The sequence below is a fragment of the Pristiophorus japonicus genome, chromosome 12 (assembly GCF_044704955.1).
Source record: "Pristiophorus japonicus isolate sPriJap1 chromosome 12, sPriJap1.hap1, whole genome shotgun sequence".
Lineage (NCBI taxonomy): Eukaryota > Metazoa > Chordata > Chondrichthyes > Pristiophoridae > Pristiophorus > Pristiophorus japonicus.
In genome coordinates, this window is record NC_091988.1 from 170,683,823 (window position 1) to 170,972,180 (window position 288,358).

A 288,358-nucleotide genomic window follows, 5' to 3' on the forward strand; every position below is an offset into this window, starting at 1 on the left:
CTTAGCTTCCACCAGGTTCGAGGCCAATATATCCACCAGATTGGTTTTACAGTCGATCTTGATTATTAGAGTGAATAGAGATAACCTTAACCTGCCATATTTATAACACTGTTGTGTATATAAACTCTTCCAAATATGGTTTCATAAAAATTGTCCACAGTGCTGAAAAAGTAGGCTATTCTACCAGTGCCATCAGAGTACAGTAGCCTAGTTGTTCGAGTGCTCGACTGGCAACCCAGAGTTTGTGAGTTCAAATTCTACCATGGAATGTTGTGAATTGAATTCAATAAACCCTGTAATTTGTGGGCCGGTACTACAAGAAAGAAAGGACTTGCATTTATATAGCACTTGACCTCAGGACATCCCAAAGCACTTTACATTCAATAAAATACTGTTGTAATGCAAGTAAATGTAGCAACCAATTTGCGGACAGCAAGGTTTCACAAGCAGCAATGAGATAAATGAATAATTACTCTTTTTTTCTGTGATGTTGATTGAGGGAAAAATGTTCACCAGGTCACCAATAGAACTCTCCTGCTCTGCTTTGAATATTGCCTTGGGATCTTTTATGTCCATCTGTGGGGAATACATAGTAATGCTGTCTAATGAAGTGAATGTCCTTGAAAGTTCTTCATAGTTTTATAACTTTCATCTTATCCTAAAGCTAAAGCTCTCTAATTAAACACATTTCCTGAAGTAGTAAAGTGAAGTTGCATTAGTAATAATGAATATATTTAGTATAGTCACATCCCCCAATTGTTTTAAATTGGATTAAAAAAAACTCAACTGGTTCACTAATGTCCTTCAAGAGTGTGATGGAATACTCTGCACTTGTCTGGATGAGTGTATTTCTAACAACACTCAAGAAGCTTGACACCATCCAGGACAAAATAGCCCATTTGATTGGCACCCATCCACCACCTTAAACATTCACTCCCTACTTACTGTGGCTGCAGTGTGTACCATCGACAAGATGCACTGCAGCAACTCATCACGGCTTCTTCGGCAGCACCTCACAAACCCGCGACCTCTACCACCTAGAAAGCCAAGGGCAGCAAGCGCATGGAAACACTATCACCTCCAAGTTCCCCTCCAAGTTACACACTGACTTGTCGTTGGGTCAAAATCCTGGAACCCCCTCCCTAACAGCACTATGGGAGTACCTTCACCACAAGGACTGCAGCAGTTCAAGGTGGTGGCTCAAAACCATCTTCTCCAGAGCAATTCGGGATAGGCAATAAATGCTGGCCTTGCCAGCGACGCAAACATCCCAGAATGAATTTTTAAAAAACTTGTCACCACTACCCTGTCTGCCCTACATGTGATTCCAATCCTACGCTATGTGGTAGACTTTTAATGTCCTCAGAAAAACATGGGATATGCAATAAATACTGCCTCCCTAGTGTTGCCCACATCCCAAGAAAACATTTTAAAAAATAACTTTGCTAATGGTGTGGTACTGAGCGATATCAATCAAGAAAGTCGGCCATCTGTATTGTGTTGGCTGATCTCAGTTGGTATGCTATAAATGACTACACCATCTCTGCACTAGGGATGGAAAATCAACTTAGTGCCCCCCCAACCCCCCCACCGCCCATCCCCACTGATTGTTGTGCAATAAACTCTGATGAAAGGTCCCTAGGTGTGCATGTCACATTAAAAACTGGAACAAGCTCAGCTAGTTCAAAACTGTCACAGGACGGAGAGCGGAGAGCACCAGTTCCAACTGTCACAGGACAGAGAGTGGAGAGCACCAGTTCCCACTGTCACAGGACAGAGAGTGGAGAGCACCAGTTCCCACTGTCACAGGACGGAGAGTGGAGAGCACCAGTTCCAACTGTCACAGGACGAGAGAGTGGCGAGCACCAGTTCCAACTGTCACAGGAGCATCCAGTCGTGCCCTGGTAACTGCCCCCAAAGGAAGTGGAGTGTGGGAAATTGCACTCCGCTTCCATTGAGGGGTGGTAAGGCCAATTTTGCAGCGGGAGCAGGACTTCCTCGCTGGGGGCTAAAATTCCCTGCCCCAGAAGGTTACAGCCCCCAAGATGGGAGCCTGTGCGGGGAGGCAGAGGGAAGATGAGGGGAGATGGGGGCGGGGGATGGAGGGGAGGGTGGTGGGCAAGGCAGGGGACAGGAGGGGCCACATTGCAGCGAAGGTCTGGGGGGGGCGAAGTGTGTTGGAGGGGCGGGTCTGGGGGCTCTGTGCCTTGGTGCGGGGAGTGTTCAGAGCGGGATGGACGGGTTGACTGCGCAGATGGCAGTTGGTGGATGTGGTGCGGTTGGCGTCGCGGGGGCGTGGCTCCGGGATGGCCGGGGCTGCGGGCTCGACATCCGGGGGTGTTCGGCATTTGGGAAGGATTCTGACGGGGCGGGGTGGGTTGGGTGCGAGGGGAGTGTTCCCGGTGTTGGGTGGGTCCGGAGCCGGTGGGGGGGGGCACGCACGCTCTTGGGATGGGGGGTGGGCTGTTTGGGGCTGGGATTAGGAGAGATTTCTTCACTCGGGGAGTTGTTGGCCTGTGGGGTTCCCTGCCGTGGAGAGTTGTTGCTGCCAGTTCATTGGATGTGTTCGGGAGGGAGTTGGATGTGGTCCTTGCGGCTGGGGGGGGTCGGGAGTGTGTGGAGGGGGTGTGGGGGGAGGTGCTGGGGTGGGTGATCAGCCATGATCTTGTTGAATGGTGGTGCAGGCTCGAAGGGCCGAATGGCCTACTCCTGCACCTATTTTCTATGTTTCTATGCAGCCAGATGTCACTCACCACAGTCGCACGTGAAGAACAGATATTTGGGCAAGGTACTGAAAGACATCTTGCACCCATGGGCCCATATCCAATCAAGCAGTAGTGTCTTTAGGAGAGAACAAGAGAAAAAGGGAGAAAATTTCTGAGAAAAAAGCAAACTTTTAATCCAGACAATTTTGCTAGTTATTTAGTTTGTAGCACCTGTAATGCTATTTAATGAAGTGAATGTCCTTGAAAGTTCTTCATCTTTTTATAACTGTCATCTTATCCCTCTGCTAAAGCTCTGCTAATTAAACACAACATTTCCTGAAGTAGTAAAATGAAGTTGCGTCAGTAATAATGAATAGATTTAGTATAGTCACATCCTCCAAAAATTAGTTTTCAACCGTCCTTATTAAGCAGAAAATTAGACCTAAATCAGCCTACAAGTCCTCATTAAAATCCACTGATCCTTGGCTGGCTCCATGTCTTAACATCTTTAATTAGCAAACTGCAAGTCTAACTGGCGTGATAAATGCTATTAATCTTACCTTTCATTTACTTTCTCATTACATATAATTTGCCTTCTTCAGGGAGACACATTCTTCCGCCAATGTTCCCATTGTGTTGTTCTATGCCCTTGCAAAAGTATCGCAGAAAGTAAACTTGCAGTTCTATACATGTGAATGATTATATGTACAAACGGCAAGTTTAAGACTGATGTCAGGAAGCATTACTTTACCTTGCCCAGAATTCTGGGTAGTCATGGAAGTAAAGCATCTGGAATTGCTCAGAAGGCTGCTAAATAATATGTTAAAGGGACTGTAAGTTTCATTGGAATGATTATCTAAAAGGGCTGAATGGCCACCATCATCTGTATTTATTTTTGTGATCTCCAGGTTTCTGTTTTCATTAGTATCTTCTGGTCACCTCCAATATCTTTATTGTCACAGAATCTTTTAAAAAATATATTGTTTAAAGTACTAATGGCACAATTGAATGAGCATCTATCTCATGTATATCTGTAGCCTGCGCATGGTATATAGAAATAATCAACAGGGCAGAAATTGTGAATTACTGCTGCCAGCATATGGCACAGAATTGTTGTGAGGCACCAGACCAGCAGCACAGCCTTGCCTTTTCTAGCCCTAACATGTGCAATGCACAATGAAGTCTGCATTTCAGTGCCGCTTGGTCGGTGGTCCCTTCTCCACTATGACTATCACTCCATAAGACAGCTTAAGAATAACAAGGCTACGGGAGCAGATCGAATCCCTGCTGAGGCATTGAAGTATGGCGGAGGGGCACTGTTGGCGCGAGTACATGACCTCATCTCTCTCATCTGGAGGGAGGAGAGCATGTCGGGAGATCTCAGAGATGCAGTGATCGTGACTATCTTTTAAAAAAGGGGACAAGTCCGACTGCGGCAACTACAGAGGAATCTCCCTGCTATCAGCCACTGGGAAAGTCGTCGCTAGAGTCCTCCTCAACCGTCTTCTCATGGTGGCCGAGGAGCTCCTCCCGGAGTCACAGTGCGGATTTCAGTCCCCTACTGGGTACAACGGACATGGTCTTTGCAGCACGACAGCTGCAGGAAAAATGCAGGGAACAGCACCAGCCCTTATACATGGCCTTCTTCGACCTTACAAAGGCCTTTGACACTGTCAACCACGAGGGTCTATGGAGCATCCTCCTCTGTTTCGGAGGCCCCCAAAAGTTCGTCAACATCCTCCGCCTGCTCCACGATGACATGCAGGCTGTGATCCTTACCAACAGATCCGGACTGGGGTCAAACAGGGCTGCGTCATCGCCCCAACCATCTTCTCAATCTTCCTCGCTGCCATGCTCCACCTCACAGTCAACAAGCTCCCTGCTGGAGTGGAACTAAACTACAGAACCAGTGAGAACCTGTTCAACCTTCACTGTCTCCAGGCCAGGTCCAAGACCACCCCAATCTCTGTCATTGAGCTACAGTGTACGAACGATACCTGCCTCTGTGCACATACAGAGGCTGAACTCTAGGACATAGTCGACGTATTTACTGAGGTGTACGAAAGCATGGGCCTTACGCTAAACATCCGTAAGACAAAGGTCCTCCACCAGCCTGTCCTCGCCGCACAGCACTGCCCCCCAGTCATCAAGATCCACAGCGCAGCCCTGGATACCATGGATCACTTCCCATATCTCGAGAGCCTCCTATCAACAAGAGCAGGCATCGACGATGAGATCCAACACCACCTCCAGTGCAGCCTTCGGCCGCCTGAGTAAAAGAGCGTTCGAAGACCAGACCCTCAAATCTGTCACCAAGCTCATGGTCTACAGGGCTGCAGTAATATCTGCCCTCTTGTATGGCTCAGAGACATGGACCATGTACAGTAGACTCCTCAAGTCACTGGAGAAATTGCACCAGCGATGTCTCCGCAAGATCTTAAAAAACCCCTGGGAGGACAGACGCACCAACATTAGCATCCTCGACCAGGCCAACATCCCCGGCATTGAAGCACTGACCACACTTGATCAGCTCTGCTGGGCAGGCCACATTGTCCGCATGTCAGGCATGATACTCCTAAAGCAAGCGCTCGACTCAGAACTCCTTCACGGCAAACGAGCCAAAGGTGGGCAGAGGAAATGTTACAAGGACACCCCCAAAGTCTCCCTGATAAAATGCAACATCCCCACCGCCACCTGGGAGACCTTGGCCAAAGACTGCCCTAAGTGAAGGAATTGCATCCGGCAGAACCCTGAGCACCTAGAGTCTCATCGCCGAGAGCATGCAGAAATTAAGCGCAGGCAGCGGAAAGTGCATGCGGCAAACCTGTCCCACCCTCCCTTACCCTTAACGACTATCTGTCCCACCTGTGACAAGGAGTGTGGTTCTCATATTGGACTGTTCAGCCACCTAAGGACTCATTTCAAGAGTGGAAGCAAGTCTTTCACAATTCCAAGGGACTGCCTATGATGATGATGACTATGTACTACCAGGTACCTACTAAATCATTTAATAACTGCTGAATAGGCTATTAAAATACTTTTGTGCTAATTTACTGAATAGAATTTGTTTTACATGCATCTGGCAAATTAGCAAATTTTGCTTTTTATTAAAATTGTGACCGGAGTTTTGTTTATTTTCATGTGTTTTTCACTGGCTGGTAACTTTTGGGTATGGTTACGAGTTGGACTCCCAGACCCACCCCAGCTAGATTGTTAATTTGTCGCCTGGGTGTAAAACTGGCTTTGTGGAGGGTGAAAATCGGGCGGTTCCTATAATGGGCAGTCACTCCACACCATCAGCAAGTTGACCATCTACCCCACTGTTATTTCAGTTCTCAGGCTGAATTTTACTTATAAAAGGTGGCCTCAATTGAAGAAGATTAGAAAGATATGAATTGCAAGAAAAAAGACTGTACATCATTTACAGAATAATACTCACCCTCATAGGTTCAAACTGCTACAAAAAAACAAGTTCAAGACTCCTCTCAATACAAGCGTCAGCTTTCCTCCAGTCAAAAAGATCCAATGCCTCATGGAACAGATGACAGGATGGTTGCACTTATCATTTTTGGTCATAGCAGATTTGAGCTTGGACATTTAATTTTCTTCAGGATGTATTCAGCCACAGCTTGTGTGGAACTAATCTAAAGTGAATACAGATTAAAGCCAAGATAAAAGATGGATGTTGAGCACGGTATTTACAACAAGTGAATAATGCCTACATTAACCAATTCACTGCTGAAATCATTACAAATATGTAGCATTTATTATACTGTCTCAGAATACAGGAGTCTCACTTATTACAATGAAGCTCAAGGAGTTATGATAAGTTCTCCAGAGAAAAGTTACTTTTGCACTATAGTAGCAAGAATCCTTATTATATCACAAATACAAAGCTTCACACCTGCTTGCATCTATGTGCCAATCACTGTACTTAATAATAATTCAAGTCAAATAGGAATTGCATGTAGTACCTGATCTGAATTGACGAGATAAAGAAATCTGCTCATGTTTGTTTTACAGTCTCATTCACAACAAGCAAAAATGTAAAACTAAATGGATGACTGGGTCTCCATTGAGAGAAATGTCTGCTGTTTGTTTAAATTTAACAACAGTATCACCATCAGTGCCCTTTAAGATGTTAGAGAAAATATTATGCTTTAATGTTGTCATTAAACAGTTTTGTATATTTTTCTTTGGTTTGACAGTGGAAGCTGATGACACCATTGGGCAAACTGTCTAAACAGAATTACTTAACCTGACAGTGCAAGAGAGCAGAATTAATACACATAGTTGAAATGACGATAAGCTCCGAAGCACCTTGGGTTAAAGACGGGATCTACTGCTTAATGATAATTACATAAATCATCCTTATATTGCCTGACTCAGTAACTCCAGTTTCCTTCAGTGATAGCACCAGCATTCATTGCTTAAATGAAAATAGTTTCAATAAAAGCTACAGAATTATACAGAAAAAAATTACTCTTTCAGAGAGTCTGTAAGACAAACTGAGCTCCAAAACCTCTCTTTCCACAGTCACTACATTGACCCCAGTAACGATGGTGCTGCAATGAGATAACTCGCGTGCTGGCAATTATTGCATTATGGTTTTCATGGGACTATCTTAAAGGAACCTATGGCAATAACATCGTTGTGTATCTCTTGGTTATTAAACATTGGTAAATGAACATCAGAACAACATTACATAATTTTCAAAGAACTATTAACCACCTTTAAAATGTAACAAGCTTTTGTTTCCATTTTTACCTGACGAGGGGTCCTTTGTCCTAAAAGTTAATGTAAATCAGAGATCTTAGGGGCTGGATTTTTGGCTTTTTGCATTTTCGCGTGAGTAGGTGCGGACAGGCGGAGATCCGCCTCAGACCCTACAACTCACAGACATTGAAGAATGAGTGGCAGGCCTCACCGGCGTTTCAGGCCGGGCAACTGGAACCTCGCTCGGAAAGTGAGGGTAAGTCCTTCACACTCCCTGAGCTAGATTGGGGCAATGTCAGGCAGTATCTCTGGACTAGGGTTGGGGCAATGTCCTGCACATTCCATGGACTAGGGTTGAATCCCGCATACCATCTCTGCGGAGGGTGAGTTGGCAAAGTCGGTCTGCTGACAGACAGGCAGACGTGGAACTGGACATGGTGGAACTGTCCAGGGAGAGCATCCCGGTCAGCCGTTACCTCCTTGATGTCTTGGGTAGGATTCCCGCGACCATCGAGAGTCTCACTGCGACCATTACGGAGGTAGGGTCGCAGATTGTCAGTGCGAGCCATGAATGCTGCGAGGTCATCAATGCCCACACGAGGCTGGTGGCCTCCAGCAGTGACAGTGGAGTCCTGGAGAGTGTGGCGTGAACACTTGCGGAATATGGCACATCACAGGCACAAGCTCTGCTTCAGCTTGGGCAGGTGATGCAGTCCATGCCTGCCGCCATAATCTCTGCATTCCCCACTGGCACACCCAAACCACCTGTGACTGGCGACGCCGATGAAGAGGCTCGCCAGCCAGAAGCCGGGCATTCCATCCCATGAGCTGGTCCAATGTGTCCCTAGGTGGCATCTCCATGTTCTCTCCCCCCAACACAGCAGCGCTCTGGCAACCTTGCTGCACGCCATCTTGGTGCCACTTTGGTTAGGAGCAGCAAGCAAGGTAGGGTGATAAGGAGAAGGGGCGCAAAAGCCAGTGGTAAAAAAATAGTGGGGCAGGAGTTGCTGCATTATGTTGTTGATGCTGGATGCACCTATGTTTTATGTTACATTATTATTATGTTCTGGATTATGTTGTCGATGATGTTGTTGTTGTTGAGTGATCACACTGCTGGATGCAGCTAATTTATGTTATTTTGTTCAAGTTTCACAATTAAGTTTACAAAGTTTACAATGTTTAATTAAATTCATTTATTCACCTGAACCAATCTTGTGTAGTGTCTCATTTTCAGAATAAGTGGGGCAATAGTCAACATGGTGGGATAGAGTGGCCAGGCAACGGTCAATTCAAGCAAAGCATTCAATTTCTCCACGATGCCTCCCCTGTGGTTGTGGTGGTGGCGGTGCCACGGCTTCCTCACCAGGCACCTCTTCCTCCTAATCCTCCTCCTCCCCCTCTCTCCTGAGGTGGTCCGGCAATCCCCATTGGCAATTCCTGTCCCCTCATGATGGCTAAGGTGTGTAGCATGCAACACACCACAATGAACTCAGAGACCTGCTGAGGGGAGTATCGTAGGTAGCGTCCAGTGTGCTCCAGGGATCGAAAGCGCCACTTGAGCACTCCAACGTCTGTTCAGTGTTGCGGGTGGCTGCATGGCTCTCACTATAACAATGCTCGTCTTCTGTCTGAGGGTTCCAAAGGGGGGTCATGAGCCAGGCGGTGAGGCCATAACCTTTGTCCCCGAGCATCCAGCTCTGGCCCTGTGGTTGACGCTGGAACATGTGTGAGACACTGTTCTCACACAAGATAAAAGCATCATGGATGCTCCCTGGATATTGGGCATTGACTGCCATGATGCGCTAAGTATGGACACACACGATCTGTACATTCATGGAGTGGAATCCCTTTCGGTTTCAGAAAATCTCTGGATTCTCTCAAGGTGCTCGCAGGGCGATGTGCATATAGTCAAGGGAACCCTGAACCTTGGGGAAGGCAGCAAATTGTCCAAAACCTACATGCCTCTCATTTTGGGCCTCCCTAGTCATTGGGAAGTTTATGAAGTCCATTCTGCGTGCGTACAGTGCATTAGTTCTCTGGCGAATGCAGCGAGATGGAGCATTTGTCCCCCACTGATGCCTGAAAGGAGCTGGATATATAGAAGAAAAGTGCCACAGTCATCTTCACCTCGACAGACAGTGCAGTCCTGTTGCCACTGGTAGGTTGTAGGTCTGCCTGTATGAGCTGGCATATCTCTGGGACCACCTCTTTTCGGAAGCGCAGCCTTCTAACGCACTCAGAGTGCCTCAGAGAGCTGCAGGTATGAGTGATGTTCCATGTAAACTCATGGGGGGCGGTGGGGGGTGGGGTAAGGCCTCCTCCCCCATACGTCTGCAACCTCTTCGATTACATTGAAAATGATCAATACGCCTTCTTCCAGCTTGATGCCGTATGAATATAACAGCCAGAATTACTGGCTCCTGGCATAGCACGGCCCCCAACTTTTAAAATGGCCTTAAAAACAAACTAAAAACACACATAAACTTCACAATCAAAAGTATGCAGTAACGCAATGTTCTTCTCTCAATGATTTTAATCACTCATAACTGTGACTTCCTCCTCCACTTTCAACATGGCACCATTAGCGCCCAGTGCGCCCTGGGTCCGTCTGGTTTTTCTTGGCGGGTTCTCGGGCAGACGCTAAATCGGGCAAAATGCTTGAAAGTTCCGCCCGGGATGCTAGCGCAGCGATGCACGATGATTTACTTCATCCAAATGGTCAAAACAGTGGTGGGGCGCAAAGTTTTATTGCCGCCGCAAAACCATTGGCGAAAATTACCCCCCGGGCACAAAATCTTGTGCGCCTCATTTCATGCCCCCAAATTTTGTGCCCACTGAGACGCTAAATGGAGCACAAATGAGCCGAAAATCCAGCCCATTAACAGCTATTTAATATCCAAACGAATGTTGTCTTGGATGTAAAATATGAATGCTTTTGTGTTGCAAGCTAAATGACAGAAGTGACCAATAGTTCAGTTCCAGGTTGACTGGATTACTGTGAAACCTTTAAAGAGGAAAGGAACCATTTAAAGGTCTTTTGTGGAGATGAAAAATTCTCATTGTTAATGTTAATCAATGATATTTTTGCCCTTCTTCCTATTTTTGATAATTGCTGTAATTTCCCCTCAAAACATTACAGCAACTTCCTTAAATCATACTTTATTAATGTGGGTTATAATATAATACCATACAATCTTATTGATCAACAAAATGTGGATTTAAAGAAAATACTTTTTCAAAGATATGAATTATGATATTTATTGTATTTTAAAGAAACTTATTTGAACTACTTTTGTGCTCCTTCAGCCAAGACCATACCTGCCTTCATAGTGTCCATCAGCAGCAGTTAGTATCACTATAAAGGCAATTTGCTTCACAGGATACGTTTGGTTTCCCTGTTAATTTGTCTCCTCCTTGACTCAGCATTCTGCCACTATGAGTTACGAAAAGTCATTCCTTCAAGAAGCTAGGCTGAGATCTGGTGAAATTACACATAGGGGGCAGCCAAGGTCAAAGAGCAGAATTTGATTAGGCTCTCCCTCCTTCTGAATGAGAGTCTAAAGCTTTACCTTTACTGCAATGGTTTGGCTTTCGTAGCATCTTTAAAAATAAGTCTATTCATACTGTGCTTAGCTAGAAGCGATAATATCATATAATGTATTTTATTGCATCCAACATATTTAAAGAATGATTTCAATAATAAGGCAGTTCAAACATGAAATAGAAAGCAATATTTCATAAATGATCCAAGATATAGTGTAGATGCAAATATATTTGCATTCTTACCAAGAGCTTTAAAAAAAAATCTAACTAATACATGATTTTGTTTTAGTGAATTTTATTATGATCAAGGTGAATGATGGTAGCAGCAATAAAAAGGTAAGTCTGAATGCTGGAAATCTGAAATGAAAACCAAGGGCTGGATTTTAGGTTTTTCTGTTTTCGGGGCGCAAACGGAAGTGGGGCACGAAAGTTACCGGCCGGGAATAGTTTGCGCTTTGGTGAGGAAGTTTTGGCATCTAGGCCCTGCGTCAGGGGACACAGCGTGAGGGGAGGCGCTGTATACTTTGTGGCGCAAGGATGGGAAGCTCCCGAATTAAAGTGCCAGGCCGTGTGCGCTCCGAGAGAGGTCTGGGGGGTGTGGGGGAGTGAGTGGGGAGGATCCTTAAAAAACCCACAAAAACATTCGCAAAACATTGCCCATGCCACCACGACACAAATCGCTGACAAAATTAAAAGAACAAACACTCTCACTTACCTTCGGAGCACTTTACCTTCCTCTGTGCCATCGGCTATGCTGGACCTCACTGATTTCCCAGGCGGTTATTGCGGGTGTACTTCTGGGTGGACGGATCGGGTAAGTGGCCAAACTACTGCCGGTGTCGCTTTTCCCAGCGGTGCTGCTCAGTACCGGCGCAAAACCGGACCGGAGGATCGCGAGGGGGCGCTGGGGACCTGAACACCGCCTTTCACGCCGCACCGGGGCGAAACCCGGAGTGCAAAGGACCAGAAAATCCAGCCCAAAATGTTGCAATTGCACAGCAGCCCAGTGAGCATCTGAAAGAGAAAAGGGAGATTAATGTTTTGGTGGAATCCATCCATAGAACTGAAAAAGAGTCCCATCTGAAACAAGTATTTCAGACATCTTGGGTCATCAACTATCACTCCCTGGTCATTACAGCACAGCCAACTACATGGTAAGATTTCTCTACTCTGCCTAAACAACATACCTTGACCACATTTAGATAAGCATTCCTTGCTGCGCCAATTCACATCAACCATTCTTGCGGCCTCTGAGTGAATTTGAAGTTTAGTGGCAAATTTGGGATACTCTGTACTGTGTGACTGCAACCAATGGGACTACCCCAAACCATCTCATGTAGGACCCTTACAGACAGAAAAGGTTTTGATTAAGTAAATAGGGAAAAACTGTTTCCATTGGCAGGTGGGGTGGTAACCAGAGGTCACAGATTCAAGATAATTGGCAAGGGAAATGTGGAGAATTTTTTTAACGCAAATTGTGATGATTTGGAATGCACTGCCTGACAGGGCAGTGAAAACAGATTCAATATTAACTTTCAGAAGGGAATTGTATATATACATTAAATGGAAAAAATTGCAATGTTTTGGGGAAAGAGCAGACGAGTGAAACTAATTGGATAGCTCTTTCAAAGAGCTGGTACAGGCACAATGGGTCAAATGGCATCCCTTTGTGTTGTATGATTCTATGATTCTCATAGATACTTAATACATCAGTCTGGGATGGATTTGTATCATCTGTCTCACCTGGTCACCCAACAATTCTTTTCCTAACTGCGGTTTAGGATGTATTTTTTTCTGATGAATAATTACTCCATGATAAAGCATTGTAGGAGTTTGGCCAGGATACTCTATATTTTTTATGAATTTTTGTGATTAACATTGGGGTACAAATACTGGGAGATAAGACAGCTTTCTATTTGACATGGAGCATGTAAACAAGCACTCCTAGGTCATGTAGCATAGGTCAAATGCAGAATAATGGTGTTTTTACGCTGCCCTAACAAGGTAGACTAGCTCCAATTCCAAGAAGAAAACCTCCTAAAGCACCAATGGCACTTTTTTCCATTTTGTACAACAGCCGTGCTAGTGGACTCTGTGAATGAGATTGCTAATTAGGGTCAAATTATGCCAAAGTATGGACAACTTTCTCTCTTGGACGCAGCACTTTTTAATCTAAAGACTGTAAATGTTTAAGTTCTGTGTTTTCCAACACCGTTTCCTCGTGTAAATGTCATGATAACAAGATCCATAAATGCAATGCATCCTTCATGACTTGTATCTTTCACTATCAGCCATAAAGAAAGAATTTGCATTTATATAGCACCTTTCACGACCTCGGAATGTCTAAAAATGCTTTACAGTCATTGAAGTACTTTGAAATGTAGTCACTGTTGTAATGTAAGCAATGAATTACCCTATTCAGTAGCAAAACTGTATACTGCAACTTACTTAGGATTTTACTATGCTTTGTGCCAATCTGGAAAGTGAAAAATATCAAACGCTAGTCCCACTTTTTAATGGTTAAAATTACTTTTTAAATTTATTTAGTTAGATGATTTACAGAAGCGAAAACACAAACAAATAAGTATGCAAAAGACTAGAAACACAAAGGGTTAATTGACTATTTTCAAGCATTATGCTTTCCATATTAATGCTAGACAGTTTTCCTTAGTTTCTTGGAAAGGAATAGATTCTTAGGCTGAAGCAGATCAGTCTTCTCTTAACTTTGGGAAATTTGGGAAATAATCTGGAGATCGGTCTTTCGGGTGTAGGCATTACATGTGCAATACGTGAGTCACAGCCTCGCAGAGTTTTATCCTCCTGAATGTATATTGACAATGCAAAAATTAAAAAATAGCCACCAGACCTGGCATTTATTCATTGGATTGCTTTAATTCAAATGAAATTTCTTGGAAAAAATAAAATAAACTGAATCCTAACAGTTTAGGACACAAGGCAATGATATCTTATGATTGTCATAGCCACTGACAGCAGTTTTGGACATTACTTGCAGTCTATTTCATCACATGACAATAATGCAAACTCTCATGTTTTTGAGATTGAATACAATATCATAGGAACTATTTGCTGTAGGTAACTGAAATAGCTCCCATTTTTAAACCAATGGTCTAACTTCCACTTGCACTGGAGTGTCTGCTAAGCCCTTAACATCTTGCAAATTTTCACAAGCATTTTAAACACGTGAGTGAATTTCCTCAAGATTTCTCCCACTCTGCCTCGAAAACATTTGCAGAAACCCCATTTACCTGCGTAAGTGGGATTTATACCGAGCAAAAGTGGGAGAAGCCAGAAGAAATTCACCCCAAAATCCCAGTAAAAAGAACCTTAATATAGACCAATTATTGATGACAGAATATGATGGCTATGAGTCAGTTAAATTGTCCCCAATCAGCTATTTTAATTTGAAACAAAATGAGTGGAATTCATCTGGATTTCTACAACTTTTAAAAGATATATATGTATATAAGATATAGACTAACCAGACAGAAATTCTGTTTTTGTCACACATCCGCATCCATTTATGAAGTTGCCCATTCCCTTTCTGAAATTAACAGATTCCCTTTTGAAAGCTTTCCCTCCAAAGCCATTACTTCTTATCTAGAGGCTGTGATCAACAATCAATTTTAATTAAAAGTATAAATTGAAATTAATCTGCTACTAAAAACTTAAAACATGCTTAAAATTAAATATAAAAATATTACCACAACATACAACATTTAAAAAAATTAGAACTTTAAATAAAATACACCCTAGGCTCCTTCCAGTGACAAACCCTTCCATTCTGGTCCAATTTATACAGTCAGGTCCTGAGCACATAGCAGCACTTCCCTTTCTGATGTTGACTCCATGCAGCTGAGGTGACTTCTGGGAAGGCTCCAACTCTGACAGCATGACCAAAGTCATCAGAGGCAATGGTTTCTTCTGGTTGCTCCACATAGTGACATCGTTAAGCTGTCCTCTGGACTTGAACACATTTATGATTTCTTGTTGTAATGACAACTAAGGGAATTCTTTGTGTATTTGTTTATTATGTTGCTATATATAGCAATCAGGACAAATCTTCCCTTTGGACCTTTTGTGGCTAAGAATTACTGCAGAGAATTTAAAAAAATACATAAAATAAATGCATTCCAAAAATATCATTGTTTTAACAAAAAATTGCTTTAAATCCCTTGCCCGAAGTTTCCTTTGTGGGCTCAACCCTAAAGTTAGTCCTGAAAAATGTGCCCAATGTCGCAAAATGGCTACGTGTCCTACCAATTTCATTAGAATATGCTCAAACTTAAATGGGCATAAATCACCATAAACAATCATGGCCCAAGGAAATGCTGAATCCATTTGTTTAAATCTTAAAATTCAAGTTTCAACTCATTTAACCATCATTCATGCACATCAGGCACAGCCTGTTTAAAACCCTTCAATCGAGGAAGCTTTCCCATTTTTAATGTGACTTATACTTAAGCCATAAAAATGCATTAAAAGAAACAACAAATATAGAGCAGGTCGCAGGATTTTTTTTTTTTAAAACACTCAAGAAATTGCAATTAAAGGACCAGAGAAAATGACATAATTTCCTGTTGAGCCGGAACATCTGGTCGCAGTTTTGAGACCCTCCCTGAACAATTGGAGGATGCACACATTTGAGAATCGATTGTGTGACCAGTATTGTGGGTGGAGATTCGTTGCGATGGAGAGTTTGATGGACAGATGTAAAAGATCGAGGAGACTTGGGCGTATTGTGGTTTACTCACTTGTGCCCAAATTTCTGCAATCTTTTAAACCACATCATTTGTTTGTCTCCAGATTACGCGTGTATCTGGGCACAAATGCAGAGGGAAGTTTAGATGCGAGTGTCTTGTACTTGTAACAGAGAATTTATTCCAGGGATCGGTGGTTTCACATTTAGACTAATATTATAGTTTGGTTTTAAATATTGCGGCAACATGTTTATTTTATTTTGCGGAATTAACTGTAACCAGATTGAAACAAGTTTTAAAAACCTCCCTGCTAGTCTATAAGATGCTCTGGTTTTGTCTATAATTTGATCTCCTATACATTACTCATGGGTAGTCAGGGATTTAGACCAAATTCATGGGGCCCGAAATTGATGAAGGTCAAGGCCCGCCCAAATGCCGCCCAAAGTACTGCCAATGGCCGCCAAGAGACCGGGCGGTACTTTGCCAGGAAGATTCCTCTAAAAGAGGTGGCAGTACCGACCGGCGGCAAAATAACAGCTTATACCATCAATCTGGGCAGCAGCGGGCGGGAGCTCTGAATCTCGGTGGCAAAGACTCTTGCCGCCCAAGTGCCACCGAGGATGAAGTCGGGCCCAGAGAGGGTGAAAATAAAAAGCATTACAAAAAAAAACAATGGAACATCTTCAGGGGACTCCATCCAGGTAAGCCGCTGTGAAAATAAAATTTTAAATATGTTCATTAACCTTTTTTTTCTATTCTTCATACCTACTGTCGGGGTTAGACCTATCTCCACGCAGCAGTCCTTCCCCCTGCTGCCGCTGACTCCCGCCGCACCAATCTGGCAGCTCGATGGTCAGGAGGCCATTTGCGCTACTTGGCCGCCAGAGGATGTCAGCGGGCAGTTCCCGGCGGTACTCCCCTCCCGCCCGCTCCAGCCCAAGTGGAAACTCGGAGAGAGAGGAAGCCGGAGGCAAAACTCTGCGGCAGTGGGTGGTAAGGCCACCAATATCGTGCCCATGATGTTTAGCTGGTGAGGTGGAGCTATCGTTTTAAGGCCACTGCTAACCGCTACCTGTGAGAAAGTGCTCTAAATAAGCACATCTTGAGGGCAATTGGAGTAAATTACCACCTCCTTTCCTTTGGGGGTAACCATGTTATCAGCAGGAAGTGACCAGTTTTCTTCCTCTTAATCTAACAATACTTTCTTTTAACAATTGGCTTTAAAACAGCAACAATCGCAAATAAACAATCAGGTGGAAGTATGAAAGATATTTTGCATGCATGATACTTTCAAGTGAAAGTGCCACATTTTGAGGCATGACAGATGTGCTGGACTCAAAAGCTTTTAATTTATCTACAGATTAGGTTGCATAATTGCAGGATTTACACAAAGGCAACTGCAACAAGGTGTTACTTAATCTTGTACAAGATTGACAGCCTGGGCACATCTCCTTGGTGTTGTAAAGAGGAGGAACCTTGACATGAAATGAGCCACCTTCATCAAGTCAACTGCCCTGGACTGTATTAAGCTAGGAGCAGAAAATAGGTTTCTCTGATTCATGACTGAAGATTGCCCGGGGGCAGACATTACTGTGTGGAATCCCTCCCCTTCGGTGACATTGTGAAGTTTTGCTTCAGTAACATCATGACTGAAGACAGTTAATTGTGGGCTGCAAATCTCATTCATAATGTCACCAGAGTGGAACTGCATGATGTTACTGAATGGGGAATTGTGACGCTTTCTCTGACCAGCAGCTTCGAAGCAGAAAACAGAAAGGACTAGGTATGAGGCGGACAGAGAACCACTAGGCATCTTCTTTTATAACCTTTTGAATTATATGGCGATCCAGATAAATACCATTCTCCTTAACTAAGTTCTGCTTAGTGAGGAATTAATTTTCCAAAATATCCCATTCACTGATTAGGCAGGTGCACCTAACAAGAATAAATGCAATGCTGATATACCATCAAAACAAATACACTTAGACATATTCAATTTCTTATTTATGGTTAAAGAGCTGTTTAGGAATGCTTGATGAGTATGATTTGCACTGTGGTTGCAACCTAATTGATAGATAAATACTTAATAGATTAGCATTTGCAATAGTGAGAATCCACTATATTTTAAATTGAGCCACTTAAATATATAATGGCACTTCTAACAAGACATTTAATGGAGCAGAATTTCTCCACTATCTACTATCATTTTGTGTCCAAAAACACCCTGTGTGCCTTCAATATCACATGACCACTGCCCTTTACTAACAAAATATCCATTATCTATTGTGATATGCTGCATTGGTTTACAAGGAGAATTAATCTAACATAAATGAACTAGAATAAAAAGCAAAGATTTGCTGTTTCCTTCATTGATCTCATATTGTCTATGTCTAGGTGACTGCACATCTGTGCATATATAGCCCCCAAATCATCTTGGGATCTTAAATAACTTTGTAATAATTTCTGAAATAATATATATATGAATTAATGTATTACTTAAAATGTGCCTCCATTATGTGAAACTCTGCACTGGTAATACTTATTGTTAACATCTACCCCATAGAGCTGTGTGTTTGTAACCAAACCAAGGTCTTGGAAGTATGGAAATAGTAGAACGTATATAATTACTCAGGACAGCACTGCTTTGTAACAATAAATAAGTGTCAGTTGAGTCTCAGTGGGTAGCACACTCGCCTCTGAGTCAGAAGGTTGTGAGTTCAAGTCCCAGTCCAGGAACTTGAGCACATAAATCTAGGGTGACACTCCAGTGCTGAGGGAGTACTACACTGTCGGAGGAGCCATCTTTCGGTAGAGACGTTAAACTGAGTCTGATTCTGCTCTTTCCAGAGCCGGCTTCTGCGATCTGTTAAAATTTCTTTTGACAGATTCAATGCATCCCTGGGAGAAGGACATCCTTGGGCAGAGATTGGGCTATTTGCCCAACTCTTGCCCAGCGAACGTCCTTCAAACTCTTACGCCTGGTAAAAGCAGGTGTGTAGTTTACTTTTACCTGCGTAACAGTTTTAAAAAATAGAAAAATTAAAGTTAATCACTAATTTTTATGTTAAAAACCCTGTCCATTAAGGTCGATTTATTTTTAAGTCAATTAAAACCACAATTAAAAAAAAAATTAAAATATTTTTTTCTAAAACATTTAATTACATTCAATTTCAATTAATTTTAAATATCTGAGGTGTTTTTTTAATTTATTGTGTTATATTTCTTGTTTTCTGGGGGTATTCTCATTGATAGTAATGGGAGCTCGTACCCATTATCAATGAGAACACTAAATGTTTATTGGTGGTCCATGCCCACATGATCCCAGGATACAAATACTGACCAGAATACATATTCCCGTACGCTGGAATGTGAAACTAAGCTTCCGACTGCAATCCTACGTTCCTCCGGTATGACCAGGTATTTTCATTAATAAAATTTTGATCGGAGACTTTCGTCCGCAGGTACCCTCTGACCGCAATTTTGCCCCCAATATCTGGTCAATGTCACATTGCTGTTTGTGGGAATTTGCTGTGAGCAAGTTGGCTGTTGCGTTTTCCACGTTAAAACAGTGACTACATTTCAAAAATACCTCATTGATTGTAAAGCGCTTTGAAACATCCAGTGGTCATAAGAGGCGCTATATAAATACAAGTCTTTCTTTATTTTCTTTAAATATATTTTTATTTTCTTTTGAGTTCATCACACTTCGAAGTGTCAAAAATATAAAAAAGAAAAGCAGCAGTTACATATAGATTTCTTCTGTCTTTGATTTAGAAATTCACAAAGACCTGCCAATCTGCAAACTTCACTTGCCAACAGCAAATAACCTTTAATTGGCCTTGGGATCTCGTATTTATGACCATTAGATTTTGTACCCTTAAGAATCCTGGTTAAAGACAGCTGTAAGTTAGCTGCAAAATAATAGTCGAAAAGCTGCTGTCAAAATCATGGAGAGGCTAATAGCACTCGCCGTTATTTAAATACAAATGTCACAGCTACTTCAGGCGAAGGCAGATGCGCAATTAAACGTGGTCGAGAAGTTACTGTTGGAGATGCCGCTCTGCCATTAGCTTTGCAAAAATGCATGAAGTTCCTGTACTTGCACAGTAGATATGAAGTAAACTAACCACAGAAAATTTGGGCTTCTCCATTTTGGTCCAAGTACCCTATTAACAGTGTAATAAGTGTTAATTACTGCCAGTCGAACTCTCTGGCAATGAAAATTAATTATGTGTGGATTCTCACTCCTTCAGGTTTTAATTATTGCTTTTTTACTTTTTCTTTCTCTCTCTTAATCCAATCTTTCTTTCTCTCTATTTCTTTTTCTTTCTGTACCTAATTTGGTATTGAATTCACTATTCTAACTTACACTGCCTTGATCAGATCTCACTCAGTTAATTTCCCAAACCTTTAATCTGATTGGTTGAGGAGATACACAGTTGCTTGTCCTGTTCACTCAGGTACCAGATGCCCTGTAGAGGGCGCTGCACTCTTTCCATCTCCCAGCTGCAGCAACTTCCAGGGCAAAATATTATGGAGATTAAATGGGCACAGGCAAGTCAGACTAATGGCGGGTGCCATTTGTTGGGCTGCCACAGTAATTTATGCACCAATGTTTTGCCTGTTACAAGGCATAACATTCCTGTCATTAAATAACAGGATAACATCTGGCCTACCACTAACAGTGGCAGAGGAGTGCCACTAATGTGTACATATACAAATATACACATTAGTGTACTTACTAGATATATTGTTAAAAGTCTGTATTTTAAAAGATTCTGGAAATATCATTGATAGTATGCCCTGGGTAGTTAACAGGTGTTTTAGAATGTTCACTTGAGAAAGTAAGGAGGAGCAGTAATAAATCACAATGCTGTTGGGTGTAACAGAATATGTGACCCAGATTTTCTTTATTCAGAAAATGTCAAATACAAATATTAGTCTTATTGGTGGTTAATGGGGGGAGCTGGTGGGGGTAAGTGTTGAAACAATTCTTCCAAATTATATTTTTCATTGTGATGTGACTAGAGTTCCAATTACACTTGGTGAAGATTGACTACACTCAGATCTACTTAAGTGAATACCTGCTAAGTGAACAATAATTACATTTCAACATGATTATTTATCTGCATTGATTATATTCATTTGTGTCACTGGATGATTATGGCAACAAATTCTTAAATAAAAAATGTTTTTTTCCTCCAATTACACTTCTGACCCAGTTTAAAAACCAAATTACATGCTGCCCATTTTCTTTATAATATAACACAACATAAGCTACAAAACCACAGCAATTCACAAGTGGAAACAAAAGAAAATAATTTAAAATTGGGGGAAATATTCCTTTACAAGTATGCATTGAAGATTTTGGATTTATTCATTAATTAAATAATTCTCAACTCCCCAGATTCCTACATATTTACAAGGAGCTTAATGGAGCATTCTGATTCCAGAAGATTACATTCTGATTTCTAAAGGTGAAATTGTGTGTTTTTTTTAATCTGATAAATAGCACCACGGGTTGTTTCATTGTCTTCTACTGCCAGTAATAATAAAGCTACCACATGGGTTTCAGCAGTGATCTGCAAAATACACGCAAACCCAATACCACGCTTAATTGTACAAGCTCCTCACTGATTTCCCTTTCCTATAAATAGATTTTCTGTCAGAGAAAATTTCTGTTCTTCATGCTGGTTACATTTTGTTTCTAATTCTCTCCATCTGAAGAAGTTTGATTTGCACTTCACCTCACCCTACTAGTCTATTTTTTTTTTATTCTTAAGTTATAAATGAACAGAATCATTATTTCTGTCATTTGCTGATTAACATCCTGGTTGCTGGAAGACGAGATCACCTTCTGCTTTCAGCTGGTACTGCAGGGATTGTAAATGCGAGTACCTGCAAAAGTCAACTACCAGCACATTCCTCAGAACACCATTACTATGATTATTATTTGTGTAAGATATGTCTGGCTTATTGTCATTTCTGATACGACATCAAAAGGGCGGCTGGTGAGCTTCCAGAGGTGCTGTCGCCCAATAGAATGTGACCTTTTTGCAAGGCAACTGCGCTTGCTTCTTGTTTTGTTTGCCGCATGTTTAATGAATGCTGTTAGATGTGATAACCCTTTGACATTTGGAATGGTTTTGAAGCATTCTGGGCAGAAGTTTGAAGAGCTTCGGCTCATTTTACATTGTCAACATCGTCGCTTCCAGCGAGAAGTCTGTGCTCAGCCATTTTCGGGCATGGCAAAGTTTCGCCACACAGCATTCGCGATTAGAATCTGTGGTGTCAGGTGCCTTGTGGCAATCGACAAACAGGCTGCTTTACAGATACTTGTAGGGTTTGCGGCCAAAACCTAGATTTGCCTCTGTCTCATTAAAATAACGAATGCAGTCCAAATGGATTTGCACATATTCACCGTACGTCACAGTAAATCACAACACTATTTGGACTCAACAGACTAAAGCTTCATTTCTTTAGACAATGGCAGGCTTAGAAGAAGAACTGCAGTGATGTCACACATTAAACCATGGTTTGCATCTTTAAGTGTAGATGCAAAGGAGAGCATGCATTTTTCTCTCTTCTTTTATTTGTAAAATAAAGAACCCACTACATTCAGCTACCAAAAATGAAAACATTATTTTTGTCTTAAATGTGTATTTAAAAAAATAATGGGGAATAAAAGTTCCTGAATTTAAATGTAGAGAGAAGTTTTAGACTTATTTTCTGAAGAGGGAGAGGGAAATTGAAAATGGCAGCAATAATGGGGTCTACCTTAATTTTTACAGCAATGGCCTTCTGATCAGTTTCACAGATGTGGGATACTTTACATTATTTTATGTAGGTTTGGACATTGTCCTCCAAAATGTGATGTATAATACTACAAGTATGCAAATACAAAATGTTTCTCTGTACATTCAGTGACAGTATGAAGTACTCCCAGACTATGTATGACACAAGTAGAGACTTTGTGGAACTCCCAGTATATTGGCCCGATAATCTGCTTTAACTCTACCTACTGAAGAGCATCTCCTACTTCAGCAGTATGATATTTCTACTGCTGATGCTATCTATTTTCATGACTTGCCCTATTACAGGTAGGTTTGTGCTGTATTCTTTTGTCCATTGGGAGCCACTTTGAGACTTCATGAACTCATTTTACTTAAGTCACTTAATGGCCATGTAGGAGAAAAGATTCTTTCATCCGACTCATCTGGGCTTCATTCAAGCACAGGCCCCAGAGGTGAAAGGACTGGTTTTAATTCTCTGTGCTGCCAAGTCACCCACAGCTGAGTTCTTGCAGGAATGTGAAACCCCAAGAATTCTGTTTGCCTTTTTAAAATTCTATTTAGTTGCAAGGACTAATTCATAAAAGATATATTCATTAATATAAAAAAAACAGTATTGAACAACAGCATATTATCCATTACTGTATTTTATATGTAAAGTAAGTAATGGAAGGCTCTGCTCTATCATTTTTCTTGTATCTAAACTGGCAGGATAATGTTTAGAGTTAATCATTGAAGGAATTGTGAGATTTGCAGCTGTCCTGTGCTAGACAATTAACATTCTCTGCACAATACAAAGGCTATTGGGATAGAATTAAATTACATAGCATTAAACCATAGTTTTTCAATTGTATTTTACAATGAGTCTCTAATTCACATAGAATGCTGTCATGGAATTAAATGCAGAACAGTTACAGTGTACGACCTTTCCATTCACAGAGGGTACTATAATCCTTTGTGACCTCATTAATGCAGGTTTATCAGAAAATAATTAGTAAATTACAGAAAAATTCCTTACAAAGCATATACTTTATAGAATATATTAGCTTCTGATACACCAATATGTATAATTCGTGCAGAATTTCTATGACTTCTCCTTTTGTAACACACGCTTTACATGTTACAAAGAGAAATTACAAAAGGTGTCTACAAAAGTGGTGAGCTACAAAATCTAGAGTTTATTTCATAAGTGAGAAAGCCCTGATGGCTCATGAGTGACAATTAAATTCTATAAAGAAAATTAATAATTTTTAAACCTATGAGGTGATTTGCCATGGCATTGCTCATGGATAGTTTTGGGGGAGAAATTGGCTTCCTTTGCACTCCCGTTTGTGCCTCTGGGGGTGATAACAGGGTGCAAAGGACTTACCGACCGGGCACGGTGAAATTACCAACGCCTGTGAACTTCCATGGCAGGTTAGCGCGGGCGCTAAAATTTACCGCCTCGATTTCGCGGCCCGGAGATCGTGACGCAGCACCCCGTTATCACCCCGGATGTCAAATTCGCTTCCACCCCCTACAGCATCGTTGGGCGACAACAATGGCAGCTGCAGGAGGCATTGTCATCTTGGCTAGCCACTTGGAGAGTGCTACTTAAAGGCAGTGGTTCTCAGGCAGACCAACATTTAATAATGTCCTCATAGTGCTGTGTTTTCATTTTTTTCTCGGCCACGATTGATCTGCGCGCATCACTGGTGCCATCGATGACCATTCCCAGCCTTAGCCTTCAATGCCCGCAGCATTGGCCCTTCCCTTTAAGGGAGGGAAGGAGCCTGTGAAACCGGCAGTGCTGCACGGGACATTGCTCAGCACTCTGCCGCTACCACCCCACTCGCTCTCTTTAACATTCCAAGGGAAGTGGTAGCACTTGATTTAGTGCTCCACTTCCCTATTGGAGCACTAAACCAGAAGTTCATGTCCAAATCATTTGCGTAGCACCCAGTGATACTTTTGCGCTCCCGCAAAAGATATCACCCTAAACGATGCGCCAAGCAATTTCTAGCCCTTGGTTCTTAAGTATGGCTCAAATGTTTTGTTCCTAATCTGCCCCATGCCTTCAAAGCCATTGCTCTAAAATAATCAAATCCATGTAATTATAGATATTGGGGTCAATTAGGAGCCATTTCTTACTTCTTCCAAAAGTCTGGTTCCAGATCACTGACTGGCTTTCTTTCTCTTTTTGTTTGAAGATTGCTTATGTATGTAACAAAGGGAGAGAATTTTGACCCACCCTTTCTATATGTGTCAAATATATCGGGGTAAACTTTCATTTTTGGTGGGACAGAGCACTGGCGGTTTCCGATCAGCCACCCATTGTGCACTTTCCATTCACTTCAATGAGAAGTAAAATTGTTTGGGGTGTCTAACTGGCAGCCGATTTGCTACCTCCAGTTTTCCGCTCGTGTGCGCAATGAAAATCTACCCATTGGATTTTTATAATATATTATGGATCTGTCATAATGCTGCTCATAGGAATTACTGTCGATCACAATCCTAATTTTATATTCTTTTACACAAGCCAATCCTCCCGGGATAAGTGTTTGGATACCACCTCCCATGTGACCTTACCCCAGATTACTGGGTCAGAGAAGGCAACCTACCAAATATTGATAGCAATTCCCTGCACAACTTAGGGGTAGATTTTGGGTGCCCATATACCGAGCCTGCCTGGTCCAGGTAGTGCCGGCCCCTATCCCAGCAAGATGATTAATCTCCCCCTAATTGAAATCTGCATTCCCATTAAGAGGACTATTAAGTTTCTGACAATGAAGCTTCTGTGGGGCGGGGTAGCGGAGGTTGATAGAATATATAAATGATGCCATTTCTTCAATAATAAAGTTGTACCCCAGTGTTTTACACACACATAATATAAAATGATTTACAATATTACTGAGGCAATAGTATGTTAACAATTAATGGAGCAATAACATTCTCCATCAGAAGTGAAAATAGATGCAAACAAAGGCTAACATTGGTTGGCCTTTCATCCTCACTGTTTTGTCTTAAATTTTAAAGTGAAAATTGTAGCAACACTTCAAAAATGTCAATGAAGAAAATGAACTATTTTCAATTGCTTGCACAACAGCGAGCCAAGATCACTTTACTTAGCGGAACCAATTGTATTTATTCCACTCTTAACTACAGAATGTACCCTTGTTACAACATAATCTCTTATTTTAGCCTTTTATTCACGACTTTGATCTGATCCCTTCTAAGAAATGTTTAAAAAAGCTCCCAAAGCAATAAAGGTTAGAACTGATTGTTAGCAATATCAATGTACAAATGCTTAATGTGTTTGTATTATGTTCATTAGTCTGTTATTTTAATAACAACATTAGCCCATTTATTTTAAATAGTAGGCAAAGGAACATCATATGAATGTTAATATCACGCAAAATTGGATTTCTTTAAATCCCTTAACTCGTGGGATGAATTCCACTTTCATCAGCTTGGAATTGAATACTTTCTATGCGACAGAAGTATAACAACAATAACAACAACTTGTATTTCTATAGCGCCTTTAACGTAGTGAAACATCCCAAGGCGCTTCACAGGAGTATTATGAGACAAAAATTTTGACACTGAGCCACATAAAGAGAAATTAGGGCAGGTGACCAAAAGCTTGGTCAAAGAAATAGGTTTTAAGGAGTGTCTTAAAGGAGGAGAGAGTGGTAGAGAGGCAGAGAGATTTAGGCAGGGAATCCCAGAGCTTAGGGACGAGGCAACATAAGGCACGGCCACCAATGGTTGAATGATTATAATCAGAGATGCTCAAGAGGGCAGAATTAGAGAAGCGCAGACATCTCAGGGGGTTGGGGGTCTGGAGGAGATTACAGAGATAGGGAGGGGTGAGGCCAGGGAGGGATTTGAAAAAAAGAATGAGAATTTTGAAATCGAGGCATTGCTTAACCAGGAGCCAATATAGGTCAGCGAGCACAGGGGTAATGGGTCAGCGGGACTTGGTGCGAGGTAGGACAAGGGCAGCTGAGTTTTGGATCACCTCTAGTTTACATTGGGTAGAATGTGGGAGGCCAGCCAGGAGTGCGTTGGAATAGTCACGTCTAGAGGTAACAAAGGCATGGATGAGGGTTTCAGCAGTGGTTGAGCTGAGGCAAGGGCGGAGACGGACGAGGTTACGGAGGTGGAAATAGGCAGTCTTAGTTATGTTGTGGATATATGGTCGGAAACTCATTGCAGGGTTAAATATAACACCAAGGTTGAAAACAGAGTGGTTCAGCCTCAGACAGAAGTTGGGGAGAGGTATGGAGTCAGTGGCTAGGGAACGGAGTTTGTGGCAGGGACCGAAAACAATGGCTTCCCAGTGTTCAATTGGAGAAAATTTTTGCTCATCCAATATAGATGGAGAGTGTGTTTGATTTCCCGTTACTTCTATACCACTTTCAGTGCAACCATAACCAAGCAAAGAAATCTTAATATGGGTAATTCTGTGCTCCACCGCTCTCAGTGGAAAGCTGTGCTCACAGGGAGCGCAGGTCGGAGAGAGGCAATTCCAGAAGATATTACCATCTCAGCAGTCCCGCCTCTTTCAGTGACATCCGCACCAGAATCATCCATCCCCACTCCCAATGGAAATGCTGCCAAGCACCAAATGAGATGGTGGAAATGGGTCCTATCCATCCCCACCCCACCACCCCAATCCCCTGCACAACCCATTTGCCCCAAATATGGCACCATTGTACTGAGGTTGGTGTATGTTTGTGGCAAGGAATTACCAAAGCACCTTTTGCATTAATAATACTCTCCATTTTAGTGAAAATAGCAATACGAGTGAATGAGCATATGTCTGAATTGCTGCTAGTTTGGTGGTGGGAAATATATGAGTCCACAATGCTGCATATTCACAATCATAGAAGGTGGCTTCAAGTAAAATGCCATTACCAACACTAAGGGCTAGATTTTCCATTATTTTTGCATGCATAACGCCCAATTAACATCCATTTTAACACTGAAATGACACGTAACGTCCAGATGTCAGCCATTTAGCCACAAAATGGAAACTGACGCCCACTTCTCGGTCACTTATCGCCGAGCGTTACTTTCCGCATGTGCGTAACGCCGAGAAAAAATAATACCGCCTGCCCATTTTTTGGGGGCGGAATCATCAGAATGGGCGATCCCAACGCCCATAATATTGCCCGGCGTTACTTTCGGCACGTAATTAATGCTGAGATTTAATAATACCGCCCGGCCACTGTTTTTTGTTGAAAAGATCACATTTGCCGAAACTAACGCCCAGGAGATCGCCCATTCTTACTTTCACCACCTTGCACACATCTCGCCCACAATATCGCTCACCAAAAAAAATGCTGGGAAAAAGTGGAACTAATCGGATCTACTCACAGTGGTATGGACGCCATGTTCTACATCACATGTCGCATCATTTAAAAGGCTGCTCTGCTTCAACCTCGGGGGAGTTCGGATGTACTCTGGAGGTCTTTGGAGGTGATGTGAACATCTGAACAAACATCTTATCATACTGTGGACAATTAGAATTTAATAGGTGTCTTAGTGGGGACATTCATTCTTTGTGACCAATCGGTGGAAAACAGATAGCTATTGCAATGGGACCTGTCCTTTCTCACCCTCTCTTGATGACCACTTATGTGCTGTAGACTCGAGATGGCATAAGGCACGCTTGACAGCATCATGTGCCCAATGTAAGACGTGACAGACTGATGAGGAGGACCAGACATTACACCCTCTACAAGTACAAGGAGAAGCAGTCTTACCTCAAATTGTCCGACATCACCTGCCTTCGGAGACTGCGCTTCCACAAAGAGGTTATCAGTGAGATATGCCAGCTCATCAGGGGAGATCTGCAGCCTGCCAGCACCATCAGGACGGAATAGTCCGTTGAGGTCAAATTCACCACGGCACTGTTGTTCTATGCATCAGGTTCTTTTCAGGCCTCAGCTGGTGACATTTGCGGTATGTCTCAGCATGCCACACACTGCTGCATTAGACAGGTCACTGAAGCCCTGTACACATGCAGGATGGACTTTATCAGCTTCCCTATGACCAGGGAGGTTCAAATCGAGAGAGCTTTAGGATTCTACAAAATTGCTAACTTCCCCAAAGTGCAGGGAGCAATAGACTGTATGCATATCACAATGCGGGCACCTTTTCAGGATGCAGAGGTTTTCAGGAACTGCAAGGGATTCTGCTCCCTAAATGTGAAACTTGTTGTCGACCACCAGCAAATTATTATGGCAGTGAATGCTAAATTTCCGGGCAGCATCTATGATGCTCACATCCTGCATGAGAGCAATGTTTAACAATCAGCCATTTGGTGACAAAGGATATGGCCTCGTCACCTGGTTGATGACCACCCCCCCGTGTGACACCCATACCAAAGCCGAGAAGCGATATGAGAGTCACAGAGCCACTTGCAATATCATGGAGAAAACCATTGGAGTGCTTAAGCAACGCTTTAGATACCTGGACCACTCAGGAGGCGAGCTCCAATACCACCCTGAGCAGGTAGCTCAATTCGTGGTGGTCTGCTCCATGCTGCACAACTTGACTATCAGGAGGGGACAAGAATTGTCAGAAAGGTCTGACAGTCCACCTCAGGAGAGAGAGAAAAAGGAGGATGAGGAGGTGGGCGCTGACCTCGGACCACACAATCAGGCTGACGCTGAAGCCATGCCACCACCCCCCCCCTGTAGACTGCAGGAAAGGGTCTGTGGTGGCATCATAGCTGCAAGAATCTTACGTCAGGAGCTCATAAATGAGCACTTTGCCTGAAAGAACGTTGGTGGTATTTACAAGGCTGACACACTGTTGGGTGTGCAGGTCATAGACCAATGATGTGCATCACTTTAGTGACAGTTAAAGTTTAAGTTAATTGAAGTTAAGTGCAATTATTCCCTTTGATGTTAAGGAATCACCGGTATGTAATGGTGCAGCTATCTGAGACAATGCGCAACAAGGTTATGTTAAATAAAAAACATTTAAACCGAACATTTGTCTGAAATCCTAAGTATATCTGTATAAACCAACTCTCCACACACCCCCCCCCGTCCCCCGCTTCTCATCCCCACCTCTCCCCCTTCCCCTTCCCCTCCTGACTCCAAGCCGCCTAGTCGAGGAGTTCCTCAGACACTGCTTCATTGGCGGGGGGACGGCCGAAGTGCTGCTTGGGCGGATACGGGAGATGACGGTCACGAGGTGGGAACGTGCTCTGAGCCAGAAGCAAGATGTTGCTCCTGGCTCTCGTGTCGTTGGCAATGGGGGTGCGGCACCTCGGGGTGCAGTGCCACGCTCCGGGACTCTGGGAGCCCTCTGCCACCAGTGTTCCTGGCTAACAGCTACAGGGCCTCCTCCATCCCTTCCATGTTATATATTATTTGTTGGATAAAAACTCGGTGCCAACTACGTTCTTGGTGCTTAGGAGGCTTTTTGCTGCTGGTTGAATCTCCCTCGTGCCTCCCACAATAACTAAACAAGCACACACCACATCCACACATGCTTTCAGTCCCTCTCTGCTCCCTCGCTCTCTGTCTCCTGCGCACGTAATGATAACCTCTGACCTCCTGAATCACGGGAAACGAACGTTGCCATGCCGTTGCTAAGGACGGCGACACTTTACGGCTGAAGGTCAGAGAGATTTAACGCTAACGCCCATTTCAGATCGCTCGTGGTAACGCACATTTTTTAAAATGGAGACTCGGGGCTTTGAAAATGGGCGACAACCGACGATCTGAAAACCCATTTTTACCGCCCACGCCAGAAATACTGCCCATTTTTGGCCGATCTGCACAAAAGTGTAAAAACTAGCCCTAAGTCTTTCTCTGCTAATGTGTGCGATTACCATGATTCATATTTTAAAGCATAAAGCTGAACAAACTTTAAAAATCAATTTTAATCAAGTTATTCCATTCATTTTAAATTAAATTCAAATTTGTAAATTTAAACTTTTGAACATCTCATAATATCTATTGGATATTATAGAGAGACTTGGCAAGAACAGAGTTACACATGTTTGTACACAATAAATGACAATACATTAATAACTTGGACTTGGGGGTACAGGACACAATTTTGAAATTTGCAGATGACATGAAACTTGAAGTGTAGTAAACAGTGTGGAAGATAGTAATAGACTTCAAGAAGTCATAAGACAGGCTGGTGGAATGGGCAGACACATAGCAGATGAAATTCAATGCAGAAAAGTGTGAGGTGATATATTTTGGTAGGAAGAATGAGGAGAGACAATAAAAGCTAAATGGTACAATTTTAAAGGGGATGTAACAGAGAGTTATGCTAAACCTAGTTTGGCCCCACCTGGAGTATTGTATCCAAATGTGGGCACGACATTTTAGGAAAGATGTGAAGGCTTTGGCGAGGGTACAAAAGAGATTTACAAAAATGGTTCAGGGGATGAGGGATTACAGTTGCGTGGACAGACTAGAGAAGCTGGAATTGTTCTCCTTAGAGTTGAGAAGGCTAAGGGGAAATTTCATAAAGGTGTTTAAAATCATGAAGGGTTTCGATAGAGTAAAGAAAGAGAAACTGTTTCCAATGGCTGAAGAGTCGTTAATGAGAGGGCACAGATTTAAGGTGATTGGCAAAAGAACAAAAGGCGACATGAGAAAAACTTTTCTATGCAAAAGTGGTTAGGATTTGGAATGCACTGCCTGATTGGGTGGTGGAAAAAGATTCAATAGTAGCTTTCAAAAGGAAATTGGATAAATACTTGAAGGAGAACAATTGCAGGGATATGGGGAAGAGCGGGGGAACTAACTAGATTGCTCTTCGAAAGAGCCGGTGCAGACTCGATGGGCCGAAAGGCCTGTTTATGTGCTGTACTATTCTATGATTCTATGGGGCTGTAATTTAGGGTCCAGATAAGACCTGTTACCGCCATGGCCATGCGGCGGAATCGAGTGGCTGTCGCATTGCAGTCCATTGGCCGCCACAACCCAAATTCAGCTCGGGGATTTTTCAGCCTGTCCTGCTTCCGCCCCGCTGCTGCCGACTGCCGCAAGTGCATCATCAAAATGCGCACTGCAGCTATCCCACACCTACATCGCAATCTGCCACAAATTTACCGTAAAAAAAAAATCGACGAGCTGCCGCATGGTGCCCCTGACAGCTTTTTCTGTTGGGGCACCTTGTTCTGTGTGTGCGTAGCATGGCAGCGCGGCAGCCCTTCAAGGGGAGGGCGCACTGTCGCGGCCGCCATATTGCCCCAGGTTCGGCCGGGCCAGCAACAGGCAGCCTGGCATGCCCTCTTGGGTAGCCTAGTGGCCGAACCTAAAAAATCGCCGATTCTCTCCCCTTTAAATGAGGGGCGAGACGTGGTGACACACACGCGCAATGATGTCACCATCACTCCGCCGCTGAGTGACAGCGGTGGAGACTCCATCACACCCCCACTTCCGTCCCTGACCAGCACTTACTGCCGCACTTCAGCCCCCATTATGACCGGCTTACGGTCTGACGCAAAAAAAAGTTCAGAGTGCAGAAAATTGATCGGAAGTCCGCCTCATCGCACCCGCCGGTAAAACCAGGTAAAAAAATCGAAGGTGCGCCAGCTTTCTGTCGTGCCTGAATTTCGACCCCTATGACACTTTAGTAGCAAAAGTTTTGCTAAAGATAGTTTGCAAAAAGCTTCTGGTTACATTTAATTTTTTCCAAATTAATTAGCCGGAATTTAATTTTGTTGAAGTGTCAAAAGTACTTCATTAAATGCTCAGATTTCCTAGGACTAGGGGCAAGGAGATGGAAGTTGAAAGGCAAAAAGACAAAGCATCAAAATCAGCAAAGAGGGAGACAGAATAAGGTCAAGGCTGAAAGGGGCAAAGGCAGAAACACAGGAATCAGGTCAAGAAGAACAGAAATTTAAATACAGAGAGAAAGCGGAATAGAGGCTTGTAGACAAATGAAAGGAGTGGGCACAAAGGTCTCAAGTTAAAGAGGTAGCTGATTTCAGGAACATTGGCACCGAACTATTTATTGTCTTCCTTTTCAATTAATTATCCAATTTCCCTTTAAATGCTATTATAATCTCTGCTTCAATAAATGTTCTAATTACACCTTGTTTGAAAACATTGTCCCTGAATATCCTGGATCAACACGCATGCAGAAATTACGCTGAAATTTAAAGCAGATTTTGCACTATCCCTGGTGTCCTGGCCAATATTTATCCCTCAATCAACATAACAAAAATCGATTATATGGTTATTATCATAGTGCTGTTTGTGGGAACTTGCTGTGCGCAATTGGCTGCCACGTTTCCCACATTACAACAATGACTACACTCCAAAAGTACTTCATTGGTTGTAAAATGCTTTGAGACGTCCGGTTGTCGTGAAAGGCACTATATAAATGCAAGTCTTTCTTTTTTTTTCTTTCAAATCCTGCCGAGGGGAACTTTGAAGAAGTTTCCTGCGGAGCACATTTTCTGATGCCAGTATGTTATAAAACAAGTATAACAGCATCACCACCAATTGTTGCCCATTTGTGTTACAACTGTAGATACTTTAGCATTGGGAATAGATTGGGAATTGGAGCTGGTCCTCAAAATCTGAAAGTGCATCCCCAAGGCCAGAATGAATCAGGCTTTCTCAACAGAGGCTAACTGTCTCTCTTTCTGAAGGGGAAAACCATGCCTAAAGCTAGGGAGATGATCAAGATGGGTGCAGCAGTCACCAACATCATTACCCTCACCCAAACACAGCAATAATTCTTAGAGAAACAAAGACTTGCATTTATATTGGCCTTTCTCATTCTCAGGACATCCCAAAGCGCTTTACAGCTAATGAAGTACTTTTTAAGTGTTTGTCACTGTTGTAATATAGGAAACGTGGCAGCGAATTTATACACAGCAAGCTCCCACAATGACTAGATAATCTGTTTTTGTAATGTTGATTGAGGGATAAATATTGGACACGACACCGGGGATAACTCCCCTGCTCTTCTTTGAAATAGTGCCATGGGATCTTTTATGTCCACCTGAGAGAGAGCAGATGGGGCCTCGGTTTAATGTCTCATCCGAAAGGTGGCACATCTGACAGTGCAGCACCTCAGCACTGCACAGGAGTGCCAGCCTAGATTTTTGTGGAGTGAGACTTGAACCCACAAGCTTCTGACTCAAGAGGCAAGAGTGCTATCCATTGAGCCATGGCTGACATAAAAGATCACTGGCCCACACACACTCATCAATATTGAGAAAGGAGAGGCTGGCAGCAAACCTAAGCAGGTTGTCTGCCTAATACTTATATCCCTTCATTCAACCCAGCAAATATTCAGCAAGCTTTACTACTTCAAACTGCTCTACTTCAGACTGTCACTTGCAAATGTGAAGATTGTATATGCCTTCTCATCCCTTTTCTCTTTCTTCTTGATCCTTCTCGCCAGCAAGTGATCTCTGCAGAAGATACCTTGGAAGAAGACAGTCACCAAAGGAAACACGGAGAAAAAACCGTATGGTTATAATGGGAGATTGTAATTTTCACATAGACCGAGAGAAGCAGACCAGCTCAAGTAGTAAAGATTTTGAATTTCTAGAATGTGTTCGAGATAGTTTTCTAAAGAATGGCCCGGATTTTGTAGTAAGTAATAATGGTGCGCTCACTGTAATTAAAGAGTAAATCAGATGGCAATTTCCAGAGTCTGCGCATGCGGAGTTAAAGGAGACAATCAGGAAATTGCTGTCTGAGTTAACGGCGTGATAAGTCTTAATTACTGTCAAATGCACTGAACATTTACTTCCATATTCATAGTTGTTGTGTATCTGTAAAGCACGCACTACCATATCCCATGTTCCGCCACCAGGGAGTGCATCCCCTGAAGTCCCAAGGGATCCCAGCATCCCTTGGGAGCACTGTATATAAGCCGGAACCTAAGGCCTGTTTCTCACTCTGGAGTGTCTTAATAAAGACTGAGGTCACTGTTACTTTAACCTCCCTGTGTGCAGTCTCATCTGTGTTAGGAACACAACAACTGGCGACGAGTATACGAATCCAAAGTCAAGATGCATCAAAATGTGGGCAACCTGGAGAAGTTCTCGGAGGGTAAGGACTGGGAAGCCTATGTCGAACGGCTAGACCAGTACTTTGTAGCCAACAAGCTGGACGGAGAAGGAAGCGCTGCAAAAAGGAGAGCGGTCCTCCTCACAGTCTGTGGGGCACCGACCTACAGCCTCATGAAGAATCTTCTGGCTCCGGTGAAACCCACAGATAAGTCGTATGAGGAGCTGTGTACACTGGTTCTGGAGCATCTTAACCCGAGGGAGAGCGCGCTGATGGCGAGGTATCGGTTCTACACGTGCCAGCGATCTAAAGGTCAGGAAGTGGCGAGCAACGTCACCGAGCTAAGGCGACTTGCAGGACAATGTGAGTTTGATGGCTACCTGGAGCAAATGCTCAGAGACTTTTTTGTACTGCGCATTGGCCACAAGACCATCCTACAAAAATTTTTGACTGCAGAGACACCGACCCTCAGTAAGGCCATTGCAATAGCACAGGCGTTTATGTCCACCAGTGATAACACCAAACAAATCTCTCAGCACACAAGTGCTAGCAATGTTCATAAATTAACCGGAACTGTGTTTGCAAGCAGAAATGTACAGGGCAGAAACCACGAGTCTGCAACTGCCAGCAGGCCTCAGGTGACCCAGAGAATCCGCAACAAAGGATGAATGCAAGGTAATTCACACCTTGTTGGCATTGTGGAGGCTTCCATTCAGCCTATTCATGCCGCTTCAAAGGATATGTTTGCAAGAGCTGTGGAACAATGGGGCACCTCCAACGAGTCTGCAAAACCTGCTAAATACCACGTGGCAGAGCAAGATCGGTCCATGGTGGATCAAAGCAATTTCAAGCCTCAGAGAGAGGAGGGAGATGTTGACGTACATGGGGTGCACACATTTGAGACAAAATGTCCACCTATAATGCTAGCCAATCCATCATGAGTAAAAAGATGTTTGAGAGACTGTGGTGCAACAGGGCACTCAGACCAGCCCTGAGTCTCATCCACATGAAACTGAAAATGTACACCAAAGAGCTCACCACTGTCCTGGGCAGCGCCATGGTCAAGGTCACCTATGAGGGCACAGTACACGAACTGCCACTCTGATTGTGCCAGGCGATGCCCCCACACTGTTTGGAAGGAGCTGGCTGAGCAAAATCCGCTGGAACTAGGATGACATCTGAGCGCTATCACATGTTGATGAGGCCTCATGTACCCAGGTTCTGAACAAATTTCCTTCCCTTTTTGAGCCAGGCATTGGAAACTATTCTAAGTTGAAGGTACGGATACACTTGGTCCCAGATGCACGACCCATTCACCACAAGGTGCGAGCGGTACCTCACATGATGAGGGAGAGAGTGGAAATCGAGCTAGACAGGCTGCAACGCAAGGGTATCATCTCCCCAGTGGAATTCAGCAAGTGGGCCAGCCCGATTATTCCAGTACTCAAAAGTGATGGCATGGTCAGGATTTGCGGCGATTATAAAGTAACTATTGATCGTTTCTCGCTACAGGACCAATACTCGCAACCTAAGGCAGATGACCTATTTGCGACGCTGGCAGGAGGCAAGACATTCACCAAGCTTCACCTGACTTTGGCCTAAATGATGCAGGAGCTGGAGGAGTCTTCGAAGGACCTCACCTGCATCAACACGCACAAGGGATTGTTCATCTACAACAGATGCCCGTTTGGAATTCGGTCGGCTGCAGCGATCTTCCAGAGAAACATGGAGAGCCTACTCAAGTCGGTACCATGCACGGTGGTTTTTCAGGACAACATATTGGTCACAGGTCGGGATGCCGTCGAGTTACCTACAAAACCTGGAGAAGACCCTCCAGCGACTGGATTGCGTAGGACTGCGGCTGAAGAGGTTGAAATGCGTCTTCATGGCAACAGAAGTGGAGTTTTTGGGGAGAAAGAACACGGCGGACAGCATTCAGCCCACAGACGCCAACACAGAGGCTATCAGGAATGCGCCCAGGCTACAGAACGTCACGGAGCTGCGGTCGTTCCTGGGAATTCTCAACTATTTTGGTAACTTCCTACCGGGGTTAAGCACCCTCTTAGAGCCCCTAAATGTGTTATTGCATTAAGGTGAGAACTGGGTATGGGGAAAAAAATCAAGTAATTGCTATTGAGAAAGCCAGAAACATTTTATGCTCCAACAAGCTGCTTGTATTGTGTAACCCGTGTAAAAGACTTGTGCTAGCATGTGAAGCATCGTCGTACGGAGTCGGGTGTGTATTACAACAAGCTAACGTTGCGGGGAAGTTGCAACCTGTTGCCTTTGCCTCCAGGAGCTTGTCTAAGGCCGAGAGGTCCGACAGCATGATTGAGAAAGAAGCATTAGTGTGTGTGTTCAGGGTAAAGAAAATGCATCAGTACCTGTTTGGCCTCAAATTTGAGCAGGAAACCGATCACAAGCCCCTCATATCCCTGTTCGCTGATAACAAGGGGATAAATACTAATGCCTCAGCCTGCATACAAAGGTGGGCACTCGTGATATCAGCGCATAACTATTCCATCCGCCACAGGCCAGGCACCGAGAACTGTGCGGATGCTCTCAGTCGACTACCATTGCCCACCACGGGCAATGGCGCAGTCTGCAAACTTGTTGATTGTGGCGCAGCCCGCAGACTTGGTGGTGGTCATGGAAGCATTTGAAAATGATAAATCACCTGTCACGGCCGGCCAGATTAGGACTTGGACCAGCCAAGATCCTCTGCTGTCCCTAGTAAAAAACTGTGTACTGCATGCGAGCTGGGTCAGCATCCTCGTTGAAATGCAAGAGCTAATCAAGCCGTTCTAGCGGTGAAAGGACGAGCTGTCCATTGAGGCAGACTACCTGTTGTGGGGTAACTGCGTAGTGCTACCCAAAAAGGGCAGGGAGACGTTCATCTCGGATCTCCACAGCACACAGCCGGCTATAGTAATGATGAAAGCGATAGCCAGATCCCACGTGTGGTGGCCGGGTATCGACTCTGACTTAGAGTCCTGTGTACAGCAGTGCAGCGTGTGTGCTCAGTTGAGCAACGCACCCAGAGAGGCACCACTAAGTTTGTGGTCCTGACCATGGTCAAGGATCCATGTCGACTATGCGAGCCAGTTTCTCAGTAAAATGTTCCTGGATTGAATGTGAAATAATGTCGGGAAGCACTGCCACCGCCGCCATTGAAAGCCTGAGGGCCATGTTTGCCACCCACGGCCTGCCTGACATACTGGTCAGTGACAACTGGCCATGTTTCACCAGTGCTGAATTTAAAGAATTCATGACCTGCAATGGGATCAAACATGTCACCTCGGCCCCGTTTAAACCAGCCTCCAATGGGCAGGCAGAGCGGGCAGTACAAACAATCAAACAGAGCCTTAAACGAGTCAGAGAAGGTTCACTCCAAACCCACCTGTCCCGAGTACTGCTCAGCTACCGCATGAGACCCCACTCGCTCACAGGGGTGCCCCCGGCTGAGCTACTCATGAAAAGGACACTTAAAACCAGACTCTCGCTGGTTCACCTTAACCTGCATGATCAGGTAGAGAGCAGGCGGCAGCAACAAAATGTAAATGATGGTCGCGCCACTGTGTCACGGGAAATTGATCTGAATGACCCTGTGTATGTGCTAAACTATGGACATGGTCCCATGTGGATTGCGGGCACGGTGATAGCTAAAGAAGGGAGTAGGTTGTTTGTAGTCAAACTAGACAATGGACAAATTTGCAGAAAGCACCTGGACCAAACGAGGCTGTGGTTCACAGATTGCACTGAACAACCCACAGCAGACACCACCTTTTTCAAGCCCACAACACACACCCAAAGGATCAACGACACCACCCCGGACCAGGAAATCAAACCCATCACGCCCAACAGCCCAGCAAGGCCAGGCTCACCCAGCAGCCCTGCAGGGCCAACAACACGCCAGCCCAGCGAGGGCACAGCCACGCACCAAAACGGACATTTTTACTGAGGCGGTCCACCAGGGAAAGAAACGCTCCCGACTGCCTCACCTTGTAAATAGTTTTCACTTTGACTTTGGGGGGGGGGGGAGGGGGGTGTGATGTTGTGTATCTGTAAAGCATGCACTCCCATTTTCCGCCACCAGGGAGTGCATACCCTGAAGTCCCAAGGGATCCCAGCATCCCTTGGGAGCACTGTATATAAGCCGGACCCTAAGGTCTGTTCCTCACTCTGGAGTGTCTTATTGAAGACTGAGGTCACTGTCACTTTAACCTCCCTGTGTGCAGTCTCATCTGTGTTAGGAACACAACAATAATCACATTCCTTCTGATTTTAATTATTGTTGGAGATATTAAAAATTTAAATTTTTATAAAAACCTTTTCTTTCTGTCTCTTATCGCTCTCTGTTTATCTCATCTTTCTTTCCCCCTCTTTATTTCACCTTCTGTATTCTAATTAAGACTTCCTAGTTTAGACTCTGCGTGTCTCAGTAAAGATTCTTCAATCTGATTGGCTCAGGAGACACACAGGTCCCTGACCGTCTGTAGAGGATGCTGTGCTGTTTCAGCTCTCTAATAACTGCAAGTTCAAGTGCAAAAGCCCGCAGAAAATCTGTGGGCAAGTGAAAGAGAGGGTCATGTACAGTGCGATGTGTACTGTTCATTCACCACTGACCGCAAAATCTGAGCCGATATGTTTTAGAACTGACCAGGGAACATGCCATACAGGATTTAGTGATGAGTAATGAACTAGAATTATTTAAGAATTTGGTGGTAAGGAAGCATTTTTCAAACAGTGACCATAATACTATTGAATTTGATATTAGGTTGAAATGGAGAAGGGAGAGTCACAAACCAAGAGTTTAAATTCAAGTTACTGAGCACTGAACACTTGGACAAGTATAACCTAATCAAGGAGAGTCAGCATGGATGTGTGACGGATTGGCCATGTCAGACTAATCTGGTTGAATTTTTTGGTAGGTCTTTAGTATGATACGTATGGATGTTGTCCATGTGGACTTCGAGAAGGCATTTGATAAGATTCTACGCAAGAGATTATTAGCAGAAATGAGAGTGCATGGAACTGGAGGTAACCTTGTGTCATGGGTCAGTAATTGGTTGGGAGGTGGGAGAGAGAGAGGGATAAAGGTTTTGTTGTCTAATTGGCAGGATGTGACAAGTGTTGTTCCTGAGGGATCTGTTCTGGGGCCTCAGTTTTTAATGACTAGGAAGAAGAAATAGAGAGTTGTATATCCAAGTTCGTAAATGACTAAGTTAGAAGGCACAGTAGGTTGAGTGGATAATATCAAGTTGCAGCAAACTTAATTTAGTGAGCAAAAATGTGGCAGATAGAGTTCAAAGTGGGTAAGTGTGAGCTTATCCACTTTGGATCCATGAAAGCAAATCAGAATATTTTCTTAATGGTAAGAAACTAGAAACTGTGGAGGAGCAAAGGGATTTAGGTGTCCATTCACTAAAAGCTAATGCACAGGTAAAAAAAGTAATCAAAAAGGCTAATGGAATGTTGCCTTTTATCACAAGGGGGTTGGAATTCAAAAGTGAGGAAGCGATACTTCAGTTGTAGAGCCTTGGTCAGACACCATCTGGAGTACTGTGTTCAGTTTTGAGCACTAAACCCCAGGAAAGATATATTGGCCTTGAAAAGGGTACATTACAGATTCACAAGAATTATACCAGGGTTTAAAGGGTTAAATTAAGGGGACAGGTTGCATAGACTTGGTTTGTATTCCCCTGAGTTTAGAAGGTTGAGGGGTGAAGTAATTGAGGGGTTTAAAATAATAACGGGGTTCAATAGCATCCAGAACAAAATGGCACAATCTTAAAACTAAAGTTAAGCCACTTAGAAATGAAATCAAGAAGTACTTTTTCACACACAGCGTTGTGGAAATCTGGAACTCATTCCCGCAAAAGGCTATGGATTCTGGGTCAATTGACATTTTCAAGATGGAGACGGATAGATTTTGTTAGGCAAGGGTATCAAGGGCTATGGAACAAAGGCGAGCAAATGGAGTTGAGGTACAGATCAGCCATAATCTAATTAAATAGTGGAGCAGGCCTGAAGGACTGAATGGCCTTTCCCTGTTCCTCTGTTCCTGTAACTGGTTTCATGTGCATTTGTATGTGTGAGTAATGAAAGATTGCAAATGAAGTTGGCTCGAAATTGGGCCTTAGCCCCCCCATTTCAAACTGTTTGGCGAGCTACCGGCACCTGTTGTGTCTCTACATTATAGCTTTTTGAATTTCTGTCCACTTGGGAAGATACAGATAGATAGCTAGATATAGAGATGTAGATAAATAGATAGATGGATAGCTAGAAATATGTGCCTCTGCTATGCCATCTCTTTCCTTGCTTCTTTGAGTATCCATGAATATATAAATATATATAAAAATTCAATAGAAAAGTGAATATTGCCAGAGAACTGGTAGACAGTTAATGTTATTCCTACATTCAAAAAGGAAGGTAGAACAAATTCACGCAATTATGAACCAAATCCAGGGAACTATAAACCAGTTAGTGTAATGTCGGTGGAAGGAAAGATATTGATATCTTTACTCAAAGATGTAAAAGAAAAACATATGGAAACTGAAAATATAAATAAAGAATAGTCAGTATGGATTTCAACAAAGGTCATGCTTGGCCAACTTCATTGGATTATTTGAAGTAACACAAAGAGTAGACAAGGGTAATGCAGTAGATGTGATACACATGGACTTTTAAAAGGCCTTTGATAAGGTACCGCATGACTACGGATCATGTGGAGTCAGGGGACAAGTAGCAGAATGGATAGCAAGCTGGCTGGAAACCAGAAAAAAGTGAGCAGAGAACAGGGGTTAAAGGTAGTTACTCAGACTGGCGGAAGGTGGGAAGTGGTGTTCCATAGGGATCGTTGCTGGGTTCACTGTTGTTCACCATTTACATAAATTATTTGTAGTCGGGAATTAGAAATACAATGTCAAAATTTGCAGACGACACCAAATTGGGGGTATGGTCAGCACTGAGGAGGACTGTGACAAAATACAAGAAGACATTAACAAACTTGCAGATTGGGTGCGTAAATGGTAAATAAATTTCAGTATAGGTAAGCGTGAGGTGGTGCATTTTGTTAGGTGGAATAAGGAGGCCACTTATTCCTTGGAAAATAAAAGTCTAAATGGGGTAGAGGTGCAAAGGAATCTAGGGGTACAGATATACAAATCATTAAAAGTAGCAATGCAGGTTAATAAAGCAATAAAAAAGTGTTAATTTAAATATATTTGCAGCAAATCTGGTAACCTTTATGAATCTATCAGATTCAGCTCCCTAAGAAACAGAACAATGAATTACAGGCTAAAAGAAATTGGTGCAGGATCTGTTCTTCTCATTCATGTTGCCTCTGTCAGTGTTTCACCTGTTTTCCAGGAACAGAACTATTAAATCAGCCCTGCGGAGCATGCAGCAAAACCTAAAATATGTCCAAGAGAAAATAGTGCCCAGTTGGGGAACTCACTGGAATACCCAGTCATTGAGATCCTGACACATCTTTCTGCCAGTCTGTAATGTCTGCTCTGCTGTTGTCTCTTGCTCAGGTGTGTGTAGTGGAGTGCATGGCAATGCAGGGCTTCAGTTACCTCAATGGAAAGAAAGAAAGACTTGCATTTATATAGCACCTTTCAGGACCACCGGACGTTCCAAAGCGCTTTACAGCCAATGAAGTATCTTTTGAAGTGCAGTCACTGTTGTAATGTGAGAAAAGTGGCAGGGATTATATGAGCCACTATTTTGATCCTTTTATGGGGCTAGAACCTCCACTTTTTTTGCATGCTTAACACCCACTTAACGCCCATTTTACTGCTGAAATTATGTATAATGCCCATGTATCGCCAATTTTGGCACAAAATGGAAACTGACGGGCATTTTTAGGAAACTTATCGCCGAGCGTTACTTTCCCCATGTGCGTAATGCCAGGAAAAAATATTACCTCCCGCCCACTTTTTTGGGGCAGAATCATGAGAATGGGCGAAATCAACGCTCATAACATCGCCCAGCGTTACTTTCCACACGGAATTAACACCGAGATTCAATAACACTGCCCATCCACTTTTTTTGTCGTAAAGAGCACATTTGGTGAAACTAACGGCCAGGAGATCGCCCATCGTCACTTTCACCACCTCGCACACACATCGCCCACAATGTCGCCGCCCCAAATAAACGCCCAGAAAAAGCGGAACTGTTCTGAACGAACGCCAGCGGTGTGGCTGGCATTTTTTAAATCGCAGGTCGCTTCATTCAAAAGGCTGCCTCAACTTTGGGGGAGTTTGCATTGACTTTGGAGTTCTTCTCAGGTGAGGTGAACATCTCAACAGACATATTTTCAGACTCTGGACTATTGGGGCTTTACTCCAGGTGTATTTTAGTGAGGAAATCATTGCTGCTGATCAATCGCTATTATACTTTCAAGGCAATGGGGCCACCAAACAATAACAGTGCTTAAGCAGTGCTTCAGATGTCTTGACCACTTAGGAGAGGAGCTACAATACAACCCTGAGCAAGCAGATAAATTCGTGGTCCTATGCTCAATGCTGCACAACCTGGCTATCATGAGGGGCCAAGAATTGCCAGAAGGCACTGATGCTCCACCACAGGAGAGGAAGAGGAGGGCGAGGGGCTGAACGCTGACCTAGGGCCAGACAATCAGGCTGGCTATGCAACCATGCCCACGACCCCCTTCAGACCGCAGGAAAGGTGGCTACATAGCTGCAAGACTCTTACTTGAAGAGCTGATAGCTGAACGATTTGCCTGAAAGAGCATTGATGTGAGTGACAATGCTGGCACACTGCCATGTGTGTGCAGCTCAGACATCAATGGTGCCCATCACCTTGGTGCCAGTTAAAGTTTACGTTGATTGATGTTAAGTTGTATTTAACCCTTTCATGTTAAGGAATCACCAGCGTGCAACGGTGCAGCTATCTGAGACAATGCACAAGGTTATGTTCAATAACAAAAATTTTATACCAACATTGGTCTGAAATCATAAGTATCACAGACAATAACAACCAACCACCAACCACGCTCCACTTTTTCCACCATTGACATTAATCAAATGTTCAACATGTCCAGCAACACAAATACAAAGGCAAAGCAGGAGCATGGTTCCCAGCCCCCATATATTACAACAAATTGCATACACCCAAATGGAGATATAACACAGCCATCACCTTCCCTTCCTGGCTCCATGGTGCCTGGCTGAGGAGCTCCTCAGGCGGTGCCTCTTGGGGGAAGGGGATGAAGGCAGGTGCAGTTGTTGCATGGGTACAGGAGTGGATGGTGCTGAGGGGGCAACATTCTCTGATGCAGAAGCAGGATCTTGGTCCTTGCTCTCATCTGTCGTTCACAGTGGTGGTGCAGAACCTAGGGGTGGAGTGCCGCGATCGGGAGGCCTGTGCCAGCAGTGTTCCTGGTTATCGCATCCAGAGCCTCCGCCATCCGCGGAATGTACTTGGTCATGGTGGCCAGCTGTCAGGATATGCCCCCCAATGCTTCTACGAGCTGGTCACCAATGTCTACAGTCCTCCTGGACAACTGTACCATCTCTCCGCTGTCATGTGGCGCTCGTGGAACAGACCTGCCACGCCCACGAGACCTCCGTGGGGTTGGCGGCATCCTGGGGATTGATGGGGTGCCCTGTGGTGAGGTGCTTGGGGCTGGTACCTCCAGAGTGGAGGCAGGAATGACCAGAGGACCACAAGATGGCCTTGAGGTGGAATGGCTTCTGGAGCGTGGCAATGCAGGTTCCTCGAAGTCCATGCTCTCATTCGTGGGGAACAGACCCAGCGGATTGACGGGCAAGAATCAAAGCTTCTCAGCACCAGATGTTGGATCGTCCGGAGAGTCGGGCCCCACACCCCCACCTTCTGGCCTCTGTGGTCTTGCCTTGGGCTGAGCTGCAAAACACAAATGAGGTTATTAGAGGAGAAGGGGGTGCTAGGGTCACAAGGCGAGTCAAGCACTACATATGCACGACAAAAGCACCACCGCTCTCAAAATCATCGCAGCCATCACATTTCATGACCATCAACACATTTGCATTCCAATGATTTTCATAAGGCCATCATTATTTCTATGACAATTTTACAAATCATCTATCATATATGATTGTTTGGATATGAGTGGGTGTGGCATCTATTGACCACATCACGCAATGGTGTAAGCTTGACTCGCGTGGCATAATTTCAGGGTCTGTAGATGCTTCCGTAGCTGTCCGAGAGTGCTTCCCCACGGGTGCGAGCACCCGCTCCTCCATCTCAGTGATGTCGCTGGTGACTGGTGGCCCCCCACCCATTCGCCTCTGCACAGACCTCATCGTCGATAGCTTCTTCTGTAAAAGGTGACAGGACAATATGGCATGAGATCATTGCGTGATATCATTGCTAGGTACTGTCACAGAGACTGATACAACACATAACCGATAGATGTAATCATGATTATTATGAAAATTATCATTCTTTACCTAAAGACGTGCACTGTGACTGCAGGCTTTGAGTAAAACATTCCTGGTAAAAGTGAAAGACCTCACATCTGCTGATAGTCACTCATGACTGTTACAAATCAAATTATATAAATACATAAGTACATGTAAATCAATGTAACACTTACTCTTGCAGATCCCACAAGGTCGTTCCATCGTTTGCGGCATTGGTTGCCCTCACGCACCTCGTTGGTCGCTGATGAGACCACCTCTGCTATCTCGGTCCATATCCTCTGGTAGGCCTTTGGGGTGGGCTTCCCATGCCCTCCCTGTGTCAAATCACCCCAGCGTAACTCGACCTTCTGCAGGAGGGAGGCATTATCCTCATCCGAGAACCTCCTGGCTCTTTTGTCGCCCTCCAATGTGCTCCTCTCCCACCTCACTGCTCTCTCCAGCATCAGTCTCCACAGCATGCTGTGATGCCTCCTCCTCTCTTTCCATTATAGGCCAAATTCAGGCAAATATATGAGCTCTCTCTCTCTCCGTCTCCTCCTCTGCGCGATGACCCTTGACCTCCTGAATCGCGGGAATCGAGCGTTGCCATGCCGTTGCTAAGGACGGCAACACTTTACGGCAGAAGGTCAAAAAAAATTAACGCTGCCGCCCATTTCATATTCAAAAATGGAGATTCGGTGCTTTGAGAATGGGCGAGAAGCCGGCAATCTGAAAATCCTTTTTTACCGCCCACCCTGGAAATAATGCCCATTTTGGGGCGATAAGCACAAAAGTGGAGGTTCTAGCTCATGGAGTCCTTGGAAATATTAAACTGAGCCTTGCTTATTCATTCATTTCCTTGAGGTTTCTAAGATCCATCCTATTTGGCTCAAGTGACCTATGGGTATTTGATGCTTTCAGTTTTGTTTTACACATATAACTGACCTCTAATTTTGTTATAGATCCCAGAACTAGTTTGACTGAATCTGGAATAATCCACAAGTTTGATAGTGAACATTGATGTGCAGAATTTATTTAACATAACTGTCATTTCCTGATTTCCCGTGAGATTTGTCTTCGATCTTTATATGTATGCATGCACATATATGTAGCTGAACTAATTTTCCTAATCCATTTTGCTGCTATTAGTTCCATGATTTTTATGTACTGTACCTTTATAAAGGGCAAGTTAGGTGAGGCAGCTAAAGGTAGCTACACAGAGTGGCATGTCCTGTTGAGTTCACAATCTCAGCCATGTCACAGTGGAGAGCTACTTAGCCTTTATTCGGCTCCTTGTGACAGAAGGCAGGGAAAATGTGTGCCAGGAGATTAGCACCGGTAGAGGTTTAGGGGCAGGTTGCCAGCCCCATTCTCAACTGCAGGAGATGCAAACACCAACAGTACATATATAGGCAGAGGGGGCGGGGGGAACAAGAGATAGAAGAAGAAGAAAAATCTAAAAGGAAGGATTCTGATACTGTCAAGAAAATATCAATTAAAGAAACAGATTAAAATCAATGCACATTTGATAGCATGGGATTTAATCAACACATTCACTTGGATACTTTCATATTGCTGATTTTAGTGGATGTGTATATGAGAATATAAGGCATGTTTAGTGTAACTGCATCTTATATACACTCATAGGAAATCTGTATGCTACATTGCTATTACAGTTACTGGCACTGAATCATAGGAAGTATGGTAATAAAAAGTATGTTTCATTTTAATTGCCCTTTATAATGAAGCTCTGGTTCTATTATAGTGCTCTTTATATGTACGAGACCAGTCAGAACTGCCATCTTATCCCTGAGGATGGTACTGGCTGATGTCAGCTCTCCTGATGCTGTTGACTTTGATTGCTGCCCACTAGTATGAGATGTTAACTGAATAATTTCATTGCAATGTGATGGCTAATAAAAAGAATCCATAGAAGTGTCCTGAATATGCACTGTTCTTTCTTTATGTTCTTTTCTATTTTCTCACCAAGCATTAGATTTAGGGTCGGTGAAACTATGCATTTATAGAATCCACTCCAAGTGGTACTGGATAAGAATTGTAGACATATTCTTTAAACTGATTGTGTTGGCAGCTAGTTAGCTAAAGGCACACGATGCAATCAATGTTCATGTCACAAAAATATACATATTGTATTTTTAATTGTCAAATCTATTTAGATTCATTAATTTCTCTGATTCAAATCTAATATTTTTATTTTTACATTTTTCAGCTCATTCAAATGTACTTTTACAGCATGATCTCCACATTCTATTTTGGAAAAGAGATCATGCTGCAGTTCCACTGTGGTGGTGTCAAGCACTGTTAGCCCATTGTACTGCTATGGACTGAACCATTCCTACAAGTCCTTCATATCAGGCTTCGACTTAGAATCACAGCGGCTGAGAGAGACAAGTATTTAGTTGACAGATTCACTCATTTTTTTTTTGATTGTCAGTTACTGCTTTGTTGTTTTTTGGAGATCACTTTGGGACCAAACAAGTTATCCTCTTTGGCTAGTGAAAAGACAATGCTCAGCAGTCAAAACAGTTCGAATATGATGCTCAATATCTTTGTTCCTGTCAGGTTTCTCATACGTCCCTTGGTTTGAATTAATATATGATCAAGGTAATGTTTTGGGATTCATACATCAAACAAAATCTTGTGTGATACATCTACCTGCGTTTGGGTTAGCTAATTTTATTTATAATTTTATTTTGAGGAATTATCACATAGCTGATTAACAAAGAAAATTCACCGGTATAATGTAAATAAGTGAATTGCTATAGGACTCTAGAAAAGGATCTCCTAAATCCATTGTGGCAATGTTGGATGGCTGCTTAGTTCCCATTTGTTATAATATTGTTTGATTAAATGGCTAACATTACATAAAGCATGAAAATGATAATAAGTGTTACATTGCAATGCAGCACCAGCCAATACATTTTAGTTGAGCTGTAATTTCCTCCAGTTAAACATTGGGAAGATCAAAGCCATCCTCTTCGGTCCCATACCCATGCCACTGATTGCATCCCCCTGCCTGGCCACTGTTTCAGGCTGAACTAGACTGTTGACAATCTCGGCATACTATGTGACCCAGAGCTGATTTTCTGACCCATATCCTCTCCATCATAAAGACTGCCTACATGTACCTATGTAACATCATCTGTCTCTACCCCAGGTTCAGCCCATCTGCTGTAATACCCTGCAGTTTTCTGCTTCCATCACTAGTGTGCATCCCACACATGTTCAAATCAATACCTAAAGCTATGTGTAATTCTGATCATTACCGCAGAAAGTTGGGTGCAAATAGCACACTTCACTCTGGTTGAGTGTCGCACCCATATTTAATCATTTGGAAGAAATCTGCACTGTACCAGAAATGCTACCTTATTCTCACCTACTTTTTTCAATAATGCACAATGGGTCTTGGGCCTTTACCTAGGCTTCTCATTTCAACAGTTGCAGATAAATTCTGGGACTGGCTAGATTGCCACAATGACTTTTTTTTGGTCCTACACATTCCTATGTAGTTTACATATATGTAATTACTGATGCAAATGTAAGATAGATCTGTATTTACATCATATCTTAGCATATCTCTGAAATATCGCACAGCATACCTACACTGAATTACTTAGAAATACAGTTACTGTTCAGAAGACAAATGTAGCCACAATTTTGTGTACAAGATCTCAAACACCGACGAGATGGCTGAGCAGTTAATCTGTTTTTAGTGATTGAGGGAGAAATGTTAGAATGCCAGGAAAATTCCTAGCTTTCCTTCTTTAACCTTCTCTTCAGCCACCAGAACAGTCATACAGGAACTTGGTTCCATCCAACATTCTCTCAGTACTAGAAGTTGAAATCATGTCCTAGAGTGGGGATTATACCTACAACCTTCAGACTTGGAGATAAGGGTGCTACCAACTAAGTTTACCTCATATATATCCCAATATATAAAGAAAGAAAGACTTACATTTATATAGCACCTTTCACGACCACCAGATGTCTCAAAGCGCTTTACAGCCAATGAAGTACTTTTAGAGTGTAGTCACTGTTGTAATGTGGGATTATCATATCGAGGTTTTACTGCTTAACTGGATCTAAATTGTGATAGACGTAATGGATGTTGCCTTCCTCACTCCTGAAGAAAATGAAGAATTTGAAACACCCACTTTCTCATTCTTACTTTCACTCCCTACCTCTACCAGGACCAAGGTTAGGGTGCAAACATTACAGTTATACAAGCAGTTGTCCATTTTCTTCTTCCTTCATCACAAACACCAGGAATTATTGCAAGATCAAACTAGTCTTACTGTGGAGTAAAGATAAAAATAATTAAAAATAAACAATTTTAAAAGATTGTGGTCCAAAAAAATATCTATAATATAAGGAGATGACATTTCACTTAACAGGGAGCTGCCAAAGGAGACAAACCTACTGTTCGTGTTAAACTCAAAATGATACCAGAATCAGAACCAAAGTAGTGCTTCATGTTGCCACCTAATCCATAACCCGAATACAAGTTAAAATACTAACCATAACATTATAATTCATTTTTAGGACAAGTCCAAAGCATTTCCATTATATTTGGTTTGGAGACAGCAGGAGTGTCACTTAAGGTTAAAATGTTATGTCAGTAATAGTATTGTCAGTCCTGTATTATCCAAGTGTCATTTTATGTTGCTTTTTGCTTGTGCAACCGATTAGCAAGAAATACACTGTGCTCACAAGTGAGAGGCTCGGATTATAATCTGCCTGATGATTGTACTATTATTGATAAACACTCAAAACACAAACGGTTGTAGGTTGCTGGCTTCACACAGTAGTGTATTCTCAAGACTCTTTCCTGCACTAAAAGTAAGTTTATTAGCAGAAGAAAGAAGTTGAAAAATTAATATATCTGATCACATCAATATAGTAAACATGTCAGAAGTGATGATATTGTAGTTAAAAAAATGTACAACTTGTACTCTTTTCCAATGTTTTTCTTTTTTTACAGACTTCCATCTTCTTTCTTCCCTTCGTCACTTGAAAAAGTGAAATTGTTATATTCAGAATGCATCTCGTAAGCTTTTTCTATTCAGTGAGTTCTTTGCAAAACATAAAATTTGATAGTGTATGAATTTGTCAATCTCAGAAGGCCAGGAGTAACCTTCTGATTTATATTCTAAAATCACAGTCAAATATCAATGGATATTCCTCGTATTTCATCTCACGGAGGAGCCAATTCATTGCCTGCTGTGGCATCCTTTACTGCCTATATAGGTACAGAAACAGTGATTACCTTTTGAAGTGAAATTATATCATACATATGATTCTGTCATCAAACTACAAAGCAACCATCACTGATGTATTACTGTAATAAAGGATGAACTAACACCTAATTTTTAAAAATTTCTTACATCTTAGAACTCACCTGTCAGAGATTGCACTTCTTTACAGACACAAAACAAACTGTAAAAAAGTACAAGAAAGAAATAAAGAAAAAGCCAGTCTGGTTTTCCACCAGTTTTTCTACCCTTGGTAAACTGGCGGAGCCTGGGGTTTATAAATAGCTGCCAATCTACAGATTTGTCAGTAATTAGTCTGTAATTTACCTCAGGTATGCCTATTTAGACAATCTCCACACAAAGAGTACTCAGCGATGGCGTTAAAGGGGCAGGCCACCTTAGCAGTTAAATATATTCCAGAACCCAGCCTACCCATGAGCAATGCTATGGAAGTTCATTAAAAATCATAGAATGCTTATAGCATGGGAGAAGGCCATTCGGCTAGTTGAGCCCGTGCCGGCTCCTCAGATAGTCCCACTACCCCGCCCTTTCCCCGTAGCCCTGCAAAAAATAACTTTTCCGGTACTTATCCAACTCCCTTTTGAAAGCAGTGATTGTGTCTTCCTCCACCATCCTTTCAGTCAGTACATTGCAGATCCTAACCACTCGCTGCGTAAAAATGTTTTTTCTTATGTCGCCTTTGGTTTTTTTGCCAATCACCTTAAAGTCTGATCCTAGTTGAGCCAAAGTTTAGTATCAATTGGCAAGTCAGATAATGGAATCACAAACCTGAAAAATATCAGTAATGAAGAGCGAATGAAAGATTTGTCAAATTGAACATTACTAAACATTTTCTTTCCCCCTCTCCAGCCTAGTATTCCATCCTCATCAAAGGCAAGCATTGTGACAAATTAACTTCTTTCGTCCACAAAATTAAAATCTCCCTGTGGAATTCTCTACCCTAGAGAGTTGTGGAGGCTGGGTCATTGAATATATTTAAGGTGGAGATAGACAGATTTTTGAGTGATAAGGGAATAAAGGGTTATGGGGAGCGGGCAGGGAAGTGGAGCTGATTCCATGATCAGATTAGCCATGATCTTATTAAATGGCGGAGCAGGCTCGAGGGGCTAGATAGCCTATTCCTCCTCCTATTTCTTATGTTCTTATGTGCACAGCTGCACCCAGGCTCTCCCATAACTCCCTCCAGATGCTTATGGAGGGAAACATATCTTGCAGGGAGGCTCTCTTCCCTTCCAATGGGCGGAAGAGACCTCCCCAGGAGATCAACACAGCCTGGTTGCGCATTGCGCAGGAGGAGCTGGCTGCAGTGGCACAAACCTTTCAATGATCTCAGTAGATCACGTACTGCAAAGCCACACTCAATCTCATCCTCACTCATCACATCCCCATCACTCTGCCTTCCCTACCCTACTCCTACACATCCTTACTCACACCAACTTACCTTGCATCTCCCTCATCCCTTTCTCTCAATCTAAATTATCACATCCAAATCTCACTATCCACACCTCACATTCACCCTCATTTTTGTCCAATCATATCAACTAACAACACACAAGGGCAGGCACTTGGGTCTTTTAGCCAATGTTCATGTAGAATTTCAAAATGTGCTGTCATACATTGCAATTGGTTAGAAATCAGGGGTGTACAAAATGTATATGGTTATGTGACTAAAAAACTGCAAAGAATGCTGTGTTTAATTGGTTATGTCTTGAACTGGAGATGAAGTGTCTCCTCGGATTGGGATTAGATACTTAGAAATGCTAATGTTTTGGTTCCCTGTTGAGATATTATAGCATTCTGCACTATGACAACCATTATCTGTTGTTTTCAAGTTAAAACTTCAACTTTGTTTATGTATCGTTAAGACATTTTGTTATAGAAAGACTTCAAATGGATGAAAGTTATAGGAGTTAACGTAAACAATTGCTACGTGCAGTTTTCTGGCTTGAGCTTCAGGAATGTACCCGAGAGAACAGGGAAATAAAGACAAAATGATTTCCATAGGAAGGCATCTTCGGGAATGTATCAACAAGACATGTGGCCAAAATCATATGACATCTTTAGGGAGGGGTCTTGATTCAGAATCGAAACAAGGAACATGATACGGCATTAGATAGCAAGTTTTTAGGGAAACCTCTGTCGGTCAAAAGGTCTTGTCAATATCCCATGTCAGGCCCACCCCTAAAAAGAGAATAATAGTCACCTCCTCAAGGCTATCCTCATAAACGGTGTGAAGGGAGAGCGAAATAGAAGTTGGGCTGGTCGAATGCTCTTTGAGCAATCCCATGCTTTACCAAAGGAAGCTCTAGACAAAGAGAAAGAGGCTGCAGCCAGAGAAATGCGCAAGCTATTTGTCTGATCCAATCGGTATCAGCTATTTGTCACGGTTGTATGTTTTTGCTGTATAACTAATGTGTTGTATTCTGACTTAAACTCTGATTAAACACGATATACCCACCAAATTGGTTTACAGTCAATCCTGATTATTAAAGTGACCAGAGTTAGCAGATCTTTATTTTTAATACTTCGCTTTCTTGAACAGATTTGTATGCACCTTTGGAAGTGGTATACTGAGTTGTACTGAATGGTGAGACATAAGGGTACCCCCGCAATGGTGATAAATGTGGAAGGAATTGCTTGGTCATTGCAGGGATGCTTTATGGTGCTGGTGTGGGGTGGGGTGGTACCAACCTGGTGCATCATGTGGCAGTCAGTTAAATAAATGTGGCCATAGTGAGGCCATCCCTGGCGTCCCAGGCAGCAATGTGGTTGAGTGCAGATGCCCTGAGTCCTGTGCAGCATCAGGTGATTGCGGAGAAGTTTGGTGTTGTTGGTAGTGATGCTGGTGTGTTTAGTGATCGTGGTGGTATTCTGAGGATCAAGGTGAGATCTTTTTCAAGGGCACTGATGCTGTTGGAGTAGATGGCAGGTGAAGTGGAGATGACAGAAGCGATCTGTCAATGGTGAGAGAGGTTGCTCCAACGAGGTGACAGTGGATAGAGAGTTCACTGCAGACACTTCCAAACTGCATACAGCGCAAAAGTGTCTTCCAAATCCTGAAGACTTCATCCCCTGAGATTGGAAACTGAACAGCTGTGAAATGGTAACTTTTATACCACTTCTGCAGCTGTCAACTAGTCAAAGCAATAGAGAGTCATTGAGAACCTGACATACTTACCTGATGTGAAGCCTGGGCGATGGGCAGCTGCTAAAAAACTTGGAAAAATGGTAAGTGCCTGGTAAAACTATTTTTAAATACCTTTAAAGTTAATCTTAATGGTGTTAATTAGCTGTCCTGCCGCTTGGTGTCATGTGTGTGAACCACAGCCAGATCCGGCTCTTTGGAAACTGACAAGGAGGCGGGTTCAGAGCGGACTTCCGCCTCACTGTCAATCTCAGCCATTTTCACAGCCTCCACACCCGCACTCACAGGACTGGTAAGATTCCGTCCACGGAGTGGGAAGTCTGAAATCTTCTTAGGCCGTCCCTCGGAGTCAAGGATGACTTGCTTCCATACTAGTATGAGTTCTCAGTTAACTGATGAGTCCAATGCAGGACCTACAGTCTCGGTCACAGGTGGGGCAGACGGTGGTTGAAGGGGCGGGTGGGTGGGGTGCTTGGGTTGTCGTGCGCTGCTTCCGCTGTTTGCACTTGGCTTCCGCTTGCTCCAAGCGAAGAGACTTTAGGTGTTCGGCGCCTTCCCGGATGCTTCTCCTCTACTTTGAGCGGTCTTGGGCCAGGAATTCCCAGTTGTCAGTGAGAACGTTGCACTTTTTCAAGGAGGCTTTGAGGGTGTCCTTTGAAGCGTTTCCTCTGCCCACCTGGGACTCGCTTGCTGAGTCGGAGCTCTGAGTAGAGCGCTTGTTTTGGGAGTCTGGTATCGGGCATGCGGATGATGTGGCCCATCCATTGGAGCTGATCGAGCATGGTCAATGCTTCGATGCAGGGGATGTTGGCCTGAGTGTGAACACTGATGTTGGTGCGCCTATCCTGCCAATGGATTTGCAGGATCTTGAGGAGGCAGCATTTGTGGTACTTTTCCAGTGCTTTGAGGCATCTGCTGTACATGGTCCATGTCTCTGAAGCATATATGAGGGAGGGTATCACTACTGCTCTGTATACCATGAGCCTGGTGCCAGGTTTGAGGTCCTGGTCTTCAAACAATCTCTTCCTCAGGTGACCGAAGGCTGTACTGGCACACTGAAAGCGGTGTTGGACTTAGTCATCGACGTCTGCCCTTGTTGACAGTAGGCTCCCGAGGTATGGAAAATGGTCCACATTGCCCAAGGCCTCATCGTGGATTTTGATAATCAGGGGGATGTCTGAAATAATGGAGCGGGGCCAGCGCCGAGTATGTCATCTGTTGGGCAATTGATTTGTATGACATCCTGTAACAAATCCCCATCAACTTCTACAGTAACAATGTGCAACACAATTTGTTGTCTGAGTACAGTAATTTTGCCTAAAAATTCCAGGAGGCAGTGAAATCTGAGCAACACATTATTTGTTATTTCCATACTGAGATCTAATTCTTATGAGAAGGAGATATTAAAAGAGAAGTCAATTCATCATCAAATTGTATCTTTTTCTGATAATGAGTAATTCCAGAGAAAAAATGATCAGGATCACTCCTGTGAACAGCTTACAGTTGTGCATGAGTGTAGGCCAGAAAACTACGAATGCATCGACTCACCCACTTTCCATCTGCTCTGTGCTTTTTGCTACCTTCCTGACCTGGTTCTCTACTGGCAGAATGCTCTCACCCCAAATATGTGACAGCTTCATTATACATTTAAATCCAGTGCAAATTAAATCATTAATAGAAACATAGAAATTTACAGCGCAGAAGGAGGCCATTTCGGCCCATCGTGTCCACGTTGGCCGACAAAGCCGCATGGCCCTTGGTCAGCAGCCCCAAAGGTTACATATAAACCTATGAACAATGACGGAAAGGCAACGAGCACCCAGCCCAAACAGTCCGCCTCACACAACTACGACACCCCTTATACTGAAACCCAACCGGAGCCATGTGATCTCCTGGGAGCAGCAAAAAGCAGGCCAATTTTGGGAGAAAAAAAATCTGGGAAAATTTCTCTCCGACCCATCCAGGCGATCAAAACTAGTCCAGGAGATCACCCTGGCTGTATTCGATCCCCTGCAGTACTTACCATTATATTTGCGTCGTCCAAAAAAGGTCATCCAGTCTAATCCCAATTACCAGCTCTGGGTCCGTAACCCTGCAGGTTACAGCACTTTAAGTACCCATCCAACCATCTCTGAAAAGTGGTGAGGATTTCTGCATCCACCACTCTTCCAGGCAGTGAGTTCCAGATCCCCACAACCCTCTGCCTAAAGAAGCCCCTCCCTCAAATCCCCTCTAAACCTTCCACCAACCACCTTAAAACTATGCCCCCTCGTAATAGACCCTTCCACCAATGGAAATAGGCCCTTACTATCCACTATGTCCAGGCCCCTCAATATTTTGTACACCTCAATGAAGTCTCCTCTAAATCTCCTCTGTTCCGTTCCAATGAGAACAAACCCAGCCTATCCAATCTGTCCTCATAACTAAGATTTTCCATTCCAGACAGCATCCTAGTAAATCTCCTCTGCACCCTCTCTAGTGCAATCACGTCCTTCCTTTAATACAGCAACCAGAACTGCATGCAGTACGCCAGCTGTGGCCTAACCAAAGTATTATACAATTTAAGCATAACCTCCCTGCTCTTATATTCAATGCCTTGGCTAATAAAGGCAAGCATTCTGTATGCCTTCTTAACCACCTTATCCACCTGGTCTGCTACTTTCAGGGATCTGTGGACAAGCACTCCAAGGTCCCTTTGTTCATCTACACTATTAAGTGGCCTACTGCTTAATGTGTATACCCTTTCCTTATTAGCCCTCCCAAAGTGCATCATCTCACACTTTTCTGAATTAAATTCCATTTGCCACTGCTCTGCCCACCTGACCAGTAGATTACTATCCTCCTGCAGCCCATGACTTTCCTCTTCATTATCAACTACACAGCCAATTTTAGTGTCGTCTGCAAACTTCTTAATCATACTCCCTAAATCATTGATATATACCACAAAAAGCAAGGGACCCAGTACTGAGTCTTGCGGAACCCCATTGGAAACATCCAATCATAAAAACATACATCAATCATTACCCTTTGCTTCCCACCTCCAAGCCAATTTTGTATCCAACTTGCCACTTTGCCCTGGATCCCATGGGCTTTAACCTTCGTGACCAGTCTACCATGCGGGACCTTATCAAAAGCCTTGCTAAAGTCTATATATACTCATCGACCCTCTTGGTTACCTCCTCAAAAAATTCAATCAGGTTAGTCAAACACGATCTTCCCTCAACAAATCCATACTGACTGTCCCTAATTAATCCTTGCCTTTCCAAATGTAGATTTATCCTGTCTTTCTGAAATTTTTCCAATAATTTTCCCAAAACTGAGGTTAGGCTGACAGGCCTGTAATTACTCGGCCTATCCCTTTCTCACTTCTTAAACAAGGGTACTACATTAGCAGTCCTCCAATCCTCCGGCACCATGCCCAGATCCAAAGAGGACTGGAAAATGATGGTCAAGCCCTCTGCTATTTTCTCTTTTACTTCGCTGAACAGCTTAGGATGCATTTCATCCCGGCCTGGGGACTTATCTACTTTCACAGTTGCTAAACCCCTTAATACTTCCTCTCTCACGATATTTATTTCATCCAAAATAACACACTCCTCCTTGATAGCAGTATCTGCATTGCCCCTTTCCTTTGTGAAAACAGATGCAAAGTATTTGTTAAGAATCTTATCAACATCTTCCGCCTCCTCATGGTCTCTAATAGGTCCTATCCTTTCTTTAGTTACCCCCTTACTCTTAATATATTTATAGAACATCTTAAGGTTTTCCTTAATTTTACTGGCCAAGAATTTCTCATGCTCTCCCTTAGCATTCCTAATATCCTTTTTAATTTTGCCTCTTAACTTTCTATATTCCTCTAAAGATTCTATAGTATTTAGCAGTTGGTATATGACATAAGTGTCCCTTTTTTTCTTAATCCTCCCCTGTAAGTCCCTAGACATCCAGGGGGCTCTAGAATTATTTTTAATGGGAGAGCCTGTAATGTTCCCTGTTTCTCGAACCACACATATGTACTGATCTTGGTTAAATATTTAGCCAGATTAGATATATGAACAATCTAGATTTACGAATTGAGGGAACAATATTGACCTTTGCTATTGACAACAAATTGGGCACACAGCAAATTTGACATGGATTGCGAAAAACTCAGAGGAGTATTGATAGGCTAGTAGGTTGGATAGAGAGGTGGTAGATTTAAATTGAATAGAAAAATGTCAATTAATACATTTTGGAAGGAAGAATAAGAATAGGATATACACCTTAAATAGTAAGATTTTATATGGAGTAGAGGAACAGTGGGCTGTTGATTTGCAGATACATAAGCCATTAAAGGTGGCGGCATAAATAGATAAGGCGATATAAAAGTAAAGCAAAGTTTAGCTTTGTACCTTGAATACAAAAGCAAGGAGGTAATGTTGATCTTGTACAAGACCTTACCTAGGCTGCAGTGGAGTATTTTGCTAAGTTTTGGGGGAACCCGATGCTACTCCATTGGTTTAAACAAAATAGGACAGCATTCGCCCCGTTATTTAACTCCTGACAGGATTGTTTTTCTGTGGAGCTTGCCCTTCAGTGCCAAAGAAGCCAGCTCTCCTTTACGCATCACTCAGATCAGCCATGATCTTATTGAATGATGGAGCAGGCCTGAGGGGTCGTATGGCCTACTCCTGCTCCTATTTCTTATATTCTTATGAGTTCCAGCAGATCAGTGAATCTGGGTGTGCATAGGCGAGAATCCTCCATGGTGAAGGAATTTGTCAACTTAACCCCTTCCCTTGATGATAATACAGCCGTTCAAATGGTTGTTGGAGATTTTTAAATTTCTGTCAGCTCTGTTCCTCAGGCAAATTCTCCCTCAGGCAGTCCACTGTGTGCTGAGAACTCGCAGAGAATGTATAATGTATTCAAATCCTGAATATCTTGAGTAAACTGCTTTACAAGTGCAGGCAGTTAAAGTGTTGCACCATTTACATCCAATTTGTGTGTTCATGAATTTCTGTGCTTTGAAAATCTTAAACTAACTGGTTATTATATATTTAAGAAAACCAAGTGCCTGCACCTGTCTGTAAAAGCAACAGAGAATTGTCCTGGGTGAGCAACGATGTGGTTCTGAATTGAAAAGAACGAATCACAACAAATGAAATAGGAATAAACATGTTCTCTGTAATTACTAATCGCCTGCTTGCAAAGCTCTTGAAATACTTATATAGTATCGATTCTCTAGATTGTAATTTTCATCTGCATATTTTATTTTTGTTCTCATTAATACAATTTAGCTCTACCATATACTTCCTGTTACAAATTTGAGTTTGTAAAATTGTTGATACGCTCCTTTACCATTCAACACAAATCTCTTTGCTTTTTTTCTATAAAGATTAATCATTGTCACTGGAATAATCTTTATTCTATTTTTGTATATACTTACGAATACATGACATTGATAAATATATAAATATATATAATATGTATTTATATATACACGGCACATGTGCACCACACTTCAGTCCTGTTATACCATGTGGGTCGACATCTAAAGGTTCAACCATCATCAATGAGACACAATGAAAACTCAGACTGTAAAGTAAATGCGGATATTTCACAAGCAGAGCAAGTTTATCTCAACCAGTCCATTAGAGTTCGATCTAAACAGATCTAGCCCAAAACTCTGATCATGATGTCCCTTAGAAATGTTAATCTCCCTTTACTAAGATTAAAACCGTACAAATATAGGGCTCAATTTTCCCCAAAGCATTTTTTTGGTGTACTTGAAGAGTTATGCACGATTTTTTGTGGCCCAAGTACGCCAAAAAGAGTGTTGCAAGTTTCCCCTTAAGATCTCTTCATTTTGGCGTGGCCTAACCCGAGGGGGGTGGAGCCTTGATCTGCGCCAAAAAGATCGGGCTGCCATAGTAACCAGGGACAAAAGCATACAGCCACCTCGCAACACATTAAAAGAATTGAAAAACACATAATAGCAACTTACCTCCAACCCTGCCGGAAGGGCTTGCTGGTCCAGTCCAATTCTCGGTCCACACCAGTTCGATTTTCCTGCCGGTGCAATCTCTCGTCCCTAGCCCTGGCCAAAGGGCTTGACGGTGTGTTCTCCTGTCGGTGCGTTCTCCTGCCACCGAGTTCTCCCGCCCCTAGCCCTGGCCGAGTGGCCGCCCGGTCCACTCCACCGCCCCTAGCCTAGGCCGAGTGGTCTCCTCCCTCCCGGTCAAAGGCTTCCCCCACCATCACCCTCTCTCCCTCACCCCACCATCTCTCTCTCCCCCCCTCTCTTACTTTTCCTGCTGCTGCTGTCCGGGCATCTGCTGCAGTGACCTGCACCGATTTCCTTACCTGCACCGATTTCTTTAACTCTCCGCAGGGGTTTTCTCAAGAGGCCACATACGCTGGCCTAAGTAGAAATGGAGTAACTATTAGCTGGCCAAATTTGCCTAAATGTGCAGAATTGGCACAGGTAGCTGGTAATGCCCCCTTTTGAGAAAAAAAACTTACCTAAAAAAAACGTTACTAAGTCAGTTACTCTGGTGCAAATTGATTGGGGAAACTGGGGATTTTTAAGTTAGGCCAGAAAAAGCAGCCTACTCAAAAAAAAAACGGCGCAAATATTGGGGAAAATTGAGCCCATTGTCATTGCGCATGAGGTTTTGTAGAAATTTAATATAGATTATAAAATATCTAACATTTTATAATAATGCTATATTGTACATAACTCTTCGATCTTTATTTTTCTACCTCTTATCATATGTTGCTTACCTAGGGGCCGATTGTGACTTTTGGATGATCAACAGGTGAAGTGCATTGGCCGGTCAACTGTACCCACAGTGAAGAGATGGCTGTGATTTTCAGACACCTGCCTCATTTAAATTCGAGCTGGTAAGCTGTGAAACACCAAACAAGCGTCCTGATGCAGTTCGCCGGATTAAGGCTTGCTAATATCAACATACGTGCGGGGAGGGGGTCACAATTGTGGACAAGGGGTCCCAGGGAGGCAGCGACCCAGATTATTTTTGTGGGTCTCTCTTGCCTGTGGAAGTGATTGGAGAATGCATGGTGCGTCCACTGACCATTGTCTACCAGAAAGCCAATTAACCTATTGTAATGGGCCTACCGCCTGAGCAGGCAGGCGTTTCAGCGCTCAGCAGTAGGCCCTTGACAAAATGGCGATGTTAATGACCACATTTTGAAGGCCGTTTCTGCCAGATGTAGCAAATGATAATTGACCCTTTAGTCACTTAACATCCTTCTAAAGTGAAGGATTGAAAGCTAAAACTGAATTGAATTATTTTAAGTGCCAAATTAATATAAATCCTACTTGTAAGCAGGAATGACAAGTTGGCCTAGCAATCTTCTCAGTCAGGGTAACTAAGGATAGGCAATAAATGCTGGACTTGCCAGTGACGCCCACATCCCAAGAATGAATAATAATATACACCCTGCTGGAAGCCCCGCTAAAGGGAGTGTGGGTCGGAGATAAATCTATAACATGTACCCAGATTCTCTAACCAGTGATCCTTTCAGTTGCTGCTTCCAAATGAAAGCATGGAATTGGTGAATTTACCCTTACATACATATATATATATATATATATATATAATTTCCATTATGTCCTATAAGTAACAGCACCCATTATTGCATTTGAATGTATAGAATGTACATTTTCAGCAGGCACATGACTATTAATAGAGCTACAGGAAATATCTTTTCACACTCTTAAAATACAGTAAAATCCATCAATCATTGTGTTGACATTTAATTGTACTAACGAGGAGCTTATTCCATGAAGGAATAAAATCTATGTATGATTGTTTCCAAATTAATACAGCATTAGAGATTGTCATGGAAATTGCTTTAATAGCTCTCAGTAGTTGCAGTGAGACCTTGTAACATAAATGCCCATGGACGGGTCATTTGTCCTGAGGCCAGATTTGAATCTTCTTGCTGGCTGCTGTGATATTGCATGGTGGCAGTTAATGCTGGGCTCCCTGGAAAATCTTAGCTCAAGAGTCAGTTTGGTGCAGTAAGTGGAGCAGAAGACATTCATACCAGCACAACCCGAAACTCTCTTCAGACAGCAATTGGATATGGCTCAGCGAGATCACATTAAAAAATGTTACAATAAATATTGTGAAAATGACCAGCAAGAACAAAACTAGTTACCAGAATGGCAATTTTTGCCAGCTAAATATTTCATTCCATTCCTTCCTTTTATTTTAACACGTAGCATGTTGCTAAATAAAGGCTATAACATCCCTTTGTATGGTGTCTTTGTTCTTTTCTGTAGTTTTAAGTAATAGGCTTGTTACATAACTGTGCACTTTCAATTGAATAGCTTAGTTAACTACAGAATACTTGTAATTGCTATTGTTCTTGTAGAATATTGCTGTACTTTCCCAACATTGATTTAGGTTACGTAATATTAAATTCAGATAAATAGCAACAAGGCGCTCAGAGGGGCAATATTGCAAAGTATGCATCTGTGGAACCTTAATTAGCTGCCATGTGAACTAACAAAAAATTTCTCCAATATCAACTATGGACCCCCAGCTACAGAGTTTAGTGCTAAAGAAGTATAAGTTCACCTCCAATGAACCCAGATTATGCGGCAATGACCTCAGCCGACTTTAAACTCAATGCTGGACCTATGGTTTAAATGCCTCCTCACTGGTACAGTAGCATATTTATACAGGCAGGCTCTGCATTGCTAAAATTAGCAACTTAGCTGAGGTTAATGCTGCAGAGGCTGCTGATGTGATTGCTGGAGATGTATGCACACTTCTGTCATTACTCACCATGACTATGTTTTTATCATCTCTCTCCAGCCTGTGACAAGCCCGGTAGTTGGGATCATGGGCAGGTGTGTGAGGGAGCTTCAGGCAGCTGCTGGAGCACCACCTAACCCTGCTATCTGGAGGACCATGCTCAACAATCCCTCTGTAAAAATTCTTGCAATAAGCAAGAACATGGATAATGGGAGTGTAGATAATTAAAGTTCTGCTGTAATGAACTACCTGTTTGAAATTTAGTACACAAGATAGGAGGGTCTGTTTCACAAATATGCACTCCCAGTGATGAGTCTCACTCAGCAAGCGGTCATATTGGAAAATCACGGTGGTCATGAATTCTTTCCCAGCAGCCGAGGCTCCTCAGGAACTTGCATGTGTAAAATTGACTCTGTTACATAACAGACTGAAATGTGAATTATTCATATAATATATGCTGAATATAAACATTACATCTATATACAATATATTAACATTTTTATGTATAGCACACATTTCCTGTAAGCAACACACTTACTTCCTGTCACACTTCAGACATTCACTCATTCCCTGTGATCAATGTCACAAGAGATCTGCTAATGTTACAAACATATTGGGCTGAATTTTAATGGGGAAGGCAGGTTGGGGCAGGGCGGAGGACTCCGAAGTGGTCAGGAGACCTGGGGAAATGGGTTTCCAGCAGAGCCTGATTTGTATGGGAAACCTCTGTTTCCCACCTGGAGCCAGCCAGATTGAGAGGCTGGCTGGCTCCGGACGGCTAGTCCTGTGGCACTAGGCCGCAGAGAGACCAGGGGTGGGGGGACAGCCAGAGTAGTGTCGGAGTGGGAGGGTGGCGCAGTCACTGTAGAAATATCAATGTCACAGCGAACTAGCTCTCCTGCAACCAGTACAGCCTCCCATTCAGCCTTTCATGGGCCTTGTCTGCTAAAAAGAATTCTGATTTCCCTGAAGACAATCTCAGGCTTTTATATATTTTTGGTGTGCCTGCTATCTGACAGAGTAAATGTTGGAATATCAGTCATGTCCAGCTGGCAACATTTGCAGCACATTTTCTTGCAGCCAAAACACACATTGAGACCTGGTAAAGGTTACCCAAGCCTTCCTGGATGGAACCACCAATTTCGAACTCATAGCCAGCCATGTTAACCCATTGCAGCACAGAGATATAACCCTTTCCGTAATAACCCACTAATTCAGTGAGCTATAGCATCAGGATACATCAACCAATATGGATTGGTCATGTATTGTGAATTACTTTTTGTCTGATGCAGATAACTAGAGCAATGGAGATGGCATTTTGTACATTCTGAATATCAATGCCCTTTCCCGTCAGTCCGCAGTTCTATACCCATTCCCAGCTCTCTCTTAAATTTTGATGACTTCCATGTAATGACTTGAAATTACTGGACAGGTACAAAAGATCAGGGGCTGGGACCAGCACGGGATGGGGGGTGTCTGGTGATGTATGGGGGCCGGAGGGGAGAGACCTCATGGGGGTGATCAGAGGCCTGGGGGGCAGGTTTTGCAGGGAATCAGAGACCTCGGGGAATCGGAGGTCTTGTGGCAGTGTCTCCGAACACAGGAGGTGTATTACGCAGGGATGCTGGCTTCAGGAGGTAAGAGGTAAGTGTAAAGGCATTTACCTCCTGGATCCAGCAGTCCTCACCTTGCATTAGCCTATAAAACGTGAGCAACTAAATTTAAATTCAAAATGGTGGTTAAAGCAGAGGCTTCCAGCCTCATTATAATATTTAAATAAATGACCCGCCTCCTGGCAGCAGGTTGGTTGCCCGGCTCCCGACCTGCCTCCGTTAAAACTGGAAGTGTGCAGGTTGGAGGCAGGTTCTGGATGGATTCAGATTTTTAACACTTTGGGGCCGAAATTGAGCCCCGTTGGAAACGGGGTGTACCTACCGTTTTTTTTAAAGTTTTTCTCCGCCGCAATCCGGAGAAATTCAGGACTTGGACATTTTTTTTGGTTGTGGCGGAAGTGCCCTTGCAGGCCACCCCGACCTTCCCCTAGTCAGTGAGGCCTCTTTGCTCCATTCCCATCTATTAGAGGAGGTAATGGAGCTTATAAAAGGGGGCAATTTCAGCCCCTTCAACTTTCTATCGACCCTAACCCTCCTGTTGTTTTAGATTACAATTCCCCCCATTAATCCGCAAAAATAAAATACATTTACATGTACGTTACATATATACAAATACATTTTAACATGCAATTTCTTTCAATATACTTTTACAGCTCATTTTTCAACTAAATTCATTTAAATTACATAATTTCTCTCTACCGTTTACTATATTTTGCAGTCATTTCTTTTTTCAACCACAATCTTTTTTATTCCCAACAGTTAAAAAATGCCATTACAACAGTACATTGTCCTTTACACCATTGTCCTCCTCTCCTTATCAAACAACAAATCAAGCAACAAAAGTCAATGAAGGCTTGTGTGACCTTGGGAAGGTTTGGGTAGCACTGGACTGAGGCCAATCTTTCTCTCACGAGAAGGAGGGACTTGCCAGGTCATGGCCTAATTCCATTCCTGTGAGGGGGGTGTGGGCAAGTACTTTTCTTCTCATGTGTGGGGTAGACATTACAGCAGATTGTTTTTCAGCTAAGGTTGCAAGGTAGTGGCTTCTGGGTGAGGGACTAGAAGAGGCATGAAACTCGATAATTGAATCCCTTCAATCCGGTTTCCACGCCTGCCACAGTACCGAAACAGCTCTCATCAAAGTCACAAATTACATCCTTTGTGACTGTGACAAAGGTAAACTATCCCTCCTGGTCCTTCTCGACCTGTCTGCAGCCTTTGACATGGTTGACCATTCCATCCTCCTGCAATGCCTCTCCACCATTGTCTAGCTAGGTGGGACTGCACACGCCTGGTTCCATTCTTAGCTATCTAATTGTAGCCAGAAAATCTCCTGCAATGGGATCTCTTCCCACTCCCGCATCATTACCACTGGTGACCCCCAAAGATCTATCCTTGGCCCCTTCCTATTTCTCATCTATATGCTGCCCCTTGGCGACATCATCCGAAAACACGGAGTCAGTTTCCACATGTATGCTGACAACACCCAGCTCTACCTCACCACCACTTCTCTCGATCCCTCCATGGTCTCTAAATTGTCAGACTGCTTGTCCGACAGCCAGTACGGGATGAGCAGAAATTTTCTCTAATTAAATATTGGGAATATTGGTCTCCACCACAAACTGTGTTCCCTGGTCACCGACTCCAATCCTCTCCCTAGCATCTGTCTGAGGCTGAACCAGACTGTTTGCAACCTTGGTATCATATTTGACCCTGAAATGAGCTTCCGGCCACATAACCACGGCACAACTAAATGCGCCTATTGCTACCTCCGTTACAATGCCTGTGTCCGCCCCTGCCTCAGCTCATCTGCTGCTGAAGCCCTCATTCCATGCCTTTGTTACCTCTAGACTTGACGACTCCAACATACTCCTGGCTGATCTCCCATATTCTACCCTACGTAAACCTGAGGTCATCCAAAACTCGGTCCTAACTCGCACCAAGTCCCACTCACCCATCACCCCTGTGCTCGCTGACCTACATTGGCAACCCCCTCCCTATCCCTTTAATCTCCTCTAACCTCACAATGCCCACCCCCCCGCCCCCGCCCCCCCAAGGTGTCTGCACCTCAAACTCTGCCCTCTTGAGCATCCCCGATTATAACTGCCCAACCTTTGGCGGCCGTGCTTTCAGCTGCCTGGGCCATAAGCTCTGGAACTCCCTTCCTAAACCTTTCTTTCCTCCTTTAAGACGCTCCTTAAAACCTAACTCTTTGACCGAGCCTTTGGTCATCTGCCGTAATTTCTTCTTCTGTGACTCGGTGTCAAATGTATTTGTTTTGTCTTATAACACCCCTGTGAAGTGTCTTGGAACGTTTTACTACATTAAAGGCACTTTTTTTTTTAAATTCGTAGCCAATCTTTCCAATTCTTTGTCAAATCACAAACGCCAGAGGTCACCTTGCACACATCAAGGATCACTCTGCGCCAATGCTCTTAGCCAAAAGGCCGAGAGCCACTGCACCGTTCCTGGAAGTACTGCAATACCAGATTCGTGCCATGGAGGTGGATGGGTCAGGCCCCCCACACACCTCCGTGGAGGTGGATGGGTCAATCCACCCCACCACTATATAAATACAAGTTGTTATTCCTAAGCGAGCAAGGGGGAATTTGGTGAAAGCGAGTTGTTGTTCACAGGGACAGAAATACACTTTCAATAACAGGTTGCTGTATCTCTACAGATTTACTCACTATTCTCCGCCCAAGATTTGATTCTAATGCTCCATTATAGAAGAAAACATATTGTCTGAGTATATTACTCCAAAAAGGCATCATGAAAAGACTCCACCTTCCTTTAGCATGGTAAATCAACTCCAAAGTATTTGCATATTCTTATTCCAGTACAAATTAATGGGTACATTGTCCACTCGGTTGGTCTTGATGTGGAAGCATTTATGTGGAAAGTTTTCCAGTAAATTCTAGACATTTCTTGGGATGATTATCACTTCTTTTGTGCACTAGCGTAATCTGATAAAATTTATATTATATTTCCAGGGGAAGAAATTAACATTCAAAGGAGGTTAGGAGCAATTCGTTAGAAGTGGTAAATAAAGCAATAAACTGTTGACATGCTGTGAGATGTTTTGATCTTACTCATCTACATTTGCATTTTGTTTGCTTTGGGGACAAATTAAATAACTCCGCCAGAGGGTCTATTATTAAAGCAAATACTACAGATGATAAGGAACAATCTTGGCATGGTTACAACATTTTGCGAAGAGGCCATTTTCTGCAGTGAAGTTAAGGTTTTGAGATTTGTTTTTTCAAATTGATTTTAAAATTCAATGCTGCAGTGGATGGTGAATTGGTATTTGAATGCACACTGCCAAAAAGTGGTACACTGTGGGTTTGTGCCCGAGGTTCCCTGCATCAGCTCCTGATCTCCACGTAAGGAGCTGTCAAATAGGGTCCAGATGTATCCTCACAGGAAAGAAGGTAAAAATCAAAAGGTGAGACCAGAAAGACCACTCTGATGCACTTCTTGGAAGTTGGCTTGAAAGTAGCACTGAAAGAGGTTTGAGAGTAGAACATCGATGAATCCCAGCTGGAGACCAGACCATGATATACAGGCAAATGTAGTGAGAGGGTTAAAATAAGATAGTTTAAAATCAAAAGAAAAAAATGTTGTTTCATAGATTGAGCTTTAAGCATTGCTTTAAAGAGAAAGTCCTGCCAACCAAGGTTAAATACTTCTTTCAGCATCAAGGGAAACAATCAATGCCTCCAATTAATTTGTCTAGTAATAATTAATGATGTTCAGTAATCTACAGACATTTACTATTGAGTGCCAGTAATAGATAATTCTATTTTGTGCCAATTGAATTTTATGAGGAACGGTTTTGCGTGTTTTGGCCGGTAATAAATGAATAAGGAATTAATTAGTACAAATTACTTGCAAAAACCTTATTGTTGGGGCTCCTTTACACGAGGGAAATAGATCCTAACAGGAAAAAAATCTGTCATGATAACCACAGAGATTTAAATATGTGAGTACAGAGTGCTCAAACCACCAGAGCGAAGAGCCCAAAAAGACTGCAAGTAATTAGGAAAGTGAACTGAAACTAACTCCTATAATTGGGTTTATTTCTCCTTACAGCAGTTGACAGCCAGATTTTAAAAGTCAATAGTTCAACATTTGTCGTACTAAATAGAACTCTTCGGGAAAGTTGCAGTATAGCTCTTAAATCAGGTCTGAACCCGAGTCCGGAGGGGAGCAATGTGAGAGACTGCTGGAGGAGGCTATCACATGCCACTTGGGTTTGCCATTAATCTGCAGGATTACACAGTGTTTAGAGGGCTGGTGGAGCTGTGCAACATTTTATAAAAGTAACAATGTATTTAAATATATTGGCCCCAAGTTTCCACATGATTTGCTCCTGATTTTTAGGAGCAACTGGTGGAGAATGGAGTATCTTAGAAATCGGAATTCTCCACATTTAAGTTTTCTGCAGTTCTAGTCAGGTAGAACAGTTTCACTTTTGAACAGAATTTTTTTTTCAAAAGGGGGCGTGTCCGGCCACTGACGCCTGATTTGAAAGTTTCCACAGTGAAAACGTACTCCAAACTAACTTAGAATAGAGCAAGTGAAGATTTTTATAGGCTTGAAAAAACCTTGTCTACACATTAAAAAATCAGGCGCAGGTTACAAATTAGGCGTCCGGAACGAGGTGGTGGGGGGGGGAGGGGGGGGGAAGGGAAGTCATTACATTCTACAATAAATCCTTAGTTATTCTTATGCAAATATTATACAAATAAATCCAACCTGAATAAAAATTTATAAGTAAAGAAAAGATTAAATAAACCATGTTCCTACCTGTGTGAAAGTGCTTCAGGCAGGCCTTTCAGGCAGTGGTTTCCCGATGGCGGGGGAGGGGGGGGGGAGGCAGTGAGAAGGCTGCAGGAAGCCTCAGAAGTTGAGGCAGCCATTCCCGATGGGCCCGACCGACGGCAGGGGTAAAAAGCTGCAAGAAGCCTCAGTGCTGATCATGGAAGGGCAATGTGGTTTTATTAAAAAATTTTAAAAATTGAACAGCTACAAAGAACTACAAAAATGGCCGAGTGCCAATGTTTCCTTCACACTGCGCGTGCGCAAACGCTCCAACGCGCACGCGCACGGTTGCCGGCACGAAAAAACTCATTTAAATGGTACCCGCCCCCTCCTACTTACAAAATCGGCGCGAGTGGTAGGCTCCGCCCCCTGGGCGCCGCGCCAAGCAGACATCGAGCTGCAAAGCGCTCGAGAATAGCGTGGTTTTTTTCAGGCGCCGTTTTCGGCGTGAAAAACGGGCACCCAGCTCGGAGGGGCGCCTGTTTTGCCGCGTGTGGAAACTTGGGGCCATTGGGAGTGCAATTCCTGCTTATGCCCTCAATGCATTTAAATCTGAATGTCTGTGAGTAGTGCTCTGTGCATGAGAAGGGACCTTCTTAATGTCACAGTCTGAATAACACCCAAGAAGTATAAACAAGAAACTGCTGGCTGCGAATTGATAATGTAATTGGTAACTACATTAACACTTTGTGTAAACTGTATTATACTATGCATTTCATAAAGATGTTACAGGGTGGATTCTCCTCTTCAGGGCGGAGTTGTAGTAGGGCAGGACGTCCGCTCATCTTTCCATATCTGCCCCAACCCCGACTCATTTTCCTGGGTTGGGATTCAGGAAGCATGCATGGTGGGCTCTAGGCAGGATTTCCACCATCAGGGAGGAGCCTGCCAGTGCAAAAGAGGAAGCTCCAGTGGTACTGCAGCACCAGAAGATTCAGCAAAGCATCTTAAAAGGGGAAAAAGTGTCTTGAAGATATGAAACAACGTGCACTGAAAATGTCAGTGGATACTGGGGCCTTCAACAGGTATGTCACTGAGGACCTAGTGGAGGCAATAGACGTTATTACAAGGCCCACTTCCTCCAAGGGGTTCCTCAGGATGGTTCAAAAAGCTGTTGAGGTCAATTGATAATTTCAAAATTGAGATCAATAGATTTTTGTTAGGTAGAGGTATTAAGGTATATGGAATCAAAATGGGTAAATGGAGTTAAGAATATCAGCCATGATCTCATTGAATTTCAGCACTGATTCGAAGGACTGAATGGCCTACAACTATTCCTATGTTTATAATAATGATTTCAGTAATGAAATGTTCATGCTTTATGACTTTTGGGATGCTTAGAAACCTGCAAGCCATACGCAACATTTAAATCAATTTTCCAACGCTTTGTAAGATTTCTGGCCTGTGAAATTCAAACAGGACAAATTAGTGACGAAGGAATATAAGCACAAATAGTAATTTCATGGGCTATATTGTCAGGGCTCTCATGTGACCCACTGTCAGTACTCTAATGGGTGAGAGTCTATTGATAAGAAATGTTGATTTAAACTTCTCTGATTTAAACCTATCATGTATAGAAGAATGGAAACATTATACCACATATTGCACAATTTATTAGTCTGCTGCTAAAGTGCCACGAGGCTGATTTTCTGAGATTAATTGACAAATAATAAGTCCTGGCAGGTCTTCAGGTCAATTAGAGGCTAGATGAAACTAAAAAAATAATTGCCATTCTTTCTCTAAATTTACATTTTTTTTTAAACTTGTCGGACAGAAATTTGTTAGTCATGTTGTCAATCATAAACATTCCCAGAAATTATGTGCATAGATGCAGTCTGTTAGCTAGAGTTTCCATATCTACCAGTGAAAGATCTGTGTATCTGCATGAACTGAAGGCTCAGGCATCAAACATAGGCACAGGCCTCTGACATAAAACATTCTTACAGCCATTTCAAATAAAGAAAATATTACATAGCTAATTTTAATAACTTTCTTATAAGTTTTGTAATATTGTATAGCTCTACTATGTTCCAAACCTTATTTCCACTTGTAAGTTCTCCTCAGCGAAAAAATAAGATTTGGAGCAATTTGATTGTTTCATTTCATTTTCATTGATAGGGCGCCATTTTTGCGTACCGAGGTGGGAGCAAGGCAGACGATGTCTGTAGCGCATTCCCAAACCGCTCCCGGCTTCATCCTGCTCTCTACAAGTGATTTTCCATTGATTGGGCTTGTTAAGCCCGCTCAATGAGGTTCCCTGCCAATTAAAAGAAAGCGGGTCTGATGACGATATCAACCGATTTCCTTAAAGGAACCATGACAGTTGTGCTGTCAGTGTTCTACAGCATTGAGGTGCTGCAAACACTGACAACTCTTTTGATTGGAGAACAAATTAAACAGTTAAATCAAGTGCCCCCCGATCTGGGGGACACTCCAGACACTTATAACTGCCCTCTTTTTTTCCTTTTTTGGGGTTTTTTTTTGTATTTTTTTTTGGGCACTAAAATCAAATTTTTTTTTCCAAGTGCCCCCTATAAAAGGGGAGGGGGACACTAAAAACACCGGCAATTAAAACAAATTAAACTTTAAAACATAAAATCAAATTAAATTTGGTTGCCGGGGGTGATGATGCACTCCAGTCCCTCCGGCGCCCACCTCTCGCGGAAGGCCGTGAGCGTACCGGTGGACACCGCGTGCTCCATCTCCAAGGACACCCTGGCCCGGATGTAGGCACGGAAGAGAGGCAGGCAGTCAGGCTGAATGACCCCCTCGACCGCCTGCTGCCTGGACCGGCTGATGGGCAAACACTGACAAGCACTGCACAGAGATGCACAGCTGCACCCAGGCTCTCCCATGAATCCCTCCATATGCTTACAGAGGGAGTCACAGCACACAGGGAGGTCCTCTTCCATTCCAGCCTGGTTGCATTGGTCTCCTGGGGAGGCACAGCAGGATGAGGTTGAGTGTGGCTTTGCAGTAACATTTCGTGATCTACTGGGGTCATTGAAAGGTTTGCACCACTGCAGCCTGGTCCTCCTGACGACATCCCTGCTTGTTCCCTCCTGTGAAATGTGCAACCAGGCTGCATTGGTCTCCTGGGAAGGTCTCTTCCACCCATTGGAATGGAAGAGGACCTCCCTGTGTGCTGTGACTCCCTCTGTAAGCATATGGAGGGATTCATGGGAGAGCCTGGGTGCAGCTGTGCATCTCTGTGCAATACTTGTCAGTGTTTGCAGCACCTCAATGCTGTAGAACACTGACAGCACAACTGTCAATCAACGTGAACATGGTTCCTTTAAGAAAACTGGTTGATATCGTCATCAGACCCGCTTTCTTTTAATTGGCAGTGAACCTCATTGGGCGGGCTTAACAAGCCCAAGCAACGGAAAATCACTTGTAGAGAGCAGGATGAAGCCAGGAGCAGTTTGGGAATGTGCTACAGACATCATCTGCCTCGCTCCCACCTCGGTACGCAAAAATGGCACCCTATCAATGAAAATGAAATTAAACAATCAAATTGTTCCAAATCTTATTTTTTCGCTGAGGAGAACTTAAAAGTGGAAATAAGGTTTGGAACATCATTCTGCCTTCCCTACCCTCCTGCACATCCTTGGTAACATCAACTTACCTTGCACCTCCACCCATCCCGCTATTACATTATCACTTCCCCATCTCACAAGCCACCCATCACAATCACCCTCATCTTAGTCCAATCATACCAACTAACAAGACACAAGGGTAGGTACTTGTGTGTTTTCGACAATGTTCATGTAAAGTTTCTGTTAATGTGTTGTCAAACATTGAATTATTTAATTTCAACACTTTGCCTTTTTGGACAGATTTGTGTGCACCTTTGGAAGTGGCTTAGTGAGTTGCAGTGAATAGTGAGACATAACTGTACCCCCGCAATGGCGATGATTGTGAAAGGAATGGCTTGGGCATTTTGGGATGCTTTATGGTGCTGGTGTGGGGTGGTCCCAACCTGGTGCATCATGTGGCAGCCAGGGTGTACAGCCTCAAGTGAAATAAATCTGGCCATGGTAAACCCATCCCTAGCATCCTGGGCAGCAACGTGGTCGGGTGCTGATGCCGTGTGTCTTACGGCGGAGGAGGATTTCCTGGAGTGCATAAGGGATGGTTTTCTAGACCAATATGTCGAGGAACCAACTAGGGGGGAGGCCATCTTAGACTGGGTGTTGTGTAATGAGAGAGGATTAATTATCGTTGTGCGAGGCCTCTTGGGGAAGAGTGACCATAATATGGTGGAATTCTGCATTAGGATGGAGAATGAAACAGTTAATTCAGAGACCATGGTCCAGAACTTAAAGAAGGGTAACTTTGAAGGTATGAGGTGTGAATTGGCTAGGATAGATTGGCGAATGATACTTAAAGGGTTGACAGTGGATGGGCAATGCCAGACATTTAGAGACTGCATGGATGAATTACAACAATTGTACATCCCTGTCTGGCGTAAAAATAAAAAAGGGAAGGTTGCTCAACCGTGGCAATCAAGGGAAATCAGGGATAGTATTAAAGCCAAGGAAGTGGCATACAAATTGGCCAGAAATAGCAGCAAACCCGGGGACTGGGAGAAATTTAGAACTCAGCAGAGGAGGAAAAAGGGTTTGATTAGGGCAGGGAAAATAGAGTACGAGAGGAAGCTTGCAGGGAACATTAAGACAGACTGCAAAAGTTTCTATAAATATGTAAAGAGAAAAAGGTTAGTAAAGACAAACGTAGGTCCTCTGCAGTCAGAATCAGGGGAAGTCATAACGGGGAACAAAGAAATGGCAGACCAATTGAACAAGTACTTTGGTTCGGTATTCACTAAGGAGGACACAAACAACCTTCTGGATATAAAAGGGGTCAGAGGGGCTAGTAAGAAGGAGGAACTGAGAGAAATCCTTATTAGTCAGGAAATTGTGTTGGGGAAATTGATGGGATTGAAGGCCGATAAATCCCCAGGGCTTGATGGACTGCATCCCAGAGTATTAAGGAGGTGGCCTTGGAAATAGCGGATGCATTGACAGTCATTTTCCAACATTCCATAGACTCTGGATCAGTTCCTATGGAGTGGAAGGTAGCCAATGTAACCCCACTTTTAAAAAAAAGAGGGAGAGAGTAAATAGGAAATTATAGACCGGTCTGCCTGACATCGGTAGTGGGTAAAATGATGGAATCAATTATTAAGGATGTCATAGCAGCGCATTTGGAAAGAGGTGATATGATAGGTCCAAGTCAGCATGGATTTGTGAAAGGGAAATCATGCTTGACAAATCTTCTGGAATTTTTTGAGGATGTTTCCAGTAGAGTGGACAAGGGAGAACCAGTTGATGTGATGTATTTGGACTTTCAGAAAGCTTTCGACAAGGTCCCACACAAGAGATTAATGTGCAAAGTTAAAGCACATGGGATTGGGGGTAGTGTACTGACATGGATTGAGAACTGGTTGGCAGACAGGAAGCAAAGAGTAGGAGTAAATGGGTACTTTTCAGAATGGCAGGTAGTGACTAGTGGGGTACCGCAAGGTTCTGTGCTGGGGCCCCAGCTGTTTACACTGTACATTAATGATTTAGACGGGATTAAATGTAGTATCTCCAAATTTGCAGATGACATTAAGTTGGGTGGCAGTGTGAGCTGCGAGGAGGATGCTGTGAGGCTGCAGAGTGATTTGGATAGGTTAGGTGAGTGGGCAAATGCATGGCAGATGAAGTATAATGTGGATAAATGTGAAGTTATCCACTTTGGTGGTAAAAACAGAGAGACAGACTATTATCTGAATGGTGACAGATTAGGAAAAGGGGAGGTGCAACGAGACCTGGGTGTCATGGTACATCAGTCATTGAAGGTTGGCATGCAGGTACAGCAGGCGGTTAAGAAAGCAAATGGCATGTTGGCCTTCAAAGCGAGGGGATTTGAGTACAGGGGCATGGAGGTGTTACTACAGTTGTACAGGGCCTTGGTGAGGCCACACCTGGAGTATTGTGTACAGTTTTGGTCTCCTAACTTGAGGAAGGACATTCTTGCTATTGAGGGAGTGCAGCGAAGGTTCACCAGACTGATTCCCAGGATGGCGGGACTGACATATCAAGAAAGACTGGATCAACTGGGCTTGTATTCACTGGAGTTCAGAAGAATGAGAGGGGATCTCATAGAAACATTTAAAATTCTGATGGGTTTAAACAGGTTAGATGCAGGAAGAATGTTCCCAATGTTGGGAAGTCCAGAACCAGGGGTCACAGTCTAAGGATAAGGGGTAAGCCATTTAGGACCGAGATGAGGAGAAACTTCTTCACCCAGAGAGTGGTGAACCTGTGGAATTCTCTACCACAGAAAGTTGTTGAGGCCAATTCACTAAATATATTCAAAAAGGAGTTAGATGAAGTCCTTACTACTAGGGGGATCAAGGGGTATGGCGAGAAAGCAGGAATGGGGTACTGAAGTTGCATGTTCAGCCATGAACTCATTGAATGGCGGTGCAGGCTCGAAGGGCCGAATGGCCTACTCCTGCACCTATTTTCTATGTTTCTATGTCTTGTGCAGCATCAGTTGATTGTGGAGAAGGTTGGTGGTGTTGTTGATGCGTCTGGTGATGCTGGTGTTGGGGCTGATCGTGGTGGGATTCTGATGACGAAGGTGAGATTTTTTTCAAGGGCACCGATGCTGATGGAATAGGTGGCAGGTGAGGTTGAGATGACAGAAGTGATCTGTTAATGGTGAGAGAGGTTGTTCCAAGGAGGTGACAGTGATAGAGAGTTTACTTCAAACACTTCCAACCTGCATTTGCCTCAAATATGTCTTCCAAATCGTGAAGGCTCCAGTTTCTGAGACTGGAAATTGAACAGCTGTGAAATAGGAACTTTTATACCACATTTGCAGCTTTCAAGTATTCAGAGGAATTGATACTGAGTGAACATCTGACCTACTTATCTGAAATGATCCCCAAGCGCCGTGAACCTCATGAAAAGCTGGAAAAATGGTAAGAACAGCTCAAAATTGTGTCTAATTGTCTTTTAACAAGCTCTTAATAATCTAAATTGCCTGACATTACAACAGTGATTACACTCCCAAAGTACTTCATTGGCTGTAAAGCACTTTGAGATGTCCAGTGGATGTGAAAGACAGTATATAAATGCAAGTCTTTCTTTTGATTAGTCATAGAGAGAGATCCTGACAAAATAGTGGAATTAAATACAAATTGTGAATGCTGGAGATCTGAAATAAAAACGGAAAAATAACTGGAAATGCAATTCATCGGAAAATGCTAGGTTGAAATCATTACAGATAAGAACATAAAAACATAAGAAATAGGAACAGGAGTTGGCCATATGGCCCCTCGAGCCTGCTCTGCCATTCAATAAGATCACGGCTGATCTGATCATGGATTCAGCTCCACTTTCCCGCCTCCTCCCCATAACCCCTTATCCCCTTATCGTTTAAGAAACTGACTATTTCTGTCTTAAATTTATTCAATGTCCCAGCTTCCACAGCTCTCTGAGGCAGCAAATTCCACAGATTTACAACCCTCTGAGAGAAGAAATTTCTCCTCATCACTGTTTTAAATGGGTGGCCCCTTATTCTAAGATCATGACCTCTAGTTCTAGTCTCCCCCATCAGTGGAAACATCCTCTTTCCATCCACCTTGTCAAGCCCCTTCATAATCTTATACGTTTCGATAAGATCACCTCTCATTCTTCTGAATTCCAATGAGTAGAGGCTCAACCTACTCAACCCCCTCATCCCCGGAATCAACCTCGTGAACCTTCTCTGAACTGCCTCCATAGCAAGTATATCCTTCCGTAAATATGGAAACCAAAACTGCACGCAATATTCCAGGTGTGGCCTCACTGATACCTTATATAGCTGTAGCAAGACTTCCCCGCTTTTATACTCCATCCCCTTTGCAATAAAGGCCAAGATACCATTGGCCTTTCTGATCACTTGCTGTACCTGCATGCTATCCTTTTGTGTTTCATGCACAAGTACCCCCAGGTCTCGCTGTACTGCGGCACTTTGCAATCTTTCTCCATTTAGATAATAAGTTGCTCTTTGATTTTTTCTGCCAAAGTGCATGACCTCGCACTTTCCAACATTATACTCCATCTGCCAAATTTTTGCCCATTTACTTAGCCTGTCCTCCTCACACATTGCTTTTCCTCCCATCTTTGTATCGTCAGCGAACTTGGCTACATTACACTCAGTCCCTTCTTCCAAGTCGTTAATATAGATTGTAAATAGTTGGAGTCCCAGCACTGATCCCTGCAACACCCCACTAGTTACTGGTTGCCAACCAGAGAATGAACCATTTATCCTGACTCTCTGTTTTCTGTTAGTTAGCCAATCCTCTATCCATGCTAATATATTACCGCTAACCCCGTGAACTTTTATCTTGTGCAGTCACCTTTTATGTGGCACCTTATCAAATGCCTTCTGGAAGTTGATGAAAGGCCCCACCTAAAACACCGTTCCTTCCCTTTAAACACGTTGACTGACCTGCCTTGTATTTCCAGCACCTTCTGTTTTTAGCTCTAAAGACAAACAGTAGTCACAGAAGTTTTTCTTTCAATGAAAAATGTTTAAACATTTATCTGAAATACTGAAGTGTAATGATGATACCTCAAAGTTAAACCATCAAGGTTTGTAGCCTCAGCATTCAAAAGGGAAGAATCAGAGCCTAGCTCAAAGATTTCAATGAGGATGCTTTGCAGCAGCTGAGTTATCAAGTCAGGTATTAAGCTAGTTGTTAGTTTAATAAAAAAAAACAAGTGAAAGCCCCAGTAGCTCCCATTCCAACAGCCTTTCTTAGAGAAAGAATCTTGATGAGTGCACAATGAAATAAGCACTGTACTGTACTTTATTCTTCTGCAGGCTTTGATTACATTATCCATTTAGAGGGAGTTATGAACATCTGCATCTGATGAACTAAGCCTCAAGTGAGGTGAACATAAAAAGACATTGCCAACTTTGCACATTACATAGAAGCGTGAATGAACAAAGGAAATATAAAAATTGATGTGCTTTCAAATCAGTTGAATTCCTCAATTGTCTGATCTGTTTGCTGCTAAGTTTCATTAAAATAAATTGTTCTTCCTTTTAACTGGTGCAGGTCTCAAAACAGTCAATAATGAGATAATGCCTGAAGGAAACAATGACGCAAAATTTGCTGGAGACTTGTGCCATTGTAATGGTGCATCTATAACGCAGAGCCCGATTTATAGCACAAAAGACGCTAGATGTATCTTCTGCTATTATTTACGTCACTCCATAATTTCCTGTGACTTTTTAGCCGCTCCACCATTTTCCTCGCCTAATTATCATAGCTCTGCTCCCTATTAAAATCAGTGGTGATGTTAAATTTACTGAATTTACAAATTAGGGATCCAAAATAACACAATTTGTTACATCAATACGCTCTTTATTGCCAAAGATAGACTTTAGTTAGAATGATACAGTAAAGTTGAACATATTTGCAAATCTAAGATAGCACTTTATCATTTTATAAGTTATCAATTATCCATCACCTTAATTTATCTACACATTAAAGTACACAAAATGCTTCATGCTAATATTAGCTCAGAATTTGCTGCAACAAATCTTTTGGCCTTGATCACCATATCGTTCTAACTAAAGTCAATCTTTGACAATAAAGAGGATATGGATGTAACAAACTGTTATTTTTGAACCCTAATTTGTAGTGAATCCCTTACTACAGTTTCAACGTGTCATAAGGGCTTACTTTTGAATACAACTGTATGTGATTAAATTGGCAACCTGATCCGCCCTATCTGGTAATCCAAATTCTTCACACACATTGAAGTGCCAGACATTTTTGAACTTGTTTGCTGTTGGCAAGTTTCACAATAACCATTACATTTTGAGTCTACTAGCATCTTTTTATATTAACATGGTTGCCATGCTACATTGGATTCACATTATTTTTTTATTTCAAATGTGTAATAATAAGTCACAGATACAAGGCATTCTTGGAAACACACTGGAAAAGTCTGAACTATTAACCTACCATAATAGGAACTACAAAATGACAAATATAGAAAAATCTAAAATGAATGGGCATCAATTGAAAAGAATCGCAACTAAGAAAAAAAACCAGAAAGTGACATTAAAGGAACTCATAATGAAAGTAACTCCAATGTATTCTTTACCTCAGCTTGTTCGGAGAACTCAAATATATGTAGATTTTCCCTATTGATCTCGATTTGCTGGTTGTCATTCCTGATGGTTAAGAATTCCTTCCATTCAGTGGTCCATTCACCACACAGTTGGGAATGGTTTTCTGGAGCTGAATTTCACTAATCCTGTTTTCAATCTCTGTGATACAGGAGGTGACAGTTTAGCATTATTATCTATTTTATGTTGAGAGTCATTGAACTTTTGATCTGGTGAAAACATCCTTTTTCTGATCTAGTAAGTTTTTGCATCAACCAATATTTGTCTCCTGCATGATCTGTATTAATGACTTTGATGTGTTCCTTTCTTCCAGCTGTCTAGGGAGAGTTACATTAATGTAGAGACATATTTAACTTAAATGAATATACTAAATAGAAATGACTAAACTTTGGATAAATTAATTTTTTGCTGATTGCCACAAGAGCCCAAGGATTACATGAAAATATTACAATTACATTCTTGACCTTCCTATTTTCTTCATATTAAATTATTCACCGTGCTGATTACAACATTATCTTAGCCAATTCCACACCATGTGCTTGCATATTGAGCTAGTTTGGTTCACTTTGCCTGTTGGGCTTTCTTTGTGGAGATTACATTTGTACAATTAATTATATTTGCAGTGTGGCATTGTTCATTTACAGGAGTGCAGCAGGTGAAATCTGTTCTTCTGTTCTTCATTAAACAACCTAATGCCAACTGCCATCTTTTAATTTTGATAGCACAACACTATATCTGAATTAAACAGAAAATGGATTAGACACCTCAAGTACAATCCTTCGCTTTCTGTTTAAAATTAATATGGGGACATTCAACATTTTCCTAAATTTCTGTAGAATTTAACAGCCTCTAGTTTGATTTAGTGGCCAATGCAAACATTCAGAACTTTTCTTTCCACATCGGTCCAGCAAAGTTAGCCAATGTGTTGTCTTTTGATTTGCTTTGTTTAACCTCTAGAGCTGATTTTACCCTGCCTGCCCAGAGGAAATTAGGTGGGCAGGCAGCTAAAATGGCCTGTGCAACTGCCTTCCCTCTGAGATTTTAACTTGCTCTTTTAAGCAGGCAAAAGGAACACCAGCCGGAAGGCAGCAGGGTTTTTCTTTAGATATGCAGATCATGTGGTTATCGAGGTCTACCTGCAATTTTAGCCAGAGGTCTGTGTAGGTTTGGCTATTGGCCAACCTGGCAGCAAACCTGACCAGGGTCAGATGACGTTCAGAATGGTTTCCTTGTGGACCAGGAATAGCAGCAGCATCCCCTAACTTTACCCTCCCCTGACCGCAATGCCCTCCTAATTTTCCTGCCAATCACTTACTTGATTGCCGGGGACTATAGCTTCAGGTCATTGGTGACAGCCTCCTGCCACCTTAAATACTGCTTCCGCTGTCTGCCAGCTGCCGCTTCCCACTAGGTATGGGCGGACATTTGACGGGGACTATGCAGTTGAGGCCCGAGAGTCAAAATCTTGTGAGCTTCACGCTACAGAGGGTTGGATGGTTTTCTATCCATTTCAGCCCACACCAGCACAACTCTGGCATTGATTTAAATCAGGGTTTTAGTGGAAACTGAAGGAAGTTGAAGAAACAAAGCATATTTTCACAAGTGGATTCACCTAATAATTGATTCTAATACGTCACAAGAGTGTTTCTGTCCACTTATAAAAAGACCCTTCCTATATCAGTCTGTTTGTCACATATTAATGAATTAAGTTTAAATTTAGAAATATTTTTGCTATTTTTTATTCTTCTTTTGCCTTTTATGTTAGTCATGTCGAATTTTCCATTACATCATAATTGTGGTATATTTCGTAAGTGTGCAAATATAAAAAGATTTTCCACAGCAATGGCAGTCCATATGTGTGAGATAAAGGTCTGTAGATCATTTAGTTATCTTTAAATCAACTCCTCCCTTTTTAACAACACTTTTTTTTCATTCAGTTAGGATAATTATATTTTGTCTTTCATCCTGATTATAGTCCGAGAGTCTCTGTGGTGTTTTGATAGTATCTGTCATGCTCTTAAGCCTTAGATTATGCTGTGGAAGATTAATGTATGGAAGTGTGTTGTTCCTGCATGTGGTGAAGGATTGATGCTCTGTCAAAGGTACAGAGGAGAGCTACCAGTCTTAAGTCTCTTAGTTACCAGGTTAGGCTTCAAGAATTCGGGCTATTTACTTTGCAGAAATGCAGGCTTAAAGCAGATATGATTAAAGTTTTCAAAATGATGAGGGGATTGGATTCAGTCTGGTTGGAAAGATTATTCAAGATGAATAAGGATGATAGAACTAGAGGGCATGCTTATAAAGTCCTTGAGCAAAGAGTTTGCTTAAATATCAGATTCACTGCAATCCTGTAAAAGGGAACTTTACAACTTTGAGTGAAAGTAACTACAGGTTGACCATCTAAAATCCGGAGTTCCAAATTTCGGAAAGTTCTGAAATCCAGACATCGCACTGGTCTGTGGAGGGGTCATCCGGAATCCAGAAAATGTTTTGAAATCCGGACATTTTTTTTAAACCAATTACCGCTGCAAGTTGGGCCTAGGGAGGGGGGAAAACACCCCCCAAAAATTTCAAAAAATAAAAATTCACAAAACCCTTACCTACTAAATTGCTGAAAAAGAATTAAAAAATAAAAAATTTAATTTACTTTTTTTGCAGGTCTTCAACGCAGGTTTTTCCCGGCTGCCGACTGTGCCGTCCCCAGACCCGCCAATGCCCCCCTCTGCTGCCCCAGACCCTCCACCGCCGCTGCCCCCCCCTCCCCCGGACCCTCTGCCGACCCTCCGCCACCCAGAAACCTCTGCCAATGCTCCCATTCCACCACCACAGCACCATTACCTTGGCCCAGGTTTTTCCGGATTCGGGACATCAAAGACATTCTGAAATCTAGAAGTACCCGAAATCCGGAACAGCCTCGGTCCTAAAGTTTCCAGATTTCAGACGCTCTATCTGTATTTACAATTTACAATTACAAAATAACTATTCAACTATTTACAGTCTATTTTAATGACTTGGATGAAGGGACAGAATGTAATGAAGCCAAATTTGCTGATGATACAAAGATAGGTGGGAAAGGAAGTTGTGAGGAGGATGCAAAGAATCTGCAAAGGGATATAGACAGCCTAAGTGAGTGGGTAAAAATTTGGCAGATGGAGTATAATGTGGGAAAATGTGAGGTTATCCACTTTGGCAGAAAAAAATAGAAAAGCAAATTATTTAAATGGGGAGAGATTACAAAGTGCTGCAGAGGGACCTGGGGATCCTTGTATATGAAACTCAAAAAGTTAGCATGTAGGTACAGCAAGTAATTATGAAAGCAAATGGAATGTTGGCCTTTATTGCAAGGGGGGGATGGAGTATAAAAGTAAGGAAGCCCTGCTACAACTGGAGTACTATGTGCAGTATTGGTCCCTTATTTAATGGATGGATATACTTGCATTGCAGGCAGTTGAGAGAAGGTTCACGAGGTTGATTCTTGAGATGAAGGGTTATTATATGAAGAAAGATTGAGCAGGTTGGGTCTATACTCATTGGAGTTTAGAAGACTGAGAGGTGATCTTATTGAAAAGTATAAGATTCTGAGGGGGCTTGACAGGGTAAATATAGAGAGGATGTTTCCTCTCATGAGGGAATCTAATCTAGGGGGCATAGTCTCAGAATAAGGGGTTGCCCATTTAAAAGGGAAATGAGAAAGAATTTCTTCTCTCATAGGATTGTGAATCTTCGGAATTTTCTACCCCAGAGAGTTGTGGAGGCTGGGTCACGGAATATATTTAAGGTGGAAATAAGCAGATCTTTGAAGGATAAGGGAGTCAAGGGCAGCCAATGTTTTGGGGAGAGGGCAGGGAAGTGGAGTTGAGGCCAAGATCAGATCAGCCATGATCTTATTGAATGGTGGAGCAGGCTTGAGGGGCCAGATGACCTATTCCTGCTCCTATTTCTTATGTTCTTATGTAATAACAGCCTGAATTTCCTGAGAACTTCAGCTGAAATAAGGGCCAATATAGCGTAATGACAATTTTCGGAGCAAAAGCTGATGGCGAATTCGGATGTAAGTGACTTACATCCATTGTTTTACTACTTCCGAATTTCCTCGATCATTTACACCGATTCCATGAAACCATCTGCCGAAACCTTCTGTCACTCATTAATATAGCTCCACCCACATGCAAAAGTACAGCTCTTGCAAATTTTCTGGTTTTACCCCAATTCTGAATGGGCTGTAAATGTACTCTTAAAATTTTGTTCAACAGGACTTAATCATATTTCCTGTCTTTTATGGCAATTTTTAAAGTTTTCCTCACTGAAGCCTACAATGTATTTTCTGTATCTTTGACTACAAGTTCATTGCATTGGAATGATTTGCATTAAAAATGTAAAAAATTCCCCGATTGCATTTTCTGTGCCTAATGTGTATAAATGATACTTTGATGGCTTCAAACTTCCATTTTCATGCAGAAAAAGGGGAATTAAAGAAGGACTGTGGCATAAGTTTGGTGCCAAACTTACACTTTCCTCGAGCAGGAATTGTTTATGCTGATTTCCATTAGTGCATCTTAATGAGATCCTCAGGAAACGTTGGCATAACTCGCTGAAATAAAAAGTGGCATAGATTTCGGTGTAACTTGCTCATTAGAGTGTTTCAGGAAATTCGAGGCAAATAAGCCGTTATAATGGTAGATTGTTAGTTAATTGGAATGATGATGAATAATGGTGCTTCTGGGGCCTTGCTTGATTACCTTAAGGGACTGGTAAGGAAGTTCCCAGAGATTATCCTGAATTGGTCTCTCCCAAAAGATTCTGTGGTTAAGGTGTGAGTCAATGGTGCCTGTAGTACTTCATGTCCAGATTGAGCGGGTTTGATGGGCTTGATGACAGCGCTCATTTGCAGTTTGTTTAAAATACTTCACTATTGTGTATTTAAAAATGTATTTACAAGAATATTCTTTAATTTAAGAGAAAGTCAAATAACTCACCCAAGCAGAAGCTCAACATGTCAGGTCTCCTTCTTTCTGGTTTTCACAGTGATGTCAATGATGGGGAGGAATCTTGGAATAGGAATGGGGGCTTCAAACCAACATGTGAGTTAACCCTTGGAGAAACACATTGCCAACTGTATATACTGTAATAAACTGTATTTGAATACAGTGCAATAAACAATACAACAATAGAGCACTCGATAATGAACTTTAAATCTTGGCTGTACCATAATGTCACATTAGATTAAGGTTGATATAATACAATGCTACAATTAGGTATTATACAGTTATAAAAACATTGGAATACACAGCAAAATGTTAAGGGTTAATTCAATTTCCATTTGCTTGCTCCAATTATCTTTTTCTATAGCTGCTGGTTCATTTTTGTCTTCCCATTATTCTTGTCAATGTAAATCAAACACTAATATTTATTCATATATGAAATAACAATTATTGGAGGTCGATGTACTGAGTTTGCACAAATCCAGCCCACACTGGTGAGATGAGTCACCTTGGTCTCTGACTATCAGAGTCCTCTCTGGAATGAGTATAGATGGCATGGGATTGCAGAACAAAACTGACCCATATTTAGCATCAATTTGACAATCTCACGGAGAGGCCACAGGATAGCTGGGGTAGGAAATGCAAAAATGTTATGCATATACAGTTGGGATGCTCTTCTAAAATTAGGGCTGAGGATCAAAGTGGAGTTGAGGCCAAAATCAGATCAGCCATGATCTTATTGAATGGTGGAGCTGGCTTGAGGGCTGAATGGCCGACTCCTGCTCCTATTTCTTATGTTCTTAAGTTGGGGCAGAGTAGAGAGTGATTTTTATCCATCTCTGCCAGATTAGGGAAAGCTTGATGTTCACATTGGCTGCCCATAATAGAAAGTGCCCCATTCCTCTGTATTAACATCCCTGAACTTGATAAACTCAACATACAAAAATAACCAAATAAGGATCTAATAGTAAAAATGAACTCTGAGCCATGTTTACATCATGAATTTAAGTTCCAAACAGTTGTTTCAGCAGTAGGCTTCACCTTTGTCAAAAATTCCTTTGATTGGTAAATCCCCCCTAAGCGCATGCCTTGATATCGGCTATTGATTTCAAATACATTTATACTGCCAATTTCATATTGATGCAAAGTGGTTTTGGATGTGCATCAGCACAAAAGTGGACATATGACGTAGCAGATCATTTGGGGGGAGGGGGTGGCGGTTGGGTCAGGAAGTCTTATGCAGCACTCCGGCTTCCTCCTGGCATCACAAAAAAAAATTTCAACACTTATTTTTCTGAACTTTTCCACTGTACCACCAGGTTTTATTGCACAGAATGTCCATGGCACATACTCCATCCAGTAGGCAGTTAGAAATGCGTGGGGGTCCTGTGTATTGTAGGACTTTGATTTTCATAGATTAATGAGGCTCCCGCCTGATTCAGGTGGGGGCCTGAGCTGCAAAGTGGAAGGCCTCAGGAAAAATGGCACTGGAATGGGAATGCAGGCAATAGATCCATCGGTTTCATTTTAACTCCACTACCGCACCATTTCCTCTAGGCGGAGGGAGTTAAAATCTCCCCCACTGTTTAATTAGTGGCCTAATTACTGTGTCTTCTGTCAGCAAGGTCTCGTTTTGTGAAATTATGTCTGTTTCTTGGATTTCAGCTTTGATAATGACTCCATTATTTATTTCAGGTGATTCATTTTTAAGGGTCCATTATCTTCTGCTTTTGGTGATTAAGTTACTGCAGCGCTGTAGTTCCAATGGTTTAGTTGATTTTGGAAATCCATGATTAAAAGTTCTTTGTTATATGCATGTTAAATAATTCTGTTGCAATAGTGAAATTTATATTTTGTTACTCACATGTTCCATAATCTTATTTTAAAGTTACATTTCAAAATTGCAAGTTGTTATGTATTTATGTTCAATTGTATTTTATCTTTTTTGTTTTCTGATTTTCATGATAAGTTGTCCATTACTTTTGTACATTTTCAAGTTGTACTTTTTCACTGACACAGGGTTCATGTACGAACTTGTTACATCCACTGAAAATCCAAGGACACCTTCAGACCAAAGTTCCAAAACATTTTTATAAAGAGACATGATGTAACTTAGGTGATGTTATGGTCCTTATAGATCAATATTTCAAAGCAAAAATTTGGACACCTCAGCTGGCATATTGAAGTTTGCAGACATGCATTTAATGTAAGATTATCACAGTACAAATGTGACAAAATAGGAATCAAAATTTCATTGCAGGTTATACATTTATATCATTTTTCAATGTATAGAAAGTCATTCAAGAAGTTTTTCTTGTTAAGGTCTGGAGTCAGTTAATAAGGTACTTTATATAATTATTTACAATGTCACAAAATAACGTGGAAGAGTAACATCACAGTTATAAAGTAGAAACAGTACAACTCAATATGAATAAAGATGATACTCTGCAGTCAGGCACACCATAAAACATGACTGGCTAGTAAAAAACAACAACTTCATCAGCTACATGACATTGTGATACCACAGTGATATTTAGTCATCGCATATGTTTATATATCTTATGAGGATTTTTTTGCCGTCTCTTAAGGGTTATTTTAGTGTTTAAAAAATAATGGAGTTCTAGACTCTAGCATGCATGCCAAAGCAACGTTTTCATGATTGTGATGTTTGAACATTGCAGTATTAGTTTAACCCAAATGATTCAATATAATACAACTGTAATGCTGTGGCCACGCTCTTTCACAGATACCAATATTCTAAAACTATATAGAGTGCCAGTAAGAAACATCAGACACATTTTATAAACCAGTCATAGAAAGAAGCTGAATTGCTATATTACAACAATATTATTAAAGCTTTTTCACAACTATGATTAATAAATATCACCATGATTGAAAGCTGGAGCTTGATGAGAGAGTATACAAAGGAAAAACTGCATGAGTTCTGGAATATAAATATACAATAGTGATACTCTTGCACTGGTCAGCTTGCAACGTAAATATCTAAAATGTTTTAGGACAATCTGTAAAAATTTCCGTTTGCTTTTGTATTAAACTTATAAAACTTGCTTCTTGAAACTAACATGCAGCAAAATGCACATTAGACTCCTAGAATCTGGCAAAAACAAATCTGGATGTAGATTTCACTGTGGCCTCTGTTTTTCAGTGCACAATGGTCTTTTTATTTACAGAGCGCACACTGTAATTTCTAAACTTACCACTTGAATCTCTATAGGCTGCAGTGTAAACAACACTTCAATACACGCTCCAATATGGAGGAACACCAGGCGCCCTTCATTCCAGTGGAACATTCTGAAGGATGCTCCGAGTGTACTTTAGGAAGGCCTTCAATTCGAAAAGTCACGATTTTAATTATATAATACACATTTTACGTTTTTATTACTTTAATCACCGCATACACAAATTTCACATGTCAAAGTACTTGTTTAGTATTCGTTTTAATTTGTCTCAGTTGAAACTAAATTAATACAAACAATGAAATATAGAATTCCTGTGCGTAACAAGTATTGTCTAATGTAGTAGGAACGCAAGAATCGAAGCAGAAGTATTAACCAAATGGTGTTTTTCAGCTTAGGTACAATTTACATTTATAAATGGGTAGCGGATACTTGTATAAAAGTAATACTAGAGGAGCACTCACTACATTTAATGTACAGGTATTATTACTTTTTAAATAAGTCAGAATCGTTCATGTTTTTTTAATTATAAATTCACTGAACTACGTTGTCGGAACTCACAGTCGGACTATAAAAACAGTTCACAATACAGCAGGAAAGGCGAATACTTCCAAAAGATGAGTGCAGGAAAATGTTTGCAATTTGAATGAAAATTCATATAACAAATTATCAGTAATTATGGTGAATCGTGCGTCACATTCTCAAAGCATTCTGCTCAATTATGCTCAACTATTTCGTAAAAGATTTATTGTAAAGACATCCACTTAAACACAATTACATATTTAAAATTTCCAATGAATATATAAATATATATAATTATATTTCAGGCAAGAAGAGTCAATCATCACTTGAAACTTTGCTTTACACAGCCCGCTTTTCAAGCAACACCATTGAAGGTGAAACACGTTGTATTTTATACAGCAACACATTTGATACAGCCATTGGATTAGCATCGTTTGATAACATAGGGACGCGTGCAGACAGTCGGCATGTTATTCGAATAATTAACACGAATTACATATTATTGATCTAAGACTATTACTCATGTTTAAGCAGGTCAGCCCAGAAAATAATATAACCCACATCATCATTTTTTTCCTGTTAACTTTATTCGGCGGTTAAATACATATACAGAAAATAAGCAATTGGTAGTTGAGCAAAACAAGTTTGTGACTTTGGAAATATATTTTTCTTAGAACAAACTTTTCAATGAATTAGTGAAGTACAATAGCGCAAACAAACACTGTTTCACCTAAACCTCTCCTATTTAGTGCATGGGTCGACATTTCATCAAATTTAATATACAATCATTCTCCCTAAAAGGCGGATTTCGCACATTCATCACTTTAACGGCATCGTGAATGGATTCCATCGACATCAAATGTGCGTAAGAAGTTAATTTGACAAAATATAAGACCTTTCTCTATTTACTTGGGACACGAATATAAATGCCTTGTCTTCTGAAATAGCCTTGTTCGTGATACCGTGCTGCCAGAGTTAATGGGAAATCGGTCTCTTGTATCTTCAGATCTTGGTGTAGAGATGTTGCATAGTTAACAATTGTTGAACGTCCCAAACGAGTGCAGTCATACATAAGACAGGAAAAGTAACTTTGAAATATTCCATAACATAAGTCTTTTATGAGCCATTTATCCATCTATCTATTCATATCAATTGATCACATTCTATAAACAGGTAAGGATCACAAAAGGTGGGTTAGCTAAAACTGACAAGTAAAGAGTAAATGGATAATATCTGGAGACAAAGGTAGATGGGCGACAAACTGGTTCATTTGATACACAGACATGAATGAGCAAAGAAAAGTTGCTGAATAGATGTGTGAATGGATGGACAGATGGATGAATGGATTGACACGTTGATTAAGGCTTATCGTTACAATGTTTGCAAAGACTGGAGGGTGTTCCTGTATACACGGCGCATTTGTCCGGACAAGAAGCAATGGAAGAGCCTGTGAATGGATAGACAGCAGACTGTCCAAAGGAGCTCAGAGTGTTGGTCAGTGCAGCTGCAGATGGAATGGGTCCTGAGTGTGCCTGGCCCTGGTTCAAATACGCTACCAACCGCCTCATCTCGTCCAAAGCCTGAGCCTGCATCAAGATGTAGTTTTTCGCCAGAAGCAAAGTGGCAATTTTGGACAGTTTTCTCACCGATGGGCTATGGGCATAAGGAATCACAGATCTGAGACCATCCAGTGCATCGTTTAAGTCGTGCATCCTTCTCCTCTCCCTCGCGTTAATACTCAGTCTCAGCGACCGCGGCTCTTTCCCTTTCTTGCCAATTGAACTTTTTAGTTTGCCCTCGTTGTCACTGCCTGGATTCCTGGTGCTCCCGGCAGATCGACCGTCGCTGTCTTCTTCGTCTCCTGTCTGCTCTTCGCTGCTCTCTGTTGCTTTTGGGTCCTGACTGATGGTGTAGGGAGTGCAGCTTTGTCCAGACCAGTTCTCCCGGTTTTCAGCACCACGGCTAGTGCCACTGTAGCTAAACGTAGATTGGCCGTAGCGCTGGGGCAGATCAATATATGTGTCATTGACAATGGAATTTAACTCATCCCTCCCTTTGACAGAGATGTTTGCAGTGTTGTGAAATAGATCTCCTTCCGCAACGTTCATTTTTTAGAATCAGTCACTTGAATCAAAACGATTACCCCTCTTCGTCCTTCTTCAATTTTAAATCTGCGGCGTTTTGGAGGAAAAAAAAAGTCCACAGCTGCTCTGTGACAGCTCCACGACTCCTTCTCCAGTGTGTGTCCTGGCACTGGGAGGGATGTGACTCACTTTCTATCCCACTTTCAGGTTATTACAGAGACTCGCCTGTTGGGACATGCCGTCTGCCCAATCAGGAGGACGCTTTAATTAATAGGATTAAAACGTTTTGAAGAAAAGGAAGGCAGCTGCCAATACAGTCAGTTGGGTTTAATCTAACGCACACACATACACACAAACTAATGTCCGACGAAAGCTCTGAAGCACTGCACGCAGGGTTCAGCAATCCGAACATTTTACTAACAATTTCATCACGCTACCAAGATGACATAACGCAGCAAATTCCACCGACAGCAATGGGGGATAGACAAAAGGTCAGATGACTCATTCAGTTGTTGCACACGTACGCACATAACCAATCAAACAATGTCAATAATTAGGAATAAAACGATTAAACATCAAAAGCAATGCACTATTTGCCTCGCTGTTTGCAGTGATGTTAGGGTTAACTGGTTTTAGACTTATTTTACCTATAGCGCATAGTTAGTCCCAGTACAGTCTCGTACAGTCATAGAATGATAAGCACAGAAGGCGGCCATTTGGCCCATCATGTTTGTATCAGTAAAATTCTGTTGACCGCTTTTAGAAGTAGGTCAGGCACAATACAAAGATGGCATTGTTTAGATTTACCAAATTATCTTCGCTTTATTTATTGAACAGGACTAATGAAATGTGTGAGAACAAATGCGAAACATTTCACAGTAATATCCTGCATACTTTTCAAACACTTTCTAGTCTGTAAAGGGCAAACCTTTGCAATTGGTGTTAGCCATTGGTTTTTATAACTTCAAGAATACGATTAGTTGATCTAATCATCATTTTGTGACAAAAGCAATCCACTCTTGGACAAAAATAATTTCAACCGTTTGAGAGAGTTTTACCATGTGGCTGGTTTTCAGGTTGTAGTAACGGATCCCACTGAACGCTGTCACAGTTGACGAACGCTGCAGAAGTCAAGGGCTCATGATGTTGGGAGCCAGCACTAATTGCATGACATTGTGACCTTAAAGGGAGGCAACATTGGCGACAACAGAATGGCAGACAAATGAGAATCTAACGACACTGCCTGCTGCATGTATCCGATATGATTATCTTCTCATTTCACTTTTTCACAGTTCGCAATGTCTAAATGAATAAACATATGTATATAATGTCTGTGTGTACTCTGCATTTAGCTTTTTAAAGTTCCTACACTTGCACTAGTTAGCACGCAACTCGCGAAAATGATTGAGTGCTGCAAGGTTGCACTCTGGCAAAATGTTTCAAAATTTATCACAGGGGTGAGATAATTAAGACATAAACTCTGGTTTAACCCCCGCTCCCCCATACACACAATTCTAATAATGTAGAACATTCGTAATCCAGAGCATAAATGCTATATTTCACAAAACCAATAACTGATGTATTCTGATCCAGTTAACAAAGTTTCACGTTTCCAAAATAAAGTAACGATGGCTGAAGGATATCTATAAGGTTTTAAAAGCCATGAAACACTTAATTAACACTCCACTTCAAAACGATCACGTTGATGGCCATCGCCACCGTGTGGAAGAGATAGATACTTTTTTCAAATATATTTTTGTAAGTTTTTACACGTCGAATGTTATAAAAGTTCTCGCACTTATGAGAAGCTACCACTAAAAAAAAATCACAAAACAGGGCACACGTCTCAAAGATCTGTCCAGGTACGGATGCAATATTTCTGCTTCGTTTATAGTGATTAATATATTTTAATGCATTACGAGGTAAACATTAATGCTTTTTATTTCTGGATAGGTTTGAATTTAAATACAATCTAGATAGACTTAGACGAAGTTGTCATCACTTTAACGTGCACACAAACGAATATGAGACGAATAATAATTGTTTTAAGAACAATAACCAAGCTTTCTGTTAAAATAAAGCACACTCAGCGTAGACTGCATTTCGCTCAAATGAATGTACACCTTTTGAAAAGTAGGTGTATGTTTCTTCATTACCTTATATTTTATTTGCAATTGCAAAATAATAATCTTCTCTTATACCCTGCTATGCTTCATGCATTGCTCTGAATTATTCATGTCACAGAAACTCTGACTTCAATGTTATTTAATTGATACAATTGTGCATTATAAGAAATTGTTGATGTTAGCAAGGAAGCAGTTACATCACAACTGTAGCATCAGTGTGCAGTGGTTTGCGGTATAGTGTAAATGTAGTCTAAATCCAGACTCGCGGCCCGACCTGACATTGAAGCTAAGAATACTAGTCCTGTGATGCTGGAGGATTTCAGATACACCTTTGTTCACAACAAGTTATCCCTAACAGACTCAGACTGCTTGTTACATAGTAACAAGAAACGAAAAGGAAAATAACATATTTCCACCAACACATTATCTATGTATTTATAATACAGTTTTAAAAAATCTTGCATTTACACTCACTTTCTGTCTACAACTTTATTTTCTGTTCTCGTGTTTCCGTCAACTTTTTCCATGTATCGCCCAACTCCTCGTCCTATCTTTCAGAGAGAGAAAAACTATGTGCCAATTAACTCTACTTTGCTGCTTCCTAAATTGCCTAACTTTTTCTATTTAAACATTAAATGAAGGTACTGCATAATATAGAGGGACAATGTATGACTTTGAGAACTGAAGTATATCTGCATGCCCTATTCCAATTATCATCTGACCTCTACCCTGCTTCACCTGAAGACTATACTTGATCTTAACACCCCATGCCTAACACCACAGCAGATGGAGTAATCTGCATATTGTTCAAAATCAATATGTCCTGTCATTTCTCATGGGAATTTCAATGTTAATTGTGTCCCTGATTCATTTGTAATTAATTGTGATACTTGTAGATGCTGCAGTAATAGGGTTTCCCAATTAGAACCTCTCGGGCCTTTGTCACATTTCCGGATTACAGAAACCTGTATAATTTCCCATTAAAATGCATGGTTTGAGTTGACCCACAGATTCATGCTCTGGCCATGAGATGGCTGTGGAGCACATGGTCAAACTTCATCTCAAAACTTCCAAACTGCCATTTTTTTCAGTAACTGAAATCTCTATTGTCCAAACTAAAAATATTTAAAACATCAAAAAATTACACATTTCACAACAACATGTTTAAGTCTATCCATTGAATTTCTTTTACCACCTTAATTAAAAATTTTACTTGAAGATTTTAAAAACATGAACTGCAATGATATTTTTATTTCACAGCTATTGAGGGGGAGTTTGCAATCACATCTGTCCATTCTGAGTGCATGTAGTTTGCAGAATTTCCCAGTATGCAGTTGACGCATCAACAGGCATTTAAGGGTCGAAGCTGTGTCCCCTCATCCTGTGAGGATTTGAGAGTTTCTTTGCCTTTTTCAAAAGACTTAGGGCTGGAAATTGGCCAGCCTTGTGCCAGTTTTTTCAGCAATATTTTGCCGTTTTTGGCGGAAAAAGGTGATCACGTAAATTGGCCAAAGTTATGCGCTGGCGGTTTTGAAATACTACTGAAAAGCAGACTGCCGTCGTGCAAGACAAAAAAAAGCACAATCGCTTTAAATTGGCCGTTCGACGCACCCGTATTCTGGGTGAAAAAAAACGCCTGAGAAAAGCCTGCGTTGCAGCCCCAGAAACAGCGGTAAGTATGAAAACCTATCAAAAAGGTAAGCTAAAGTTTTTATTTATAAATTCATTTTCAGCGATTCACTAGATAAGTGTCTTGTGAATGTTTTGTGATTTTTTTATTTTTTGTTTTTTGCAATTTTTTTTGTGTTTTCTCCCCTCCCAGGGCCTCTCTTTTAGCAGTAATCGGCCTCGGACTAAAGTTGGCAAGGACCGCAGTTTCTACCGGGAATCATCGTGCAACACCAATTCTTACCGCTGGGCTCATCTTTTTGCCAATTTTAGGCCTTTAAAAAATAGTGGATTGAGTAGCGGTATTTTTGGTGAAAAATGCCGAAAGAAAATACCGCTATCGTGAAAAGACCAGTTTCTAGCCCTTATAAAGAAACTGAGGATTGAATTCTCAAAACATTTTATTTCAGGCAAGTGACTAATTTATATAAATACATTACAATTGTGCTTTATTGTCATGAACATCTTGCAGAAAAACAGAAGCAGCACATGAGAATAATAACAGATGTCATTGTGGGCTATTTATTTCTATTTGGAGAAGAAAAGTAAAACTGTTTATGGAGATGTTATGTTATTTATTATCACTCTTGCTTGTATGTGTTCAGTTATAGAATCACTCCTAAATAATTTTTAAAACTTAACCAATATTTTTAAATATAGAAACTTGGAAACTGCACAAACAGTGATCTGTGGGATAATTTCTGTTTGTTTATGAACATTTTTTTGTTTATTAGTTAAACTATCACGGGGAGGGAAGACCTAGGGGCACCCTTCAGTTGAGAGCCTTGGATTTCTTGGCCAGCAGGGGTGCCAGAGTTGGGTTAGCTTGCCGGGTAGGAATGCTGGTGTTCGGTTGGTGCAGCCAAGGCTGGAAGGAACTGGTGAGGTGTGTTAGCATCAAACTTTTAGCTGGGCTTCTGTGTTATGATTTTGGCTTTCGATCTTTCATTTTGCCACTTGCTTTTGCTTTATCCCTTTTATTTCTTCACATATTGGGGAACTTTTAGCACACTCGTTGGCTGCTGTTTTCTTGCGCAATTCGGTTATTCTTAAGTCAGTGTTTCATTTGTTCATTTCAAACAATTTTACTTTACATCTGTTTGGTTTTCTGAAATGAGAGTGGAAGGGGAATTGTAGCATGATGGTTCAAAAATTGGCAACAATAGTTTGGGTCCCATTTTTCTTGAGCCCACCACCTCCATAAGGGTGTTGGGCCTACACCCTGCTCTCAGATACCCTCAATTCTACAAACCTCCCTCCCAAGTCCTACAGGATCCCAAAATCTGTCTCCTTAGACTTCCTCCATTTCTAGATCCCATTACCCCCATTGGACCGCATTGCCAGTGCTCCCTAATTTCATAACTGGCACCAGTTTTCCCAGTCCTTAAGAACACCACATTATCTCCAGCTCCCAGGTTCCCTCTCCTAGCAATTCCAGTTCCTAGAACTTCACTCTTCAGTATTCGCAGGTTTATGGGAAACCAGCTTAAATTACTGCTGGACATGAAAACCTCATCTCAATAGTGTCATCCATAATGCTTAAGTCAATGTCCCAGGTAATGATACTTTGCATAATTACCCCTGTTTTTAGCATAACTCCAACCAATGACCTCAACCACTGTAAACAATGCCATATGAGATCTACTAGTCTCTTTACTACTAGAAATACTAGATGGGTCACAACATTCAATTTCAAAATGCATTTGGAGACTGCTATGCCCACCTGGTTTTATGGAAAATCTAATTTTTAAATAATGTCCACATTTACCCACAGTACTGATTACATCTATAGATGTTGTGATTGGGGGCTTCAATATTAAGCTTTGTTAATGTTAATAACGCCATAACGCCTAGCACAGTAAAATCTTATGTCAGGAACAAACTTGGAGAAATCAGTGCGTATTCAGAAATTAAGAAATCTTGTCAGCACAGGTAGGCATCTTCCATCAATATTTAAAAGTAGGAGGCTCTTCAATCTGGAAATAACTAGTAACTTCATAGTTTGAAAAATCAGGGTCTCTTTATTTTTAAAAGAAAATTAGGGGGCTATTAAATGTAATAATACTGTATAATAACATGTGTAGCTTTCCAAGTATCAGAATCTCTTCAGTATTTAAACATTGGGGCCTCATCATACATTGAATAATCAAAAATGATTTGGGCTAGATTTTTAACTTACCTCAGACATAAAACTGGTTTCATTTCCATTGAGGAGCAAACGGAGTTATAAAAAGGGGCAATTTTGCCACCCAAGTGACTTATTTTGTGACAAAATTTCAAAAAGGCATCTTGGGATTCTGAAAATGTATTAATTGTCATAGTATTACGAACTCGATAATTGAACAAACTATGTCAAATCATTTATGTTCAGTTAGAAATCAACAGACCAGCAATAGATCCCTCAAAGACACCGACCTTCATAGAAAGGAGTTTCGATTCAACATTATCAACTCCAACTATTTGCTGCCAGTTAAATAGTATTTCCTACAAAAACAGCTTTGAACATTAAATTGTGTCTTTGTGCATTGAATTTTACTTCCTTCCCCCCTGAATTTCAGTTAAGTAGCTGCCACCTGGTCCTGAACGTTTGTTAATAACAACCATTGTTATGTTGCATTTATCCTGTTAGTGAACATAGGTTGTAATTTTGTGAGGCTTCACTCCCTGGGTAGAACCTCAATAGATGGTCACAGAATCAACACTATAGTATGATAGCCCTTTCTCCAACCCACCCTCTTGTCTAGTATGACCGGAATCTTACCAGTCCTGCGAGTGCGGGTTTGGAGGCGGGACCGCTGTCAATATAGCCGTGATTGACAGTGAGACGGGATCTCTTTCGGAACCCGTCTCCTTGTCAGTTTCCAAAGTGCTGGGTCTGGCTGCAGTTCACAGACCCAACACTAAGCGGTGGGCCAGCCAATTAACATCATTAAGAGGTACTTTAAAGGTATTTTAAAATAATTTTAGCAGGTACTTACCATTTTTCCAACTTTTTCAGGAGCGTCCAGTCACTTGGGCTTCATGTCAGGTCAGTGTGTCGGGTTCTCAATGACTCTCCATTGCTTTGGCTAGTTTACAGCTGCAGAAGTGTTATAAAAGCTACCATTTCACAGCTGTTCACTTTCTATTTTCAGGAGCTGAAGCCTTCAGGATTTGGAAGGCACTTTTGAGCTGTATGCAGTTTGGAAGTATTTGCAATGAACTCTCTATCCACTGTCACCTCCTTGGAGCAATCTCTCTTACCATTGACAGATCGCTTCTGTCATCTCAACTTCACCTGCCAGCTATTCCATCAGCATCGGTGCCCTTTAGAAAATCTCACCTTGGTCCTCAGAATCCCACCATGATCAGCCCCAACACCAACATCACTAAACACACCAGCATCACCAAACTCCCCACAATCACCTGATGTTGCACAGTGCTTCAGCACCCGACCACACTGCTGCCCGGGATGCCAGGGCTGACCTCACCATGGTCACATTTACTTCACTTCATGTTGTACACCCTGGCTGCCACATGATGCACCAGGTTGGCACCACCCCACTCCAACACCATAAAGCATTCCTACAATACCCAAGCCATTCCTTTCACACTCATCACCATTGTGGGGGGAGGAGCGTGGTGAGGGGGGGGGAGGGTACCCTGATGTTTCACCATTCACTGCAACTCACTAAGCCACTTCCAAAGTTGCACACAGATCTGTTCAAGAACACAACATGTTCAAAATAAAGGTTTCAATGTTTGACGTCACATTAACAGAAACTTTACATGAACATTGCATAAAACACCCAAGTCACTACCCTTGTGTGTTGTTAGTTGGTATGATTGGACAAGAATTAGGGTGAGTGTGAAGTATGGATAGTGGGATGGGGATGTGATAATATAGATAGAGCGAGAGGGATGGGTGGAGGTGCAAGGTAAGTTGGTGTGAGCAGGAGTAGGGTAGGGAAGGCAGAGTGATGGGGATGTGATGGGTGGCACAGTAGGATGAGGTTGAATGTGGCTTTGCAGTACGTGATCTACTGAGATCATTGAAATGTTTGTGCCACTGCAGCCAGCTCCTCCTGACGACATTGCTGCTTGTGTGCTCTTGTGCAATGTGCAACCAGGCTGCGTTGGTGTCCTGGGGAGGTTTCTTCCGCCCGTTGGAAAGGAAGAGAAGCTTTCTGCGTGCTGTGACTCCCTCCATAAGCATCTGGAGAGAGTCATGGGAGAGCCTGGGTGCATCTGTGCACCTTTGTGCAGGGCTTGTCAGTGTTTACATCACCTCAATGCTGCAGAACAAATGTCAAAATCAATGTGGGCATGGTCCCTTTAAGGAAACCGGCTGATGACGCGTCATCAAATGACATAATCAGACTCGCTTCCTTCAATTACTGGGAACCTCAAGCCCACTCTAGGGAAGATTCTTCACACAGTGCGCTAGAGCCGAGCGGGGTTGCCACCCGCCACCGATCCTGGCCACCCCGGACTCGCTACGGTTGGCGAGATCGCAGCCATAGAGCGGAGACTTGCAAAATTATCCCTTAAATGTCTGAAACAGATGAGATCTGAGTAATTGTACAACTTACAGCTCTGAGAACTAGTCACAAAATAGCCTTTAATTCGTGGCCTCTACAGGCGGGTACAAGGTGTGCACGTGCCCGCAGGGGCCCCACAAGTTCTGGGTTTAGGATGCGAAGCACATGCGCCTAAATCCAGAACTTGCAATCAGTCAAGAATCCTCTTGACAGATCGCACGCATCTGAAAGATAAGGGCCTCCGCAGGCGGAGAGTTGGGCTATCTGCCTAACTTCTGCCCAGCGAATGCCCGTGAAATTCTTATCACTGATAAACCCGAGCAAGAGGGAGCTCACCATTATGGAGATCATGACATCAGTGAGTGTACAACACTCACTGGACACTCGATCTCCAACATTGGATATAGCCACTTACCTTAATGGCAGCGCAGAACAATGACAGGGAGAGCTGGTGTTTACAAGCAGGAAGCAGGCTGCAGCTTTTTAAAGGCACCATCTCCAATCAGCTGTCAGAGTTTTACAGTTTCAGTGCCTCTTTGCTACATCCTGCAACTGAAACTGCTCCCTTTAATTATTTCAAGATCTTTTGATGACAGGAAGTGTTGATTCAAGTGCAGAACTCACTCATTATTTGTTAAAGGCTGCTACTTACAACACTTCCTCACAGTCATTACGACATTACCTCAGGAGGACGATGAGGCAGAGGAGGACAAGGAGAAAATGGTGAGGCAGAAGAGGACGAGGAGGAGGAAGAGGAACAGGAGGAAGGACGTAGACAATCGGCTTTCTGGATGGGCTGTCCGTGACTGGCTCATCAGACTCCGAATCACATGAATGAAACCCAGATCCCTGTAGCTCACCACGTCCACATCATAGAATTCCTATGTCATGGCGTATCACAGCGTCCTTCTGGGCGCAAAGGTGAAATGAGAGTGACCACAAAATATTCCAAACACCATTAGTAAATGTATCTATAAAAATATTATACATATCACATGAATTCTAATAACTAATGACTCTTGTGCCTGCCACAGTTGAATAGCTGTCATTGTGTGCAAGGTGTGAGATGGAGGTGTGAGTGTTGCTAGGTAGAAATTGTTGATGGGTGAGTGCTGGGGATGTGGTACATTGAGCAGTAATGCTTGTGGTTCAGATGGTGGTATGGAGCATTTGTTGAAGCCTTCACTCACCCTGACCATCCGTGTGAGCTCGTTAAACTTCCTCCTGCACTGGATGTGGGACCTGGGGACCACAGTGCTGCCCGTGTCCTGGTGTGCCACCTCCCCCCACATAGTCCGGCAGACATGTGGCGAGGACCTCCTGCCAGTTGGTACAGGACCGCTCACCTTCTTGCCATTGCTGAAACCAATGGCTCCAAAGCTTCATCGGAAAACCTTCGGGGGCCGAAATTCACCGTCTCCGAAGGGACGGTTAATGCGGAGTTTGGGCGGTCGACTGAAAAAAATCGATCGGCCGCTGCAGTCGGATGATTTTCCCTCCCCGAGCCATATTCAGCTCGGGGGGGATTTGAGCGATGTGCACTTCTGCCAGAAACGGCGCGATGAAGCCACTGTAAAGGAAACATTCCAGCGGTGAGCTCTGCAGCGTGTGGGCCGCTGGAAAGCGGCAAGGATAGGGATTTTCAGCTGCAAAAAGGTAAGGCTTTTCCCAGCATTGCCCCAACGAGGTATTTGAGCCGGTGCTCGAACAGAACATCGCTCGAGTGTTGTCGCAATCAGGGCCCTTTGGTAGGGAAATAGTTTTATTAATTATTTGTGTTTTTATTTAAGGTTACAGCATCCACTGTATTTATGGTTTAATAGGTTTATTAATTATTAGTCTTTTTATTTAAGATTACAGCACCCATTGTATTTATCTTTTAATAGTTTTGTTAATTTTTTTTGCTCCATTCAACCTGCTGAGTGTTGCTCAGAGGTTTTCACATACTTTTGTACAACTTTCAGGTCTGACTCTTTAGTGGAGGCCTGTGGGCTGCAGAGACCTGCTTGGCAGGGTTCACCCTGAGGATGGGAGGAGTGTTGGGAGGGCGACACCTGGTACACCTGCTCAGAAGCAGGGCGACACGCAGGAGAAGACGTCGCCATCAGCACTGTGCAGACAGGCAGCGAGCAAGGGAGGCAGCAGCCATGATTCGTTCATTCTGCGCCAGACCAATGTGCCCGCCGTCTTCACCGGCCCGAATCAGGATTGCGGCTGGTTGCTTGGATCAAAGGATATCCCCTGTCCACTTGGCTGCTCACTCCACTGTGGAACCCCAGGACAGCGCCACAGCATGCATACAATGACGTTCATTGTGCCACCAGGTGCATCATCGAGCAGTGCATAGGCATCCTTAAGCAGAGGTTCCGGTGCCTGGACTGCTCTGGTGGCACCTTGCAGTACTCTCCTTAATGAGTCTCCATCATCGTTGTGGTCTGCTGCATGTTGCACAACCTGGCCATCATGAGGGACCAGCCGCTGGAGGTTGAGCCAGTAGGAGAAGGAGAAGAAGGCGCAGGAGGAGGCGGAGGTGCAGGAGGAGGAGGAGGCAGCGCAGGAGGAGGAGGCGCAGGAGGAGGAGGAGGGGGGCAGGAGGAGGAGAATCCCCGTCGCCCCAGATCTAGGAGGCGTCGACCCATTGCCACCCTGGAAGGGCCGGGTGCAGACTGGCCAGCACCCTCCTGCGAGGGTGCATCCTCACATATATGGAGGTGCCTGACACCTCCCCTGCAATCTCCCTCCATGCATTATTTACTGGCAGTCTGCCAGGTCTCCCCACGTCAGGAAACAGTATTCTTCTTCTGACCTCCACACCGTCCATCAATGTCTCCAGCTCCACATCAATGAACCTGTTGGCTCTCCTTGCACCTCTTACACCAGCCATTCTTCCAAACTCCTTCCCCCCTCAGGGCCTTGCTGCAAACCCTGGCCTTTAACAAGGCTAAGGAGCAGCTGGCTCATTAGAAAACTTTACCTGCATGCTGAATTTCTCAGTAGTATTAACGCTCAAATTAAGACAGCCATGCCGCTGAAAAATCCACTTTGGAAGGGTTCATTAGTGCTCGAACTCATTTGTTCACTGTTGGAGCTGAATATGGGGTGGCCCAGCCACAAAAAATTTCGGCGCTAATGGCCACAAAAAGATGGGGGAAGCACCAGCATTCCAGCAGTACTGAATTTCGGGCATGCGGATTCTCTCCCTGGGGCAGCGATCTGTCATCAGCATTTGTTAATAAGTGCTCCTTCTCTTTGTCCTTCTGCTTGTGGTTGTTGAGGCAGCTGCACACCCAAAAATGCTGAGAATGAGGTGCTGCAGCATCAATGGATCTCTTTAAGCAGTGAAAAAAGCAGGTGGCAATCATTTCTTGCGTTTAGACTACACCTGATATTGGTCCATCATTTCAGTGTAAGGCCAATGAGCTTGGGTTTTTAGACAGATTTATGGCTCCAATCATTTTAATGAGGAGTGAGGATGAATTTTGCATGCAGTCTAGATGATTTTCAACTGGTGCTAATTCTCCATTTTTAGTCTAAACACTGACCATTGCTTGGCTATAATGAATTTCTAGCCCAAAGACCCATTTTTATCTTTTTAATCTTCTGCCCTCCCCCCCACCCCCGACAAAGGTGCTGACATGCTATCATTTCATGGGTGCTAACTGCCATCTGTTACCTTGCCCAAATAAGGGCATTCTTCATGTGTAATCCTCGATAGTGAGTGTTGACAGGCTATTTGTTTGTGGGAGGCGTCATAGGTGAACTCAATCCAGTTCACACACTGGTACTTTCAGCAGGAGTCAGGGGTGGTGATGACAGGCCAGAAATTTGGTTGCATTTTTCCCTCCCTCGTCCAGAATTGTTGAGAGCAGTATAGACCATGAATTGAATCTGTTACCTTCCTGGTCTCCATTGCTCAGTTCCACTGGACAATATACTAATAAATTGAGCTATCGATCAGCTCCACTGGACAGGCCACATAGTTTGCATGCCAGACACGAGACTCCCAAAGCAAGCGCTCTACTCGGAACTCGTACACGGCAAACGAGCCAAAGGCAGGCAGAGGAAACGTTACAAGGACACCCTCAAAGCCTCCCTGATAAAGTGCGACATCCCCACTGACACTTGGGAGTCCTTGGCCATAGACCGCCCTAAGTGGAGGAAGTGCATTCAGGAGGGCACTGAGCTCTTCGAGTATTGTCGCCGAGAGCATGCAGAAATCAAGCGCAGGCAGCGGAAGGAGCGTGCGACAAATCAGGCTCCCCGCCCACCCTTTCCCTCAATGACTATCTGTCCCACCTGTGACAGAAACTGTGGTTCTCGTATTGGACTGTACAGCCACCTAAGAACTCATGCTAAGAGTGGAAGCAAATCTTCCTCGATCCCGAGGGTCTGCCTATTATGATCCAATGGACAGTATACTAATAAATTGAGCTATCGACGTACCAGTATCTCCTAACAAAATCTGAACCACTAATTTATCAACCAAGCTTCAGAATTGGTTAACAAGATTCCTGACCTTGATGACTAAATAGCAAATAAATCATTCTCAGTCATCACTGCATGTCAACAAACTCATCAAGAGCAAATTTGTTGCTGCATGATGCAATGACTCCAAGTAAAGAGAGTAAATTTCAGCTGTTATTCTTGTAAATTTGTGAGCTGGTTGTCAAAAAGCTGTGATGACCTATTATATTTGTGGATGTCGCAGCTAAATGTTTAAAGGTTTGGGTTATAGTAATTACATTTAAGTAGAATTTGTACATTGCTTAATTTCAAAAGAGCCACTTAAAATGTTTTATAAATGGATGATGGGAAATCTTTATAATCGTGGATAGATGAGTTGTGTTTTAGAATCTGATCCTGGGTTGTATTTTTAAGGCAAAGAAAGAAAGAACATGCATTTATAAAACACCGTATCCGATTCTTCGGACTTTCCAAAGATCTTTACAAGCAATGCACTATTTTTGAAGTGTAATCACTGTTGTTATGCAGGCAACTAATTTGTGCATAGTAGGATCCTTCAAACAGCAAATGAATAAATAACCAGTTAGTCTATTTTTGGTGGTGTTGCTTGAGGAATGTTGATGAGGACAGCAAGAGAATTCCCTGCTCTTCTTCAAATAGTGCTATGAGATATTTTACCTGAACAGACTGACAGAGATTTTGTTTAATATTTCATCCAACAGACAAGGCAACACTTCCTCAATATTATATTGGACTGTCAGGCTCAAATTTTAAATTCAACATTAAATATAGAGCAAATTGTTTAAAAACATTTTCATCAAAAACTTGCTTCTTGATCTGCTTGACTTATTCTGGTCTCCTTTGGAGATATACCTCAGGAGGTCTGGCATAGTATTTGCCATTGTGAGGCTAAAATGAAGTCACGATGGGGTAATTGACCTTTGCCGCAATCAAAAGTGACTATAAACTTTACAGGGGAGCGACTGATGTCAAAGAGTTGTGCTTTGAGCTAAGGCTACAGGGACTCACTTGGTACACATGTTTACTGGGGCTGCTCACTGCCTATTCTTGTTTCATTATCAAAACTAATTCTTCCTGAGATGTACAAACACATATACCTTAGATATTCTTTGAGTAACTCGCATCTTTGGTCTGGAGCCTCCAGCTGAATAGAGGGGACACATTTTTTTCCTGAGACTCTAGAGTATCCCATCTGATTTTTCAAAAACCTTATGGCAATATTTAATTCTATTATTAACCTGAAGCAGTAATTCCAATTTTGGCATGATTGCTGCTTTCAAGCAAGCTCGTGGCCTCACTGATACTGTATCCAGACTAATACAGCCAGCCGCAGAGGAACCACCTTGAGGCACAGGAAGCCAATAATTGAGACATCAGCATGTGAGTGGACTTGAAGCAATTGCTAAAGAATGAATTTGGCAGCATTCACAGGAAATGATGGATCATAAACCTGATCCATTTGTAAGATTAACGACCAGGCACCTTGTGCTTGTCCTAGTTTACTATTACCATTCGTCCTCATGATTTTGAGCATTGCTCAATCCTAGCTGTAGGTGTGATGGCACATTGTTACACAAGAACACTGTTGGGGCAGAGTAAAGGAAGCTTTATTCTAAATTTGGCTCATGATACTTGATGTTGTTGTTGTTGGATGGCAGAAGTCAGAAGGCATATCATTCTTCAGCGCGGACATCCCTCACCTTAGTCAGTACAGAGACGCCATGAAAAGTTGTAAATTTACAAAGAAATCATAAATTCACTTCCCTGAATATCCTATAAACTTATTATAAAATCCAACTAGTGTTACGTCACTAATGATTTGTGACACCGCAATATGCTGATCACCTCAGAGACAGATATCAACCCACAACAATTATGTCAGCTAGTAACACATGGGGTAGAAATTGCGATGTGGCTTGCATGTTTTCAGAGTCTAAAATGGGTGTCAGAGTCGAATTCTGCAGGGTGAATTGCGTGCCAGAAGTGCATACGATGCCATATTGATTTGGGCACTCAATAGGCATCCTCGGCAGCGCTTACACCGATGCAGGCATAATTTAATATGCTAATAAGGGTTCTGCACTTGAATCACGGTCCTCTTGTTAAATTAGCGTCTGTGCATGCCTGAAACGTCACTTCCTTATTCTGCCCAGTGGGAACAACTGACAAGCAGCTGCCAGAAGCTGTATTTAAATGATTCCTCACTTCCATTAATGTAATTGGTTGGTCATTTTAAGTTCCTAGGGTGCTTTTGAGATACGTTTTTGACTGTTTTTGATACTTCCTTACTATACAGTATAAATGCACACGAGGCCCATGCTTGAGAGAAGGTCAGTCTGTGACCTGTCCTTTATTTCATAGCACTCAAGTGATGGAAGTGGGTGGAGCTTCCCCTTTTATATCTGAAGGTCGAGGTTAGGAGTGTCTCCCACAAGTTCACCACCTAGTGGTCAGTGTTCTCACAGTGTACAACTTAGGTCAGATTATACATGGGTTACATTGCTGGTTGAATACATGACATCACCTCCCCCGCAAAGTCTTATTGGGATCACAGGTTGAGTCTCTCTGGTGGTTTACGCTCCCTTGTAGAGCGCCTGAGTTGGGGCTCCGGTTGTTGGGCGCTGGCCTGAGTGTCTGCTGTTTGCGGTGCCTCAGGCCTGTCTGGACTGCCCACAATGACTGGGCTCTCCTCCCTTTGATTCCTGTGTTCGGTCACCTGTGGTGGAGTGAACTCGACATTGTGTTCTTCCTCTGCTTCTTCTATGGGGTTGCTGAACTTCCTTTTTGTTTGATCCACATGTTTGCGGCAGATTTGTCCATTGGTAAGTTTAACTACCAGAATTCTATTTCCCTCTTTGGCAACCATAGTGCCTGCGAGCCATTTGGGCCCTGCAGCATAGTTGAGGACAAAAACAGGGTCATTTATATCAATACATTGCGCCCTCGCATTCCTGTCATGGTAGTGATATTGTGACTGGCGCCTGCTTTCGACAATTTCTTTCATGGTAGGGTATATAAGGGATAACCGGGTTTTGAGCGTCCTTTTCATTAGCAGCTCTGCGGGTGGAATCCCTATGAGCGAGTGTGGTCGGGATCTGTAGGCCAACAGGAGGCGTGATAAGCGGCATTGTAGGGAACCCCCTTGGATTCTGAGCATCCCTTGTTTGATTATCTGCACTGTTCGTTCTGCCTGGTCGTTTGAGGCCGGCTTGAACGGTGCCGTTCTAACATGGTTAATTCCATTGCCTGCCATGAAGTCCTGGAATTCAGTGCTTGTGAAGCACGGGCCATTGTCGCTGACCAAGATATCCGGTAGACCGTGGGCGGCGAACATTGCCCGTAGACTTTCTACCGTGGCAGAGGATGTGCTTGAATTTAAAATGTCACACTCAATCCATTTGGAGTAGGCGTCTACTGCAACCAAAAACATTTTTCCCATGAAAGGACCTGCGTAGTCCACATGGATGCATGACCAAGGCTTGGCGGGCCATAGCCAAGGGCTAAGGGGGGCTTCCCTGGGTGCATTGCCCAGCTGGGCACACGTGTTGCACCTGCGAACACAAAGTTCCAGATCTGCGTCTATCCCTGGCCACCAAACGTGTGACCTGGCAATTGCCTTCATCGTGACAATGCCCGGGTGCTCATTGTGGAGTTCTCTGATGAACACCTCTCTGCCCATCTGGGGCATGACTACGTGGTTTCCCCACAGTAGGCAATCGGCCTGAATCGAGAGTTCATCCCTGCGCTTGTGAATTGGTTTAAATTCCTCAGGGCATGCCCTGTACGTGGCTGCTCAGTCCCCATTCAGGACACATTTCTTGACTAGAGACAATAGCGGTCTTTATTTGTCCAGACTTTAATCTGACGGGCTGTCACGGGTGAGCCTTTGCTTTCGAAAGCTTCAACAGCCATGACCATCTCAGCAGCATGCTCGGTAGCCACCTCAGTGGTGGCTAGTGGGAGCCTGCTGAGTGCATCGGCGCAGTTTTCGGTGCCCGGTCTGTGCCGAATTGTATAGTCATAGGCAGCTAACCTGAGTGCCCACCTCTGTATGCGGGCCAATGCGTTTGCATTTATGGCCTTGTTGTTGGCCAAAAGGGACGTTAGGGGTTTGTGATCTGTCTCCAGCTCAAATTTCCTGCCAAACAGGTACTGGTGCATTTTCTTTACCGCATATACACATGCGAGTGCCTCCTTTTCTACCATCCCGTAGCCCATTTCTGCCTGGGACAGACTTCTGGAGGCATAAGCTACCGACTGTAACTGACCCTTGGCATTGACATGCTGCAACACACACCCAACACCATAGGATGACGCATCGCACGTTAACACAAGTTTCTTACATGGGTCGTATAGTGTTAACAGAGTGTTAGAACATAACAAATTGTGTGCTCTATTAAAAGCCCTTTCCTGGCTGTCCCCCCAGACCCATTCGCGACCTTTGCGTAGGAGCACGTGTAGCGGCTCGAGCAGTATGCTCAATTTGGGAAGAAAGTTACCAAAATAGTTCAGGAGCCCCAGGAATGAACGCAGCTCCGCCGTGTTACGGGGTCTGGGTGCTCTCTGGATCACTTCCATCTTGGACGCAGTAGGGCTGATCCCGTCTGCTGCTACCCTCATCCCCAGGAATTCTACCTTTGGAGCTAGGAAGACGCACTTCGCCTTTTTCAGTCGCAGCCCTACCCGGTCCAGTCTGCGTAGCACCTCCTCCAGGTTGTGGAGGTGTTCTTCAGTATCGTAACCCGTGATGAGGATGTCGTCATGAAAAACCACGTCCCTGGAATCGACTTGAGGAGGCTTTCCATATTTTGTTGGAAGATCGCGGCGGCCGAGCGAATCCCAAACGGACATCTGTTGTACTCAAACAACCCCTTGTGTGTCTTGATGGTGGTCAGCTTCTTCGACTCACTCACCAGCTCCTAGGTCATGTAAGCTGAGGTCAGGTCCAATTTTGAAAAAAGTTTGCCACCGGATAGCGTAGCAAAGAGGTCCTCCGCTCTTGGTAGCGGGTACTGGTCTTAGAGTGACACCCGATTGATGGTGGCCTTGTAATCACCACATATCCTGACCGACCCATCCGCCTTGAGCACCGGCACAATCGGGCTCACCCAGTCACTGAATTCGACTGGCGAGATGATGCCTTCTCTCAACAGGCGGTCCAATTCGCCTTCTATCTTTTCCCGCATCACGTACGGCACCGCTCTGGCCTTGTGGTGTACTGGCCTGGCGTCCGGGTTTATGTGAATCACTACCTTGGCCCCCATGAAAGTACCAATGCCGGGATGAAATAATGAGTCAAATTAATCCATGATCTGTGAGCATGATACTCGCTCCACAGAGGAAATTGCATTGACATCGCCCCATTTCCAGTTCATGACAGCAAGCCAACTCCTCCCCAGTAGTGCGGGACCATCCCCCAGGACAACCCAGAGTGGCAAACTGTTCTCCGAATCTTTGTGGGTCATGACTACTGTGGCGCTGCCTAGCACCGGAATGATCTCCTTTGTGTATGTCCGTAGCTGTGCCTCAATTGGCGATAATTTTGGCCTCCTGGCCTTGGACGCCCACAACTTTTCGAACTGTTTGATGCCCATCAGGGACTGGCTGGCCCCCTTGTCTAGCTCCATTGATACTGGGATGCCATTGAGGAGCACTTTCATCATTATCGGTGGCGTCCTGGTGTATGAACTGTATGCGTGCTCCACATGAACTCGCTGAACTTCAGCTTCCAGCGATTTCCCCCAGCGTTCATTTCTGCAATTTCTGCAGGTATTTTGCTCACCTCTGCAAACTCCGGCTGAGTGTGTGCCTCCACGCCTCCAGCATGAGCTGCTGTTTGAAACAAAAGGTCCCTTGCCAGTCGATCGTCCCTGACTGCCCCTGTTATTGCCCTTGAATGCGCCATTAACAGGTGTTGATGGCCCCATTACTGGCCGCATTGTCCCTTGCAATGGCGTGAATCGCCGTTCAGCTTGCCATTGTCTCTGTCGAACTCCCCCTCTGGGTTCGACTACATGTTGGGGCATGCCCGACTGCCCTTGTCTGCCTGGAGAACTGTGTGCTGCTTTAACAATGTTGAATCTCTGTCCCAACCATTCCTTAATACAGTACCTCTCGTCTGTTCTGCTAGTGGCCATGCTCGCGTGGTTTAAATCCCAGTTTCTTGTCGTCATTGATACATCCTTACTATACAGTATAAATGCACACGAGGCCCATGCTTGAGAGGTCAGTCTGTGAACTGTCCTTTATTCCATAGCACTCAAGTGATGGAAATGGGTGGAGCTTCCCCTTTTATAACTGAAGGTCTAGGTTAGGAGTGTCTCCTACAAGTTCACCACCTAGTGGTCAGTGTTCTCACAGTGTACAACTTAGGTCAGATTATACATGGGTTACAATGCTGGTTGAATACATGACAGTTTTGGCATGTGGTTGTCTGTTAAATACTTGTGCAGACTGAGTTTGTGGAGGGCAAAAAGTGTTTCCATTTTTTCTTCTTTTCTCTTTATCCTCCTAGGACCATCTTCTGTCATCATGCCACCGTTCCGTTATCGTCGCTGGATCAAAACCCTGGAACTCCCTCCCTAACAGCACTTTGGGAGTATCTTCACCACATGGACTGCAGCAGTTTAAGAAGTTAACTCACCACTATCTTCTCAAGGGCAATTAGGGATGGACAATAAATGCCAGCCTTGCTATTGACACCCACATCCCATGAATGAATTAAAAAATATGTTTTTTAAATGCCTTGTTTCATTTCTTCCCTCTCAGGCACTGATCTCCCAAATCCCTACCCCAACCCTTCAGCATTATTCAACTACCTATTCTCCTGTCGCCGACCCAGGCTTGACTCCCTCAGATAAGCATACAGCTTCCCTCGGTGCCTCTTTTGGCATCCTTTGAAGGGCCCATCATCTTTACGAGCAGCAACCACAACTGCCCCACCCTAGTCTCTCACCAACCATCCAGCCCAACGCACCCACTGAGAGCTAATCTTTCCTACCTCCTTCCCATCCTACTCATTGTGGACTCTGCCAGCAGATTGGCTATCACTGCCCCTGTCCATATCTCCCTCCAGAAAGTCCATTCACTTGTGAGCAAGGCCCTTGCCATCCATGAGCTTATTGCAAATGATTGCATCGACATCATGGCTTTGTCAGAGTCCTGTCTGGCAGGCGATAACATCGTCGCCCTTAATAAAGCCTCCCGTCCTGGCTATACCTTCCACCACTTGTCCCGCCCAAACTGCCGTGGTGACAGTGGGGTTCTTACATAAAATCACGCCTTAGTCTGTCCCCGTACTCCTCTGCACCTTCTCCTCCTTTGAGCATCTCACTTTGTTTCACACTTCTCACCTCCTTTAAAATCCTCGTTCTCTATCGTTTACCCAAGTACCATGCCAAGCTTCTTCACTGCCTTCCTCCCTCAGCCTCTGCAGCAAGCAACTTTTCATTATCGGTGATTTCAACCACCCCTCGGCCTTGCCATCTCAAATGGCCTCTCTACTTTCATCATGTCAATCACAGATAAGGCCATCTCTGATCACTTTCTAGTGTCACTCTCCACCCACAGGTCCCTTCCCCCTCCCAACCCGACTTCCTCTGTGTCTGCCACTGAAAAAAACTCTGCCCCAAGTCACTTACAGATGCACTTTTAAATTCCCAACAGTCCAGCCTTTGGCCCTCCATTCACCACAGCATTTCTGCAGCTACCTATCCATTCAATCATAACCTCACTTCCACCACGCCCTTGTCCCCATTCTATCTCTCACCCTGGTATGGCCCTCATCCTCACTCCTTTAAGTTCAAGAGGTGCAGACTTGAATATTTATGGCGGACAACTGATTAAGCCATTCATCGCCAAATCTGGCTGGACCAAATAAAGCACTATCGGGTCCTGCTCTCCACTGCCAAAACTGTTCATTATTCCAGGGTCATCCCGAAATGCAAATATAACCCCCAGTTTCTCTTCTCCATGACAAATCATCTTCTTAAACCCCTCTCCCCTGCTTCCTTCACCCTCATCTCCAACAACAAGTGTGAGGAGCACATAGATCTCTTTGTCTCTAAGTTTGAGACCATCCATTCAGCAGTCTCTGCTGTTTCCCTCCCTTCCCCGGCCCAAACATCCTCCTAAGGTTCTCCCCTGCCATAGCTCGGAACTCTCATCTTTCTCTAGTTTCTCTCCTATCTCCCCTCATGCCCTCTTCAAGCTCATCTTATCCACGAGACCCACCTCCTGCACCCTCGTCCCTATTCCCACCAAACTGCTGATCATCGAACTTCTCTTCCTGGTCCCCATGTTAGCTGATATTGTTAACGGATCCCTTTTCTCAGGTATTGTTCCCACTCCCCTTTAAATCTCTGGTCATCATTCCTCTCCTGAAAAAACCTACTTTGTCCTTGCAAAGTACTACTCCATCTCCAACCTCCCTGTCCTCCCAAATCCGTGCCCATGTTACCCACAACTCCATGATTGGATCTCTCTAATCAGGTTTCCGTGACGGCAGCAGTAATGAGACAGCCTTTATCAACATCACAAAATGATATTGTATGTGACTGTGCCTATGTAATCTATGCCCCCTCATCCTTCTCAACCTGCCTGTAGCCTTTGACACGGTTGACCACACCATAAGAACATAAGAATTAGGAACAGGAGTAGGCCATCTAGCCCCTCGAGCCTGCTCCGCCATTCAACAAGATCATGGCTGATCTGGCCGTGGACTCAGCTCCACTTACCCGCCCGCTTCCCGTAACCCTTAATTCCCTTCTTGGTTAAAAATCTATCTATCTGTGACTTGAATACATTCAATGAGCTAGCCTCAACTGCTTCCTTGGGCAGAGAATTCCACAGATTCACAACCCTCTGGGAGAAGAAATTCCTTCTCAACTCGGTTTTAAATTGGCTCCCCCGTATTTTGAGGCTGTGTCCCCTAGTTCTAGTCTCCCCGACCAGTGGAAACAACCTCTCTGCCTCTATCTTGTCTATCCCTTTCATTATTTTAAATGTTTCTATAAGATCACCCCTCATCCTTCTGAACTCCAACGAGTAAAGACCCAGTCTACTCAATCTATCATCATAAGGTAACCCCCTCATTTCCAGAATCAGCCTAGTGAATCGTCTCTGTACCCCCTCCAAAGCTAGTATATCCTTCCTTAAGTAAGGTGACCAAAACTGCACGCAGTACTCCAGGTGCGGCCTCACCAATACCCTGTACAGTTGCAGCAGGACCTCCCTGCTTTTGTACTCCATCCCTCTCGCAATGAAGGCCAACATTCCATTCGCCTTCCTGATTACCTGCTGCACCTGCAAACTAACTTTTTGGGATTCATGCACAAGGACCCCCAGGGTCCCTCTGCACCGCAGCATGTTGTAATTTCTCCCCATTCAAATAATATTCCCTTTTACTGTGTTTTTTTTCCAAGGTGGATGACCTCACACTTTCCGACATTGTATTCCATCTGCCAAACCTTAGCCCATTCGCTTAACCTATCTAAATCTCTTTGCAGCCTTTCTGTGTCCTCTACACAACCCGCTTTCCCACTAATCTTTGTGTCATCTGCAAATTTTGTTACACTACACTCTGTCCCCTCTTCCAGGTCATCTATGTATATTGTAAACAGTTGTGGTCCCAGCACCGATCCCTGTGGCACACCACTAACCACCGATTTCCAACCCGAAAAGGACCCATTTATCCCGACTCTCTGCTTTCTGTTAGCCAGCCAATTCTCTATCCATGCTAATACATTTCCTCTGACTCCGCGTACCTTTATCTTCTGCAGTAACCTTTTGTGTGGCACCTTATCGAATGCCTTTTGAAAATCTAAATATACCACATCCATCGGTACACCTCTATCCATCATGCTCGTTATATCCTCAAAGAATTCCAGTAAGTTAGTTAAACATGATTTCCCCTTCATGAATCCATGCTGCGTCTGCTTGATTGCACTATTCCTATCTAGATGTCCCGCTATTTCTTCCTTAATGATAGTTTCAAGCATTTTCCCCACTACAGATGTTAAACTAACCGGCCTATAGTTACCTGCCTTTTGTCTGCCCCCTTTTTTAAACAGCGGGTTTCAGCAGCACATGAGCTGAGGCAAGGGCAGAGGCGGGCGATATTACGGAGGTGGAAGTAAGCGGTCTCGATGATGGAGCAGATGTGTGGTCGGAAGCTCATCTCGGGGTCAAATTTGTCATTAAGTTTGTGAACAGTCTGGTTCAGTCTCAGGCAGTTACCAGGGAGCGTGATGGAGTTGGTAGCTAGGGGACATATTCCTCCAACGCCTCTCCAGCAGTTGGGTGGGATTGCACTCGCCTGGTTCCATTGATATCTATCCCGTTGTACCCAGAGAATCACCTGCAATGGCTTCCCTTCCCGCTTCCACAATATTACCTCTGGAGTCCCCCAAGGATCTATCCTCGGCGCCTCCTATTTCTCACCTACAGGCTGCCCCTCGGCAAATCAAACAAAAACAGAATGTAAGGTACTACATGTATGTTGACGACACCCAGCTCTGCTTCACCACCAACTCTCTCGACCCCTCCACTGTCTCTAAATTATCAGACTGCTTGTCTGACATCCAGAATTTCCTTCAGCTAAATATTGGGAAGAACAAAGCCATTGTCACAAACACCGTTCCCTAGCTACCAACTCCAATCACGCTCCCTGGTAACTGCCTGAGACTGAACCAGACTGTTCACAAACTTAATGACAAATTTGACCCCGAGATGAGCTTCCGACCACACATCTGCTCCATCATTGAGACTGCCTACTTCCACCTCCGTAATATCGCCCGCCTCTGCCCTTGCCTCAGCTCATGTGCTGCTGAAACCCCCCGTCCATGCCTTTATTACCTCTAACCTTGACTATTCCAATGCTGTCCTGGCCGGCCTCCCATTTTCCACCCTACATAAACTTGAGCTCATTCAAAACTCTGCTGCCCGTGTCCTAACTAGCATCAAGTCCCATTCACCCATCACCCCTGTGCTCGCTGACCTACATTGGCTCCCGGTCCGGCAATACCTCAATTTAAAAATTCTCATCCATATTTTCAAATCCCTCCATGGCCTCGCTCCTAGCTATCTCTGTAACCTCCTCCAGCCCTATAACCCTCTGAGATCTCTGCATTCCTCCAATTCTGACCTCTTGCGCATCCCCGATTTTAATCATTCCTCCATTGGCAGTCATGCCTTCAACCGCCTAGGCCCTCTGTAATTCCCTCCCCAAATGTTTCCGCTCCTCTATCTCTCGCTCCTCTTTTATGCCACTCCTTAAAACCTACCTCGTCTGTTCTAATATTTCATTTTGTGGCTCGGTGTCAAATGCTCCTTGAAATTCCTTGGGATGCTTTACCACATTAAAGGCACTATATAAATGCAAGTTGTTTTTGTTTCCACAGGAATTTCTTGTCTTAAATTGATGAAGGTGGGAATCCTTCTCAGCTTACTATTGAGGCTCCCAAATCAGGAAGAATATCAGGCCTAGGATGTGAACTGCTTCCTGGCTGTCCTATCCCCCTGTTCTTGCTCCTGCGCACTCATGCTGTGTACATCTTCACATACAGACCATTCCAGCCTACCCTGTGAACTATGCCGTTTTCTGAGCAGGTGTCTGCATGTGTAAGTTCGAATTACGCTTCATGTTCTGCAGTGCTCCCTTATTCTTCCCCTTCTGCCTGAGAGCTGTGGAGAGCTTTTGGACCTGAAACGCAGAAAAAAGACCTGAGTTTTCCTTTAGTGGCATAGATAGGCAGCGACAGATGGTTTGATTTAGAAAGTAGCAGCAGTTTGTCATGCATCATGTGTAAGGGAGAGACTTAAGTGAGAAGGGAAGGATGGAAGCTGCTTCAAAACCCTGCAAGACTTGTCCTCCAGCCTTGCCAAAGGGAATATGTGAATGTTAGTGTAGTGAGACAATTTGAGGACACGAGTTTCGGGGGGGGGGAATAGTGTCATTGGTGTGTGAAAAATGGCAGAGGTATGAGGAAGTGAAGGATGCCATAGCGAGGAGAGTTGCAGGTGCAGAGCAGAGAACTGCAGTAGGAGTAGAAGGATGTGGAGTGAAGAATGCTGCAGTGAATAGAGGAGAGCGCTGGTAATCAGGGGAGAGAAAGGACAATGGGTAGTGCAAAGCTAAGCAAAGAGTAATGAGAGATGTGAGTTAGGAGACTTACCTTGGCTAACCTTGTCAAGTCATTGAACTTCTTCCTGTTTTGCAGCCATGTCCTGGGGGTGATATATTTGGCACTATCGCATTCGGCCACCTCTGGCCACTCGTATCGGGCAGTTTGCCTGGATATATTCCTGGCACCTGATGAATAGAAGATGCCCCTCCTCCTACCAACCTCCTCTCCCAAAACTTTGAAAGCAGCAGAAATCTGGGGGAGGGGGCCTTGGCAGCTTCTCCTGTGCCAATCATTGTCCACAATCTTCACTTATAGTTGCCTGCAGCCAAACTGCATCTCCTCTTTAAGAGGTGTTGCCTGCCTTTAAATGGTGTCAGCAATGCATGATATTAACCTTCCCCAGAAAGTGAGATGTCAATGAACAGCCAATTGGAAAAGTAAATTGTTTGATAATGTGCCAACTAAGTACTTATTTTAAGATTTTTGGAGCAAGATATTCTCTATAAAATACATTTAAAAAAAAGCATAATCTCATTTTTGATTTTATTACACTTAGCGCACAGAGGAAATCTTAATCGTCAAGTGTCAGCTGTGGCTCGGTGGGGAGCACACTCGCCTCTAAGTCAGAAAGTTGTGGGTTCAAGTCCCACTCCAGAAACTTGAGCTCATAAATCTAGGCTGACACTCAAGTGCAGTATTGAGGGAGTGCTGCACTGTCGAAGGTACTGTCTTTCAGATGAGACATTAAACTGAGACCCCATCTGCTCTCTCAGGTGAACGTAAAATATCCCGTGGCACTATTTCGAAGAGCTCGGGATTTATCCCCAGTATCCTGGCCAATACTTACCCTCAATCAACATGACAAAAATAGATTATCTGGACACTATCACATTGCTGTTTGTGGGAGTTTGCTGTGCGCAAGTTGGTTGCCACGTTTCCCACATTACAACAGTGACTACATTCCAAAAGTACTTCATTGGCTGTAAAACGCTTTTAGACATCTGGTGGTCATGAAAGGCACTATATCAATGCAAGTTTTTCTTTCAACTTGAAGTTTAATACAAGATAGAAGTTTACAACAGTATTTGATTGACAAATATGACACAGATCTAGCAGAAGTTGTGCATCTTGTGAAAGAAAATGCTCTGCAATATCATTGTTAGCCCACATGGTGGAAACCAGGAGAAGAAACTATTGGTTATGGTCTGAAATATTTGAGAGTATTTTAGCATCATCTACAAGGCTGTAGGAACCACCATATGCTCAGAAGAGGGAACAGCAGGCAGTGCATGGTAACTGCAGTTTGTGGATTGTATGAATAATGTGCTTTTATTCGTATTGAATAGATCATTTGTTTTTCATTGAAGGAATATGAGAATTCTTGTTTCAGGAATTAGTATATTAAGGAAAGCAGTGTTATTTATGGGAATAGTGCAGATTATTGAAGTCGATAACAGAAAATTGGATAAATATTTGAAGTAGTGGATGATACAGGGCTTAAGGAAATAATAGGGTGTGAGGTTTTTTAAGGATTGTTGCAGCAAAATGCTGACACAGGCTCGGTTCACTTCTGCACTGTCAACTTCAATTGCTCTATGATTAACTTTTTAAATACTGAATATCCTTTGAAGATTTCCAGTGCACACATTTATTTTGGTCTTAAGACCGCTGGCTCATGTCCAGTGTTACACTGTGTCTTCCTAACTGACAGCTCTTGTTCCATCTGTCACCACTCCCTTCAGTATACTGTTCAAAAGACTGACACATCAAGATAGAGAGAAAAACATGCAGAAATTATGGAATGGAATGTAATGAAGGTCAGACTAACTTAGAATGAGGGGTAGTGGGGTATTAACTGAGGTATGTCGGGGTTGCTTGTGATAATAATCAAGTTGCAGGAATAATTTGAAAAAATTCAATTTAAAAATAAACATCACTTCCTTTTTGATAATTTTTGGCATATGTATTAGAAATAATTAACTTAAATAATCTACACCCAAATATTAATGCATCCTTTCTCTTTTCAGATTCAGACAAACCTGATATGTATTTTCAGCATGTTCTAACTCAAATTTCCATAATTTACAGATTTTTCTTTTTATCTGAAGCCCTTTTATCTGTCAAACAATATCTGAACATTGCAAACAATATTTGAACATAATGTTCAGATACTTTATTTTCATTCTTCTGAACTCCAAGGGGAGGGGTGAATTATAACTCCCCAAAACAGGTGGGTTTGAGTCAGGAGGAATGTAAAAATGCTAAAAATCTCAAACTCAAACCCAACCAACCTGAACTCGTCCATTTCCGGTTTTAACAGAGGCGGGAAGGGGAGCGGGTAACCAACTCATTCCCAGGTGGTGGATCGTTAATGTAAGTATTTCAATAAGGCTACGTGTCTCAGATTTTTTCTCCATTTTAGATGTAACCCTTTTTCCTGGGCCTCGGGAAAAGGTAACTAAATGGTGGCGAAGTCAGCGTGGAAGCTGTTCCACCAAGTTAACCTGCTTCACCACCCCCACCCTGCGATTGGCCATTGCCCCCGCGAACAGACCCCCGTGCGATCAGACCCATCCCACGATCGGACTTCACACCCCGCCGTGATCCAGTCTTCCCCTGAGCCATGATGTTACCTCGAGCCACGATGTTACCTCGAGCCACGATCTGTCCCCTCAACCGGACCTTTCCGATCTCCCCTCTGCCTGACACCAGCCTTCAATCTCCCTCCCTGCCTTACACCAGCCTCCGGTCTCCACCACCCTGTCCGACACCTAACTCCTCCCCCCACCTGCGGGCCTTCCCGATCCCTCCTTCCCTCCTCTCCACTTCCTGGTGCCAAAGGCCTAGCTGCCCAACAACTAGCAAGCCTCTCTATCTGGCTGGCTGCGGCCAGGAAACAGACGTTAAATTCGACATGGCCTGAGGGAAACCCGTTCTTCTGGGTTTTCTGAAAGTAAATCTGCCCGTTCCTTCTCGCCTCCCCATTAATATCAAATGTCCTGCTTGAACATGCAAATACCAGTAAAGAACACTTATAAAGAATGGGATTCTGATTTCTTTACACAGTGCGCAGCAGAAATATTCCCCTTTCTCTTTAAAACTATTGATGTCAAAATCTCAGGAAGGCTGGGACAAAATTCTAAATAAATCTCCCCCCCCCCCCCTCCATGGATGGGTAGGATAATATTTCATGTTATAACATATCTGACATGTTTTTGTTTACAAGACAAAGTAATTAGAGGACTTCTGAATTAGTTCAACAAATATTAATGGAAGGTAAAGTTAAATTCATAGGCTAATGTTTCTATCATATCGAGTAAGTTCATTATTTCAATGGAGATAAAAACACATTTAAGACCAAAATAGTTTGGCACTGCAGACACAAAGCTTAAGCTGTTCAAATTTGATTTTGTTGAAATTGTTCAACAAAACATTTATTACAAAATGAATTTTTAACTTATGCATTCCTGTTCTTGTTTCAATCCAAATTGTTCCATTTTAGACCTTAACACATAAGAATGGAAGAAAAAGGCAATTCTGTTCCTTGCACATGCTGTCATAGATTTCAGCCAATTTAATCTCCCAAGGAAAACTGCAAAGTGTCTCCCAACCCTTCCCTGCCCTTCAAAAACTAATGAGGCAAATCTTCAGGCTACCTATCTAAACTACTAATCTAGCCATCTTAACTAACCTACCCTACATTGCTCAAAATTGGTTGGTTGCTTTCCATGGTATGAAATCTCCACGGTCTCAGCAGCTTGGTAACCATTGGGCTTCCTTGATCATGTGACCATTTCTAACTAGTGCCAGCTTGGCTGATTGGTAGGACTTTCACCTCTTAATTAGAAGATTGCGGAGTCAAACCCCACAACAGACTTGGGCACGTGATCAAGCTTGACACTTCGGTGCAGTGCTGATAAATGCTGCATTTCAGAGGTGCCTATTTTCAGATGAGAAATTAATCTGAGGTATCATCTATCTGCTTAGGTGGATGCAAAAGACCCATGGCACTATTCAAAGAAAAGCAGGGAGGTCTCCTAGTGTTTTGACAACATTCATCTCTCAACCAATGCCATCAAAATAGATTATCTGGTCTTTCATTCATTTGTTCTTTGTAGGACTGTGCACAAGATGGCTGCAATTTTTGCCTACATAACATTTGAAAAATAAACAACAACAAATTGCATTTGTATAGTGCTTTTAACATAGTAAAACGTCCCAAGGCACTTCACAGGAGAGATATCAAACAAAATTTGACACCGTGCCACATAAGGAGATATTAGAACAGGTGACCTTGGTCACAAAGGTACGTTTTAAGGAACATTTTAAAGGAAGAGAGAGAGATTAGGGAGATGGAGACATTTCGGGAAGGAATTTCAGAGCGTACAGCCTAGGCAGTTGATGTTACGTCATTAATGGTGGAGTGATAAAAATCAGAGATGCACAAGTGGTCGGAATTGGAGGATCAGAAATATCAGAGGATTGTAGGGCTGTAGGAGGTTACAGAGATAGCGAGGGACAAGGCCAGGGAGAGATTCAAAACAAATATGAGAATTTTACATTTGAGGCCTTGCCGGACCGGGAGCCAATGTAGCGAGTACAGGGGTGACGGATAAATGGAACTGGGTGTGAGTTAGGGTATGGACAGCAGGTTTTTGGATGAGCTCAAGTTTACAGATGGCGCAATGTGGGAGGCCAGCCAGGAATGCATTAGAATAATCATATCCAGAGGTAACAAAAGGTTTCAGTAGCAGGTGGATATAAAGTTGTTTGGAATATCCTAAAGCTGTGACATCCTCTATAGAATATATGTATATCTATCTATATATATTATATATATATATATATATTCAAGTTCTTTCTCTAATGGTAACTTAATTCCCAATCCTAACCAGATATTTTTCTGACTATTTTTAAATGAATCAACATCAATTACTTATTCTGAGATGTTCCACACATTCACTGAACTGAGAAAAATAGAACCTCTAGGCTCATTTGACATATAAATAAATAAACAAGAATTAATTCAATACTTTTGTTGTTTTGCTTCTGCTTCAGTTTGAATTTCTGTACCCACTTTTCTTGAGACATTTTAACAACTTTATTTTCTTTTTCTGCGTCTTTTTGTGAACAATTGACTACAAAGATGCGTTTTGCCTCAGTTTTGGACACCAACGGGAATCGAAAACAGGGAAACAAATGAAGCCCTCAGCACTAAAAGGCTGCAGCACTTTGGGAGCTGGGATCGTCTGTTATCAGGTGGAGAGGTTTCAGGCCTGTTCACTGCCAATGAGCTGAAGTAATGCAGGTGGAAATGCACAGGATGGTCGAAGCCTGCACTTCAATTGTGCACAAGATTCAAGGCCTCATTTACAACATAAGTGAGGCCTGCTCCCCATAACAAAGGTCAGTGCATATAAGAACATAAGAAATAGGAGCAGAAGTAGGCCATCTGGCCTCTCGAGCCTGCTCTGCCATTCAATAAGATCATAGCTGATTTGATCCTGGCCTCAACTCCACTTTCCTGCCTGCTCCCCATGACCCTTGACTCCCTTATCGCTCAAAAATCCTTCAATCTCCAACTTAAATATATTCAATGACTCAGCCTCCACAGTTCTCTGGAGTAGAGAATTCCAAAGATTCAGGACCCTCAGAGAAGAAATTCCTCCGCATTTCCGTTTTGAATGAGTGACCCCTTATTCTGAAACTATGCTCCCTAGTTCTAGATTCCCCACGAGAGGAAACATCCTCTCTGTCAAGCCACCCTCAGATTCTTATATACCTCAATATGATCACCTCTGAGTCTTCTAAACTCCAATGAGTAGCGAATATAAATATATATTATACATATAGAATATATCAGAAGAATACCCATCTCACGGCACCCATTGCAAACGGGCACCGCAAGTGTGGCCTTGATCTTCCACCAGGGCTGCCCAGCTTACCTGCAGCAGCACAGTTGGGACTGAAAAAGATGACTTTGCTCAGACGCCATTCCCTTCTCCATAAAAGTCCTGTTTATGTTTTATTTGTACTGGAAGAAATACTTCCCAGACAACGTTGGTACTCTCCAATACATTACGAGCAGCAAGCTGGGAACAACATTAAAATATTCAAACGAGTAGACGCAACATAATTTAAACAAGGGGCGTTAATTTGCACACATGCGCAGATCCTGCTAAACTGGAACAACATTACTGGCCCCAACATCGCGGTATGGGCCAGACATTAAAACAAGTGTTGGTGGATCCTGATTGGCTGCAAGCTGCCTTTCCAATAGTTCTGGCTGGATTTGTTCATTACAGAAATAGTTTTCAAGTAAATTGAAGAGGGAGATTCTATTCATTAAAAGGGTTAAATATAGTTGATACGTCCTTACTATACAGTATAAATGCACATGAGGTCCATGCTTGAGAGAAGGTCAGTCTGTGACCTGTCCTTTATTTCATAGCACTCAAGTGCAGGAAGTGGGTGGAGCTTCCCCTTTTATATCTGAAGGTCTAGGTTAGGAGTGTCTCCCACAAGTTCACCACCTAGTGGTCAGTGTTCTCACAGTGTACAACTTAGGTCAGATTATACATGGGTTACAATGCTGGTTGAATACATGACATCACCTCCCCCCCCCCAAAGTTTTATTGGGATCACAGGTTGAGTCTCTCTGGTGGTTTACACTCCCTTGTAGAGCGCCTGAGTTGGGGCTCCAGTTGGTGGGCGCTGGCCTGAGTGTCTGCTGTTTGCGGTGCCTCAGGCCCATGGAGTCTGCATCCTGTGCCATGTGGGAAGTCCTGGAAGCTTCGCGTAGCCTGGACGACCACGTGTGCAGGAGGTGTCTCCAGCTGCAGCAACTCAAGCTCTAGGTTTCGGAACTTGAGGGGTGGATGGAGTCATTGCTTTGCATCCGCGAGACTGAGAATTTTGTGAAAAGCGTGTTTCTAGAAGTGATTACCACACAGTTAAAGAGTGTGCAGGCAGAGAGGAAGTGGGTGACCACCAGACAGAAGAGAAGTACTAGGCAGGTAGTGCAGGGGTCTTCTGAGTCTATCTCACTCTCCAACCAGTATTCTGTTCTGAGTACTGGTGAGGGCGATGGTACCTTTGGGGAGTGCAGCCAGAGCCAAGTCCACAGCACCATGGGTGGCTCAGCTCTACAGGGGGGCAAGAAGAAAAGTGGAAGAGCAAGAATGGTATGGGATTCAATAGTCAGGGGAGCAGACAGGCGTTTCTGCAGCCGCAGACGGGAATCCAGGATAGTATGTTGCCTCCCCAGTGCCAGTGTCAAGGATGTCACCGCGCAGCTGCAGGGCATTATGAGGGGAGAGGGTGAACAACCAAAGGTCGTGGTCCATATCAGTACCAATGACATAGGTAGAAAGAGGGATTAGGTCCTGCAGGCAGAGTTTAGGGTGCTAGAAGAGAGATTAAAAAAGCAGGACCTCAAAGGTTGTAATCTCTGGATTACTGCTGGTGCCACGTGCTAGTGAGTACAGAAACAGGAGGATAGAATGCTTGCTTTGGGAGTCTCGTGTCAGGCATGCAGACAATGTGGCCCGCCCAACGGAGCTGGTTGAGTGTGGTCAGTACTTCGATGCTGGGGATGTTAGCCTGAGCGAGAACACTGACGTTGGTGCGTCTATCCTCCCAATAGATTTACAGGATCTTGCAGAGGCAGCTTTGATGGTACTTCTCCAGCGCTTTAATGTGTCTTCTGTATATGGTCCATATCTCTGAGGGCGGGTATCACTACTGCGCTGTAGACCATAAGCTTGGTACCAGATTTGAGGTCCTGGTCTTCAAACACTCTCTTCCTCAGGCGACCGAAGGCTGCACTGGCACACTGGACCTCGTCATCGACGTCTGCCCTTGCTGCCAAGGTATGGAAAATGCTCCACGTTATCCAAGGCCGCACCGTGGTGGGCAGAGGAAACGCTTCAAGGACACCCTCAAAGCCTCCTTGCTAATGTGCAACATCCCCACCAGCACCGGGGAATCCCTGGCCCAAGACCGCCCTAAGTGGAGGAAGAGCATCTGGGAGGCTGTTAAGCACCTCAAATCTCATCGCCGTGAGCATGCAGAAACCAAGCGCAGACAGCGGAAGGACGTGTGGCAAACCATACTCCCCACCCACTCCTTCCTTCAACCACTGTCTGTCCCACCTGTGACAGAGACTGTAATTCCCGTATTGGACTGCACAGTCACCTGAGAACTCACTTTTAGAATGGAAGCAAGTCTTCCTCGATTTCGAGGGACTGCCTATGATGATGATGATGAGAAGGATAGAGAAGATGAATGCGTGTCTGGAGAGTTGGTGTAGATGGGAGGGCTTTAGATTCCTGAGGCATTGGGACCGTTTCTGGGGGAGGTGGTACCTGTACAAGCCGGATGGGTTGCACCTCAACAGAGCCGGGACCAGTATCTTTGCGGGAGGTTTTGCTAGTGCTGTTGGGGAGGGTTTAAACTAGCTTGGCAGGGGGATGGGAACCAGAGAATAGATTCAGTGGGGAGAGAAGCAAAGCTAGAATTGGGCAGCAGAAAAGTAGAAAGTGAATTTGGAAGACAGAGGAAACAAAGGTTGGAAAATAGACAACAAGGGAGTTTTGCAATACTAAATATTATATACTTCAATACAAAGAGTATAGGGAATGACAGATGAGCTGAGAGCACAGATTGACACTTGGGAGTACAATATTATAGCTATTACTGAGACATGGCTGAAAGAAGGGCAAGTATGGCAGCTCAACATTGCCTGTTACAGGTTTTTCAGACGGGATAGAAAGGGGGTAGAAAAGGAGGGGGGTTGCATTATTAATTAAAGAAACAATTACAGCTGTAAGAAGGGATGATATGTTAGAGGGGTGATCAAACGAGGCCATATGGGTTGAATTGAAGAACAAAAAAGGGGCGATCACGCTACTGGGAGTGTACTATGGACCCCCAAACAGTGAGAGGGAAATAGAAGAACAAATATATGGGCAAATTGCTGCAAAGTGCAAAAACTATAGAGCTGTAATAGTGGGGAATTTCAACTACCCAAATATTGACTGGGAAAAAAGCAGTGTGAATAGTACAGAGGATGTGGAATTCCTAGAAAGCATTCAGGAGAATCTCTTTAGCCAGTATATAACAAGCCCAACAAGGGAGGGGGCTGGACTAGGTTCTGGACTAGGTTTTGGAGAATGAAGAGAGGCAGGTGGAAGGGGTATCAGTGGGAGAACATTTTGGTGCTAGTGATCATAATTCAGTGAGATTTAGGATAATTATGGAAAAGGACAAAGGGGGACCAGGAATAAATGTTCTCAATTGAGGTAAAGCCAATTTTATTGAGCTGAGATGGGATTTGGCCAAAGTGGACTGGAAGAGGCTACTTGAAGGTAAATCAGTGTCAGAACAGTGGGAGGCATTCAAGGAGAAGATCCTGAGGGTACAGAGCAAGTATGTTCCCTTAAAAAAAAAGGTGCAGCTAACAAATCTAGGCCCCAATTTTCCACAAGCAAAAATAATGGTATACACGTACCTGTACGCACGTTCCTTTGAGGATCGCCCGCGCTGGAAAAATAATCCCACGTTTCCGGCAAAGTAATTCTTCATGTCATGTCAGCACTACCCGAGTCGATTTCGGGGGGCAGTGATAAGAGCATGTGTCTAAAACGCACAGCGCATGTGCTGAAAAAAAAAATGACCAACTCATTGCGCATGGGCAACGCCGGGGATAGCAGCGGGTCAAGACGACTGCGTGGAGCATTTGGAGAAGGTTGCCCTTGGTGTTTTTGGTGAGAAGACTCCTGTTCATCTGATGATTTTGCCTGCCGTGTGAATTTAGAAGGCTTCCCTGGACTTCAGGATTAACTTTGAAAATTTTGGGCCACTTGGAACTTCGATGGAAAAGGCGAGTGGTGAAGATTTATGTTTAATTTGCCTGCCTACAGTTCCCTCAACAAGGAGGAGCATTAATGGTAAGTTTTCCTTTATCTGATTTATTTTTAAAGTCCCATAAAATTGATTTAAAATAGCCAGGGAGGCCCTTCGGCCAGGGATAGGAGCGGGCCAGTGCAGATTTCTATAATTGCAGGCAAGGCCTTTTCCTACAGTGTTGCTTGTGTCTGTGCGCGGATTTTTAAAAAATCATTACTGAGGAAAGTTGACCTTATGGCAAGAAAGGGCGCGTAAATTGCTTTTCAACATTCCCCAGTGCCTGAATGTATTGCGCCAAACATTCTGCCGCTGGTAGTCGACGCCGGCGCCCCAACATTGTGAAATCTTTAAACTAACCTTCAGCGCCAGAAAAATTGCTGGGCAAAATTGTCAAGGGACATACAGGGTAAGATAAGGGAAAAAAGGGAAACTTATGACAAATACCAAGAACTCAATACTGCAGAAACGCTAGAGGAGTGCAGGAGTGAAATTTAAAAAGATATCAGGAAAGTAAAGAGAGAGCATGAAAGAATGTTGGCAAGTAAAATCAGGGAAAACTCAAAGATGTTTTATAAATACATTAAGAGCAAGAGGATAACTAGAGAAAGAATGAGGCCTGTTAGAGACCATAAAGGAAATCTGTGTGTGGAAGCAGACGACACGGGTATGATTCTTAATGAATACTTTGCATCTGTTTTCACAAAAGAGAGGGGCGATGCAGACTTTGCAATGAGGGAGGAGGAGTGTGAAATATTAGATGAGATAAACTTGTGAGAGAGGAAGTATTAAGAGGCTTAGCAGCTTTGAAAGTGGATAAATCCCCAGACCTGGATGAAATGTATCCCAGGCTGTTAAGAGAAGCAAAAGAGGAAAGAGCAGAGGCTCTGACCATCATTTTGGGCTACAGGTGTGGTGACAGAGGACTAGAGAACTGTTAATGTTGTACCTTTGTTTATAAAGGGAGAACGGAATAGACCAAGTAATTACAGGCCAGTCAGCCTAACCTCAGTGGTGGGAAAATTATTGGAAAAAATCCTGACGGACAGAATAAATCTTCATTTGGAAAGTCATGGATTAATCAAAGACAGTCAGCATGGATTTGTTAATGTAAGATCATAGAATTTTTTCGAGGCGGTAACTAGGAGGGTCGATGAGGGCAGTGCATATGAAGTAGTGTATATGGATTTTAACAAAGCTTTTGATAAGGTCCCACATGGCAGACTGGTCACGAAAATAATAGCCCATGGGATCCAGGGCAAAGTGGCAAGTTGGATCTCAAATTGGCTCAGAGGCAGGAAGCAAAGGGTAATGATTGATGGGTGTTTTTGTGACTGGAAGGCTTTATCCAGTGGAGTTCCGCAGGGCTCAATACTGAGTCCCCTGCTTTTTGTGGTATATATCCATGACTTGGACTTAAATGTTGGGGGTATGATTAAGAAGTTTGTAGATTACACTAAAATAGTCTGTGTGGTTGATAATGAAGAAGAAAGCTGTAGACTGCAGGAAGATATCAATGAACTGGTCAGGTGGGCAGAACAGTGAGAAATGAAATTCAATCCGGATAAGTGTGAGGTAATGCATCTGGGGAGGTCTAACAAGGCAAGAAAATACACATTAAATGGTACGACACTAAAAAGTGTAGAGGAACAAAGAGACCTTGGAGTGCAGGTCCACAGATTCCCAAAGGTAGCAGGCCAGGTAGATAAGGTGGTTAAGAAGGCATATGGAATACTTGCCTTTATTAGTCAAAGCATGGAATACAAGAGCAAGGAGGTTATGCTTGAACTGTATAAAACACTGATTAGGCTGCAGACGGAGTACTATGTGCAGTTCTGGTCACCACATTACAGGAAAGATATGATTGCACTGGAAAGGGTGCAGAGGAGATTTACAAGAACGTTGTCTGGACTGGAGAATTTTGGCTATGAGGAAAGATTGGAGATGCTGGGTCTGTTTTCTTTGGAACAGTGGAGGCTAAGGGGAAAGCTGATTGAGGTGTATAAAATTATGAGGGGTCTGGATAGAGTGGATAGGAAGGACCTGTTTCCCTTGGCAGAGGGGTCAACAACCAGGGGGCATAGATTTAAAGTAATTGGGGGAAGGTTTAGAGGAGATATGAGAGAAATTTCTGCACCCAGAGGGTGGTGGGGGTCTGGAACTCACTGCCTGAAAGGATGGTAGAGGCAGAGACCATCATCATATGTAAAAATACTTGGATGTGCACTTAAAGTGCCATAACCTACAGGGCTGTGGACCAAGAGCTGGAAAGTGGGATTAGGCTGGACAGCTCTTGTTCGGCTGGCGTGGACATGATGGGCAGAGATGGCCTCCTTCCGTGCTGAAAATTTCTATGATTCTATGATTCTATGTGCTTTTATTGGGTACATAGCATGTCCAGTATTAGCTCCATCCCTCAGCTTCCTCCACTCAAGCAAACCGGTTCATTATGAGCTGGCGACGTGTGACTCTTGCTCCAGCAGCAACTCCACACTGCCTCCCCCGTGGATAGTGTGGCTATCCAATGGGGGCCTCGCCAGTCTCCTCTTCATTGTTCTCCTCCACCTGAGGTGGGCCTGCAATCCCCATTGGCAATGCCTGGCCCCTCATGATGGCCAAGTTGTGCAACATGCAGCACACCACACTGATTTCGGATACCTGTTGAGGGGAGTATTGAAGGCTGCCTCTAGAGCGGTCTAGGCATCAGTCTGCCTGTAAGAGATGGCTTCCCTCTGACAGCAGTTCCTTTTGGAAGCGCAGCCTTCTCACACACTGCTCCTCAGAGTGCTGGAGGTATGAACATTGGTGCCTGTAAACCTGTGGGGGGGGGGGGGGGGGGGGAAGAGTAAGCCCTTCTCCCCAGACATTTTCGGCCTCACCTCATCCGTGGGCCGACATGGCCAGCAGCCCTTTTTCTAGTTTGACACCGCCTGTCAATGGCAATCAGCATGATACGCTGGCGAACTAGTAATGCCCTGATTAAATACTCACAGTGACATTGTAAGGACACTGTAATGGCAGATAAAAGTGTGGTTTGCGAGTCTTAGATTCACGCAGTGTGCTGTGCCCAACCATTGCAGTCAATGTGACTTGCGATGTAGAATCCTGATCCCTGCATTTAAATACATCACCAATACCGCCTGCTGCACCCTGGGAACAACTGTTTTTTGAGACATTTCTGGGGCGGACGGTTAATGAGGCATTAGGACCGAATTTTTCATCCGGGGCTCTAGAGGAGCATTGCACCACGATTGATGACATGATCTCGATGAAACTAGTGGGCGGAGTGGTAAGTTTTTACGCTGCCGCAAACCATGAGCCGAATTTGCCAGATGGGCGCTAAAAGCTGGACACCAGGCGTTACGCCTAGAAGCACCATTTACCGCCCCTCCAAGGCACAAGCAGAGGCGCAAACAAGCTGAAAATCCAATCCGAAATGATTTTCAAAATACCGGGGGAACAGTGAACTTGGAACACGATCCTTTAAGCTTCAGAACCTGGCTGGTGGGATAAGAACCTCTTACTAATGGCTTTAAGGAATGGCTTTAAGGATCCTAAGAGAAATTGATGTATGCAGGCAATCTCAGCCCAGTTCCTATAACAAAAAATTGCACATAATTCTCAGTCTCACAAACATAGGGAATGTGAGAAAAGGAACATTCACATTGATGCAGTGACAATGCTCTGCTGAGGATGGGATTAAGCCAAATTTCTGAAGTAGAGCAGATACAGGTTTTACTTACATTTGGCCCATAGTATACCTAGCATGGGAGTGCTTAATACTGACGTGCAATGCCAAAAATGTGGAAAAAGTGTTTCATTCCACAGGACTGACATCTGTCAAGTTTGAAGACACTAAAAATTACCCACCAAAAATATGAAGCATAATTATCTAAGAGTGTATCTAAAATGATTATAAATGACTAGTACGGATCATTACAACGAGATTATCAGTGATAATTTGTACCTTCAATAGATGAAATCTTTTCAGAATTGCATACAAATCATATTACAGCACAGGGTAAATTATTTTTGGAAGCCATTTATATTCAGCAGGAAGTGAAAATTTTCCTTCTTGAAATTCATGAATATAGAGAATCACATGTTCACACTAAAGTAGATGCTCCAAAAAGCAATCGACTCACCAAAGGGATACGTTTTCTCGTTTGTCGAAAAATGGGTTACAACACACTAATAAAATGGCAGAAACAAGTGTTTTTAAAGGTGCTATTATGTTGATTGCAATTTCATAAATTGGAATGTGAAAAGCAACTAATCACAATGCATCTATACTAATGATCTTGTAACATTTCTAAAGCAGCTGACAATACAGTTAACCATTACAGACGACAACACGTTCAACAGTCCAGCTGTGCATTATTTTTATGAAGTGACTGAACAAGCTCAGCATGCTAGTTTTTCCCAAGATGCCTGCATGTCTTTGGCAAAAATTTTATTGTGAAGTAACAGCACATATGGACATGAACAAAAGTCATAGTTATTAAAGATGTATGGGAAAATGATATACTCACACGCAGAAATGTTTGGAAAGATTTAAAGCAAGAAAGGCTTGGAATGGAAAATAGGACTATGCAAATTATTTTTTCCATGTCGTGATGGTAAAGAGAATCTGCTTTGGGAAGAAATTTTCATGGTCAAAATCAATCGGTCTCACATTATCTCATAGAGAACAACAGGTGGTGGACCACAATGAGCAACTATGATTGTGTATAGTAGTGTATAGTAGTGTATGTGTTCATAATACAACATCCAAATGCATGAATGTGCTGACACAGTCAGAGAGGGGGGTTTCTACTCCAAGATCCTGTCCGATATCGCGTGCATTATGTCAGAAAATTCAGCCAATGAGGCCCACCGCTGCTTTATTGCCTCGGCCGGATAGCATTTTCCCTGCCTCTGCTGGGACTGCCTTCTCCGTCCACAGCATACAAAAGGTGTGAGGGAGCAGGGCCTGGGCTCACAGCATAATTTCTTTTTTCCACCTTACTTACCACTGATTCATGGGACTTCCATGCTAAGGTGGTAGTAGGCCCTGGGAAGTGGCAGTAAATGGCCAAAGTTCCCTAATTGGAAGGAGACTTTTAGCAGTCTTTTCTCCCTCCAGTTGGTGGCAGAGATTTATTGCCTGAAGCCTTCGGTCCCAGCCTATGCCTTCAGTAGATGTCTTCTTTCCAATCTTCAGGGCACTTCTGCTCCTTTAAGGTCCCTCATTGCCATTCGCGCTGAAGTATCATCTGGATTCTGCTCTTTGCACTGGCAGACTCCCTCCAGCACAGCCTGCCTTTAACAATGGGAGTCAGGGGCCTGCACAGCTTGTCTGTAGAATTGGAAGCCAGGAGCCATCATTGCCTGTCTGCAACATTAGGTGTTAAGAGCCAGCACAGACTACCTGCAATGCTGGGAATCAGAATCGTGCACAACCCATTGCAACAATAGGATTCTGCGCACAGCCTGCACAGATGATCGAAGATCCTCCCAGATAAAGCAGCAAACAGGTCAAATATATTTTTGTAGAATCCCCCGGTCGATAATTAGTCATACACAATTATGATTTTAAACGTTGTTCAATTGCACAAATTAAGTCTGGATTATTAAGTGCTATTTTATTTCCAAATAACATAATTACCATTTTTACCTGCATTTTTATTAAGAAAAATGTAGTGTATACCATTAATATGAAATACATTGCAGTACCAGAACTCAAATGTTATTTTTTTTTAAATGACAGATTATGGAAAAAATTCTAGTAGATTTAAATTTATTTAATGACTCTGGTTTTAAAAATTTCACAAAAGCAATGTTCTAGAAATAATGCAGCACTCCATCACAGAACATTAACTAAAGTTTTCATTAACTATGAAGTAAATGGAAATAAAGTGGTTAGAATCTTCAATGCACTGCCTGAAAGGGTGGTGGAGGCAGACTCAACCATTGCTTTCAACAGGTTGGATAAATACCTGAAAGAAAAAAAAATTGCAGGGCTACAGGGAAAGAACGGGGAAGTGGGACTAGCTGAGGTGCTTTTACAGAAAGCTGGCACGGGCTCAATGGGCCAAATGGCCTTCTTCTGTGCTGTAATCATTCTGTGATTCAATCTATGAAAAATGAGCGATGTATAACAGGCTGTCAATTCGCTACACCATCACACAAAGTCAAAATGGCTCCCATTAGGTCCAGTACTCGTCACGTGTTATCTTTTCTTTCATTGTAACTATATGTTAGGAAGCGAAACACAAAACTTTTTCAGAAATAATGCTGACTGTGCATGCAGCTGCAGCAAAATAATAAAAAATTAGGATAAACCACTGACCACTATCCGGCAACCAGAGTGGTAGAAAACATTCTCATCATAGATTAAGTTTGTCTTTAAAAAAGATGCTGTAACATTAATCTCTCATAGGCTCATGGGGCTAGAACCTCCACTTTTTTTGCATGCTTAACGCCCACTTAACACCCATTTTACTGCTGAAATGACGTATAACGCCCATATATCACCCATTTTGGCACAAAGTGGAAACTGGCGGGCATTTTTCGGAAACTTATCGCCGAGCATTACATTCCCCATGTGCTTAACGGCGAGAAAAAATATTACCGCCCGCTCACTTTTTTTGGATGGAATCAGCAGAATGGGTGCATTCAACACCCATAATATCGGCCAGCGTTAATTTCCACATGGATTTAACGCCGAGATTCAATGTTAACTCGCGCCCCCTTTTTTTTGTCGTAAAGAGCATATTTACTGAAACTAGCGGCCATGAGGTCGCCCAGCTTCAATTTCACCACCTCGCACACATATCGCCCACAATATCACTCACCCAAAAAAACACCCGCAAAAAGTGGAACTAACCAGAACGAATCACAGCGTTATGGACGTCATGTTGTAGATCACATGTCGCGTCCTTTAAAAGGCTGCTGTGCTTCAACCTCGGCGGAGTTCGGATGTACTCTGCAGGTCGTTGGAGTTGATGTGAACATCTGTAAAAACATCTTGACCACACTGTGACCGATTGGAATTGAAGAGGTGTCTTCGTCGAGGCATTTCTTGTTTGTGAGCAATCGGCGGAAAACTGCAATGGGGCCTGTCCTTTCTCACCCTCTCTTGGTGACCAAATACATGCAGCAGACTCGACATCACCGAAGGAAGGCTCCACTGCATTATGCACCCAATGTAAGATGTGACAGACATGAGAAGGTCCAGACGTTACACCCCCCGCAAGTACAAGGAGAAGCATTTTTACCTCGACTTGCCCGATACCACCCACCTTCGGAGACTGTGCTTCCACAAAGAGGTTATCACTGGGATATGCCAGCTGATAAGGGCAGATCTACAGCCCGACAGCACCATCAGTACTGCACTGTTCGTCAAGGTCAAAGTCACCGCAGCACTGTCGTTCTACGACTCTGGTTCTTTTCAGGCCACAGCTGGCGACATTTGCGGACTTTCTCAGCATGCCACACATCGCTGCATTAGACAGGTCACTGAAGCCCTGTACGCACACAGGAGGGACTTGATCAGCTTCCCTTTGACCAGGGAGGCACAGAGTGAGAGGGCTCTCGGATTCTCTTCCTAATTTCAAACTTCCCCAAAGTGCAGGGAGCAATAGACTGTACGCACATCACAATGTGGGCACCTTTTCAGGATGCTGATGTTTTGGAACCGCAAGGAATTCCACACCCTGAATGTCCAACTGGTTGTCCACCACCAGCAAATTAAACTGGCAGTGAATGCTCAATTTCCGGGCAGCATCCATGATGCTCACATTCTGTGTGAGAGCACTGTATTTGACTTGTTTAACAATCAGCCACAAGGTCAATGCTGGATGCTTGGTGACAAAGGATATGGCCTCGCCACCTGGCTGATGACGTCCTTGCGTGACACCCACACCGAGGCCGAGAGGCGATACAACGAGAGCCCAGAGCAACTCGCAATATCATGGAGAAAACCATTGAAGTGCTGAAGCAACACTTTAGATGCCTGGACCACTCAGGAGGCGACCTCCAATACCACCCTGAGCAGGTAGCTCAATTCATGGTGGTGTGCTCCATGCTACACAAATTGGCTATCAGGAGGGGACAAGAATTGCCTGATGAGTCTGACAGTCCACCTCACCAGAGAGAGGAAGAGGAGGACGAGGAGGTGGATGCTGACATCGGCCCAGACAATCAGGCTGACGCTGAAGCTATGCCCCTGCCCCCCTGTAGACCGCATGAAAGGGCCCATGGTGGCATGATAGCTGCAAGAGCCTTACGTCAGGAGCTTGACAATGATCGCTTTGCCTGAAAGTGTCATGTATCTTACATTATTATAAATAACTGTATCCTAACATGCTATACATGACTGTAATAAGATATGACCTGTAACCACCAGCATACCTTACCACCAGGGGTGCACTTGCAAGAGACAGGTATATAAGGGCAGGTCTCAGGCAAGTGCAGCATTCCAGAGCTGTGAAATAAAGATGCAGGTCCAGAGTGATCTTGACTTCACTACATGCCTCGTGTGAATCTGTACTGAGGGGACAGGACTTTACAGTGGCGACGGGTTACGGGATTACAGAATCCACAGAATGGCGAACAACGAATCAGATGAAAAGTACAATGCGGGAGACAATTGGGAGGACTTTATAGAAAGGCTCCAGCAAAGCTTTGTAACCAAAGACTGGTTAGGCGACGATAAGGCAGACAAGGGAAGAGCCCATCTCTTGACCAGCTGTGGCTCGAAAACATACGCTTTAATGAAGGATCTGTTGGCACCCGAGAAACCAGCAAGCAAGTCGTTTGAAGAATTGAGCACACTGGTAAGAGACCACCTGAAGCCAGCGAGCAGCCTACACATGGCCAGACACAGGTTCTACAACTGCAGATGCTGTGTGGGCCAGAGCATATCCGACTTTGTGGCGGAACTTCGGAGGTTGGCTAGTTTATGTGAGTTCTCCGATGAACTGAGGAGAGAAATGCTGAGAGACTTTTTCATTGAAGGAATAGGCCACGCAGGCATATTCCAAAAGCTCATAGAGACCAAGAACCTGACCTTAGAGGCAGCAGCACTGGTTGCACAGACATTCTTGGTAGGGGAAGAAGAAACGAGGTTGATTTACAATGCAGGTACGACAACTAACGAAATATCGAAACAAGAAGTTCACAGCACTAAACAAGCTGCTACCCCCACACACAGACAAAACCGGGAGAACAAAAACGGGACAGCAGGCAGAAGCCATCAAGGGCCACAGGAACGGCCGTTCACACCTCATCAACCCACAATGCGAGCAATCAACAACAAACTGAGAGAAGCTCAAGAGAGATCAGCCAGATGCAGCTCATTCTTTGGAAACTCTTTGAACAATGGAACAGGTCTGTGCTGGAGGTGTGGGGGTGGGCACTCAGCAAGGGGATGTCGATTTCAGCAGGCTGTTTGCAGAAATTGTGAATATACAGGGCATTTGGCCCGCATGTGCAAAAAAACGGCAGCTCGGCTGGTATACGAATCGGAAGGGTCGGAAAGTGGACCAGAAGATGGTGGGGACAGTACCCGGGACACCGGTGTACAGCGGGTCAACACGATCAATGGCCGCTGCTCCTACAACAGGACGTCTCCTATAATGATGAGGGTCCTACTCAACGGGATATCTATCAATATGGAGCTGGATACGGGAGCAAGTCAATCTCTCATGGGCGCTCAACAATTTGAACAACTGTGGCCGCATAAAAGAAACAGACCAAAACTCACAAGGGTCGACACCACACTAAGGACCAATACCAAAGAAATCGTACCAGTCCTCGGCAGCGCCATGCTCTCTGTCACACACAAAGGGACAGTGAACCGACTTCCCCTGTGGATTGTCCCCGGAGACCCCCCCAGCACTGCTGGGGAGAAGCTGGCTGGCAAAACTAAACTGGAAATGGGATGATGTCCATGCCATGTCATTAGAGGAATGGACCTCCTGCTCAACAGTTATAAAGCGATTAAAACATTCCTTTCAGCCAGGTGTGGGCACTTTCAAAGGGGCCAAAGTCAAAATCTACATCACACAGGATGCTAGACTGGTCCATCACAAGGCCACAGCTGTACCCTATGTGATGAGGGAAAAGATTGAACACGAACTAGACAGGCTTCTGCGGGGAGGCATTATATCACCTGTGGAATTTAGCGACTGGGCAAGTCCCATCGTCCCAGTTATGAAACCTGATGGATCCGTACAAATCTGTGGGGACTACAAATCTACCATAAACAGAGTCTCCCTACAGGACCAGTACCCGCTGCCCAGAGCGGAGGACTTATTTGCCACATTGGCTGGAGGTAAACTTTTCTCAAAATTAGACCTCACATCTGCGTATATGATGCAAGAATTGACCGAGGAATCCAAGCTACTCACCACCATCAACACACATCGAGGCCTTTTCATGTACAATCGATGCCCATTCGGCATCAGGTCAGCAGCTGCCATATTCCAGCGCAACATGGAGAGTCTGCTCAAGTCCATCCTGGGGACGGTTGTGTTTCAAGACGACATACTTATCACGGGCAGGGACACCGACTCCCATCTCCGTAATTTGGAGGAAGTACTAAAGCGGTTGGATTAGGTAGGCCTACGAGTCAAGAAATCCAATTGCCTGTTTCTCGCACCCGAGGTTGAATTTTTGGGCAGAAGGATTTCCGCTGATGGAATCCGCCCAACAAAGTCCAAAACAGAAGCAATTCGCCTGGCACCCAGGCCCCGGAATGTCTCAGAACTGCCGCCTTTCTTGGGCTACTCAATTACTTTGGGAACTTTATGCAGAACTTAAGCACGCTGCTGGAGCCTCTCCACATGCTACTCAGGAAGGGGTGCGATTGGTTTTGGGGGGACGCCCAGGAACGCGCCTTCAATAAGGCACGCAACCTTCTGTGTTCCAACAGTGTTTTGACTTTCTTTGACCCAGGTAAAAAGCTAGTTCTCACATGCGATGCGTCAGCATATGGGGTTGGGTGCGTTTTGCAACATGTCAATAGTGCGGGCAAATTACAACCCATAGCTTATGCCTCCAGGTCACTTTCGTGGGCGAAGCGCGGGTACGGAATGGTAGAGAAGGAGGCGCTCGCGTGCGTGTACGGTGTCAAAAAGATGCACCAATACCTTTTCGGGGCCAAGTTCGCATTAGAAACCGACCACAAGCCCCTCACGTCCCTCCTATCCGAGAGCAAGGCAATAAACGCCAACTCCTCGGCGCGAATTCAACAGTGGGCACTTATGCTGGCGTCCTACGACTATACCATAAGGCATAGACCAGGCACAGATAACTGTGCCGACGCGCTCAGCAGGCTGGCGACCATGGAAGGGTCTGACGAACAGGACTGTGAGATAGTCATGGCAATCAATGCCTTTGAGTCCACAGGTTCGCCCATGACGGCTCGCCAAATCAGAACCTGGACGGCTAGCAACCCCACGTTATCCTCAGTAAAAAGATGTGTCCTAACCGGTGACTGGGCAGAGGCTCGCGATGCCTGCCCTGAGGAATTAAAACCCTTTCACAGGCGCATGCATGAGCTATCACTACAAGCAGCCTGTCTGATGTGGGGCAGCCGAGTAGTCATGCCTCTGCGAGGCAGAGAGGCATTTGTCCGGGAGCTCCACCGCGAGCACCCGGGTATCGTTCTCATGAAGGCCATAGCCAGATCCCACGTCTGGTGGCCTGGTATTGACGCGGACCTGGAGCTCTGCGTCCGAAGGTGCACCATTTGTGCCCAACTCAGCAATGCCCCCAGGGAGGCTCCAATGAGCCCCTGGCCCTGGCCTACCAAACCGCAGGTGCACGTAGACTATGCGGGCCCATTCATGGGCAATACGTTCCTCGTAGTTGTAGATGCATTTTCAAAGTGGATCGAATGCACCATTTTAAACTCGAGCACAACCTCCACCACTGTGGAGAGCCTCGCAACCATGTTTGCAACGCACGGAATCCCTGACATATTGGTCAGTAACAATGGTCCGTGCTTCACCAGCGTAGAATTCCAAGACTTTATAATTGACCACGGCATAAATCACGTCAAGATGGCACCATTCGAGCCGGCCTCCAACGGCCAGGCGGAGAGAGCAGTGCAAATCATTAAACAAGGCATGCTTAAAATCCAAGGACCCACGCTGCAGGGTCGCCTGTTGCGACTGCTGCTGGCATACAGATCTCATCCGCACTCATTGACTTGGATCCCCCCGCGCAACTGTTGATGAAAAGGACCTTAAAAACAAGGCTCTCATTAATCCTCCAAGACATGCACGAAATCATTGAGGCAAAGCGCCGTAAGCTTTGACAGAACCATGACAGAAATTCGAGGGGGAGATGGAATGAGATAGGGGACAAAGTGTTTGTACTAAAGTATGGCAGGGGTCCCAAATGGCTTGCAGGGACAGTAACAGGCAAGGAAGGAAACAGGCTACTGGAAATACAAATGGACAAACTTCTTCACCCAGAGAGTGGTGAACCTGTAGAATTCTCTACCACAGAAAGTAGTTGAGGCCAATTCACTAAATATATTCAAAAGGGAGTTAGATGAAGTCCTTACTACTAGGGGGATCAAGGGGTATGGCGAGAAAGCAGGAAGGGGATACTGAAGTTGCATGTTCAGCCATGAACTCATTGAATGGCGGTGCAGGCTAGAAGGGCTGAATGGCCTATTCCTGCACCTATTTTCTATGTTTCTACAATGGCAAAACCTGCCAGAGGCATGTAGACCAAGTCAAAAGCAGATTTACCAACAACACTGAGGAACCAGAGGCAGACTACAATGTGGAACTCGCACCACACCTGGTGGACAGACAGAGGGAACAACCTGAGGAAAGGGCAATCCCAACAGACAGCCCAGGCGAGTCAACAACAATCACACCAATCGAAACAGACAGCCCAGGCGAGATACCAGCAACCACACCCAAAGAAAAACAGACACCAAGGCAAACAACTGAACCACAACTCAGACGCTCCACACGAGAGCGTAGACCACCTGAGAGACTGAACCTATAAAGACAATAAGGCCTTGGGGGAGGGTGATGTCATGTATCTTATATTATTATATATAACTGTATCCTAACATGCTGTACATGACTGTAATAAGATATGACCTGTAACCACCAGCATACCTTACCAACAGAGGTGCACTTGCAAGAGACAGGTATATAAGGGCAGGTCTCAGGCAAGTGCAGCATTCCAGAGCTGTGAAATAAAGGTGCAGGTCCAGAGTGACCTTGACTTCACTACATGCCTCGTGTGAATCTGTACTGAGGGGACAGGACTTTACAGAAAGAACATTGGTGTTATTTACAAGTCTGACACACTGCTGGGTGTGCAGGTCATACATCAATGGTGGGCATCATCTTGGTGGCAGTTAAAGTTTAAGTTAATTGAAGTTAAGTGTGATTATAATCTTTGATGTTAAGGAATCACCAGCATGTAATGGTGCAGCCAACTGAGCCAATGTGCTACGAAGTTTTGTTAAATAAAAAATATTTAAACGAACATTTGTCTGGAATCATCAGCATTTCTGTACAAACCAACCCTTCCCCCCATGCCCACCCCCCCCACCCCCCGCCCCGGCTTCTCCTCCCCACCTCTACCCCTTCCCCTCCTGACTCCAAGCATCCTGGCCGAGGAGGTCCTCAGGCGATGCTTCATTGAAGGTGGGGGGACGGGGGGGGGAGGGGTGACGGCCGAAGTGCTGCTTGGATGGATACGGGAGAGGACGGTCCCAAGGTGGGAACGTGCTCCGAGCCAGAAGTAAGATGTTGCTGCTGGCTCTCGTGTGGTTGGCAATGGGGGTGCATCACTTTGGGGTGCAGTGCAGCGCTCCGGGACCACTGGGAGCTCTCTGCCACCAGTGTTCCTGGCTATCAGCGCCAGGGCCTCCTCCATCCCTTCCATGTTATATCTTATTTGTTGGACAAAAATTCGGTGCCAACTATGTTCTTGGTGCTTAGTAGGCTTATTGCTACTGGTGAATCTCCCTCGTGCCTCCCACAACAGCCAGACAAGCACACACCACAGCCACACACGCTTTCAGTGTCTTTGAGCTCCCTCTCTCTCTGTCTCCTCTTCTGCGCATGTCATGATGACTCTTGACCTATTGAATCGCGGGAATCGAGGATTGCCATGCCATCGCTAAGGATGACCACACTTTACGGCAGAAGGTCAAAAAAATTTAACGCTTCCACCCATTGATATCGCTTGCGGTAATGGCCATTTTTAAAATGGAAACTAGGTGTTTTGAGAATGGGCGAGAAGCCGGCGATCAGAAAACCCTTTTTTAATGTCCACGCCGAAAATAACGCCCATTTTTGGTTGATAATCACAAAAATGGAGGTTTTAGCCCATAGACGTTCTCCAAGTTATAGGCTACCACTTTAATCCTTCATCTTACATCATACGTCCAAGTCTATTACTTTACTTTGGAAGACATTTCCCATGGGCCTGACACCTCAGCAATCATCATGCTGTACACAGTATTCAATTAGCTCTATGGATACTTAAGCCCTGATTTTAACTTAACCTGCCAGGTGGAAACAAGCAGATTTGGGTCTGGTGTCCATTTTACACTCCATTAACTTCAAGGCAGAGTAAAATCGGAGCGGGTGTAAAATGTCCAGCCCGAATCAGCCCCATTCTGGCTGGGTGGGTTAGATTCAAATCGAGGCTTTCTGCTCTTAACAGTTGTAATGTGCTCTCCAGCCCCCAATGTCAGACATCAGTGCAATTTTGAGGTAACAATCGGCAGAGCGCACATTGCACAGGATCCAGCCATTGATAAGGTGTTCAGCAGCCTTGTGATTGCTCCACCACTGCCCCCCTCCTCCACCTCCCCTCTGCCTGTTAACGTTGAATGTTTGGCTCAGCTATCCAGAGGAGCTACCAGATTCAGCATTGGCTCAGCACTTCCAGCATTATGCAGATGTGGCCTGGCCATCAAATTCCCTTAGGCCTTTCGCGAAATGCATTGGATAGGTGGCACAATCGCACTGCCCATTACCTGCCACTCGCTGCTCGTTCGATGTCGGCCCAAGATGAAAATTGGCCCCTCTGACTCTAAATCTGAAACATTAACCTGTCTTTTCTCTTTACAGATGCTGACTGCATCTTTACTGATGAACATGAAGTGTATTTCCAGCATCTTCAGTAAATGTTCTTCCTATCTGTTAGGAGAAATCTATCTTTTCGCTTCACAACCTTCACATGGTGCTGCTCAGGTATAAAAGGCCAGCTATTTTGAGAGTCAGGCACTTTGGGCCTAAATAAAGCAGAGCCAAGGTTGTACCTTACTTAGCTAAACAGTACTCAGTTTGAACCTTTATTGCATACATAACATTTGGCGACGAGAATACAAGAACCTTTGTTTGCAAAATGAGCACGATTGGATTTTTAGAGCGATACGTGGAGGGAGAAGATCGGGCAGACTTTGTGAGCCATTTGAAACAGTACTTCGTGGCCAACAAAATGAAGGGGGTCGACGATGCAGATCGGCACTGGGCCATGTTCCTCACTGTGTGCGGTTCAAAGACCTACGGTGTGATAAATAATCTACTCATGCCTAGTGATCCAACAGAGAAAACATACGAGGAGTTGTGTACATTGGTAGGGGAGCACCTCAAGCCAGGCGACAGCATCATCATCTCGAGATACAGGTTTTATACACACTTTCGATCGAAGGGCCAGAGCGCAGCGGAATTCATTGCCAACCTGAGATGTCTAACGGGACCGTGCAAGTTCGGGACAGTGTTGGCAGACTTACTGCGGGACTTCTTTGTTATCGGTATCAACCATGAGGTGATCCTGTGCAAACTTCTGGTGGTGGAAGAGTTGGATTTAAAAAGGGCCATCCAGATTACTCAATCATGTATGACGACGGACAGGAGACTAAAGCAAATAGTGGTAAAGAACCAAATCTCGGCAACTACTGTAAATGCGATTGATTTACCGTTTGGCAGAGCGGCACATGGCAGGGCTTATCCGGCTGCATTCGCGAAACCTGTGGCTGCCCAATTCCGCCAGCGGGAATATATCCGACTTCTCTGTGTTGGCGTTGTGGGGGAAATCATCGGCACCAACAGTGCCGATTTAAGCAATATAGTGGCAAAGGCTGTCTGAGAGTGGGGCATCTCCAGCGCAAGTGTCCGCAGATGAGCAAGTGAGCTGCGATACCATGTGCAGGATGAGAGTAAGACTCGCGCGGATCCGGATACACAATTTGAGATACCAGTGGAGGAAATGTATGGACTGTATTCCTTCATAACCAAGAGTAAACTAATTTTGATGAATGTGAAGTTTAACGGGATACCGGTATCGATGGAACTGGGCACGGGGGCGAGTCAATCGATCATGAACGAGAGGGCATTTTATAAGCTGTGGGATACTAAGACTGTGAGGTCCAGGCTGAGCCCTGTTAACGCCAAGCTGCGCACATACACCAAAGAACTGATAAAGGTGATTGGCAGTGCACAAATTAATGTGTCATATAATGGAGCGGTTCACGAGTTACTGCTGTGGATTGTTCCAGGCAATGGCCCAACGCTGTTTGGCAGGAGCTGGTTGGAGAAAATCAGATGCAACTGGAACGACATAAAGGAGTTGTCATCGGAGGAAGATACATGTGACCAAGTATTGAGCAAGTTCCCCTTGCTGTTTGAACTGGATATCGGCAACTTCACGGGACTTGGACTCAGATGCAAGATCTGTCCATCATAAAGCTCGGGCGGTGCTGTATATGATGAGGGAGAAGGTCGAAATTGAACTGGACAGACTCCAGCATGAAGTGATCATATCACCAGTCGATTTTTAATGAATGGGCCAGCCCCAAAGTTCCTGTGCTGAAAAGTGATGGCACAGTCGGAATCTGTGGAGACTACAAGGCTACGCTTAACAGGGTTTCGAAAAAGATCAGTACCCGTTACCGAAGGCTGATGACTTGTTTGCGACGCTAGCCGGATGGAAGTCGTTCACAAAACTGGATTTGATGTCAACTTATATGACACAGGAGTTGGTCGAGACGTCGCGGAGACTTACGTGTATTAACATGCACAAAGGACTTTTTATTTACCACAGATGCCCTTTTGGAATTCGCTCGGATGCAGCAATATTTCAGAGGAATATGGAAAGTCTACTGAAGTCCGTTCCCAGGACCGTCACGTTCCAAGATGACATCCTGATCACCGGTCGTAACTCCAAGGAACATCTGAATAACTTGGAAGAGGTTCTACTACGTTCGGACTGAAATGCTTGAAGTGCGTCTTCATGGCACCGGAGGTCGAATTCCTCGGGAGGAAAATCGCCGCTGATAGCATCAGACCAACTGACGTGAAAATCAAGACCATCAAGAATGCACCAAGCCGCAGAATGTGACAGAGCTGCATTCGTTCCTGGGTCTACTCAACTACTTTGGTAACTTCCTACCTAAATTGAGCACCTCACTAGATCCACTGCACATGCTATTGAGAAAAGGTGACAACTGGGTGTGGGGCGCATCGCAAGGCAGAGCTTTCGAGAAAGCCACCAATCTGCTTTGCTCGAACAAGCTGCTGGTACATTATGACCCATGTAGACGTTTAGTTTTGGCCTGTGACACATCGTCATATGGAATTGGTTGCATACTCAAACAAGCCAATAAGTCAGGGAAACTTCAACCTGTCCCGTATGCATCCAAAAGTTTGTCGAAAGTGGAAAGAGCCTACAGCATGGTAGAAAAAGAAGCTTTAGCATGTGTGTACAGTGTTAAAAAGATGTATCAATTCCTGTTCGGACTGAGGTTCGAATTAAAGACTGATCACAAGCCATTCATTTTATTATTTTCCGAGAGCAAAGGTATTAATACCAACGCTTCATCCCGCATCCAAAGGTGGGCGCTGACATTATCTGCCTATGATTGTATCATTCGCCACAGACCTGGCACAGAGAATTGTGCTGATGCTTTGAGCCGGTTGCCGTTGCCCACACCGGAGGTGGAATCGCCACAACCGGCGGATCTAATGTTAATCATGGATGCTTTTGAGAGTGAAGGAACCCCTGTCATAGCTCAACAAGTTAAGACCTGGACCAGCCAGGACCCAATTTTATCGGTGGTAAAGGGTTGCATCCTCAAAGGGGTTTGGTCTGCCATAGCTAAGCAAATATGCGAAGAGGCCAAACCATACATTCATCGCAAGGATGAACTGTCTATTCAAACAGATTGCATATTTTGGGGCAATTGCGTTGTAATGCCCAAGAAAGGGAGACAGAAGTTCGTGCGTGAGTTACACAGCACAGATCTGGGTATAGTGATGATGAAGGCCATCGCCAGGTTCCATGTATGGTGGCCAGGAATTGATTCTGAGCTGGAAGCATGCGTGCATCAGTGCAACACTTGCATGTAGCTCAGCAAAGCATCAGCGGAATTGCTGCTGAGCCTGTGGTCATGGCCATCCAAACCTTGGTCCAGGATCCATGTAGATTTTGTAGGTCCCTTCCTGGGCAAGATGTTTTTACTGATGGTGGACGCTTATTCGAAGTGGATAGAATGCATAATCATGTCATCCAGCACGTCCATGGCAACCATAGAGAATCTCAATGTCATATTCGCGACACATGGTCTGCCTGACATAGTGGTGAGCGACAATGGGTTGTGCTTCACCAGTCAGGAGTTTCAGGAGTTTGTGAAACTTAATGGCATAAAACATGTAAGGTCAGCACCGTTCAAGCCTGTGTCCAACGGGCAAGCTGAACGTGCAGTACAAATTATCAAGCAAAGCATGAGGAGAGTAACCTAAGGGTCACTGCAGACCCGCTTGTCCTGCATACTGCTGAGTTATAGGACAAGACCCCACACACTCACAGGGGTCTCGCCAGCTGAACTCATGATGAAAAGAGGTCTTAAGACTAAGCTATCTCTGGTACACCCGGATTTAAATAATCATGTTGAATACAGAAGACAAAGTCAACAAGGGTACCACGATCACGCAACTGTGTCACACAAAATTTCTGTTAATGATCCTGTATATGTGTTGAACTATGGTCAGGGTTCCAAATGGATCGCTGGTACAGTCATGGCCAAGGAGGGCAACAGAGTATTTGTTATTAAGCTCAAGAATGGGCAAACTTGCAGGAAACACATGGATCAGACAAAGCTGAGGCACACAGACGAGCCAGAACAGTCGGACGAAGAAACCATCGACGACCAACCAACAGTCTTCAGAGGACTCAAGGGTCATCAGTGAACCCGGAATTTCCATCATGGACCTGTTAAATAAAAATGGACTTGCAATTTCTGACATGGCCACTGCCACCCCCAACAAGTCAGTCATCCAGCCATCAGCCACAACAGACCCTGTACATTCACCCAAGGCCGGAATCAAACTGAGATGGTCAACACCGGAGTGCAAAGCACCAGACCATCTCAACCTGTGAAAGACTGTGATAAGATCTCAGAAAGGGGTATTGTCATGTATGTACATTCTGTTTGTAGCCACCAGATGGCGTAATTGTTGGACGCCACTGAGCAGCATGCACATGGTGCTGCTCAGGTATAAAAGGCCAGCCATTTTGAGAGTCAGGCACTTTGGGCCTAAATAAAGCAGAGCCATGTTTGTACCTTGCTTAGTTAAACAGTACTCAGTTTGAACCTTTATTGCATACATAACACAACCCCTGAAGACCACTGTATTAGCTCTGAAATCACAAGGCGATATCAGGAGCTAACATGACCAGTGAGTGCTCAGCTCCTAGAGTTTCTCTACTTTGACATTCTTTCACGTAGGATGTTGATCTGTCCATCCCACAGACCCACTCATTGATGTCAACTGAAGTGTGTTCAATACTGCAGCAGAGGGAATAATTATACAGTGCTCGCCAGTGTTCGGCCACAAAATCCCAGCAGTGCTGCACCAGAAGAGGTTGAGGGACAACAACAATAACTTGTATTTATATAGCGGGCTGGATTTTCGGCTTTTAAGATTTCAGGGTGATAATGGCAGCAGGTAGGTCCTGATACCGCCTGGAAAAAGTTTGCACCTCAGTCAGCAAAATTGAGCAGCTGGGCCCTGAGTGTGGGGCTAAGGGAGGTGTTGCACACCTCTCTGAGGGCGCTAGGCCGGCTTAGCATGGAAAAATCCCAAGTTAAACAGCCGGCCTCGGAGCGCTCTAAGAGAGGCCTGGGGAGAAAAAAAGAAATCTGATTTAAAAAAAAATATTCCCAAAAAGTACTTCACGCCATCACTACTTAAAAAAAAAACCCAAAAAACAATCACACTTACCTGAGGTCGACATTACTTATCTTTGCTGCCGCTACAGCTTGGACCGCCCGCTTTCACAGCAGTTCCCCCCAGGGCACGCTGCAGGGCGCTACTGGTCGGGAGGCAAAAATCGATCCAGTCTCGCAACCAGGGATAGAAACAAAGAAACATAGAAAATAGGTGCAGGAGTATGCCATTCGGCCCTTCTAGCCTGCACCGCCATTCAATGAGTTCATGGCTGAACATGCAACTTCAGTACCCCATTCCTGCTTTCTCACCATACCCCTTGATTCCCCTAGTAGTAAGGATTTCATCTAACTCCTTTTTGAATATATTTAGTGAATTGGCCTCAACAACTTTCTGTGGTAGAGAATTCCACAGGTTCACCACTCTCTGGGTGAAGAAATTCCTCCTCATCTCGGTCCTAAATGGCTTCCCCCTTATCCTTAGACTGTGTCCCCTGGTTCTGGACTTCCCCAACATTGGGAACATTCTTCCTGCATCTAACCCCGTTAGAATTTTAAATGTTTCTATGAGGTCCCCTCTCATTCTTCTGAACTCCAGTGAATACAAGCCCAGTTGATCCAGTCTTTCTTGATAGGTCAGTCCCGCCATCCCGGGAATCAGTCTGGTGAACCTTCGCTGCACTCCCTCAATAGCAAGAATGTCCTTCCTCAGGTTAGGAGACCAAAACTGTACACAATACTCTAGGTGTGGCCTCACCAAGGCCCTGTACAATTGTAGCAACACCTCCCTGCCCCTGTACTCAAATCCCCTCGCTACGAAGGCCAACATGCCATTTGCTTTCTTAACCGCCTGCTGTAACTGCATGCCAACCTTCAATGACTGATGTACCATGACACCCAGGTCTTTTTGCACCTCCCCTTTTCCTAACCTGTCACCATTCAAATAATAGTCTGTCTCTCTGTTTTTACCACCAAAGTGGATAACCTCACATTTATCCACATTATACTTCATCTGCCATGCATTTGCCCACTCACCTAACCTATCCAAGTCGCTCTGCAGCCTCATAGAATCCTCCTTGCAGCTCACACTGCCATCCAACTTAGTGTCATCCGCAAATTTGGAGATACTACATTTAATTCCCTCGTCTAAATCATTAATGTACAGTGTAAACAGCTGGGGCCCCAGCACAGAACCTTGCGGTACCCCACTAGTCACTGCCTGCCATTCTGAAAAGTCCCCATTTACTCCTACTCTTTGCTTCCTGTCTGACAACCAGTTCTCAATCCATGTCAGCACACTACCCCCAATCCCATGTGCTTTAACTTTGCACATTAATCTCTTGTGTGGGACCTTGTCGAAAGCCTTCTGAAAGTCCAAATATACCACATCAACTGGTTCTCCCTTGTCCACTCTACTGGAAACATTCTCAAAAAATTCCAGAAGATTTGTCAAGCATGATTTCCCTTTCACAAATCCATGCTGACTTGGACCTATCATATTACTTCTTTCCAAATGCACTGCTATGACATCCTTAATAATTGATTCCATCATTTTACCCACTACCGATGTCAGGCTGACCGGTCTATAATTCCCTGTTTTCTCTCTCCCTCCTTTTTTAAAAAGTGAGCTTAGATTGGCTACCCTCCACTCCATAGGAACTGATCCAGAGTCAATGGAATGTTGGAAAATGACTGTCAATGCATCCACTATTTCCAAGGCCACCTCCTTAAGTACTCTGGGATGCAGTCCATCAGGCCCTGGGGATTTATCGGCCTTCAATCCCATCAATTTCCCCAACACAATTTCCCGACTAATAAGGATTTCCCTCAGTTCCTCCTCCTTACTAGACCCTCCGACCCCTTTTATATCCAGAAGGTTGTTTGTGCCCTCCTCAGTAAATACCGAACCAAAGTACTTGTTCAATTGGTCCGCTATTTCTTTGTTCCCCGTTATGACTTCCCCTGATTCTGACTGCAGGGGACCTACGTTTGTCTTTACTAACCTTTTTCTCTTTACATATCTATAGAAACTTTTGCAATCCGTCTTAATATTCCCTGCAAGCTTCTTCTCGTACTCCATTTTCCCTGCCCTAATCAAACCCTTTGTCCTCCTCTGCTGAGTTCTAAATTTCTCCCAGTCCCCGGGTTCGCTGCTATTTCTGGCCAATTTGTATGCCACTTCCTTGGCTTTAATGCTATCCCTGATTTCCCTTGATAGCCACGGTTGAGCCACCTTCCCTTTTTAATTTTTACGACAGACAGGAATGTACAATTGTTGTAGTTCATCCATGCAGTCTCTAAATGTCTGCCATTGCCCATCCACAGTCAACCCCTTCAGTATCATTCGCCAATCTATCCTAGCCAATTCACGCCTCATACCTTCAAAGTTACCCTTCTTTAAGTTCTGGACCATGGTCTCTGAATTAACTATTTCATTCTCCATCCTAATGCAGAATTCCACCATATTATGGTCACTCTATCCCAAGGGGCCTCGCACAACGAAATTGCTAATTAATCCTCTCTCATTACACAACACCCAGTCTAAGATGGGTGTTGAACACCGCCTCACCTCTTCCGAGCAGCAATATTCTGTGCCACGCTGAAACCGGCCCCGAAAACCGCGGTGGATCGCTGGAAGCTGGCTACTAACCCAGGAGAGCTCATCACTGCAATTGCCGCCTCTCCGGGGTGAAAGTGAAGACAGCCAGGAGCGGAAAATCCATCCCAGTGCCTTTAACGTAGTAAAACTATTGTGTTCCTAACACAGATGAGACTGCAAACAGGGAGGTTAAAGTAAAGTAACAGTGACCGCAGTCTTTAATAAGACACTCCAGAGTGAGGAACAGGCCTTAGGGGCCGGCTTATATATAATTCTCCCAAGGGATGCTGGGATCCCTTGGGACTTCAGGGGATGCGCTCCCTGGTGGCGGAACATGGGAGTGCATGCTTTACAGATACACATCACTCCCCCGCCAAAGTCAAAGTGAAAACTATTTACAAGGTGAGGCGGTCGGGAGTCTTTCTTTCCCTGGTGGACCGCTTCGGTACAAATGTCTGTTCTGGTGTGTTGGCTGTGCCCTTGCTGGGCTGGCGTGTTGTTGGTCCTGCAGGGCTGCTGGGTGAGCCTGGCCTTGCTGGGCTGTTGGGCGTGATGGGTTCGATTTCCTGGTCCGGGATGGTGTCGTTGATCCTTTGGGTGTGTGTTGTGGGATCGAAAAATGTGGTGTCTGCTGTGGGTTGTTCAAGGCAGTCTGTGAACCACAGCCTCGTTTGGTCCAGGTGCTTTCAGCAAATTTGTGCATTGTCTGGTTTGACTACAAACACCCTACTCCCTTCTTTAGCTATCACCGTGCCCGCAATCCACTTGGGGCCATGTCCATAGTTTAGCACTTACACAGGGTCATTCAGATCAATTTCCCGTGACACAGTGGCGCGACCATCGTTTACATTTTGTTGCTGCCGCCTGCCCTCTTCCTGATCATGCAGGTTGGGGTGAACCAGCGAGAGTCTAGTTTTAAGTGTCCTTTTCATGAGTAGCTCAGCCAGGGGCACCCCTGTGAGCGAGTGGGATCTTGTGCGGTAGCTGAACAGTACTCGGGACAGGTGGGTTTGGAGTGAACTTTCTGTGACTTGTTTAAGGCTCTGTTTGATTGTTTGTACTGCCCGCTCTGCCTGCCCAGTGGAGGCTAGTTTGAACGGAGCCGAGGTGACATGTTTGATCCCATTGCAGGTCATGAATTCTTTAAATTCAGCACTGGTGAAACATGGCCCATTGTCACTGATCAGTATGCCAGGCAGGCCGTGGGTGGCAAACATGGCCCTCAGGCTTTCAATGGTGGCGGTGGCGGTGCTTCCCGACATTATTTCACATTCAATCCATTTTGAAAAAGCATCCACCACCACCAGGAACATTTTACCGAGAAACGGGCCCGCATAGTCGACATGGATCCTCGACCATGGTCTGGAGGGCCAGGACCACAAACTTAGTGGTGCCTCTCTGGGCGCGTTGCTCAACTGAGCACATACGCTGCATTGCCGTACACAGGATTCTAAGTCAGAGTCGATACCGGGCCACCACACGTGGGATTTGGTTATTGCTTTCATCATTACTATATCCGGGTGTGGGCTGTGGAGATCCGAGATGAACGTCTCCCTGCCCTTTTTTGGTAGCACTACGTGGTTACCCCACAACAGGCAGTCTGCCTGAATGGACAGCTCGTCCTTTCGCCGCTGGAATGGCTTGACTAGCTCTGGCATTTCAACGGGGATGCTGGCCCTACTCCCATGCAGTACACAGTTTTTTTACTCGGGACAGCAGAGAATCTTGGCTGGTCCAAGTCCTAATCTGGCGGGCCGTGACAGGTGATTTATCATTTTCAAATGCTTCCATGACCATCAACAAGTCTGCGGGCTGCGCCACCATCAACAAGTTTGCAGGCTGCGCCATTTCCAGCCCCGTGGTGGGCAATGGTCGCCGACTGAGAGCATCCGCACAGTTCTCGGTGCCTGGCCTGTGGCGGAAGGTATAGTTATACACTGATAGCGCAAGTGCCCACCTTTGTATGCGAGCTGAGGCATTAGTATTTATTCCCTTGTTTTCAGCGAACAGGGATATGAGGGGCTTGTGATCAGATTCCAGCTCAAATTTGAGGCCAAACAGGTACTGATGCATTTTCTTTACCCCGAACACACACGCTAATGCCTCTTTCTCAATCATGCTGTAGGCCCTCTTGGCCTTAGACTAGCTCCTGGAGGCATAGGCAACAGGTTGCAACTTCCCCGCAACGTTCGCTTGTTGTAATACACACCCGGCTCCATATATGACACATCACATGCTAGCACAAGTCTTTTACACGGGTTATACAATACAAGCAGCTCGTTGGAGCATAAAATGTTTCTGGCTTTCTCAAAAGCAATTACTTGTTTTTTTTCCTCCATACCCAGTTCTCACCTTTATGCAATAACACATGTAGGGGTTCTAAGAGGGTGCTTAACCCCGATCGGAAGTTACCAAAATAGTTGAGGAGTCCCAGGAACGACCGCAGCTCCATGACGTTCTGTGGCCTGGGCGCGTTCCTGATAGCCTCTGTCTTGGCGTCTGTGGGTCGAATGCCATCCACCGCGATCTTTCTCCCCAAAAATTCCACTTCTGTTGCCATGAAGACACATTTTGACCTCTTCAACCACAGCCCTATGCGATCCAGTCGCTGGAGGACCTCCTCCAGGTGTTGTCGGTGCTCGACGGTGTCCCGACCCATGACCAATATGTCGTCCTGAAAAACCACCGTGCGTGGTACCGATTTGTGTAGGCTCTCCATGTTTCGCTGGAAGATCGCTGCAGCTGACCGAATTCCAAACGGGCATCAGTTGTAGATGAACAGTCCCTTGTGTGTGTTGATGCAGGTGAGGCCCTTCGAAGACTACTCCAGCTCCTGGGTCATATAGGCCGAAGTCAGGTTGAGCTTGGTGAATGTCTTGCCTCCTGCCAGCGTCGTAAATAGGTCGTCTGCCTTAGGTAGCGGGTATTGGTCCTGTAGCGAGAAACGATTAATAGTTATTTTATAATCGCCGCAAATCCTGACCGTGCCATCACTTTTGAGTACTGGAACAATCGGGATGGCCCACTCGCTGAATTCCACTGGGAAGATGATGCCCTCGCATTGCAGCCTGTCCAGCTCGATTTCCACTCTCTCCCTCATCATGTGAGGTACCGCTCGCATCTTGTGGTGAAGGGGTCGTGCCTCTGGGACCAAGTGGATCTGCACCTTTGCCCCGGAAAAGTTTCCAATGCCTGGCTCAAAAAGGGAAGGAAATTTGTTCAGAACCTGGGTACATGAGGCCTCATCGACATGTGATAGCGCTCGGATGTCATCCCAGCTCCAGCAGATTTTGCCCAGCTAGCTCCTTCCAAGCTGTCTGGGGCCATTGCCCGGGACAATCCAGAGTAGCAGTTCGTGCACTGTGCCCTCGTAGGTGACCTTGACCATGGCGCTGCCCAAGACAGTGATAAGCTCTTTGGTGTACGTTCTCAGTTTTGTATGAATGGGGCTCAGGGCTGGTCTAAGTGCCTTGCTGCACCACAGTCTCTCAAACATCTTTTTACTCATGATGGATTGGCTAGCACCAGTGTCCAGTTCCATGGCTGCAGGTAAGCCATTCAATTTTACATTTAGCATTACAGGTGGACATTTTGTCAAAAATGTGTGCACCCCATGTACTTCAGCATCTGCCTCCTCTCTCTGAGGCTTGAAATTGCTTTGATCCACCATGGACCGATCTTCCTCTATCACGTGGTGGTTAGCAGGTTTTGCAGAGCTTGCAGCTCGTCTGCAAGCTCATTGGAGGTGCCCCATTGTTCCATAGCTCTTGCAAACATACCCTTTGAAGCGGTATGAATAGGCTGAATGGAAGCCTCCACAATGCCAACAAGGTGTGAATTGCCTTTGTTGCGGACTCTAAGTCATCTGGGTCACCTGAGGCCTGCTGGCAGTTGCAGACTCGTGGTTTCTGCTCTGTACATTTCTGCTCACAAACACAGTTCCAGTTAATTTATGAACATTGCTAGCACTTGTGTGCTGAGAGATTTGTTTGGTGTTATCACTGGTGGACATAAACGCCTGTGCTATCACAATGGCCTTACAAAGGGTCGGTTTCTTTACAGTCAAAAGTTTTCGTAGGATGGTCTCGTGGCCAATGCCCAGTACAAAAAAGTCTCTGAGCATCTGCTCCAGGTAGTCATCAAACTCACATTGTCCTGCAAATTACCTTAACTCAGCGACATAGCTCGCCACTTCTTGACCTTCAGATCGCTGGCATGTGTAGAACTGATACCTCGCCATCAGCATGCTCTCCCGTGGCTAAGATACTCCCGAACCAGTGTACACAGCTTCTTATATGACTTATCTGTGGGTTTCACCGGAGCCAAAAGATTCTTCATGAGCCTGTAGGTCGGTGCCCCTCAGACCTTGAGGAGGACCGCTCTCCTTTTTGCAGCGCTTCCATCTCCGTCCAGCTCGTTGGCTACAAAGTACCGGTCTAGCAATTCGACATAGGCTTCCCAGTCCTCACCCTCTGAGAATTTCTCCAGGATGCCCACAGTTTACTGCATCTTTGCGTTGGATTCGTATACTCGTCGCCAGTTATTGTGTTCCTAACACAGATGAGACTGCACGCAGGTAGGTTAAAGTAACAGTGACCTCAGCCTTTATCCAGAGTGAGGAACAGGCCTTAGGGGCTGGCTTATATACAGTGCTCCCAAGGGATGCTGGGATCCCTTGGGACTTCAGGGAATGCACTCCCTGGTGGTGGAACATGGGAGTGCATGCTTTACAGATACACAACAAAACGTCATATGGCGCTTCACGGAGCGCCATCAAACAAATCTGACACCGAGCCACATAAGGAGATTTTAGGGCAGATACCTTGTCAAAGAGGTAGGTTTTAAGAAGCATCTTAAAGGAGGAAAGAGAAATAGAGAGGCGGAGAGGGATAGGAGAGGGGATTCCAGATCTTAAGGCCTTAGCAGCTGAAGCCACGGCCGTCAATGATGGAGCGATTAAAATTGGAGATGCTCAAGAGGCCAGAATTGGAGGAGTGCAGAAGGAGGGTTGTAAAGCTAGGGGAATTTTAAGAGTTAGGGAGGGGACGAGACCATTTCAAAACAAGGATGAGAATTTTAAATTTTAGGCGTTGCCGGACCGCGAGTCAATGTAGGTCAGCGAGCACAGGGACATTTAAAGGGGCAGAATTGGCACAAAGATTGGTACATCAGCTGCCTTGTAGGCCTTGACAAACACAGAGACCTACATAGGAAGGTAAGTGAGGGCCTATATGGAGGGAGAGGAGGCCACTTCTACATGGCAGACCCAGGAAGCACGAGAAGTGGAGGCATGTTGGATGGACACCTCTTGGGAGCTAGGCAGGATCGTGGAGGAGAATCCCATCTTATGTATCCACCATGAAATTGTAAATGCTCTGCGATCCAGGGCAGGAGCATCAACACTCTGAAAACATTTAATCAACTCTGGATACGTTTTAAAAGTGCTTATGAGGTCTTATCAGCTGTGGCTCAGTTGGTAGCAGTCTCACCTGTGAGTCAGAAGGTTGTGAGTTCAAGTCCCACTCCAGGGACTTGAGCACAAAAATCTAGGCTGATACTCCAGTGCAGTAGTGAGAGAGTGCTACACTGTCAGAGGTGCTGTCTTTTGGATGAGACGTTAAATTGAGGTCTGGTCTGCCCCCCTTAGGTGGATGTAAAAGATCCCATGGCACTATTTTGAAGAAGAGCAGGGGAGCTATCCATGGTGTCCTGGCCAATATTTATCCCTCAATTAATATCACTAAAACAGATAATCTAGTCATTATCACATTGTTGTTTGTGGCAGCTTGCTGCGTTTCCTACATTACAACAGTGAGTATACTTCAAAAAGTACTTCTTGGCTATAAAGCGCTTTGGGACATCCAGTGCTCATGAAAGGCGCTATATAAAAGCAAGTCTTTCTATAGGCACTTGTTAAACCAGATTTGACGCTGCACTGGTGCCAAGTGGTGAGAGAGTGCCACCTCCAGATGGTTTCACATCAGTCCCTACTTGTGTCAAATCAGGTCCTGAATCCAAAGTTATACTGCAACTTCAATGTTGCAGTGAAGTGGAAACCACCTCATAGAAAAGGTAAAGTTGGAGAATATTTTTATTACTAAGTAAAGGAGAGATTATTTTATGCTGCATATATTCTTTCCCCAAATTATTGTTCTCATTTAATTGATAAACTAAAATAATGTATTTTGCGAGTTATGTGCTGTTGATTTTTTTGGGAGGGAAGAGCCAGATTGCATTCAAAACCAAAAGCAAACAATGATACATTGATGTATATTTTCTGAAATAGTGCTCCTGGCACAAAATGTCATGTGATGGGATTGCATACCAGGAATTTGAGAGTGGAATTCAGCGTGCCCACACAATTTTCACACAAATTCCCGATAGGCACTCCCTTGATGTGAAACTCTGTGCTGGGAGTGCTGATTCATAAAATCTACTGATTTATTACTGAGTCTGATAGTACAAGACGAGTCCAGAATTGCTTTACATAACATAAGAATATAAGAACATAAGAAATAGGAGCAGGAGTAGGCCATAAGGCCCCTCGAGCCTGCTCCACCATTAATAAGATCATGGCTGATCTGATCATGGACTCAGCTCCACTTCCCTGCCCACTCCCCATAACCCATTATCGTTTAAGAAACTGTCTATTTCTGTCTTAAATTTATTTAATGTCCCAGCTTCCACAGCTCTCTGAGGCAGCGAATTCCTCAGATTCACAACCCTCAGAGAAGAAATTTCTCCTCATCTCAGTTTTAATGGGTATCGGCCACTTATTTAAGCAGAAGTAAAATTTGATGTCTACTGGCTTAAAAAAATATGCTTATAAAAAATAATAATAAATTTTTTTGAAGACTCCAATCCTGTTGCTCAATGGGACAGCAAATTAGCATGTCAAATTTATGACACTTGCAAAATTAATGAGTAGGAAATCAGAAATGCCCATGAATAGGATAAACTGATGACCTGATACGCACTCATGTCCAGCAAGACTTTGCACTGGGAGTGGCGTCTCAGAAAACTCATCCCAAATGTATTATGAGAAAAGTCTATTTTAAAACATGACTTTCGGCAACATTCCGCCTATATTACCGCCCATAGACCATTACCACCCATTATTTGCTTTTAGTGGAAATTGGCGCCCACTTACCACCCACGGTAATTTCAGCAGCCTATTACCGCCGGCAGTAAACAGAACCACCCGCCCATCAGCTGCAGGTAATTTTCCATGCACTTCAACGTGCACCACTCAAATACCGCCCATATTACCGCTGGGCTCTAATTTTGGCATTTCACCAAAATATCACCCAAATTACAGCTGGCATTTTCTACCATCCTGAAACAGCTGCACTTACCTGACCCTGAACCAGCAGTATGGATGCCATTTTTTACACAGATGTATTGAAAATAATGGCTGCTTCAAGTTGGAGGGAGCATTAAAATCATTCTTGAGTGCATTTTAAGAGTGTTTCAAATCAATTTTTATAATCTGAGGGTATAGTAGAGTATCTGGTTTAATTTTTTGGTTGTTTAAGGAATATTGAATAATTTTTTTGACAATTTAGAGGACCTTTAAAGGAATGGGGCCTGCAATTTCTCTGCCAATATTGCTAACTAATTACATGCTGCAGAATAGAGCTGGAAGAAGGTATATTGAAGTGCATTATGTGCCCAATCAAAGAGACGGCAGACTTGTGAGGAGGAGGAGACCTTACACCCAACGCATTTACAGAGATATGCGATCACACCTGGACCTGTCCGATACACAGTGTGTTAGTAGGCTGCGAGTCCAAAAGGAGGTCATCAATGAGATATGCCAGCTCATTAAGGGAAACCTGCCAGCAACATCAGGACAGCACTGCCGGTTGAGATTAAGGTGACTGCGGCACTTTCCTTCTATGCATCAGGTTCCTTTCAAGCATCAGTTAGCGACATTTGCTGTATCTCTCAGCATGCCACACATTGCTGCATTTGCCAGGTGACAGAAGCGCAATAGGCACGAAGGTTTGACTTTATAAACTTCCCAATGACCAGGGAGGTACAGAGTGAGTAGGCTTTAGGTTTCTTGAGAATAGCAAACTTCCCTAAGGTCCAGGGTTCCATAGACTGTATGCACATTGCCCTGCGAGCACCTTTAGAGGATGCAGAGATGTTTTGGAACCTAAAGGGATTCCACTCCCTGAACATGCAGCTCATTGTCGACCACAAGCAAATAATCATGGCAGTAAATGCCAATTTCTCAGGGAGCATTCATTATGCGGACATCTTGCATGAGAGCATTGTCTCCGACCTTGTTAATCAGCCACAAGGTCAATGCTGGATGCTTGGTGACAAAGGATACAGCCTCGCCATCTGGCTCTTGACCCTCCTCTGTAAGCCTCGGACAGATGCCGAGCATCGATACAATAACAGCCACATAGCTACACGCAATATCGTCAAAAAGACGATCAGAGTGCTGAAGCAGCTACCTGGACCACTCTGGAGGCAGCTTACCATACCACCCTGAGCAGATCGGGGAGTTCATTGTGCTGTGTTGCAAGTTGCACAATTTGGCAATCAGAAAGGGACAGGAAATGCCACAGGGGACTGCAGGACCACCTCAGGACAGATGGGATGAGGCAGTAAACATTAGACTTTAAACATTAAACCCACAACACCCCAAACAGTAAACAAGTTTTCATTAAAAAACACCCACAACGCCCCCCACAAACAGTAATCAAAACAATAAACAATTTTTCATTAACATTTTGTGAATAAACAACTCCTCCGCGCCACCCCCTCCCCCCCAACCTGCCAACAAATCTACCTGCGACCACCGCCTCTCTCCCCACCTCACCCCAAAATGTTTTTGGGCATCACCTCTGCCCCTGCCCCTGCCAAAGTTGTGACCAGTGCATTGTGCAGCAGGGTGCCCCAAGCGCTGCTGCTGTAGAGGGGGTGACGGTGGCAGCGCCATATGTGGTGAATCTGGAGACGATAGAGGGTCTGATGACCCGTCTTCAGAATCAGCAGTATTGCCATGCTCCTGTCTCCCATGTGCTGTCGGCAGTGGTGGTACGACACCTTGAGGTTCGATGTCGTACGCCGACTCCACTGGCTGCCGCATGGCATCCACAGAATCGGTGATTCGCCGCATCACCGCAATCAGCGCCACCGTGACCTCCGATTGGCGCACTGAAAGCACTGCGCTGTTTCCGGCGAGTGCACCTATTGCCTGGAGGAGCTCTCGACCAATGCCGATACTCGCCCTAGACAGTGCAACCATGTCCAGATTGGCATCTGCCTGTCTTCGAGCATGCCTCCCCTACCCAATCAGCCTCCGCGGATTAGGCACGGGGGCTGTACCTATGCCCTGCTGCACACTGCTTGGTCCGGCCACTTCCTTGGAGTCGAATCCATGAAATGTGGATTCGGCTGAGGAAGAGGTGGTCACAGGGATGAAGGGTATATATGATAATATGTTTTGTATGCAATATAATATTTAGCACAGAAGAGCTACAAGTATGCAATATAAGTTTATAATATAAGTTCTCAATGGATTCTCAAAGGCTGCTTGTTCTCCTCTCTCTCTCGCTACACCTCCCTTCTTCAACTGCGCATGCGTGGGTTGACCCCTGACCCCCCAAAACGCGGGAAAAAAACAAAACTGCGCATGCGCAGTACGGCCATTGCAACAGAAGCCGGCCTTATATGAGGGATGTATACTGCCCACTATTGCTACCGCTACCGCTGGTGGGGGGGAAGCCAAAACTAGTGGCTTTTGATCTCGCCGGTAATCAGGCAGTATTGAAAACTCGATTAAGTTCATATCGTCCGATTACCGCTGAGATACGGGTGGTAACGGTAGCAAATGGAAAGTGTAGCCCATAGAATGTTACAGTACAGAAGGAGGCCATTCAACCCATCGTGCCTGTGCCGGCTGATGGAAAGAGCTATCCAAATACTCCCCCTCTCCTGCTCTTTCCCATAGCCTTATAATTTGTTCCCTTCAAGTATTTATCCAGTTCCCTTTTGAATGTTACAATTGAATCTGCTTCCACTGCTTCAGGCAATGAATTCCAGATCACAACAACTCACTGCGTTAAAAAAAAATTAGCATGTTGCCTCAGGTTCTTTTGCCAATCACCTTACATCTGTTTCCTCTGGTTACCGACTCTACTGCCACTGGAAACAGTTTCTCCTTATTTACTCAATCAAAACACTTCATGATTTTGATCACCTCTATCAAATCTCTTCTGAACCCTCTCTGCACTATGTCAAACAACCCGAGCTTCTCCAGTCTCTCCACATAACTGAAGTCCCTCATCCCTGGTACCATTCTAGTAAACCTCTTCTGCACCCTCCCTAAGAGATTAACATCCTTCCTAATGTGTGGTGCCCAGAATTGAACACAATACTCCAGTGGAGGCCTAATCAGCGTTTTATAAAATGTTAGCATAATTTCCTTGCTTTTGTACTCTATGCCTCTATTAATATAGTCAAGGATCCCATTTTTTTTAAGCAGCCTTCTCAACTTGTCCTGTCACCATCAAAGATTTGCATATGTGAACCCCCTGTTCCTGCACCCCCTTTAAAATTGTACCATTTCGTTTATATTGCCCGTCCTCGTTCCTCCTACCAAAATGTATCACTTCATACTTCCCTGCCATATGTCTGCCCATTTTGCCAGTTTGTTTATGTCCTCCTACAGCCTGTTACTATCCTCCTCATTATTTACTACATTTCTGAGTTTCGTGTCATCTGCAAACTTTGAAATTATTTCCTGTATACCCAAGTGCACGTCATTAATACATATCAAGAAGGGCAGTGGTCCTATTACCAACTCTTGGGGAACACCACTGTATACTTCCCTCCAGACTGAATAACAATCGTTCACCACTACTCTTTGTGGTCGAAAGCTCATTTCAGGGTCAAATATGACACCAAGGTTGTGAACAGTGTGGTTCAGCCTCAGACAGGAGTTGGGGAGAGGGATGGAGTCAGTGTCTAGGAAACGGAGTTTGTGGTGGGGACTGCAAACAATGGCTTGGGTCTTTCCAATATTCAATTGGAGAAAAATTCTGCTTATCCAGAAGTGGATGTCAGTCAAGCAATCTGAAAATTTAGAGACTGGGGAGGGGGTCAAGAGAAGTAGCAGTGACACAGGTTAAAAAGACCATAAAAAAGGCAAACCAAGCCCTAGAATTTATTTCTAGAGGCATAGAATTGAAAAGTAGAGAAGTTATGATAAACATGTATCAAATCTTGGTTACTCTACATTTGGAGTACTGTGTGCAGTTCTGGTTGTCATATTATAAAAAGCATATAGAGGCACTGGAGAGAATACAAAAAAGATTTACAAGGATGATACCAGAAATGTGAGGTTATATCTATCAGGAAAGGATAAATATTCTGTGTCTCTTTTCTCTTGACTAGAGGCCATCAATTTAAGATCTCACCAAGAAATCAAATAGGGAATTCAGAAGAAACTTCTTTACCCATCAGGTGGTGAGAATATGGAGCTCACTACCACAGGGAGTGGTTGAGGTGAATAGTATAGATTCATTTAAGGGGAAGCTAGACAAGTATATGAGGGCAAAGTGAGTAGAAGGTTATACTGACAGAGTTAGATGAGGATAATGGGGGGGGGGAGAGCTGTCATCTTGAAAATAGGCGGGGACATTGTACAATGTGTCATTTATGAGTATAAATATCTGTAAATTTCTGCATCACGTTGGAGAGACTTGATGACAGAAAGCACGTTGTCTCCCCACGTGTGCGATTAAAGACTGTTTGAATTCTCGATGTCAGACTTGTGTAGAGTATTTTGAAATATTCCACAACATTTCCGTTTCCAGGTTAGTCAGGTTTGACTGGAAGAAAGGCTGCCTGGTCTTCTGTGGTGGTCATTTTCTTCATTATTCTGCAGCTCTGACATTGAGTTTGAATTTGAGTTTATGAGTAGTGAAGTTGAACTGGAGCCACACTTCAGTGACAGAGAAGTCCCATGCAGATCACAAGATAGCAGTTTTCCAGCCCTAAAATAATTCTGCTGAGCACCAACAGTTACAGGATTAAACATGTTACATTTGTAACTTGTGATAAAATTTGCAAATGCAAGCAAAAATAATGAGAAAAATAAAATTAATTTTTATACTATCTAGTGCCAAAATGTTTGTGATTCTTGAAACCAAATGACTCATGAAATCTTTTCACACGACGAGCTGAGTTGCTCTTCTTTCTATATTGAAATGCTGACAAATTATAAATGACTGCTCATCCTCTTGATATATGTGCTACTAAAAGCCAGCAAGCTCTCTAGTTAGGTCATTGAAGTATATTACCTTGCAGTTAGTCTGTGTCACTAAATGGTCAGACTTATCTATTAAAGTTTACGTACTGCAACTAAATGAAGTAAACTTTTTTACAGGTTGATAGGGGCCAAGTTTCGGCCTGAGTTGCTCCTGTTTTTTTGGAGCAACTGGTTTAGAATGGAGTATCTTAGAAATTTGAATTCTCGGCATTTAGTTTGCTCCAGTTCTAGTCAGTTAGAACAGTTTCACTTTGGAACAGAATTTTTTTTTCAAAGGGAGCGTGTCCGGCCACTTACGCCTGTTTTCAAAGTTTAGGCAGTGAAAACTTACTCCAAACTAACTTTAGAATGGAAAGTGAAGATTTTTGTACGTTCGAAAAAACCTTGTCTACACTTTAGAAAATCAGGCGTAGGTTACAAATTAGGCGTAGGGAATGGAGGGGGAGGGTTTAAAGGGATGTTTACAAACATTAAACACTTCAGTTTTACAAATAAAGAGCCATCATCAAAAATAAATGATAAATACATCAATAAATCAACCAATAAATCAATCAAAAAAAATTAATAAAAAATAATTTTTAAAAAAAAAAATCAATAAATAAAACATTTACTACTTACCGACTGCAGCACCAGGAGTCCTCCAACAGCGTGCTGGGACGGCCCCCCCAGTGTATCTCTGTCAGTGTCTCTATCCCTCTGTCTGTCTGTGTGTGTGTCTCTTACTCTCTGTCTGTCAGTGTCTGTGTTTCTGACAGCGAGGGGAGGGGGAGAAGGGGGCGGGGTGGGGGAGGGGGAGAAGGGGGTGGGGTGGGGGAGGGGGAGAAGGGGGTGGGGTGGGGGAGGGGGAGAAGGGGGGTGGGGAGAAGAGGAGTGGGGGGGCAGGAGGAGAAGGGAGGTGGGGGGGAGGGGGAGAAGGGCGGTGGGGGCGGAGGGGGAGAAGGGGGGTGGGGGGGAGAGGGGGAGGAAGGAGGAGGGAGGTAGAGAGGTGTGGGTGGGGGTAGAGGGTGGTGGGATGGGGGTAGAGGGGGGTGGGGTGGGGGTAGAGGAGGCTGGGGTGGGGGTAGAGGGGGCTGGGGTGGGGGTAGAGGGGGGTGGGGTGGGGGTAGAGGGGGGTGGGGTGGAGGTAGAGGGGGTGGGGTGGAGGTAGAGGAGGGTGGGGTGGAGGTAGAGGGGGTGGGGTGGGGGAGGAGGGGGGTGGGGGGGGAGGAGGAGGGGGGATGGGGGAGGAGGAGCGGGGGAGGAGAAGGGAGGGAGGAGAAGGGGGGAGGAGAAGGGGGAGGAGAAGGGGGAGGAGAAGGGGGAGGAGAAGGGGGAGGAGAAGGGGGGGAGAGGGGGAGAAGGGGAGAAGGGGAGCAGGGGGGGGGAGAGGTGAGAGAGGGAAGGAGAGAGGATGGAGGGAGGGAGGGAAGGAGAGAGGAGGGAGGGAGGGAAGTAGAGAGGAGGGAGGGAAGTAGAGAGGAGGGAGGGAAGGAGCGAGGAGGGAGGGAGGGAAGGAGAGAGGAAGGAGGGAGGGAAGGAAAGAGGAGGGAGGGAGGGAAGGAGAGAGGAGGGAAGGAGGGAAGGAGAGAGGAGGGAAGGAGGGAAGGAGAGAGGAGGGAAGGAGAGAGGAGGGAGGGAGGGATGGAGAGGGAGGGAAGGAGAGAGGAGGGAGGGAGGGAAGGAGGGGGGAGAATAGGAAGGAGGCTGAACGGCCAGGCCCAAGACGTCGGGCTGGATTTACAGGTGGGTGGCGTCGGGTCTCGGAGGGGGTGGGGGGGGTCGCGGATGTCCGGGGGGGGGGGGGGAAGAGTCGCGGTGGTCCGTGGGGGGGGGAGGAGAGTCGCGGAGGGGGGGGGCGGGGGGAGGAGTCGCGGAGGTCCGGGGGGTGGGGGGGGGGGGGAAGAGTCACAGAGGTCGGGGGGGTGCGTTGGGAGCGGAGGTCGGGTCGCCGGGGTGGGGGCGGCGGGGGTCGGGTCGCCGGGGGTGAGGGGGTGGGGGAGAGAGCGGGGGTCGGGTCGGGTCCGGTCGGGTGGGAGGAGCTTTATCCACGCAGCCCCAGTGAGGCTATTCGGCCAGGGCTAGGGGCTGCGTGCTTCGGGCCCCTCCCACACTTTTGGGCGCCTGGAGCTACTGCACATGCGTGCCCACTGTAGCGCGCATATGCAGTGGTCCCGGCACTGTTTTCAGCACAGGGAGCTGGCTCCGCCCCCCACAGCTCGTGCTGCGCCGCGCCCAGCTGCAGAGGACCTGCAGGGAGCTGGAGAAAAGGAGTTTTTTTTAGGCGCACTTTCTGGCGCGAAAAACGGGCGTCCAGGTCCGGGCTGCGCCGTTTTAGGCACGGCCTGAAACTTGGGCCCATACTAACAGCCTTGCCAGCTAATAGCACATATCCCAAATTCAGGTGCGCAGTGCTATGTACAGAACACAGGAGCTTACAGCAAAGCATTGAAATATCTTCCATACTCAAAAGTTTATCAATATTGAAATATTGCAGGCTGAGAACTCCATTTAATTCTAGTCCTAATTACTCTGACATACTTATGCCTGCTCAATCTTTTTCTTAAATGTCATTCCATCAAAGCTGCAATGTATCACAAGTGGTTAACTTATAAATGCTCCTTTTATTCTTAATAATCTGCAACAATATTGTATGAGAATTTATAAATGTTCCTTTATCTCAGCGTCAATGTTCAATATCAGCTAGAGAATGTAAGTTAGAGACATTCCCTTAACAAAGATATCTGTGGGTCAGTTATACAATCGGTATGACGCAGATTGCTTCAGTCAGAATGAAGATGGAGTTCTGTTCGCAGAGGCAGAACCAATGTTATGTGTAATGTTGAGGTAAATTTTCTCTTGTGGATGAAAAATCAAAGGATGCACACATATGCGATTTCTCAACATGTGCTCCCAGCAGGTGAGGCTCTGAGACACGCAGAAAGATAAACATCAATACAGTTTTTGGTTTTAATTCAGTCTTGGATTATAAAGAACCCGGGAACAAATGCAAAATAAAAATATTATTTAATACACTATAGCCTCCTCTGCCTTTTTTTCTCTTCTTCCCATTTCTGAAGAAATTATGCTAAGTATTGTTCGAAATTTCCTTGGATTTTATTGCAATGTGCAACTAGTTTAAATTAACACGTAGTCCAAAAACAACATGAATTTCACAGAACTTGAGAGCAGAATTAGCATTTCAAATGCTTTTAGAAACTTAGCATTATAGAATATACATGATGGTGATTAGCAGAACAAATATATAAGTTAAATGGCGATGGATCAAGAAAAAACTGCTGGAAGTAAAGATGACAACATGAATATTATCAAAAAGTTAATTATTTTTCCAGTGAAATATAATTTTGAAAGTTGAGCACATTGTAGTGCACAGCATTCTTAGCTACAGTAGGTGGCAGTGTACTCCATTCATAATGCTGCCCCTTTACTGAATATTGAAATCTATTTTTGCCATATCAAATTTCTTCATTAGTGGGTTTTCACTAAAATGAGAGCTATTGAATTGGTATAAATGCAAATTTTAATCATCAAGTACAGGTGGAGCGTCCCAAATCCAGAAAGCTCGGGACGGAGACTATTACGGATTCTGGGTATTTCCGGATTTCGGAACGTCTTTCTGACATCCCGAATCTGGAAACGCCCGAGCCGAGGTTCAGATATTTCCGGATTTCAGAATGTCTTGCCAGAGTGCAAGGTTGGGGGTGCCTCGGTTGCCATGCTTTGCAGTTTTGGCATGCCTGTGTTCTGGCCGAGGGAAGACGCCCGGGGGGACCTGCGTCACGGACCCAGGAGCAGCGGTGCCTGTGGGTGTGAAGACCTGCAAGAAGAGGTGGGTTGGAGTTTTTGTAATTGATTCTTGTGAGTGTTCTGTGAGTTTTTGTTTTTTGGATTTTCCCTGGGCCCAGCTCGCGGCGGTAATCGGTTTGACAGGGTGTCTGGATTCTGGAACATTTTCCGGATTCCGGACGACCCCGCCACAGATCGGCCCGGTGTCCGGAATCCGAAACATTCCAAATTTTGGAACTCCGGATTTCGGACGCTCAACCTGTATAAGAGTTTCATTGTATCTGTTATAATCTGACATGATTTTCTAAGTACTTTTCTTGAGGGCGCAGCTTTGGTTTTCACACTACCGAGGATTCCCTGAAAATACCGAAACACCCCTACCAAACTCAGAAATTCCGAAAGCCACTGTCCCGACTTCTACATTTTTACAAATTAATAGAAAGCATCAGAAATAACATACCTGTATCTCAATAAATGTAGAAAAATGTAAGCTGATGACAGTTGGACAAAGATCTGATGACCTTGTGGACTCTATGGGATTTCTTCACAGAGTCTCTAGAGTCCAGCGACCCCTGCTTAGAAAGTCGATACTGTAATGCAATGACTGGTGCCCCCTCCACAAAAAAAAGAAAATGACATCTGTATGGTCAGAGACAGTTCAGGTAACTATCTAATGATAAGGTGCATGAACACTACCTTCAAGGACTTTTTACTATTATCTGATTTTATTTATGGGCAATAAATGTAGCCTTGTCAGCGTTGCCTACATCCTGAAAACAAATTTTAAAAATAAATGTTTTACTTTCTTGAGAAACAACCAAAACAAATCCCACAAAATATAGTGAAGGAGCAATGTTTTCGAGACGAGACTTGTTGTTCGGTTACACTGAAATGTTTGGGAAGCAGAAACGGAGATTCAGCCAATCTGAACCTTTTGAATCTGATATTTCCTTGAATTATACACAATAAGCCAAACAAAGGAATTTGATGGTGGTGGACAATTAAACAACTAATGGGAGGAGGAGGCTCCATGAACATCCCCATCCTCAACCGATGCCCAGTTTGGGTTCTGCCAGGATCACTCAGCTCCAGACCTCATTACAGCCTTGGCCCAAACATGGACAAAAGAGCTGAATTACAGAGGTGAGGTGAGGTGACTGCCCTTGATGTCAAGGCACCATTTGACCGAGTATGGGTATTCTGCATTGGTGAGTCTCCAAAGCCTCTCCACTATCGACAAGGCACAAGTCAGGAGTGCGATGGAGTACCCTCCATGTGCCTGGATGAATGCAGCTCCAACAACACTCAAGAAGCTCGACACCATGGAGGACAAAGCAAGTAGCTTGATCAGCTCCCCATCCACCACCTTAAACATTCACTACCTCCACCACCGGTACAACATGGCTGCAGTGTGTACCATCTACAAGCTGCACTGCAATATGATGCAAAGTCAACCCACATTCCCCCGCCTCAGTCATGGACATAGACAGGCTAAGTGAGTGGGCAAAAATTTGGCAGATCGAGTATAATGTTGGAAGGTCATGTACTTTGGCAGAAAAAAGTCAAAGAGCAAGTTATTATTTAAATGAAAAAAGATTGCAAAGTGCTGCAGTACAGCGGGACCTGGGGGCACTTGTGCATGAAACACAAAAGGATAGTATGCAGGTGCAGCAAGTGATCAGGAAGGTCAATGGAATCTTGGCTTTATTGCAAAGGGGATGGAGTATAAAAGCTGGGAAGTCTTACTACAGTTATACAGGGTATTGGTGAGGCCACACCTGGAATACTGCATGCAGTTTTGGTTTCCATATTTACAAAAGGATATACTTGCTTTGGAGGCAGTTCAGAGAAGGTTCACTAGGTTGATTCCGGAGATGAGGGGGTTGATTTATGAGGAAAGGTTGAGTAGGTTGGGCCTCTACTCATTGGAATTCAGAAGAATGAGAGATGATCTTATCGAAATATCTAAGATTATGAGGGGGCTTGATAAGGTAGATGCAGAGAGGATATTTCCACTGATAGGGGAGACTAGAACTAGAGGGTATGATCTTAGAATAAGGGGCCGCCCATTTAAAACTGGGATGAGGAGAAATTTCTTCTCTCAGGGTTGTAAATCTGTGGAATTCACTGCCTTAGAGAGCTGTGGAAGTTGGGACATTGAATAAATTTGACAGAAATACAGTTTCTTAAACGATAAGGGGATAAGGGGTTATGGGGAGCATGCAGGAAAATGGAGCCGAGTCCATGATCGGATCAGCCATGATCGTATTAAATGGCGGAGCTGGCTTGAGGGGCCATGTGGCCCACTCCTGTTTCTATTTCTTATGTTCTTATGTATTCTCTTTGGAGAGGCAAGAAAACATGGAAAAAATTTAGGCCAATTTGGGAAAAAAAAAAGTTGGGAAATTTCTCTTCAATCTTCAAACCAAGCAAGCTGTAGGAGACCACGGTATCTGATATCACTAGACTCAGTTAACCCACCCTTAAAAGAAATACTTTTTACTGTCTAACCCAACTCTATGCTTTTGTAACTTGTTCGGTTTCCTCCTTGTATTTCCCTGTCTCAAATGCTCCGCCCACTTGGGCAGGATCTAATCCCTTCATTACTTTAAAGGCATCAGTCATATCTCCTTGACGTTTATGCTTTTCCAGAGCAAAAGCTCCAATTTCCTATGCTTATCCTGATAACTAGGATTTTAAACTAGGTAGCAATTGAATAACCTTCCAATGGATTTTTGAGAGGGTCTTGATATCCCGTAACATGTAAGGAGATCAAAACTGTGTATAGTATTCTAGATTCAGTCAAAACAAGGCCTTGTACAAGATAAAAACCATACTTTTAGTTTTAGATTTAATTCATAGAAGTATAGAATCATAGAATAGTACAGCACAGAAGGAGACCATTCAACCCAACGAGTCTGCACCGGCTCTTTCGAGGAGTAATCCAGTTAGTCCCACTCTCCGGCCTTTTACCCACATCCCTACAATTTTTCTGCTTCAAGTATTTATTCAATTCCCTTTTGAAAGCTACTACTGAATCTGTTTCAACCACCCAGTGCATTCCAAATCCTAACCACTTACTGCGTAAAAAATTATTTCCTCATGTCACCTCTGGCTCTTTTGCCAATCACCTTAAATCTGTGTCATCTGGTTATCACCCTGCTGCCACTGGAAACAGTTTCTCCTTATTCACTCTATCAAAATGCTTCATGATTTTGAACACCTCTATCAAATCTCCTCTTAGCCTTCTCTTCTCAAAGGAGAACAACTCCAACTTCTCCAGTCTATCCACATAACTGTAATCCTTCATCCCAGAAACCATTCAATAAATCTCTTTGACACCCTCTCCAAAGCCTTGATGTCTTTCCTAAAGTGTGGTGCCCAGAATTGGACACAGTACTCCAGCTGGGGCCGAGCTAATGTTTTATAAAGGTTTAGCTTAACTTTGTGGCTTTTGTACTCGATGGCTCTATTTATGAAGCCCAGAATCCCATATGCTTTATTAACTGCTTTGTTAACCTGTCCTGCCACCTTCAAATATTTGTGAACAAACACCCCCATGTCTCTCTGTTCTTGCACCCCCTTTAAAATTATACTATTCAGCATCACTTATTCTTCCTACCAAAATATATCAGCTCACACTTTTCTGCTTTGAATTTCATCCGCCATGGGTCCACCCATTCCCGCAGCCTGTCTATGTCCTCTTGAAGTCTATTACTATTTTCCTCACTCACTACACTTCCAAGTTTCGTGTCATCTGCAAATGTTGAAATTGTGCCCTGTACTTCCAAGTGCAAGTCATTAATATATATCAGAATCAGCAATGGTCATAGTACTGAACCCTGGGGAACACCACTGGATACCTCCCTCCAGTCCGATACCATCATTCACCACAGCTCTCTGTTTTCTATGGCTTTAGCCAATTTTGTATCCGTGCTGCTACTGCCCCTTTTATCCCATGGGCTTCGATTTTGCTAACAAGTTTAATATGTGGTACTTTAGCAAATACCTTTTTAAAGTCCATATACACAACATCAACTACACTGCCCTCATCCATCCTCTCTGGTACCTCATCAAAAAAACTCAATCAAGTTAGTCAAACACGATTTGCCCTTAAATCTGTGTTAGCTCTCCTTTATTAGTCCATGCTTGTCCAAATGACTAATAATTTTCTTCTGGATTATTGTTTCTAACAGCACCGACGTTAAAGTGACTGGCCTGTAATTGCCAGGTTTATCCTTCTCCCCTTTGTTGAATAAGAGTGTAACACTTGTAATCCTCTTGTCCACTGGCAGCACTGCTGCATCTAAGGAGGATTGGAAGATTGTGGCCAGTTCCTCTGAAATTTCTACCCTTACTTCCCTCGGCAACCCGGGATCCATCCCATCCAGACCAGGTGACTTATCCACTTAAAATACTACCAACCTTTCTAGTACCTCCTCTTTATCTATTTTTATCTCATCCAGCATCCTGACAACCTCCTCATTTACCATAGCTTTGGCAAAGTCTTCTTCCTTGGTAAACACCGATGCAAAGTATTAATTTATTACCTCAGCCATGCTAATTGCCTCCACCAATAGATCTCTATTCTGGTCCCTAATTGCCCCCACTGCTCCTTTGACAACGTTTTTACTGTTAATATGCCTATAGAAGACATTTGGATTCCTGTTTTTGTTAGCCGCCAATTATTTCTCATTCTGTCACTTTGCCCCTCTTATTTCCTTTTCACTTCGCCTCTGTACCTTTTTATATTCAGCCTGATTCTCTCTTGTATTATCAAGTGAAATCTGTCATATGCCCCCTGTTTCTGCTTCATCATTCTCTCTAACTCCTTCATCATCTAAGGAGCTCTGACTTCAGCTGCCCTTCCTTGTCCCCTTGTTGGAATGTATCTAGACTGCACCCAAACCATCTCCTCTTCAAAGGCTGCCCATTGCAACATTACATTTCTGCACCAGTCTTGGACTCCAATTTACCCAGACCAGATCCTGCCTCAATTCCCTGAAATTAGCGCTCCTCCAGTTAAGTGTTTTTATTCAAGATTACACCTTGTTCTTCTCCATAACTAGTCTAAACCTTATGATACAATGATCACTATTCCTAAGATTCTCCCTCACTATGACATTCTCCATTTAACCCACTTCATTCCCCAGGACCAGATCCAGCAATGCCTCTTTCCTTGTTGGGTAGGAAACATACTGATCAAGAAAGTTCTCCTGAACACACTTCAGAATTTCCTCCCCTTCTTTGCCCTTAACACAATTACTGCCCCTTTCAATATTGGAGCAGTTAAAGTTTCCCATTATCACTATGCACACCTCAGTAATTTCCCTGCAAATCTACTCCTCTATCTCCTTCCCAATATTTAGTGACCTATAAAATACACCAAATAGTGTAATCACTCCTCTATTGGTTAACTTTAATCAAGTAGATTCTGTCTTTGGCCCCACCCCTTTCAAGGACATTCTTCCCTTCTAGTACAGGGTACTGTCATATTTTCCTTAATCAAAACTGCTTTCCCTACTTTTATTCCTTCCCTTTATTTCCTGAATAACTTGTACACAGGAATATTAATCATCCAATCCTACTCTTTTTTGAGCTAGGTGTCCGTTATCACCACTACATCATATTCCCACGTGACTATTTGCTTCTGCAGCTCACCAACATTATTAACCACATTGTGCATTCCAAACCTATATTAGACCGCTTTGTATTTTCTATGATCCCACCTAATTCTGCATTATTTCTAACTCTGATTGTTTCTCCCAGTCCTTTGTGCAACTAGTTTCTATTTTTTAATACTATATCTTGGTGCAAACAGCTGTCACACATGGGCCCATTCACCTGCAGACGATGCATCTAAGGTTATAATTTCACACATCTTTGTAATCAGCAAACTTGTGAACTGTTTCCCTGATGCCATCATTCACATCATTAATAAAGATGCTGATGAACAACAAACCTAACAAGGACCCCTTTGGGATTCTACTTGTGAACTGCCCCATGCAGAGCTGCTATCATTAATAACTACCCTATCAATAGTGGCATTGATTGTTGGAGCTTGCATCAAGTTACTCATCAGCGTGCTTTTCAAGGATATCCATGAATAAGGTCCCTAACCTTTGCCCTAGCTGTAATCATGTGCCTACTCAGGATGAGCCTAATACAATGATACAATCCAACCACCTACTGACAGTTTGCTCCATCTGGAAACATTTCCATCTCACAGAAGCCGGGGTTTTAGGACCATACATCACAAAACTGACTGCACTTCAAAATTGATTGTGAAGCACTTCGAGATGTCCCGAGGACGTAATAATATGCTAAAATTAGAGCCTTTTTATTCTTTCACTCTGTTACTCGTGAGCCAGTGAATTCACTGACAGGATGACTCCATCCTCATCAGCAGGCCCCTTACTCCCCAGAGCCAGGATGTGTCTTTGTTAGGAGGGGCTATCTTCAACCAGTGCACTCCCAGAATACAGCTGGTTGTTCAGGATCCAATGCCAGAGGCTAAGTTATCACATTCAGCCCTAAGAGTCTGGGTAAGCCTCTGGGGCATGGCCTAGACCAGGACATTGGGGGATGTCTTATGGCCCTGGTGTGAGCTGAATATATGCAAGTGGCTCACCTCTGTTCTAGGAACCTCCCCTATTCAACTAAATGACTGTGGAGTGGCAGAATAAATCTTAAACTCACCATCTTATAAAGAAATTCAAATTATTATGAAGCATAATTAATATTAGCACCCTTTTTATTTTGTTGCATCCATTTCTCTAATTTTAGATATCTTATATAAATTGTGAATGCTGATAACCTATATTAAGGATTCTAGCTCAAATTAATTACTTAAGCTGAAAGCATTGTCAAGATTAACATCATAAAAACACAGCAATTAATCCAAGTGTATGTGATGCTGGGGTCAACCAGTACCTAGGGCACTGGGAGCCTTTGCACAAACTGTGGGCAAAGCTCGATAAGGTCACAGGGAAGATTTAAATTATGAGCCTCCCCCATAATGTGACTATCGCCCAATGTTATTAACAATGAGTGTTGAATGGAACGTTTTTGTAATAAAATAATCTTTTTCCTGGGTGACTCCAGCACAGCACTACGACATCCAGCCTACCTTCTCTGTCATCATTGGGTCTCAAAAGGCCAATTATTCCCCACCTGCATTTTTCTCTCCTTCCCCAAAGAACTTTTCCAGTTACAAACCACAAATGGTACCCAAGCTCCTTCCTTCGCACTCCCCATCGCACCGCCACCCTCCCAACCCTAATGCACATGAGCTGACGCCATGGTCAGTGGCTCATAAGCTGTGCTTTCAGCTTATTAGCAGTCCATATTTATGAATCCATCTCCCTCATACTGCCAGGAACATTAACTTTTCTAAGTCATAACCCAGGTTATGTGTATTTATGGCTCCTCGTTCTAGACCCTCAATTGTTGGAAACAATCTGCTTCTATATACCCTGTCTCCTGCTTTCCAAATTTTAAACACTTTGATCATATCACTCTATAACCGGCATTGATTGAATGAAAAAAGGCCCAATTTTTCAAGACCACATTACTGACATCCCAAAAAACATTCCGGGAGATGCAACTCTTCTTAATATCTCTCCCTTATGTAAGCTGTGGAGTGTTACAGCTCCCAAAAAACAATGCCAAAGACATTATGATGCTGATTTTACTGAGCTCTTCTATTTTCCCACGATGTTACAGTTTGCCCCTTTTTCTTAATGCCTTTTATTTTGTTCCTCCATTTTAAGTTTTATTTCATGCATCATTCTGCAGTGAACAAGCCAACCTGCTGCTAGTTGAAGTTGTTTCTGAACTGATGATTAAGCAGTGATAAAAGAGGGTCCTACTCATTTGTCAGTTTTCCCTGCTCTCCGTTTGAGGAAGTGACATCTGCCTACACAGCAAGGATGAAGCCTTGATGCATGAAGAAATACCGGGGCTCGCACTCCATGGTACCATGCAGCAATATGTTGTGCCATTGTGTGGTGCTATCCTTTCACTTAAGAGACTGACTGAAATCCTCTCAGCTGCAGATGCTTAAGAAAATATCACACAGAACATGAAATGGCTAAATACCTTAACTGAATTCATAAACTATCATACGAAGCAGAAATTATTTTATTTCTTTCCAATAAATTATTTGATTTCAACAACATGAAAAGCATGGATATTATTCGTATTCACAATCAATCTAAAACAAACTAAAATGTATCTTGGTGGAACTTACCACCTCTTATTTGGTTCTATTATTCAAGGAAGTGTATTAAGATGTATCATTTTAATTGGATCTTTTTCATTTGAAGTCAAGAAAGTTTGGGTGCAGTTTACCTTGTTTCCATTTGACAGTGCTGCAGCCATTGCTGCATCATTCCTGATACAGAATTACTCATGCGGCACTGTATCGAGCAACATAATACTTGTCTGTTCACTGAACTGTTGGTCATCTGTTTCAGTCAAAAAATGGGATGTGTTTTGGAGCAACTTATGCAGATGTTCTTAGTGTCTGGGATCTGAGTGCCCACTGATCAATTGACCCTGCATTGTTAAGAATCTTTCTCAGATATTGGCACTGAAGATGGCATTGCACTCTGCTGTGATTCCTGCCATCGATCTCAGGACCTCCAAGATGGCACTAAATGCTTCTCATGCAAGTGTAAAGCTCCTCCAGTATACTTTTCTTTAGAGCAGGACCTCAGAGATTTGAATCTGCAGACTCTGGGGCCACAGATTCACTTCTGCAGAGCCTCCACTCCCCACTGTTCGATCCCACATTCACCTCTAACTCCTCTGGCACACTTGTGTATAATATGTCAAAAACCTTCAATGAAATTATGTACATCCCCCCACCCCCACCTCCCAAGAGAATTTCTGCAAGCTGGTCATTAGGAGACTGATGATTGTGCAGATGAGGATGTGGCTGTTTGAGCAGAAGTGATAACCACTCACCTCTTCCTCTTAAGCAGTATCTTGCTTTAGATTATCTAGAGGAAAAGAAAATGAAGAGATATTGTAACATTATGTGACTCCCATGGCAGTTACTCTGCAGCTCTTGAAGATCATGCTTGTTGCTAGTGATTTGCACTTTCAAACCATTGTATAGATTAGCTGCAGATTGTCTAGACAAACCTCAGTCCCACACACCCACAGTCACCTCTCTCCATAAAATGTGCACCACTTCCTTACTGGGCCCCCTTGACGTCAAACAGAGCCAACATCCAACAAGCTTATAAGAGAACTAGGGGATGAAATTGATCTTCCCCAGTAGCGCAAAATGGATTCATAGCAAATTAGCAGCATTTCTGGCAGAAAACAATTTTACCCCCATAGTGCTAAACTGTTTGCTTTATTATGAGAGTAGTTTGTACATCTTTAGTATTATTGGATTTCACTTTATATGATGCCTCAGTGCACCGAGTAAATCAAATCTTCTTGCTTATGGTGTTGAGATTACTAGAATATATGCAAACTGATTATAGTTACCACTACAAACTAGCTTTACTAAATATATCACACAGCAAATTAGTTCAGCAACAGAAATAGGATGGGATTTTTGTTTAAACACAAAATGGTTGAATGCATGTTATTATTCACAAGTACAACCCACAAACAAAATCACAGGAAATTCCAACAATGAAATGTGAGATGACGAGAATGCAATTTAATTAGTGGGCTTTTACTTACAGAGAAAGGTAGGAATTTTCCATTAAGAAAGGAATTTCACTCACATAACTCTGTCTATATAAAACTGGTTGCACAGTTCATGTTGTACATGATTTCATTAATCTCATATGTCAGAAACCTTCTAACTGCAACGTAATGAATTCCATTATATTAAGCCCCTCATTTATTACAGGATTTAAGTTGTGTTCCATTGGATATTAATGGGACAACAAGAGATAAAAGACAAAAATAGAACCCCTTTAGGCCTTCACATGGTCCAGTCTTCATCTCCCAATCCACTGGAGTTGAAAATGTTTGCTCTGTGAGCATATGGGACTCCTAGAAATACATCACCTACTACCCGTCAGAGACTGTCAGTCTGAAGAGGAATCCATCAATTCTCCATGGATAACACTTGGATATCTGGAGATAATTGATCTGCCTTCAACTAATGCCCTTTCTCAGCAAAGGTAATTTTTATTTTTATTTACTTAGGTATTGATTTTTTGGGGATGAATTTTATGCTTGTCAAAGTGATGAATGACACGGCTCAGAAATGAAATATTTTTTTTCTCTTTGCACCTAGTAACAGTATAAAACACTCCCAGAGGGGCATAACATAGTTCAGGTGCGGTTCAGAACTCAGTCCATGTCAACTCCCAAGTGGTCCTCAAATGAACATTCCCATTGTATTCATGGACATTCGACAGCAGTGCAGTGAGAACATTTTTTTAAAGAAAATCTTGTTTGTCCATAATGCTGCCCCAGGGTTATTTTCCACAGGTGTTGGCAATAACTGAGCTGTGCATAATAGAGATGTAATGAGAATTACCTAAACCAATTAAAACCTTCACTTTGATGGTGTCAAAATCCTTTTACTTATCAAATGCATTTATAGGGTTATGGGCTCGATAGAAAAATTGCTTTTTTTTCCTTTTTGATGCATTTGTTGAAGCGGCATTGAATTATTGTTTATCTGTAATTATTAAAATGTTCTTTAGCAGGGTTAATATCATAAAATTGTTCAAAAGCATCTCTATTGGGTTCCCTCAGCATCTCAATAGGTAAAGTGTGAAGCCTATTTATACAAAGTGGGAAGGTCCCTGGCCTTATTGTTGATCTGCGCTGAGTTACTTAATTTCAGCTAGAGGCAGTGGTGGATTAATGTACGGATATGTACTGTGGCCAGGGATCCCGCCCAAACATGGCCCTGCGCCAAAATTGTACAATGTGGCGCAGCGCTCAGGGGCATGCAGAGTGCAGCGAGGAGTTCGTGGAAGCCTCACTGGGTTTCACCTCAAATACAGAGGCCGCAGCTCCGGCTGGCTGAGAGCAGAGAGGTGGCACCGACGGGAAGAGGTCTAACACTGACAGAGGAATCTACACAATTAACAAATGGCGGATAATGTTCTGCCACCTGCTGCTTATTCCATGCCAGGTGGCGCCCTGAAAGCTGCAGGTGGCATCAGCTGACTGCCTCCCCACCTCTTGGAACCAGACTAAAAACCCTGGGAGGGAATGCAGCTCTTGGAGGGAAGTATCTTCCTGCTCAGGCTTGGGGAGTGAGCTTTCCATCGGACCCAAGGTGAGGCGGGGGCAGGTGGGGTGGGGGGATGGCGGGGATGTGGCAAATGTTCTTACTGCTCGTTACTCCATAAATTCTTAATCCAGCACCGGGGAGTGGGGTGCCACAAATGGCCTCAGGATCCTTGGGCTAGCGAAAGGAAATGACCCAGGATAACCATTCCTGATCACTATCCACTCGTACATGCTGGAAGTGTGGATATCAAATCAATGTAAGAACAGACTCAGCTTGGATGATCGGAGGTTAGATAATTGTTAAAAGATAAAGAATAGTTACAGATCTAAACAGTGTAAAGCAGCAATAAAAAAATCAAATAAGATGCTGTGTTACATTGTCCATAATAAAAATTATAACACAGGAGGAGGCTTTTCAACCCTTTTCTCTGCTAACTCGTTAATTGGAGCCATCTACTCTAACCCTATTCCTGTCCTTTCCTTGCATTCATTTATATTCTTCCCTATTCAAAAATATATTTGATTTTAGATGATGTTATAGTCTGCACCTCAATAGCAGCTCCTGGTAAAATGTTCCAAGTTCTAATAACCCATCTGTATGCAAAAAATGTCTTCCAACATCTCCCTTCATTCTTCTAATGATAATCCTCAGCCCATGTCCCAAATAATAAAACAAACATTAAGGAATTAGTTTATTCAGAGTGTATTGGGAATATTTAGGCTATGATTGTATGCTTTTAATCTAATATTTTATAATGGCACATGGAGGTGTAGCAGGCTATTTGGTGCATCATGTCTGTGCTGACTCTTTGCCAGACCAACACAAAACTCATCCCTCTGCCCCACTCTCTTCCCATAATTTTGTATCTTTCTCGGTTTCAAATACATATCCAGCCCCCACCCTGGACCTGGTGCTCTTCAAATGGAATTACCAACTATTTTGACAGGCTGGATGCAGCCCTGTTGGTGTGGGTACCCGCTATTGGCAGGCAAATTAAGAAGCTTTCCCTTCACTGGGAAAGTCTGTTGAGGTCATGCCACCTGCCATATTGGTAAAGGTTGAAGTATAGGCATCCAGTTTGTACCAGCAGGCTGGTGCTATCAAATTTCAGCCTCACGATGTCATTAGGACCCCAATGGCACTAATAGAATCATAGAACTTTACAGCACGGAAGGAGGCCATTTCGACCCATTGTGTCCGTGCCGGCCAACAAGGGGCCTAATCCAACTTTCCAACTCTAGGTCCTTAGCCCTGCAGGTTACAGCACTTCAAATGCACATCCAAGTACTTTTTAAATGTGGTGTTTCTGCCTCTACCACCCTTTCAGGCAGTGAGTTCCAGTCACCCTCCCTCTGGGTGAAGAAATTTCCCCCCAAATCCTCTCTAAACCTACCAATTACCTTAAATTTATGCCCCCTGATTGTTGACTCCTCTGCTAAGGGAAATAGGCCCTTTCTATCCACTATTTCTAAGGTCCTCATAATTTTATACACCCCAATGAGATCTACCCTCAGCCTCCCAAGGAAAACAAACCCAGCCTATCCAATCTGGCCTCATAGCTAAGATTCTCCACTCCCGGCAACATCCTCGTAAATTCACTCTGTACCCTCTCCAGTGCAATCACATCCTTCCTGTAATGCTGTGACCAAAACTGCATGTAGTACTCTAGCTGTGCCCCAACTAGTGTTTTATACAGCTGAAGCATAACCCCCCCTGCTCTTGTATTCTATGCCTCGGCTAATAAAGGCAAGCCTTCCGTATGCCTTCTTAACCACCTTATCTATCTGGCCTGCTACCTTCAGGAATCTGTGGACATGCACTCCAAGGTCCCTTTGTTCCTCTACATTTCTCAATGTCCGACCATCTAATGTGTATTCCCTTTCCTTGTTAGCACTCCCCAAATGCATTAGCTCACACTTCTCTGGATTAAATTCCATTTGCCACTGTTCTGCCCACCTGATTGATATCTTCCTGCAGTCTATAGCTTTCTTCTTCATTATCAACCACACAGCCGATTTTAGTCTCATCTGCAAACTTCATCATACCCCCTATATTCAAGTCTAGATCATTGATGTATACCACAAAAAGCAGGGGACCTAATACTGAGCTCTTCAGATTCCCACTGGAAACTGCCTTCCAATCACAAAAGCACGCATCAACTATTACCCTCTGCTTCCTGCCCTTGAGCCAATTTTGGATCCAACTTGCCACTTTGCCCTGGATCTCATGGGCTTTTACATTCATGATCAGTCTGCCATGTGGGAACTTATCAAAAGCCTTGCTAAAATCCATATACACTACATCAAACTGCTATCTATTATTATACTGTTTACATCCTTGTACGCATCCCAAATAAACAATTCAGAACTAACAGAACACATGCACAAGCAGTCATTGATTTAGTATTAAATGTATTAAAACAGTTTATAAAACAGAAAGTAGTTCAGCTTCATATCTATGTCTTGTTTACAAAAACAGGTTTTCTGATGATTGATGACATCATCACATAATACAAGCAATATATGAACACAACAACATTCTTTGTAATTTTGTATGTACAGGAAATAAGCTTCAAACATTGTAAAACATGCTGTAACATTACAAACACAATCTGGGTTGCAAGCAGTATCTTTATTGTACTTAGACTAAAATACTGAATATTGCTTTATCAGAAAGGAAAACGATGAGAAAGTACTCCATTTTTTTCCTATATAATACTGTATATAAATTACAACATTTCAGGAAAATTGAAACAACTGAAATTAATAGAGTAAAATAGCTTTTGCTCAAGGACCATGAATTTAGATGGACCGGGAATCTTTGGTTAAGCATTAGATGAAAGTCCATTAGAAGTTTATTAAAATGGAAATTTATCTTAGTGAGTGAATAAAAGCAGTAATTGAAATTATCATTTTATCTTGCCAAATGTGAACTGTTGTTAAAAAGGAGAAGTTAATATTTTACTAAGAAGTGAAATGGTTTTTCTTATCTGGAGCAAATGAGGGTTTTTTTTTTCCTGGTGTTGTTTTGAACTACAAAGGCTACAGATAGTTCACGATGCAGGGCTCCCACTGCCTCACTGCTCATCTTGATGCATAGAAATAGATTGCATTAATCAAACATTTTCACACTGTTATTTAATCTGGTTACAATTAGCTGAGAACTGCATATCCCTGAAGCCTATCAGACATGCCAGATAGCCTGTAATATACTGCCTCTACAATCACATGCTGACAGTGCTTTAAAAACCAGATTTTTATAATGCAGCATGAAATTACGATGTGATGTTACTTCACCACAAAAGTTTTTAAACAAGCCTACCCAATGATAAGGTTCTGCATACCTGCATCAAACTGCTAAACATGACAAGATCAAGTTCACTACATTTTGTGATAGGATTTCATTCGCAAATCAACTATTTGAATGGCACTAAGATGTTTTCTTTCTTCTCTGTAGATGTAAGTGGTAATTCTGTAACTCTACATGGTTTCTGTTCTTCAGTTAAAGCGCACCCAGAATGTCAGTTTCAGCTCTTTATATTGGTCTTCTTTGAAGTTGTATTCCAGGAGCTTGGTGGCTGTGAGCAGGTAACTAATGTTTACACTGTTAAATCCAATTTCTGTAGACGGTCAACCGGCTCATCGACCCTGATTTTATTGCGGGATGAGATCCTTCCATGCGAGTGGCCAAGGTGATCAACAAGCTTGCCGTACGGTGAGGCCCGGAGAGATTTTAACTCCCAGGCCTCATTTCCATATATAGGCCCTGACTCCTGCCCAAACCCGGAAAAACATCATTGCTTATCTGTCGGGTGGGAATAAAACTATCGAGTGACAGGAGGCAGCATTGGCAATGGTCTCCGCAGTCAGATAAGTGGTCAAGTGTGGGTGGGGGCTGGTGACAGTTAGCGATTGGGAGAAGAAGGAGGAAATACAGGGCAAGGGAGATCCAAGGTATCCTGCTCCTCCTGACCCACAAGAACAACAAAAGTCCCAGAACTGATTCACAGACAGAGTCCAATTTAAAAGACCAACACAAATGATATAAGAAACGGATTGTATTAAGCTAATGTCTGAAATTTACTGTTGGGTTAAACAACACAGGACAAGTTATGTGCTTGTATTGAGAGCTTTGAGTGACTCCAAATCTAAACTCGAGTTAAGATTTGAAACTTAATTTTTCAGATTTCTTTGATCTCTGGATTAGGACTTGACCAACTAAAAGTTGAATTTTAAAATCTTGTCAGCTTTAATGCCTGGGCCTAAATACCTGATGTGCCCGATATCTAAACTCCAGCTTGATCCAAAAGGGTCAAACCTAAATAATCTTAATTGTTCCACTTTGCCTCAATTAGATTTTGAAACAACTGCAGAGCACATCCCTCCTAACATGAATGCTCTGCTTTCAATACACAATTTCTATGCATTGCTTCTAAACATAAGGGGGAGTATCAGCCTGCAATTTATCACTGGCAGTAATTTAGGTGAAATTATGCAAATTTACCACTTCAACAACCATAATTGAGCTGCTTGACCTTCATTGACAAGTATGGGTTCGCTTCTGCTGCTGGTGAGTCCTCTGTGATGCAAATGTAAAATCACCAAATTAAAAATTTTGGTTGAGTAGTTTTCAAAAGAGAGGAACACAATTAAAAGATAACTGGATCTGCAACAAAACTGGCCACATCACCAATGTGCCGTAATGCATGCACTAAAATAGCAGGAATAGTAAATAAAACAACACAATTCATAAGGGATTCACAGAAATACAAGAGATTTAATAACCTTCAAGGAATGGCAGAATTCAAAATAACTCAACAAATTGAGGGAATAAAGCTTTCAGCTGAAGCAGTGGGGCACCAAATCCACAAACTCCTCTAATTCTGATAAAATCATTTATTTTTCTATATTTACTACATAGAATCTTACATCACCGAAGGAAGGCACTCGGCCCATCGTGTCTGTGCCAGTTCTTTGAAAGATCTGTCCAATTAGTCCAATTATTTACCATGTACGGATACAGAAAATATGAGTTCACTTGACACAGATGTCAATGTTGCCTTTATAGTATTTTTGTCATTTTTGCAATGCTCATTGTCCTCTTGTGTCTGCATTCTATAAATGTATATATAATGATGGCTTCATAGTTCAATGTAGTATAGTCTGTAAAACAAATAATTTTATCCTTAGATGTTATTGTGTACAAATCATCAATTCATAATTTCTAATAACACTAAAGTGACTTCATGGAAAGGGAACAAATTCAGAATGTTCTGAAGAGATGATATCTGAGAAGCAGCAGAACTCAAGTCAAACATCGGAAGAAAAATGAAAAGAACCTTCACAGCTTCATGTCAGAAAGAGGTAACCGATGTCCGAGGCATGAGCTGAGAAAGAGAAAAGATCACATCGGGATTGCAAACCACAATCCCCCCGCCCCACACCAGGAGCCAGGAAATGCCAAGAAGATACATGGCACTGGAAATGTGTAAGCTACTGTGCAATCCACTGTACAACAAATGTAAAGTAGCCTGCACTACAATAGCAAGGTTATGCAGCCAGTTGGCACAATAGTCAATCTGTTAACTACACTGATCTATAATCAGTCACCCGGCTTCATGCAGCTCAGGGGTGAAATGAGTCAAAGCTCTTCCGAGTTGTCTGGTAGCCCAGTCTGACAGAATTGAGAGGACAGCGTAAGTTATCGTTACCGATGTTTCACTTCCATCTGATGCTCCTTATGTACATTCAGTTCTGAAACGTATTCATCGACTGATGCGGAGATGATTTAGTTATGAAGTGAATTTTACTTTGTTATTTTACATTCATTATTCTTAAGTGAAGACCTGTTAAATCAAACATTATTTTGCACATTGTTCTTTTCCCTTGATGCATATAAATCATTAACTATTTCATATTAAAAATCACCAAAAGAAAATCTGAAGGAAACTCGCAATTGCCCACACAGGATAAATCCCAACCCCATGTTGGGCTGTGGATTGTTCTGTCCCATGTTATATTCCTTTATCCTTTGGTTCTTATTTTACTTAATTTACACATATAGGTGGCTTTCCTGGTATCTTCTAATTTGCTACAAAACATGTTAATATTGTTAGTGCTCCTTCAAATTAAGTGCATCACCATTCATTGCCAAAATTATTATTTTTCAAAAAATGAAACATTGCTTAAAGTATTTATAAAACACATCTGGGATTGAACTATAGTGCACGATGGAAGCGCTGTGGCTGGAAGAGTCATAGCAGATTTATATTATGCAAGAAAACTGAAATGTCTGAGAGCAAGCATCGCTGTATGTCAACTGAAGATATTAAACCTCACTTCCAATTTGACTTTGATAGCCTGTTCCCTAAAGAGCAACAAGGCATTAAGCTGATTTATTTAGATAATATCCGCTCACTAATAACTGTTTTAATTGGTTTTGTAGTTAAAGTACCCTATCTACTACAGTCAGTTTCATATTTTGTGGAAACGGAAAAGTAATGATAATAACTATTAGTTTTTTTTTGGCCAGCCAGGTGTCTGACCTGAGTGGAAACCCATCAATACTTTTAATAGTCTTCAAAGCAAGTTACACATGCAGAACTGCAGTTTGTCTGAAACGGAATGCACACTCTATCTCCCATTTACATACCACCAGAGAATTTAAATAAAAGAGCTTGCATTTATATAGCAGCTTATTAGATTCGCAGAACATCTCAAAACACTTAACATCCAATACTTTTGAAGTAATCACTGTTGTTTTGTAGGCGAATGGGGCAGCCAACTGAACACAGCAAAGGCCATCAAGCAGTGAAAGAGATGAATAACTTCTTGATCTGGTTATGCTGGTGTTGGTTGAGAGCGAAATGTTGACTAGTACACTGAGTAAACTCTCTGCTCTTCTTTTAATAGTGCCACAGGGTCTTTTGTGCCCACCTGAGCAGGAAGACCAGACTTTAGTTCATTGTCTTAGCCAAAAGACAGCACCTCCAACAATGCAAAGCTGTTTAAATACTGCACTGAAATGCAGGCCTAGATTATGTGTTCAAGCCCTGGAGTGGCGCCCAAATCCACAAACTTCTGATTCAGAGTTCAGAGTGCTACCAAATGAGTCAAGTTCACATAAGTTTCCAAAGTCAACATTCGGGGACCCCCAAGTATTTGTAAAAATACTGCCGGAGTTTCACAAGAGGACTACATTTCCTGCTGCTTTCTGCTATAGTGAGGTTGTTATGTGAAAACTGCAAAATAATGCTAATGAGCATTAGTGCTGGCTTACTGTTAGTGATTACAGCCCTAACCGGTGGAATTATACCAAAACAGCTGGAAACAAGGCCGGCATATGCTCCTGGCCTAGTGTTGAAGTTTCTGGGGTGGTCTTTTGGGAGTGGAGCCTCTTCCCAATCCAACATAAGTGGACTCTGAACGTCAGAGTTGCTGCACGTCTGGCCTTCACTGGGACCATGAAAATGGTTGTTGCCGATATGCCTGGTGTTCCTCACCAATAGAGGTGGACATGGAGCCCACCTATGGCTCAGGGCCAGGATCAAGGGTTGGGTTCCCAACGATCAGGGCATGAGATTTTTTTTTTCTGTAGGTTTTAAAGAAAGGAGCATGCAGAAGTCTCTTGCAGAAGGGGGAGCCAGCATCGCTTGGCCGTGGACAGTTCTTCCAGATTTTCCAGGGCCTCCTAGATGGTGGGAAAATTAGGGAACCTTTTCTTACCCTGGAAAATTCATCAAGGTCAGTAACAGAGGTTCCTGGAAGATTTTTGAGGCCAACATATTGTCATGCTAAATGTACAGCTTGTTCAGGCCAGTTATGTAACAATGGCGTTGTCTAGGTTTTGCACATTTATTTCTCTTTTATTTCTTTTTATGCTCTTTCTACACTGTCCTAATAATGTGTTTCAACTCCAACTTCAGAAAAACACCTTCTGCTGCACCAGTGTAGCATTTATTTATATTTTCTGCACCAGTCATCCTTAGGCCTATCTGAATGACACTGCCCATTAGTGCCAAGCTAGGGGCTAGGGGTAGTTTTGTGTTGCCAGTCCATGTCTACTAGAATGCTTCCTTGTCTGCTATTGCTTTCACCCTCAATGGCAAGGAGCCAGGAACCTTAGTAGACCTGATGCTAAATATGTCCAACCAATGCAGAGCAGCCATCAACAAAAGTATAATGATGTTGAACTACAGAGCCACAAAATAGAACACTAGTCAGAGGAGACAGTGATTGAAGTGTACAGTGCTCTGGTCAGACTGTACCTTGAATACTGTGCCCAGTTCAGACTGCAAGAAAAAAAAGCTTGAGCAAAGCAAAAAATAACCATGAGGCTGATCCTGAGTGTCAGGGGTCTGGGTTATCAGGGAAGAATGGAAAAACTTGAAGAATCAATTATTAAAATGTAATATCAGCGCATTTGGAAAGCAGTGACAGGATCGGTCCAAGTCAGCATGAATTTATGAAAGGGAAATCATGCTTGACAAATCTTCTAGAATTTGTTGAGGATGTAACTAGTAGAGTGAACAAGGGAGAACCAGTGGATGTGGTGTATTTGGACTTACAAAAGGCTTTTGACAAGGTCCCACACAAGAGATTAGTGTGCAAAATTAAAGCACATGGTATTGGGGGTAATATATTGAGGTGGGTAGAGAACTGGTTGGCAGACAGGAAGCAAAGAGTAGGAATAAACGGGTCCTTTTCAGAATGGCAGGCAGTGACTAGTGGAGTGCCGCAAGGTTCAATGCTGGGACCCCAGCTATTTACAATATACATTAATGATTTGGACGAAGGAATTGAATGTAATATCTCCAAGTTTGCAGATGACACTAAGCTGGGTGGCGGTGTGAGCTGTGCTAAGAGGCTGCAGGGTGACTTGGACAGGTTAGGTGAGTGGGCAAATGCATGGCAGATGTAGTATAATGTGGATAAATGTGAGGTTATCCACTTTGGTGGCAAAAACACGGAGGCAGAATATTATCTGAATGGTGACATATTAGGAAAAGGGGAGGTGCAACGAGACCTGTGTGTCATGGTACATCAGTCATTGAAGGTTGGCATGCAGGTACAGCAGGCAGTGAAGAAGGCAAATGGCATGTTGGCCTTCGTAGCGAGAGGATTTGAGTATAGGAGCAGGGAGGTCTTACTGCAGTTGTAGAGGGCCTTGGTGAGGCCACACCTTGAATATTGAGTACAGTTTTGGTTTCCTAATCTGAGGAAGGACATTCTTGCTATTGAGGGAGTGAAGCGAAGGTTCACCAGACTGATTCTGGGATGGCAGGACTGACATATGAAGAAAGACTGGATCGACTAGACTTATATTCACTGGAATTTAGAACAATGAGAGGGGATCTCATAGAAACATATAAAATTCTGACAGGATTGGACAGGTTAGATGCAGGAAGAATGTTCCCGATGTTGGGGGATGTCCAGAACCAGGGGTCACAGTCTAAGGATAAGGGGTAAGCCATTTAGGACCGAGATGAGGAGAAACTTCTTCACTCAGAGAATTGTGAACCTGTGGAATTCTCTACTACAGAAAGTTGTTGAGGCCAGTTCCTTAGATATATTCAAAAGGGAGTTAGATGTAGTCCTTACGGTTAAAGGGATCAAGGGGTATGGAGAGAAAGCAGGAATGGGGTACTAAAGTTGCATGATCAGCCATGATTATATTGAATGGTGGTGAAGGGCCGAATGGCCTACTTCTGCACCTATTTTCTATGTTTCTAAGAATCTGAGGTGGGGAGGCAATAATTCAACTTCTGCTGGGGCACAAAACAGCAGTAGCGAATCGGCTGCCCGTAATACACCACTCAATTTTCCTTTCCAAATTAGGTGGAGTATAGGCGGGGTGACCAATACACTGCCGCCTGTTTTGTGCACCCAGTGAAGTTGAATTCCAGCCCCATGATCGTATAGAGGTATATAAGGTAGTCAAAGGAATTGAAAAGGTAAATTCAGAATATTAAATTAAATTAAAGAGCAGGATTAGAAGAAGGCACTACAGATTTAAACAAGTAAAAGATCAATTTAGTACTGATATCAGGAAATTCTTCACACAAAGAGAGATCACACTTGGATTGGATGCCCAGATAGGGTAGTGGAGGTGAAAGCCATGAAATCATTTACGAAACATTTGGATGCTGAAATGGAAGATTTTAGGAGTTATCTGATGGATCAATTAAGATGGAATGGATGGTCTTCCTGATCTGTAATTACCTTTTCATTTGAACAGGAGATGGGAGATGGCCATACGGCAATCCAGAAACCATAAATTAGTTGGGTAAGCCCAGCATTAGACCCGAGGCTATGCACTGTACTACCTAGTTCATTCCTATCGGTGGTGTTTATAAGCAGATAAGTTAATTTAAATTTATTTACCTGATTTTTAACTTTATTCAATTTTAAAATGCCGTCCCTCATACCTCCCTTCTGCACCATCTATTTGTCTCGGGTCTCTTGCTGCCTTGAGTCATTAAACTAATTGAATGTTTAAACTAATATGGCAGGGGGATGGGAACCTATGCAGCGAGATAGGGCGAAATAATATGGGGTCAGAAACAGATGGTAGAAAGATAAAAAAGCAATAGTGGAAGGCCGAGTAAACAAAGGCAATAAACAAAAATGGCCACACTATATCATAATTCTAAAAGGACAAAGGGTGTTAAAAAAACAAGCCTGAAGGCTTTGTGTCTTAAAGCAAGGAGTATCCGTAATAAGGTGGATGAATTAACTACGCAAATAGATGTTAATAGATATGATGTGATTGGGATTACAGAGACGTGGCTCCAGGATGATCAGGGCTGGGAACTCAACATCCAAGGGTATTCAACATTCAGGAAGGATAGAATAAAAGGAAAAGGAGGTGGGATAGCATTGCTGGTTAAAGAGGAGATTAATGCAATAGTTAGAAAGGACATTAGTTTGGATGATGTGGAATCTATATGGGTAGAGCTGCAGAACACCAAAGGGCAAAAAACATTAGTGGGAGTTGTGTACAGACCTCCAAACAGTAGTAGTGATGTTGGGGAGGGCATTAAACAGGAAGTTAGGGGTGCATGCAATAAAGGTGCAGCAGTTATCATGGGTGACTTTAATATGCATATAGATTGGGCTAACCAAACTGGAAGCAATACGGTGGAGGATTTCCTGGAGTGCACTAAGGATGGTTTTCTAGACCAATATGTCGAGGAACCAACTAGGGGGGAGACCATCTTAGACTGGGTGTTGTGTAATGAGAGAGGATTAATTAGCAATCTCGTTGTGCGAGGCCCCTTGAGTAAGAGTGACCATAATATGATAGAATTCTACATTAGGATGGAGAATGAAACAGTCAATTCAGAGACCATGGTCCAGAACTTAAACATAGAAACATAGAAACATAGAAAATAGGTGCAGGAGTAGGCCATTCGGCCCTTCTAGCCTGCACCGCCATTCAATGAGTTCATGGCTGAACATTCAACTTCAGTACCCCATTCCTGCTTTCTCGCCATACCCCTTGATCCCCCTAGCAGTAAGGACCTCATCTAACTCCTTTTTGAATATATTTAGTGAATTGGCCTCAACAACTTTCTGTGGTAGAGAATTCCACAGGTTCACCACTCTCTGGGTGAAGAAGTTCCTCCGCATCTCGGTCCTAAATGGCTTACCCCTTATCCTTAGACTGTGACCCCTGGTTCTGGACTTCCCCAACATTGGGAACATTCTTCCTGCATCTAACCTGTCTAACCCCGTCAGAATTTTATATGTTTCTATGAGGTCCCCTCTCATTCTTCTGAACTCCAGTGAATACAAGCCCAGTTGATCCAGTCTTTCTTGATAGGTCAGTCCCGCCATCCCGGGAATCAGTCTGGTGAACCTTCGCTGCACTCCCTCAATAGCAAGAATGTCCTTCCTCAGGTTAGGAGACCAAAACTGTACACAATACTCCAGGTGTGGCCTCACCAATGCCCTGTACAACTGTAGCAACACCTCCCTGCCCCTGTACTCAAATCCCCTTGCTATGAAGGCCAACATGCCATTTGCTTTCTTAACCGCCTGCTGCACCTGCATGCCAACCTTCAATGACTGATGTACCATGACACCCAGGTCTCTTTGCACCTCCCCTTTTCCTAATCTGTCACCATTCAGATAATAGTCTGTCTCTCTGTTTTTACCACCAAAGTGGATAACCTCACATTTATCCACATTATACTTCATCTGCCATGCATTTGCCCACTCACCTAACCTATCCAAGTCGCTCTGCAGCCTCACAGCATCCTCCTCGCAGCTCACACTGCCACCCAACTTAGTGTCATCCGCAAATTTGGAGATACTACATTTAATCCCCTCATCTAAATCATTAATGTACAGTGTAAACAGCTGGGGCCCCAGCACAGAACCTTGCGGTACCCCACTAGTCACTGCCTGCCATTCTGAAAAGTACCCATTTACTCCTACTCTTTGCTTCCTGTCTGACAACCAGTTCTCAATCCATGTCAGTACACTACCCCCAATCCCATGTGCTCTAACTTTGCACATCAATCTCTTGTGTGGGACCTTGTCGAACGCCTTCTGAAAGTCCAAATATACCACATCAACTGGTTCTCCCTTATCCACTCTACTGGAAACATCCTCAAAAAATTCCAGAAGATTTGTCAAGCATGATTTCCCTTTCACAAATCCATGCTGACTTGGACCCATCATGTCACCTCTTTCCAAATGCACTGCTATGACATCCTTAATAATTGATTCCATCATTTTACCCACTACCGATGTCAGGCTGACCGGTCTATAATTCCCTGTTTTCTCTCTCCCTCCTTTTTTAAAAAGAAGGGTAACTTTGAAGGTATGAGGCGTGAATTGGCTAGGACAGATTAGTGAATGATACTTAAGGAGTGACTGTGGATGGGCAATGGCAGACAGTTAGAGACCACATGGATGAACTACAACAATTGTACATCCCTGTCTGGCGTAAAAATAAAAAAGGGAAGGTGGCTCAACCAAGGCTATCAAGGGAAATCAGGGATAGTATTAAAGCCAAGGAAGTGGCATACAAATTGGCCAGAAATAGCAATGAACCCGGGGACTGGGAGAAATTTAGAACTCAGCAGAGGAGGACAAAGGGTTCGATTAGGGCAGGGAAAATAGAGTACGAGAGGAAGCTTGCAGGGAACATGAAGACGGACTGCAAAATTTTCTATAGATATGTAAAGAGAAAAAGGTTAGTAAAGACAAACGTAGGTCCCCTGCAGTCAGAATCAGGGGAAGTCATAACAGGGAATAAAGAAATGGCAGACCAATTGAACAAGTACTTTGGTTCGGTATTCACTAAGGAGGACACAAACAGCCTTCCGGATATAAAAGGGGTCAGAGGATCTAGTAAGAAAGAGGAACTGAGGGAAATCCTTATTAGTCGGGAAATTGTGTTGGGGAAATTGATGGGATTGAAGGCTGATAAATCCCCAGGGCCTGATGGACTGCATCCCAGAGTACTTAAGGTGGCCTTGGAAATAGCGGATGCATTAACAGTCATTTTCCAACATTCCATAGACTCTGGATCAGTTCCTATGGAGTGGAGGGTAGCCAATGTAACCCCACTTTTTAAAAAAGGAGGGAGAGAGAAAACAGGGAATTATAGACCGGTCAGCCTGACATCAGTAGTGGGTAAAATGATGGAATCAATTGTTAAGAATGTCATTGCAGCGCATTTGGAAAGAGGGAACATGATAGGTCCAAGTCAGCATGGATTTGTGAAAGGGAAATCATGCTTGACAAATCTTCTGGAATTTTTTGAGGATGTTTCCAGTAGAGTGGACAAGGGAGAACCAGTTGATGTGGTGTATTTGGACTTTCAGAAGGCTTTCGACAAGGTCCCACACAAGAGATTAATGTGCAAAGTTAAAGCACATGGGATTGGGGGTAGTGTGCTGACGTGGATTGAGTACTGGTTGGCAGACAGGAAGCAAAGAGGAGGAGTAAATGGGTACTTTTCAGAATGGCAGGCAGTGACTAGTGGGGTACCGCAAGGTTCTGTGCTGGGGCCCCAGCTGTTTACATTGTACATTCATGATTTAGACGAGGGGATTAAATGTAGTATCTCCAAATTTGCGGATGACACTAAGTTTAGTGGCAGTGTGAGCTGCGAGGAGGATGCTATGAGGCTGCAGAATGACTTGGATAGGTTAGGTGAGTGGGCAAATGCATGGCAGATGAAGTATAATGTGGATAAATGTGAAGTTATCCACTTTGGTGGTAAAAACGGAGAGACAGAGAGACAGACTATTATCTGAATGGTGACAGATTAGGAAAAGGGGAGGTGCAACGAGACCTGGGTGTCATGGTACATCAGTCATTGAAGGTTGGCATGCAGGTACAGCAGGCAGTTAAGAAGGCAAATGACATGTTGGCCTTCATAGCGAGGGGATTTGAGTACAGGGGCAGGGAGGTATTACTACAGTTGTACAGGGCCTTGGTGAGGCCACACCTGGAGTATTGTGTACAGTTTTGGTCTCCTAACTTGAGGAAGGACATTCTTGCTATTGAGGGAGTGCAGCAAAGGTTCACCAGACTGATTCCCGGGATGGCGGGACTGACATATCAAGAAAGACTGGATCAACTGGGCTTGTATTCACTGGAGTTCAGAAGAATGAGAGGGGATCTCATAGAAACTTCTGATGGGTTTGGACAGGTTAGATGCAGGAAGAATATTCCCAATGTTGGGGAAGTCCAGAACCAGGGGTCACAGTCTAAGGATAAGGGGTAAGCCATTTAGGACCGAGAAGTGGAGAAACTTCTTCACCCAGAGAGTGGTGAACCTGTGGAATTCTCTACCACAGAAAGTTGTTGAGGCCAATTCACTAAATATATTCAAAAAGGAGTTAGATGTAGTCCTTACTACTAGGGGGATCAATGGGTATGGCGAGAAAGCAGGAATGGGGTACTGAAGTTGCATGTTCAGCCATGAACTCATTGAATGGCGGTGCAGGCTCAAAGGGCTGAATGGTCTGCTCCTGCACCTATTTTCTATGTATGTTTCTATTACACTGTTTGCCTCTAGCCAATGAGGCATGGCTCCCCATCAATTGCCTACTTCCCAGTCATCTTCCTCGCTCTCTCTCTGTCCCCATTCTCACTGCTCCCTGACTCTTCAGTTTAAAAAGCCTCCTGTTCGACCCCACTCCTGCTTCTCCCTTTCCCAGTCACTTCAGCTGTCCTGCTGATGCCTACTCCCCCACCGCAGAGGATTATCCCTCTCTGTCTTGCTCTTTGGTTGGCCTGCTGTGGCTCAAGGCCTTGCTGCGGCCTACTCCCCACTGTCAATGAGGGCTGCCCATGATCAGCTGCCTTTCAGGGGCCTACTCCCGCAGTTGATTGTACCCTGTGTGTCTTGCCCTAAAATTTACTCCCGGTGACCAGAATAGCTACCGTAGCTAGCAGTCCCACTGGGGCTAACTCCTAGCTCTGGCCTTGCTCTCAATTCTGCCCTGCTTTGCTTCAGTGCCATTTAATTAATTAATTTAACACCCCCATTCAGCACCAAGCTTATTTAATTAATTTCACCCCCTGGTTGAGTGCTCGGTTTATTAAAATAATTTCACCCTCCATGTTCAGTGCTGAGTTTATTTAATTACTTTGATCCAATTCCCCAACCAAAGGAGTAATGTGATCATAATTGAAATCAACATTCAGATGACACCTTTTAAATCACAACATATTTTGACTCCTCACGCACAACTCTATGCACAATCAACTATATAGAACATATACGAATATAATTTTACGCTCTTCTATTTTTGGGTCAAAAACGGATGTAGGGGGAAAGATACCGGCCGGGAATAGTTTCAGCTTTGGTAAGGAAGTTTTGGCATCTAGGCCCTGCGTCAGGGAGGCGTTGTACACTTTTTGAAGTGTAAAAAGGGGAAACTCGAGAACTAAACTGCCGGGCCGTGTGCGCTCCGAGAGAGGTCTGCGGGGGGGGAAGACCTTAAAAAAAACCCAGAAAAACATTCCCAAAATATTGCCCACGCCACCACAACACAAATCGCTAAAAAAAAAGAACATTCGCACTTACTTTCGGAGTACTTTACCTTCCTCACCGCCGCCGGCATGACTGGACTGCACTGCTTTCCCAGGCAGCCATTGCGGGTGCTCTACTGGCCGAACGGATCGGGCAAAAGGCCAAAGTACTGTCGGTGTTATAACGAGAGGCGTTGCACACCCGGTGCAGCTCTTCTCGCCGGTGCTGCTCAGCGCTGCCGCAAAAACGGACCGAAGGATCGCGATGGGGCACAGGAGACCTGAACGTTGCCTTTCACGCCGCTCCGGGGCGTGACCCGGAGCACAAAGGACCGCAAAATCCAACCCATTATATTTTATATATTTTCAAATAGGCTACGAAAACCATGCTTTGGGTCCATCAATTGCATAAATCACAGCTGAACAAGGAACAGGTCATTAGAACATAGCAACATACTGCCATCATATTCCAAATGCACAAGTACATTGATACAACCCAACCCTCTGACAAAACATCACTAGAGACTTTAATGATAGCTCGATAGATATATATCTAACGCAGATAAATAGAAAGAAAGAAAATGGTTTCTATTTCCTTCCCGAACATCATGTATCAAGGGTTATTTTTCAATAATAAAACTTTGCTATATGAAGACCATCACCACAATCCAAAACATGAAAACAGTCAACCATTTAATTATTAACAAAGTACGAGCATATTTTTTCAAAATTCTTTTAGAAACAATCATAGTGGGTAACATACTAGTGACATTGTACATTTTCTTACAAACACATTTACAGGAGGGTATGTGTCCATATTTGTTATATATGCAGACTATAGATATAGTTGTGTATCTGTAAAGCATGCACTCCCATGTTCAGGTAGCGCATTCCCTGAAGTCCCAATGGATCCCAGCATCCCTTGGGAGCACTGTATATAAGCCGGCCCCTAAGATCTGTTCCTCACTCTGGAGTGTCTTAGTAAAGACTGAGGTCACTGTTACTTTAACCTCCCTGTGTGCAGTCTCATCTGTGTTAGGAACACAATAGATATACTCTCTGTGTCGTCACTGTATAGTTGCATGAGATGGAGACTTGTTACCTAATGTACTATCAATATGGTTTACACTGTGTATATACTATGCTGGCACCACTAGAGGGTGCAACTGGTGGTGACCAGGGTTTCCTGCCCCTGTGGCTGTCCACCAGAGGACACTGCGAAAGGAGACCTGAGGGTCATCTACATAGGTGTGCAGGGCCCAGTATAAAAGGCCCACCATGCTTGTGCCTCACTCTGGAGTTATGAATAAAGGACCAAGGTCACTACAGTTTGAATACAAATACATTGCCTCGTGTCATTCATAAGTGCATTACAGACATAACAACTGGCAACGAGAATGCGGACTTTCACGCGATTATGCCTACCTTTGGCACATTAAAAGACTTCGCAGAGGGTGATGATTGGGATGCCTTTACGGAATGGCTCGAGCAATATTTCGTGGCAGGGAAGATGGACACATTGGCGGAGAAGCGCAAGGCTATACTGCTGACCAGTTGTGGGCCCGAGGTCTGCCGCCTCATCAGGGACTTGCTGGCACCCACAAAGGCCAAGGATAAGACATACAATGAGCTAACTGAACTAATTCGTGACCAACTAAAACCAAAACAGAGCATCCTCATGGCCATGCACAGATTCTACACTCACCGCAGACCTGAGGGCCAGGAGATTGCAAAGTATGCTGCCGGCCTCAGGAGACTTGCGGCACCATGTGATTTCGGCATGCACCTCAACGAAGCATTGCGAGACATCTTCGTTATGGGAATTGGCCATGAGGGCCTCCTTCACCAGCTATTATCTGCCATTGCCACAGTAACCTGCAGAAGGCCATCAGCATCAGTCAGGTGTTCATGACCTCGACCTGCAGCACCAAGCAAATTATTCATCCTGTGGACTCAAACCCGGCAAGTACTCTACACAGGATATTGCCTTTCACAGGCAAGACTGTAGAACATGGCTCTGCCCAGGGCAGAGAGCACAGACCTCAGGGTTCCAGAACTCAGAGTCTGCCGCGGCGTGCTAATCGAGTAGCACCATCCTGGCATTGCGGAGGAAACTTTAGGGCTCACCAGTGTCAGTTTGTTGAGTACATATGCAAAGCCTGTAACACGAAGGGCCACCTCCAGCGTATGTGTAAAAGAAATACGACTCACCGTCTAGCAGAGGAGTTGGTAGATGACTTTGAATCCAGCGGGGAGTATGATGATTTGGCCAGAGAGGTAGCTCAGCCCCAAGAAGAAGTGTATGGAGTGTTTATGTGCACCACCGATTGTCCTCCAGTGAAGATGGAAGTTGAGATAAACAGCGTTCTAGTCTTCATGGAAGTGGACACGGGAGTGAGCTAGTCAGTGATGAGCCAGGATGCCTTTGAGAGGCTATGGAATGAAAAACGACCCAAGCTGGTTCCAGTACAGGAAAAGTTGTGCACCTACACCAAGGAGCTGATCCCAGTCCTTGGTAGTGCGGATGTAAGTGAAATCCATAATGGCGTGATGCACAAGTTACCTCCGTGGATTGTTGCAGGTGATGGTCCAATACTACTCAGAAGAAGGTGGATGGGGAAGATCCAGTGGAAATGGGAAGACCTCTTCACTCCAGCAATCGCTGACCCCTATGCTCAGAGGCAGAGCAAAACCTCACCTTCGCTTGGGCCAGGCACCAGAGAACAGACCAGCGCAGCACCTGAGGCACAGACCATCCATCATGACTGCGTGGCAATGATCCGACCGGAATGACCTAAAAGTATCTTCCCGGCTCCAGTGCCAGGACTCCTGGGGAGGAAGATCAAATTCACAGGCACTCTTCCAGCTTTTGTGGCAGAATCACGGGAGAGAAGGATCAAGGGAGTCGATCTTGATGATAGAGGCAAGATGGCGTCCCTGCTGCAGCGAGATGCAGCGTGGCTGAAAAAAAAGATGGCCATATCACGAGGTGCAACGCTGAGGGACCAACACGTGGTGTCTAACAAAGGATTTGATTGGGGCAAAGCCAACAGTGTTCTCTTAAAGGAGACCTGCAACCAACTGAACTTAAAGAGACATTGTATGCATGGCAATCAATATAACAAACTGATTAAGATTGTGAACAAAATGTTGCTGTGAGATGTCGGTACTATTCCTAATGTAAAGAACAAAATGTTGTTGCGAGATGTCGGGAATAGAGTGTCCCCAAAAGTAGCAAGCGAGCGAATTTGGGAGGGCAAAGGTGCTGATCCTGATGCCCTGCCCCAGGTGCCCTCACAAGTTATAGGCCAGCGACCTCAGGAGGGTGAAGGCACTGATCCTGATACCCTGCCCCAGGTCTATCCCACGCTGCAGGCACCCGATGGCACTATTCGCCATGGACCTGGAAACGAAAACAGTGCCAATACGTGCAGTCGGCCGCCGTTGTCCACCACCCGGTTCCCAACACCGTTAGAGAGCAGGCAGAAGATTCTGCAGCCCTTAAAGGAGCACAGGAAGGTCACACACATCTGTGGCTCTGCCCACCACTAGGCAACGGCAAAGGCCCCGAGTCCTGGCTAGGTGAGTGAACCAAGCCCACCCCTCTAGCAGGGGGCGCAGCGCTGCTATCAGACGACTAGGACCCCATCCGGTTGCTCTGGAACCTGAGTCCTCGCATACCTGTACTGCTACCTCAGTACTTACCATGACTGAACCATGAATTCGATCTACCCAATCATGGTGCATGACCGCAAAACGTAATGAATGTAAGTCACTGAACCAAGGTGTCACGATACAAACTGTAACTTTCTGTCTTTGTACTTGCACTGTGTCTGATCCTGTATGTTAATGTAATGGGCCTGCTGCATGATCTCGCTGGGGGGGGGGGGGATGGTGAAAATGGATGTATATAGCCATGGACACACACATGGATCACACCCAGAACCCACTGGAACTTCCACTGCATCATTGAACCATCCACTACCCAACATTGTAGCAAAAGGATGTGGGGGTTAACAAGGAGAGAGCCAAGCCAAAGCACAGCCCAAGTGCAAGGGCTATTGGCACTTAAGTCTGGGAAAGCTAAGCCAGAGCACATAGTGCAAAGGTAATCAGCACAAAGGACTTGGAGGAGAATAATGTTATATATGCAGACTATAGATATACTCTCTGTGTAGTTGCATAAGATGGAGACTTGTTACGTGATATACTATCAATAAGGTTTACACTGTGTATATACTATGCTGGCACTATTAGAGGGTGCATCTGGTGGAGACCAGGGTTTCCTGCCCCTGTGGCAGAAGCTGTCCACCAGAGGGCACTGCGGTGGGAGACCTAAGGGTCAGCTGCATAGGTGTGCAGGGCCCAGTATAAAAAGCTGCCCACCATGCTTGTGCCTCACTCTGGAGTTACGAATAAAGGTCCAAGGTCACTGCAGTTTGAGTACAACACATTACCTCATGGAGTCATTCTTAAGTGCATAACAGACACGTATTTTTTCAAAATTCTTTTAGAAACAATCATAGTGGATAACATACGAGTGGCATTGTACATTTTCTTACGAACACATTTACAGGAGGATATGTGTCCATATTTGTACAGTAGTTTCACATGGTCCAGTGCTTGGTCAGCTATGGATGGGGATATGGGCACACAGAAACTATCTAGCTTTTCTAAGGGCATTGCTGTGTTGGGTTTGGTCACTGTCCTTGTGCAACTGGAATCAGGTAATGTGCTGTAATTTCCTGCCTCGTGTTAGGCTGCTCTTCACTGTCGTTGTGTATTGGGGATTGATGAGGGGTAATTTTTATGCCCTTGAAGGATGGTTTAGATGCAGTGCACCATTCTCTATTACAAAGGTTTATAGCCCATTTGAACAACAACTCTCATGAGAATATCTACAGTATATGGCAAAACATTTTCAACATGTCTGCTTCCTTCTCTGAGCACATGCACCATTAATTTCCTCAGGGCCCCCTGATCAGCTGCTGTAACTTTGATAGAAGATCAGCAAGACCTGGAGAAATGCCCAAAACAGCTATTCATGCCATTTCCCTGGGAATCCACCGATCTTCCGCCAAAGTAATGATGGAAAAACGGGGAACTCCTGTGGAAACTCTACCATGGAGTTTATACGTCAACCCCACCTCTGAGCACTAGTTAGCTCTATGCCCCTTAAACATATAATTGCAACTATCATGTATGATGATATCTTTTAAAACATTTTAGTTAAATCTTTTCAAGTTGTCCTTTTGACCTGCGTTGTTCACGTGTATCTCTTTGCCACATTAGCTGCAATGAGTTTCTTCAGTTTTCTGCTGAACCAATAGGGGCAGCACCTCACAGCAACAGTGCAATTAACTCAGTACGATATCTTACTGAAAGTAGGCTTCCTGCATTCTGCGTCAGAACACTGTGTTATGGTGACTGCATAAATCAAATACTGGGGTAGAGTTTCCACATATTAACGCTGAAATATCAACACAATCTGGGCAGAATCGGCTAAACCAGCGTAAACGATTGGGGAATTTTAAACGTAACCACTTGCATTCATGCTTTCTATGATCTTTTATAGTGGTTCGAGATTCGTTTAGCCCGGATAAGGCCCTACGCACAAACCTGGCCACGCCCCAGGTCAAAATTGCGAGATTCCGCCGATAGGGTTGGTTCGGGAAGGCTCTTCAAATTGCGCTCATTTTCTTAGGTGTGCATGCACCAGTTGGCACGTTGTAAAAGATTTTTCGCAACAAAAAATATTTTATTTACTAAGAAACAGACTAGTGTACACCAATGGTTCAGTATTGTTTTTTTTTAAGTCATTTTCAGTGATTTTAAATCAGGTTACTCACAGGTGGAGGACGGGACACGACACCCGTATTAAAAATGCTTATTTTTGCTGATAAATCCATTTTCAGCTGTATTAATAAAACTGCACCAGATTACCATTCTTAAATACGTCAAGGAAAACAGTTTAATGAATCGGACCACCAACTGCGATCGGAGCACCCCTCCCCTCCTCCCCCACCCCATGCAATGTTCCCCTAGATATTTTGAGTGTGCAGGTACTCCACTCATAGTTTCATGCAAAACTTAACGTTGAAAAATCCGGTCCTGGGCTGCGGGGGCCTGCAGAGATCGGGAACATTGCCCCCATGATAAGCGAACCCACCCCACAATCACTAATACCCCCCTCGATCACCAAGCCCACCCCCCTACCTCCATCTCTGCCCCGATCTCTAAACAACACCCCGCAATCACCCTGGAGTAGACCTGACCCTCCAAACCACGCTGTACATCCCCCCCGCCGCGATCTCTAACCCGAGGAACAGGAAACCTACATGCTCCATGGCTGCGCCTTCTGGAACGGTCCCCGCCTGACAGGGACCTATCAATCAGGCTGGCTTCTGGGCTGGGATTCTGCTAAAAAAAAATACGAATACTGTGGAGTTAAAACCCCAAGCGTTTGAGGAAACCCGGACTTCGGTGCTTTGGGCATAGTAGTGCTCGATGCCACGTGTTTCTAATTAAGTCCACAAATAGTAGTGACTGAATAATTCAAATTCCTTTCCTATTTCATTCGATTACAGGTATTTCTGGAACTTCTAATCAATGTTTTGGGGATCATATTCTGCCATTTTTGCTCATTTTTCCATGAAAACCTCAAATCAGTGGCCTCATTACTTGTGATCATTACTAATACTTCCTGGACTGCCTCACCTCCCAGTCACATGCAAAAGAACCTTGTCGGGAAAGAAACTAGGATATATCATGTTGCGGCTTATTCACAACTTCATAAATATATTCAACAATGTTAAAAAGTCAGACGCGTATCAAGGGTTGGCTGATAATGGAATTCTTCAGGCTACTAGTGCTCTACCACGTAGATAAGGTGACAGTGAGATGCCGTCATCCCCATGGACTGAGAGGAGTTAATGTACTTTGTAGGAAACCCAGTGCAATTTACTGGAAGCCAATGCAAACACAGCAGGAGAGACACAATTCTTCAAACAGCTGAATTTTTGCATAGTAATTAGCTACAAAGCTCCCATGACCCTAGAAAGATTACAAATACATAGTTATTAGTTAATGCAGCTAAACTTTGCATGATAATTAGTTGCACAACTATTGCTGCTACCCTAACCCAAGAAATAGTATAAAATATTAGATAACGAGTTTTAGCTTTGCATAATAATGAGCATTCTATTAAAAACCCAGACGTAATGTGAATAACATAACTATTTTGTGCTGGACATTTTGCATACTATTATTAAAATGCTATTATTAAAAATAAATAATATGGTAAAAGGCTTACATTAAAGGTTTATAGCAAATGAAAATAACAATAAGCCAGTCTATAATCTGAATCCTCTACAAACATTGCACTGTGTATTATAGTCAGAAATTAACCTGAATGCAAAAGTCACATTTTCAGTTTGCTAAAAAGATCAACTTTTTTTTAATACAGCGTTCTTTCCTACATGACTGTATTCTGAAGAACAGAAACTAAAACAATTCTAGGTGCTGCAGGACTATCTCTGTGTGAAACAAAGAATTACATTTAACTGTCTACAAATACTGATGCTGAGCAGATTAGCAACAGCAGCGCACATCACAGCAGCTCTGATACTATTCAAGTATAATTGCTTTACTTGTTTTCACAGCTCCTAGGCCCATAATGCTTTGGAATATTATATTATTTAAATCTTTTTATAGTGTTTTGTCCATGTTAATGGGGCTTGTCTGTTAATTTTCAGATGCGGCATTATTACATTAGTAATACTATTAATGGACATTTCGTTCTTTTATGGGGTGAATAAAATTGATAAGACATAAAACAAAAATATATGAAAAGGTGTAATTTTTTGGAAACAGAACACTTTGTTAAAGTTTACCTTTAGATTATCTTTCTCCGTATATCAAGTCCTTGATCCCAACGGTACCATATAACTATCTGCTAGGATATACAAAAAGAGTAACATGGGTTGGCCTGCCTATCTGTTCCTACCCCCCCTCCACTCACAAGATCGCCAAGACAATTACAGATGAGACAGGCGATTCAGCCCATTTCAGCTCATCCATTTGGAAAGAACCTAAATCCCCTCATTACAGCATCCAATTAATTCTTAACCGATTCCAAGTTTGTTTGTTACCTACACTACTCTACCCAAAAATCCATTCCATGCATTGATCACTCTTTGTGCGAAGAAGAACTTTCTGATATAAATCCTAAATTTGATTTTTGCCATCTTAAACCTGTGACCTGTTTTCTACTCTGACAGTTTAATTTAGTAATTTTCCAGATTTACCTGTTCCATACCAATTACATTTGGTATATTTGATAAGATCATTCTCAGATGCCTCCTTTCAAGGCCTGTTTTCGTGTTTCCTCATAACTGATCAGCCTAATGGCTTTTATCTGCATCCAGTCCTTAAACTTGAGTCTTGCTGATCAGAACTGGACACAAAACTCAAAGTGAAATCTGACCAGAACATGGTATAGTTTGATCATGACTTCCTTTGATTTGTATTCTGCTCTTTTGGCTATATAATTTAACATTCTATTAGCTTTGTTGAATATTGCTCTGTATTGGTTGGACATTTTGAGCCTAGTCTACTAAACCTCCTAGATCTTTTTCATTTTCAAACATAGCTATTTCAACATCATTCATCCAGCATATGTGTTGCTCAATTTTTCTTCCAATATAAACAACTTTACATTTATCTGTATTACATTTTATCTGCCTTCATTCTGCACATTTATACATTTTGTCAGACTTCTCTCTTAATTTCTGAGCTGCCTTTTCTAATTTCATGGCTCTTTTGGCATATTCTACAAATATGATCAATCAGCATTTGGGTACGGAGTCAAAATCATTGGTGTAAATTAGAAACAGTAGTGATCCCAACACCAGTCCCTAGACATTCACTCAATACTCCCACCATCCTGATGCAACTTCTCTAAAAAGATGGTATTGTTTTCTTCCCTTCAGCTGACTTCTTAACCATATCCAAGATTAATCCTGAATCCCCACGGCTTTGAGTTCCTTCATATGGAACATTGTCAAATGTCTTCTGGAAATATATAGGTACAATGCGTCAAAGTGCTTACCATAGTCCAGTTGGGATGTTACATCCTTAAAGAAGTGAAGGTGATTGGCCATGCAGGATCTTCCCTTTCTGAATCCATGTTGCCTGTTGTTAATTAAGTCATTGAATAAATTTAAGACAGAGATAGACAGTTTCTTAACTGATAATGGGAATAAGGGGTTATAGGGAGCGGGCAGGGAAGTGGAGCTGAGTCCATGATCGGATCAGCCATGATTGTATTAAATGGCAGAGCAGGCTTGAGGGGCTGTATGGCTTACTCCTGCTCCTATTTCTTATGATCTTATGTTCTTATGTAAGTTATTATCTTACAGATAATCTTGCTCAGCATCTTCTTCTGAAGATCTGGCCAAGGTGGAGAACTCAGCTTGTGAAGAATCAAGTTTGTCCTCACCCAGTAAGTCAGTACAATAACCCATTAAGATGTTAGACTGCTGTAAGCAAAATTCTTATAGAAATTAAGCAGATCTAATAAAATGGTCACTGGGTTAAAACAGAATTATAGCATAGTTCATAGCAAGGTAATAATAAATCATCATCATAGGCGGTCCCTCGAACGTGGATGACTTGCTTCCATGAGTTCACAGGTGTTTCGATGAAGGACCCGATGTTCCAGTCCTGAACTCCAATTGAGGGGGTGGAAGATGCCTGTGCGCGAATTTTTTTTTAACGTGTGGTGACCATTGCACATCAACCACCACACGGGCTCGACAGAGCTAGGTCTTTATCCAGTGGCAAGGGTTAACCAGGACGACTGGCGACCTGCTCTGCTGCACGGACCTAATGCGCGCACATATAGCAAAATATTCCGGATGCTGGAAATCGTAAACAAAAATAGAAAATGCTGCGAGAAACTGAAATTGTTTCTCTCTCCACAGATGCTGCCTGACCTGCTGAGTATTTCCAGCATTTTCTGTTTTTATTTAATGAATAAGCAGATGAATGTTTCTGTGAGTTCCAGCACAAGATAGACCGCATGCCTTGATAAAAATGTAATTGTTAAAATGGACCTTGAGAATGTAAAAGCTTCAGCAGTGGTGTCCAAGTTTTATGTTTTCCTGGGCCACTTGAATGTGTACCATGGAGCCTTTCTCCTATAACGTTTAAATCAATGGAGCTGAATTCACAGCTCCTACGGGCACATGCGTGATGTACACGCGCCTGTAGGGGCACCGCAGATTCCAGGTTTAGGCGTACACTGCGCATGTGGCAAAACCCGGAACTTGCAATCTGTCAAGAATCCTCTTGACAGATTGCACGCATCCGAGAGATAAGGGCCTCTGCGAGAGGAGAGTTGGGCTATTTGCCCAACTTCTGCCCCGCGAATGCGCTTGAAATTCTGTTTTAAAAAATAGAAATATAACATTTTATCACTCATTTATATATTTATATGTTTATTTTTAGCCCTGTTAAAATATATTTAAAAAATTCAAAAAAATAATTTTTTGTGTAAAGTGTTTAGTTAAATTACATTTTAATTAATTATAAATATGTAACATGTGTTTTTTTATTTATTTAATATGTTTGTGTGTTTTTGGGAGTATTCCCATTCATACTTATGGCAGCTCCATAGAAACGGAACTCGCCATAAGCATGAACGGGGATCCCCCTGCTTTGATGGTTGGGCCGGCACGTGATCCCAGGAGTGCTTGCGAAGCATCTGCTTCATGGGCCTCCACACAGGCCTATGCGTAGAGGCCCAGGACCGCAAGTCACCAAACCACCCAGCAGGTAACTTCATAGATTCTTTGCAGGTCGGAGGCATTCGCCCGCAGGAAGCCTCTGACTGCAAAATGTGGGCCAATGTCTCATTAATTTGCATGTACCTCAAGCTGCTTATACTAACAGATCTTGGTATTTAGGATTTATCTACCAATGTGGGAGCAGTAGTAAGAGCAGCTCTTTCGAATCCTCCAGACACAATTGGAATTTAGTTGCCTGGAACACATGGGTCAAATTGAGAGAGCTTGTGGACTGCATGTGGCAACAATTGGACATCCCACAGCTAGAGGGACACACCCGAGCAATATTACTCTTGTTAGAGTTTAGTTATAGGGTTGCTTTTGTGGCAGTTAAGCTCTATGCAATCAGACAAAGTTTTAAGCCAGAATCATACTGATCATTAATATCAGCATTGCCTACCATTAAAGAATGTTTTATCCAGGGCAATGCATGCACCTGTTGAGCAGCAGATTGACTTTTGACCCCCTACTCCACCCCAACTCCTTATTTTCTTCATTAATTTTAGTACTGGTTGCAACTTATGATGAAACACTTCAATTCAGAAATCCCCGTATCAGTATTTTACATCGCTCAACTGTCTTGGGTTGGAGCAAGAGGGACTAAAAGAAAAGGAAAAGTAAATTATGAGCACTAGCACAAATTTCTAGCTGCAAGTTAATTCTCAGGGCAAAAAATATTTTCTGTGATACAGAAATATAATTTAAATCAAAGTAACAAACAAGAACAAAGTAGAGGGCACTAAGTGTCTTACAATGGGCAAAAAATAAAGTCTGAATTTTGTAACTAAAATTTCAATGTTGGGACCATTTGCTCCTTTAACAAAAATTAAACTTTCTTTCTGCTAGCTTTCTCTCTGTTTGTTTTTCTCTCACACTCTGTCTCTCTCTCTCGCTCTCTCTGTCTCTTTTCAGTTCTGGAGGTTAGTGATTACTTCACTCCATACTTTTTAATCTCTACCCTCAAGTGGAATCAGCTCCTGATGTGACAACTGCCCATTCCATCACATCATGCAATCATGTTGTGCTTTGTCTGCTTCTTGATCTGTTATTTTCAACTTTTTCAAACCGTGACAACTTTTCTTGTGACGCCTGAATAAAGTGCCCAAAGTTTGTCACTTTCTCATCATTATTAGCCTTATCTAATTTGTACTATTTCAAAGGGCCTCTCATTAGTCACTCTTCATGTACAAATCATTTTCAAAATGTACTTCTATGGCACCACAATTCAAAAGCAACCTCTTCAGCTTTCAAGTTTCAATTTTCACCTCAGTACAATGCTCTTCAATACAAATAATCTGTACTTATTGCACTTAATAGTTGCACAGAAACTCCTTCATGCTGTTAAAAGACTCTTTGCTATCCTCCATTTAATCTCTTTGTTGCTTTGACCATCCATTGTCACAACAGTACCAAGTAAACAATTTAATCCTGTTGCGCAATTCATGTATTATTCACTTTGAGGTCAGTTATTGGGAGCTTTACTTTCTTTGTGGTAACATTAACATCATCTCTATGCATTGATTTTAAATCCATAATTCCAAACTTGCCTGACTTACTTTCTCAAATACCTCTTTTGTATCTGCAATTAATATTGTATCAATAGGCTAGCTTAGACTATTTGTGAATTTTCCATTGATCTTGAGGCCACCATCTTGATCATTGAGAGTGTGACTCATAATTTAAAATAACATCCCCTGTCTTACTCCTCTTCTGGTCTATATCTATTATATTTTATATTTTAAATAACAATTACATTTTTATATAGTTTACCAACATATTGAGGACTATTTTGAATTAAAACAATCTCCCTATAGACTTTGCCCCCCTTAAGTTGATTTCTATTGTTCACTTTCTTTCTACACAGTGTTTCTCCATCGTCGGTAATGTGGCTTTGTACAGTTATCTCTCTGAACTCCATTAATGTCTTGATTGGTTGACCCACCACCCCAAAAGTGTTCTTAAGTTGGTTAGCAAGGTGCCAGCTGTTCCTCAGCCCCATAACCTGCATGAGGTTGGTGGCTTGACAGGGAAGCTTGAGTTTGATATTCAGTTGATGCTGGGTAAACAACATATATTACATACAATAACGTGTATTGGAACAATTTTAATATAATGAATTAGTTGGCCTGCTTCAGAACTGGTTTAATTATACTTGTAATATCTTTACTTAAAAATATTCAAACTTCACTAACATTTTCAATTTGGGTTTGAAGAATGTGTATGAAAACACCAGCATTTTAATGGACAGGAGTTAAAAGGCTGAATGATTTTTGTCACATTGTTTCTATAATGTCCAATTAAATGTACCAAAATTGTCTGCATCACAAGTAACAAGGATGTTGGCCCAGAATTTACTTTAATGACAAGATCTGCGACATACATCGTAAATTTCCCTGTCTTGTATGCCGTTTTCTCCATTGCTAACTTACTCCAAAATTTCCAATGCCAATGGCCATGTATAGACTTGGATTGTTATCATTTCCTATGCAGTGTGTCTATGTAAGAACCTCAGTACATAGTTAGTTAGAACTAACCTTCTCTCTGACCAGTCTATATATAGTCATTTAGAACTGGATTCTATACAAGAGGCCTGAAATTGGTCAGGACATAAGCTCTGCACATTTTTCGGCGGTATGCTGGCGGTGCATCGTTTGAAACCGCCGGCATACTGCCGAGACCGAAGAGCGCAATTTTGGTGGATATTTTTTCGGCGGTACGCAAGGGTTATACGAGCAGTGTGCAGCGGGTGGTAGGTAGCATTGTAGTCGATCCAGATCGACTTTCTTGTCGATGGACGGTGCGGTACTGCACTGCACATGCGTAAATTTTTTTTTTCCTTTTTTTCAGAGAAGCTTTTTATCCGCGATTTGAGTTGAAGTCGAGGGAGAGAGAGTGAGAAGGAGCAGCAAGCTATTCGAGGGCCAGTTGGTTTAATCATAGATTGCAGAGTTTAAAAATATTAATAACAAATAATAATTACACAATATCAAAATAATAAGACATATTTTAGAAATCAAAAATCATAATAATGTAAATATAATGGAAATGCTCAAAAAAAAGTTGAAGCGCAGAAACATCGAGAAGGATGGGAGTTTGAGGGTGCATGCCTTCGACAAGATGGAGCTACCTGCCCTGCTGGAGAATATTACGGAGATGTACTCCGACCTAACGAAGGGTGGTTGTGGAAAGCCCTCCACCAAAGGAGTACAACAGAATATGGGACAAGATTGGGGAAGCTGTGTCCTCCACAAGTACCATTGCACACATCGGGGAAAGGTGCCATAAGAAGTGGAACGACCTGGTGAGGGCTGCAAGAGTAAGTAATGATTTTATATATGCACCCCCCATGTGCCGTGTACCATGTAAATGTAGGTTCAGTGTTACATGGATAATGTTATTTATCTTAATGTTACAGCGATGTATTCGTGCTTTCAGGCAATGACAAGAGGATCAATGCAGTGTTTTCATGTGTGTGTGTGTGTGTGTGTGAGAGACCCTGTGCGTATGTGATGTTAAATGGATTGAAGATTTTTACTTTAATTTACTTCACTTTCTGCAGAAGAAGACATCTGCAATAGCAACGGATCAGCGGCGTATGGGGGGAGGACCCTCAATGCAAGAACCATTGACAGAGATTAAGATCCGTGCCCTGTCGTTGGTCGGGGATAGCAACCGTGCCACCACCGGTGTTGGCACTGACCCACCCACACAGGACGGTCAGTTCAATACAATCCTCGGTCTACGTTGCAGTCCTTAATGTCATGTAATGTAACTGTAACTAATGTTGGCCTGATGTAATGTAATGTAAGGGTATTGCACTGTAATGTTGGCCTCATGTGATGTACTGCAATGTTGGGGGCATGTAATACAATGCATATAAGTATTGTCTGTCTGCTATATGTATTGCAGTACTGCAGCAGTGGTGGACATTTAAGGAAGACTGCGCTAAGTCACTGTGCTACTCATGTAACCCTGACCCCTCCCCTGGTGCCAAGCATTTTTAAATGTTGTTTTGTACTCCCAGATTCAGATGATTCAGACTGGACCTTCACAGAGTGACCAGATGACAGACCCACTGCCTACGCCTCTGGTGTCACCCAGCCCTCTCCCGACTTCACCACTGCCAGAGATGATGAAGATGAAGATGAAGAGGAAGAGGAAGAGGACGAGCCGCTGATCCTGAAGTCAGTGGAGGTGGGGTGGAGATGGAGGAGGATACGCCAGTTCCATGTGGGTTAGCTGGAACATCCTCCACCACCGAGTCTGTATTCAGGGGATTCCCCCAAGCCTCCGCTGATTCTGCAGGACCAAGTGGTGTGCAGCAAGGCACCCCCAGCATTGCAGCGCCTTTGCTGCTGCGACGGAGGTTGGTGCAGAAAAGGTCAGTTGTTGCACGACAGATAGGCGCGTACCAGGACATGGTGCGTCTGTCACAGGCCAGCGTCAACATAGGTCGAAAGCTGCTCAAGGCCATGGCTACAATAGCCGGAAACATCGCAGCTCTATCGATGGGATCGGGACATGGCACGGAATCCCCCCATTGCATAGTAGTCAGGTCGACAGCACCTGAGGGTAGGGAGCTACCAGCAGCTTCCAGCCCCGAAGCCATGCTTTCCACATCACGAGCTTCTCCTGAGGCCCCATTTAATGTGCCTCCAATGTCTGATCCCCAACAACAGCAACAGCACCCGGGGTGCAATGCTGCACGCCGGCTTGGTACCACCACGGGAGGTCCGGACTCAGGGGCAGTGGAAAAGGGAAGGGCGGGAGTAAGAAAGGGGGGAATAGTCCCAAGGGTAGTGAGCAGGCGGTCGAGGTCGAGGACAGTAAAGGGTCTTTTGTTGTAGTTGCTCATTTAATAATTGAAGTTTGATTTTTTAAAGTTCATTCAAGTTGTTAAAGTTTTGTTAAAGTTGTTACAGTTGTTCAAAGTTATAGTTATAAGTTTTACAAAGTTTTAAAATTGTTGTATATGTTTTACATTTTTACATAAAAGTTTGAATTGAATTTAAGCACTCTCTTGTACAGTGTCAAACTTTTGGGGTAACAGTCATCAGGGTCCCAAAATGCAGCTCTCCACATTCAAGCAAAGCGTTCATTTATGAGCTGCTGACGTAACAATTTTGCAGTGGCATATGCTCTGCGTTCCCTCCACTGTGGTGTTGGGGTGGGTGTGGGGTGGGGGGTGGTGCCATGGGCTCAACTGGAAGCTCCTCCTCATCCTCCCCCCTCTCATTTTCCTCTTCTTCCTCCTCCGTCTCCTGCACTCTCTCCTCAGGTGGTCCCGCAGTCCTCTGTGGCAATCCCTGTCCCCGCATGACTGTTAAATTATGCAACATGTAGCACACCACTGTGAACTGAGCAACCTGCTCAGGGTGGTATTGTGGCCTGCCTCCCACGTGGTCCAAGCACCGAAAGCGTTGCTTCAGCACTCCAATTGTTTTTTCGATAATATTGTGTGTGGCTATATGGCTTTTATTATATCGTTGTTAGGGTCTGTATGAGGGTTCCGCAGGGGGGTCAAGAGCCAGGTGGCGAGGCCATACCCTTTGTCCCCCAGCATCCAGCATTTACCTAGTGGCTCAGACTTCAACAGGTCAGACACAGTGGTCTCACGCACGATGTGCACATCATGGATGCTCCCTGGAAAGTTGGCATTCACTGCCATGATGCGCTGCGTATGATCGCAGGAGTGGAATCCCTTATGGTTTCGGTACACCTCCGCCTCCGCAGGGCAATATGGCTACAGTCAATAGCACCCTGCACCTTGAGGAAGCCGGCAATGCCCAAAGCCCTCTCACTCTGTGCCTCCCTGGTCATTGGGAAGTTTATAAATTCCATCCGGCGTGCATACAGTGCTTCGGTTACTTGTCGAATGCAGCGATGAGTAGTGTGCTGAGAAATACAGCATATGTCCCCAGCTGATGCCTGAAAAGAGCCGCATGCATAAAAGGAAAGTGCTGCAGTCACCTTCATCTCGACAGAGAGTGCAGTAATGTCAGTAGTATTGGGCTGCAGGTCTGCCTTAATGAGCGGGCAAATCTCATTGATCACCTCTTTTCGGAAGCGCTTCCTTCAAACGCACTGTCGATCGGTCAGTTCCAAGTATGAGCGCTTCTCCCTGAAAACCCTTTGGGGGTAAGGCCTCCTCCTCATCATCAGTCTGCGATGTCCTCCATTACCCTGATAACTCTGCTCAATAAATATTCTCCCATCTGGATCCATTAGACAGCTAATCAATAATACAGGCTGAGATAGTACAGGCCCATTCTTTTTAAATCTCCAAAAGATTTTTCAATTAAAAAAATATAACTAAAATGCCTTCGATCTTAATAATTTACTCAGTACCAGTAAAAATACCTTTCCCACTGTAAATCGCACTGTAAAGTCTCTGTTCACCTGAGAAATACTGAGGTGCTGCTTTTGCTGACTGTTCCCGATTTCAAAATGGTGGCACCGAGCACTACCCCATTCCCGCCCACTTAAGATCGCGTAAAACCAACTTTTCCAGGACAGTATGCAGCTCCGGTGGTATGTCGATGGTATGTCATGAAAATTGGACTTTATGGGTGGTATGCGGGCGGTTCTGCATGCCGGACAGTGTGCATACCACTCGGCGGTATGTCAGTGATGAATATTCTGTCGAGCGGTATGTACGTGTTTTTTCACCAAAATGTTATTTTTGAGTGGTAAGCGGGTGGTAGTGGGCAGTATGTCGATGAATTTCGGACCCTACGTGCGTACTATACCTATTTTTTTCCCGAATTAATTCCATTACTGAATAGCCACGGTCTCCTCCTTACTTAAATATTAAGAAAACAAGTAACTAATGGTACCTGTTTAATGGATGTTGTCGATGTGAAGATAATCTAAATCAAATTATAAACATCAGAGATCAAATTAAATCAGATGAGTCTGTTGTTTCTCATTACAATTTAATTGGGATAAATTGAAAGGAGTGGCCTGTTTTGTTTCATTTGTTTTCTATTGCCCTTACCAAACCTGTAGGCTGGTGACAGTAAGGTGTAAATAGATTGAATTCAGCAAAGCATGTTGAAAGGGCAAATATTTTAACTGCAAAATTTAAACTTCTAAATCTATGTTTTAGAATCCAAATGGCTTACTGTAATTTAACATGAGCAGCATTCAGCCAGCTAGCTATACACGCAATATCATCAAAAGCCATTTCCATTCATTTGCTCCAAGAAGTGCTGGCACAATAGCAATCCAAATGCAACAGTGAACATTCATGGGTGATTAATTTGCTCCTTTCTAACATGGACAGATCAAGTTCCCACTATTTCTGAATTCACGAAGAATGGCAAAAACTTCACATGAAATTAGCTTTTCATATTTACAAATTGTACGAGTATTTTCACATGAACCCTCTTCTCAGTCATGGATCACGGCGCTGCTAGATCACTAGTGCCAATAGTTTTCATTCAAAGTAACAGAGGCATGAGAACTGGTATTTATCCAGTTCTCACGCATTATCCAGAGCGCTATTGATTTTAATAGGGGCGGAGCCATGATAATTAACCTCACTATTTTTGGCGAGGGTAACGGTGGAGGGGTGGAAAAGTTGCAATAAATTAATGTGGCATATGTAATGGCATTATTTACTTACCCTACTATTTTCTGTTTCTTTTACGCTGTTCAAGCGTCTCTATGATGTAACTGCTTAAAATTGCGCAAGTCTCCAGGAAATTCTGAACCATTGTATTTCGTTGACTTGTATCCTTTTAAGTTTCTGCCATACTTAATGCTATCTCAACTTGTCTTCATATGATGCCCTACTGCCAGTGTTGCATTATGCTTGCCTACACAACAACAGTCGCTGCACTTCAATGTAATTCATTGATGTGAAGTGAAACGGGATCTTCCTGAGAAACAGGATAAATTGTTGGATAAATGCAAGTTCTCTTTTTCTCCTTTACACAGAAGTACGTGGTAGTATAACTCAGTTACACAAATCTATTTGGATAAGATTAAATTCTATTTTTTTTTTGCAGCTGCGGGATATATTGGGAGTTAAGAACTGACGAAAAATGCAGGATGCGGGGACAAATGCAAAGTGTACAATAGGACAGACAGGATAAAGAAGGAAATGGTCCTCTAAGCTAGAGAAAGGAAAGCACCATTGTGCAGACTGAGAGGCACTCTGCCGTCCCCTGAGGATCAATAGGTCAAATGTAACATCATGGCTTCTGTTATGTATGTCTGTGCTTGCTTTGAGTGTTGAAGAGAAATTACTGGTAAGTCAGACAAAAAACATGAAAATGTTGATTTAACATTCAGAATGGTGGCACCAAATGATAATCGCTAAATGCAGTAGGGTGGAAAATAAGAATGTGTCGGTTTGCTTATCCCTCTTTAATTTGAGAAAACTGCATACTTTAAAAATCAGTTTTGGTGTATCATGTTCTTCCTTGAAATAAGACTGTCAACATTAGTCACTCAAACAGCATCAACACTGATTTGATTACATAAAGGAATCAGTAATTTAGTAAGAAAGGCACATTTACTGCACCATAGCCACTTTAACACTGCTGCTTTGTTGGGTGGATGCAGCGGCCACTTGATTCAGGCAGGATCCTCGCGAATAATGTAAACTGGGGACCTATGATATGAGGACTCCAGTGCAATTTTAACTGCCTAGGGGGCAGAGGGTCCGCTGTGAACGCACTGCTCAGTAAAACCTGGTACACATCAGTGGAGGCCCTGTCGGATAAGTTTAAAACCTATCTTTGTGGAGTGAGGAGGAGCAGAAAGAAAGTTTGGGTTGCTTAGCAGCCACTGGGCTGTCTGGTCTTCACAGGCTCACAAGCCAGTGAGTTGCTTCTGGACACCCATTTTGGGCAGGCCACGAGAAAGTTAACAAGGCCCGGCTGTTAAAATATGCGAGGTCTTCCATTGTAACTCCATGGCGAGCGGCCTATGTACCCCACTGACTTTCCACCCAGGAGCTAAAATTCCCCCTTAAGACTGCTCTCTCCAACCCTAGCTAATGACACCATTGCAGTAGCCCCAGATATAAATTGAATATCGGTACGATGAGACCAACACAATCAGCCAAATCAATATTGTGCATAACCATCTTAAAGCAATCCTTCAGCTGTCTGAACATATCGTAAGTAAATTACAGTACAGCCTTCCTCCACCACCTTGGGGCTTAAGGATTAATGCTGTGCACTACATTGTCCATAACTTTGCTTTGCAAAGCAGCCTAACTACGAAGAAGGAAGAGCTGAGTGCAGAAGGTGTGCCAAGGCAGGAAGGAGGCAGTGACAATGAGAAAGTAGCTCCTGCAGTACTAGTACAGTCTGAAAAGGCTACAAGATTGAAACAGTCTTCCTGATGGCTGGCCTTAGCATATCCAGCTTTGATTTTGCAGTTACTGCTCGCTGTACAAGTCTTGCCCATCGGGCACTAGTGCCCTCTAAGCCCAGTATCATAGCAGTTTCAGCTAAGTGTCGAAGCTGGTCCTTTAAGGAACTCTCCTGTTTAAGTTTACCAAAGAAACTGGGCCAAAGTAGTTTCAGCGGCATGATCTTCCATCCAGTTTTTCAATGCCACGTTTTTGCACTGATGTTATATAATTTTGCACAATAAAGGGAAAGGAAAGGACTTACATTTATACAAAATTATGCTCATTACAAAATGATGTGGCACTCCATTACCATTCTTTGTATTGCACAATTATTTTAGTACCAGGAACTTTGATGAGCTGAAGCCATTTGGATAAGCCTGGAGCTCTTGTAGTCAGAACACCAATAACCAAAACCTCTGAATCTGAAAGCTGAGGCTGCCACAAGTGGGGAGCGAATCTTTCCAGACCAGTGGGAAACCAGCATTTCCTGTTAGATTGCTGGGCTGTTGTACCAAATTGGACTCCCTATAGATTCAGCCCACTGCTGCTGCACTGTTGTGTTTACAGTCACCTGAGTTCTTACTTGCAAGTAGATGAGAAAAGGGCTTCAAAAGAGAAGGTTGCAAAGGTGGCTTACTCGAATGAGGTGAATGTCAGCTACCAGCAACAAACAAATCAGAAACTTCACACTGCATTAAGGGGGAGTATGTAACATTTGGCTCATGTCCAAAATCTGCAATTTACTTTCCCTTTTTGTCACTCTGTATCTTATTTACAGTTTTTTTCACCAGAAATAAATGCTAATTAAATTGTGCAACATGTAACAGAAATTCCAATTGAGCAGAGCATGCAAATTCTGGTTTGTTTTCCGTTTCGCCCTGATTGAACTGTACACGCTGGCATGCACAACAGAACGTGAGATTGCTCATATCACATCTGCAGTGTTAGAGGTCTAAATTCAGGAGAGAGGCCGCATGGTTCAGGTGTCAGATAGTAATGGACTTGAACACACAACTAAAGCAACTTAAAATCTGTCTTAATATTTCAGGTCGATGACCTTTCATCTGTGCTGTGAAGCCAGCAGCTAATTGTCATGGTACATCATTCATTGAAGGTTGGCATGCAGGTACAGCAGGCGGTTAAGAAAGCAAATGGCATGTTGGCCTTCATAGCGATGGGATTTGAGTACAGGGGCAGGGAGGTGTTACTACAGTTGTACAGGGCCTTGGTGAGGCCACACCTGGAGTATTGTGTACAGTTTTGGTCTCCTAACTTGAGGAAAGACATTCTTGCTATTGAGGGAGTGCAGCGAAGGTTCACCAGACTGATTCCCGGGATGGCGGGACTGACATATCAAGAAAGACTGGATCAACTGGGCTTGTATTCACTGGAGTTCAGAAGAATGAGAGGGGATCTCATAGAAACATTTAAAATTCTGATGGGTTTAGACAGGTTAGATGCAGGAAGAATGTTCCCAATGTTGGGGAAGTCCAGAACCAGGGGTCACAGTCTAAGGATAAGGAGTAAGCCATTTAGGACCGAGATGAGGAGAAACTTCTTCACCCAGAGAGTGGTGAACCTGTGGAATTCTCTACCACAGGAAGTTGTTGAGGCCAATTCATTAAATATATTCAAAAAGGAGTTAGATGTAGTCCTTACTACTAGGGGGATCAAGGAGTATGGCGAGAAAGCAGGAATGGGGTACTGAAGTTGCATGTTCAGCCATGAACTCATTGAATGGCGGTGCAGGCTCGAAAGGCTGAATGGCCTACTCCTGCACGTATTTTCTATGTTTCTATGTAAAGTCATGCATTAATATACAAGTACAAACATAGAAACATAGAAATTAGGTGCAGGAGCAGGCCATTCGGCCCTTCTAGCCTGCACCGCCATTCAATAAGATCATGGCTGATCATTCAACCTCAGTACCCCTTTTCTGCTTTCTCTACATATCCCTTGATCCCTTTGGCTGTAAGGGCCATATCTAACTCCCTTTTGAATATATCTAACGAACTGGCCTCAACAACTCTCTGCGGTTGGGAATTCCACAGGTTAACCTCTCTCTGAGTGAAGAAGTTTCTCCTCATCTCGGTCCTAAATGGCTTACCCCTTATTCTTAGACTGTGACCCCTGGTTCTGGAACTCCCCAGCAAGGGGAACATTCTTCCAGCCTCTAACTTGTCCAATCCCGTCAGAATTTTATATGTTTCTATGAGATCCCCTCTCATTCTTCTAAACACCAGTGGATACAAGCCCAGTTGATCCAGTCTCTCCTCATATGTCAGTCCTGCCATCCTGGGAATCAGTCTGGTGAACCTTCGCTGTATTCCTCAATAGCAAGAACGTCCTTCCTCAGATTAGGAGACCAAAACTGAACACAATATTTCAGGTGTGGCCTCACCAAGGCTCTGTACAACTGCAGTAAGACCTCCCTGCTCCTATATTCAAATCCCCTAGCTATGAAGGTCAACATGCCATTTACCTTCTTCATCGCCTGCTGTACCTGCATGCCAACCTTCAATGATTGATGTACCATGACACCCAGGTCTTGTTGCACCTCCCCTTTTCCTAATCTGTCACCATTCAGATAATATTCTGTCTTCCTATTTTTGCCACCGAAGTAGATAACCTCACATTTAGCCACATTATACTGCATCTGCCATGCATTTGCCCACTCACCTAACCTGTCCAAGTCACCCTGCAGCCTCTTAGCATCCTCCTCACAGCTCACACCACCACCCAGCTCAGTGTCTTCTGCAAACGTGGAGATATTACATTCAATTCCTTCATCTAAATCATTGATGTATATTGTAAATAGCTGGGGTCCCAGCACTGAACCCTGCGGCACCCCACTAGTCACTGTCTGCCATTCTGAAAAGAACCCGTTTATTCCGACTCTCTGTTTCCTGTCTGCCGACTAGTTCTCTATCCACGTCAATACATTACTCCCAATACCATGTGCTTTCATTTTGCATGCTAATCTCCTGTGTGGGACCTTGTGAAAAGCCTTTTGAAAGTCCAGATACACCACATCCACTGGTTCTCCCTTGTCCACTCTTCTAGTTACATCCTCAAAATATTCTAGAAGTTTTGTCAAGTATGATTTCATTTTCATAAACCCATGCTGACTTGGACCGATCCCATCACTGCTTTCCAAATGCGTTGCTATTTCATCTTTAATAATTGATTCCAACATTTTCCCCACCACCGATGTCAGGCTAACCGGTCTATAATTCCCTGTTTTCTCTCTCCCTCCTTTTTTAAAAAGTGATGTTACATTAGCTACCCTCCAGTCCATAGGAACTGATCCAGAGTCAATAGAATGTTGGAAAATGATCACCAATGCATCCACTATTTCTAGGGCCACTTCCTGAAGTACTCTGGGATGCAGACTATCAGGCACTGGGGATTTATCGGCCCTCAATCCCATCAATTTCCCGAACACAATTTTGTGACTAATAAGGAGTTCCTTCAGTTCCTCCTTTTCGCTAGACCCTCGAACCCCTAGTATTTCTGGAAGATTTTTTGTGACTTCCTGAGTGAAAACAGATCCAAAGCATTTGTTCAATTGGTCTGCCATTTCTTTGTTCCCCATTATAAATTCACATGATTCTGACTGCAAGGGATCTACGTTGGTCTTCACTAATCTTTTTCTCTTCACATATGTATAGAAGCTTTTGCAGTCAGTTTTTATGTTCCCTGCAAGTTTCCTCTCATACTCTATTTTCCTCCTCCTAATTAGACCCTTTGTCCTCCTCTGCTGAATTCTAAATTTCTCCCAGTGCTCAGGTTTGCTGCTTTTTCTGGCCAATTTATATGCCTTTTCCTTGGATTTAACACTATCCCTAATTTCCCTTGTTAGCCACGGTTGAGACACCTTCCCCGTTTTATTTTTACTCCAGACAGGGATGTACAATTGTTGAAGTTCATCCATGTAATCTATAAATGTCTGCCATTGTCTATCCACTTTCAACCCTTTAAGTATCATTTGCCAATCTATCCTAGCCAATTCACGTCTCATACCATTGAAGTTATTTTTCCTTAAGTTCTGGACCCTGGTCTCTGAATTAACACTGTCACTCTCCATCTTAATAAAGAATTCTACCACGTTATGGTCATTCTTCCCCAGGGGGCCTCGCACCACAAGATTGCTAATTAGTCCTCTCTCATTACACAACACCCAGTCTGGGATGGCCAGCTCTCTAGTTGGTTCCTCAAAATATTGGTCTAGAAAGCCATCCCTAATACACTCCAGGAAATCCTTCTCCATCGCATTGCTACCAGCTTGATTAGCCCAATCTATATGTAGATTAAAGTCGCCCATGATAACTGCTGTAGCTTTATTGCACGCATCCCTAATTTCTTGTTTGATGCCATCCCCAACCTCACTACTACTGTTTGGTGGTCTGTACACAACTCCCACTAACGTTTTCTGCCCTTTGGTATTCCGCAGTTCTACCCATACATATTCCACATCATCCAAGCTAATATCCTTTCTCACTATTGCGTTAATTTCCTCTTTAACCAGCAAAACTACCCCACCACCTTTTCCTTTCTGTCTATCCTTTCTGAATGTTTAATACCCCTGGATTTTGAGTTTCCAGCCTTGGTCACCCTGGAGCCATGTCTCCGTAATTCCAATTATATCATAATCGTTAATAGCTGCCTGCCCAGCTAATTCATCCACCTTATTACGAATACTCTTCGCATTGAGGCACAGAGCTTTTAGGCTTGTCTTTTTAACACTCTTTGTCCCATTAGAATTTTGCTGTAACGTGGCCCTTTTTGATTTTTGCCTTGGGTTTCTCTGCCTTCCACTTTTACTATTCTCCTTTCTATCTTTTGCTTCTGCCCCCATTTTATTTCCCTCTGTCTCCCTGCATAGGTTCCCATCCCCCTGCCATATTAGTTTAACCCCTCCCCAACAGCACTAGCAAACACTCCCTAGGACATTGGTTCTGGTCCTGCCCAGGTGCAGACCGTCCAGTTTGTACTGGTCCCACCTCCCCCAGAACCAGTTCCAATGTCCCAGAAATTTGAATCCCTCCCTCTTGCACCACTCCTCAAGCCACGTATTCATCTTAGCTATCCTGCTATTTCTACTCTGACTAGCACGGGATGAAAGATCAAACACCAAGCACCATTTATGTTTCAACATTGCATTTTTATATCTATACCTATTCTTTAAATAAAGGACAATTCATTTTCTGTATTATATTTTATTCCCAACATTTTATAAATGAGCTGAATTGGTGCTGAGAATGCAGGAGATGTATTTGCCATGATGCCATGGCTCTTGTACATCACTGACTCTATAGAAATTCTTACCTACCAGATTTGCTCAATGCAGCTCTGCTTTTTATAGAACTTTGAAGTAAAAGTATCCAAGAGGGTATAGTACCAATTTTTAAGAAATTGTGGTATTATTCAGGAAGTTACAGGTCAGTGAGGTTGATACCAACAGTAAAAGAATTTTATGACGAGCCTTTCAAATGACACAATTAAAAATGATTGATCAGAAACAGGTTACTTGCATGAAAATCGCCTTTAAAACTCATGGGACAAGTGTAGCCAGGTAACCCCAAAAATAGCAAATGCTGGAAAAATGCATTTATGAAGAGAAAACACAGGTTAACGATTTTGTACATAAACCTTTTGTCAGAACACCAGCAGTGTCTACATCAAAAACCTTTTCTCTTTATCGGGTGCGGACAAACCTGCTGTGTATTTCAGAATTCCAGCATGTGCTTTCTTTTTATTAGTGGATGGCACAATCCAATAGGTATTATACAGAGACAGTTACTATACAGGTATTATACAGCTTTACTTTCAAAAGACATTTGATACAAAGCCACAGAAGAAACTATTGATGGATGGAAAACATTCACAAAATTGGGCGGGGTGGGGGGGAGGGGGCGGGGGGAGTGTAAAATGAATCAAACATTGACTGAGAAATAGGAAACTGAAGGAAAATACAAAAGGGTATTAATTAAAATGGGAAGCGGTGACTAGTGGGATTCCCTGAGGCTCCATCTTGCACAGACTTTTGATATTACAGGTCTGAAGGAGATGTTGCATATTTGCAAATTTATATACAACAAAGATGCACCAACATTACGTTGCTGATTATGATTGTCACAACAAATATTTTAATTAAAATAAAAAGAAAAACAACAGTTTGTACTGCAGTAAATACGTTCACTGCAACAATATAAACTTTCCCAAGTGATCGATATGTTGCAGTTCAGAGCAGACTCAACTGAACAGAAAACTTCCTAATACTGCTAACAGCGCTTAGATTTTGCACAGTATATTAAAGAAAGAAAACCTTGCATTTATATAGCGCCTTTCACGACCACCGGAAATCTCAAAGCGCTTTACAGCTAATTAAGTACTTTTGGAGAGTAGTCACTGTTGTAATGACTGAGATATGCAATCTTTCATTCAATTTTGGTACCGTATTGTTAAAGGCACATTGATACATTGGTCATTTTTGAGAAATGTAAGGTAATGTATATCGGTACTAAGAATAGCAAATGTGATTACACAGTGAAAGGTAGATCATTAAGTATGGAGCAGCAGGAAACAGATTTGGGTATGCTAGTTCACCAGAAATAGCAAGCATAGACACATTGTAGGCAGTAATTGCTAAGACAAGAATAATGTTAGCATGTATAAATAGGTCTAGAAAGAGGTGAACATTCTACAAAGTATCGATCAGATGTCGAAGGTATTGATGAAGCCAGGCCTAACCAAAATACTTATGAAAAAGAGTGAAAGGGGAGAAATTGGTCCCCATTACGTCCATTTTTTGGGTGGAAAATGAGCATCGAAGAGAACAATTTTCAGCTGTGATCTCATTTACCTGATCTCCCCCGAAAGAGTGGTGCTTTCCAAGCGTCTTGGGCACATGCCTGGAATAGGCATTTGGCCGCTTGAATATGCTAATCAGAGCCCTAATGCCTGTTTCTAGAAATTGGTCATCATTTGGGCCTTGCAAGCTCAGCTCCAATTTTCCTGGTCCCAGTGGCCTAACCAGCGGTCCTTACAGGGAACGTTGGAGGCTGCTGACACAAAGGTAAGTTTACTCATATTTATTTGGAGCCAGAAGGAGCATGCCTGCTCCTGTTTTCTGTTCTAAAAAAGGCAGAAGAAGGACACAAACCAAGTTCCTTAAATCATGAGGCAAATTGATAGGACAGGGTGAGTGAGAGGTATGGATCAGGAGGTTAGCTACTTTACCAGAAACTTGGACAAGAAAAGGGGATAGGATTACACCTAAATGAAATTTCGGTGTTAAATTGTTCACACTTGAAGTTGTTAATTGATTAAATAGATTACCGCCCAGCACAGTGAATTCAGTTTCAATTAAAGCATTCAAAAAATAAATGGGCAGATTTCTGATTCATTGGAAAGTACAATAATGTGGATTTGAGAGAGATGGAAATGAACTGTACACTTCTTGAAATAAAAAGGCTGAAAATCTGAAATGTATATAGAACATTTTGGAAATATGTAGTAGGCCCATCAGGATCTAAAAATGGAAAAGGCATGTTAATGTTTTGGGTACAGATCATCAGATGTGTTATGCATTTTTCAGGATTTTCTGTTTCTTCAGCTCTTTGACATAATTCTAAATAAAGGGGAAGAGGAAGGGGAATGAATTATTCTGGGTTCTGGTTAATGTGTGTACTGACATCATAAAAGTGTAAAGATTTTCTCTGGTTGGTTTTTCTAGTAAATCATAAACAGGTTCTTTTGAAATCATTTACAATTTCACGAGACACACTAACCAGAATAAATCTTCATATTTGTTACACATATTAGACACAGCAACCTTTCCTCTCTGTAAAATAAATGGACCTTTCATGTTACGATCACACCAGAGCTATAAAGACAGCCGTTTTTCCAGCATACCTATTTAGCAGTGGGATGCCTGTGACCAATCGGCCCAGGTGTTGGTCCCACTGCTACATTCATGAGGCCTATTTTTTTAGGTGTCCTGAATACCAAAAACAGGCATTGGGCTCCTGGCATCTGTAAATTAGGGGCCAAAAGCCTGTTAAAGGACTCCTTTGACAAATTGGTCACCTCATGAGCAAGTATTCTCAGCAGCCACCAACCAAATGTAAGTTTTTGATTTTCTTTTTTTCAAAAACACCTTCCTATGGAGTCAGGAGGAGCAGGAGTGCTCCCTTGACTTACTCCACAGGAGTCGGGATCACCCTCCCTCATAGCCTGTTCCATCTCTCTTCACAGGGCATACCCATGGGGGCAGCGAAAGATCAGGGCTTGGGGGAAACCCGCACGGCAACTGTTCATTTTAAATCTGGCTCCCGATTGCAATGTTAATGAAGTGTCCCGTCTCTCCAGGGAGGACACTCGCACAGCACACCACCCGCCGGCGGAAAAACAGCAATTGGTTTGTATGCAGCGGGTTGGGGATGCTTTCCCCATATTAACATTTTTAACCTCCCCATAACCCTGTGCCACCCGTCATGAGGGTGGGGTGTTAATATTGAGTCCATGGTTTTGAGGTTTCAGCAAAACCAAGCAATCTACTTGCTCTTTAACTTAATAAATGTACCCTTCACATATTTTAGACAAAGGGGGAAATCTATTTTGAGATGTAGCCAATTTGCATATATAATTATTTAAGGAAAATTTGCATAATTGAGAAATACATTATCCTTATTGGCATAATAAATACATCTACCAAGTTCTAGAAAAGATAGGAGTTTGTATTTGTGAGTTATAATCAGAAAGTGTTTACTTGGCATTACCCTTATTCTTCATTCTAATATTTTTACCCTGCTCCACAAAGCAAAAAGAGATCATGTTGTGACAAGTTCCTACGTTAACTGAATGAAGCAGCTCCACACACACACACAATTGTAAAGATACATGCAGCAGAAGCATGTCGTTTGGTGAATCTGTAACTCTCGGGGAGAATTGTGCGAGTTCTGCACTGGTCAACAGACAAATTTGGAATCAAGTTGGCTGACCACCAGAGATTTATAAATAAAACTGCAGAAAGCAATGCACAGGCTAACACATAGCACTGCACGATAGCACCTTCTACCAACCCAGTGCAATTAGCATATTCATACGATACCCTTTCTAAAACATGAATTATTTATATACTGAGCCGACTATATAACTACAGGTCATTGACTAAATTACAGTACCATTCACCTAATTACCATAATGAGCCACACCTGCTCAATTGAATAGAATATTGGTACATCCAATAACTCCTGCTTTGAGATCAAACAACTTGACATTTTATAGACTTTTGGGAACATTCCCCTCATTTGTCAATAATAACACAAGCCATTTTTACTCAACTAAAAGATTGCTTTAGCATATAGAAAGTATGAGTTACTAGAAATTAAGTTTCATATTCCAATCGCAAGCGTCCTGGTAAATTCTATAGAAGCTTCTGATCAAAATTATATTTGGAGTTCAATAGATAACTGAGACATACATATAAATCTAGTTTGTTTTTCCAGCATGCTTTATTGTAACTTTTGGTCACATGGCCAATGATGATTAGGAAATCCAAACATTCAAGTCTGGAATGTAACAAAATCTGATTGTAGGCCCAATAGCAAACCTAGCACAAATTTCTCATCATATGCCCAATGGAAAACCAAAATTCCTGATCACATGCCCACGTAGAAATGAAACACAAAACTGCATTTCCACATAATTCACTTATTGACCCCATTGAATATCTGATTACATTCTCAATGAAATTTCCATCAGTCAATTTCTAAAAGCATTTGAAAGAAAGACTTGGATTTATATAGAGCTTTTCACGAACACCAGACGTCTCAAGGTGCTTTACAGCCAATGAAGTACTTTTGGAGTGTAATCACTCTTTTAATGTAGGAGATTTGAGTCAGAAGAGTTTGGTAAGCATATATATGGGCATTCTAGACAAGCAGAGTTAACAATAAGCTAGCCAGATGCATGTGTTTCATCTTTACCTCTGGTGCATAAACTCTTTGCTCTCTGCAATACTAATTTTTTTGCTAGTTTTCACCTATATGCTAAATCCATCCTCTAATTTTGGCTTCTTGGCTCATTAAGGTACAGCATATTTTATTACATATTAAAATTGCTTAATTAGGAACAGCTTGGTTCATTTGGTAGTCCTGTTGCCTTAGAGTCAAAGGTTGTAGGCTACGATTTCGCCAGCGTCAGTGGGAGGGACTGGGGACGAGTCGGCTGGGCAATTGGCAAAGATTGACAGTGGGTCGGGACCCCGTTGTCAACTCACCACCACACACCTTTCCCAAATGTCGTGTCTGCCTGCGCTGAGAAGACCCGACTGGCAGCGGCGGGGGAGGCAATTAAGCCAATTATTGGTTTGTTTAGAAACCCTTAACAATAATATTTTACTCACCTTTTAACTTTAGCATGGATTTCACGCTGTCTGTTCATCTGAGGCGGAGGTTGAGTGGCCATTGAAGCAGATGATTGGTGACAGCGTTAAAACTTGGATAAAACCTCACTATTTACACCTGCACACGTTTCAAACTCAGAGACTCTTTGGTTTCTCCCCTTGGAAGACAGACTGTGCTTTATGCAGGCTGCAAGTCTTTGTTGCAAACTCTCCAGCCAGGCTCACCTCATTGCAGCAACCTCTCTCACCTTTGACAGAGTGCTTCTGTCATCTCACCTTCAACTGGTATCTACTCCATCAAGATGGGAACCATTTACACTCTGTCACCTCAGAATCTGACCACAATGAACCTCAGCACCAACATCACCGGGCACATCAGCAGCACCCACAATAGCATCAACCTTCTCCACAATCAACTGATGCTGCACAGGACACAGGGCTTCAGCACCCGACCACATTGCTGCCCGGGATGCCAGGGCTGACCTCACCATGGCCACATTTACTTCACTTGATGCTGCACACCCTGGCCGCTACATGAAGTGCCAGGTTGGCACCACCCCACACCGACACCATAAAGCATCCCTACAATGCTCAAACCATTGCTTTCAAACTCATCACCATTGCAGGGGTACTCTTACGTCTCACTATTCACTGCAACTCACTAAGCCACTTCCAAAGATGCACACAAATCCATCCAAGAAGGCAAAGTGTTGAAAATTAAAATGTCAATGTTTGATAACACATTAGCAGAAACTTTACGTGGACAGTGGCAAAAACACTTATGTGCCTACACTTGTGTGTTGTTAGTTGGTATGCTTGCCTAGGATGAGGGTGAGTGTGGCTAGTGAGATGGGGATAATGTAGATAGAGGGATGGGTGGAGGTTCAAGGTAAGTTGGTGTAAGTAAGGATGTGCAGGAGTAGGGTAGGGAAGGCAGATTGGGATGTAATGAGTGGACAGCAGGATGAGGTTGATCTACTGAGATCATTGAAAGGTTTGCGCCACTGCAGCCTGCACATCCTGACCACATCTCTTGTGCCTTCCTGTGCAATGTGCAATCAGGCTGCGTTGGTCTCCTGGAGAGGTCGCTTCCACCCATTGGAAAGGAAGAGAACCTCCCTACATGCTGTGAGTCCCTCCATAAGCATATGGAGGGAGTCATGGGAGATCCTGGGTGCAGCCCTGCTCCTCTGCGCAGTGCTTGTCAGTGTTTGCAGCACCTCAATGCTATAGAACACTGACAACACAAATATCAAAATCAATTTGCGCATGGTCCCTTTAAGGAAACTGGCTGATGACACGTCATCATGTGACGACATCAGACCCGCTGTCATTTAATTGGCCGGAAACCTCATTGGGTAGGCTTACCAAGCCCAATCAAGGGAACGTTGTGTGGGGGCTGGGTTGGAGACAGGAACGGGGTAGGGATCCACCACCCACATCGTCCGCCCCAGGTAGGCAAAATCATGGCTGTAGATTCAAGCTTTACTCAGTATTGGAGCACATAATCTAGGCTAAAACTTGCCCTATTGGAGGTGCTATCCATCAGCACCTGCTGAATAAAGGCCCTAATTGCTTATTCAGGTAGATATAAAAGATCCCATGGCACTATTCAAAGAACAGCGTCAAGTTCTGACATTCTGGCCAACATTGCTACCTCAACTAACCCCACCAACAGATTCGCTGGTCATACATCTCATTTGCTGTATGTAAATGGCTTCAATACATACCTACATAATAATAGTGACTGCACTCCATAAGTAATCCATTGGTGCTTTGGGAAGCCTAAGGATTCAGGGAGGGTACTGTATAAATGCAAGTTCTTTCTTAATCAGTGGCAGTCAATGATAATAAGCTCATTATCATAAATTTGCTTAATTAGGATGTTACTGTTGTCCACTGCCTCACATTTGCGTACCCATTAATAAAATACTGTAATCATGACATTAGTTAGTTGAAAGCTAAGGCTGCCACTAACTCTCATTTGGGGATAGGATTGCATCACACACTATTTTAGATACTGTATTTCTTTCAGAGATGTCGTCACTCGTGACTTTTATCCAGACCAATTTAGCCATGTCCACAGCTGTTAGCATCCTAACAGACTATCTCAGCTGTGTTAGTGATACATCCGGTTTTCTAATTGCTTTCAGTTGAATCAGCACCCAGCTTAGCAAATATATTATTTATATATACACAATGCTAATAATGCACAACATTTCTTTGTGCAATGAGTTTTTAAATGAACCACTGAAAGGTCAACAAAAGCAGATACTAGAACTTTAAAACTAAGGCTTTAAATTTCCTATGCAAATGTTAAAACAAGCATGTCTCCTACGTAATATCCTAAAAATTATTTTCTGATACTAATAGTTTAAAATATGTTAATCAATACATCAGTCCTGATAAATGAGGAGTGACTTTGTCAGTGTGAGAAGATATTCTCAACACATTTGGAATTGCCTGAAATTTAAACTAAGATATTCAATATGGCTGTGACAGTCGATGGTCAGCTAAGCCCCTACAAATGATTGTTCTGCAGACCCAGTAATTTCTCAGAGGGATGAAGCTGTGCAGGCAAGGGTATGTATTTCACCAAGTAAATATGAGAGGGCATAGGCCACTTAGCACCCAGGCTATTACCTGTTATAGCAACTGCACGATTTTCATCTCTAGTAAAATGAATGGAAAAGAAAATCAGGTGGTTTCTATCGTCACAGGCGGTCCCTCAAAACGAGGATGACTTGCGTCCACGCCAAAAAAGGACGAGTTCACAGGTGTTTCAAAGAAAGACCCGAACTACATCCTGAAGGTTGGGAGATGCCTGTGCATAGAGTTTTTTAACGTGGGGTGGCCGTTGCACACCAACCACCACATGGGCTTGACAGAGCTAGGTCTTGGTCCAGTGGCAAGGATTACCCAAGACGACTGGAGACCAGCTCTGCACGGACCTGCACGGACCTAGTGCAGACACATATCGCAGTGTGCGCTGGCCCGTGCTGTCCCTGGGCCCCTAGCCCCAAACTCGCGCCTCCCCTGGGCCCCATCACATCCCTCTACAGTCTCTCGCTGCTCCTGTTGTATCTGCCCAGGCTCAAATCACCGATCTGGCTCTTGATGATGTCACTCTTCACAGCCCTCCTGCCCATCTCGCGCTGTACCTTCCACGGCCGCCGCTCATCGCTCCTTTAATGGCCCCGACCTGCCGCTGATGACGGGCAGCTGAAGCGCAATGCTAGTTTTACACCTCGAGAGCTAGCTGAAAATCTACCCAGATAGCTCCAGTTGAAGAGCTAGCAGAGGCACGCTGGTCTGAATGGCCTCCTCCTGTGCTATAATTTTCTCTGTTTCTATTGCCTTTGCACATAAATGTTACTGCAGCACCAAGGATTTCATTAGACATGCTGCGTGCAGGGTAACTAAGTCCACACATGACCTAACCAAAAAGGTAAGTTTAACAAAAAATACTTATCTCAATATGTAGCCAGGACTGCTCCTTCCATCTCCACAGCAATCCTAAAGATGGTACCGGCCCACGCTCAGCCCCCTCCAAATCTCTTCCCTCTCCCTTCTGATCGCAATTCCCACTCCTGATTGCCACCCCTGATCCCAATCGGCTCCCTCCCCTCCTAGTATTTACCTGAGGGCCGCTGTCAACCACCCAAAATTCAAACCCGCTTGGTCGGTAGCTGTCGAGGGCACCGACAGGTAGCCGCAGCTCACTGGTCAAATTGACCTATTCTGGCACTGGGATCATTCACTGAACCCAGTTCACACCAGCAGGCTAGAAGTATCTCATTTTACCCCCATCATTATTTTTGGGAGAAAATATTAGTTGATTTGATCTTAACACAGTTGCATTCTGTGCTAAAAAGCAACGTATTTATAGCAATGACTAGAGAACACCATATCAATTAACACTATGTCAGTGCCAATATACAGACAATTAGGCTATTTTGTTCCTGTAAAATTATACCTTATTAAGCTTTTTGTAGTTATCAAAAGTGCACAACAGGATTTTGGTTTATTTCACATGCTGTTCTCCCAGACGGAAGAGACATCTGTTTTTCTGAGGATTAAAATAGTTCAACCATAGCATAATGTTCTCTGTCACAAAAAAAAAATCAATCTTATAAGGGCCATATTTTCCACTTGGTGCTAAATTTGATGATAAAGTAGACAAGAGTACAAGACTAATAGAAAGTGATTATGGACTAAATGTTAATGTGTTCCACACTGCATATACATTGCTTTCAAGCACCATGAGGGTGAAATTGGACTTGGGCTATAGCTCAAAATGGACGATAGCGAATCAGCAGCCCATTTTACACCATACTCAATGTTCTCAATTTTCCAAAGGCCCAAGACCAATTTCAGCTCCTATTTTCCTTCTTCGCTCAGGTTAGTTCAGGCCACTGGATTTCCTCCATTTTTAAGCAGACCTGTAACATTTTTTGATGGCGGAAAAGGACAATCTTCCACCTGCCCCACCCCACCCCATCACGTCAAGGAAGTACCTGTGTGCGGCTACCAGAACATACTTATAAGTCCTTTATTGGCAAGAGCTGGTAAGAGTTTCATTGATAGAGCTTTGCAAAGACCCAATAATAGGAAATCGATCATCTTGGAGATCAATTACCTTTGTAACATCAGCTAATGGCTCCTTTAGGAGCTGAAGATATTAAAAACATATCTTTCTCTGCAGCCCTCAAAGGGTCTTGGAGTTCCCTTACCAAGCAGCTGCAGAGGCTCCAAATTACATTGGTGGATTGAAATGAACATGACTGATGTGCCGTTAACTCCATCCCCGTAATTCAGGGTGGGGTCTGGGTTGCCAGAAATCAGAGGACTTATGGCCCACTTCCACCATTGGAAGAGTCCATCAGAAATTGAGTCCAAAATTCCTACCACCCTGTGTTTTCCAACCCCTTTGAGATGCAGGCAACATTCTATTAGCCTTTCTGACTGCTTTTTATACCGGTCTACTGTCTTTTAATGTTTTGTCTACTTTGGATGGCATAGGGCTAGATTTTCCACTTTTGTGCAGATCGCCCATAAATGGGCATTATTTCCGGCGTGGATGGTAAATATGGGTTTGCAGATCACCAGATTATCGTCCATTTTCAAACCCCCTCGTTTCCATTTTAAAAAGTGAGCTTTACCGTGAGCGATCTGAAATGGGTCTTAGCATTAAATTTCTCTGACCTTCTGCCGTAAAGTGTCGCCATTCTTAGCAATGACATGGTAACGCTCATTTCCCGCGATTCAGGAGGTCAGGGAGTCATCATTACATGCGCAAACGAGACAGAGAGAGTCTGAACAGAGAGGGACTGAAAACCTGCATGAGTGTGGTGTGTGCTTGGTTGGCTGTTGTGGGAGGCACGAGGGAAATTCACCAGCAGCAAAAAGCCTACTAAGCATCAAGAACGTAGTTGGCACCGAATTTTTGTCCAACAAATAATATATAACATGGAATGGATGGAGGAGGCCCTGGAGCTATTAGCTAGGAGCACTGGTGGCAGTGGGCTCCCAGTGGTCCTGGAGTGTGGCACTGCACCCCAAGGTACCCCACCCCCATTGCCAACAACACATGAGAGCCAGGATGAATATCTTGCTTCTGCCTTGGAGCACATTCCCTCTTCAGGACCGTCCTCTCATTTATGAAGGCCATAGCCAGATCCCACGTCTGGTGGCCTGGTATTGACGCGGACCTGGAGCTCTGCGTCCGAAGGTGCACCATTTGTGCCCAACTCAGCAATGCCCCCAGGGAGGCTCCACTGAGCCCCTGGCCCTGGCCTACCAAACCGCGGGTGCACGTAGACTATGCGGGCCCATTCATGGGCAATATGTTCCTCGTAGTTGTAGATACATTTTCAAAGTGGATCGAATGCACCATTTTAAACTCGAGCACAACCTCCATCACTGTGGAGAGCCTCGCAACCATATTTGCAACGCACGGAATCCCTGACATATTGGTCAGTGACAATGGTCCGTGCTTCACCAGCGTAGAATTCCAAGACTTTATAATTGACCACGGCATAAATCACGTCAAGATGGCACCATTCGAGCCGGCCTCCAACGGCCAGGCGGAGAGAGCAGTGCAAATCATTAAACAAGGCATGCTTAAAATCCAAGGACCCACGCTGCATGGTCGCCTGTTGTGACTGCTGCTGGCATACAGATCTCATCCGCACTCATTGACTGGGATCCCCCCCCGCGCAACTGTTGATGAAAAGGACTTTAAAAACAAGGCTCTCATTAATCCTCCAAGACATGCACGAAATCATTGAGGCAAAGCGCCGTAAGCTTTGACAGAACCATGACAGAAATTCGAGAGGGAGATGGAATGAGATAGGGGACAAAGTGTTTGTACTAAACTATGGCAGGGGTCCCAAATGGCTTGCAGGGACAGTAACAGGCAAGGAAGGAAACAGGCTACTGGAAATACAAATGGACAAACTTCTTCACCCAGAGAGTGGTGAACCTGTAGAATTCTCTACCACAGAAAGTAGTTGAGGCCAATTCACTAAATATATTCAAAAGGGAGTTTGATGAAGTCCTTACTACTTGGGGGATCAAGGGGTATGGCGAGAAAGCAGGAAGGGGGTACTGAAGTTTCATGTTCAGCCATGAACTCATTGAATGGCGGTGCAGGCTCGAAGGGCTGAATGGCCTGCTCCTGCACCTATTTTCTATGTTTCTATGTTTCTATGTATCCATCCAAGCAGCGGTTCTGCCATCATCCCCCCCCCCCCCAATGAAGCATTGCCAGAGGAGCTCCTCGGCCAGGCGGCTTGGAGTCAGGAGGGAAAGGGGAAGGGGTAGATGTGGGGAGGAGAAGCGGGGGTGGGGTGGGCGTGGGGTGCAGGGAAAGTGAAGTACATGGCCACAGGTGTTGTCTGGGGCATATTTTTAGGTTGCTGCTGCTATTTTGGTGGGAGGGTCGGGGCAAGGGGCGAGGGGGCTACTCTGTTAGTTTGCATTTGTGTTTTGTTTTGCGGGAAATGGGGATCATTGTAATGATGTAAATGTGATAAATTTGTTATGGGGTGGGGTGGGGTGTTTTTTTACAGATAGACTTATGATTTCAGACAAATGGTTGGATTAAGTGTTTTTTATTTAACATAACCTTGTTGCGCAATGTGTCAGAAAGCTGCACCATTGCACACTGGTGATTCCTTGACATAAAAGGGTATAATTACACTTAACTTGAATCAACTTAAACTTTAACTGTCACCAAGCTGATGTACACCATTGATGTATGACCTGCACACCCAGCAGTGTTGCAGCTTTGTAAATAACAACAGCGTTCTTTCAAGCAAAGCGCTCATTTGTGAGCTGCTGACGTAAGAGTCTTGCAGCTATGTAGCCACCACGGGCCCTTTCCTGCGGTCTAGTGGGGGGTGGGGGCATGGTTTCAGCATCAGCCTGATTGTCTGGCCCGAGGTCAGCATCCATCTCCTCGTCCTCCTCTTCCTCTCTCTCCTGAGGTGGACCATCAGACCCTTCCTGAAAGCCAAGTTGTGCAGCATGGAGCACACCACCACGAATTGAGCTACCTGCTCAGGGTGATATTGGAGCTCGCTTGCTGAGTGGTCCAGGCAGCTAAAATGCTGCTTAAGCACTCCAATGGTTTTCTCCACGATATTGCGAGTGGATCTGTGGCTCTCGTTGTATCGCTTCTCGGCTTCGGTGTGGGTGTCATGCAGGGGGGGTCATCAGTCAGGTGGCGAGGCCATATCCTTTGTCACCAAGCATCCAGCATTGACCTTATGGCTGATAGTTAAACAAGTCAGATACAGTGTTCTCATGCAGGATGTGAGCATCATGGATGCTGCCTGGAAATTTAGCATTTGCTGCCCTAATAATTTGCTGGTGGTCGACAACGAGTTGCACGTTCAGGGAGTGGAATCCCTTGTGGTTCCTAAAAACCTCTGCATCCTGAAAAGGTGCCCGCATCGCGATGTGCGTACAGTCTATTACTCCCTGCACCTTGGGGAAGTTAGTAATTCAGTAGAATCCTAAAGCCCTCTCAGTCTGAGCCACCCTGGTCATAGGGAAGCTGATAAAGTCCATCCTGCATGCGTACAGGGCTTTAATGACCTGTCTACTGCAGCAATGTGTGGCATGCTGCGATATAGCACAAATGTCGCCTGCTGAGGCCTGAAAGAAACCCGGCGCGTAGAATGAATGGGCCGTGGTGGCTTTGATCTCGATGGACAGCGCAGTACAGTGTTGGCAGGCTGCAGATCTCCTCTGATGAGCTGGTATATCTCACTGATAACCTCTTTATGGAAGCGTAGTCTCCGAAGGCAGGTGGTGTCGCGTAAGTTGAGGTAAGACTGCTTCTCCCTGTAAGTGCTGGGGGTGTAACATCTGGTCTTCCTCATCAGTCTGGCACATAATGCTGTCGAATGTACCTTCTGCCATCTCTAGTCTGCAGCATGTGCATAGTCATCAAGAGAGGCTGAGAAATGACACACCCCATTCCAATAGCTATCTCTATTACACCGATTGATCACAAGCAATTAATGTCCCCACTGAGACACCTAAGGTAAATTCCAATCATCCGCAATATAAGATGTTTGTTCAGATGTTCACATTAACTCAAAACACCTCCAGAGTACACCCAAACTCCCCTGAAGCTGAAGCAAAGCAGCCTTTTAAATGATGTGACTGGAGGAAATTGCGTCCAGACTGCTGTGAGTAGTTCCGGTCAGTTCAACTTTTACACAGCGGTTTCTTCGGCGAGCGATATTGTTGGCATGATGTGTGCGAGGTGCCAAAAGAAAGGATGGACAAGTTTCTGGGCGTTAGTTTTGGCAAATGTGATCTTTACGACAAAAAACAATGACCAGGTGGTATTAGTAAATCTTGGCGTTAATTATGTGCCGAAAGTAACACTCGACTATATTATGGGCGTTGGTGTCGCCCATTCTGATCTTTCCACCCAAAAAAAGTGGGCGGGTGGTATTATTTTTTATCGGCGTTACGTATATGCCAAAAGTAACGCTCGGCGATAAGTGACCGAGAAATGGACGTTACTTTCCATTTTGTGTCCAAATGGGCGGTATATGGGCGTCACACCTCATTTCAGCGTAAAAATGGACTTTAAGTAGACAGTATGCATGCAAAAATAATGGAAAATCTAGCCCATAGTCTCTTTGCTCTTCCACAGTCTCTAGTTAGTCTTTGTTCACTTTTTAAATTGTATAGGAATTATGTATAGTTTGTCAATTAATAGCTGGCTCATTAAAGGTGCTGTATGTTTCAAGAAGATGTTTGATTAGATAGCAAAGTATACCCGATCTAAGGATTAACAGGCACAATTTAATTAAAAGGAAATGGTTTCCTTACCACAAAGCCATTTCCTGTAAGAAGCTTTACTGAAATGCTATAGGATGTCACTCAAAATATCACATTTTGATCACATTTTGGTTATTTTAAAATGTTAAAAATAACACAATTCAAAATTTAATTGCAAGAAAAGCAATCTCCCTTGGCAATGCTCACAAACAACATGGGATCTGGAGAATGATTTTGATGTTTAGTTGCTAAGATGGACCTGTGTTTCACCTGACCTGCAGGGAAGTTGTCTACATAGGCACATCCTGAGATTAACTGGAGGCTAATTGTTGAGGGACGTTTATGTAGATGTGTAGCTGCTTGGAAATTTCAGCTACTGTCTTGGAGCATGTTGAGATCATCAAGGTCAGGCAAACCAGCAGGAAATAATTTCCTTATTTTATACTTTTGATCATCTGAAGTGTAATAGACACAGGCTAGAGGCAAATTTTTCAGATACCAGTGAATCTTCTGTGGCGTTGTTCACAAGTGGTTAATTCTGGAGCACAGGCACTAACCTGGCCTACTGTTTGAAGGCCTGTAATGCGTAAATTCAGGTAACTAGAGCTACTTAGAAACTGCTGAAAGTGCATGTACATTTCAGGCTCCAGGTCAAAAAAGTACTTTCAGTCTCTTTAAAAAAAAGATTTTAACAGATGTGAAGTCAAGTGTGACATTTAAGGTGATGCATCTGGTGTGTGATGTATGCGAGTTAGATGCAAGGTTTTTAATATGTACAGTTTAAGAATAGTATCTGATAATCTCCAATGTGTGGCAAACAGCTTAAAATTAGTAATACATTTAGCAGTGTATCTCATAGCAAGCAGTATGGATTACTTTTACAAATGGGAAAACCTGTTTTGTTGCTTGTTCAAATTATGAAAGGATGTCTATCAGATATATACACAATATAGTTGGTTATTTGAGATGTATGAATCTAGAGTAAACACAACTAATTCTGATTCAGCAATTCCATCTCCAGTGAAGCCAAATGTGCAATGGGACAGGGGAGGGTGGAGAGTACAAGTAGTTTCAGAAAGAATGGGAACCATAAGCTTTTACATCTCACATTATTTTTTTATGCCGGTTGTGAATTGTGGGGCAATTTAAGTGCTTTAAGTGCAATAAATCTGGGCAGAATCATTTCCACCGGGAACTGAATTGAGACAGCATCAAATCATTTGTGATGCTGAAGATAGCTAAGGTAGCCCAGCAGACAGTTAAAAAGCAGCAGCAGTGTTAAAACATTTATACACTAGAGTACTAACTAGCTTAAACTCTGCTCACTTTAAAAAAAATGCCTTCACAGAACATTTGCAATAAAACCTTGAGCATCTAAATTATAATTTGTGTGTGTTTGCAAGGGACGGCAATGTTGATGAATTGGACATTTTTCCACTTAGCACCAATTTACAGGATAAATTATTCCAGGGTCAGTTTTAGCAATGCCCAGTTGCACAGCATAGTTCCCCCTTTGTTATCCTAACAACGTTCATGAACCAATAGTCATAAAGGTACTCACAGGATGACTTTACTATTTCTCATATTGTCTGTACTAGTGACACAATGGGCCCAATTTTGGCCAGGGGTTGCTCCATTTTTTTTGCAGTAACTTGGTTTTTCTGACGTAACTTTAAAATCCCCATTTTGCACATTCAATTTGCACCAGCGTCAGTGTGATGGTTACGATTTTTTTAGATTAGTTTTTTTTTCTCTCAAAAGGGGGCGTTACCAGCCACCTATGCCAGTTTTGTCCATTTAGGCAACTTTGGCCAGCTAAAAGTTACTCCAAATCTACTTAGGCCAGCATATGTGGCCACTTCAGAAAACCATTGCGGAGAGTTAAGAAATCAGCGCAGGTAGGTACATCGGAGGCCATTCGGCCTGGGATAGGGGTGGGAAGGGAAACTGAGAGGACCTGCACCTAAAGCACCAAGACTTACAAAGCACTAAACCTTGGAAACAAAAAATAATAAGCATTCAATAAGAAATAAAAAAACTGAAATAAGTCCTATCTTCATCTTAAAACTGGGCCCGGGAAGGCAGCGGGTCGGCCGGTGCGGGAGGCCACTCGACCTGGGCTAGGGTTGGGCAGCAGAACTCATCCAGGCAGGAGCACTCAGTTCTGCTGCCCGCCCGCCCCTAGCCCTGGCCAAGTGGCCTCTTGGTGGGATTTCTAAGATTAAAGTGATTAAAGCTTCAAATCAACTACCCCTACTCACAACAACATTTGGCCAGCATCGGGTCCCACACAGCGGCTGCAGCAAGACAGGGAGAGGCTGGGGGCGAGGAGCTACTGTGCGTGCGCGGACACTCCATAGCTTTGCAGTCAGTTGTTATGTTCCCAGCAGGCTTCCTCTCATACTCTACTTTCCCCCTCCTAATTAAACCCTTTGTCCTCCTCTGCTGAATTCTAAATGTCTCCCAGTCCTCAGGTTTGTTGCTTTTTCTGGCCAATTTATATGCCTCTTCCTTGGATTTAAACACTATCCTTAATTTCCCTTGTTAGCCACGGTTGAGCCACCTTCCCTGTTTTATTTTTACTCCAGACCGGGATGTACAATTGTTGACGTTTATCCATGTGATCTTTAAATGTTTGCCATTGCCTAGCCACCATCAACCCTTTCAGTATCGTTCACCAGTCTATTCTAGCCAATTCACGTCCCACTCCATCGAAGTTACCTTTCCCTAAGAGCTCCGTCAGGTGATAATCTCCTTCCCCGGCCATGTGCTAGAATAGTGAAGTGCAGGAAGATTAGGGAAATTAATGCATGGCTAAAAATGTGTCAGGAAGAGGGACTCACCACAGAATACCCAGCCTCTGGCCTGCTGTAGTAGCCACAGCATTTATGTTGATAGTGGCGTATTCAACAATGGCAATGCCATTGAACGACTCATTCTTGTTGGACATGGCCATTGTCTGGCACTTGTGTGGTGTGGGTTACTTGCCACTTTCAGCCCAGGCCGGTTCAGGTGTTGTTGCATACAGGCAAGGACAGCTTCATTATAAGGAATTGTGAATGAAGTTCAACATGGTGTAATCATCAGGAATAGCCCCACCTCTCAGCTTATGATGGAGGGAAGGTCATTGAAAAAGCAGCTGAAGATAGTTGGCCCAAGGATGCTGCCCTGAGGAACGCTTGCAGCAATATCCTAGGGCTGAGGTGATTGGCCTCCAACAACTACAACCATCTTTCTTTGTGCCAGGTTTGACTCCAACCACGAGATTTTCTCCAATACCCATTGCCTTCAGTTTTATCACGGCTCCTTGGTGCCACATTCAGTTGACTGTCGCCTTGATATCAAGGGCAGTCAGTCTCACGTCACCTCTGGAATTCAACTCCTTGTTTTGATTAAGGTTGCAATGAGGTCTGGAACTGAGTGTTTCTGGCAAACTGAGCATTGGTGAGCACCTTATTGGTGAGTAGGCATTGCTTGATGGCACTATTAATGACTCCTACCATCACTTTGCTAATTGTTGAGAGTAGGCTGATAGGGTAGTATTTGTCCATCTCAGATTTGTCCAGCTTTTTGTGAACAGGGCATACCTGGGCAATATTCCACAGTGTTGCGTAATTATACTGTCAAAATTAATGTGCAAATTACAAAAACATATTTGATAATTATATCAGAATACCTGACAATTATGGTTGCCAGTCAAAATGCTTTAGTTATTGCTTAATGATGAAATCTCACTTGTTTAAAAGAGGTTTATTGCGTATCTCATAGGGCCCAGGAGAGGCAAGAGTTCGGGGCCCAGGAGAGGTGAGAGCTCGGGGCCCAGGAGAGGCGAGAGTTCGGGGCCCAGGAGAGGTGAGAGCTCGGGGCCCAGGAGAGGCGAGAGCTCGGGGCCCAGGAGAGGCGAGTTGGAGTCGAGAAGCGGCGAGGTTGGAGGCGCGGTCAGAGTCGTGGCCCAGGAGCAGCGGGGTCGGAGTCAAGGAGCGATGGGGTCATGGCCCAGGAGCAGCGAGGTCGGAGTGGAGGAGCGGTGGGGTCGTGACCCAGGAGTGGCGGGGTCGGAGTCGAGGAACAGCGAGGTCGAAGTTGAGGAGCCGAGCAGCGAGGCAGAGGCCCAGGAGTGGCGTAGTATATAACAACAGCGGGGTCGGGGCCCAAGGAATGTGCAGCACGGGCCAGCCCACACTGCAATGGACAATAGGAATATGTGTGCGTACTATGTCTGTGCAGCAGAGCTTAGTCTCTAGTCGTCTTAGTTAACCCTTGCCACTGGACTAAGACCTTGCTCTGTCAAGCCCGTGTGGTGACTGATGTGCAACGGCCACTCCACGTTAAAAGAATTGATGTACAGGCATCTTCCACCCTTCAGGATGTAGTTCGGGACCTGAAATGTCAGGTGCCTCATTGAATCACCTGTGAACTTATCCCTTTTTGGTGTGGAAGTGGGTCATCCTCGTCACGAGGGACTGCCTAATAATATACTATTGCTCATGGTGGGTTGGAGGAATAGCTATTTTATAACAATGGTAGTGTTATCATCAAAGTATAACAGGAAAAGAGTTACAGGAAGTGAGTGTGACACAGGAAATGTGTTCTATATCCAAGATTTGTAATATATTATAGATGTAAAATAAATTTATATTGCATTGCTTTTAAAAATCTAACAAATAAGGAATAGAGTACCTACAGCATTTCAGCGCAGAAATCATCTAAGGTCGAAGCTTTGCGCAGAGAACGATAATCTGATTACTTGTTTTAAGTATTTGAACTGTTTTCCAAGCTGCAGAAACCATTAGTAAATCTATACCATTCTTGTGCCATCTGAAATTCATAATGCAGCTTCATTTTCAGACATGACTACTTCAATTGTTTCCCTGACATTGCTCTATCATGCAGATAGGAAAATTCTTTTTTGTGGTAACCTATGCAGCAAAGTTAATTTTCAGCATGTGACAAAGTAAAGGCTGTGATCCAAAAATAAAAGCTGAACATGGGCAGTGGAGTGTGATATGGAAATCCATTAGTGGCTCAAATAACCTAGAGTGGAGTTAAAATGATTCCTGAGGAATCAGTACACTTCCACCACAGTTTATAAAGTCAATGGGCCCGAGGGCAGCTGAAAGAGCCGTACAAATGCATTCCTTGAATCTGTGTTGGATTATAGCTCTTGACTGCCTCCACATTGTAAAACAAACTTATTTTACATTTACAAACTCATATATACTGCTTCTGATGTTATAAAAAAATACCTCTGCCTGTTCTACATAAATTCAGCTGCTTGTTATTGCCATTTCATACTTTACTTCATGTAACAATCTGCTCTGGGAGAACAATTTATACAGATAAAAGGTTAAAGGATATTTTTTTAATTAGGCTTTGCTTCTTCCAACAGATATGTCTGTGCTAGTTGCTGCTGAGTATAATTTATATCAGATGGCTCTATGCTTTAGAGCTACACTGACAATACTCTATTCTACACCATGGCCAGAATTCCACCCCCCCCCAAAAAAAAAGGGTGGGTTAGTAGCATGGGGGAAGTTAAATTGTTAAAAATGGGATTCCCGACCTGATTCCGCCTCCAATCCGCCCACTTCTGGTTTTAGCGGAGGCGGGATGGGAATGGGGGGTGGGGGGAGGGAGCGGTGGGGGGGGGGGGGGTCCGAGCAACCCACTCCCAAGCGGAATGCAAGTTTAAATATTATAATGAGGCTGTAAGCCTCTTTTTTAAACTGCATTTTGAATTCATGTGGACGATTTTCACACAATTCATGAAACCCGGCAGCTAAAGCGAGGTGGGGACTGCTGGATCCAGGAGGTAAGTGGCTTTATAGCCACCACTTTGATCCAGAGTCCTTGCCTAACCCATCTCCCACGTTCGAAGACACCACCACGTGGCCTCCAATCATCTTTCAAGGCCTCCGATCCCCACCATGAGGCCTCCCTCCCCACCCATACCCCACCAATGATGCTGAGGCCGGCCGGAATCCTCTCTTCCCCCCTACCGATCCCCAGCCAACCACCACCCCCCCAGCCCCCCCCCCCAATACCCGGCCTTCCCCATCCAATCCCGGGCCACACCCCTACCGATCCCTCCCCCGGACCAACCCTGTACTCCATCTCCACATCTCAGGCCTACCCACCCGCAGTCAGCCATCCGCTCAAGCTAGCTTCCTGCGGGCGGACATCCGAGGACTCACATGCCAATCAGGCCATGCCGTTAAAGTCGGCAGGGCCTGTGGGAAACCCAGCGTCCCGGGTTTCCCACCTGTCTCGGAGGCCCCCTGCCCCCGACCCACCTACCTGGAGAAAATTTTGGCTTATAACTCTATTAACATATGTTAGCTATTGTAATGTATTTTCTTCATGGGTTCTTTGCTTAACAATTCATAGCAACACATTGCTATTAAGAACTAGTTGGTTTTTTAGCAAAGGTTTAACAATCACACTACACATTACCAGTTCATTCACCAGGCTCACAACCACTGCCTCATTGTGGACCTCCTGAACCCAACTGGCTGGGGTTTTATTGAATCTTATTGAACAAAACATGACTGGCTGAACCATTCACAACTCAACAGCTCTACCAGCCTGTGAGCATCCTCACAGGTGCATACATTACAGCTATAGTAAGAAGCAAGCCAGGGGCCCAGGGATAGCACGGGATAACCCACACTGCGATATGTGTGCGCACTAGGTCTGTGCAGCAGAGCTGGTCTCCAGTCGTCCTGGGTAATCCTTGCCACTGGACCAAGACTTAGTTCTGTCAAGCCCATGTGATGGCTGATGTGCAACGACCACCCCACATTAAAAAAATTCACGCACGGGCATCTTCCACCCTTCAGGATGTAGTTCGGGTCCTTCATTGATACACCTGTGAACTCATCCTCTTTTTGGCATGGAAGCAAGTCATCCTCGTTTCGAGGGACTGCCTAGGATGAGTAAGAAGTATCAAGTACTGAAGTAGGACAATAACATTAATGTAAATCACTTTACATCACAAATATAGTTGAGTCATCCACAGGGTTTAACTGGCAATAATTAATCTTAGAGAAAATTTACTCTGTTCTTTTGACAATATTTTGAGAATTCTGCAATCAGCTGAATGAAGGTTGGTAACATAAGCATTGTAGATTTAAAATTTACCATTCAAATGATCTTCACATGAGTAATGCATGAGCAAAAATAAAACTGCCCTCCAAATTATCCTTTACTGCAAGGAATTATGAATATATAAATATAAAAGAAACATTATGTTCATCTTTTGCATAAAGAAATGGTTGCATGAAGCAAATCTGATTTAATTTTTAGTATATTTATTTTAACCTTTTTCTCCAAAATATTAATATAAAATAATCATTTAACCAGCAATGATCTGTATTTAAACAATTCAGCTTCTAAATTAGAATGCATGATACATTATCCAAAAATAACTACAATTCACGGAATGAAAATGTGAATGTACCATAAAATAAAGGGGCATGAAAAGACCACCAGGCCTACCAAGCCTGTCCATCCAGGAAACAATGCAGGCCTCACACACCATCCCCTACAACCGCTGGCAATCATTTTCTAGGAGAAGCAAAAAAAACACACAGGGAAAAAAGCCTGTGGCCAATTCAGGAACAAACACTAGAAAATTCTTCTCAGAGTCCCTAAGGCAATCAAACAAACTCCAGGAGATGGCAGCCTAAAATGGAATTCAATGGTTCTTATTAATGTGCTTGAAAGATTAGAATACCAGAGCTACATTGATTTACAGATTTCAATTATACAAAGGCTAAAATGTCTCTTAATTGCAGTATTTGGCCTATATAGTCCTATAAACTTGTGAGTACAAGAAGAGGAGCTTGTTATTTTTTAAATTTAGGAAATTGCTCTTTAATTTTTATAAAGTAAAGTCTGAGGGCATTTTTGATCATAGGTAGGAGAAACAACAGGTTGTGTTCCTTTGTTTAAATTAATTTACAGTAGCACTTGCCCTCCAAGACCATTGGGATTTTGTCTGTATTCTAAGTGTATACAGGATACTTGTAAAAGAGGGAGAATAGTATAATGAAGTCCAAGATAACCTACAACTGAACAACTTCCATTTTGTCTCAGTCAATATGTTGACCAAGATAGACAAACATTCTGTGATCACTGATAAAACTATTCTGCACTGCAACATTATGATAATATAATTCCATTGTATTTTAATACTGGCTTTACACAGCCCAGTGGAACAAAGTGAAACTGCAACCATAAACATTTTTTGTATTCTACAAATAAAATCCCCAAGGTATATTTTAAGAGGAGCTTACTTTGCTGTAAATAACTCATTCACATCCCAGAAGGAACTCTGCATTTTTATGAATGAAACAACCTGCCAATACGAGTGTTGGGGACGGGTAGCTATCATCCCACCCCCACCTCCTGCTGTTGCCTTGTGATTGATATGTTGATAAGCTCAAATACTATTACAACTGCAGAGATTTATCATGTTCGCTGCAAATCTGGAAGCAATTGTCAGCTACGTATTGAAAACTTAAGTGATAATTCTAAGCAGGCTGGAAGTATAAAAAGGAAACATTCTGGCTCTTCTCAATAAAGACACAGTGCTGTTCCTGCATGGTTGGTTTATATTGATCTGTCTAAAACTGATAAAGCTAGGCAAATGATCTAATTACAAGAATGAGAGGCCTCTAATGTATTGCTGATGACTCTATGTACAATATGATAATGTCGTACAATATTGTAAGAACAGTTTGATCATGGTTTCAAATTAATGACCTTCATCTGAGAATTATCTACAGATCTGACTGGGCCTATGGGAAGTAAGAAAATAGTGGAAATCAGTGATGAGAAAGGGCCGTTTTCAGTTTTAAATTTACTTTTTGCCAGTTTTCATTTATGTCACCTGGCCCTATTTTCTTAGCTTAATTTGAAGTAATAATTTGGGTTTACCTCATCATAGAATCATGAGGGAGGCCATTCGGCCCGTTGAGCCCATGCCAGTTCGCTGCAGGAGCACTTCAGCTAGTCCCACTTCCTCGCCCTTTCCCCGCAGCCCTGCAAATGCTTTTTCTTCAGGTACCTATCCAACTCCCTTTTCAAAACCACGATTGAATCTGCCTCCATCACCCTTTCAGGCAGCATTTCAGATCCTAACCACTCGCTGCGTAATTTTTTTTCTCTCATGTCGCCTTTGCTTCTTCTGCCAATCACCTTAAGTCTGTGTCCTCTGATTCTCTACCTTTCTGCCAGTGGGAACAGTTTCTCTCTATCTACTCTGTCCAGACCCCTCATGATTTTGAACACCTCTATCAAATCTTCTCTTAACCTTCTCTACCCTAAGGAGAACAACCCCAGTTCTCCAGCCTATCCACGAAATGGAAGTCCCTCATCCCTGGAACCATTCTTGTAAATTTTTTCCATACCTTCACTAAGGCCTTCACATCCTTCCTAAAATGCGATGCCTGGAATTGGACACAATACTCCAGTTGAGGCCAAACCAGTGTTTTATACAGGTTCATTATAACTTCCTTGCTTTTGTACTCTATGCCTCTATTTATGAAGCCCAGGATCCCATATGCTTTTTTAACCACTTTCTCAATCTGCCCTGCCATCTTCAATGATTTGTGCACATATACACCCAGGTCACTCAGTTCATGCACCCCCTTTAGAATTGCACTTTAGTTTATATTGCCTCTCCTCATTCTTCCTACCAAAATGTATTACTTCACACTTTTCCGCATTACATTTCATCTACCATGTGTTTGCCCATTCTACCAGACTGTCGATGTCTTCTTGAAGTTATCACTATCCTCCTCACTGTTCACTATACTTCCAAGTTTTGTGTCTTCTGCAAATTTTGAAATTGTGCTCTGTATATCCAAGTCTAAGTCATTAATATATCTCAAGAAAAGCAGTGGTCCTTGTGCCAACCCCTGGAGAACACCACTGTGTACCTTCCTCCAGTCCAAAAAACAACTGTTCACCACTACTCTCTGCTCCCTGTCACTTAGTCAATTTCTTATCCTTTCTGTCACTATCCCTTTTATTCCATGAGCTTCAACTTTGCTGGCATGCCTATAATGTGGCACTTATGCATCTTTTGGAAGTCCATGTACACCACATCAACCGCATTGCCCTCATCAACCCTCTCTGTTACCTCATCAAAAAACTCGATCATGTTGGTTAAACATGATTTGCCTTTACAAATCCATGCTGGCTTTCCTTAATTTATCCACACTTGTTCCAATGACTTATAATTTTGTCCCAGATTATCGTTTCTAAAAGTTTCCCCACTACCGAGATTGAATTGACTGGCCTGGGTTTATTCTTGCACCTTTTTTGAACAAGGATGTAACATTTGCAATTCTCCAGTCCTCTGGCACCACCCCCATATCTAAGGAGGATTGAGAGGTTATGGTCAGTACCTCCACAATTTCCACCTTTACTTCCCTCAGCATCCTAAGATGCATTCCATCTGGTCCTGGTGACTTATCTACTTTTTAAGTACAGCCAGCCTTCCATTACCTCCTCCTTAACAATCGTTATCCCATCCAGTATCTCAACTATCTCCTCTTTACCTTTGACTTTGGCAGCATCTTCTACCTTGTGAAAGACAGATGCAAAGTGCTCATTTAATGCCTCAATCATGCCCTCTGCCTTCATGTGTAGGTCTCCATTTTGGTCCCTAATCAGCCCCACCACTATACCATTTATCGATACCATTTTAAAAAATCTATCTCAATGGCATGGTCTTTTAACCACCTTCTCTCACACTTGGTGTCAGGTCCATTGCTATTCTGTGCACCCGTTTTAATCTTTCTTTGGCATGGTGGTCACAACTGAGCCGAGTATACAAATTATGGTCTGACAAGTGCATTGTAAAGTTTGTACATAACTTCTGTGGATATTTCTTTAAGCTGGTTATAAACACTAACATCCTATTAGCTTTTAAATGAATGAACATTCTATTAAATTGCTTTGCCAGAGTGTCTTGAAAGTGAGGTGTATATTCTTAATCCCACATGCCTTTCTAAGGCTGGCATTGCAGTACTACTTTTTTGTCAATACAGAACAGTTTCAGGGCACATATATATGAACCTAGCTGTATAACCCAGAGGTCAGGTCAGCCATCTGACATGAATGCATTAAAGTAAGAGTTGTGAGACCAGCTCCAGCAGGTTGACTGACATCAGTGTGGTTTGTTCCAAAGTTTAGTATAACCCAGTCTGACGTGTGTGTGAATTCCCAGTATGTGCTTGCTGCAGTTGAGACCATGCTGGAAGCATGCTTTCTAATTTACCCTATAATTCCCATTTCTGATAACTGTGTAATACTTTACATTTATCAATGCTACATATCAGATATTTGTCGAATTGCATTAATGATCTAAATCCCTTTGCAAATCTAGATTTTTTAAAAAATTGCTTTGTACAATTGCAGAATGAGGGAGTTGGGTATAGATTTAGATATAGCATTTCAAATACTACAGGGTGAATGTTCAGACTGTGCACTCACAATGTGAAGCCTTGCTGGTAATGCATCATCAGGAAATCACATACACACAGCCAACAATATTCCGTCTAAGAACATGGACTGTGTATGCACAATTTCTCAATATTTAGCTCTGTCTTTTTCTGTTGAAGCATAAAAATATAATGAGATAATAATTTCAATTAAATAATATGGCAGCAGTATTTTTATTTTCTCTACTTTTATTAAGCATTTATTGAACATCTTTTACATCTTTCAAAATATAAGTTTTCTTTCATGTGCCATAGGCAATTTCAATTTGTTGTATAATTCTAATGATGAAAAGTCTAATGTAGAACTAGAGAAAGAGCCAAAGGGCACTTTTTAATTGATAGTATTCTTAATGTCCATAATAATTAATTATTTTGGCTTAGAAAATAAAGAGAGACTACAATAAGCAAACTCTAAGAGGGAGAAATTCATTATCATCCCATTTGGGGCGCGAACTTCAAAAAGTTTGAAAAGTTAGCGCCAGGCAGTAACGATTTCAAACTTTTTTAAAAAATTGCCGTTTTTGCTCCAAGAAGGAAGTAGAGCACTAAATCAAGCGCTCCACTTCCTTGTTGGAGCGCAATCGACAGCAGGTGGGTCGGTGAGTGGAGCAGTGCTGTACACTGAGCCATGCAGCGCTGTACACTGGGCCGTGCATACTGTACACTGGGCTGTGCAGTGTTGCAGCGCTGTACACTGGGCCATGCAGCACTGTACACTGGTCCGTGCAGCGCTGTACACTGAGCTGTGCAGCGCTGTACACTGGGCCGTACAGCACTGTACACTGGGCCGTGCAGCGCTGTACACTGGGCCGTGCAGCACTGTACACTGGGCCGTGCTGCGCTGTACACTGGGCCGTGCAGCGCTGTACACTGGGCCGTGCAGCGCTGTACACTGGGCCGTGCAGCGCTGTACACTGGGCCGTGCAGCGCTGTACACTGGGCGGAGCAGCGCTGTACACTGGGCGGAGCAGCGCTGTACACTGGGCCGTGCAGCGCTGCTGTGTTGAAAGACTCCTCCACTCCCTTAAAGGGAAGGGCCATCGCTGCAGTGCTCTGCAAAATAAAATCAACTTAGCTGAACCACGATGGCAGCTGCGATCCCGCAACATCAACCCAGCACTCAAGCAGAGTGCCGGGCTGATTGAATGCGGGCAAGAACCCGGGAAAAACACCAGAAGAAAAAAGGTACATTTTTTTTTACTTACCTCAGACACCTTGCCTTTAATTCGTCACCCCAGAAGCAGCCAGACACCCGATGCATGCCCCAGCAGCTGTTGGTGTTTTGCCCGGCGCTGCTGCAGGGGACGGAAGACAATTTCTGATCTGGGGCGATACTGGGGCAATGTACACGGCGATGACGTCACGATCTCCGGGCAAAGGAGATCGGGGCTCAATGCTGTAACGCCGCTGCAAAACTCTCGCCGTACATGGCGGGTGTCGATGTCATCTCCACACCCAGCTGCAAAGACATTTGCGCCCCATTAACCCCACAGGGGCACTAGCGGGAGGTGCAAAGACACCCAAATTTGCAACAAACTCTTTTTTTGTTCTTGAGCCTGGGTATATTGGGCACAATGCATGGTGAGAAATCCAGTGGGGAAGATTCATGCCCACTGGGAGGTTGACCAATTTTCTGTCCATTTAAATTAACGGATGAGAAATCAGCCAGGGTTCCTTACAGCTTTATGATCTTCCCCGGCTCGATTTCGTCTATGCCTAGTGCTAATCCAGTGCACCTGGCCAGAAGATCAGGAAACTATGCTTCGGCGAGTTAAACATAAACAGGCTCAAGTAAAGTATTTCATACCAATTGATTAAAACTGTAAAACATTCTCAATTCAATAATGAGCAAAAATCTAGACTCCTTTGCAATGCAAGTATGAAATTCCTATGCAACATTTTATATAGGGGCTGAAATTGCCCACCATCCGAAACGAGTGTTCTGGCCGCCTCAATGTATGGGGTGGACAAACCAAGAGACTCAGCACTTTGTGCTGTTTTTGGAGCGGGGCCGAAGTGATCTCATCATTGAGGGCGGGAAAGAATGGCCGTCACTAGTGGGGCAGAAGTGTGGGCGGGGCAGAGTGACCGACGCTGCAAGGCATCAGCGCCGGGCTGATGATGTCATCACACTGGCGCATCACAATGTCTCCCTCCCCTTCAGTTAAAGGGGAGAGCCGCTGCAAACTCTGCAGCCATATTAATAGCAAACACTTGGCCACCAGTGAGGGTTTCAGCCGAGCCAGCGGCCTGGCACCCAAGAGGGGGTGCCAGGCTGCCTGGCTGCCTGTTGGCGGCCCGGCTGAACCCGCGGCCATAATTGTCGGCCTGACTTGGCAGTCAGCTGACGAAAAGAAATAACACGGCGTCGCTGGCAGTGTTCCCTCCCCTTTAAGGGCAGCTGCGCCGCCATGCCACAGAGAGTGTACCGACAGCAAAAGCTATCGGGGCACCGATCGGTGGCGAGGCAATTTCGGGAAAGGGGCAATTTCCCGAGGGCCAATTTCGGAAGGGGACCCCGCCAGTCGGTAAGGGGTCTGTGTGTGCACGTCATGGCGGGAAAACGGGCAGAGCGGTCCCCTACACCGCTCCAAAACTGAGGAAGGTCAATTTTTAAAATGGTGGCCCCTCCGCGGCGACTCGGCGGCCATTCCGCACTGACCCATGGTCACCGCTTTCAGGTGGCCATGGGCCTTATAGAAAGGGGCAATTGTGGCCTCATAGAATCTTAGAATGTTGGAGCACAGAAACAGATCATTTGGCCCATCGATACTTTCGCCACAGGAATCATTTTGGGGGAGAAATTCGGGAGTGCCCCGTTTTGGGCGGTAACTTTTAAAAGAAGAAAAAATTATCGGCAGGTGCAAATCTTTTTCTACTTTTAAAATCTTTGGGAGTAGCGCTTCAGGAAAGAGGTGGTACACTAAAATCAGGTGCTGCTATTCCTTCCTGGAGCGCAATCAGCAGCAGGCGGGGCGGAAGGTGGAGCCACGCTGCACACTGCCGCCTTGAAAGGCTCCTTCCCTCCCATAAAAGGAATGGCCATCACTGCAAGCAGGCTCTGCAAAAAAAGAAACCTTACCTTCTCCCTGACGGCAGCCGAGATCCCACCCGATCAGCCCGATGCACTGAAGCAGAGTGCCGGGCTGCTCGATCATGGGCAAAGACCGGCCAAAAACCTGCAAGAAAAGGTCATTTTTTTTTAATACTTACCTCGGTTACTTTGTCTTTAAAGATCACCCCCCCAGCCCCCCGATGGAGCTGTCGGGGGTTTCGCCTGGCGATGCTGCAGGGGGCGGAACACAAGTTCAGGTCTGGGGCGTTACCGGGGCAATGCGTATGGTAATGATGTCACAATCGCCAAGCGAAGGACATCGGGGCGCTATACCGTACTTCCGCCACAAACGTCCTGCTGAATATGGCGGGATTCTATGTTTTCTCCACGCCGGGTCTGAACAACCAATTTCTAGGCCCGTATCTTATCCTGCTCTTCAACTTGTTCCTCATACCCTTAACAAGTAACTGTCTCATTTTGTTTCAAAAGAGTTTAGAGACCAGATTATTTAAAACAAAATAGTCAATTTAACTGCTGGAATCCAGCTGCTGTAGGAGTTCATGGGAGTGAAAGCAGTCATCACCACCAGCACAAACTGGTAGCTGATTCACCATGAGCCAGTTTTGTGCTGCTGGCGAAGACCAATTTCACCCTCAGTGGTTGGCTATTTTGGCTATTCCGATAAGGAACAGGTTAAACTCTACGGGGACAAGTTGCAGCGGGATGCCCGTTTGGGATCTACAGCTAATCGATGGCATGGAAATGAGGCCCAGAACTCAAAGTGCCTGGGTTGGCCAGTCGACCACTCGCAAGATAAACCTACCCCATTACATCAAAATAAGTTGGTTAACACCCCCCATTAAAATAATGGATAGAGGAATGTCATATGAATGTGTTAAGCATGCATCCACTAGTATTATCAACAATGATTTCTGGCCTATTTTGTCTTTTTGAGTTTGTTTAAAAAAGTTTTATTTTCTTCTACTGGAGGAAAAATCAGTAGGTACTGCAATCATTAAAAAAGTAAAATGGGCAAAAAAGTGGTTTCCAAGGACAGGCAATGGGAGCTGAATTTATGCTCTCTGATGCACCTGACTGACTGCCGCCAGTCTGGGAGTGGCTATTAAACTTAATATTAATGTAATTCTTCATATTTCTCAATGAATGTTGACTACTCTAATATAGGTGGTGTTATGTATGTAAACTTGTAACTACCATGTCTAACCACCAGAGGGCTTATTCCCTGGAGTCCCAAGGGATCCCACAATCCCTTGGGAGCACCTGTCTATAAGGAGGCCTCACAGGCTGGAGAGGCACTCTGAGATCTGTAATAAAGGACTACGGTCACAACCAACTTTGAGCTTGCAGTGTCTAGTCTGACTCTTTTTTTCAAGACATAACAACTGGCGACGAGATACAAATGACGAACCACACCACAACAATGCAGAGAATCGTGGGCATCCAGGAGAAATTCTTGGAGGGAGATGATTGGGAAACCTTCGTGGAGCAACGCGACCAATACTTTGTGGCCAACGAGCTGGAAGGAGAAGCGAACGCTGCCAAACGAAGGGCGATCCTCCTCACCGTTTGCGGGGCACCAACGTATGGCCTCATGAAAAACCTGCTCGCTCTAGCGAAACTCACAGACAAGTCGTACGATGAATTATGCACACTGGTCCGGGAGCATCTAAACCCAAAGGAAAGCGTTCTGATGGCGAGGTATCGATTCTACACGTACAAGAGGTCTGAAGACCAGGAAGTGGCGAGCTACATCAGCGAGCTAAGGCGCCTTTCAGGACATTGCGAATTTGAAGGACACTTGGAGCACATGCTCAGGGACTTCTTTGTACTTGGCACTGGCCATGAAGTAATACTTCACAAACTTTTGACTGTGGAGACCCCAACCTTGAGTAAAGCCATAGCGATAGGCCAGGCATTCATTGCCACCAGTGACAATACTAAGCAAATCTCTCAGCACCTGAATGCTACTACAAGTACTGTGAACAAAGTGATGTTGTTTTCGAATTGAAATGTACAGGACTTACACACTTGCAGCTGCACGTCTGCAGATGACTCAAAGTCCACTATCAAGGGTGGTGAATACAAGGCCATTAACACCTTGTTGGCGCTGTGGGGGTGATCATCATTTCCATTTATGCCGCTTCAAAGGATACGTTTGCAAGGGCTGTGGAACAATGGGACACCTCCATGTTGCAGAGGAGAACAGATCCACGGTGGATCATGACAAACCAGAGCCTCAGACCAAGAAGGCAGAGGTATATGGGGTGCACACATTTACCACAAAGTATACCCCAATAATGCTGAAGGTTGAATTAAGTGGACTCCCAGTGTCCAATAAGCTGGACACGGGCGCAAGCCAGTCCATAATGAGCAAAAAGACTTTCGATAAATTGTGGTGCAGCAAGGCCTCAAGGCCAGTCCTGACTCCCATTCGTACCAAACTTAGAGCGTACACAAAGGAACTGATTCCCGTAATCGGCAGTGCTACCGTAAAGGTCTCCTATGATGGAGTGGTACACGAGTTACCACTCTGGGTGATACCGGGCAATGGCCCCATGCTGTTCGGCAGGAGCTGACTGGGAAAGATACGCTGGAACTGGGACGATGTCCGAGCGCTTTCATCCGTCGACGACACCTCATGTGCCCAGGTCCTAAACAAGTTCCTCTCCCTGTTCGAACCAGGCATTGGGAAGTTCCAAGGAGCAAAAGTGCAGATCCATTTGATTCCCGGGACATGACCCATCCATCACAAGGCGAGAGCTGTACCTTACATGATGAGAAAGAGGGTGGAGATCGAGCTACAATGAGAGGGCATCATCTCACCGATCGAATTCAATGAGTGGGCCAGTCCGATTGTTCCAGTTCTCAAGGGAGACGGCACCATCAGAATCTGTGGTGATTACAAAGTAACTATCAATCATTTCTCACTGCAGGATCAATACCTGCTACCGGAGGCAGACGACGCTGGTGGGAGAGAAAACGTTCACGAAGCTGGATTTGATCTTGGCCTACATGATGCAGGAGCTGGAGGAATCATCGAAAGCCTCACCTGCATCAAAACGTGCAAAGGTCTCTTCATTTACAACAGATGTCTGTTTGGAATTCGATTGGCCGCGGCGATATTCCAGAGGAATATGGAAAGCTTGCTGAAGTCGATCCCGCGCACCATGGTCTTCCAGGACGACATCTTGGTTACAGGTCAGGACACTGTCGAGCACCTGCAGAACCTGGAGGAGGTTCTTAGTCGGCTTAATCGTGTGGGGCTCAGGCTAAAATGCTCAAAGTGCATTTTCCTGGCACCTGAAGTAGAGTTCCTGGGGAGAAGAATCGCGGCGGACAGCATCAGGCCCATCGATTCGAAGACGGAGGCAATCAAAAACGCATCAGTGATTAAATCGTAGCATTAAAAAAGCTATCGATGCACTGTAATTTTGGAAACTTTCAAAACCGAGCATTACGGGATCGTTTTGTTTGTGGGATGAAAAATGATGCGATCAGAAGGAAGTTATTGACGATGGATGACTTGACTTTTGAGATTGCTTGTCAGACAGCAAGGTTGATGGGCATGGCTGAACAATATTCCCGAGAATTAAATAATAATTACGGTCATCAGTCAACCGAGGTAAATCACCTGCAGGTTCAAAGTAAAAGACGGTGGGGGCCCAAAGTCTCAGAAACTGGAAATTCTAACAGAGCGTCGAAGTTGTGCTATAGGTGCCTGGGACAACACATTGCTCAAAGTTGTCCATACGTGAAGGCAGAGTGTTTCTTCTGCAGAAAGACTGGACATCTTGCGAAGGCATGCCGAGTGAAGGGTAAACCAGTTTTTAAAGCTATGAGTCCAGCGTTCAAAGCTATGAGTAGAAATCCCAAGAAACTACATAGCATGGAAGAACAACAACAGGACGAGGAGATGTTAGAGTTACACGTCATCAGGAGCACGAGGTTAATGGACAGCGATTCGGAAAGCATCAAAATCCACATAGATGTTGTGGGATTCAAGATACCAATGGAAATTGACACGGGTGCATCCGTGAGTATAGTACCGGAGTCGCTGTACCTCGACAAATTGCGTGATTTTCAACTGGAGAAATCCAAGATAGAGCTGCGAGGCTACTCGGGAGAGAAAATTCCTATGGTAGGTCGTATCACCGTACCGGTGAAATATAAAGATCAATTTCAGAACTTGCCTCTAATAGTAGTGAAAGGAGACAAGTCTGCCTTACTAGGAAGAAATTAGTTGAGCTCACTGAAGCTGGATTGGAGTAAGATTTTCTGTGTGGAAGCGAGATTTTCATCAACGGATGAGGTTATCAAGAAGTATCCGAAGGTATTCTGCGAAACGGGAAGTCCGATCCAAGGCTTCAAGGTGAGTGTCAGGGTACAGTAGGACGCTAGATCGGTTTACTACAAGCCACTTTCCGTACCATATGCACTCAAGGAGAAAGTTGAGCAAGAACTCAAAAGACTAGAGACTGAGAACATTATTTGTAAGATAGATCGATGTAATTGGGCTACACCCATTGTTGTTGTACCTACGTCTGATGGTAAGGTAAGATTGTGTGATGATTATAAAGTAACCGTAAACCAGGTTCTAGAGCATAATGTCCCCAATACATTGCCGAATATAGAAGATTTGTTCACAACACTGACAGGTGGTCAGATCTTCTCAAAACTGGATCTTACGAATGCCTACTTACAGCTTGAACTAGATGAGGAGTCCAAGTCATGTTTGACTATAAATACTCATCTAGGCCTATATCAATTTAATAGGCTACCGTTTGGAGTGTCTTCCGCCCCTGCCATATTCCAAGGGGTGATGAACCAGATTTTGCAAGGTATTGAAGGGGTACTATGTTATTTGGATGACATACTAATTTCAGCACCAAATATGCAAATTCATAATAACATATTGAATGAAGTCCTCAAACGGCGAGAGAAGCATAGAGTACGAGTGTCTGCTCATAAGCGTGAGTTATTTAAAAACTCAGTGGAGTACTTAGGGTGCAGAGTAGACAAAGATGGGTTACATCCAACCATGGAAAAATTGGATGCAATTAGAAATGCACCCACTCCCAGGAATGTCACTGAACTTCGTTCATCCTTGGGTCTTTTGAACTATTATGGGAAGTTCCTACCAAATTTGGCTACAGTATTACATCCACTGAATGAACTTTTGAAAAAACAGGTCCATTGGAAGTCGTCAAAAGAATGCGATACAGCATTCAAGGAGTGTAAAAGCAAATTGGTGGAGAGCACTATGTTAGTTCACTATGACATATCTAAGGAGATTAAGCTAGCATGTGATGCCTCTCCGTATGGAGTTCGGGCAGTGATCTCTCATGTATCACATAGTGGGGAGGAGAGACCAATTGCTTTTGCTTCACGCACTCTCAGTGACAGTGAGAGTAATTATGCGCAAATTGAAAGGGAAGCTTTGGCATTAATTTTTGGGGTCAAAAAGTTTCACAAATACTTACCATCATTACGGACCATAAGCCCCTAACAGCAATCCTCCATCCAAAGTCCCCAGTTCCAACATTAGCTGCAGCCCGAATGCAGAGGTGGGCTTTGATTTTGTCAGCATATACATATGATATTGAATACAGACGATCAACTGATCACAGTAATGCTGATGCAATGTCTAGATTGTCTTCCCATCACAAGTTACACCCGATAGGGAAGAAGTGTTTTTAGTTTTCATACATTGATGAACTGCCAGTCACAGATAAAGAGATTGGTAGAGCAACCAAACGTGACCCAGTGATGTCAAAGGTGTATGAGTATATTGCAAATGGATGGCCAAACCAGGTAACAGACAAAGATACACATCCATTCTTCATTCGTAGGAATGAATTATCAGTCGATAAAGATTGTATCATGTGGGGTGCAAGAGTGGTTATACCAAATAAATTCATGTCCAAATTATTAGGAGACCTCCATAACCAGCACCTGGGAATGTGCTTGACCAAGAGTTTTGCACGCAGTTATTTATGGTGGCCAGGTCTTGATAAAGATATAGAGTACATCATGAGCCATGAACCAGATTCTCGTTGTTAAAGCCAAATTTGGCACAGTGTACGATATGTCAATCGATAAGCAAGCAACCACCACCAGTACCATTACAGCCATGGAAATGGCCTCCCAGGGTGTGGCAATGGCTACATATTGATTTTTCTGAGTTAGAAGGACAACAATGGTTCATTGTGATTGATAGCCATTCGAAGTGGGTTGAGGTGTGTCCAATGTGGAAAATAACAAGTGAAACATTGGACATTTTACAAAAATTATTTTCTTCATTTGGCCTCCCTGAAGAGATTGTTTCAGATAATGGACCACAATTTCATTCAGAAGAATTTGCACAATTCACGAGCAAAAATGGTGTGAACCATACCAAGGTTCCACCATACCATCCTGCTTCGAATGGTGCAGCAGAGCGCAATGTACAAATTGTAAAACGTGCCCTCATAAAACAAATGTTAGATCCAAATCCAAGGAAACAACAGTTGTCATTGGATCACAAATTGGCTAATTTTTTGATTACATATCGAAATACTCCTCATACAACTACTGGTAGAACACCAGCAGAGTTGTTTCTCAAACGACAGCCATGAACCAGATTCTCGTTGTTAAAGCCAAATTTGGCACATTCCGTTTAAGAGACACAATTAAGACAGAAAGAGAATCATGATAGAGGTAGAGTAAAAGAGAGAAGTGTGAAATTAAACCAGAAGGTGAGAGTGAAGAACCATCACCATAAATGGTTAAAGTGGTTACTTGGAAGAGTGGTGAAGATATGTGGTCCTCGCAGTTCTCTCCCAGAGTAGGATGCTGTGTGTGCTGTGCTCTGTGAATATATCACACTGAACGATAAGGGAATTAGGGGTTATGGAGAGCAGGCAGGGAAGTGGACCTGAGTCCATGGTCGGATCAGCCATGATCGTATTAATTGGCGGAGCAGGCTCGAGGGACCGTATGGCCTACTCCTGCTCCTATTTCTTATGTTTTTATGTAAAAGGTTAATGAGAATTTTTTTTTACTTCTTTTGCAGTGATTTTGTGTTAAAGGGGTCGCTGAAGGTTTTGTGATTTTTTGTTTATTATTTTTTGAACATTTTTTTTGCACATTCCGTCCTCCCTGGGTCTGACTCCAGCCTCGGCGTAACTTTCTCCAGGATTCCATTTGTCACCAAGAATCCCAGCTATTGCCCTCTAATGCCTAGTTTTGCCGCCGGGTGCTTTTTTCCTCCTTTTTTGACCAAACTTCCGCCCAAAGTACCATCAGGATCTTAGCGGTCTTTTCAGAACATAAGAACATAAGAAATAGGAGCAGGAGTAGGTCATTTGGGTCCTCGAGCCTGCTCCGCCATGCAATAAGATCATGGCTGATCTGATCATGGACTCAGCTCCACTTCCCTGCCCACTCCCCATAACTCTTTACTCCCTTATCGCTCAAAGATCCGTCTCTCTCCACCTTAAATATATTCAATGACCCAGCCTCCACAACTCTCTGGGGAAAATAATTCCATAGATTTACAACCCTCTGAGAGAAGAAATTTCTCCTCATCTCAGTTTTAAATGGGCAACCCCTTATTCTAAGACCTATTGTCCCCCAGTTTTAGTTTCCCCATGAGTGGAAATATCCTCTCTGCATCCACCTTGTCGAGCCCCCTCATTATCTGATATGTTTCAATAAGATCACCTCTCATTCTTCTGAACTCCAATGTGTATAGGTCCAACCTAGCCTCATAAGTTAACCCCCTCATCTCCGGAATCAACCCAGTGAACCTTCTCTGAACAGCCTCCAATGCAAGTATATCCTTCCTTAAATACGGAGGCCAAAACTTTACGCAGTACTCCAGGTGTGGCCTCATCAATACCCTGTACAGTTGTAGCAGGACTTCTCTGCTTTTATACTCTATCCGCCTTGCAATAAAGGCCAACATTCCATTTGCCTTCCCGAATACTTGCTGTACCTGCATACTAACTTTTTGTGTTTCATGCACAAGGACCCCTTGGTCTCTCTGTACTGCAGCACTTTGCAATTTTTCTCCATTTAAATTATAATTTGCTCTTCTATTATTTCTGCCAAAGTGGATGACCTCACATTTTCTCACATTATACTCCATCTGCCAAATTTTTGCCCACTCACTTAGCCTGTCTATATCCCTTTGCAGATTTTTTGTGTCTTCCTCACAATTTGATTTCCCACCCATCTTTGTATCATCAGCAAACCTGGCTACATTACACTCTATCCCTTCATTTTCGACGGTAAATGGGCGGAACTTGCCTTTGATCAATTTCGATCCCCTTATTTTTGATATACAAGTTCTTTGGGGAGAATCACAAAGTAAAAACACATGTAACTGCAATCCTCATAAACCATCTGCACATTTGAAAACTTTTCTTGCTCAAGTTGTGCACAATCAACAATAGTCTTTAGTTCTTCCAATTGATATGAGTGGTACTGGCAGCTTCCATTTGCATCTTCCGACTGGCCTGATATGGTTCATACTGACAACCTTCGAATCCGAGTGAGAAAGTGAATTTTTCTTGTGAAATGCTGATAAGCTAAGACAAGGGTTGAAAAGCTGCCCATCCACTTAAAAAGCAAATGGTTGACATGTATGTCCTACATGCACAGTTTAATTTATTCTTGCAGATGTACCTTTTCTATATGAGTTACTATCTTGCATACTGCTATGAAGTCCCATTCAGTTGTACCAATGAGTAATCATAAGATCACATTAAAGGGCTATTGTGATGGGGAAGAGATCAACTCCTGAAACAGCCAGCATCACCTTGTGTCATGAAATGGGCATGGACCCTTTTATAAATAAGCAAACAGATTGGTCCTTTACTGTCAAATGTTATCTAATTCATCATAGGTGGTTTTAACAGCATTTGAATTCTGCTAAATGTGCAACTGGTTTATCAGGAAATGTTCCGATTGGATTAATATTATGATATATAATATAATATATGGGCAATAAAAATGAATAATTGGCACAAAGGCTCATGAGAACAAAAAAACCAAAAAGAATCATTATCAAAAATGGTCAAGAAATGATTGACAATTTGCAGATTCAATTTAAATGTGCCCTTTAAATCAATTACATTCACAGCTGATTCTCTGGCACCACTGGATGCTCATTTCACTTGGTTAGCCTTTGGGAATGATGTCCTCCAGCCCGAACATTAGGAAATAGTGTGCAAGTTATCCTCATCCCCAATGAGTATAAAAATAAAGCATCATTTGTTTGCAGCAAGTACTTCTGAGATCACTGGTTCCAGCCTTCACTTTCTGCTCCCAACACCTGGTTTACTCCACTACAATGAGCAGCTGGAAATCCAGGCTCATGTACCCATGACTTAACTTGAGTCCACAGTTGTTTGAGGTTCCAAGTCCATAAAAATCCTACAAAACATAAACCAAACCATCAAGGGTTTTAGTAATCATTTGAATATTCCTGCAGAAGCCCAAGCAATTGTCCACAGTGTGCAAACAGCTGGTCAGAATAAAAAGAGTCTAACAGAAAACAAAGTCCTCCCATTTCTTTTCTTAACTCATCAAAAGTTAACTTCCTGTAAAAGGAACACTTGAAGTGGTCCCTTCTCCAGCTTCCTATTCTTTCAAGCTGCTACAGGAGACTCTACCCTATGAAGTTTGCTTTTCTAATAATGAGGATAGTAGGAAGGGGGCAGGGCTCTGGGATGGCAGAGGAAGGAGAATGTCATCATGAACGGGGGAAGGGGTGAAGAGTCCCAGAATGAATCCTGGGAGGGCAGAAATATATTAGCTTGAATGGAGGGAGGGAAGAAGACTCCCAACTTAACTGGTTTGAAGGGGGAGAAGAGTGTCAGAGTGAACAGACAAGAGAGAGGAATTTTTTAAAAGTGTGTCATTTTTTTGACTTTTATTCATTCACAGGATGTGGGCATCACTGGCAAGGTCGGCATGTATTGGCCATCACTAATTGCCCTTGAGAAGGTGGTGGTGAACCGCCTTCTTGAACCGCTGCAGTCCGTGTGATGAAGGTACTCCGACAATAACTTTGTCGTAGTGGTTTGGTACAACGGAGTGGCTTGCTCGGCCATTTCAGTGAGCAATTAAGAGTCAACCACATTGCTGTTGGTCTGGAATCACATGTAGGCCAGACCAGCATAACCTCTATGCTCTTGTGTTCTTAGCCTTGGTTAATAAAGGCAAGTAATCCGTATGCCTTCTTAACCATCTTATCTACCTGGCCTGCTACCTTCAGGGATCTGTGGACATGCACTCCAAGGTCCCTTTGTTCCTCCATTTCATGTATATTCCCTTGTCCTGTTAGCCCTCCCCAAATGCATTACCTCACACTTCTCTGGATTGAATTCCATTTCTCACTGTTCTGCCCACCTGACCAGTTCATTGATATCTTCCTGCAGTCTACAGCTTTCTTCTTCATTATCAACCACACGGCCAATTTTGTATCATCTGTAAACTTCTTGATCATATCCCCCTACCCCCTAGCGATGGCCAATACATGCCGGCCTTGCCAGTGATGCCCACATCCTGTGAATGAATAAAAGTCAAAAAAATGACACACTTTTTAAAAATTCCTCTCTCTTGTCTGTTCACTCTGACACTCTTCTCTCCCTTCAAACCAGTTAAGTTGGGACTCTTCCTCCCTCCCTCCATTCAAGCTAATATTATTTTTGCCCTCCCAGGATTCATTCTGGGACTCTTCACCCCTTCCCCCATTCATGATGACATTCTCCTTCCTCTGCCATCCCAGAGCCCTGCCCCCTTCCTCCTATCCTCATTATTAGAAAAACAAACTTCATAGGTTAAAGTCTCCTGTACCAGCTTGAAAGAATAGGAGGCTGGAGAAAGGACCACCTCAAGTATTCCTTTTACAGGAAGTTAACTTTTGATGAGTTAAGAAAAGAAATGGGAGGATTTTGTTTTCTGCTAGACCCTATTTATTCTGACAAGAAAATAGAGTTGTACTAAGCTTTCAAGTCTAAATAGAAACATAGAAACATAGAAACATAGAAAATAGGTGCAGGAGTAGGCCATTCGGCCCTTCTAGCCTGCACCGCCATTCAATGAGTTCATGGCTGAACATGCAACTTCAGTATCCCATTCCTGCTTTCTCACCATACCCCTTGATTCCCCTAGTAGTAAGGACTTCATCTAACTCCTTTTTGAATATATTTAGTGAATTGGCCTCAACAACTTTCTGTGGTAGAGAATTCCACAGGTTCATCACTCCCTGGGTGAAGAAATTCCTCCTCATCTCGGTCCTAAATGGTTTCCCCCTTATCCTTAGACTGTGTCCCCTGGTTCTGGACTTCCCCAACATTGGGAACATTCTTCCTGCATCTAACCTGTCTAACCCCGTCAGAATTTTAAACGTTTCTATGAGGTCCCCTCTCATTCTTCTGAACTCCAGTGAATACAAGCCTAGTTGATCCAGTCTTTCTTGATAGGTCAGTCCCACCATCCCGGGAATCAGTCTGGTGAACCTTCGCTGCACTCCCTTAATAACAAGAATGTCCTTCCTCAGGTTAGGAGACCAAAACTGTACACAATACTCCAGGTGTGGCTTCACCACGGCCCTGTACAATTGTAGCAACACCTCCCTGTACTCAAATCCCCTCGCTATGAAGGCCAACATGCCATTTGCTTTCTTAACCGCCTGCTGTACCTGCATGCCAACCTTCAATGACTGATGTACCATGACACCCAGGTCTCGCTGCACCTCCCCTTTTCCTAATCTGTCACCATTCAGATAATAGTCTGTCTCTCTGTTTTTACCACCAAAGTGGATAACCTCACATTTATCCACATTATACTTCATCTGCCATGCATTTGCCCACTCACCTAACCTATCCAAGTCGCTCTGCAGCCTCATAGCATCCTCCTCGCAGCTCACACTGCCACCCAACTTAGTGTCATCCGCAAATTTGGAGATACTACATTTAATCCCCTCGTCTAAATCATTAAAATAGTGCCATGGGATCTTTTACATCCACTTCAGAGAGCAGACAGGGCCTCGGTTTAACATGTCATCCGAAAGATGGCACCTCCAACAGTGTAGCACTTCCTTAGCACTGCACTGGAGTGTTAGCCTAGATTTATTTGTGCTCAAGTCCCTGTGATATATATCATTGATATATATCACAAAAGCAAGGAACCCAGTACTGAGCTCTGCAGCACCCCACTGGAAACAACCGTCCAGTCAGAAAAACATCCATCAACCATTACACCAATGTTGTGATATCTGCAGCTTACATTACAAAGACTGTGTAATAACTTGTTCCTGAATTGTCAGCTTTTTGAGGACTGTGTCAGTTTTATGTTAAACTTTTGCTAGTTCTCTAGGTTGGAATGTATGTAACAAATACGTCCCTACACTGCAATTCTTTTCTGTCATTTTACAAATGTGCTTAAACCTTACTTATTATACATTTGTGGTCCAACTCAAAACCAGCTGAGGTAGAGTTTGAGGCCTCCCGTCCGGTGAAAACAGGGTGGTAGGGTCGAGAATAATTCAACCCCGGTCACTGTGGCCACAAAAATCTTCCCCCTGCTGGGCCTACTGCTGGCCGGTCAGAGCATCGTCTAGGGCCAGGGGGTAGGTCCATTCAAAATGCAAATCAGTGTCCTGTGATCTACATAGGATTCTGATTGCCATTTTTGGAGAGTACTGGGAAGAGTGTGCGCCCGATCCCTCTCGTATCTGCAGGCAGTCCAGCCAAAGAGGATCCCACAGATAAATCTGTGTTTATTGTTGTAGATCCTGGAGGAGCAGCTCCACAAAGCTAACTTGGTCCGCTACCACTCCAGGTTCCTTTCCCTGCACCCCACCCCCCCGCTCAACCTTCCCCTGGGACGGCTCCGGTGTTGTGTATCTGTAAAGCATGCACTCCCATGTTCCACCACCAGGGAGCTCATCCCCTGAAGTCCCAAGGGATCCCAGCATCCCTTGGGAGCACTGTATATAAGCCGGCCCCTATGGCCTGTTCCTCACTCTGGAGTGTCTTATTAAAGACTGAGGTCACTGTTACTTTAACCTCCCTGTGTGCAGTCTCATCTGTGTTAGGAACACAATAACTGGCGAGGAGAATACGAATCCAACACAAAGATGCAGCAAGCTGTGGGCATCCTGGAGAAGTTCTCGGAGCGTGAGGACTGGGAATCCTATGTCGAACGGCTAGACCAGTACTTTGTAGCCAACGAGCTGGACGGAGAAGGAAGCGCTGCAAAAAGGAGAGCAGTCCTCCTCACAGTCTGCGGGGCACCGACCTACAGCCTCATGAAGAATCTTCTGTCTCCAGTGAAACCCACAGATAAGTCGTATGAGGAGCTGTGTACACTGGTTCGGGAGCATCTTAACCCGAGGGAGAGCGTACTGATGGCGAGGTATCGGTTCTACACGTGCCAGCGATCTGAAAGTCAGGAAGTGGCGAGCTACATCGCCGAGCTAAGGCGACTTGCAGGGCAATGTGAGTTTGATGGCTACCTGGAGCAAATGCTCAGAGACTTTTTTGTACTGGGCATTGGCCACAAGACCATCCTACGAAAACTTTTGACTGTAGAGACACCGATCCTCAGTAAAGGCCATTGCGATAGCACAGGCGTTTATGTCCACTAGTGATAACACCAAATAAATCTCTCAGCACACAAGTGCTAGCAATGTTCATAAATTAATTGGAACTGTGTTTGCGAGCAGAAATGTACAGGGTAGAACCTACGAGTCTGCAACTGCCAGCAGGCCTCAGGTGACCCAGATGACTCAGAGTCCTCAACAAAGGATGAATGCAAGGCAATTCACACCTTATTGGTGTTGTGGAGGTTTCCATTCAGCCTATTCATGCCACTTCAAAGGGTATGTTTGCAAGAGCTGTGGAACAATGGGGCACCTCCAACGAGCTTGCAAACGAGCTGTAAGCTCTGCAAAACCTGCTAACCACCACATGGCAGAGGAAGATCGGTCCATGATGGATCAAAGCAATTTAGAGCCTCAGAGAGAGGAGGCAGATGCTGAAGAACACGGGGTACGTACATTTTTGAAGAAATGTCCACCTATAATGCTAAACGTAAAATTGAATGGCTTACCCGTAGCCATGGAACTGGACACTGGCGCTAGCCAATCCATCATGAGTAAAAAGATGTTTGAGAGACTGTGGTGCAGCAAGGCATTCAGACCAGCCCTGAGCCCCATCCACACGAAACTGAGAACGTACACCAAAGAGCTTATCACTGTCCTGGGCAGCGCCATGGTCAAGGTCACCTACGAGGGCACGGTGCATGAACTGCCACTCTGGAATGTTCTGGGCGATGGCCCCACACTGCTTGGAAGGAGCTGGCTGGGCAAAATCCGCTGGAACTGGGATGACATCCGAGCGCTATCACATGTTGATGAGGCCTCATGTACCCAGGTTCTTAACAAATTTCCTTCCCTTTTTGAGCCAGGCATTGGAAACTTTTCCAGGGCGAAGGTGCGGATCCACTTGGTCCCAGATGCACGACCCATTCACCACAAGGCGCGAGCGGTACCTCACATGATGAGGGAGAGAGTGAAAATCGAGCTGGACAGGCTGCAATGCGAGGGCATCATTTCCCCAGTGGAATTCAGCGAGTGGGCCAGCCCAATTGTTCCAGTACTCAAAAGTGATGGCACAGTCAGGATTTGCGGCGATTATAAAGTAATTCTTAATCGTTTCTCGCTACAGGACCAATACCCGCTACCTAAGGCAGACAACCTATTTGCGATGCTGGCAGGAGGCAAGACGTTCACCAAGCTCGACCTGACTTCGGCCTACATGACGCAGGAGCTGGAGGAGTCTTCGAAGGGCCTCACCTGCATCAACACGCACAAGGGACAGTTCATCTACAACAGATACCCATTTGGAATTCAGTCAGCTGCAGCGATCGTCCAGAGAAACATGGAGAGCCTACTGAAGTCGGTACCACACACGGTGGTCTTTCAGAACTACATATTGGTCACGGGTCGGGAAACCGCCGAGCACCTACAAAACCTGGAGGAGGTCCTCCAGCGACTGGATCGCAGCTGAAGAGGTCGAAATGTATCTTCATGGCAACAGAAGTGAAGTTTTTGGGGAGAAAGATCGCGGCGGACGGCATTCGGCCCACAGATGCCGACAGAAGTTATCAGGAAGGCGCCCAGGCCACAGAACGTCACGGCGCTGCGGTCGTTCCTGGGACTCCTCAACTATTTTGGTAACTTCCTACCGGGGTTAAGCACCCTTTTAGAGTCCCTACATGTGTTATTGCGCAAAGGTGAGAACTGGGTATGGGGAAAAAACAAGTAATTGCTTTTGAGAAAACCAGAAATAATTTATGTTCCAACAAGCTGCTTGTATTGCATAACCCATGTAAAAGACTTGTGCTAGCATGTGACGCGTCGTCGTACGGAGTCAGTTGTGTATTACAATAAGCTAATGTTGCGGGGAAGTTGCAACCTGTCGCCTATGCCTCCAGGAGCTTGTCTAAGGCTGAGAGGGCCTACAGCATGATTGAAAAAGAGGCATTAGCATGTGTGTTCGGGGTAAAGAAAATGCATCAGTGCCTGTTTGGCCTCAAATTTGAGCTGGAAACCGATCACAAACCCCTCACATCCCTGTTCGCTGAAAACAAGGGGATAAATACTAATGCCTTAGTCCGCATATAAAGGTGGGCACTCGTGCTATCAGCGTATAACTATTCCATCCGCCACAGGCCAGGCACCGAGAACTGTGCGGATGCTCTCAGTCGAACACCATTGGCCACCACGGTAGTGGAAATGGCGCAGCCTGCAAACTTGTTGATGGTGGCGCAGTCCGCAAACTTGTTGATGGTCATGGAAGCGTTTGAAAATGATAAATCATCTGTCACGGCCTGCCAGATTAGGACTTGGACCAGCCAATGTCCTCTGCTGTCCCTAGTAAAAAACTGTGTACTGCATGGGAGCTGGGCCAGCATCCCCGTTGAAATGCAAAAGCCAATCAAGCCGTTCCAGCGGCGAAAGGATGAGCTGACCATTCAGGCAGACTGCCTGTTGTGGGGTAACCATGTAGTGCTACCAAAAAAGGGCAAGGAGACATTCATCTTGGATTTCCACAGCACACACCTGGGTATAGTAATGATGAAAGCGATAGCTAGATCCCACGTGTGATGGCCCGGTAGACTCTGACTTAGAGTCCTGTTTACGGCAATGCAGCTTGTGTGCTCAGTTGAGCAATGCGCCCAGAGAGGCACCACTAAGTTTGTGATCCTGGCCCTCCAGACCATGGTCGAGGATCCATGTCGACTATGCGGGCCCGCTTCTCGGTAAAATGTTCCTGGTGGTGGTGGATGCTTTTTCAAAATGGATTGAATGTGAAATAATGTCGGGAAGCACCGCCAACGCCACCATTGAAAGCCTGAGGGCCATGTTTGCCACCCATGGCCTGCCTGACATACTGGTCAGTGACAATGGGTCATGTTTAACCAGTGCCGAATTTAAAGAATTCATGACCCGCAATGGGATCAAACATGTCACCTCGGCCCCGTTTAAACCAGCCTCCAATGGGTAGGCAGAGTGGGCAGTACAAACCATCAAACAGAGCCTTAAACGAGTCACAGAAGGCTCACTCCAAACCCGGCTTTCCCGAGTACTGCTCAGCTATCGCATGAGACCCCACGCGCTCACAGGGGTGCCACCGGCTGAGCTACTCATGAAAAGGACACTTAAAACCAGACCCTCGCTAGTTCACCCTAATCTGCATGATTAGGTAGAGAGCAGGCGACAGCAACAAAATGTAAACGATGGTCGCGCCACTGTGTCACGGGAAATTGATCTGAATGATCCTGTGTATGTGCTAAACTATGGACATGGTCCCAAGTAGATCGCGGGCACGGTGATAGCTAAAGAAGGGAGTCGGGCGTTTGTAGTCAAACTAGACAATGGACAAATTTTCAGAAAGCATCTGGACCAAACGAGGCTGCGGTTCACAGACTGCCCTGAACAACCCCCAGCAGACACCACCTTTTTCGAGCCCACAACACACACCCAAAGGATCAAGAACACCACGCCAGACCAGGAAATCGAACCCATCACGCCCAACAGCCCAGCAAGGCCAGGCTCACCTAGCAACCCTGCAGGGCCAACAACACGCCAGCCCAGCGAGGGCACAGCCAACACACCAGGACAGACATTTGTACCGAGGCGGTCCAACAGGGAAAGAAAGGCTCCCGACCGCCTCACCTTGTAAATAGTTTTCACTTTGACTTTGGGGGGGGGGGGAGTGATGTTGTGTATCTGTAAAGCATGCACTCCCATGTTCCGCCACCAGGGAGCTCATCCCCTGAAGTCACAAGGGATCCCAGCATCCCTTGGGAGCACTGTATATAAGCCGGCCCCTAAGGCCTGTTCCTCACTCTGGAGTGTCTTATTAAAGACTGAGGTCACTGTTACTTTAACCTCCCTGTGTGCAGCCTCATCTGTGTTAGGAACACAATACCCGGGACACTCCTTTTGTGGCCACAACCTGCTAATGACACTCGGCCCTCAAAATGACTGGGCCTTCCGTCCATGTTATTGGGCTGCCGATTGGCGTGTTCAGCCAGTCGGCCAACCAATCGGTAATATCTACCTCATTGTTCTTACCTAACATGTCTTTTTTTTTGCTTCTAATTCTAATTAATTAAAAGGTTTCAGAAACAATTATGTTTCGTTATACATTAACTTGCATTAAGCCCCAGGTGTACAGGCAATACAGAAGGTTGAAAAGAAGGTTATTGAAATTTAAAGCTTCAGTAAAAAGGGAACAATCATGTCCCACGTGGATTGGGAAATTAGGACATAACAGACATTTGGTGCCAGATTGTCTGACTAATTGGATTTCTATCAGCTCTGTATATATTGGCTGATGCAGCATTTGCATTTACGAAGCATAATTGTAAAAGCACCCCTTGTAAATCGAACCCATTTTTAGGTCTGTACAGTATTTGTAGCACGTAGGAGATTACTTATTTTTGACTGGGCTAAGATGAAGTTAGTGGCCACATAAGGGGAGTTGTGTGGTGGCCAGATGGCAATTTGACTAATTGATAGACAAGGCTTGAACTGGGCTGTGGCTTAATATAGTAAGGAATTAATCTTTCAGATAAAACAATTCTGTCATTAGTGCATTTAAAAAAAATACTTTGGTTTCAAAATGAAAAAGCATCTATTGCTGGCTGCTCAAGTAACCACACATTAATCTTAGAAGTTCTAAATTTCCTTTGTCTATTCCTAAGCAAAGATATGATTCCCATTCACTAATATTCACAAAACCGATCTTCTGTTAATTTGGGGAATTTATGTTATAAATGGAGAGAGAATGATTGACACAAAGCTACAAGATTTGTCATTAACAATAATCTTTGCACTAAAAAAATTAGGACATTTTGAACTTGACTTTAAATAGCTTTAAACATTGTAAGAGGTAAGCCAGGAACTAGTGCCAGAGAATTTGTCAATCTCCTCTTGTCTTGCATCCCTGCAAAACCTCTTGCTCCTTGTTCTCTCCACTGCACCATCAGCGGCCGTGACCTCTCTGCCTTCTGGAATTCTCTAACCATTTCCTTTGTCCTCCCATGGCCCACCTCATTTCCAAAAACCTCTTTAAATCTCCCTTCTTGTCCACACATCCTAACTCCCATTCCTTTCTCCTTCTCTCAGACTTTGTTCCCACCAGTGCCCTTTCATCCTCATTGTAAAGCACTCTGAAGTGTCTTCCTGTGTGAGCAGTGCCATATAAATGTGAGTCATACCATTTCAAGGTTCTTTTCCATGGATTTTAAATGCATAATATATTTCTATATTAGATGGCATACATTAACTTTACAGATAAACCCCAGGAAGGAAGAATAACTCAGACCTTGTATTTGGAGTTGTGAAATTTGAATGGTTTAATTCAAAAGTCCAAATGAGTAAACAAATATACAAATCAACTACATTCCATTATGTTCAGAGAATCTGCCACATCCCCCCTTCCCCACACACAATCATTCTAAAAAACAGATGGATACATAGCCTATAAACTATGAAAAATAGATAAATTCATAGCAAGTAGTCCACTCCAAAGACTTCAGCACAAAATCTAGGCTGACACTCCAGTGCGGTACTGAGGGAGCACTGCGCTGTCGGAGGCACTTTCTTTCAGATGAGACATTAAACCGAGGTCCCATCTACTCTCACAGGTGAACATAAAAGAACCCATGGCTCAATTTTGAAGAGTAGCAGGGGAGTTCTCCCTGGTGTCCTGGCCAATATTTAAGCCTCAACCAACATCACTAAAAAAATTATCTGCTCATTATCACATTGCTGTCTGTTGGACTTTACTGTGGCTGCTATGTTTCCTACATTACAACAGTGACTACCTACAAAAAAGAAATTCATTAGCTGTAAATAACTTTGGGACGTCCAATGGTCATGAAAGGCGCTATATAAATCCAAGTTTTTTTCCCCCCACTTTCATTTTTGGTTGTAAAGCATTTTGGGACATCCTGAGGTCGTGAAAGGTGCTGTATAAGTGCAAGTCTTTTCTTTTACAATTAAAAATGACTGAAAAGCATTAGGCCAGCAGAAAAAATGAGCATCACCAAGAGGAGCAAACAAAATGCACCACTAGCTTGTGATGCTCAATTGGCTCAAATACACAAGAAAGCTCTACAAAATTATATTGTGTGTGATCACAAAGATTTACAATGAATGTCAGGTAACTATATGGAATGCAGATTGAATTCTTGGGAATATTGCAAGGACCAAAAAAAAGTTTAATACTAAAAGCAGTTTCTCAGCTTCAATCAGGCTTTAGTATGTCTACAATTAGAATACTGAGGCCAAAAATACTTGACCATACTTCACCATCATGAGTACGCTAGAGCAAGAGTTGATGACCTCTGTACCTGACTGTAGTGTATTTGTTTCATGGGTTCTTTGCTTAAGAATTCATAGCTACACATTTGCTGTCAAGAACTAACTGGTAAACTGAACACTACCAGTTCATCCACAAGGCTCACAACTGCACACCTCATAGCGGAGAACCTGAACTCAATTAACTGGGGTTTTATTGAGTCTTGTGAACACCATGTGACTGGCCAAACCACTCACAGTGCAACAGCTCCACAACTATTTTGTTGTTGATCTGTAAATCAAGTGCCCCCTGATTAAAGGGGGCACTAAAATCGACAAATTAAACTTTGGACAGTAAACTTAAATCAAATTAAACTTTGGTTGCCGGGAGTGATGATGCATTCCAGTCCCTCCAGCGCCGATCTCTCACGAAAGGCCACGAGCGTACTGGTGGACACCGCGTGCTCCATCTCCAGCGACACCCTTGCTCGGATGTAACTGCGGAAGAGAGGCAGGCAGTCGGGTTGAATGACCCCCTCGACCGCCCGCTGCCTGGACCAGTGATGGCCCCCTTGGCAATGTCCAGGAGTAGTCCTACAAGGAGGCCTTCCGACCTGCCCGCTCTCTTCCGCAAAGATCAGTAATGTGGGACTGAAGTTCAACCAGAATTTGAGGAGCAGCCCCTTCAAATAATGAAATACGGGCGGCAACCTCACACATTCAAAATATACATGGAACACGGACTCCTCCAGACCGCAGAAATTGCAGATGTCCTGGGAGTCCATGAACTGACTTAAAAACTTATTGAACAGGACTGCTCCGTGCAACACCCTCCAGGCCAAGTACCCAGTAAATAAAGGGAGGACTCCCGCGTAGAGAACACTCCATTGGGGATCCCTGCCTCCTCCAGACGGCAGGATGGTGCAACAGCTCCACAACTCTTTTGGGGGGGGAACAAAATAAACATTAGATCAAGTGCCCCCCGATCTGGGGGACACTCCAGACACTTAACTGCTCCTTTTTCTAATAAATGTTCTTTTTTGTTTTTTTTGTGGGGTTTTTTTGTGATTTTTTTGGGGGGGCATTAAAACCATATATTTTACAAGTGCCCCCTATAAAAGGGGAGGGGGACACTAGAAATCTGGCAATTAAAGCAAATTAAACTTTAAAACATATAAAATCAAATTAAAATTTGGTTGCCGGGGGTAACGATGCACTCCAGTCCCTCCGGCGTCCACCTCTGCAACAGCTCCACAAGCCTATGAGCATGCTCACAGGTGCATACATTACACTGACCTTGCTTGAGTATTCAGGGTCAGGGTGGGTTGCTTAATTTAAATTCCAGTGGTGGAAATGCTAATGTAGCTGCAACTTGCGCTCCTATCCAGAGGAGGAAGGACACGGGAAAGGTAGTGCTGCCAACTTCAAGCCATTTGCTTGCCAGTCGATGATACCAGCTCACTAATTATTTTATCTGTGCCCAACTGGTCCCTTTTTAAGCATGTTCAGAATGTTTATGCTGGCTTCTTTCTAATTCAGAGGTCCAGCAAGTATTTTGGCATCTTGGGTAACCATAGTTTCTGGTTGTATTGTTCACGCTCCGGCTAGTATCAGCTGGCAGTCTGGCTGAAAAGGATCTGGCAGGTCAGTTCCTGTCTTTTTGTGGGACTGGGAGGAGCAGGAGTGCTCTTCTAAACTCCACACAGCCAGCCTGCGCTACTACTGCTCCTGCCACCCCCCCCCAACCCCCACCCTCACCCGCCCTCCAAACGGCAGGGCCCCACCCAACAGATCTACCTACTTCAGCTTGAAGGCTGCCCGATACCCAGAACCGATGGGCTTCCCCAGGGCGCTTTAAATCTGGCCGCAGCCCGCCGACCCCATGCAAATGAGACTTGGCCTTTAAAATGGATTGGGCCTCCTGCAGAGACTTGGGGGGAAATTTCCCCCCCTTGCCTCCCTCATAATTTAACATTACTCATGGTAGAGCACAAGGTCCCAGCATCGAATGGACAGGGTGAGTGAGCATGGATCAGCTTAATGATATTTCTTGGCCTTTCGTTGCATATTTTCAGATGTGCAGAGACACAGAAACAGGGAAACCGTGCATTGATGAACAGGAAGCAGGAAGTAAAAACAAAAAGTAACGCGCATTATGCAAATCTGAATGGTTTAAATTTGGGGCTATACTTGTATTTCCCATATATCCCCTACTCCTGCCTGTGCCTTGTTTTTTTTTTACTATGTTAAAGACACTATAAAATTGCAAGTCACTTTTGTATATTTGAATGTTGGACCAATGTAGGCCATTTTGGATTTCCTTATGCCCTATCACAACCAGAATCGTGCACATCTGGGACCTGGAATTACTCGGTGTGATACGAACATACAAAATGCTTAACGCATTCATCTAAATCTCTCACTCTACTATTTTATGAGTTAACATTCTGCTAAAATATGAGAGAGAGAGGAATTTCAGATTAACTTAATAAACATTTATATGAATCCCGTGGTGTAATTTCAGAGCCATTATCCATTAAATGGTAATTTGCCAGCCTCTCATAAATGAGTTTTCACTGTTATTTGCCCCATCACTGAATAAGTTGCTTTGTACGTACATTGCCTTTCATGAAATCCGTTGCGTCAAATTCAAAATATGGGGCAGGATTGTACTTTGTGAGCAGTGCTAAATTGTGTTTGTGTTTATTCCAACAGGAAGTGATTTCTCTTCAGTATAATCTGCCACATTCTAATCCCCTCAAACTGCTGGAGGACTGACTAAAATCTCACAACCAGCATTCTGAGCAGACACAGCAATCATCATAGCACATAGAATGGAGCATGTGACAAATAGCCACACAAAAGTGTCTATTGTCTGCAGTTTTGAACATTTACCCCAATAAGTCAGGTGAGTTCCAGTAATAGTGCCACCAAAATTCAAAACAAAACTGAACAGCAAAATCCCTTGTCCTCCAATGTAGGGAGAAAATGGAATTCTGATTTCTAATGGGTCACATGAGTACATTTCCTGCCATGGAGAAAAGACATCGGAAATGCAGTCATGTACCTTTATTCAGTGCTCAAAATGGCAATCCGCCCTACCAAAGTTAGGGAAACACCAAAATACTGCAGTATAGCTAAGCACAGTCATCTTCTGCAAAGTAAAATGAAAGGCTGATCAGCTGAAAATCATTTCGGTAGTTTGCTTTCGGAAAGCTGCCTTTACAGATCCACAAAGGAAGCAGCATCTCTAACGCAGCTCGTTCACTGTGTCATTAAGCTCTCTTTTTCACTGTGTCTACATTTTAATGATTAGGTTGGGCTGTTTTTGGCTTTCCATTTCCCCCCCTTTTAACGCGTTACTGATGTAGCTCCTGCATGGCTGCGAGCGTCATGTACTTGTCAAGTCTTGTGTTTTTCAAAGCAGATGGCCACTGCTGCAGCAAAGGTCTTTGCCAGTGCATATTCGGATATGTACCTCCCCTCACAGTGCTATGGGTGAACAGAATACTAATCAGCCAGCAGAGCAAAATCTCAGTCATTAGGCAGCATCGTCTCAGCATGAGACTGCGCAGACTCGCACATAATAGAGGGCAGAGTCACTGTGAAACTCAGATTATGCCTCAATTTGTCTCCCCTTTGTGTTTTCACTCCTTTTTAACCCTTAAGGGTTGGTGCCTGGGCAATTTGTAAATGCTGCAAGCCTTTGGAGAACTGTGGCCTTCCCAAGCAATGCAGCATCCTTCATCACAGCCACTGCAGTCATATCACACCCAAACGCAGCAAATTAATGTTGCCATAGCAATCATAGGAATGATGTTCAGTGAAGCTGACACTGTCCCAAACTGTTGGGAACACATGCTGCGTTGCAATGAATTAGTAACACCGGCAGAAGGCAGCACTATTTAAGGCTCTCGAGCAGAGGCAGCCCAAAAGATGCCCGGAATTTTCCCCAGATCTGCAAGGAACTGCACGAAACATTGTGTTATCAGCATTTTTTTTCCTGCAAGCTAGTAATTCCCATTTATAAATTTCCTTGACTGTTAGTACTGTTCCCAGAATGGTGTATTTCATGTCATCATGGTAGTAAGCAGATTGAGCCTACTGTGATTTTTACATTGCTATGCATCGTGTCAAGAATCAGATTGTGTTTATAATCAAGGTTTCATTCATAGGTGGTTAAATCAATAATTGTTGCGGAACTTGGACCAGACTACCAAGACACATTCATCAGGCTCAATTTTGCACAAGCCCGTTTTCTGGCGTATTTCCAGAGTTACGCCCATTTTTCTAGGCTAGAAATGCACCGGAAATAAGTTTCCCCGATGTATAATTCAAATTTGGCGCCATGCAGCGTGTCCAGTCACCTCGGGGGTGGAGCCTGCTGTCTGCAATGAAAAACAATGCTGCACCTTATGTGCATGCACGGAAAAAAAGAGATGTTTTTGACGTTATTTCAATGGACACGCATGCGCAGTACAGCTCCAGGTTGGCAATTGGCCATTTTTAAAGAGCCAGTTGTATGTGTTACAAGCGCTGTGTGAGAGCATTGGAAAAATCGTAGCTGCAGCAGTACAAGATGCAACGCAGTGCAAGGACCAAGAATTTCTTACAGGATGAAGTGGAGGCACTAGTTACTGTGACTGAGAACAAATGGCAGGAGCTGGACACAAGCAGAGGTCACATAAAAGTTCCACCCAAAGAAATGAAGAAACGCTGGAACAAACTTGCAGAAGATTACTGTGCAATGGTGACCACCACGAAATCTGGAGGCCAGTGTAAAAAGAAATGGCAGGACCTTGGTCAAGTAGTTAGTATAAGTAATATTTTCATTGATTCAATGGAATTTCAATTGTAAATGTGACAATCTGCATGTCCCACCCAGCAGAAAGACACCCTCTCTAAAGAGTTATATTTTCATCTTTGCAGAGGAAGGTGACAAATAATGAAAGGGAAAGAACTCGAACAGGAGGAGGCCCAGCAAATCTGCACCCACTGACACCCTTGGAAGCGAGGGTCACTGCTTTGATGGGTCCTGCCTGGAGAAAAGCAACCACCACTGCACAAGCTGGGCCCACACTCGAGGGAGAGGCTAAGTCCTGCAAATTCGGCGTGGCCCCTCAAATCAACCTGCTGCCTGGCCCGCAATGTGCGAGCCTACTCATGCCACCCACCCTGCCCCCTCCTCTGCTGCTAACCATTTGAATGCTCTGTTATATTTTGCAGCACTTGAGGCCAACCCTGACAATGCAGAAGAAGATTCAGACGTGGATAAGCCTGAAGAGGAGAACATCTTCCAATCCAACCCTCCAGACCAAGAACATGGGGGTGAGGGGGAGGGGGAGGGGATGGATCTGGATGAAGCTGCGACTGTTTTACTGACTTTGGAAGAGGTGCCGCTCATTGCAGTGACAGCCTCTTCCGTGACTAGTGGTTTGAGTGCTGGTGGGAAATTCTATGGTTTCACACCTTCTGAGGTTGCAGCTCCCAGTGGTGGGATGCCGAGGCACACCCAAGGCCCCACTGTCCCAGGCTGCGGGTCGCAGAGCTGGGGTGCAGTGAGGCACACCCAGGGCCCCACCTTCCCAGGCTGTGGGTCCCAGTGGTGTGATGTAGAGACACACCCAAGGCCCCACTGTCCCAGGCTGCGGGTCGCAGAGCTGGGGTGCAGTGAGGCACACCCAGGGCCCCACCTTCCCAGGCTGTGGGTCCCAGTGGTGTGATGTAGAGACACACCCAAGGCCCCACTGTCCCAGGCTGCGGGTCGCAGAGCTGGGGTGCAGTGAGGCACACCCAGGGCCCCACCTTCCCAGGCTGTGGGTCCCAGTGGTGTGATGTAGAGACACACCCAGGGCCCCATTGTCCCAGGCTGTGGGTCCCAGTGGTGTGATGTAGAGACACACCCAGGGCCCCATTGTCCCAGGCTGTGGGTCCCAGTGGTGTGATGTAGAGACACACCCAGGGCCCCATTGTCCCAGGCTGTGGGTCCCAGTGGTGTGATGTAGAGACACACCCAGGGCCCCATTGTCCCAGGCTGTGGGTCCCAGTGGTGTGATGTAGAGACACACCCAGGGCCCCATTGTCCCAGGCTGTGGGTCCCAGTGGTGTGATGTAGAGACACACCCAGGGCCCCATTGTCCCAGGCTGTGGGTCCCAGTGGTGTGATGTAGAGACACACCCAGGGCCCCATTGTCCCAGGCTGTGGGTCCCAGTGGTGGGATGCGAGCCTCACCACATGGGGTGGGGAGGAGGGGAAGGAGAGCTCAACCGCGCTCTCCTGAGGTGCAGGATCTAACAGATGTGGATCAGATGATGTCATTGAGTGCGGAGAGCATTGACCTTACCCGATCACTCCTGGATGCCATCAGGTAGGTGAGTGATGAGGTAGTGAGACTGTCAGGAGAAGTAACAGCAATAACACGAGAAATGGGAATGATGTCCGGGACCAGTGAGGGAATAGTGGCCGTGAGGGAGGAATGTCAGAGGTAGCTGATGTGCCGTCAGTGAACATCAAGGAGGGAATGACAGAGATAGTGCAAACACTGTCACTGACCATGAGGGAGAGAATGTTGTAGATAGTTCAGACGCTGTCAGAGTGCAAGAGGGACGGCATGTTGGAGTTAGCTAAGGCAATAAGGGAACACACCCAGACCCCGCGCCCATTGACAGAATTAACTATCACTCCCACTCCAATCCCCACACCAGTCTCTGAAGAGCCCAAAGCCGGGTCCTCCAACTTGCCGCCTGGGTCCTCCAACTTGCCGCCTGCCGCCGATGCCCTCCCCCCTCACTCAACAGGTGCGCAGTACCCGAGATCACAGGAAGAATAAGCTTAGTACTGTCATGTATTCAACCAGCATTGTAACCCATGTATAATCTGACCTAAGTTGTACACTGTGAGAACAATGACCACTAGGTGGGAGACACTCCTAACCTGGACCTTCAGGTATAAAAGGGGAAGCTTCATCCACCTTCATCACTTGAGTGCTAAGGAATAAAGGACAGGTCACAGACTGAGCTTCTCTCAAGCATGGGCCTCGTGTGCATTTATACTGTATAGTAAGGACGTATCAAGTACCAAGCCCAGAAACACTGCGTCTGCAGGCAAGGGTGGTGGAGAGTCCAAATCCAAGCACAGCAGGCAGTCTTAGAATAAGATGGAGGAGAGATGGTTGCAGCCTTTCGTTGCTGTTGCTGTTGTTTCTGTTGTAACTGTTCTCAAATTAAAAGTTTTTTGTAAGTTATGTGAATTTACAAGTTTAAAAGTTTGTAAGTGATCTTAAAGTTTTTAAATGATCTTAAAGAATGATCTTAAATTAAGTTTGATACAAGAATAATTTTATTAAAGTTAAGATAAGTACAAAAGAACTGTTTGTACTTTTGATTAAAATATATTTAACTTTAAAACTGAACCATTTCCATTATTTATTCCATTAACACAACACAACATTACGGAGCAGGTCCAAACAGTAAACATGGTCAATGTGGAATAGTTGTCGCTGAGCCTTCAGGCAGCAAAGCATTCACGGATGAGTGGCTAATGCAAGGTTCGAGCAATCGTTAAAGGGGCACGGCGGCCTGTCCTCCTCCGCCATCGTACTCCGGGTTCAGGCACTTGCATGGCTTCCTTGTCCTCCTTCTCCTCCTCATCACCTGCATCTTCCACATCATTATCATCAGCCACTCTCACCGCAAGTGGGTCTTCCACTACCAGGTGCTGTTGCCTCATGATGGCTAAGTTATGCAGCATACAGCACACAAAAGTGGACTGACCAACAAACTCAGGGGCATACAGCAAGTAGCCTCCAGAATGGTCCAGGCATCGGAAACGCTGTTTCAAGATGCCAATGTTCCCCTCTATGATGCTGTGCATCGCAATGTGCGACATGTTGTATTCAAGGTCAGTTTCCGTCCGGGTTACGCGTAGGGATGTCATGAGCCAGGTGGCGAGGCCGTACCCTTTGTCTCCCAGTAGCCAGCTCTGCCCTTCTGGCTGCTGCTGAAACATGGCAGATATAACGTTGTTACGTAGGATGAATGCATTGTGGGTGCTGCCAGGGTATCTTGCATTGACTGACGTGATATAATGCATGTCGTCACACATGAGCTGTACATTAATGGAGTGGAAGCCTTTTCTGTTCCTGTACATCTCTGAATCCTCCAAAGGTGCTTGCAAGGCGATGCAGGTACAATCAATGCAGTCCTGTAGCTTTGGGAAGCCAGCAATCCTGGAAAAGCCCACAGCCCTGTCACGCATTGCTTGGCCGGTCATGGGGGACTTTATGAAGTAATTCCTCTGTGCATATAGTGCATCTGTCACCTGGCGATTGCAGACATGTGTTGCATGTTGAGAGATGGCGCACACATCTCCAGTTGTAGCTTGAAATGTGCAGGAGGTAGAATGAAAGTGCAACTGTAACCTTCACTTCAACTGAAAAAGCAATCCTGCTGATGCTTCGAGGTTGCAGGTCTGCTTTGACCAACTCACAGATCTCAGTTACAACTTTTTTGCAGAAACGCAGCCTTCTGACACAGTTTGCATCACTCAGGTGGAGGTACGAACGCCTGTCTCGATATAACCGAGGTAGGTAAGGCCTCCTTCCCAGCACCCTACAAGCTCTGATGTTCCTGAGGCGATGACATCGAATCAATTGTCACCTACGTAGCACCATGATGCAGAAGGCTCGCACAAGGCATGGCATTGTCAGTATTGCCCCCGTACATAAATTTAACCTTTGAAAGACGCTCAAAATGGCAGGAAAGCAGGCAGGACAGGTTCACAGTTCTCTCTCTCCCCAAGGTCTGTATGGATGGACCGCGCCCAAGGTCTTGCGACTTCTCCTCTCCCCCCCACTTTAACTAATTGCAATCTTGTGACTTCTCCCCTTCTCTCCCCACCCCCCCCCCCCCCCCCCCTCCACTCATTGCAGTCTTCAGAAGCCTTCGGATCGGCACCGCGCTCCCCGGCCTCAGTGCAGAAGGTTTCCGATCGGCACCTCGCTACCTGGGCTTGAAGCCTTCCGATCAGCATCTCTCTCTCTCTCTCTCTCTCTCTCTCTCTCTCTCCTTCCCCCCCACCCCCGCCCCCCACAGCGTGTTTTGTAGCAGAACCCCGAGCCCCTGTGTCTAGGCATGGAGCCAATTCTGCCGGCCAAAGCTACAACCCTACAACCCTGCTTCAAGACGTTCGGTGTGGCATGTGAGTGAGAACACTTCTGAAATCCAATAAATTTACAGTTACTACGTTGACAGGTAAAAAATGTTTAACTTTATTATTGATTTTGACAGTGTTCTTGACTTCCTCCAAAATCTTTGATTTAAAAACAATGGCGTCCTTCAGCGTCCATTTGTCAATGTGCGCTGGTTTTCTTAAGTGCCCAGAAGGTTTTTCAGGAGTGGCCAGATACGCCGACCTAGGAGGAAAAAATGTTGGCCAATCTGCGAAAAATTATAAAAACCGATACAGACATGAGGGAATACCCCCATGACGTAAAAAAAAAACTGGCCTAGAAAAATTGTAACTAAGTCAGTTTCTCCGGCGCAGATCGCAGGGGGAAACCTGGAAATAAATAAATACTCAAAAAAAAATGCTGCGTGCCAAAAAAACGACGCAAATGACTGAGGAAAATTGAGCCCACATTTTAGTGATCAGGATCAGTGTATCTTCCCACAGACATCCTGCGAGGAAGCTCATGCTTGTAGCTCGGTGAACAGCTCTGTACATTTGGAGTTTAGTTCTCCTGCTGGTCCAATTGCCCTGTGTATACTCTGCAGTGCTTTCAGCAATAGGAGGAAAAATATTGTTCATGGTAACCAAGAAATATAGTCAACCCCATCAAGCAAAGTCATTTTTTTCTGGCAGGAGGGACCCAATTGGGACTTGGATTTGCTGTATTTTAGTATAAAACTGGATAAACCTGGGTGGATACAACTTTCTATGCATTATTTAACAATCTTACAGCTGTCCACAAACATTAATTTCTGCTGAGACAATTTTTGGTAGCCTTTACAAGTGAAACTGCCTATTCCCCTACATTGCAACACTTCAAACATACATTATTGGCTGTGAAGTGCTTTGGGACACCCGGAGGTAATAAAAGGCGCTATATAAATGCAAGTTCTTTCTTTCTATGTTAACATTATTAATGGCAGTTCTGTAGTGAACACTTTCCAGTTGTGGGGCAATTTTAACTCCCAATGGGTTTCAAGCAGTGAGTACAAAATTACATCTCTGGCCCAGATTTCAGGCATGGGGTCTTTTAACTCCAAGGCCTCATTATTATTTCATTGGTGGGTTTCTCGCCTGATCATAGCAGGAATGGGACAATTTTTGGCAGTCCTGCAGAGACCTACTAAAAACAGGAGTGCACCTATTAAAGTGGAGTGGGGGGGGGGGGGGTGCGGGGAGGGGTTCCATTCCCTTCTGTAAGGAGATTTGTTAATCGAAAAATGAGGCAGAAGCGAGCTCTCTGCAGCCTTTCTCAGGGCACTGGCTGAAGAGGTGAGGGCGAGCAAGGAAGTTATCTTTTTATTAAATAGGAGGAAGATTTGGAAGTAAGACATCCACCAAGCCTGGAGAGAAGTGGCTGAGATAATAAGCTCCAGGAGCATGACTCCCAGGACCTAGATCCAGTGTAGGAAACAATTCAATGAACACAAGTAGCAAGAGTGAGTACAGCTCTTCATCACACGCTGGTGGATGATCAGTGTTCTAAATCATGATGCTAAGACGTTTCCTACATTACAACAAAAATGGTTTAAGACGCCCGGTGTTTGTGAAAGGCGCTATATAAATGCAAGTTTTTCTTCTATCATGGCTGTATGAGGAAGGCTTGATGGAGCAGCTGGTCCTTTCCTGTCCATCATCTTTTGCACATTCATCTATTCATTTCTCCATCTCTCTCAATCACACCCAGGAACTCCACATTCCCCCAGCACTCTGAACAATTCCTCACCCTGCATCGTATCCTTCAATACCCATCACAAGGGCCCACTAAACCACCTCAAATTCTCATTCCAAAACACAGTTACCAATTGCTTGCTACTTTCACAGCAACCACTAACATTCTCTTCTCACTTGGTGACTGTTGCAGAATCAGGAATTTCTGTCATGACTCTGTCCTCACTTCACACACGAGCCACTATCTGTCCATCCAGCTTGTCTCTTGCTTCTTCTCACTCTCAGCATATGCCCTATCAGCAGAAGTCCCACACCTATGCACTCTCCTTTTGTGTAGAGGCTAACCTACTCTCTCTTTCTGCAGGAGAAGATGAAAGGAGCAAACCCACGGGAGGAAAATCTGACCTGATGATCCTTTCTGAGCAGGAGGGGCATGCTCTGGAGATCAATGACCCCTTCCAGAAATTGGGGGCTTATCTGGTCTACTTGTACTCCTTCATGCACCACAGAAAAATCCACATTCAGCCAACTTGTAAAGTCTGTCATTTTCTATGGTCCCAGCTCTGTTGAGGAGGACAGAGATGTGGACCTTAGGAGACCAGCCTTAAAAAGAAAACTTCTTGCTTCACGCCAGCAGTTATACCAGATATTGGGCCACCTGCCAAGGAGTCCGCATCTAGTCTGTGTGATGTCATCTCACACAACATCACCACTCTGCAGCCTATCTTGGATCATGTGGCTACCTCCAGGGACGCTGCAGCTGGGTGCTCACAACAGGAGTCGACGTTACCAACCTTTGCAGTTTGGTCTGTCATCCACACTCTGAGCTCCACCTGGGAGAGACTGGTGATCCAAATAGATAAGAGCATCACTTATCTCCTGCAGCCTGCTCCCCCACAGCTCAGTGGCCAAAATAAGCCACCTGGAGTGGCAGTGGCGAAAGCGGTACATGTTGCCCTCTCTCAGGATGTTAGCATGTCCGCTCCCTCACCATACCTGCCGTGGTGCCAGAAAGCCAGGTGGGCCAAAATGTCCCCCGACGTGCAGCAGACTGCAACTGGGCCTTTACAGTGTTTGACCTCCCAGAAGTCAACAACCACAAGCCTCTCAAGCCTCTTTGCTCCAGTTTACCTTGGATAGTAAAAATCCTATCTGTCTGAACTGTCTGCAGATCCCCCCACCTAACTCGTCTCCACTGTTTGATGGCCACCAATGCACACCAAAAATGATACAATTTCCTTTCTTAATTCTTAACTCTTCCGTATGGATTCTGAAGTTACGCAACCCCGCCCCCTAGGATGTCTTTATATTCTAGTGCTGTGTTTCCTACATTACAACAGTGCTGATGTTTCCTGCATTACAACAGTGACTACACTTCAAAATGTACTTTGGGGTGTCCTGTGGTCGTGGAAGGCGCGATGTAAGTACAAGTCCTTCTTTCTGTGATAGAATTTTGACTAACACAGCCACTCCACCCCCTTTTCCCTTACCATACATTACCTGATACACTCAAATTGCTTTTTGAATAAAAATTCAACTGTTAGTTTTTTCCTCAGTGACTGAAATTTGTGTCCAACATAAAATGTTAAACAAAATGAAAAATTCAAAAAAACTGCATTAAAAATGCAAGAATTTTAAGACTTATCTTTTTGATCAAGCTCTTGGTACCTATCCTAATGCCTCCTTCTTGGGCTCAGTGCCAATTTATTTGACTAATTATGCTCCTGTGAAGCACCTTAGGACACTTTACTATGTTAAAGGTGCTATATAAATGCAAATTGTTGGTGTTGTTGCCTCAAAAGCCTGGACTTCATTTGAATAATTCTCCCCCAGGACAGCTGGCCCCGACTCTAAGTAAGTACGGCCAGCTCCTTCAACTGGCTGAACTTATTCTCACATTGAACAACTTCTCCTTTAACTCCACTCACTTTCTCCAAATTAAAGGTGTTGCTATGGGAACCTGCATGGGTCCTAGCTATGCCTGCCTTTTTGTGGGACATGTGGAACAGTCTTTGTTCCAGTCCTACTCAGGCCCCCTCCCTCACCTCTTTTTCCAGTACATTGATGACTGTATCGCTTCCATTTCCTGCTCTCGCCCTGACCTAGAAAATTTCACTCACTAAGGGGCCGCCCATTTAAAACTGAGATGAGGAGAAATTTCTTCTCTCAGAGGGTTGTAAATCTATGGAATTCTCTGTCCCAGAGAGCTGTGGAGGCTGGGTCATTGAATATATTTAAGGTGGAGATAGACAGATATTTGAGCGATAAGGGAATACAGGGTTATGGGGAGCGGGCAGGGAAGTGGAGCGGAGTCCATGATCGGATCAGCCATGATCTTATTAAATGGTGGAGCAGGCTCGAGGGACCAGCTCCACAAATGCTGCCTGACTTGAAGAGTATTTCCAGCATTTTGTGTTTTTATTTCAAATTCCAGCATCCACAGTATTTTGTTTTTGTCTCCATAAGTAGGTTTCCTTCCTCGAACACATGTCATGGGAGATGTGCTAACATATAAACAAATGATACCTAGTATGCACATTTTTTGTTCATGATGTCTATATGCAAATTATATTCCTATTTCACATTCAGAAAGCATGAAAGTCAATCATTTGTAATATACAAAGTAGCACAAGATACCTTATTGATACAGGAGTCAAAATGTCTGTACCCTCTGATTGACCTCAATAATTATACTTAAAACAATCACTTAAAATTTCTGACCTGCAGCTTGAATCTAATCGGAATTTTCCAAACTGTAAATTTCCACGAGTCAACAGCAATTCAGCTCTGAATGACTTGAGCCTATCTTCACTTAACAACAATTAGGCTTTTTGGCCTTAAAGGGACTCAGCACTACCTTGGCAGCAGAATATTGGGCTCAATTTTCCCCAGTTACCTGCGCCGTTTTTTGTTGCCGTAAATTAAAATTTCCAAGCTTCCCCAAAGTTTCTGTGCCAGTGTAACTCACTTAGTTACGATTTTTTTAGGTTAGGATTTTTTTGCATTATAGGGGGCATAACCTGATGTCTGCGCCAGTTTTTCACATTTAACCAAGTTTGGCCAACTTACATTTTTTCTAGGACGGCGTATTTGACCATTCCAAAAAATCTTCTGGACACTTAAGAAAAACCAGCACACATTAAAAAAATTGACGCAGAAAGACATAATTGTTTTTAGGCAAAGTTTTGGAGTGAGCCAAGAAGTCAAAGAATATGCATTATGAAACTTAATTTCTTCAAAATCAAAAGGGCGAAAATGGAAGTCTAATGCAATTCTTTAATATTAGATTTTTTTCAAAGTGCCACGCCACCACCGAACATCTCCTCACCGGGCTCGAGGATCGGAGCGTTGGCTGGCAGAATCGCTCCCTCACCCGGACAGAAGGGCGAGGGGTTCGACTTCAAGAGAAGCCCGGGGCGGGGGCGGTGGTAAGCCGAACTGAAGGGATGAAAACCCTTACACTATACAGCAGCTTCAAAAGAAGCTTGGAGGGGGGGTGGGGGGAGGGAATGGTGGACACCAAGCCCCTGTGTCCGGGTGAGGGAGCAATTCTACCAGCCGATTCTCGAGCCCGGTGAGGAGACGTTCTTGGTGGTTGGGGTGGTACTTTGAAAAAAAATCTAAAATTAAAGAATTACATTAGACTTTGTTGCCCCAAATGTCTTCATTGAATGCCTAGATTCCTGTTCTAAGCAAGCCTATTGCGCATGCGCAGAGCAGGGTGTGGTCGATACTAGGGCGTCGACCTTGGGGAGAGAGAGAGGAGAGAAGCTTTAACTCCTTGTCCTGCTGTTTTGAGCTTCTTGCAAAGCTACAATTTAATTATGGGGGCAATACTGACAATGCCATACCTTGTGCAAGCCGTCTGCGTGATGGTGCCGCGGAAGAGAAGATTGATTAGACAGCATCACCTGAGGAACCTCAGATCATGTAGGATGATGGGCAGGAGGCCTTACCCACCTCGGGTATATCGAGACAGGTGTTCATACCTGCACCTGAGTGATGCAGACTGTGTCAGAAGGCTGCGTTTCCGCAAAGAAGTTGTCACCGAGATCTGTGAGTTAATAAAAGCAGACCTGCAACCTAGAAGTGTCAGGAGGACTGCTTTGTCAGGTTACAGCTCACTTTCATTTTATGGATCTGGATCATTCCAGGCCACAACTGGGGATGTGTGCGCCATTTCTCAACATGCAACACATATCTGCATTTGGCAGGTGTCTGCTGCACTATATGCCCAGAGGAATGACCACATAAAATTCTGCATGACCGCCCAGGCAATGCGTGACAGGGCTGTGGGCTTCTCCAGAACTGCTGGCTTCCCAATGGTACAAGGCTGCATTGATTTTACCCACATCACCTTGCGAGCACCTTTGGAGGATTCAGAGATGTACAGGAACAGAAAAGGCTTCCACTCTGTGAATGTGCAGCTCGTGTGTGATGACATGCATCGCATCATGTCAGTTGATGCGAGATACCCTGTGAGCACCCATGATGCGTTCATCCTACGCAAGAACACTATATCTGCCATGTTTCAGAAGCAGCCAGAAGGTCAGAGCTGGCTGCTGGGAGACAACGGGTATGGCCTCGCCACCTGGCTCATGACACCCCTACGCGTAACCCGGACTGAATCTGACTGGGAATACAACATGTCGCACATTGCGGCGCACAGCATAATAGAGAGGACCATTGGCATCTTGAAACAACGTTTCCGATGATTGTCGGTCAGTTCACTGTTGTGTGCTGCATGCTGCATAACTTAGCCATCATGAGGCAGCAGCAGCTAGTAGTAGAAGACTCGCCTGAGGTGAGAGTGGCTGATGATGAGGAGGAAGACGTAGATGATAAGGAGGAGGAGGAGGACGAGGACGCCTTGCAAACATCTGAACGCGGAGCATGACGGCGGAGGAGGGCGGGTCGTCGTGCCCCCTTCAACCATTGCTCGAGCCTTGCGCCAGCATCTCATCCATGAACGCTTTGCTGCCTGAACTCAGTGGCAACTATTCCAAATGGACCATGTTTACTGTTTGCACCTGTTCCGTAATGTTATGTTGTGTTAATGGAACAAATGATAGAAATTATTCTTGTTTAGTACAAAGAGTTGTGTTAATAATGGAGCAAATAATGGAAATGATTCAGTTATAATTTGAAATATATTTTATTCAAAAGTTTAACAATTGTTTGTACTTAACTTAACTTTCATAAAAATATTCTTGTATCAATCTTTAAAGTTTTCAGTTAAGATCACTTACAAATTTTAAGATCACTTACAAACTTTTAAACTTGTAAATTTACATAACTTACAAACAACTTTTAATTTGAGAACAGTTACAACAGTAACAACAATAATAACAACAACAGCAGCAAAGAAAGGCTGCACCCATCTCTCCTCCACCTTATTCTAAGACCACCTGCTGCACTAGGTCTTGGTTACTCCACCCCTGTCCGCAGGAGGTGGTGCAGCGTTTCTTGGTTTGGTACCAAGCTTATTCTTTCGAGCACCTCGGGTAATGCGCACTTCTTCATTGGGGACATGGGCAGGTAGTAATGTGGAAGGCCCGGCTTGGGCCTCTTTAGAGGCTGGTCTGGGGATTGCAGTGGGAATGGGAGTGGCAGTTGATGCTGTCAATGGCCGCGGGATCTCAGCGTGTTCCCTTATTGCAGCAGCTAACTCCGACATTCCCTCCCTCATGTGCCCTGACAGTGTCTCAACTATCTGCAACATTCCCTCCCTCATGTTCACTAACAATATATCAGCTACCTGCGACATTCTCTCCCTCATGTGCACCGACAGTGTATCAGCTGCCTGTAACATTCCCTCCCTCATGTGCCCGGACAGAGTTCCCATTTCTCGTGAGAGTATTGTTACTTCTCCCGACAGTCCCGATACCTCATCACCCACCCCACTGATGGTGTCCAGGAGTAATCGGATAAGGTCAATGCTCTCCGCACTCATTGCCATCACCTGAACCACATCTGTTAGATCCCGCACCTCAGAAGAGCGCTGTTGAGCTCTCCTTCCTCTCCTCACCCTGGGACCCACAGCCTCAGATGGTGGGGCCCTGGGTGTGCCCCGCTGCACCCCACTGATATCCCCAGCCTCGGACTGTGAGAAACCATGGAATGTCCCAACACTCGTACCACTCAGGAAAGGGCCTGGCACCTCAATGGGCGTCACCTGCACCTCCTCCAAAGTGAGTACAACAGTGGGGGCTTCATCCATCACCTTCCCCTTGCCCCCCCCCTGCCCCTCACCCCATGCTCTTGATCTGGAAGGTGGGATTGGAAGATGTTCTCCTCTTCAGGACCTTGAGCCGCGTTGCATATTGTGTTGCAGCTTCGATTTTTACACTGAGAATTAAAGTTCTCACACACAACTGGCTCTTTAAAAATGGCCGAATGTAGACCAGGAGCTGTTCTGGGCATGCGCTCCCATCGCAGTGCATGCGCAGAAGGGAGACACTGTTTTCTCGGCGCAGACATTAGGCTCCACCCACCGAATCTAAAGGACAGGTTGCGTGGTGCCAATTTCAAAAATTAGTACGGGGAAACTTGCAAGTTATTTTTTTTTGAGTAGTCGGGGCCAAGAAAAATGGCTGTAACTCTTGCAATATGCCAAAAACGGCACTGGGGAAAATTGAGCCCATTATATTGTGAATAGTATAATGCTCTTGTATATATCATCCAACTAACTGTGAAGCACCATGAGAGCACACTAGGATTTCTGTAAAACATATCTGCAGTCTGCTTGTGCATGTCTGTGGCAAGCTGACATTGTATAATTTTTTTAAAACATTTTTTTACTTGATTAGTTTTAAATCATATGGTGCAGAGGTGCTGGTAACTCTCCAAGAACAACTTCAATGCAGTGGAAGCAGAGGGAGGGTTCTGGGTAGTTGGGTGGCATTTTATGCCCTTCTTTACTTGAAGAGCTGCCAGAGCTTTTGCTGGTGGGGAAAACTAGCATTACATTTGCAATTACTGATCTAGAAGCTGTCAAGATGGGTTTCAGTTCTTTTAGATATTACTTTGAATCATCTTGTTTTCGTGCCAAATGCAAGCTGAATCATGCATTGATCTAGCTCCTGTTTGCTATTGTAAATGAGGTATATTGATTGTAGTAGAGTAATTCTTGATGACACACGGTCTTTAAAGCGATGCCATCACCTCAATTAAGAGTTTTGGCTCAGTTCCTGACAAATTATGAAACAACACAGATCCTCATGCTGCAGGACTGTCCGAGCTTTTGCCTTGGTGAGCTGCTTAGATGCGCAACATGTAGCCTCACAGGCTGCATATTAACTTTAAATCAATGGTCCCATTCATTTACATATACCTCACATTGTGGATACTAACAGGTCTTGGTGTTATGATTTAGGAGTTATCCAGGAATGAAGCATGGGCACGACGAACAGCCCTTTCCAAACTCTGGGTCCACAAAATTCAAATGGGACAGACCAGCAAATAAAAAATATAATCACAAATAGAACTGAGGGCTTCATGGACCAGATAACCAGAGCTCAGGCATATGGTTCATGGGCCATGGTTTGGACTGCCCCGCTTCATGATTTTTGACTATTTAATCCAGGGTGACTTCCGAAACATTTATATTGAGGTGTTGTGATTTAAGTTAATTAGAGCTCCAGAGAAGCTAAATCCATAATATACAATATCTGGGGTTGAGAAGTTGAGAAGTTGAGAAGTTGAGAAGTTGAGAAGAGCAGAGAGATTTGAGGGGCCAAGTACAGAAATCACTACTGGACAGGTTCAAAAAAAATATATTAAAAAGGCTATCGGCATGTAGGTCTTTATCTCAAAGGGGCCTGGAATATTAGAGCAATGGAAGTTATGTTACTGTTGTATAAAGCTCTGGTGAAACCTCATTTAGAGTTCTGTGTACAGTTCTGTGCACCGCACCTTGGAGGAGATGCAGCACAGATTTATCAGAATGTTGCCAGAGCTAAAAGGGTTCAATTATGAGGACAAGTTGCATAGACCAGGGGACCGAAATTCAGGGTCCTGGGAAGGACCGATACCGCCGGCTTTCGGCGGCCATTCTGAAAAATCCATTGGCTCCTGTGTTCCCGTCGATTGGTTCCTGCGGTGCATATTCAATGCAGAATGTTTTTCAGTGGTGAGGACTTCCGTCGCAATCCACCAACTTCCGCCAAGGTAAGGTGCTGTCATCAATGTGCGCACCGCTGCTACGCGGCCACGCCACTCATATTCATCTATAAAAAGTGACGTTTTTCTTGGACAGTGCCCCTGCCAGCTTTTTGGGTTGGTGCATTTTGCCATGCTACTCGACACTGCTGGAGGAGAAAAACAGAGGATTTCCGCGATCGGGGGTATTTTTGGTGCAAACTTTTGCTGTTGCATTTGTTCATTTGTTTAAGCTGCTGAGTCGTGTTTATCACTTTTGCGAGTTTTTCCAGGACTTTTAGCTCTGACCGATTAATGGAGGCTTGTAGGCCTCGTTCTGTGCTCCACAGAGGCCTGCGTGTCAGGGTGCAGCCTTCACACACAATGGGATCAGTGTTAGCAGGGGAATGCCTTGTATACCTTGTCAGATGCAGGGCGGCACGCAGAAGAAGGTGGCGCCGTCAGCAACGTGCAGAGAGGCAGCGGGCAAGGGAGGCAGCAGCTATGACTGCCCAACATACAGAAGGGCCTGCAGATGTGCTCAGGCCTCCACAAAGAAAGGGTGGCCAGGAGGGAGACGGCATCAGGAGGAGAGTCCCCCCATACCGCATACTAAGCCAGGGGCCTTGCCAGCAACAGCCTCCAGTGGCTCCCGAACATGAGGAGGGCCAGGGAGATGGCCATCATCGAGCTGCCATGGGAGGTGGCCAGCACAGATCTGGGGGAAGGAGGCCCTACCTTCAAAGGGTCTACAGACATCAGTTCTATTTCCTGGAGCTCAGTGAAGAGCAATGCTTGTGAAGGCTCAGGTTGAGAAAGGACGTACTGAGGGAGCTCTTCAATGTCCTGCGTCAAGATCTGAAGCCTCACACAAGGCTCAGGACCGCTCTGACCGTTGAGACCAAGGTCACCATAGCTCTGAACTTTTAATGCTATGGGGTCTTTCCAGTCAGCGACTGCAGACATTTCCAACATTTCACAATTCTCTGTCCATTGCTCTATCCGGCATCCGGAGATGAGTGAACTATATCTCATTCCCGATGACCAGAGTGAACCAGGTGGAGCGGCAGGCCAGATTTGCCCGCATTGCCCGATTCCCTGGGGTGCAGGGTGCCATTGACTGCACACACGTTGGCCTGAGGACACCACAACACCATACCGAGATCTTTGTCAACCTCAAGGGATTCCACTCTGTCAATGTGCAGCTGGTATGTGACCACCAGGGTAGGATCCTGACAGTTGATGCCAGGTACCCAGGCAGCAGCCATGATTCCTTCATTCTGCACCAGACCATTGTTCCCGCATTCTTCACTGGCCCAAATCAGGATTGTGGATGGGTAGATGACTCCCCTATCCACTTGGCTGCTGACTCCACGACAGAACCCCAGGACAGCGGCCGAGCCTGCCTACAACGACGCTCATTCTGGTACCAGGTGCATCATCGAGCACTGCGTTGGGATCCTCAAGCAGAGGTTCTATTGCCTGGACCGGTCTGGCGGTGCCTTGCAATACTCTCCTGAACGGGTCTCCATGTTCATGGTGGTCTGCTGCAGGCTGCACAACCTGGCTGTCATGAGGGGAGAGCCGCTGGAGGTCGAGCCAGCAGTATCACCTGATGAGGAGAAGATACAGGAGGAAGTGGAGGAGGAATGATGCCATCGCCACCCAGCCAGGAGGTGTTGTCGCCATTGCAACCCTGTAAGGGAGGTGCAGATACGTCTGATTGCTGCTTGATTCACATAATCTCATCCACACGTGACCCTTCAGCTCCTATTTTCCATGGCCATCCCAATGAGTGCCTTCACACAGAATTGCCCACTCTTGAATGAAACACCTGGCCAGATATATGTGCAAAAAATAAAGGGCCTGAAATTGGTGGATTACCATCCGCTGCCGCCGAGATTTCTGGGCGGTCTCCCCTCCGAGTGAGTTTGGTGGAGGCCTTCCGCCGGCGGAGAGAGAAAGGTACTGTCCGCTGACGTCTGCTGGCGTGCTCCAGCGTACACCACCTAGAAAAGTCCTCCCACACGCTAAGCTGCCAGTTTGGTCCGGGCGGTCCTCCGCTGCAGCACGGGAAAAGGCCGCCATGTGGAGGCAGGTCTGACCTCAACGGTAAGTATGAAGACCTGGCAAAAAAAGGTTAGTCCACTTTTTTTATTTTTTTTGCAGAATTTCAGGTGGATGGGGTCATAAGAACATAAGAACATAAGAATTAGGAACAGGAATAGGCCATCTAGCCCCTCGAGCCTGCTCCGCCATTCAACAAGATCATGGCTGATCTGGCCGACCCCTGAAGGATTTCTAGTGTTTTTCTATGTTTTGAAAATGTTTTATTTAATCAGATCCCCCCTCCCTGGGCCCGACTCAATCCTCAGTGGTACTTTGCCGAGGATTGCATTTGCCGCCGAGAATGGAGCTACCACCCGCTGCCGCGCAGAATCGGCGCGTAAGTCCCATTTTTGCTGCCGGGCGGTCTTTCCCAGATTTTTACATGAAACGTCTGCCCAAAGTACCATCAGGATCTCAGCGGTCCTTTGGACGGTACTTGGGCAGAACTTAGCTTTTACCAAACTTGGGTCCAAAGATTTATCAAATGATGCAAGTCAGTGCAAAAACATAACAGAACAAAAAACAGTACCATAAACTAACACAAAAACATTGTTTTTTATCATTGTGCATTTCCTTATAACAGCTCTTAAGCTTGCCTCTCCTAACACTCATCATCATCATAGGCAGTCCCTCGAAATTGAGGAAGACTTGCATCCATTCTAAAAGTGAGTTCTTAGGTGACTGAACAGTCCAATACAGGAATTACAGTCTCTGTCACAGGTGGGACAAACAGTGGTTGAAGGAAAGGGTGGGTGGGACTAGTTTGCCACACGCTCCTTCCGCTGCCTGCGCTTGGTTTCTGCATGCTCTCGGTGATGAGACTCGAGGTGCTCAGCGTCCTCCCGGATGCACTTCTTCCACTTAGGGCGGTCTTTGGCCAGGCACTCCTAGGTGTCAGTGGGGATGTTGCACACCATCAAGGAGACTTTGAGGGTGTCCTTGAAACACTTCCTCTCCCCACCTTGGGCTCGCTTGCCGTGTAGGAGTTCCGAGTAGAGCGCTTGCTTTGGGAGTCTTGTGTCAGGCACGCAAACAATGTGGCCCGCCCAAAGGAGCTGAACGAATGTGATCAGTGCTTCGATGCTGGGGATGTTGGCCTGATCAAGGACGCTAACGTTGGTGTGTTTGTCCTCCCAGGGGATTTGCAGGATTTGCGGAGACATCATTGGTGGTATTTATTCAGCGATTTCAGGTGCCTACTGTACATGGTCCAAGTCTCTGAGTCATCCTAACACTACGCTTAAGTGTCTGCCTTGTGGCTGCATCATGGGTCTGGGAAGGCTGTTGTGTCGGAGCTGCAGATGTCCTTGTTGGACACCCTCGAACACCTTTGGGCCTAGAATGGCCCTTGTGCAGACTGGGCAGGACTCTCCTGGATGGGAGACCATGTGTGGAGGCACTGGCAGAGTGCCAGGTCTGGGGCCAGGAATGTTGTGATCCTGAGAGAGCACCTCATCAGGATCCTGGTCCATGAAACCTGAGTCACTCACTGGGGGCGGCACATTACCACAAGTTTGGCATCAGTAAAGCAGCTTGCCCTTCTTGCTCCTCTAGCACCAGCCGTCCTAAACTCTGACCTTTAAGAAGGCCAGGGGGCAGCTGGTTCATTAGATCCATGTTATCAAGATGTTGAATTTCTCCGTGGTGATCCCGCTTCAATCAAGACACCCACACTGCTGCAAAGCAGAGTTTGCAGCCGCTTATTAGCGCAGGAAAATGTTTTTGTTTTTTATGGTGAAATTCGATCGGGGGCTTGCTGAAAAAAGTTTGGCAGTGATGGCCCCCAAACGTTGGGGGGTACGCCAGCTTTCTTGCAAAATTCAGTGAATTTTGGCCCCTCAGCTTTATTCCCTTGAGTATAGAAGATTAAAGGATAATCTAATTGAGGTGTTTTAAGATGATTGAAGGAATCAATAGAGTAGATGTAGAGAAACTATTTCCTCTGGTTGGGGAGCCCAAAACAAGGGAGCATAACCTTAAAATTAGAGCTAGGCCGTTCAAGGATATTGTCAGGAAGCACTTCTTCATACAAAGAATAGTGACAATCTGCAACTCTCCCCCCCAAAAACTGTTGAGGCGAGGTCAATTAAAAATGTCAAAATGGAGAGTGATAGATTTTTGTTAGGCAAGGGATTTAGGATCATGGAACCCGGGTAGATAGATGACATTAAGAAGCAGATCAGCTATGAATGGCGGAACAGGCTCGAGAGGCTGAATGGCTGACTCCAGTTCCTATGTTCCTATTATCCACATTATTTTATTGGTTAGTAAATTTGTTTCGCAGTCAAAACCTAGTATTATTATGCCACTTCCTTAAATCATGATCACATGAGGGCACGTGATAAAATCGACGATGTAACTATTTGTACTGCATTTTGTCTGTCCAG

The 288,358-nt window shown here is 44.0% G+C and overlaps 1 protein-coding gene and 1 long non-coding RNA gene across 2 annotated transcripts; both read right to left on the minus strand.

Annotated features, from left to right (window-relative positions):
• Nucleotides 1–44,353: 44,353 nt before the first annotated feature.
• On the minus strand, nt 44,354–172,196 carry LOC139277048 (uncharacterized). The gene is made up of 3 exons (XR_011596024.1): nt 172,182–172,196; nt 92,105–92,177; nt 44,354–44,366 (listed from the first exon to the last, which is right to left on the minus strand). It is a non-coding gene; the product is annotated as an uncharacterized lncRNA (long non-coding RNA).
• On the minus strand, nt 88,779–89,528 carry LOC139277047 (class E basic helix-loop-helix protein 23-like). Its single transcript, XM_070895060.1, has one exon. It carries the CDS (start codon nt 89,526–89,528, stop codon nt 88,779–88,781), a length of 750 nt encoding a protein of 249 aa, XP_070751161.1.
• Nucleotides 172,197–288,358: the final 116,162 nt, after the last annotated feature.

Excerpts from the sequence above, each read along its gene's own strand:
- LOC139277047 (XM_070895060.1), bottom strand. The coding sequence starts at position 89,528 with ATGAACGTTGCGGAAGGAGATCTATTTCACAACACTGCAAACATCTCT.